Source organism: Bufo bufo, chromosome 10, assembly GCF_905171765.1.
Source record: "Bufo bufo chromosome 10, aBufBuf1.1, whole genome shotgun sequence".
In the NCBI taxonomy this organism is placed as follows: Eukaryota; Metazoa; Chordata; class Amphibia; order Anura; family Bufonidae; genus Bufo; species Bufo bufo.
The window spans coordinates 41707734-41951526 of NC_053398.1; the positions used below are offsets into that span (position 1 = coordinate 41707734).

The 243793-nt window shown below is 44.2% G+C and overlaps 1 protein-coding gene across 1 annotated transcript; it reads left to right on the plus strand.

Annotated features, from left to right (window-relative positions):
- The first annotated feature begins 99492 nt into the window (after window positions 1-99492).
- On the plus strand, window positions 99493-238754 carry LOC120980018 (mucin-5AC-like). The gene is made up of 21 exons (XM_040408883.1): window positions 99493-99523; window positions 101964-102073; window positions 105575-105680; window positions 115904-116051; window positions 120766-120904; window positions 121447-121566; window positions 150329-150389; window positions 151955-152095; window positions 154109-154273; window positions 155468-155562; window positions 156991-157117; window positions 199027-199124; window positions 201165-201316; window positions 201847-201985; window positions 207148-207258; window positions 207357-207536; window positions 209331-209570; window positions 209643-209799; window positions 224018-224146; window positions 224257-224401; window positions 238613-238754. Exons 1-21 carry the CDS (start codon window positions 99493-99495, stop codon window positions 238752-238754), a joined length of 2736 nt encoding a protein of 911 aa, XP_040264817.1.
- The last annotated feature ends 5039 nt before the right edge of the window (window positions 238755-243793 follow it).

The following is a 243793-nucleotide window of genomic DNA, read 5'->3' on the forward strand; positions in this document are numbered from 1 at the left end:
TGCCCCTTCACAGTAGTTATTTCCTCCTTGTGGCCCCTCACTACAGTTATGCCCATCTTTGCGCCCGTTACAGTAGTTGTGCATATGTTTGTGTCGCTTCATAGTAGTAATGCCCACCTTTGTACCCCATGACTGTAGTTGCTCACCTTTGTAGCCCTCACTGTAGTTATAGTCAATGTTAGCGGAATCCATAACGGAATTCTTAGATAAACCGAACCTTGTACGCCGAACTTGAAAACAGAAATTCGCTCAACACTAATTATAGCATATTAGTGTGTCTTACAAAACACACATGGTAGCAGACAATTATATCTCTCACCTACTGTGTCCTTCTCCCATACCTTGTAGATTGTAAGTCCTTGCTGGCAGGATCCTCCTTCTATACTAGTTTGTAACTAATCTTGCTCATGCATACATGGAATGAATGGGCCCTAACCTCTTCCCGACCAGCGCCGTAGTAGTACAATGCGCTGATCGGGTGGGTGCAGGAGCTGTGCCCGGCCTATCAGCCACAGAGGTCTGGCTGTTCTTGACAGCTGTGCCCCTGCCGCGGGACCTGATGGGGATGGGGAGGAAGTTCCCTCCCTCCACACACATCAAACATGCCGCAGTCAGCGCTGACCACGGCACAGCTTAGGTTAATGCGCTGACATCTGCTTTTTCACCGATGCCGGCGCATTAACCCTAGCTGTGCCGCGGTCAGCACTGACAACGGCATGTGCGATGTGTGTGGAGGGAGGGAGCTTCCTCCCCGTCCCCATTTGGTCCCCGCGCAGAGGCACGGCTGGATTCCACATGATATACCCTGTCAAGTGAATGTTGTGAAAAAATAAAAATAAAAACTATGACAAAACAACTATTTTCTGGTTACCTTGCTTGACAAAAAGTGTAATACCAAATGATCAAAAAGTCATATGTTCCGCAAAATGGCACTAGTAAAACCGGAATCTCATCCTGTAAAAAATGAAACCCTACCTACGGTAAGACAATCGCTCAAAAATTTTTTTAAAAAATGGCTCTCAGAAAATGGCAACACAAAAACAAGATATTTTTCTTGTCAAAAATGCTTTTACTGTGTAAAACTTAACAAAAATAAAAATAATAGACATATTAGGTATCGTCACATCCAAAAAAAACTGCTCTATAAAAATAGCACATGATATGCCCTGTCAGAACGCTGTAAAAATAAATAAATAAAAACAAGAACAGTCATTTTTTGTCACCTCGCCTTACAAAATGTGTAAGTCATATGTACCCCAAAATGGTACCAGTGGAAACGTAACCTCATCTCGCAAAAAAAGAATCCTCACATTAAACAATTGCTTAAAAAATGAAAAATAATGGTGCGTGTAAACCAATCTATCCAAATCTGCACTGCAAAAGCCATATGGCGCTCCTTCCTTTCTGAGTCCTGCCATGTGCCCCTACAGCAGTTTACCACCACATATAGGGTATTGCCGCATTCAGGAGAAAATGGGTAGCACACTATGGGGTTCTTTTTCTCCTGTTACCCCTTGTGAAAATGAAAAATTTGGGACTTATGCAACATTTTATTGGAAGAAATGAAACTTATCTGTCACGACGGACGTGCACTCAGACTAACAGATAAACCACCAACCAGGCTCTAGGCGAGAGGCAGGGGAAGGGTCACCTCCTAGCTAATCCCTGACCTCTCTCCCTGCACTGCTCAGCCCACATGCAGACCTTGATGGTAGGTATGATGTGTCCCCGTGCCTGGGCTGAAACACCCTAAATTCCCTGAGATGGTGAAGAGGGGAAATAGGAGCAGCCTGCTCGCACAGAACCTGGATGGGAGAGATGACACAAAACAATCAAACTAGAAACCACACTTATCTTTCTGAGCTGGAACAGACAACCTTCCTTCCTAGCTTCCAAGACCAAAGTGATTCCTATAATCCGCTCATACCACTGGGCTGGAGTGCTATTTAAACTAACCCACTGCACCTGATGAGAGGCGGATCCAGCACGGCTCCAAAACAAAACACTAAACTCGTGCTATTCTGGCCCGACCTCCGCACATAGTCAGGGCGGGGCATGACATTTTCATTTTCACAGCCTAGTGTTTCTAAATTCCGTAATACGCTTATGGGGTCAAAATGCTCAGGACACCCTTAATTAAATTCTTTGAGGGGTGTAGTTTCCAAAGAATCAAAGTAATGCATATTGAGGTTTAATTTGCTGTTAACTCTTTCTGTGTTGCAAGTAAAAAATGATTAACATGAAAAATCTGAAAAAAAAAAAGAAATGTTGAAGTTAACCTAAAGGGTTAACAGAGTTTGTAACACCAGTTTTGAATAATTTGAGGGGTATAGTTTCTAAAATGGATTAATTTATAGGCGGTTTCTATTACATAAACCCCTCAAAATTACCTTATAACTAAATTGGTGCTTAAAAAAATGGTTTTGGAAATTTTCTTGAAATTTTGAAAAATCGCTTCTAAAATTCGAAGCCTTCTAACGTCCTTAAAAAAAATTAAATGACATTTAAAAAATGATGCCAACATAAATTAGACATATGGGGAATTATGACTGATAATTATTTTATGAGGCATGACTTAAAAGTTGAGAAATTCTAATTTATAAAAATGTGAATTGTTCCAAATTTTTGGTAAATTTGGGATTTTTTAATAAATAAAGGTGAAATATATCGACTCATATTTACCACTGTCATGAAGTACAATGTGTCTCGAGAAACCAATCTCAAAATTGCTTGGATAAGTAAAAGCGTTCCGATGTTATTACCACATAAAGTGACACATGTCAGATTTGCTAAACAAAATGGCCTGGGCAGGAAGGTGAAAACTGGCCCGGGGTAGAAGGGGTTAGTAATAAATAAAAATAATAATAATATCTGTGAGTGGTAACGTAAAATACTAGGCCGAAATTCATGTTGGTGCATCTCCAGACGGTTCAAATTTATTTTGGTTTAAATTTGAGAAAATAGCATACAAAGGATAGCGGTTTATACCGTTCTGAGTGATAACGTGAAATACTAGTCCAAAATCTGAGTCAATGAATCTCCACACATTTCAAATCTTTTTTTTGGTTTAAGTTTGTGGAAATAGCATCCATGTCTCTCATAATACAAAGGGTTGCGGTTTATACCAGTCTGAGCGATAACATGAAATACTCGTCCGAAAACCGTGTCAGCGTATCTCCAGGCATTTCAACTTTATATTTTTTTGTTCCAGTTTGGGAAAATAGCATATTAGTGTGTCTTACAATACAAAGGGTAGCGGTTTAAACCAGTCTGATAATGTGAAATACTAGGCCAAAATCTATGTCGATGCATCTCCAGACAGTTCAAGTGTTGGTGTGGTGGTGATGTGAGGAAAATAATCGCATAGTAGTGTTTTTTAGAGAAAGCTTATTTCTGAATCTGCATATTTTCACAGCCAACAGACATTAGGCCCAAATCTGTTAGTGGCGCCAATACTACTTTATTTCCTAGGTCAGCTGTCAGTAGCAGTGTCTTTGTGAAAAGGGAAAGACATCATATTGCACGTCCCTGTCTTTAAGTTTCAGAAACCAGATTTTCAAACTGTTCCATACTTTGTGTGAATATGTAAATGTCATAAATACGGAAGGGTTCCAAACGAAATACCCAGGTCCTGAATGTGGGTAGAACAAGATATCCGTCCAGAAGTAGTAGTAGTAGTGGGCTGCAGTTTTCTCTTCTGGCTTTGGAAAGGAGCAACATAATTATTGAGGAGAAAGAGATTGTGGATTAGATGGCTCACTCCTCCTCTCTGTTGCAGCAAGATGGTGTGGAGGTGACTTCTGAGTCTGACAATGTTATGTGAAGACAAGGGTCACAGCGTTCCTCCTGCTCTTCCTCTTTGCAAAAACAGAGAAGGCTTTTAGTGGCGTCCTGGCAGTATTCACTGCCCCTTCTTAGTGGAGCGCCTTACTTTTTAAGAAGAAAACCATACCATGCGCTATGGCAGACAGTGAAGAGAGTCTCTCTGATAAAGACTTGTGTGACAGTAGTAACCTTTTGGGCTGCCCTAAGGAGGAGGTTCAGCAGGAGGCACAACATCAATAGCTGTGTTGGTGGTGGTAATAGTGGCTTCTGTAGCCACAGCATTGGCGGTGGGTGCAGCCAGAATAACAATCCAGGCATATGCATAGCAAGGGAGGGAGGCCAAGGAGCTCACCATGATATCTCACAGACGGATAAAAGTGTCAGGGAGGGTGAGTACTCTGATGATTGTGTGCTGGACTGTACCTGTGAGTCAGATAAGGATCCTGAGGAGGAAGCGATATCAGAGGATGATGGAGGCAGTAATAAAGAACAGAGGTGACGTACCTTCCAAAGAACAGCCAGCTATGTTTGCTTGGGATCTGGTGATGCTGTGGACACTGTGGATGGGTAAGGCCCAAAACGTGCCAGAGCTAAGGCAAGCTCGGCTGCCTGTAGCTCTGTGCTATCAAGTCCTGTATGATGTTTTTTTTCTCCACAAATAAGCTGTGGAAGTTCAAACACATCATAGGTACCAGAGCTCTATTGCAGCACAAAAGACGCCATCACCGAATCCTTTGTGAAAATACAACTGGCCAGAATTCCCAGTCAGAGTAAGTGAGTTTTCTTTCTCCTGGTCCTCTTTGTGGCAGCCAAACTGCATCCTTTAAAGGGTTTCTACCACCTCGTTTGGACATCTTTAGCTGTCAGACACTAGCGATCCGCTAGTGTCTGCTCTACCAAACAATGCTATTATAATAGCTTTTTGTGCAGCCGTTTTCATAAAAACCGAACTTTCATCGATATGCTAATGAGCCTCTAGGAGTCTAGATGCTATATTTTTTCTAGTCTGTTCTCTATAATAGTAATGGCTCTCAGGGGATAATCCGGTGGGGGGGGTGAAATACTCACCTTATCCATTTGAGCGTAAAAGGCCGTCGCAGCCATCTTGTTTGCAGACACCGCAGATGAGATTTCACGCGGAATCTATAATGAAGATTTCCTCAGCGGTCTCTTTTTGCTCAAATGGGTGAGGTGAGTATGTTTTTTTTTAATGTCATTTCAGGGAAAATCGATTTGTTACCACAAATTATGGAGAACTTCAGCTTAAACAGCAAATCAAACTGTTACAGTACAGCACAGCAGACAGATGTCAGAGCTTTCCAATTGAACTGGCAGTGGCAAAAATGTTTCTGGAGCTGGCAGAAATAGCAGCAGAAGAAGGGGGGGGGGGGGGGGGGGGGGAATAGAACCAATCACAGCAACCGGCCAGAGCTGCCAGTGTCATACAGCAGTCGTGTTTTGACCAGCAACCCAGCTGTTCTTGAATGGTTGACTTGGTCTTCAGCATCATCTAAACTGATATCAGACACCCCCAGCCAGGAGTCGATGACACCACACTTAGTTGGCATGGCCCAGGAATGAGCTCTGTGCCTCCACCTCTTTCATTTTCTGTTCCTTGTGCTCTGAAAGTATTGTATGCTGTCGGCTCTGCATTTTAGTGAGGACAACTTATTGAGGACAGTCAGCAATTACTGCCCAGACAAGATTTGGAGGAGAGTTCAGCTGCTTCCCAAGCAGAAACAATGGGAGCAGGTGTTGCGAGCGGTCAGTCACACGGCCATGAGGCTGGTGAGGATGACATTAGTGACATGCAGACAGTATTGGATGATGATGTAGCCGATCGCAGATGAGAGCTGGGTAAAGAGGGGGCTTTATCATCATCAGGGGATGAGGGTCGTAGCTTGCATGTGAGCCAGTGGCTGAGCCAGCAGGGTGCCTACGTGGCCATGAGTCAGCAGAGTGACAGCAGTGTGAGATATGGAGCAAATGTGCCTGGGTTAGACCGTCTGCTACTCAGGAGCCTACTTATCCAAACACAACTAGCGGTTCATGGGTTTATAGAGGCAGTGGCAGGCAGTCATCACAGAGCGGTGAGGGTAAAATGTCAATCGCCGGTGTGGGAATCACTGGAGGATGTCAGCATGGCCGTGTGTACAATCTGTGGAAAGAAGATGAAGCGTGGCCAGGGTGCCAATGGTGGCACCACGGCCCTGCGTCAACATATGGAGTGTCAACATAAACTAGCCTGGGATAACCGTGGCGTTTATGTTGTGGTACAGCCTGAGGCATCTTCTAGCGGCCCGCAACTCTCTTCTAGAAGTCAAGGCTCCACCACCTTAGCAGAAGGGAGCTGTGCTTCCTTCCCATAATCTACTGGTCCTGATGCTGCTCATTTTCCTAATCCTCGTCACTTATTTCTCTAGCAATTGATCAGGGAGGTGATTGCAAAAAGACAATAGTATGCGTGCTCTCATGCAACGTGCTCCTGGCCAAGTTGCTGGTACTAGTGGTGGACTCTGCACCTTCCAAAGAACTGATTGCTTGTGCCGAGCCAAGGTGGAGAGTCCCAAGCCGTCATTACATCTCCAAAAGGGCTGTACCAGCCCTGCACACGTACTGTATGTTGAGCAGAAAGTGGGCCAGTCCTTGAGTCTGTCGGTGTCTGCTAAAGTTCACGGCAGCGTCGATATGTTGAGCTGTAACTAGGGTCAAGGACAATATATGTCTTTTACAGCCCACTGGGTAAATGTGATTCCTGCCCAGCCACACCAGCAACTTAGTCAGGTGACGGTAATGCCGCCTCCGCTTTCTTCAGCTGTGAGTTCTGCGCCTCCTCATCCTTCACCTTGTCCTCAGCCTTCACTGCAGGCACAATTCGGAGTGCCTCTCCAGCATACCACATGTGCAGGGCACGGCGGTGTCATGCTGTTCTGCAACCTAGGTTGCCTGGGCGAAAAGAGTCTAACAGGGGAGGAACTGCTCTGCATCCTCCATCAAGAAATCAAATCCTGGCTGTCTCCTCGCCAACTAAAAATTGGAAACATGGCCACCGACAACGGGAAGAACATTGTGTAGGTGCTGCCTCAAGGAGGGCTGAGCCTCGCACCCTGCATGGAGCAAATGTTTAATCTTGTTGTAAAGCGGTTCCTGAAGTCTTCCACCCAACTGCAAGACATCTTGAAAATGGACAGGAAACTGTACATGCACTTCAGCCACTCTTACACTGCAAAACACGCCCTCCTTGAACTGCAAGGGCAGAATAGCGTTTCTCAACATCGCCTCATATGTGGAGATTCAACCTATTTGAACTACACCCTCCACATGCTGAACCGACTATATGAACGGAGGAAGGCTGTGAAAGATTTCTTGACAATACCAGCAGACAAGAGTTCTCCCCTGTGTAACTTTGGCGTTAGCCAGTGGCCGTTCATGCGTGACACCCCCCATTTGCTCAGGCCATTTTTGGAGGCCACTTTATTTGTCAGTCACCAGGACTACGGGATAAATTATGTCATTCCACTCCTCCATGTCCTGGAGCAGATGCTGATAAATCTTGCTAGTCAGGGGACAAGAGATGTGGTGCCTTTATCTCATGGCCATCTGAGTCCTGTGGGGTCTGAACTGGCGGAGAAGAACATTCACACACAAACAATGTATACATAAATGGGTGGTTTATCTGCACAAGTGACAGGAGAGATGCAGTAGGAGCAGAAGGGCAATAAAGAAGACCAGGCAGATGACCCCAACACACCATGGCAGTATGAAGTGGAGATGGAGGCAGGAGGTCCCACCGTTTCCCTTGTGCAAAAGGGGGTGGGGTGGCTTTGGAGCAGCACCAGCTCCATCAGCAGCAACTGAAGAAACCACCCACCACCAGCAGTCGCAAGACATGGAGCAGAACCTGAACCAGCAGGTGTTGGCATAGTTTGACTGTACCCTGCCTCCCGACATCCAAGATCCCCTGGACTACTGGAAAGCCAAACTTGATTTGTGGCCACAACTAGCCGAGTTTGCCGTGGACAAGCTTTCCTGCCTGGCCAGTAGTGTGGCATCAGAGCGGCACGGTGTTTAGTGCGGCGGGGGGCATAGTTACCCCAAAGAGAACTTACCTTTCAGCACAAAATGTTGAGAGACTAACTTATGTAAAGATGAATCAGGCATGAATCAGACAGAATTTCCTCACACCAGTGCCTGATGCATCAGACTAAATCATTCTGGGTGCCACACCAAAAAAATGGCCCGTTACTTCTGGCTACGTGCTTCAGCCACTATTCTGATGCTGCCACCCACCTGATGCCACACATCTGCTGTCTCTGCTGCCATTTTCTCCTACTGCTACTATCTTGTGCTTTTACTACCACTGCTGTTGCCTCCCACCTCCCCATTCTATGACCTTACCACTATGTTGACTCCTCTCTCTGTTGCCACCCTCCCACTCTGTGATGGGGCCACTATGTCAGCTCCTGATGCTGTTGCCACCCTCCCTATTCTGTGACAGGGCCACTATGTTGACATCACCATTTATTTTACCCTTCTGATCTGTCAGAAGAACTGAAAAATTAAAAACACAACGGATCCTGTCTTTGGAGCATCCATAAGGCCTCTATCACACAGTCTGATTTGCTTATGATTTGAAAGCCAAAAGCAGGAGTGAGTTCGAAACACAGAGGACATGTAAATATTTCCATCACATGTTATCTCTGTTTTGGACTCACTCCTGTTTTTGCCTTCCCAATACTGATCAAATCCTGATGCCATTAAAGTCCTCTGTGCAGTACCTCTTTTCCCATCTGAATAAGACCGATTTCAAAGGCAAATAGCTCTGAGGGGGATGCTCAGACCTCACGTTCCACTGCCATGACTGCTGGAGGGGGGGGGGGTTCAGGAGCAGCACCAACTCCATCAGCAGCAACTTAAGTCTGGAGTCTCTAATGAGCATTTTTTTTGTTTTTCATCCACTGAAGAAACCACCCAGCAGCAGCAGGACATTGAGCAGAACCTCAAACAGCAGGTGGTGAAATACTTGGACTCCACCTTTTCACCCCAGATCCAAGATCCCCTGGACTACTGGGCAGCCCAAACTGAATTGTGGCAGCAACTGGCCGAGTTTGCCCTGGGCAAGCTTTTATGCCCGGACAGTAGTATGGCATCGGAGCGGGTGTTTAGTGCGGCGGGTAGCATAGTTACCCGAAAGAGAACTCACCTTCCAACACAAACTGTTGAGAGACTAACCTTTATAAAGATGAATCAGGCCTGTATCCACTAGGACTTCAAGACGTTGGTGCCCGATACAACAATCTAGATCATTCTGGCAGTAATGATCTGACTGTAGTGTGCTGCCACATGGGAGCATTGTGACAAATGGCCCGTTACTTCTGCCCACATGCTGTTGCCACTGTTCTGATGCTCTCACCCGCCTTTTGCCACACTTCTTCTGCTTCGCCCGTCATGAGCAAATGAAAGAGATAAGTATGGTTCAATCGAGGAAGCACGAGGAAATTCGGCTTTGCGGTGAATTGAATTTATCCAAAAATTTGGATCGAATTCCACTTTGTTGGATTTGATTTTCTCATCTCTACTTATAACGGATACTGAGGTTTTTGTTGTTTTTTGTGTTGAGCTTTGTTATGTGGTCTTCTTTCTATCTTTCTATTATGGCCTTACAACCCTATATTATGGAGTTGTAGAGACTCTGTGTGTGCTGTACATTGATCATGCACATAATATTGTGAATGAGCCGTATTGTACTAAAAAACATGTAGATGAACCAAGTTGCTAATATTTATTGTTAATATTGTATTATATGTTAGATGTAGCTTACGTTCCATTTATATTTTCTATATCCAGTGAATTACTGTATTAAGACATTCATTACCCAACTGTATTAAATAGAAGCTATATAAAGTGAAATCAATATATCTGAAATAAAAGCTATAAGAAAACCGGATATTTCAGGCTTGTACGTCCTTGTAGTAAGTATACTTTTCGTCCTCCAAGCCTCTTTGTTCATACATGACAATATAAAGGGTAACATTAGTAAAGGTCAGCAAAGCCACACCTCATTGAAGTTTTATGCCAGCCTCACTTTAGCAGAATATAAAAGCTTATTTCAGATTTTGGACACTGCTCATTGTTGGTCTCTTTCTGGTTGAGATTAGTACGCTATGGGATTCTTTGCTGGGATCCCATTATGGGTCTTACTCTTAATTTTAAGTGTGGATCAGGCAAAAGGTAGGTGTCCACCTTATTATAAATTGTATTTAAACAGACTTTGTAAAATTCTTAAGACAATAATTCTATGTCATTTCATCTACCAATTCCATGGTCATAAGAGTTTGGTTTGTCCCACACTTACAGTGTATTGATCCAGCTAAGTTTCTCTACATCGAGACTGCTAGCCCATTAGTACAGTATATTTGATGCATTGCTTTGAATTTTGTATATGCATTTATTTATTTTACTCACATTACACAGACATTATCATTGCTTGCTGTCTTCAATGGAGCTCACAAAGTAAGCTCCCTATCAGCAGCATGTGTGAGGAAACCCACAGAAATAGAGGGAGAACATAAAAACTCCTTGGAGATGTTGTCATGATCAGATTTGAACCTAAGACTGCAGCACTGTAAGGTACCAGTGTTAACCACAGAGCCACCATGCAATGTGTTTCTTGAGTCAATATACTGCATGATGGTTCAGCTCAATGACTCTAACAAATTCATATAATGGTTTGCATACTTATCTACATGAAACAGAGGATAATGTTTCCTGCTGGAACCAGTGATGCACTGATCACAATAAATTGGTACTGGTATAATAAAAACAAATTGGCAAAACTGAAAAACTATTATCTCAATTTTATTTCTAATTTAGACTATAGTATTTTGCTATTGATGCAAACAGATATTTAAACTGATGTAAATGAGTGGTCCATAATTAGAAAAAAAGAAAGGATTCATTTGTTTGTTTTTCCCCCCCTTAAAAATAGCTTTATTACAGTAGAGTTTTATAGCTTTATTACGAGACCATTTTTTTTTCTTTACTGAGCTGCAAATAACTATTAACTTAGTCAACCTACATATACGTCATACAAAGTGTTTGATTTTTTTCAGCACATGTTATACCTAAGTTTAGTGCAATTAAAGAAACTAAAAGAAAAATACAGTTTGCAAAATAACTTTTTTTCCATTCTATAATATTTTGAGCTAGTATTGTTCTAAGATGATTTCTAAAAGATGATAACATACCATAAAATTTTTCCTCAACATTTTAATTAAAGAAAACACCTACGGTAACCCTACTGTATATTAGAGCATATTAAACACACAAAAAAGACCGCTGAGCATGGGCCATCAGTATCAATATCCTGGACAACCTCCTTTAAAGGAATTTTTCAGGATCTTGATATTGATGATCTATATTCTAACCAGTAGTGGACATGCACAGATACTGTAGTTCAACCCATTTAAAGGCCATCTGTCAGCAGATTTGTTCTGATGAAACTGGTTGACCTGTTGTAGGTGCACTTGGTAGCTGAAGGAGTCTGTGTCGGTCACCTGTTCATATCTACCCACATTGCTGAGAAAAGTCAAGTTTTAATATTTGTAAATGAGTCTCTAGGAGGAATGGGGGAGTTTCCATTACACCTAGATACTCTGCTTTCTCTGCAACTTCTGTTCCCTCTCTACATTGATTGAGATGGCAAGGTGTGATGATGCTTTCACTGTCTGGTCCTGTCAGTCAAAGTGCAGAGGGCATGGCAGTTGCAGAGAGAGCAGAACTTTCCGGTGTAACGGCAATGCCCTCGTTGCCCCTAGATGCTCATTTGCATATATTAAAATATAATTTTTATCAGCAATGCTGGCATATATGAACATAGGAGCAACACAGATGTCTTCAGCTGCTGAGAGCACATGCCACAAGTCAGCCAGTTTCATAGGTACAAATCTGCTGACAGATGCCCTTTAAGCGAATGGTAGCTAAGCTGCAGTAACCCGGCATCTCCACTAGACTTTGAATGAAGCTATTCAAAGTGCTAGTTCTAGCACTGGAGACTGCAGGGAATAGCTGATAGGTGGAGATGAGGGGTGTTGGACCATTACAGCTCGAATATCAATGACCTATTCTGAAGATCATAAATATCAGAAATTAAAATGGGTTAATCGAGTCTATTGATTCCGAATTTGTCCCAATTTTATTTAGTTTTTATTTGGACCCCAGACCCCAAACAAGGCCTCTCAGGCAGCTAGGCTAATTATCTCTGCTCAGGTTTCATAATGAAAGAACTGTTTTCTGGTATGAGACAATCAGTTTTCTTTTCCTTTTGGAAAGAAGACTGATTTGCACGACTCTCTTCTAAAGGAGTGTTACGCAGAGACATTTTTCTTTTTCTAATTTGTATGTCTTTTCCAGAGAAGCTCTGTTTTTCTTTCTCTAGATTTGTATAGAATCAAATCCTACCCAAATTGAGATTTTTGAAAAATTTGGCGAATCAAATCGCTCATCTCTAATAAGGAACCTGGGAAACCCTTTTAAGGCTAGCACACTAGCCGCATCCCATGATGGAAAGCAAACCGCAGCATGCTACGGTTTGCTCTCCGGTATGAGAATGCAACCAAATGGAATGGAATGAATTTTGGAGAATTCCGATCTGTTCAGTTACATTTTGTCCCCATTGACGATAAATGGGGACAAGAATGAAGTTTTTTTTCCCCGGTATTGAGACCCTATGACGGATCTCAATACCGGAAAATATTAACTCTAGTGTTTAAGTAGCCTAAAGATTAAATGGTCAGGATCTGGGGATCAGGATCCTGGCTCACAATGCTGGAATGTAGCTTGTCAGTCACAGCTGCCCTCCCGCTGTTGATAATAATCAGCATGGCACATAAACTTTACACCCATATGCAGGAATAGGTTAATGCATATTGTCAGTTAACAGACTATGGAGTTATGAAGTCAATATTCTATAACAGTGTTTGTATAAAATACCTTACTTGTTAATAGTTTCTGATTTTCTATAAAGGGCACATGCACATTTATTAATTGTAAAAACAAGCAGCATAAGACAAGTGACATTGTCTGACCTGTCATAGTGCTACTAAATCTCCAGAAACACAATGCACTTATCAATTGTTCTGCAAACTTAGTTCCTGTAGACAATTGTGATTGTTCTCGTTCCAATTATTGCAATTAAGACATTCAATCAATGAGCCCTTTTCAATCCTGATGAGATTTCGGCCTCATGCACACAACATTATGTATTTTGTGGTCCTCAATAATGTCCGTGTGCATGCTACATTTTTAGTGGGCCCAATAGTAGAAGTGCCTATTCTTGTCCGGAAAACTTGTTATAATTATTGATGAGCGGCAGGGGCAATATTCGAATTTGCGATATTTTGCAAATATTTGGTAGAATATTCGTCATATATTTGAGAATTTGCAAATTCAAGATTATTTTTTTGATTGCGAAAAATGGGCAATGTAATATTCGTGTAATGCGCTCGAAATACAGGCGTGGGTCAATATAGCTACATTTTCCAAGCTTCTAGAAGTTTCCTGAGACTGGAGAAAATGGTTGGCACGGCAGAACATTACAATAGCTTTATATGCAGATAGAGTGCTCCAATATATTTGCGATTGCGAAATCGGCACTAATGCTGCAAATATTTTGGCGCAATACGTGCAACTTCACATTTTAACAGGTCTGACTACTTATTAGTGATTGGTGCACTAAGTATTGTTGTGACCTTGTGACATCACAGCACTATGTATGTATGTAGTATACATACATACATACATACATACAGCACTATGTATGTAGCATGTATGTATGGACAGCAGATTCAGCTACACTATATCACTATCTAACCTACACTGACTATCTCCCACTAATTATCTGTATTATATATATAAGCTAACTAACTAACTAACTAACTAACTATCTAATGTAATGACACATGAAAGCAGAGAGCACAGCAATAACACTGCTGTCTCTCTCAGATCTGCAAAATACTGCATATAAGGGCTGCTGGGGAGGTTCTTATATAGTAAGGGGTAGGCAACTTTCCTATTGGTTGCTAGGGATGTTGCTAAGCTCAGACAAAGACATTGCAGCCTTCTCATTGGCCCACAAGCAAGAAGGGAGGTTACTGTTGAAAAATAACTAGAATATTTGAAATTACGAATATAAATCACTATATTCTAAATATTCGCAAATTCTCGAAGTGCCAATATTCGCGAATAATATTCGCTATTCGAATATTCAAGCCCAACACTAGTTATAATTTGCGAGGCGGACAAACTAATTTTTGCAATCCCATAGAAATGAATGGATGTGCCTCCGAACTGCAAAAATGCAAACCAAAAACATGGTTATGTGCATGAGGCCTTAAGATAATTATCCTAGTTCTATTATAATTTTACTTCATTGCACACACATGAAGTAGTATGGTCAATGATAACTCAATTTCTCATAGAATATGTTCAAATTATTTTATTTTAAAGGGGTTGTTCACTTTACAATGTTCTTTATAGAGCCCACATCATGGCTGGACCCACGGTGGTGATCATACTTACCTGATTCCTGCCAGTGCGTTCTGGCTTCATCACTGCCCTGTCGACTCTGCCGGTGCCATGTCTCCCTGCATCAACATCCATTTTCATCAAGTAATGAATGTAGCCAATGACTGGCTGCAGAGGTCATGTGTCACCCATGCATCACATCGCTGGGCCATGTGCCACACAGGTGACATGTGACCACTGCAGCCTTTGATTGTCTGAAACAGTCATGTTTCTCCCACCCTTCTGACCTGCAGAACGTGCAGGGCAGTGATGAAGCCAGAACTCAGTGGCAGAAATTAAGTAAGTATGATCACCACTAGAGATGAGCGAATTAAAAAAAAAATAGATTCGGCCAGTTGGCCAATTTTAAAAAAGAAAAGTGGTTTGATCCAAATTTATTCGCGGAGAATCGCGTAAAAAAACGGCTATTTCCTGGCTGCAGAGAGCCTTTATAGTGGTGTAGAAACACTGTGCTTGGCAGTAACATGCATAGGGAGTCTGCTGTGGTAGCTCTTAGAATCACTGCACACTTCACTAATTTGGGCAGTCATGAGGCCAAAACTGACCAAATAACTCAAGTATGACCTCAGCCTTACAAGTCGATGTTAGCGCCAAGAAAAAGCGCACTCCTTTCACACCATCGTCAGCTGATTCCACATAGATGTCTACAGAACCTGTTCTATTAAATGCTTATACAAGTAGAGCCCCCCGACAGAGTGGAGAGGGTGTCAGCAGTAAGTTTGTGTTGACATCACTGATTATTTTGCCCTTCCTTTGATCCGTCAGAACAATTACCCACAAAAAAATTATCCTGCCTGTTGAGCATCCGCCTTCACTCGGTTAGCATTTGGTCAGTAATCCATCAGTATTGGTAATGCCAAAAAAAACAAGAGTGGATCCAAAACAGAGATGACACGTGAATATAATATTTGCATGTCTTCTGTGTTTTGTATCCACTCCTTCTTTTGGCTACCAAATCACAAGCCAATTCTGATGGGACCATACAGGCCTTACAGCTGCTACACAGACAGGATCCATTGTGCATCTCATTTTTCCTTTCTTCTGACTAGAGTTGAGCGGACACCTGGATGTTCGGGTTCGACGGGTTCGGCCGAACTTCATATAAAAGTTTGAGTTCGAGACCCGAACTTGACCCGAATTAGACCCCGAACCCGAACCCCATTGAAGTCAATGGGGACCCGAACTTTTGAGCACTAAAATGGCTCTAAAAAATTCATGGAAAGGGCTAGAGGGCTGCAAAATGTGGTTAAGAGCATGGCAAGTGCTCTGCAAACAAATGTGGATAGGGAAATTACTTCAAATAACATAAAATAAGTAAAAATAAAAAATAATTTTCATCTAGGAGAAGGAGGTCCATATGGAGTAGGAGGTTGATGAGGCGGTGGATGTGGCGGTGTAGGTGGAAGCGGCGGTGGAGGAGGAGGAGGTAGCCAACACTGTTTTTTTGTTTTGTTTTTTTATTTTATTATTTTATTTTTTTTGTTTAAATTTGGGTAGACCCATAACATTGGGAAATATAAACTATTATAACCCCCTTCTGCCATACTAAGCACACGTTCAGACAATACACTGGCTGCATGGCACGCCAGCACCTCCAAGGCATAAAGGGCAAGCTCAGGCCATGTGCCCAATTTGGAGACCCAGAAGTTGAAGGGGGCAGACCCATTATTCAGTACGTGTAGGCATGTGCACACATACTGCTCAACCATGTCGCACGTCCCCGTGATGTCCACGATCCAATTAGAGATCTTCTCTATCAACTTTTGATGTTCTTTTCTGCGCCTACCATGGTGATCATGGGTAACGGGGAATCAGGGTTCCAGGCCGGAGAGGGAGCCTGAGAAAGGGATACCACATCCAAGGGAGGTCAATGGATGAAATGTGATCGAGCGGAAATGTGGGGCAAGTTATCAAAGCGGAAGGATCGAATGATATGAGGGGGTGCACAGCAATTACCCACTCCCGACTCGGTGAGGTAGTGATGACAAATACCAATACTCTTAAGACGGCCTGTTATTGGAATGATTAATTAAAAATTAAAGGGAATGTCACTGTGGTATTTTGGATTAGGAAATGTTAGACAGGAGAGGCCATTCTGCTGCTTTGTTGACTCTAGATAACTTCTGCCTGATCGATTGTAATTTAGGTCCCTGTCACCTATGCAGAGCAGGGGTTTATTCATGGCAAAAATGGTAAAATTTTACCCAAGAATGTAACAGAAGCTTTTGCACCCTGCTCCCTCTTTTGCTGTACTGGTGCCTCTGTGCGACCACCACCATTTCCTCCAAACTGCACACGTCACTCGAATGACCTTGATTCCATGTGGGGTCTACTACCTCATCATCCTCCACATCATCTTCCACCCAATATTTACCCCTGCCCTCCTTGTTGGTCTGCAGACTGCAGAAAGCCACAGCAGTTGGCACCTATGTTTTGTCATCATCAGAGACGTGCTGCAGTGGTCTTCCCATGTCCTCATCCTGAAACATAAGTGGTTGGGCATCAGTGCACTCAATCTCTTCCACTTCTGGGGCAGGGCTATGTGGATGGCCCACGGAAACCCTGCCAGCAGAGTCATCAAAAAGCAAAAGAGACTGCTGCATGACTTGGGGCTCAGAATGCTTGCCTGATTTGTAAGGGGGGGAGTTGAAAGACTGATGGCCATGGGCTGTAGGTGCCAACTCTGATCTTTCATCAGGAGACTGGGTAGAAGACAATGTGAAGAAACTGGAGGTACTGTCAGCCACCCAATCTACTATCGCCTGTACTTGTTCTGGCCTCACCATTCGTACTGTCCTAAATGCAGTGTAGGCCGCAAATGTACTTTCTAGCGCAAAATATGAGCATTTATCACCCGACAATGTAACAGACGAATTATTGAAATGTATTTCCCTGTCCACTAGGCAGAGCAGGGATATATCACAGCGAAAAATTGGTTAATGTCACCGACAATGTAACAGACGAATTAGTGAAATGTATTTCCCTGTCCACTAGGTAGAGCAGGGGTATATCACAGCCAAAAATTGGTGAATGTCACCCGACAATGTAACAGACGGATTAGTGAAATGCATTTCTCTGTCCATTAGGTAGAGCAGGGGTATATCATAGCCATAAATTGGTGAATGTCACACAACAATGTAACAGACGAATTAGTGAATGGTATTTCCCTGTCCACTATGTAGAGCAGGGGTATATCACAGCCAAAAATTGGTTAATGTCACCCAACAATGTAACAGACAAATTAGTGAAATGTATTTCCCTGTCCACTAGGTAGAGCAGGAGTATATTACAGCCACAAATTGGTAAATGTCACCCGACAATGTAACAGACGAATTAGTGAAATGTATTTCCCTGTCCACTAGGTAGAGCAGGGTTTTATCACAGCCAAAAATTTGGGATATGTCACCCAACAATGTAGCAGACAAATGAGTAAAATGACTTAAAACAACATAAAATACTTAAAAATAAAAAAATAATAATCTTGATCTAGGAGGTTGAAGTCCATATCGAGAAGTAGCTCGGCCACCCAGTGATCAGCACAAGTTAGAATGTGGCCAACTCGGCGGTCGTTGCGGAGAGACTGCAGAATGTAATTGCTCATGTGTGCCAGGCTGCCCAGAGGCAATGACAAGCTGTCCTCTGTGGCAGGTGTATCGTCTGTGTCCTCTGTATCCCCCCAGCCACGCATCAGTGATGGCCATGAGCTGGTTTGGGTGCCACCCTGCTGTGAACACGGTTCCTCCTCCTCCTCCATCTCCTCATCCTCTACCTCGTCATCCTCCAGAACTGTGCCCTGGCTGGACAATTGTGTACCTGGCGTATGTTGGTGCAGGAACCCACCCTCAGAGACACTTGTGAATGACTGGCCTGAAACCCTTGTAAATGATCTCTCTTCCTCCTCCTCCTGTGCCACAACCTCTTCCATCATCGCCCAAAGCGTTTTTTCAAGGAGGCATAGAAGTGGGATAGTAACGCTGAGAACGGCGTCATCGGCACTGGCCATGTTGGTGGAGTACTCAAAACAATGCAACAAGGCACACAGGTCTCGCATGGAGGCCCACTCATTTGTGGTGAAGTGGTACTGTTCTGCAGAGCGACTCACCCGTGCGTGCTGCAGCTGAAACTCCACTATCGCCTGCTGCTGCTCGCACAATCTGGCCAGCATGTGCAAGGTGGAGTTCCACTTTGTGGGCACGTTGCATATGAGGCGGTGAGCGGGAAGGCCAAAGTTACGCTGCAGCGGTGACAGGCGAGCAGCAGCATGGGGAGAACGCCGAAAGCGCGCACAGATGGCCCGCACTTTCTGCAGCAGCTCTAACATATTGGGGTAAGTTTTAAGGAATTTCTGCACCACCAAATTCAGCACATGCGCCAGGCAAGGGATGTGCATCAAACCGGTCAGGCCCAGAGCTGCTACGATATTTCGCCCATTATCGCACATCACCAGGCTGGGCTTGAGGGTCACTGGCCCCAACCACTCATCTGTCTGTTGTTTAAGGCCCGTCCACAGCTCCTGCGCGGTGTGGGGTTTGTCCCCTAAACAGATACGTTTTAAAACTGCCTGCTGTTGTTTACCCCTTGCTGTGCTGAAGTTGGTGGTGAAGGTGTTACGCTGACCAGATGAGGAGTCGTTTAGGGGATGGCCGCTCCGCTTTAACACCCTGCTCCCTCTTCTGCTGTGCTGGTGGATCTGTGTGACGGCCGCCTCTTCCTCCGAACCAGACAGGTCTCTCGCATGACCTTGATTCCATGTGGGGTCGAGGACCTCATCGTCCACCACATCATCTTCCACCCAGTCTTCACCCCTGCCCTCCTTGTTGGTCTGCACACTGCAGAAAGCCATAGCAGTTGGCACCTGTGTTTCGTCATCAACCGAGATGTGCTGCGATGGTCCTTCCATGTACTCATCTTGAAAGATAAGTGGTTGGGCATCTCTTCCACTTCTGGGGAAGGGCTATGTGGATGGCTCATGGAAACCCTGCTAGAAGAGTCATCAAAAAGCAGAAGAGACTGCTGCATGACTTGGGGCTCAGACTGCTTGGCTGATTTGCAAGTGGGTGAGGTGAAAGACTGATGGCCATGGGCTGCAGGTGCCAACTCTGATCTTTCAGCAGGAGACTGGGTGGGAGACAATGTGAAGGAACTGGAGGCACTGTCAGCCACCCAATCTACTATCGCCTGTTCAGGCCTCACCATTCGTAGAGCCGCATTCGGCCCTTCCAAATAACACTGAAGGTTCTGTCGCCTACTCGCACCTGAGGGCCACGTCCCTTATTTGGCGCTCTCCTCATTCTTTGCGCTCACCAACCAAACTAACAGATGGTTTATGTCAGGCAACAATGTAACTGTCAATATTCAACAATTAAGTTCACTGACAGTAAGGCAGTGCCGGTTTCATAAAGAGGAAAGATTTCTTGAGGTCACACAACAGTGTGACAGGCAAATTTAATACAATTACTTCACGGTCACAACAGCAGTATTGACTGGTTGTATTGGACTGTCACAAAGGCAGCAAAGGCCGCAAATGTATAATCTTGCACAAAATGGGTCTTTTTCTAAAACCAGAATATAACAGAAGTATCTAACGCTTGTATTGGACTGTCACAAATGCAGCAAAGGCCGCAAATGTTGTGTCTTGCACAAAATGGGTGTTTATTTAAAACGAGAATATAACATCGGTATTTAACGCTTGTATTGGACCGTCACGAATGTAGCAAAGGCCCCAAATGTAGAGTCTTGCACAAAATGGGTGTTTTTTTAAACCCAGAATATAACTGCAGTATTTAAAACTTGTATTGAACTGTCACAAATGCAGCAAAGGCCGAAATGTAGTGTCTTGCACAAAATGGGTGTTTTTTTAAACCCAAAATATAACTGCAGTATTTAAAGCTCTTATTGGACTGTCACAAATTCAGCAAAGGCCCCAAATGTAGTGTCTTGCACAAAATGGGTGTTTTTTTTTAAACCAGAATATAACAGCAGTATTTAACGTTTGTATTGGACTGTCACAAATGCAGTAACGGCCCCAAATTTAGGGTCTTGCACAAAATGGGTGTTTTTTTTTAAAACCAGAATATAACACCAGTACCTAACACTTGTATTGGACTGTCACAAAGGCAGCAATGGCCGCAAATGTATTATCTTGCACAAAATGGGTGTTTTTAAAAAAAAAACAGAATATAACAGGAAGTGGCAAATGTGGAGTTGGCAGCAGCATCAGGAGGCCACAGAGTGGCAAGGTGACATAGTGTGGAGATGGCAGCAGCATGAAGAGACCACAGAGTAGCAAGGTGACATAGTGTGGAGGTGGCAGCAGCATCAGGAGGCCAGAGATTGGCAAGGTGACATAGTGTGGAGGTCGGGTGGCAACACCAGTACCTGCTGAAGATGGTGGGTGAAAGAAGGGGCACTTGGCATCAGATGTGTGGCATCAGGCGGATGGCAGCATCAGAATAGCTGAGTAGCTGAGGCAGGTAGCCAGAAGAAACCGGTCTTTTTTGTCAAAGTGCTGGTGTGGCACCATTTATGATCTAGTCTGATGTATCAGGCATTAGTGGGTGGAAATCCTGGCTGATCCACGCCTGATTCATCTTGACAAAGGTCAGTCTCTCCACATTTTGGGTGGACAGGCAAGTTCTTTTTGGGGTAACTATGGCCCCTGCTGCACTAAACACTCATTCTGATGCCACACTACTGGTCAGGCAGCACAGCATTTCCAGGTCAAACTCTGAAAGTTGCGGCCACAAATCCAGTTTGGCTGCCAGTAGTCTAGCAGTTCTTCAACTTGCGGTGGCAGAGTGCTGTCCACGTATGCCTCCACCTGCTGGTTCAGTTTCTGCTTTATGTCTACCTGCTGCTGCTGGTGAGTAGTTTCTTCAGTAGGCGGGTGAAGAAAACTGCTCATCATCAACTCTAGACTTAAGTTGCTGCTGATGGAGCTGGTACTGCTCCTGCCCCCTTCCTCAAGCAGCAATGGCAGTGGAACGTGAGCACATAGGGCTCCCAGGTCAGACCTGCGAGAGGATGGATGATGGCGCAGATAGTCAGCAGTCAACTGACTACATAGGATGTCTCTATAGTAGTTCAGTTTGTCCTCTCTCTCAGCGGGTATAAAAAAGGCCCCCATTTTGGACCAGTAGCGAGGGTCCAACAAGGTGGAGAGCCAGAAGTCATGCCTCTGCTGAATGGTGACAATTCAGTTGTCACTACGCAAGCAAATGAGCATGCATCGGGCCATTTGCTCATGTGACTCGGAGGGACTCCCTGCCTCCATCTCCACTGCATACTGCCATGGTGTGTCTCAGTCCTCTGCCTCGTCTTCCTCATCACCCTGTAGCCTCTCTGCCTGCTCCTGCTCCTCCTCTCCTGTCATTTGTGTAGAAAAACCACCCATTTAGCTACACATTGCTTGTGATCCAATGTCCTCCTCCTCCTCCTTCTCCAGTTCAGCCCCCACAGGGCTCCTATGGCCATGAGATCTAGGCCCCACGTCTCCAGTCCCCTGACCAGCCAGATTTACCAGTATCTGTTCCAGGACATGAAGCAGTGGAATGACATCGTTCATCCGTTCATCTCGTAGTCCTGGTGACTGACAAATAACGAGGCCTCCTCAAAGGGCCTGAGCAAACGGCAGGTTTCACACATGAGCTGCCACTGGCTGACATCAAAGTTACACAGGGGAGTACTCCTGTCCGCTTGGATCATCAAGAAATTGTTTATGGCCTTACTTTGTTCGTATAGTCGGTCCAACATATGGAGAGTGGAATTCCAAATGGTGGAAACGTTGCATATTAGCCTATATTGGGGGATGCCGTTCTGCCTCTGCAGCTCAAGGAGGGCGTGCTTTGTGGTTCACGAGTGTCTGAACTGCATGCAAAGTTTCTTGGCCATTATTAGGATGTCTTACAGATGGGTGGAAGACTTCAGGAACAGCTTGACAACCAGATTAAACACGTGTGCCATGCAGGGCGCATGGCTCAGTCCTCCTTGACGCAGTGCCGACACCATGTTCTTCCCGTTGTCAGTGACCATGGTTCCGATTTTGAGTTGTCGCGGAGAAAGACAGGATTCGATTTCCTGATTAAGGACACTAAGCAGTTCCTCCCCTGTGTGACTTAGTTTGCCCAGGCAAACGAGGTGCAGAACAGAGCGAGACGTGCCCTGCACATGTGGTATGCTGGAGGGGCACTGTGAATTGTCCCTGCAGTGGAGGCTGAGGACACGGTGGAGGATGAGGAGGCAGAGACAGACATTGTCGTGGGACCAACCGCGTGACAACGTGGAGGCGGAAGCGGCGTCACCTGGCCAAGTTGCTGATGTGGCTGTGCAGAAACCACATTCACCCAGTGGGCCGAAAAGGACATGTATTGTCCCTGACCGTAGTTACAGCGCCACACGTCGGCCCTGCCGTGTAGTTTGGCAGACACCGGCAGGCTCAAGGACTGGCCCACATTCTGTTCTACATGTGTGTTCAGGGCTGGTACTGCCTTTTTGGCAAAGAAATGACGGCTTGGGATTCTCCACTTCGGCTCGGCACAAGCCATCATTTTTCTGAAAGGTGCAGAGACCACCACTTGAAAAGGGAGGAACTGCAGCACCAGCAATTTGGTCAAGAGCACGTTCAGCTTCTGCGCCGTTGGATGAGTGCACGCATACTGTAGGCTCTTGTCAATCGCTTCGGCGATCGATTGCTGACTGAATGACTGACGAGGAGTAGGAGGAACAGGAGCATCAGGACCAGCAGATAATGGGAAGGACAGACAGCTCCCTTCGGCTGAGGTGGTGGAGCCTTGACTGCCTGAAATCGGATGCGTGCCACTGGGTGATGCAGCGGTTGCTGCGGCAAGCTGGACCACCACATCGGAGCCACGGTTCTCCCAGACCACTTTATGGTGATGCTGCATATGTTGACACAGGGCCTTGGTGCCAACATTGCCACCCTGGCCACGCTTTAACTTCTGCCCACAGATTCTACATATGGCCATGTTTACCTTCTCCGGCGGCTTAACAAAACACTGCCACACCGCTGAGTAGGTGATTTTACCCCCAACACTACGCGCTGACTGACTGCTACCGCCGCTTCCTCTGTGAACCTGTGCACCGCTACTTCCCGGGCAGGTAGGCTCCTGCGAAGCGGGTGGTCTACCCCGGGCACGTTTGGATACCAACCTCCTACTGCTGCAACCCTGCTGACTCCCGGCTACGCTAGCGAATTGCTGGCTCCACCGCTGCAAGCGGGCAAGCTGCCACCCTCTTCTCCCGATGATGATGCCCCTTCGTCACCCGGCTCTCAAGTGCGATCAGCTACATTATCATCATCGAGTATTGTCTGCACGTCACTGATGTCTTCCTTAACTGTCTCTGGCTCGCAACACCAGCTCCCACGCCACTCTCCTCATCACTACTTGCCCGCCTAGTGGAGGAAGCAGCAGATGTCTCCTCCACATCTTGGCTTGCCATTAGCTGCTGACTGTCTTCTAGTAGCTCGTCCTCACTGTATAGTGTAGCTGAGCCCACAGCATACAATACTTCTCTGGCTGAGGGAGCAGAAAAGGACAGAGGCAGGTTGAGGACAGGTCAGGGCACAGGGCCTGCTCCTGGGCCATGCCAACTAAGGGTTGTGTCTGACGAATCCACCGACTCTTGGCTGGGGGTGTCTGATGTCACTTGGGATGAAGTGGATGACCGAGTCAACCGCTGGGTTGCTGGTTAAGACACGACCGCTAGATGACACCGGGAGCTCAGGCCTCTCGCTGCGACCCCTGCTGCCACGCCCCCTTACTCTGCTGCGACCTGTGCCTGCGCCAGAAACATTTAGGCCTCTGGAGTGCAGGGCCTGGCACTTCTCTGTCTGACATACTGTTAGATCAAATAAATAAATAAAAAGGAACTAAAACACCCCAAAAAAGTCTGTAATTTTCTCACTTCACCACACAACGGCTAACAAGCCCTCCCCCCCCCCCACTAATACACACAAAAAAAGGCATTAAAACATATAACTGCAGCGCTAAAAGGCAAATAGGCCCTTATTTTTTTTCACTTATAGACACCACAAAAGGCTTTAGAACATATAACTGCTCCACTGAACAGTAAAATGATTTTACTTTTGCCACTAATACACGACAAAAAGGGCTTTAGAACATATAACTGCACTGTTAAACGTCAAATATATTTTTCTTTTGCCACTAATACATGCCACAAAAGGCTTTAGAACATATTACTGCACCATTGAACGGCAAATATCTTTTTTTTCTTTTTCCACTAATACATGCCACAAAAGTCTTTAGAACATATAACTGCACTGCTGAATGGCAAATATATATTTTTCTTTTTCCACTAATACACGCCACATAAGGCTTTAGAACATATAACTGCACTGCTGAATGGCAAATATATTTTACTTTTGCCACTAATACACGACAAAAAGAGCTGTAATTTTGCGCAATTCACCACACAACGGCTAATAAGCCCTTTTTTCCCACTAATGCAAGACAAAAAATACTTTAGAACATATAACTGCACCACACAAGGATAAATAAAACGTAGAAATATTTCCTTGTAATAAACCCTGTTAATGCATCAAACAGCATTTGCACCCTAATAAGAACGGTTTGCCGGAATTACAGAGCTGTATAATGGCAATTTGGATCCCCAATCCGAGCAGCAAAGTGTAATAGAATTGTTCCCATTAACTAGGCTGCAACCTTCCCTACTGAACCCTGTTCAACATAAATGCTGTGGAAGGATTCCTCCCAATCCTTTCCCTACACCTTGAATAATCTTTCCCTGAACTTGTAAATCGTTTTTTTCAGAACAATAAAGTCTTTCCTAGCACTGTCCTTAGCGCCTGCTGACATCTCTCCCTGCACTAAGTACACTGGAAAATTGAAGAATCCAAGATTGCTGAGGCTATTTATAGGGCTGTGACATCACAGGCTGGCTGGCTGCTGATTAGCTGCATGCTTGGCATTATGGGTGATCCCACTTTCCTAGAGTTCCTTGCTCCATGTCCTCACATGTGCAGCAGCCATTTTAGGAAAAAATGTGTTTCGTTTCCACGAATCGCAAGGAAATTTGGCTTTGTTGCGAATCAAATTTTTACTAAAATTCGGATCGAATTACACTTCATCAGCTTCCATTTGCTCATCTCTAATTTACCACAGCTGGGTCTAGTCATACTGTGGGGTCTGTAAAACATCATAAGCATGCACAGCCCCTTTATTTATTATAGGCCTTATACAACCCCTATAATGTCCCCCCTCAGATAGGTTATGCCTACCCTGCTTCTCAACACCCGTGTCGCTCCTGATGCCTGCACAGCCACCGCTGCATCTCCCCATCCCACAGATCAAAACATCTGGCGACAGGGGGCAGCCAGTAGCAGGCCGCGACTGTGACAAGCCTCCCTAGCGTCACCCGGAGAGGCAGCGGCGGTCGTGCGGGCATCAGGAGCAATACAGGTGCTGGGAAGCGGCGTAAGTAAAACCTAATCTTAGGTGTCTGGGCATTAGGGGGGTCATTATAGGGGTTGGACAACACCTTTGAGGGAAATAATTATGTTTTAAGGTTAAACTTTTTTTAAAACATTGGTGATGCTATTTAAAATGTTCTATGTAACTATCTGTTAAGTAAAATTCTGCAGTTTCTGCATTGGCCACTAAAGGTCCCTTTACACTGTCCAAACATCGGCCAGATAATCGCTAACAAGCATTTGTACAAATGTTTGTTAGCTATTATCTGCCGGTGTAAAGATGCTACTGAATACCAATGAAAATGTGAACAGCTTATTAATTGGGTAATATGATATTTTGTGTGGTCACCAAAATCATCATTTGCTGGCAGCAGATTTTGGTATCTAAACACACTCTGCTGCTAGCAAACAATGATTCTGTAGGGACAAACAATGGCATTAGTGATCGCTTCTCCCCAAACTGTGGAGGAGATCACTGCATGTAAATTTGGCGGTCTCCTTCACTGATGAGCAGGTTTTTGTTCAAAAGGAACGCTTCCTTCCCGAGAATCACCTGGTTGATTAACCCCTTCCCAACTCCTGCCGCACATGTGCGGCGATGAGGGACTTGACCAAAGCCCCAGTGCCGTACAGGTAAGGAGGACTGATTATTTTCCAATAATTTAGTTATATAAAATTGGAAAATAAAGAAAAGAAGACATATTAAGTATCACCACGTCTGTATCGATCGGTCGATTGGCTCTATAAAAATATCATATGATCCCTCCCATCAGGTGAACGCCGTAAAAAATCAAAAAAACAAAACAGTGCCATTTTTGGTCACCTTGCCTCACAAAAAGTGTAATACCAAGCGATCAACAAGTCATATGTACCCCAAAATGTATTTCTCCCCATGTTTGTGTTTCCTCAGAGTACTCTGATTTCCTCCCACACTCCAAAAACATACTGATGACGGTACAATCAAACCGTCATCAGTATGTTTTTGGAGTGTGGGAGGAAATCAGAGTACTGTGAGGAAACACAAACATGGGGAGAACGTACAAACTCCATGCAGATGTTGTTCTTGGTTGGATTTAAACCTAGGACTACAGTGCTGCAAGATATCACTGAGCCACCGTGCTGCCCAAAAAGAGAATGCAAAAATTGCTACTAAACTTAGTTTTACTCCCTTCCAAAGAAATCAGGTAAAAAGTTAAAGATTTATACATTCTGAAGAGGTTTTTAGTAAAGTAGTAAACATGTAAAAAAAAAAAAACTGTATAAATGTGATACTCCATAATCAGTTTGACCCACAATAAGAAGGAATTATCATGTAATTTCTAGCTTATAATGAACAGCATAAAAACAAAGCATGAAAAACTATGGCAGAAGTGCATTTTTTACTGTTTTTCAATACAAGATATAGTGAATTTAATTGTGTCATTAATATAGACAACTTGCCCCATAAAAAATAAGCTCTTGTTAGTCTTTACGAATGGAAAAGTAAAAAACCTATGGGAGGCAGAGAGGGGAAAACAAAAATTGTCCTGGGTCCTAAAAAGTTCCTGGCACCCAAGATAAAATCTGTAATTGGTGCCTCTACTTACAATGTGCCATTGATAAACTAGTATTTTACTGTATAAGGCAAAAGGACATTTGAGTCCCTCTAGCACCAGGTTATGGGTATAACTACTACCTATGTACCCCATGTTTAAGAAAAAACGCCAACAACATTTAGGCCCCCTGCACACGAACATGTGCGCCCCGTGGTCGTTCTGCGGCCCACAAAATGCGGGCCGCATTGCACGAACACAGTCCGTGGGACAACCACAGCGGATCGCTGACCCATTCACTTTAATGGGTCCGCGATCCGGCCGTTCCGCAAAAAGATAGGACATGTTCTATCTTTTTGCGGAACGGAAGCACGGGACGAAACCCCACGGAAGCACTCCGTAGTGCTTCCGTAGGGTTCCGTTCCGTGCTTCCGTTCCGTACCATTCCGCATCTACAGATTTGCGGACCCATTTAAGTGAATGGGTCCGCATCCGTGATGCGGAATGCCCACGGAACGGCACCTGTGTATTGCGGATCCGCAAATGCGGTCCGCAATACGGCAACGGGGAGCACACGTTCGTGTGCAGGGGGCCTTAATCTGATGTTGTCATGGAATGCTGATCCAGAGAAAGACAAAAGAAAGTTCCCTTACGTCCTACCAGCAGCACAGATGGGGTTAACTGCCCCTGTGGACTGGTAGGACCGGCGGAATTTTTAATGAGCCCAAGAACCAATAAACGATCTTCAGCTCCCAGAAAGGGAGGAGATCACCCCCCAGCCCACCGTGTTTTTTTCTGTCCTCTGGACAGGTGGACTGGCGGTGTCGCTCCCTCTCTGGGAGCTGAAGAGTTCTAGGGGCTATTTTTCTTTAAATCTAAAGTTTGCTCTATGGCCTCTTATTGCCTTTATTATAGGCTGGTCGGCGTTCTATTTGGGGTACCGTCAGGGGAGGGGTGTCCCTCCCCTCTCCTTGTATCCAGCTTGGTATCCCGTCCTCCCTCGCCGCATGTGAGCGGCGCTATGGCCGTCGGGTGCCGCTGGGGTACTGTCGGGGAGGGGGGTGTTCCCTCCCCTCTTCTTACAATCGAGTGCTGCGGTATCCCGTCCGTTCTCTCGCCGCATGTTGCGGCGCTATGGGCGCCGCCATCTCCGGAAGTGACGCGCACTAGGTGCGCTACGTCACTTCCGGTTTTTTCATAGCGATGCCGTGAGGGTAAAACCTCACTGCTTCTATTTAAAGCTTTCTCCCTTTCTCTCCCTGGGATCCAGGATTAGCTGGGGGAGACATTTATGGCTTGCTGAGCCTGTTTAGGCTCTGTTTATCCCTCTGGGCTAATTACGATTGAGGCCCCGCCCAGGGGGCGGGGCTTCCTCCTCTTAAGCGCCCAGAGCCTGTCAGTCAGTGCTCTGGTTGCGTCGCTTTTACAAGTTAGCTCCAGAGTTCCCTGTGCCTTGAGATATTTTGTATTGCTTGGCTTGGGGTTGTGGTTTCCTCTTTTACAGCTCTATTTCTGCTAGTGCTGGTGGGCCCCCATAAGGTCTTGTTTCTCCACCTCCAGGTAAAATTGTAGGTGTTATGACCTGTGTTCTTTCTAATTACAGAACTATGGCTTCCCCTAAGGATCCGGATCAGCGTAAAGCTGGGGCCAAGAGGAAGCATCTGGCGTGTTACGAATGCAACACCCCCTTAGATGACAGCTGTCCGTACTCTAGATGTGAGAGTTGTCGGCCAAGTTGTCCCGGCGCACTCTAGTTCCTGCAGACGATGGGTCTAGTCTGCAGGACCCTCTAGATCGGAGGGTAGAGTGCACCCTTAGGAGGAGTTACGTGGCGGCTGCTGCCTCCGCATCAACTTCTATTGCGGCCACGGAGGTAGCCGCCTATTTACGCTCTAAACTTAACAGTATCCAGACGGACGTTGATCAGAGTGTATCAAGGGATGATATCCTGGCAGCCTTCAAGTCGGCCAATCTGGCCATGGACTTCCTGGTCGATTCTACCCAGATGCAGCTGAAGCTGGCCGCCAAAACTATGGCCCTAGTTAAAAAAAAAAAGTCGGAGGTCTTCAGTCGGAGGTCTTACACCTATGGAACGGCAGCCCTGCGGGGCTAGATTCCCTGTGCTCCCTGTCCGGTCAAACCCGAAATTCCCTCAGATGGTGGTTCCAGCTACCAGCAGGGAAGTCTATGACCCAACCAGCTTGGGTCATATTGACTACAGACGCGTCCCTTGTAGGCTGGGGCGCTCACCTGGACGGATCCCCAATTCAGGGATCTTGGTCTCCTCTGGAGCGGCATCTTTCCTCCAATCTTCGCGAGATGCGAGCTATCCGGCTAGCCCTCCTTCACTTTGCGCCTCAGATCCGGGGCAAAGCAGTGAAAGTCCAGTCAGACAATATGACTGCAGTTCTCTATATAAACAAACAGGGAGGCACAAGATCATTGCCCCTTCTGTCAGAGATCGGGGTGATTCTTCGGTGGGCAGAGCTGAACCTTTCCCATCTATCTGCTGTTCATATTCGAGGCTCCCTCAATATGATAGCGGACCGCTTAAGTCGAGGATTACCGACCATGGAGTGGTCTCTGCATCCGGAGATCTTCAGGCAGCTAGTTCACAGATGGGGTATGCCAGAAGTGGATCTCATGGCAACCAGGTTCAACGCCAAGGTGATGAGGTTCTGTTCCCTCTACAGGGAAGACAACCCCCTGGCGATAGATGCTCTGTCAATACCGTGGAGGTTCAGGCTGGCTTACATCTTCCCTCCCTTTTCCATGATACCGAGGGTATTGATGAAAATCCGTCAGGATCAGGCCTCGGTAATAGCCATCATACCGTTTTGGCCCAGAAGATCCTGGTTTACCCAACTCATTCAGATGAGTCGGGGACAATATTGGAGACTCCCCCCGGAGCAGACCCTGGTGTCGTGGGACACTCACCTCTGCCCAGATCTGCACAGGTTGAACCTGACAGCCTGGAGGTTGATCAGTCCCTTCCCAATATAGAAGGGCTTTCCGAGTCGGTCCTGAGAACTTTGTCGCATTCCCAAGCAGAGTCTACAAAGAAGGCCTACTCCAGGATCATGAGAATCTTCGTGGCATGGTGTGATTCCAGACAGGTGGCGTCCGCAGACCCGCCCCTTCCTGCGATACTTCAATTTCTTCAAGATGGATTAGATAGAGGCCTATCTCCAGCTACCTTGAAAGTACAGGTTTGTGCCATCTCGGCCTGTCTCAACAGGCCACATTCTCGGGACCCACTCATCAAACGCTTCCTGAAGGGAGCTGAAAGATTAAAGCCTACTATACTGAAACCTATCCCCCAGTGGGATCTTTCAGTAGTGCTCAGGGGGCTAGCATCTCCCCCCTTCGAGCCCTTGGAGGAGGTAAATTTCAAATATTTGACTTTAAAGATGGTCTTTCTTCTGGCTATAGCTTCAGCCAAAAGAATTTCTGAATTGCAGGCTTTCTCTGCAGTTCACCCGTACATTATTTTTCTACAGGATAGAGTACTCCTGAAGTTTTTACCATACTTCCGGCCTAAGGTGCCTACTTTCCAGAATATCAATCAGGTAATCTCTTTACCAGTTTTGTTTACAGCCTCCTCCTCTGATACTCCAGCTAGAGACCCGCTGGATATTTCAAGATGCCTCCAGATCTATGTGGGTAGATCTAGAGAATTCAGGATAGACGAGAATCTCCTTATCCTGTTTGCCGGTAAGTCTAAAGGCCATAAAGCGTCTAAAGCTACCATTAGTCGCTGGATCAAGGAGGCCATTATGGAAGCTTTCGTCTCCCAATCCCTAGATCCTCCGGAGTTTGTGAGAGCCCATTCTACTAGGGCTGTCTCCACCTCGGTTGCGGAGAGAAGACTCCTCCCCTTAGAGTTGATCTGTAAGGCGGCCTCCTGGAGCTCTGAGTCAACCTTCATCTCCCATTATAGGATAGATGCTAGGATGGCAGAGTTTTCGGCTTTTGGGCAGACTGTTCTTAGTTCTGCCAGGCATGAGGACCCTCCCTAGGGGTTTCTTCTTGCTATCTCCCCATCTGTGCTGCTGGTAGGACGTAAGGGAATCGTTAATTTCTAACGATAATTTGTTTTCCCTTAGTCCTAACAGCAGCACACAAATATCCCACCCTAAAATACATTATGCTTGTTAAAAACACGGTGGGCTGGGGGGTGATCTCCTCCCTTTCTGGGACCTGAAGATCGTTTATTGGTTCTTGGGCTCATTAAAAATTCCGCCGGTCCTACCAGTCCACAGGGGCAGTTAACCCCATCTGTGCTGCTGTTAGGACTAAGGGAAAACAAATTATCGTTAGAAATTAACGATAATTCCTCTTCTAGTAACTCAGAATTCATAAAATGGGTTTTGTAAAGTGGTCAGCCTCTTTACGGCCAGATGGATGGAGCTAAACAAATTAAACAAAAGAAAAGCAAATTTCTAGTTGTCAGTCAAGAGATCAATATGCTATTGAATGCACCTGAATTTTTATGTTGCAATTAGTAAAATTGCCTTTTATATGTTTAATTCTGGCCTCATTCTTCAATACAGCATTTCCACTGCACAGTTCCACTAAACCAGTTCTACTTTACACCAATTTGATCAATCTCTACCATTTTAATGTTTGCTGCAAACAGTAGGCTGCAGATTTTCATTTTAAATAATTATAATCTGGTATAGAATGTTGAACATTTTTGCAATATAGTTACTATTTTTGTTTTATTTTACAGCTTATATGGCAGAACTTGTGCTTTCTAGTGAAAATGAGTATGTGTTTCACACTCACTACGGTAATTACATTTTTCTTAACATATATCCACCAATAATAGTTCAAATTTATTAAATGTCATTTCATGTTATTTTGCTTCATATTCATTTCATTTTGTAAATTTCACAATTATCTAAGAAGTATTTTAAGGGAGACTTCACACATGCCATTATTCTCAATTACCGACATCTCCACATTTCTTCCATGGGAATTTAGATGCAGATTTGCCATGGAATTTCTATGGATTTTACCCTTTGCATATTGCATCTGATATGTCCATAGCAGAAACAAATGTTTTTTGCGAAGGATCCCTAAATGTCCTCAATGTTCCTTTCAAATCATGGGTATTTAAAGTGTCACTAATTTTACAAAATGTTCACAAAACCTTTGATATGTCATAGAGACATATGAAAAGTTTTGATTGGTGGGAGTCTAAATGCTGAGACACTTACCAATCTGTAGAACGTGTGAACAGAAGCTGATGAGTATCACACTCTCTCTCCTTGCTGCTGAGGACATAATCGAGAAGGGCCCATAGACTTATATTGAGCCTATTTCGTGCAGGAAAGATAGAAAGCAGAATATGCGCAAGCTTCTCTCCCCTCATTCTAGAGATTGATGGGGGTATCGGCACTCAGACCCCTCAAACTTTTATTATATCTTTATGAGATATCAAATGTAATTGTATTCTACTCATTTGGGGCTACAAATCATTTTTCCAATTGGTCTTTAAGGATAAGAAAACTGGGTCGTGATTCGGTCTGAACTTCGCAAAAAGTTTGGAATCAGTCAGAGAGAGAGGCTTATGTAGCAAAGCTAGAAAAATAGTTAAGCCAGCCTCACATCTGCAACTAGTACTTTCAGGACAAAAGCCCTTAATCAGAAAAAAGTTTATGAGAACAATTTTTCTAGTTGCAAGGCCTTAAGGGGAACCTCTGGGTGGGTACTATTTTTACTCTGGTTGAGGGGTTCTCCTGTCTCATTATGATTAAGGTGCCCTTGTTGTAGTTTTGAAGTGCAAGGCAGGGTCCCAGTTGTCGTGGCACTACTGCTCTGCAGTGTAGTAGTGCAGGAAGTAATGAGGAGGCAGTTGTTCAGCAGAACAGTTCTTTACTAAAGAATTCAAATGCAAACAGATCCTAACAGTTCTTTAGCATGCAATGGACTGGCAGATGTTCATAAAATGCACTTTTCCCAGATGTTACAGGTTTCACGGCTACACAGGTAGTTAGTTAATAGGCCAAAGGGTCTCTTTTGAGTAGTCTTCCTTTCTCTGCATTTCACTAGCTAACTCTGACATAAGCCTCCAGACTTGGGGTGCATATTTTAGACAGTACAATGCAACCATAGGGTGGTCCCCTAACAGCAGGCAAACTCTTCTGCACCTTTTTTTAAACAGGTGGGCCAAACTGTTATTTGCTATGGTCAGGCACTGGAGGCAACTTCTGAATACGGATGCTGTAAAGTCAATAAGTCCTTTTAGACAGGTTATCTCTACCGGGCATTATCTACACCGCCTTTTCTCTGGTTTGCTTCTGTAAATGTTCCGGCGCGTGTATGCAAGGATCCAGGCTGGCTAAAAGTGTTAGCACTAGAGGAAATTTCACGTCTGTGGAGTTATGGGCCAGCATGACGTTTTTGTTTCTCCAGGGAAAGGGCATTCACACTGAGGACACTTCTCCCCTAGCGTTTGTGAATTCTCAGTGTTAATGTCCTTTGCAGACTTTCCCTGAAGAAACAAAAACTTCATTACAGCCCGTAACTCTACAGACGTGAAACTTTCTTGTGCCTCTACCATCTCAGGTTCTACCTGAAATGAAAAATACATAACAAGATATCAAACTTTCATATGATATCAAATTCATTTTTCAACTCTAACTGAAAGGAGCAAAGCCAGGGACTTCTCAGCATCGCTATATAAATATATATATATTGTGGCAATGTGAACATTGAGGTGTTGTTTCCCCAGGTTCCAGTCCGGGACTTAGGGCATGCTCATGTCCAGGGATCCTATTTAATCCTGCTAATGGGTCCTGGGTGTGTCTCACTCTGGAGAGTGTGCAGACAGAGGCCTGGTGAGGCTCTGTCAGTGTGGTCTCAGCTAGGCAAGGCTGAGGGGTCACGAGGCTATGCAATAGCCTGGACTTTGGGGGACTCAGCGACACCCAGGAACAAGCATTGAAAGGTCAGAGTCAGGAGGACTGCTAGACCACAACCCCCTCCAAAGGTACTGCATTTGTTATAGCCTGAGGGCTGGTGGACTGTATGTCTGGGGTAAGCCGCACCTGGTTCCATGTGTGAACGCTATCGTATAGCCGAGTTAGGGATACGATGTTTATTATGTTTAGGTAGAGCCCAGACGGGCAGGCTTTTGTTTTATGCCATGTTGTGTATGAAGAGTGTAAAATAAATTGCACTGTTTGGACCTGAAACCCAGTGGTTATGAAGATCCTTGTGAGAATGACCCCCGAATGAGAGGCGATCCCTTACATATGGTGGAGGATGCGGGCAATAACAGCAGGTTGCTAGGGGCAACGACCTGACGGAAAAGAGAAGGTGCTGCTGAATGTTGCCAAGGAATTGCTGTGTTTCTGTGCAGTGACTTAAAGGGCCGGAAGCCTGCTTGTTCGCTGGAGCTGGAGCAGGTGCTGCTGGAAAACTGCTGGTTAATCTGGACTTTATTTTTCTGAGGTGTAAGGTGTGCAGGGATTTAAAGGGCACAGTAAAAGAAACTGACCTGTGAAAATGGCTGCCAAATGGTGGAGCGCGTGGGAAAAGTCCTGTGAGATGGTGATCGGGGGGATCCCGCTGCTGGTTGTACTAGACTCCCGCCAACAAGTGTCTCAGGTCCTGCCCGTAATTCTGGACTTTCTGGAGAGAGGGCCAGAGACAGATGTCACCGTGTCTCTGACCTTTATAACAGACTATGGCCCTGTGCAATGGGAGCTCTTAAAATGTGAGACCCTGGAAGTGGAGTTTGTGCTTGGCAAAGACTTCCCGTTATTTTGTCAGCTGTGGAGAGGAGAAAATGCTACAAATTGTGTACCTGGAGAATCCGATGAACAGCAGATATGTGCCGTTGCCAAGGGCAACCGTCGGGAAGACAAAGAGGTGGAGAGCGGTGCGGTTCTCAGGAGTGCATATCTTCCCTGCGACTGTGTCCGGAGTCCTGGAGAGGAAGTGCGGAGGTGCAGTAAAGCTGTTGCTAGGAGCAACCACAACCTTGAGGAGTCCGCGGGAGAGAATGTCACTGCTTTACCAGAATGGTTTATTACAAAGGGTAAGACTGTTCCTGTTATTAACTATGTGGCAGACCCAATGACAGTGAGTCGGCGGCAGGTGATACCTGCTGGTCCGGTAGGTAATAAGTCACACAGAGAAAAAACTGTGTCTGAACAGGCGGATAAGCCTGCTGTGATTGCTCCCTCGCAGAAACCTGCAGGGGAGAAGGTTTCTGGGTCGCCCAAAGAGCCGGTGATCAAAGCTAGATTTGGGGTGGTGAAAGTCAGAGATCCCATGCTAGCCCAGGTAAGAGGTAGCATGATGGCCGCCCCAGAGACTGGTAGAGTGTTACATGTTCGGGACAATTATGTGAATAATACAGACTCTCAGGTGGTTCTCACTGAGAGTGAACCTGATGTTACAAATACGCTCATACATGAGGAAATGGTGGGCCGTAATTTCCCCTTATGCTTGGAGGTTTTAAGTAATGGAGACATTTCTGCAGACAGTGACAAAACTCCTGCAGAACCTGTACCTGTCCCTTTAAATGATAATGTGAAGGAGCTGCACATTGAGAACAAGGGTGCAGATAAGGTGCAAAGTGATGGTACCATGTTTGACGAAATGCATAATGGAAATGTGATGTCATGTAAAATATGTGATAATAATGACAGGCCTTTTCCTTTGCAGGCTGTGATTGGGGAAAAAGCTAACCCTGTTGGTAAACATGTGTCTGATATAAAAGTGTTGATAAATGTTGAAGAAACACCCCTAGGAGACCCCATTGTAGACAATGTGGCGGGGCTAGAGGGTGTACCACACGTACCAGAGGTGGATGTGCAGTCTCCACAGGTTTCTATGATTAATAAAATGTCCCATGTGGGGATTGACTCATGGGTGCCCCTAGAGGTCAGGGTTAATAATGACACAAACAGTATAAGTGGCGTATGTGCCGTGACAGTTAGCAACTTTGAGAGTGAGGCTACCATGTCAAGACCCAGCAAAACTAAAGTGGTTACTAGTAGCGAGTCTAGCGACCAGATGACAGTTATATCTGACGAGACGAGAGTTCAGTCGGGTGACAGCCCAGTGTCTGAAGCTCATATCCTGACAGTTGTAGATGACCTGACAGGACAGTACAGCTATAAACTTGAAGATGTTTTCTCTCGCTCCGCACAGTCGCTAGATACACTAGAAATGGGGCTAGCGGTTCTCGCAGAGCAACTGCAGGAGTCTCCAGAGGAGTCACAGAAAGAGATGAATGAACTGAAGGAACTAGAGTCACTAATAGAAGCGGAAATTCTCCAACTTCAAGAGGAACTTGCAGCTTCTGAGCGATCAAGACTTCATGCAGAGCAGGAAAGAGATGAGCTGGCTGATGAGGTCCTAAACAGCGCCTCAGAAAAATCTGCTCTCTTGGAGAAAAAAAGTCATTTGGAAGCCAGGATGGCTCAACTTGATCAAGAGTTGCATGTTCGGATGGTAGACCTGGACCACCAGAAACAAATTGTGTCTAAATTGGAGAAGAAACATAAAATGTTGGACAAGCTCCTGGCTGAAGAGAAAACCACCTCGGCCAGATATGCCGAAGAACGTGACCAAGCGGAGACTGATGCTCGAGAGAAGGCGACCAAGGCCCTCTCCTTGGCTAGAGCCCTTGAAGAAGTGCTTGAGGAGCGAAATGAATTAGAGAGGCTGAACAAGCAACTCAGAGCAGAGATGGAAGCTCTCATGAGCTCAAAAGATGCCATCTATGAGTTGGAGAAGCCTAAGCGTGCTGCTGCACAGCAGGTGGAAGAAAATGAGAAACTGGAAGAGGAAGATCCCAAGAAGTCAGAGCCTGGTAAAAGTGGGTCTGGAGATGGTGGTGCCGGGGTGCTGGCCAAGGCAGAGAAGGTGGAAAAGGTATCGGCTGAACCAGTTGATGGGGCTGATGTGCATGCAGAGGCCAAGAGTCTCATGACAGTGTGTAACCAGGACCAGGTCGCAAAAGACGTCCCCTCTGCCTACAAGGTCTTCCAAGTAGCCAGCAGCCTGCTGGAGAAGAGATATGAGGAGATGGACGACCAGTTTGCAGATCCGGGCTATTACGATGGGCTGTCTCTCCTGACTCCTCCCCAAAAGGAGTCCAGTGTCTTGGCTGAGCCTCTGGAGAAAATGCCAGAAGACAAGGAGTATGCTGAAGACCCCAGTGCCTCCAACCTTGATGCGAAAGGGAAGGAGGAATTAAGAAAGCAAGGATATGATGCCATGTCCCTGAATGGTGAGAAGGCTAATAAAGTAAAGGAGGACACCAAAGAGACCAAGGCCAAGGAAGCTAAGGCCGAGCTCTTGAAGTGGGAGAAATCCTTGGATGTTCCAGAGATCAAGGGTAAAGCCGAAGTGGGGAGAGGCAGTGAAGAGGCAGAAGACCCTGAAACTGAGGCACCATCTGAGGAAACCACTGCTGGAAAAGAAGCGAGCGGGGGCAAGCCAGCTCTGCTGACGGAGCTTCGCAAAGACAAGAAGAAAAGGCCTAAGCGTCTGCAAGAGCCAGCGAAGTCAAACAGAGAGTCTGTCGTTTGCATAAAAATATATTCTGAAGGGAGTTCCAGAAGCCGAGATCGAAATTCTAAGAGTAAAGGAAAAAGAAATGTACGATCTGCTGTTAAAATAAAGAGACAAAAAGAGGCGAGTCATAAGAAGCGTGCTCGGCTGAAGCAGCTGTGTAAGTCAAAGAGCGAGAAAGATAAAAAAATAAAAAGAGAGGGTCTGCCTGTCACATGGACATGGGAACATTGTAGACAATGTCTCTTGGGCAAGATGTCAGTGTGGGTAACAAACCAAGCACTGATGGCATGGGTCTGGCAAAATAAAGGGAAGCCTCTGACCCTGACCACATCTTCCAGGGGGAAGGTTGAGCCAGGTGATGGCAAGAAAATGCGGATGCCCTGTCACGAGCATCCAGTTGGTACATGTGTTCACCCCCACAGGTTTGAACAGAGGGGGGGGATATGTGGCAATGTGAACATTGAGGTGTTGTTTCCCCAGGTTCCAGTCCGGGACTTAGGGCATGCTCATGTCCAGGGATCCTATTTAATCCTGCTAATGGGTCCTGGGTGTGTCTCACTCTGGAGAGTGTGCAGACAGAGGCCTGGTGAGGCTCTGTCAGTGTGGTCTCAGCTAGGCAAGGCTGAGGGGTCACGAGGCTATGCAATAGCCTGGACTTTGGGGGACTCAGCGACACCCAGGAACAAGCATTGAAAGGTCAGAGTCAGGAGGACTGCTAGACCACAACCCCCTCCAAAGGTACTGCATTTGTTATAGCCTGAGGGCTGGTGGACTGTATGTCTGGGGTAAGCCGCACCTGGTTCCATGTGTGAACGCTATCGTATAGCCGAGTTAGGGATACGATGTTTATTATGTTTAGGTAGAGCCCAGACGGGCAGGCTTTTGTTTTATGCCATGTTGTGTATGAAGAGTGTAAAATAAATTGCACTGTTTGGACCTGAAACCCAGTGGTTATGAAGATCCTTGTGAGAATGACCCCCGAATGAGAGGCGATCCCTTACAATATATATATATATATATATACAGTACAGACCAAAAGTTTGGACACACCTTCTCATTCAAAGAGTTTTCTTTATTTTCATGACTATGAAAATGGTAGATTCACACTGAAGGCATCAAAACTATGAATTAACACATGTGGAATTATATACATAACAAACAAGTGTGAAACAACTAAAAATATGTCATATTCTAGGTTCTTCAAAGTAGCCACCTTTTGCTTTGATTACTATTTTGCACGCTCTTGGCATTCTCTTGATGAGCTTTCAGAGGTAGTCCCCTGAAATGGTTTTCACTTTACAGGTGTGCCCTGTCAGGTTTAATAAGTGGGATTTCTTGCCTTATAAATGGGGTTGGGACCATCAGTTGCGTTGAGGAGAAGTCAGGTGGATACACAGCTGATAGTCCTACTGAATAGACTGTTAGAATTTGTATTATGGCAAGAAAAAAGCAGCTAAGTAAAGAAAAATGAGTGGCCATCATTACTTTAAGAAATGAAGGTCAGTCAGCCGAAAAATTGGGAAAACTTTGAAAGTAAGGGCTATTTGACCATGAAGGAGAGTGATGGGGTGGTGCGCCAGATGACCTGGCCTCCACAGTCACCGGACCTGAACCCAATCGAGATGGTTTGGGGTGAGCTGGACCGCAGAGTGAAGGCAACAGGGCCAACAAGTGCTAAGCATCTCTGGGAACTCCTTCAAGACTGTTGGAAGACCATTTCAGGGGACTACCTCTTGAAGCTCATCAAGAGAATGCCAAGAGTGTGCAAAGCAGTAATCAAAGCAAAAGGTGGCTACTTTGAAGAACCTAGAATATGACATATTTTCAGTTGTTTCACACTTGTTTGTTATGTATATAATTCCACATGTGTTAATTCATAGTTTTGATGCCTTCATAGTCATGAAAATAAAGAAAACTCTTTGAATGAGAAGGTGTGTCCAAACTTTTGGTCTGTACTGTATATATATATATATATATATATATATATTTATATATTTATACCCATCTAGTAGTGGCTGTGGATATGGCCTGTTAATACCATCTGCAAATACAGACGACAAATTCAGGCAATATGCATATTAAAGCAAAATGCATTTTTAACTCTTTACTTTGCACTTTGCAGGAAGCTGCCACCAATATATTTGTTTATTACTTTTATTGAAATGTCTTTTGTGCTTACACAGGGTTTTTGGATTTAAAATCTCTAGCTGAAAATTCAAAATTTATAGCTGAAAACAACCGTAATTTGATATGTAAGTAACATTCATATTCTAATTCATTGTAATAGCCATAACAAAAGAAAAACAACACCATACAGTAACTGACCATAATATATGGATAACATATTTTGACAGATACAATACAATGTTGTGGTCTATATGTGCTCAGTAATAATAAAGTACAAAAAAATAGCAAATTAAAGCATTGTTCAGGAGTAGGGATGAGTGAACCCAAACTGCAAACTTTTTCACTTCAGTCCAGGCGATTTATGAATTACTTTATTATTTTCCAGAAAATAATGTAATTCTTAAGATGGAATGCAAAAGGGAAACCTTTAGAGGCATTTTGTGAGAAGCATACCAGATCAGTCCTGGTTTCTGTTAAGCATGAGTCCAGGACAGATCTGTTATGCTGCTCATAGACTTCTATTATGACGGAATGCAAAATGGAATGCCTCTAAAGGTGTCCCTTTTGCATTCCATCTTAATTATTACATTATTTAACAATATAACTATGTTATAACTGAAAATAATAAATTGAAGTTCGGGTCCCCATTTACTTAAAAAATGTTTGGGGTCAAGTTTGGATCCCAAACCCGAACTTTGACCTGAAGTACAGCTGAACTCGGCGAACACGAACATCCATGGGTTCGCTCATCCCTATTTAGGAGTTCATAGTATACCATATGATAATAAAGTATAAGCATCCTGTTCAGACACACACATATACACAGTCATTTGTGATGCTAGATGAAGAGTAGACTGCATGAAAATGTCTTATACAATGGTAGAAAAAAATGTTTGCCAGCTCATCTCTATCTTGTCACTATTCTCTTGAAGCTTAGTACCTCACATCTGAAGTTATCTAGTTTCTAATCATGTCCTTGGCTAATTTGTCCGATGGTCAAGATTTCAGGATTTTTTTTTTACTCAGGAGCTCTCTGCATGCAAATGTGGAGCATAAAGTGAAGGGGGCATTGGACTTGACACTTGAAGTCAACCTTGCCGTGCCCCCTTCCTGCCCATGCACGTTTCACAGCCTTGTTTTTTTTAATTCATGCAGTAAAAAAAGTTTGGGTTCGGGACCCGAACTTGACCCGAACTTGACCCCGAACCCAAACCCCATTGAAGTCAATTTTTGGGCAATAAAATGGCTCTAAAATAGTCCTGGAAAGGGCTAGAGGGCTGAAAAAGGCATCAAAATGTGCTTAAGAGCATGACAACTGTTCTGAAAACTAATGTGGATAGGGAAATGACTTAAAATAACATAAAATACAGAAAAAATAAAAATAACAATCTGGATCTAGGAGTAGGAGGTTGAGGAGGAGGTGGATGGGTGGATGTGGCGGTGTAGGTTGATGTGGCGGTGTAGGTGGAAGCGGCGGTGAAGGAGGAATAGGTAGCCAACACTGATTTGTGTTATTTTTTATTTTTAAATTGGGGTATCCCCCAAAATATTGGGACATATAACAAAATAAAACTAAGAATAAGTGCACTTGAGTACAAGAATGGATGGTTCGGGCTGGTATAAATGTCTATTCTGCACAAGGTACGGACAAGTCCTGTGGGATCCATGCCTGGTTCATTTTAATAAACGTAAGCTTGTCCACATTGGCTGCGGCCTGTGATAATGCTCTCTGCCGTACTAAACACACGTTCACACTATACACTGGCTGAAGGGCAGGTCAGCACCTCCAAGGCTGACAAAGCTTTTCCACATTTTGGCCATGCTAACCCTGCCTTCTCAGGTGCTGGTGGTGCCCCAGCTGCTTTGGCGACCTCTTCCTCCTCCTCTGCCTTCGCCTTGTGCTTCCACTGTGCCCCCGCTGTCAGGTGGGAATGCTATCATCAGCGTGCGCTTGTAGTCGCGCATCTTCGGATCAGTAACAGATGTTTTCACTAAATTTAGTTCCCTGTCAGCAATACAAAGCAGGGGTTCATTCACGGCAAAGGGGGGTTCATGTCACCCAGCAATAGAACAGAGGATTTTGAGAGATTTAGGCCCCTGTCACCCAGGCACAGCAGGGGTTTGTATACGCCAAAAATGGTAAAATGTCACCCGACAATTGAAAATAAGAATTTTTTCAATTTAGGGCACTAAAATTGGCACTTTTTTAAAGTTAAAATGGTTCTAAAATAGTCCTTGAAAAGGCTAGAGGGATGTAAAAGGCAGTAAAATGTGCTTAAGAGCATGGCAACTGCTCTGCAAACAAATGTGGATAGGGAAATAACTTAAAATGAAATAAAATAACTAAAAATTACAAATTATTAACCTGCAACTCAGAGAAGGAGGTGGATATGGAGTCGGAGGTTGAGGAGGCAGTGAATGTGGTGTTGTAGGTGGAGGCAGCAATGGAGGAGGAGGAGATAGCCAACAATGTTTTTTTTTATTTTTTATTGTGGTAGGTAGCCCCCAAAATATTGGGACAAATAAAAAAAACAAAAACAAAGAATCATTGCACTTGACTTGAGTACAAGAATGTATGTTTGATGGTGGTATAAATGTCTATTCTGCACAAGGTACAGACAAGTCTTGTGGGATCCAAGCCTGGTTCATTTTAATGAACGTGAGCTTGTCCACGTTGGCTGTGGACAGGCGGCTGCGTCTGTCTGTAATGACGCCTCCTGCCGTGCTAAATACACGTTCAGAGAGTACACTGGCTAAAGGGCAGGCTAGCACCTCCAAGGCATACAGGGCAAGCTCTGGCCATGTGGACAATTTGGAGACCTAGAAGTTAAATAGGGCAGAACCATTAGTCAGTACGTGTAGTCGTGTGCACAGTTACTGTTCCACCATGTTGTTCAAATGCTGCCTCCTGCTAAAACGCTCCATTACAGCAGTTGGGGCCAATTGTTGCGGCGAGGCGACAAAGCTTTTCCACATGTCGGCCATACTAACCCTGCCTTCTGAGGTGCTGGCGCTGACACAGCTGCGTTGGCGACCTCTTCCTCCTCCCCTGTCTTCGCCTTGTGCTTCCACTTGTCCCCCAGCGTCAGTCGGGAATGCTCTCTGGAGCGCGTCTATCAGCGTGCGCCTGTAGTCGCGCATCTTCCGATCACGTTCCAGGAGGGAATTAAGGGCGGCACATTGTCTTTGTAACGGGGATCCAGCAGGGTGGCCACCCAGTAGTCAGCACACGTTAAAATGTGGGCAACTCTGCAGTCGTTGCGCAGGCACTTCAGCATGTAGTCGCTCATGTGTGCCAGGCTGCCCAGAGGTAAGGACAAGTTGTCTTTTGTGGGAGGCGTATCATCTGCGTCCTCCATATACCCCCAGCCACGCACCAGTGATGGGCCCGAGCTGCGTTGGATGCCACCCCGCTGTGTACATGCTTCATCCCTATCCTCCGCCTCCTCCTCATCCTCCAGTAGTGGGCTCTGGCTGGCCACATTTGTACCTGGCCTCTGCTGTTGCAAAAATCCTCTTTCTGAACCACTTCTAAAAGACTGGCCTGAAAGTGTTAGAGATGACCCCTCTTCCTCCTCCTCGTCCTGGGCCACATCCTCTTCCATCATCGCCCTAAGTGTTTTATCAAGGAGACATAGAAGTGGTATTGTAACGCTGATAATGGCGTCATCGCCACTGGCCATGTTGGTGGAGTACTCGAAACAGAGCAACAGGGCACACAAGTCTCGCATGAAGGCCCAGTCTTTGGTGGTGAAGTGGTGTTGTTCCGCAGTGCGACTCACCCATGCGTGCTGCAGCTGTAGAGCAGACAGCCGTGCGGCAGCAGGATGAGAACGCCGGAAGCGCGCACAGACGGCCCGCACTTTATGCAGCAGCTCAGACATGTCGGGGTAGTTGTGAATGAATTTCTGCACCACCAAATTCAGTACATGCGCCAGGCAAGGGATGTGCGTCAAACCGGCTAGTCCCAGAGCTGCAACGAGATTTTGCCCATTATCGCACACCACCAGGTCGGGCTTGAGGCTCACTGGCAGCAAACACTCGTCGGTCTGTTGTTCTATACCCTGCCACAACTCCTGCGCGGTGCGGGGCCTGTCCCTCAAACACATCAGTTTCAGAACGGCCTGCTGACGTTTACCCCTGGCTGTGCTGAAGTTGGTGGTGAAGGTCTGTCGCTGACCGGATGAGGAGGTGGTAGAAGAGGAGGCAACAGGAGGCAAAGAATGATGCCCTGCGATCCTTGGCGGCGGAAGGACGTGCGCCAAACAGCTCTCTGCCTGGGGCCCAGCCGCCACTACATTTAACCAGTGTGCAGTTATGGAGATATAGCGTCCCTGGCCGTGCTTTTTGAACCACGTATCTGTGGTTAGGTGGACCTTGCCACAGATGGCGTTGCGCAGTGCACACTTGATTTTATCCGATACTTGGCTGTGCAGGGAGGGCACGGCTTTCCTGGTGAAGTAGAGGCGGCTGGGAACGACGTACTGTGGGACAGCAAGTGACATGAGCTGTTTGAAGCTGTCCGTCTCCACCAGCCTGAATGACAGCATTTCAAAGGCCGGTATTTTTGAAATGCTGGCATTCATGTGACAGTCACTTATGCACGTGTAATCCCAGATGTGCAGTATATAAGAGTTTTTTTTTTACCCCAGTATGTCAAAGCACAGTAAGCTTGACTTCAAGCATCAAAGCTGCTGCCCCCTTGAATTTAAGCTCTTCATTTGCATACAACGAGCAGCGGAATAAAAGTTGTTTTCCTACAATCTTGTTCATTGGACAAATTAGCCAAGGACATCATTAGAAACTAGATGACTTCAGTTTTGAGGTACTACTGGTTGCTTAGGGTGCATTTTGGTGGTGACAGGTTCCCTTTAACATATCTCATGAGTTGGTAAAGGCATTCTGCATAATGTTCCTGTGCCAATGGATTTGATGTTTTTAACTACATAAAATAAAGTTTATAGTTTAATAAGAAGACATGCTGGATACAGGGATATTTTCTATAATTGAGAAAATCTTACCATACATACAATAAATCATATTTATTTTGAATCAACGCTATGAATATTTTTACAGGTAGAGTAAGAATAAAAATCCAATAGTCCATGATAGTGTGAGATGTTTAAGGCCACAGGCACACAGCAGTATACTTTACATGGGTTTTTCACTTCGATTTTGCTTTGATTCCGTGCCAAATCCTCACCAAAATCCATATACTGTATGTTATTGCACCTGTGTATCATTGAACAGGCTGAACCAGTTACAACCCATTGATACGAATGCCACAGTTTTAATAAGTCTGACCATGTATTTACAGTTTATGTATCTATGTGCTAAGTGTGTAGGTCAGGCTTCAACAGATCTGGTACTCCTCACTCGAAGTATACTAATGTTTATTGTTTATTATTTCGTGTTGACTTTTTTTATGTTGAGCTCACCATGAATCTATTTTTCCCACCAGCCCTGGGTATCAATTTTGATAAGGTCTGCAGTTACTGGAATAATTTTCACTACAAGACATTCAATGATATGGTTTTCTATTACCCTGGAACTTGCACCTATGTTTTTGCTTCTCACTGTAAGAACAACTATGAAGACTTTGTCATACATATAAGACACACAACAGATATGAACAATTTTGTAGTGTGTACCAATGTCACCTTGAAAATTGATGAGATAATAGTCCAGTTAATGAATGATACTGTGCTGGTCCAAGGAGAAATGTAAGTATTGTTGTTTCACTGGCAATGCAACTCGAATATGTAGGGCTGCATCCTATAGAAGGATATACCTTGAGAAATATAAACTTTTTAATTTGAGGTACAATGGGTGTTGTGGACAATATCATAAACCAGGTGGTAGGAGGTGAAAAGCAAAGGAGATCTGAGGAGAATAAATCAAGAGTAGTGTTGATCGCGAATATTCCAATCGCAAATTTTTATCACGAATATCGGCACTTCGAGAATTCGCAAAGATGTAGAATATAGTGCTATATATTCATAATCGCGAATATTCTAGATTTCTTTTCATCAGTATTCTCCCTTCTTGCTTGTGGGCCAATGAGAAGGCTGCAATATCTTTGTCTGAGCTTAGCAACATCCCTAGCAACCAATAAGAAAGTTGCCTACCCCTTACTATATAAGAGCCTCGCCAGCAGCCATTTTCTGCAGTTTTTTTTTGCAGTTCTGAGAGAGACAGCAGTGACATTGCTGTGCTCTGTGCTTTCATCTGGATCCTATTCCTCATCCAATTACATTAGATAGTTAGTTAGCTCATATATATAATACAGATAGTTAGTGGGAGATAGTCAATGTAGATTAGATAGTGATATAGTGTAGCTGATAGGTTCCAATGCAGGGTGTTAGGTAGTGTGATAGGAATTACTGTTTCTCTGCTGTCCATACATACATTCTACAGCCATAGTGCTGTGATGTCACAACAATACTTAGTGCACTAATCAGTAAAATCTACTCAGACCTGATAAAATGTGAAGTTGCATGTATTGCGGAAAAAATATACGCATCATTAGTGCCTATTTGCACAATCACGAAAATAATGACTAGAGATCACGAATTCTAGAATTTGCTAAATATCGCAAAAACGAATATTGCCTATGCTGCTCATCACTAATCAAGAGGCATTGGGAAAATATATATATATTTTTACTTCAGTAGTTTAATTCAAGAAAATGGCCATCAATTAGTCACACATTAAATTACACTTCTAGGAAACAGACCAAATAGTTAACTGGCAGTTGACCATTAGTGGACCCAATTTTTGTTCTCTTTATATTAGTTATATGAAAACCTCTAAACTAGATGGTCATGGACATGTTTTGCCTTAAAGGCTATGTTCAGCAAGAAAACAAGAGCTCCAACAAGCCATGAAACATGATTACAGTAATGCCCCATGTGTGATGCCCCATTCTGCTCCAAATCATGCCCTCAGAGGCAGGACTTGGAGTCTCCATCCAAGTATTCAAAAGCAGTTATGGAAGATGGATGCTAGTGCTGGAAAAGGTTTAGAGAACATGGTATGTGGCTCCATGGCAAACCACTAGTGTTGATCATGAATATTCTAATTGTGAATTTTTATCGCGAATATCGGCACTTCGAGAATTTGAGAATATTTAGAATAGAGTTGATTTTTTTGTAATCAGTACACATGATCCCTCCCTGCTTCTAGCTTGTGGGCCAATGAGAAGGCTGCAATATCTTTGACTTTAGGAGTAGTGTTGATTGCGAATTTTCGTAATGAGAATCAATGAAATCGTGAAAACTCAGATCCAATGGTATATTCTAACCCCAGGCATTCCCATGGTGACGTCGACTCTTGTCGGGGAGGAGTATGTCAAAGTGGAACAACTGTACAGATTTTAAAAAAAAGATAAATATTCTAAAAAACTAATATATTTGTTTTTTAGAATATTTGTAATATTCAAAAACACGAATATATAGCAATATAGCGAATATTCGAAAAAAAAAAATAATATAGAGCAATTTAGCTAATATAGTGCTATAATCTTTGTCTAAAAGTTGTAATTTTTTTCTCATCTGAAGTTCAGATTGGAAAAAAATGACAACTATTAAAAAAAGATTATAGCACTATATTAGCAAAATTTTTCTACATTAGTTTTTTTTGAATATTCGCTATATTGCTATATCTTCTTGTTTTAGTATATTACGAATATTCGAAAAACTAATATATAGTACTATATCGAATATATTAGTTTTTTACAATATTCATCTTTTTTTTCCATCTGAAGTCATGATTCCTCCCTGCTAAACTTATATATATATATATATATATAAAAAAAGGAAGAAGGCGGCGGCACTGGAAACAAGCAAAAATGGGTGCTATGTCCAGGGATATTGCTGCTTACCCCAGATGAACAAGAACGAAAAAAGGACAGCACTCCAAGTAAAAATATGATGGTCTTTAATCACCCATGTAGATGGCAACGTTTCAGCTCCAAACAAGAGCCTTTCTCAAGCAATGAACACACTATATGCTGGGGTATATATAGTCCAACCCCCATTACAACGTAATACAATCAATCAAAAATAAAATATATAATTAACAGTGCAAAAGTGTATATATAATATCCATACTTAAATACAATTGTGTAATATCCTTGAATAGGAGATGCCATAATAATGCATCCAAAATATAATAAATAGTGTACATATTATAACCTAAAAGGAACTAATTGGTGATAAGGAACAGGTGTAAGTATTAGTGCAAAAATTAGGAACGATGATGCTGCAAAGAAAGAAGGAAAAGTGTTAACATACCCAGCGCCGTCCATCGCACCAAGCATGTCACATGTCGATCAAACCGGCGTCAGGAAGTAGGTAGTGCGCAGACGCCAACCGCGTCCTGTCACGGCGTGACGTCACCAGCATTGGTTGTAAAGACACGCGCACAGACATGCGCACTACCGCCGAGAAGCTCAGTCGGCCATATTACGAAAGGTCATTGCGTCCCACATGTCCATGTGTATGCGCATGTCCATGTATGTGTAGACAGGACAGCGCAACACGGGAATACAAGCCGTGTTATACAATATGTATATACAGGGGGGGGGGGGGGGGGCAGGGCAGGACACTGTATCACAAAGTAACACAGATCCCACCAACTAAGGGTGAACAGCGGAGATCACAACACCAATGTCGCGATCCTCACCAAGATCACCCATAGATCTCCCACAAACCAAACATGTATCGATATACCGCAGTGTAGACTGACACAGAATATAAATAATAGTGAGTTAGCCAGATCAATATTACACATCATAATAAGGGCACTCTTATAGACAAATAAGGACATGTGGATACAATGTACGTGCACCAGGTACGTCACACATCCTGTTTCCGCAGCATCATTGGAATCTGTGAATATATTCACAGATTCCAATGATGCTGCGGAAACAGGATGTGTGACGTACCTGGTGCACGTACATTGTATCCACATGTCCTTATTTGTCTATAAGAGTGCCCTTATTATGATGTGTAATATTGATCTGGCTAACTCACTATTATTTATATTCTGTGTCAGTCTACACTGCGGTATATCGATACATGTTTGGTTTGTGGGAGATCTATGGGTGATCTTGGTGAGGATCGCGACATTGGTGTTGTGATCTCCGCTGTTCACCCTTAGTTGGTGGGATCTGTGTTACTTTGTGATACAGTGTCCTGCCCTGCCCCCCCCCCCCCCCCTGTATATACATATTGTATAACACGGCTTGTATTCCCGTGTTGCGCTGTCCTGTCTACACATACATGGACATGCGCATACACATGGACATGTGGGACGCAATGACCTTTCGTAATATGGCCGACTGAGCTTCTCGGCGGTAGTGCGCATGTCTGTGCGCGTGTCTTTACAACCAATGCTGGTGACGTCACGCCGTGACAGGACGCGGTTGGCGTCTGCGCACTACCTACTTCCTGACGCCGGTTTGATCGACATGTGACATGCTTGGTGCGATGGACGGCGCTGGGTATGTTAACACTTTTCCTTCTTTCTTTGCAGCATCATCGTTCCTAATTTTTGCACTAATACTTACACCTGTTCCTTATCACCAATTAGTTCCTTTTAGGTTATAATATGTACACTATTTATTATATTTTGGATGCATTATTATGGCATCTCCTATTCAAGGATATTACACAATTGTATTTAAGTATGGATATTATATATACACTTTTGCACTGTTAATTATATATTTTATTTTTGATTGATTGTATTACGTTGTAATGGGGGTTGGACTATATATACCCCAGCATATAGTGTGTTCATTGCTTGAGAAAGGCTCTTGTTTGGAGCTGAAACGTTGCCATCTACATGGGTGATTAAAGACCATCATATTTTTACTTGGAGTGCTGTCCTTTTTTCGTTCTTATATATATATATATATATATATATATATACTTATATATATATATATTCGATATAGTGCTATATATTTGTTTTTCGAATATTTGTAATATTCAAAAACAAGAATATATAGCAATATAGCGAATATTCGAAAAAAACAAAAACGAATGTAGAACAATTTAGCTAATATAGTGCTATAATGTTTTTTTTTTAATAGTTGTAATTTTTTTCCAATCTGAACTTGAGATGAGAAAAAAAATTACAACTATTAGACAAAGAAGATTATAGCACTACGGTATATTAGCTCTATATTCATTTTTTTTTTTTCGAATATTCGCTATATTGCTATATATTCTTGTTTTTGGATATTCTGAATATTCTAAAACATGGATATATTCGTTTTCTAGAATATTAATCTTTTTATTTTTTATCTGTGCAGTTGTTCCACTTTGGCATACTCCTCCCCGACAAACGTCCCCGTCACCATGGGAGCGCCTGGGGGATAGAATATACCATCGGATCTGAGTTTTCACAATCTCATTAATTCTCATTACAAAAATTAGCATCACGAAAATTCTCATTACGAAAATTCGTATTACGAAAATTCGCAATTAACACTACTCCTAATAAATATTAGAATTTGCAAATATTCTACAAATATTCTACAAAATATTCGCAAAATATTGTGAATTCGAATATGACCCCTGCCGCTCATCACTACAAAACACTGTGTAGCTTTATTTTGCAGTCCCTTTCATCTATCTCTTACTTGATGGTTACGTACATTCAGTAGGTTAGCAAGAAGTAGGACACATATACAATAGAGAATAAGACTACCAGAGTTTGTTGTTTATTGCAATTATGGTGCATATGTTTGTATGGAAGCTGTATACTCAAAACAATAAAACATTTTTGATTAATATTACTTTTCTATTCATGTTTTTAACTTGTCAATTGTCTGTTTGAATAAAATGATGCTTTATTTTTGGAGGTGCGGCTGGTATTTCTTTCTCTGGTGTTTTTCATGGTTGTTTCTTGAACCCAGGCCTGCACTCCTCTTATTATATATACATTTTCTTGGTGTGCCCCTCATTGTTTAGTTTTGTTTTGATTAATATTACTTAACAAAAAAATTCCTTTGGAAAAAATCTTAAGATCCACAGCAGAAATTGAAGGCTAACCCTTTGATTTCAGTCTATGATTTGCATTTTGACTTGCTCTGGATCCATATAAGGATTTAGTTTCATTTAATTGTTTGTGAAGGTGGACATACCCTTTTGATCTTTAACCCCTTCAGGAACCTGCCATTTTTCACCTTAGGGACCAGTCTATTTTTTGCAAATTTTACATGTGTCAATTTATGTGGTGATAACTTTAAAACACTTTTACTTATCCAAGCCATTCTGAGATTGTTTTCTCATTACATATTGTACTTCATGATGGTAAATTTTTGTCAAAATATTGAATTTTTATTTATAAAAAAAATACCAAATTTACCAAATTTAAATTTCTCTGTTTTTAAAACAAATAATGATACCTCCTAAAATAGTTATAACTTTACATTTCCCATATGTCTCCATGTTTGGATCATTTTGGAAATTACATTTTATTTTTTTTGGACGTTAGAAGGCTTAAAAGTTTAGAAGAAAATATTAACATTTTTAAGAAAATTTCCAAAACCCAATTTTTAAGGACCAGTATAGGTCTGAAGTCACTTTGTGAGGCTTACATAATAGAAACCACCCATAAATGGCCCCATTTTTGGAAACAACACCCCTCAAGGCATTCAAACCTGATTTTACAAACTTTAGGTGTTCCACAATAATTATAGGAAAATGTAGATGGAATTTCTGATTTTCCATTTTAATCCATTTTTTTTCTGCTAACAAAGCAAGGGTTAACAGCCAAACAAAACTCAATATTTATTACCCGGATTCTGTAGTTTACAGAAACACCCCACTTACGATCGTAAACTGCTGTATGGGCACATGGCAGGGCGCAGAAGGAAAGGAGCGCCATGTGGTTTTTGGAAGGCAGATTTCACTATGATAATTTTAAGCTGCCATGTCACATTTAAAGACCCCCTGATGCACCCCTAGAATAGAAACACCAATAAAGTGACCCCATTTTGGAAACTACGGGATAAGGTGGCAGTTTTGTTGGTACTACTGTATTTTAGGGTACATATGATTTTTGGTTGCGCTATATTACACTTTTTGTTAATGTAAGATAAAAAATAGCTGTTTTGGAAGTTTTTATTTTTTGTTTTTTACAATGTTCATCTGACAGGTTAGATCATGTGCTATTTTTATAGATCAGGTTGTTACGGACGCGACAATACCAAATATGACTTTTTTGGTTGTTTGTTTCAGTTTACATAATAAAGTATTTTTGAAAAAAATTATTATTTTTTGTCTCCATATTCTGAAAGCCATAGTTTCTATAATTTTTTGGGCGACTGTCTTATGTAGGGTGTCATTTTTTGTGGGATAAGATGACTGTTTGATTGGTACTATTTTAGTGTGAATATGACTTTTCGATCGCTTGGTATTACACTTTTGTGATGTAAGGTGACAAAAAATAGCTTTTTTGATACAGTGTTTATTTAAATTTTTTTACGGTGTTCATTTGAGGGGTTAAGTCATGTAATATTTTTATAAAGTAGGTTGTTACGGATGTGGCAATACCTAATATGTATACTTTATTTATTTTTTTATTTAAGTTTTACACAATAAAAGCATTTTTAAAACAAAAAAATCATGTTTTAGTGTCTCCATAATCTGAGAGCCATAATTTTTTTGTCTGCGATTGTCTTAGATAGGGTCTCATTTTTTTGCAGGATGAGATGACGGTTTAATGGGTACTATTTTATGTTGCGTATGACTTTTTGATCGCTTGGTATTACACTTTTTGTGATGTAAGGTGACAAAAATGGCTTTTTCCTAAATTGTCTTAGATAGGGTCTCATTTTTTGCGGGATGAGATGACGATTTAATGGGTACTATTTTAGGTTGCATATGACTTTTTGATTGCTTGGTATTACACTTTTTGTGATGTAAGGTGACAAAAAATGTTCACCTGAGGGGTTAGGTCATGTGATATTGTAATAGACCTGGTTGTTACAGACACATCAATTACTAATATGTCTACTTTTTTATTTTTTTCACTTTTAACACAATAAAAGCATTTTTGAAACAAAAAATAAATCATGTTTTAGTGTCTCCATATTCTGAGAGCCATAGTTTTTTTACTTTTTGCCTAATTGTTTTATGTAGGGGCTAATTTTTTGCAGGGTGAGGTGACGTTTGATTGGTATGATTTTGGGGGGCATACGCCTTTTTGATCGCTTGGTGTTGCACTTTTTGTGATGTAAGGTGACAAAGAAATTATTGTTTTAGCACAGTTTTATTTTTTATACGGCTTTAAGGTGAGGGGGTGGATCATGTGATATTTTTATAGAGCTGGTCATTACGAACGCGGCAATACCCAATATGTCTGGTTTTCTTTTTTTTCTACTTTTTTTTACAATTATATGTGTTTTATTTTGGGAAATGATATATTTTTTTACTTGAAACTTTATTTTTTTTTATTATGAAAAACACTTTTATTTACTTTTATTTTTTTACTTTTTATTTTTGTCCCACTATGTGACTTCAACTACTGGGGTCTGATCCCCTCTGCAATGTATTACAATACATCCTGTATTGTAATACATTGCATGTAAGCTTGTATGCTGACAGCCTGCCTGTGAGACCCAGCCTAAGGGTTGGATCTTACAGGCTTCCATAGAAGGCAAGCCCCGATCCCTATGGAAGGCATCAGGCTTGCCTTCTCTGCCATCATGTCCCCGCCACTGCATCGCGGGGACCTAATGGAGTTGCGGAGGGCACACGTACCCTCTGCATGCTGCGTTCAGCTTTGTGTTTTCACCAATGCCGGCGTATGCAGCAGGGTCCCGGCTGTCAGTGACTGCCAGGTCCGTGCCGTTGATCGGGCGGGCGCAGCTCCTGCAACCGCCTGATCAGCCCGCCATACATGTACGGTGCTGGTTCTTAAGTGACGTCCACCGGTGACGTACATGTACGGCGCGGGTCCTCTACAGTTTCATCTAAACATTCAATAAAACATAATTGGACATAACTAGTAAGTAACAACAAATTATTTTTTTGTTTTTCTTTCTCAGTGTCGAGCTACCCCATAGTGTATCAACAACTACAATTCACAAAATTGGACCGTTCACCCAAGTATCTTCTTCAATCGGTTTGATGTTTAAGAAGTACAATGATGGCAGTTTTGAGGTAAAAAAGAAAAAAGAGAATAAAAATAAATAAATGAATAGCATTGTCATGGGATAAATTAATGTAAATAAATGAAATATATATTCTTGCTTTTAAATTTGCATGTAAGGGGTCATACTTTGGCCCTCAGTGGCATGCATTCCTCCTCTTTCTAGAATGGCAAAAGAAATCAGTTGTAACCTTGTAACTTAAACAAGGCAAAGTTTACTTAACTCACCAGGGGCAAAAAGTTTATGGTTAAAACAGCCTTTTGACAGGCCATAGGCTAAGTGGTTACTGTCTTTCAGAGAAGATACAGGCTCCAAATACAGTCTCTTTAGGGGACAGCAACTCACTCTTCAATCCTCAGGTTTCCAATATTTTTTTTTTAATTGGGGTTGTATATTTATTTATACTAGCAGCATATACTGTATACATGATTACTACACCAATAGACAGGGTAGCACACAAAAGTATGTGGGAGTGATAACGAATTTAGGGCTAAATCTGTTTCCCTTTATTTCAGTCTTCAAACGTTTTCAATCAATTTTTATTTTTTTGAGGGGGTTGTTTATATTAAAACTAGCAGCGTATATATATGACAGATTTTCTTTCAGACCACAGGGTTAGAGTCCAAACGTTGCTTTATTTTTATAACACTCCAGCAATACAGTCAAACCCAGTTATAAATCACTGGGTAAGGTCCAGTACCACAAAACATAAACCAAACCAAAATAAACACCTGCCCGTCTGGGCTCTGGCTAATACAGTGAAGATCCTAGCTTACCTATTGAACACAGGTCACATAGAGAATTCGGCTTCTCTAGCCAGCAGCACAGCCATCTTCCCAGACTTTCTCCAGGCATTACTCTCCCCAGACTGACAGCATGGACTGTGCTTTATTTCCCCTTAACGATCCCAGCTGGTTTCAGCTGGGGATCCCTCAAGCTAGGGGAAAATCTGCCCCGGAATGGGGTGGATTGGGGAGGTCCCTCTACCAAGCCTACCTTCACCCAGTCCAATAAAATCCAGCCCATAAACTTAACAAAACTGAGACATTACTGAGACCATTTTAACCTTCTGGATTTTATTTACCTCACCCACTTGAGGAAGCTGGGTGGGATATACACCCCTTCCAGGACTTTACCATACACTTTTCTGTTCATATATACACACACGTGATTACTACACCATTAAACGGGGTAGTGCACATCATTATCTGAGAGGCCCAAAAAAGTAAAGTCCGGGCTGCAGAAGGGTTTCAAACAAAAGACCCAGAACCAGAGTGTGGGTGGTAGCAGCACCAACTATCCAGCCAGTAGTAGTAGTAGGCCACAGTTTTCTCTGATGGCTTCGGAAAGGTGCAACATTATAGTTGAGGAGAAAGAGGATGAGGTTTTGAATTGGATGGCTCACTTCTCCTCTCAGTTGCATAAGGATGACATGGAGGTGACTTCAGAGTCTAACACCATTCCTTGCAACTAGGGAGCACAGCAATCCTCCTGCTTCTCCTCCTTGCAGCCCCAAAAAGGCTTTCAGTAGAGTCCTCTCAGTCTTCACTGCCCATTCTTAGAGGCGTGCCTTCCTTTTGGCTAAGAAGTGGCAAGAAAACCCCACCAAGCTCTACAGCAGATAGTCAAGAGTCTCCCTGTTGATGACTTATGTGAGAACACTCAGTGTTTGTACTGCCCTAAGGAGGAAATAGATGAGAAGGCTGCAGACCCCAGGCATAGCCGTGTTGGTGGTGGTAGTAGTGTCCCACAAAGCTGCGGTATTGGCATTGGGGGCTGCAACAGCATTGGTTGGGGCAGAGCAGTGGAGGGGTACCAAAGAACCCACCATAATATTCTACAGTCTGATAGAAGCAGAGGGGAGAGTGAGGACTCCGATGACAATTGGGTTCTGGACAGGACATGGAGTTAAATCGGGGTGCTGAGGAGGAGGCAACATCCAAAGAACAGACAGGGACAATACATGTGATAATTTTTGCCACTAAAAGGTTTATTTTAAGACATGGGCTTACTCCATCTTTGCCCTTTCTCTGGGAAATCATAGGACACGCATAAATTTGTTTAGAGGCGGACAGATGGGAGGCAGAGAGACAGAAAAGCCTTAAGCTATTTCACTAAAATGGTCCCTTTTTATCAAAGGTCTTCCAAGCCCCATCTGTACACCTGATAAATGACTGATTCAACATCTCTTAAAAGTAAGGAGAAATTTCTGCAGTGCTCAGGGGGAGGGGGGGAGATTTTGTTGCTCTGATATTACTTGGAAACCTTTATTTTTCTTTGAATTTTATTATATTTTCATTTAACCTCTGTCCAATTATCCTGCAATATACTGCTTGTATGAGTGTATAACAATGAAAAACCCAATAAAGTTTGTTAAAAATAAAAAAGAACAGCCAGAGCCACGTCCGCTTTGGGATTTGGTGATGACGCTGACACTGTGAGTAGGTTAGGCCCAAATGTGCCGGAGCTAAGCCGATCTAGGCTCACTCTACCTCTGCTGTGCGAGTGCGAAAAATCTCCTTTCTGGCATTTTTTCTCCACACTGCCGGAAGACAAAAGCATTGCTTTGTGCAATGTGTGCAAGAGCAAAATAAGATGTCAGCAGGCAAACACAATAGTTGCCACAGCTCTATTGAACCCCATGAAATGGGATTACCGCATCCCGTGGGCAAACAGAGATGGCAGCCAGCCACTGCAGTGAAATTTTCCCCCTTGTTCCGGTCCCCCTTGCTGCAGCCAGGCTAAATCCCAGGTAAGTACAGCGTCTTTCACATCTTCATCATCACTTTCTTTCTCTGCGGCAAGTTTTTCCAGTGACGCTTGCAGGCATGCTGTCTCTTCTTCCAGTAACGCTTTCTCTTTTTCCTTTGATGCTTGCAGACATGCTTTCTCTTCTTCCAGTAATGCTCTCCTTTTTTCCTTTGATGCTTTCTCTTTGTTTAGTTGCATCAATTGTGCAGCAAAGGAAGCTCTTTCTTTTGCAGCCTCAGCTTCTGCATGGGCGAGATCAGCTAGCAGACATTGTGTGCCTTTTGCTGGCTGCTTAATGTCTCTGTGCAGACTCAGTCTAGGTAGGAATGGACCAGTGTGGTCTGGATCGTGCTGCGCTTGCTGGGGGCTGCACTCTCACTTCTTGTGCCTGTATGGCAGCCGCTGCAATCGTGTACGCAGGACCGCGTGGCTAATGGCGGCTCCGTATAGTCAGATCCACTATCGCTGGTGACTAGCATCTGTTTTACTGTTCTGTCTTCATACACGTTCACAGTGTGCAGTCTGACATTCAGAATAAACCATTCCTGTCTTCCAAATAAGAGGACTGTTCTTTGTAGTCTAACTTGTTTATTAGTAAAACAGTATTGTTGATTGGTAAAACTATAAAAATGCAAATAGCAAGTATAAGTATAGATAGCATGTACTATAACATTTGCATTAACACTATAAGCACATAATAAAATGGCTGCCTATACATAGGATTACATGTCTAGCTAACAGTAGTAACAACTCCCTGAGTAACAATTACAAGTAGCTGAACAGCTCTGCATAACACAATATCCCTGAAACAAAGATAGATCTCTCACCAGATATGCTCATACAAGGATAGTGGAGTTTGAGAAGGAGACATTCATAGGACAGGTCTGCTGATGTGTCCTGGAGACTGGAGATTTCTCTCTCCCAGGCTGCAGTGCACCACCTACAATGCAGTAGTCTTTGCAACAGGAAAACAAAGGAACAAAGTGTAATACAACTTAACACCACTTCAGAAATACCAAGACTCTGGCAGAATGAACTAGAATCATTTTATAACCCTGCTGGGCAGAACAAGGGCCAGCTTCTTTGTACTGTATAGAAACTCATTATTGGGCCACTGTTTGTGTTAAACTCCTCGTACAGTATGTTTGTCTATGTTTCCATAGGCACCTTTATGTGCAATGTATCTATTGCCACTTTATTAAGTTTATTCTTCTGTTTTCTCTTGTCCTCTTTGTATTTCCTGCACTATACATAAAAGTAACTAGCCCCCCCCCCCCTTTCATTGTGTGTTCATTGCTGTTATACAGTATTTTATGTGTTTTTCTGCATATTTTTTTCCAATACAATGATGTACAGTGCTCTCTATTTTGGTCACTGATATATATGTTTTCTCTTTGGAGCTTCAATCACTGTATGGATGTATCATTGACCAAGAAAACAGCTGACATGCTACCTTAATTGCATAGTCCACCATGGTGGTCTATGCTATTTGGGTTCAATGGTCATTTTTACTCAAAGTGAATGACCACTGCACATAGGTGTGCCACATTACTGCTGTAGTGTGCCACGACAATCCACTTCAGGAAATGGTAGAAAAAGATACATAAATAGGGATGAGCGAACCCGAACTGTATAGTTCGGGTTCGTACCGAATATTGGGGTGTCCATGACACGGACCCGAACCCGAACATTTTCGTAAAAGTCCGGATTTGGGTCCGGTGTTCGGCGCTTTCTTGGCGCTTTTTGAAAGGCTGCAAAGCAGCCAATCAACAAGCATCATACTACTTGCCCCAAGAGGCCATCACAGCCATGCCTACTATTGGCATGGCTGTGATTGGCCAGTGCAGCATGTGACCCAGCCTCTGTTTAAGCTGGAGTCACGTAGCGCCGCACGTCACTCTGCTCTGATCAGTGTAGGGAGAGGTTGCAGCTGCTGTTAGGGCCAGATTAGACAGTGATTAACTCTGCAAAAACACTTAATTCAGTGATCGATCTACAGCTGTGGATCATTGAACTGCTGCTATTTAATTGCTCACTGTTTTTAGGTTGCCCAGAGCGTTTTTATGTCACTTTTTCTTGGGTTATCGGCGGCCATTTTGTGTCTTGTGGTGCGCCAGCACAAGCTGCCTCCAAGTCCATTTAACCATCAATAGTGTGGTTATTTTTTTGCTATATCCTACATCAGGGGCTTGGCTGTGCTTGCTATTTTATTGAGGGGTAAAATACAATTGGCCAAAATAGCAGTACCCTAAATCTGGTGTTTCAGCTGTGGCTAGCCAATTGTAATACTGTCTGCTGTCTGCCGAAGCACAGTTTTTGTTCTGGGTTGAATACAATTCCCAACTTAGCAATTCCCTAAATAATTTTTTTCTGCTGTATCAGGCCAAGTTTAAATTTATCCATAAAAGGGTATATTAGATTTAAGGTGCGGATAGTGTCATCCTCAATAACTTCACACGCTACCGTGCATTTCCAAGTTTAATTCTGTCCGTAAACGTATACCTGTCACCCAGCGCCTAAATAATAGGCCTAAAATTTATATTCAGCTAAATCTGTGTTTATTGCTGAGGCTGGTCAATTCATTTAGTGTCTGCCAAAGCACAGTTTTTGTTCTGGATTGAATACAATTCCCAACTTAGCAATTCCCTAAATCAGTGGTTTCTGCTATATCAGGCCAACTTTAAATCTATCCATAAAAGGGTATATTAGATTGAAGGTGCGGATAGGGTCATCCTCAATAACTTCACACGCTACCGTGCATCTCCAAGTCTAATTCTGTCCGTAAAAGGGATACCTGTCATCCAGCGCCTAAATACTAGGCCTACAATTTATATTCAGCTAAATCTGTCGTTACTGTTGTGCCTGTATTAGTGTAATACGGTACCTAAATAGATAGCCAAATAGTGTTAGGTGCCTGTAAAAAAAGGCCTGAATTTGAATTCAATACATTGGGCCAAATAATTTTTTTCTTATTGTGGTGAACGGTAACAATGAGGAAAACATCTAGTAAGGGACATGGACATGGTCGTAGTGGTGTTAGTGGACCCTCTGGTGCTGGGAGAGGACGTGGCCGTTCTGCCACAGCCACACGTCCTAGTGAACCAACTACCTCAGGTCCCAGTAGCCAGCAGAATTTACAGCGATATTTGGTGGGGCCCAATGCCGTTCTAAGGATGGTAAGGCCTGAGCAGGTACAGGCATTAGTCAATTGGGTGGCCGACAGTGGATCCAGCACGTTCACATTATCTCCCACCCAGTCTTCTGCTGAAAGCGCACAGATGACGCATGAAAACCAAGCCCATCAGTCTGTCACATCACCCCCATGCATATCAGGGAAACTGTCTGAGCCTCAAGTTATGCAGCAGTCTCTTATGCTGTTTGAAGACTCTGCTGGCAGGGTTTCCCAAGGGCATCGACCTAGCCCTTCCCCAGGGGTGGAAGAGAGGGAGGAAGACTGGGTGGAAGACGATGCAGGGGACGATGAGGTCCTAGACCCCACATGGAATGAAGGTCGTGCCACTGACTTTCAGAATTCGGAGGAAGAGGCAGTAGTGAGACCGAGCCAACAGCGTAGCAAAAGAGGGAGCAGTGTGCAAAAGCAGAACACCCGCCGCCAAGAGAGTCCGTCTGCTATTGGCCACCGCCATCTGGGACCCAGCACCCCAAAGGCAGCTTCAAGGAGTTCCCTGGCGTGGCAGTTCTTCAAACAATGTGCTGACGACAAGACCCGAGTAGTTTGCGCGCTGTGCCATTAGTGCCTAAAGCGAGGCATTAACGTTCTGAACCTTAGCACAACCTGCATGACCAGGCACCTGCATGCAAAGCATGAACTGCAGTGGAGTAAACACCGTAAAAACAAGGAACTCACTCAGGCTCCCCCTGCTACCTCTTCTGCTGCTGCCGCCTCGGCCTCTTCCTCCGCCTCTGGAGGAACGTTGGCACCTGCCGCCCAGCAAACAGAGGATGTACCACCAACACCACCACCACCTCCGTCACCAAGCATCTCAACCATGTCACACGGCAGCGTTCAGCTCTCCATCTCACAAACATTTGAGAGAAAGCGTAAATTCCCACCTAGCCACCCTCAATCCCTGGCCCTGAATGCCAGCATTTCTAAACTACTGGCCTATGAAATGCTGTCATTCAGGCTGGTGGACACAGACAGCTTCAAACAGCTCATGTCGCTTGCTGTCCCACAGTATGTTGTTCCCAGCCGCCACTACTTCTCCAAGAGAGCCGTGCCTGCCCTGCACAACCAAGTATCCGATAAAATCAAGTGTGCACTGCGCAAGGTCCACCTAACCACAGATACGTGGACCAGTAAGCACGGCCAGGGACGCTATATCTCCCTAACTGCACACTGGGTAAATGTAGTGGCGGCCGGGCCCCAGGCAAAGAGCTGTTTGGCGCACGTCCTTCCGCCGCCAAGGATCGCAGGGCAACATTCTTTGCCTCCTGTTGCCTCCTCCTCCTACTCTGCTTCCTCCTCCTCTTCTTCCACCTGCTCATCCAGTCAGCCACACACCTTCACCACCAACTTCAGCACAGCACGGGGTAAACGTCAGCAGGCCATTCTGAAACTCATATGTTTGGGGGACAGGCCCCACACCGCACAGGAGTTGTGGCGGGGTATGGAACAACAGACCGACGAGTGGTTGCTGCCGGTGAGCCTCAAGCCTGGCCTGGTGGTGTGCGATAATGGACGAAATCTCGTTGCAGCTCTGGGACTAGCCGGTTTGACGCACATCCCTTGCCTGGCGCATGTGCTGAATTTGGTGGTGGAGAAGTTTATTCACAACTACCCCGACATGTCAGAGCTGCTGCATAAAGTGCGGGCCGTCTGTGCGCGCTTCCGGCATTCACATCCTGCCGCTGCTCGCCTGTCTGCGCTACAGCGTAACTTCGGCCTTCCCGCTCACCGCCTCATATGTGACGTGCCCACCAGGTGGAACTCCACCTTGCACATGCTGGACAGACTGTGCGAGCAGCAGCAGGCCATAGTGGAGTCTCAGCTGCAGCACGCACGGGTCAGTCGCACTGCGGAACAGCACCACTTCACCACCAATGACTGGGCCTCCATGCGAGACCTGTGTGCCCTGTTGCGCTGTTTCGAGTACTCCACCAACATGGTCAGTGGCGATGACGCCGTTATTAGCGTTACAATACCACTTCTATGTCTCCTTGAGAAAACACTTAGGGCGATGATGGAAGAGGAGGTGGCCCAGGAGGAGGAGGAGGAGGAAGAGGGGTCATTTTTAGCACTTTCAGGCCAGTCTCTTCGAAGTGACTCAGAGGGAGGTTTTTTGCAACAGCAGAGGCCAGGTACAAATGTGGCCAGCCAGGGCCCACTACTGGAGGACGAGGAGGACGAGGATGAGGAGGAGGTGGAGGAGGATGAGGATGAAGCATGTTCACAGCGGGGTGGCACCCAACGCAGCTCGGGCCCATCACTGGTGCTTGGCTGGGTGGAAACGCAGGACGATGAAGATACGCCTCCCACAGAGGACAGCTTGTCCTTACCTCTGGGCAGCCTGGCACACATGAGGGACTACATGCTGCAGTGCCTGCGCAACGACAGCAGAGTTGCCCACATTTTAACGTGTGCGGACTACTGGGTTGCCACCCTGCTGGATCCCCGGTACAAAGACAATGTGCCCACCTTACTTCCTGCACTAAAGCGTGATAGGAAGATGCGCGAGTACAAGCGCACGTTGGTAGACGCGCTACTGAGAGCATTCCCAAATGTCACAGGGGAACAAGTGGAAGCCCAAGGCGAAGGCAGAGGAGGAGCAAGAGGTCACCAACGCAGTTGTGTCACGGACAGCTCCTCTGAGGGCAGGGTTAGCATGGCAGAGATGTGGAAAAGTTTTGTCAACACGCCACAGCTAACTGCACAACCACCCAAAACGGAACGTGTTAGCAGGAGGCAACATTTGACTAACATGGTGGAACAGTACGTGTGCACACCCCTCCATGTACTGACTGATGGTTCGGCCCCATTCAACTTCTGGGTCTCCAAATTGTCCACGTGGCCAGAGCTAGCCTTTTATGCCTTGGAGGTGCTGGCCTGCCCGGCGGCCAGCGTTTTGTCTGAACGTGTATTCAGCACGGCAGGGGGCGTCATTACAGACAAACGCAGCCGCCTGTCTACAGCCAATGTGGACAAGCTAACGTTCAAAAAAATGAACCAGGCATGGATGCCACAGGACCTGTCCATCCCTTGTGCAGATTAGACATTAACTACCTCCCCTTAACAATATATTATTGTACTCCAGGGCACTTCCTCATTCAATCCTATTTTTATTTTAATTTTACCAACCCAAAGTTGAATGAACCTCTCCTCTGTCTGGGTGCCGGGGCCTAAAAATATCTGACAGTGGCCTGTTCCAGTGTTGGGTGACGTGAAGCATGATTCTCTGCTATGACATGAAGCCTGAATCTCTGCTATGGGACCTCTCTCCTCTGTCTGGGTGCCAGGGCCTAAATGTCTGACAATGGACTGTTCCAGTTTTGGGTGACGTAAAGCATGATTCTCTGCTATAACATGAAGCCTGAATCTCTGCTATGGGACCTCTCTCCTCTGTCTGGGTGCCGGGGCCAAAATATCTGACAATGGACTGTTCCAGTTTTGGGTGACGTGAAGCATGATTCCCTGCTATGACATGAAGCCTGAATCTCTGCTATGGGACCTCTCTCCTCTTTCTGGGTGCCGGGGCCTAAATATCTGACAATGGACTGTTCCAGTTTTGGCTGACATGAAGACTGATTCTCTGCTGACATGAAGCCTGAATCTCTGTTATGGGACCTCTCTCCTCTGTCTGGGTGCCGGGGCCTAAATATATGACAATGGACTGTTCCAGTTTTGGCGGACGTGAAGCCTGATTCTCTGCTATGACATAAAGACTGATTCTCTGTTGACATGAAGCCTGAATCTCTGTTATGGGACCTCTCTCCTCTGTCTGGGTGTCGGGGCCTAAATATATGATAATGGACTGTTTCAGTTTTGGCGGACGTGAAGCCTGATTCTCTGCTATGACATGAAGACTGATTCTCTGCTGACATGAAGCCTGAATCTCTGTTATGGGACCTCTCTCCTCTGTCTGGGTGCCGGGGCCTAAATATATGACAATGGACTGTTCCAGTATTGGCTGACGTGAAGCCTGATTCTCTGCTATGACATGAAGACTGATTCTCTGCTGACATGAAGCCTGAATCTCTGTTATGGGACGTCTCTCCTCTGTCTGGGTGCCGGGGCCTAAATATATGACAATTGACTGTTCCAGTTTTGGCTGATGTGAAGCCTGATTCTCTGCTATGACATGAAGACTGATTCTCTGCTGACATGAAGCCGGAATCTCTGTTATGGGACCTCTCTCCTGTGTCTGGGTGCCGGGGCCTAAATATATGACAATGGACTGTTCCAGTTTTGGCTGACGTGAAGCCTGATTCTCTGCTATGACATAAAGACTGATTCTCTGCTGACATGAAGCCTGAATCTCTGCTATGGGACCTCTCTCCTCTGTCTGGGTGCCGGGGCCAAAATATCTGACAATGGACTGTTCCAGTTTTGGGTGACATGAAGCATGATTCCCTGCTATGACATGAAGCCTGAATCTCTGCTATGGGACCTCTCTCCTCTTTCTGGGTGCCGGGGCCTAAATATCTGACAATGGACTGTTCCAGTTTTGGCTGACATGAAGACTGATTCTCTGCTGACATGAAGCCTGAATCTCTGTTATGGGACCTCTCTCCTCTGTCTGGGTGCCGGGGCCTAAATATATGACAATGGACTGTTCCAGTTTTGGCGGACGTGAAGCCTGATTCTCTGCTATGACATAAAGACTGATTCTCTGTTGACATGAAGCCTGAATCTCTGTTATGGGACCTCTCTCCTCTGTCTGGGTGTCGGGGCCTAAATATATGACAATGGACTGTTTCAGTTTTGGCGGACGTGAAGCCTGATTCTCTGCTATGACATGAAGACTGATTCTCTGCTGACATGAAGCCTGAATCTCTGTTATGGGACCTCTCTCCTCTGTCTGGGTGCCGGGGCCTAAATATATGACAATGGACTGTTCCAGTTTTGGCTGATGTGAAGCCTGATTCTCTGCTATGACATGAAGACTGATTCTCTGCTGACATGAAGCCGGAATCTCTGTTATGGGACCTCTCTCCTCTGTCTGGGTGCCGGGGCCTAAATATATGACAATGGACTGTTCCAGTTTTGGCTGACGTGAAGCCTGATTCTCTGCTATGACATGAAGACTGATTCTCTGATGACATGAAGCCTGAATCTCTGTTATGGGACCTCTCTCCTCTGTCTGGGTGCCGGGGCCTAAATATATGACAATGGACTGTTCCAGTTTTAGCTGATGTGAAGCCTGATTCTCTGCTATGACATGAAGACTGATTCTCTGCTGACATGAAGCCGGAATCTCTGTTATGGGACCTCTCTCCTCTGTCTGGGTGCCGGGGCCTAAATATATGACAATGGACTGTTCCAGTTTTGGCTGACGTGAAGCCTGATTCTCTGCTATGACATAAAGACTGATTCTCTGCTGACATGAAGCCTGAATCTCTGTTATGGGATCTCTCTCCTCTGTCTGGGTGCCGGGGCCTAAATATATGACAATGGACTGTTCCAGTTTTGGCTGACGTGAAGCCTGATTCTCTCCTATGACATGAAGACTGATTCTCTGCTGACATGAAGCCTGAATCTCTGTTGTGGGACCTCTCTCCTCTGTCTGGGTGCCGGGGCTTAAATATATGACAATGGACTGTTCCAGTTTTGGCTGACGTGAAGCCTGATTCTCTGCTATGACATGAAGACTGATTCTCTGCTGACATGAAGCCTGAATCTCTGTTATGGGACCTCTCTCCTCTGTCTGGGTGCCGGGGCCTAAATATATGACAATGGACTGTTCCAGTTTTGGCTGACGTGAAGCCTGATTCTCTGCTATGACATGAAGACTGATTCTCTGCTGACATGAATCCTGAATCTCTGTTATGGGACCTCTCTCCTCTGTCTGGGTGCCGGGCTTAAATATATGACAACGGACTGTTCCAGTTTTGGCTGACGTGAAGCCTGATTCTCTGCTATGACATAAAGACTGATTCTCTGCTGACATGAAGCCTGAATCTCTGTTATAGGACCTCTCTCCTCTGTCTGGGTGCCGGGGCCTAAATATATGACAATGGACTGTTCCAGTTTTGGCTGACGTGAAGCCTGATTCTCTGCTATGACATGAAGACTGATTCTCTGCTGACATGAAGCCTGAATATATGTTGTGGGACCTCTCTCCTCTGTCTGGGTGCCGGGGCCTAAATATATGACAATGGACTGTTCCAGTTTTGGCTGACGTGAAGCCTGATTCTCTGCTATGACATGAAGACTGATTCTCTGCTGACATGAAGCCTGAATCTCTGTTATGGGACCTCTCTCCTCTGTCTGGGTGCCGGGGCCTAAATATATGACAATATACTGTTCCAGTTTTGGCTGACGTGAAGCCTGATTCTCTGCTATAACAAGAAGACTGATTCTCTGCTGACATGAAGCCTGAATCTCTGTTGTGGGACCTCTCTCCTCTGTCTGGGTGCCGGGGCTTAAATATATGACAATGGACTGTTCCAGTTTTGGCTGACGTGAAGCCTGATTCTCTGCTATGACATGAAGACTGATTCTCTGCTGACATGAAGCCTGAATCTCTGTTGTGGGACCTCTCTCCTCTGTCTGGGTGCCGGGGCTTAAATATATGACAATGGACTGTTCCAGTTTTGGCTGACGTGAAGCCTGATTCTCTGCTATGACATGAAGACTGATTCTCTGCTGACATGAAGCCGGAATCTCTGTTATGGGACCTCTCTCCTCTGTCTGGGTGCCGGGGCCTAAATATATGACAATGGACTGTTCCAGTTTTGGCTGACGTGAAGCCTGATTCTCTGCTATGACATGAAGACTGATTCTCTGCTGACATGAAGCCTGAATCTCTGTTATGGGACCTCTCTCCTCTGTCTGGGTGCCGGGGCCTAAATATATGACAATGGACTGTTCCAGTTTTGGCTGACGTGAAGCCTGATTCTCTGCTATGACATGAAGACTGATTCTCTGCTGACATGAAGCCTGATTCTCTGCTATGGGATCTCTCTCCTCTGTCTGGGTGCCGGGGCCTAAATATATGACAATGGACTGTTCCAGTTTTGGCTGACGTGAAGCCTGATTCTCTCCTATGACATGAAGACTGATTCTCTGCTGACATGAAGCCTGATTCTCTGCTATGGGACCTCTCTCCAATTGATATTGGTTAATTTTTATTTATTTTATTTTTATTTTTATTCATTTCCCTATCCACATTTGTTTGCAGGGGATTTAACTACATTTTGCTGCCTTTTGCAGCCCTCTAGCCCTTTCCTGGGCTGTTTTACGGCCTTTTTAGTGCCGAAAAGTTCGGGTTCGGGACGAAGTTCGGGTCGGGTTCGGATCCCGAACCCGAACATTTTCGGGAAGTTCGGCCGAACTTCTCGAAACCGAACATCCAGGTGTTCGCTCAACTCTATACATAAACTTTTGGTTAGAACAAACTGTGTGATTTGTATGACCACTATAGAATACACACATAGCCAAGGCATATTTTTATTTTTGCCCCAACAATAAATGGGTTGTTTTTTTAGATAAGAGGCAGAATGGTTTAGAAAAAAACTAGAAAGAAAGCAAGCATAGTTCACCTCACCAATCCCCCACCATTACCATTCTGATACGTATCCAGTCACTGCTGATCTTCACATCCTGGTCCTGGCTAGACCCACAGGAAATAGAAGGAGATAACCACTGAGGCCAACAATTGGCTGAACAGGCAGTCCTTCCATTTTCCGTTGTGTCAAGCTGAGACTGGTAAACAGAAACCAGTAGAACCCATCAAGAGTTAGAAAGGCATCGAAAGGTGTCTGTTCAACCCAGGCTTACAAATCACAATTTTTATTTTTGTACTGCCTTTCATTACCCCGCTGTCAGTGCTTAGAGCTGAATTGAAATACACTGTCAGGACTGCCGTGCATGTGCACATGAGTCCTCTCCATTATGTTAGAACAGCAGTCCTGACCGTGTGTTTCGGTGCATCTTTTTGAGTGCTGACAGCAGGGGAACCAAGGGCAGTAGGAAAATAAAAAATCGCTATTAGCAGTGCTACTCATGTATTACTGTACATAGTAATCCAAAATCGGGGTGACAGATTTCCTTAAAGCTCTTGCAATAAAGACTAAGTAATTATTTTACTGAAAGTGAAAATCTAAACTACTTGACAGGAGCTTAAAAGCATTGCTTTTTATAATGAAATCAATATATATTTAACTTATTTTTTTTCTTTTTATATGTAGCTCCAGCTTGATGGCAAATATGCCAATCAGACTTGCGGACTTTGTGGAAACCTCATGGGGGACAGCGTATTTGGTAAGGATGCTATGTATTGTCTTTATGTAAAAAAAAAGTCTATGCTACACTTTTGATGAGAATAACAGCATTATCTTATAAGAAACTAAATGCTACTATTTTATCACTAAACCTGGCATCCATCATGAGGCACCCCCAAACATCTGCACATGTGACCCTAGTATTCAGTTTAAGTGGTTTTCCAGGCTCCTGATTCTAATGACGTATCCTAATGATGAGGATCCAACATCCGGCACCCTCATTGATCAGCTGTTCCCTGCAGCTTCCAGCACTGGAACTAGCTCTTGAACGGAGCAGGAAGCACAACTCTGGTCAAAGTGTAGTAGTGGTCATGCTGGGTTACTGCAAGTCATATCCCATTGAAGTGAATAGGAGATGAGCTGCAGTAACCCGGCACTGCCACTACACATTGAACAGAGCTGTGCTTCCTGTTCCATTCAAAGTGCTAGTTCCGTGTGCTTGAAAAATCACACAACTTTGAGTACACGTATATGTAAACCTATAGTGTTGTTTCACAAACAACAAAAGAATGCCCAAAATATTCCAAAAATATATTTTATTTAGTTATAATAAGCATATCATGATTTATAAAATATTCAAGATGACAAAAAAATATGAAGAATCAGCAGGAAACCGGATGCCACAATCCACTGGCCAGTGCCGCTGCTACCCACCAGAAGATGGATAACATGTCAAGTATGCCAGTGATATATTGCAGGGTGATTCACCACATAGTAGCCCAGATAATGTTACTATTCTGAAATGTAATGCATATGGTCATCACCCTGGTACATAACCACTAGGTAGAGCTCAACTCAGAGTGCAATTAAAGAATAAATAATAAAACAAACCCTAGAATCTAGCAATGGAGGGAAAAGTGGAACCCTCACAAAATGAAAAAAACACACAAGACCTTATAATGAAGGATGTAGAGGAGCTCATCTGTGGACTTCAGATAGAGAACAAAAACATACCATGAGACATGATGGAGGGTAAGAGGCAGCAGGCACAGGACAGGCAAGGAACCTCGACGCGCGTTTCGCCTCAGCTTCGTCGGGAGGTAAGTGAAAGTGTGGCCATATCCCCCTATTTATATCTCCCATATAGCTCAAACACATATGATCTCAATGAACAATCACAGCAGCTGATACCTACTATCGAGCGCTCCATACCTGATGATGCAGGCCGAGCTCACGATCAACTTTGAGTACACGACCTGTACAATTTCGTGTTCCTGTATGGACAAGCTGTGACCAAATCACTATATATCATTGCAAATTACATGTCATTTTTTACTTCTATGTTACCATAATATCGTCATTGAATTGTTGTTTACATTTTCACTGTATTGAAAAAAATTGTTTTCAATACAAATTATTGTCTCCAGAGTGCTAGTTCCTGCACTGGAGGCTATAGAGAACAACTGAATGTGGGGGTGTGGGGGTTTTGGCATTAGCTGAAATATTATTGTGGGATCTAAGGTTCAGGAAAAAATAGACTTAACATGACAGGTTCAAAAAGAGTTTACTAAACTATGATTATAATATATGTGTATATATATATATATATATATATATACCATATTTTTGGGATTATAAGACGCACCTAGAATTTAGAAGAGGAAAATAAGAAAAGACTATGCTCTATCAAAACTCACAGCAGACCCATAAATCAGATCCCCATTCTTCATCAGACCTCAGATCAGACCCCAAATCAGAACACTAAGCTCCATCAGCCTCAGATCAGCCTCCCATCAGACCCCCCAGCATATATTAGCCTGATATCAGACCCCCCAGTCTGCATCAACCTCAGCTAAGACCCCTCCAGCTTCCATTAGCCTCAGATCAGCCTTCCATTTCCTCGTGCTTCGCGGTAACTAATCAATTTTCCATGAATGTCGGTAAAAAATTTCATCCATTTGAGCGCAAAGAGCCAGCCACCGCCATCTTAATTAAAGATCCCTTGCAAAATCCTGTGCTTGGTGATATATGACATCACCACCCCAGCCAACATGATGATGTTGCGGTGGATTTTCAATCAAGATGGCGGTAGCTGGCTCTTCGCAATCAAATAGATGAGAGTAAGTATAATTTTACATGTATTTGTTTATTTTACACTGTAATATTAATGTCAGAGTCAGTGTTCAGCTATGAACGCGGCATCTGAGGGGTAGAGATGGCCCGAATAGTTCGCCCGCGAATAGTTCCCGGCGAACATAGCTTGTTCGCGTTCGCCGCGGCAGGCGAACATATGCGATGTTCGGTCCGCCCCCTATACATCATCATTGAGTAAACTTTGACCCTGTACCTCACAGTCAGCAGACACATTCCAGCCAATCAGCAGCAAACCCTCCCACCTCCTGGACAGCATCCATTTTAGATTCATTCGGAATCTGCATTCTCAGTGAGAGGAGGGACAGTGTTGCTGCTGCTGATTCAATAGGGAAAGCGTTAGCTAGGGCAGTGTTCTGTGTCCACAGACTCATCTGCTGTAAGGACAGCGTCCTGACTGCACCCCAAAAAGCCCTTTTCAGGGATGGTACATCGTTCTGCTTTTTTTAATTTTTTTTTATATATATATATACAGGGAGTGCAGAATTATTAGGCAAGTTGTATTTTTGAGGATTAATTTTATTATTGAACAACAACAATGTTCTCAATGAACCCAAAAAACTCATTAATATCAAAGCTGAATATTTTTGGAAGTAGTTTTTAGTTTGTTTTTAGTTTTAGCTATTTTAGGGGGATATCTGTGTGTGCAGGTGACTATTACTGTGCATAATTATTAGGCAACTTAACAAAAAACAAATATATACCCATTTCAATTATTTATTTTTACCAGTGAAACCAATATAACATCTCAACATTCACAAATATACATTTCTGACATTCAAAAACAAAACAAAAACAAATCAGTGACCAATATAGCCACCTTTCTTTGCAAGGACACTCAAAAGCCTGCCATCCATGGATTCTGTCAGTGTTTTGATCTGTTCACCATCAACATTGCGTGCAGCAGCAACCACAGCCTCCCAGACACTGTTCAGAGAGGTGTACTGTTTTCCCTCCTTGTAAATCTCACATTTGATGATGGACCACAGGTTCTCAATGGGGTTCAGATCAGGTGAACAAGGAGGCCATGTCATTAGATTTTCTTCTTTTATACCCTTTCTTGCCAGCCACGCTGTGGAGTACTTGGACGCGTGTGATGGAGCATTGTCCTGCATGAAAATCATGTTTTTCTTGAAGGATGCAGACTTCTTCCTGTACCACTGCTTGAAGAAGGTGTCTTCCAGAAACTGGCAGTAGGACTGGGAGTTGAGCTTGACTCCATCCTCAACCCGAAAAGGCCCCACAAGCTCATCTTTGATGATACCAGCCCAAACCAGTATTCCACCTCCACCTTGCTGGCGTCTGAGTCGGACTGGAGCTCTCTGCCCTTTACCAATCCAGCCACGGGCCCATCCATCTGGCCCATCAAGACTCACTCTCATTTCATCAGTCCATAAAACCTTAGAAAAATCAGTCTTGACGTTTCAGCTTGTGTGTCTTGTTCAGTGGTGGTCGTCTTTCAGCCTTTCTTACCTTGGCCATGTCTCTGAGTATTGCACACCTTGTGCTTTTGGGCACTCCAGTGATGTTGCAGCTCTGAAATATGGCCAAACTGGTGGCAAGTGGCATCTTGGCAGCTGCACGCTTGACTTTTCTCAGTTCATGGGCAGTTATTTTGCGCCTTGGTTTTTCCACACGCTTCTTGCGACCCTGTTGACTATTTTGAATGAAACGCTTGATTGCTCGATGATCACGCTTCAGAAGCTTTGCAATTTTAAGAGTGCTGCATCCCTCTGCAAGATATCTCACTATTTTTGACTTTTCTGAGCCTGTCAAGTCCTTCTTTTGACCCATTTTGCCAAAGGAAAGGAAATTGCCTAATAATTATGCACACCTAATATAGGGTGTTGATGTCATTAGACCACACCCCTTCTCATTACAGAGATGCACATCACCTAATATGCTTAATTGGTAGTAGGCTTTCGAGCCTATACAGCTTGGAGTAAGACAACATGCATAAAGAGGATGATGTGGTCAAAATACTCATTTGCCTAATAATTCTGCACGCAGTGTATATTGCAGTTGCCTGCCCGTGTGTGAGAGGCTGCAGGCTCAGTCACAGACAGTACTGTGTGCACACCATTCATACAGGGTGTGACAGAAAATACCTTGCAGATAAAAAAAAATTATATTTAATATTTTTCTGTGACCTAATCCCATTTGCAAGCCCGTGTGTGTCAGGCCCACACAGACTGTATTGTGTCCACTGGCTAGTGGCTAGACCTCCACTTATACCGTTACAGGCTGTCACTCACTCACAAATACCTCGCAGATAAATAAAATTTCTATTTAATATTTTTCTTTGATATTATGCCAGTTGCAAGCCCGTGTGTGTCAGGCCCACACAGACTGTATTGTGGCCACTGGCTAAACTGGGATTAAACTGATGAGAAGAGAGAACTACAGAAAATACCACTCATATCGGGTGGGGCAGTAAATTGCACGGCTCAGACGCAGTGACCGTGGCGTGGATTCAAACAAAGGGGAGAGAGCCAGCATTTTTTTAACCATCTCCCCGTTCGAAAAATCTATTTAATAAATTGACCCCAGATTGTGGACGTAACAGGGATTAAACTGATGAGAAGAGAGAACTACAGAAAATACCACTCATATCGGGTGGGGCAGTAAATTGCACGGCACAGACGCAGTGACCGTGGATTCAAACAAAGGGGAGGGACCCAGCGTTTTTTAACCATCTCCCCGTTCGAAAAATCTATTCAATTCACCTTTCGGGGACCCTTGGTGTTGTACGTGGCTGGGTGGAGGAAGAAACCTTCAATGACATCAACGGGACATGGCTAGCTTGGTATCCAACCTTGAACAAATGGGGAGTTTGCGGTTGGGCAAATGGACTGTTTGCGGTTGTTTGCGGTGCATTAAAAGGGGAGTTTGGTCTGTCAATGTCTGTGAAGCGGGCGTAACCCTTACACTACCTGATCGATACAACATCATACCTGATCGTATACACACACTGGATGTTTTAAACCACGTTGTTCAAAAAAAAATTGGATTGTTAGGTGATTTATGCCCTTTATGGATTAAAATCCAACTCTGCGTCAACTACATAATTTTCCATGGGAGTTTTGCCATGGATCCCCCTGCGGCATGCCACAGTCCAGGTGTTAGTCCCCTTGAAACAACTTTTCCATCACTACTGTGGCTAGAAAGAGTCCCTGTGGGTTTTAAAATTCGCCTGCCTATTAAAGTCTATGGCGGTTCGCCCGGTTCGCCCGTTCGCGAACATTTGCAGAAATTCTCTTCGGCGTTCGCGAACGGAAAATTTTATGTTCGCGACATCACTACTGAGGGATACAATAACAGGGTGTGGTACAATCGCAGCTCCCTGTCATTGCACCCACTACTTACAAAGAAATGCCCATCAAGACATTTGTCATGAAGCAAATTTTTGCTGTAAAATTCAGCGAAGCAGCCAAATCAAATTTTCCAATAGTTAGCTAATCTCTAATTGTAATCTGTTGGTTACTAACTCCAATAGTTTCACTGCTGCTAAGAAAGCCAGCACATTTGCTGACTTGAAAAGTCTATTTCTAATAGTGACCTATCAGCTTCTTTAAAATATCAAACATTATTAGCCCCCTGTTGTTTGTGCTTGATGCTTATTTGCTATTTCCTTTCATGAACCACTTAATTCACAAATAACTATTGAAAGATTTAATATTAACCACTTGCAGACCACCCATTGACAATATACATCAAGGCGGTCCACATTTAACTCTACAGGGACGTGAATGTCCTTGCAAAAATGACAGCTGCACGCATATCCTACAACTGTTGGAGGGGGAGCCTGGCTGTCACTGACAGCTGGGCTCCCCATAGAGAAGGCAGAAATTTTGTTTTAGCTTTTTGTCTTCTCTATTGCACAGGGCTCAATAAATGCTGTGTGTAAAGATCAGGAAGCAGCAATAACGTCTTAGCAATCTTGTGATTGCAGCCTTGTGTTCCTCTGGGTGTTGTATTCCCCCCTTAACTGGGGCTTATACTGTATGCCAAGCCTCGTTACGGGAGAAATCAACAATAAAAAAAAAATCAGGGTTAAATGCCCCTAAAGGTCTTGTATGGCCTTTTGAAGAGCAGAAAGTGTAAAATAACTAAAAACGATGAAGATAAAAACAAAATTTATTAACAAAAGCCACCTGCTGCCTTGCTAACTGCGAACGTAAACTGTATATCCTCCTATATCAAAATGACTGTTACAGAAAGTGGACAACATTAAAAAAGTTATGTATTTTTTGTCCTATAAGACACACTTTTCTCCCCTGAAAGTGGGGGGGAAATGTCAGTGCATCTTATGGGGCGAATACTAGCACTCATTAGCACAGGAGGACCGGGGAGCAGTGAATGCAGCACTCCCTGTGCGAGCTCTGTACTCACCTCTTCCTGGTCTTCTCCTGCAGGGCTTGCAGGCTGTGCTGTGACCTGCACACAGCGTGAGGACATTGGCATGCTCTGTGACCTCAAGCTATGTAACTTTGGGTCACAGCATGGCAGGAAGGCCAGGAAAAGCGCTGGATGTCAGGAGCGGTGGTGTCTAGGACAGGAGAGGTGAGTTGATTTAAAAAAAAAAAAAAAATTGTCTGCTCTGAGCTCAAATTAACATAGGGGTCTAATCTGAGTTCTGAATGGGAGATATTATTCACATTGGGCCTCTGATCTGAGGTGTGATTGGGAGTCATTCACATTGGAGGTCTGCTCTAACCCCTTAAGGACTCAGCCCTATTTCACCTTAAGGACTTGGCCATTTTTTGCAAATCTGACCAGTGTCACTTTAAGTGCTGATAACTTTAAAACGCTTTGACTTATCCAGGCCAATCTGAGATTGTTTTTTCGTCACATATTGTACTTCATGACACTGGTAAAATAAAGTTAAAAAAAAATCATTTTTATTTATAAAAAAAATACCAAATTTACCAAAAATTTGTAAAAAATAGCAAATTTCCAAGTTTCAATTTCTCTACTTTTATAATACATAGTAATACCTCCAAAAATAGTTATTACTTTACATTCCCCATATGTCTACTTCATGTTTGGATCAATTTGGGAATGATATTTTATTTTTGGGGGATGTTACAAGGTTTAGAAGTTTAGAAGAAAATCTTGAATTTTTTTAGAAATTTTCAAAAACCCACTTTTTAGGGACCAGTTCAGGTCTAAAGTCACTTTGTGAGGCTTACATAATAGAAACCACCCAAAAATGACCCCATTCTAGAAACTACACCCCTCAAGGTATTCAAAACTGATTTTACAAACTTTGTTAACCCTTTAGGTGTTGCACAAGAGTTATTGGCAAATGGAGATGAAATTTGAGAATTTCAATTTTTTGGCAAATTTTCCGTTTTAATCAATTTTTTCCAGTAACAAAGCAAGGGTTAACAGCCAAACAAAATGCTATATTTATTGCCCCGATTCTGTAGTTTGCAGAAACACCCCATATGTGGCCGTAAACTACTGTACGGGCACACAGTAGGGCGTAGAGGGAAAGGTGTGCCGTATGTTTTTTGGAAGGCAGATTTTGCTGGACTGTTTTTATTCACACCATGTCCCATTTGAAGCCCCCCTGATGCACCCCTAGAGTAGAAACTCCATAAAAGTGATCCCATCTAAGAAACTATACCCCTCAAGGTATTCAAAACAGATTTTACAAGCTTTGTTAACCCTTTAGGTGTTGCACAAGATTTAATGGAAAATAGAGATACAATTTCAAAATTTCACTTTTTTGGCAGATTTTCCATTTTAATATTTTTTTTCCAGTTACAAAGCAAGGGTTAACAGCCAAACAAAACTCATTATTTACAGAAACACCCCATATGTGGTCATAAACTGCTGTACGGGCACACGGCAGGGCGCAGAAGGAAAGGAATGCCATTCGATTTTTGGAAGGCAGATTTTGCTAGACTGTTTTTTTGGACACCATGTCCCATTTGAAGCCCCCCTGATGCACCCCTAGAGTAGAAACTCCAAAAAAGTGACCCCATTTTAGAAACTACGAGATAGGGTGGAAATTTTGTTGGTACTAGTTTAGGGTACATATGATTTTTGGTTGCTCTATATTACACTTTTTGTGAGGCAAGGTAACAAGAAATAGCTTTTTTGGCACCGTTTTTTTTTGTTATTTACAACATTCATCTGACAGGTTAGATCATGTGGTATTTTTATAGAGCAGGTTGTCATGGACGCGGAGATACCTAATATGTATACTTTTTTATATTTATGTAAGTTTTACACAATGATTTCATTTTTTAAACAAAAAAAATCATGTTTTAGTGTCTCCATAGTCTGAGAGCCATAGTTTTTTCAGTTTTTCGGCGATTATCTTGGGTAGGGTATGATTTTTGCTGGATGAGATGACGGTTTATCTTGTGGGATGAAATGACGGTTTGATTGGTACTATTTTGGCGTACATGCGACTTTTTTTATCACTTTTATTACCTTTTTTGGGAAGTAAGGTGGGCAAAATTTCAATTTCCTCATAGTTTTTATTTTTTTATTTTTATGGTGTTCACCGTGCGGGGAAAGTATCATGACCATTTTATAGATCAGGTCGTTACGGACGCGGCGATACCTAATATGTGTAGTGTATTTTATTTTTTAAATTTTTATTCAGTGATAAATGTTTTTTTTTATCTTAACTTTTTTTAAACTTTTTTTTGACCCAGACCCACTTGGTTCTTGAATATCCAGTGGGTCTGATGTCTGTATAATACAGTACAGTACAATATATAGTGTACTGCACTGTATTTTACTTACACTTTGTCTGAACAGATCTATGCCTTTAGCAGAGATCTGTTCAGCACCATGGACAGCAGGATGCCTGAGAAGGCGTCCTGTTGCCATGGGAATCTTCCCCCGTCTGCTCAGTTGTGGCCACAACTGCGCAGACGGGGAAGGGTAAGGAGAGGGGCTCCCTACCTCTGTGACCCCATCCTGTCGGGGGGCTGCAAAGGCACAGCAGCCCCCCGATGGGAGAGGGAGGGAGCCCCCTCTTATTGTTAAGTTACTGTTAACTTTTTCCATACAGCGGTCCGTATGGACCGCGGTATAGAAAGGGTTTAACGGCTGACATCACATCACAGATGTCAGCCGTTTATACCAGAGTGTCAGCAATGTGCTGACACTCTGGTATAACCACTGTACACCAAAGATAATTCAAGATCAGGGGGGCGGGGGATCGCGATCCCGCCTGCCGCACCGCCCGCCTCCCGTACCGCCCACACCGCCTGCAACACCCCCCCTGCACCCTGTCAGGGACCGCGGGGATCAGAATCGGCAGAAAGCGCAGCAAACCGCAGGTCCGAATTGACATGCGGATTGCTGCGATCGCCGATACGGGGGGGTCATATGACCCCCCCCCGGCGTTGTGACAGGATGCCGGCTGAATGATTTCAGCCGGCATCCTGTTCGGTTTAACACCCGCATCGCCACAATCTCATTTTGAACTCATGATGTACCGGTGCGTCATGGGTCCTTAAGGACTCGGGAAACATGCCGTACCGGTACGTCATGCGTCCCTAAGGGGCTAAGGTCTGAATGGGGGTTCTTTTTCACATTGGGGGTTTGATCTGAGGTCTGATTGGGGGTCTTATGAACATTGGGGGTCTGAGTTGAGGTCTAAATAAGCTCTTATTAACATTGGGGGTTTGATCTGAAGTTTAATTAAAATTGGGTTTTGAGCTGAGGTCTTATTGGGGGTCTTATTATCATTGAAGGTCTGATCTGAAGTCTGATTAACATTGGGGGTCTGATTGGTGGTCTGATGTGAGGTCTAAAAAAAAAGTTTTTCTTATTTTCCTCTTCTGAAACCTATGTGTGTCTTATGGGCAGGTGCATCTTATAGGGTGAAAAATACTGTATTTAGATGCATATTTAGTTATTCTCTGCTATAAAAAAATAAAAACAAAAATGCTAAAATAAAATTGGCATCAAAATAAAGTTCCATGATGTATCACCGATATAAAAGGGGCAAAAATTATTTATCCAACCGATAGGGAAAGAAAAATATAGCTTTCAAAGACTCACGCACTAAACATAGAAAATGTGAGTAATTAGAATGGTGGGTAACTGGCCCGGTGTTGAATAAGAAGTACTGCAGCTTCTCATACTGTAAAGTATCCTCACTGAGGTAATCAGGTTTTGTGATAATGATAATCTTATCTTAGAATATGTTATCAATTTCAGACTGGTGGGGGTCTGTCTCTCAGCACCTCCACTGATCAGCTACTTAAAGGGGCTGTGTTTCTAATGCAAGAGCTTTGTCTTTTTCAATGTTTACCGACACACCATCTTCATTGTAGTCGTGCTGCAGTGTAATCACAGCTTCCTCTCCTATTCACTTGAATCGGATGAACAGCTGTAATTACACTGCACCACTGGATGCCCAATAACTTCACTACATACAATTTATTTTGTATTTATATAATTGAAGGTCAAAAAACCCTACTTCATGATTGCTCCTACTTTACATAAAAACTACTAATACAGCTTCCACAGGAAAGCGTTCCAGTAAAAAAATGCCTTTTGTCAATTTATTCTGTGTCTGCCTCTTCTATGTAGCTCATCATCATACCTGCAAGTCTGAGAAGCTGGCCATGAATCTTTTGGGCCTCTGATCTTATCAAATGGGCACATTACATTCTGCTCACTGTTCTGATCTGATATTGATGACCTATCCTGAAGCTACGTCATCAAAAGTAAAAGCCTGGACAACCCCTTTAACAACATAACCACTAGAGATGGCCTTGCAGTTCGCCGGGCGGTTGTTTTGTGGCGAACCTTGCGCGTTCGCCGAAAATGCGAACATATGGCGATGTCCGCCAGCGCCATATTCTTTTGCATTGCGCCGAACTTTGACCCATGACTAGGGTTGAGCGAACCCGAACTGTATACATTTTCGTAAAAGTCCGGGTTCGGGTTCGGTGTTCGGCGCTTTCTTGGCGCTTTTTGAAGGGCTGCAAAGCAGCCAATCAACAAGCGTCATACTACTTGCCCCAAGAGGCCATCACAGCCATGCCTACTATTGGCATGGCTGTGATTGGCCAGTGCAGCATGTGACCCAGCCTCTATTTAAGCTGGAGTCACGTAGCGCCGCACGTCACTCTGCTCTTATCAGTGTAGGGAGAGGATGCAGATGCTGCTGTTAGGGCGAGATTAGGCAGGGATTTATTTACTGAAGTGATCGATATACAGCTGTGTATCATACAACCTCTGCTATTCAATTGCTCACTGTTTTAAGGCTGCCCAGAGCGTTTTTCAGTCACTTTTTTCTGGGCTGATCGGCGGCCACTTTGTGTCTTGTGGTGCGCCAGCACAAGCTGCCACCAAGTCCATTTTTAACCATCAATAGTGTGTTGTTTTTTTTTGCTATATCCTACATCAGGGGCTTGGCTGTGCTTGCTATTTTATTGAGGGGTAAAATACAATTGCCAAAATAGCAGTACCCTAAATCTGGTGTTTCAGCTGTGGCTAGCCAATTGTAATACTGTCTGCTGTCTGCCGAAGCACAGTTTTTGTTCTGGGTTGAATACAATTCCCAACTTAACAATTCCCTAAATTAGTGGTTTCTGCTGTATCAGGCCAAGGTTAAATCTATCCATAAAAGGGTATATTAGATTGAAGGTGCGGATAGGGTCAACCTCAATAACCTCAGATGCTACCGTGCATTTCCAAGTCTAATTCTGTCCGTAAAAGGGATACCTGTCATCCAGCGCCTAAATACTAGGCCTGCAATTTATATTCAGCTAAATCTGTTGTTACTGCTGTGGCTGGTCAATCTATTTAGTGTCTGCCAAAGCACAGTTTTTGTTCTGGGTTGAAATACAATTCCCAACTTAGCAATTCCCTAAATTTGTGGTTTCTGCTCTATCAGGCCAAGGTTAAATCTATCCATAAAAGGGTATATTAGATTGAAGGTGCGGATAGGGTCAACCTCAATAACCTCAGATGCTACCGTGCATTTCCAAGTCTAATTCTGTCCGTAAAAGGGATACCTGTCATCCAGCGCCTAAATACTAGGCCTACAATTTATATTCAGCTAAATCTGTTGTTACTGCTGTGGCTGGTCAATCTATTTAGTGTCTGCCAAAGCACAGTTTTTGTTCTGGGTTGAAATACAATTCCCAACTTAGCAATTCCCTAAATTTGTGGTTTCTGCTCTATCAGGCCAAGGTTAAATCTATCCATAAAAGGGTATATTAGATTGAAGGTGCGGATAGGGTAATCCTCAATAACCTCAGATGCTACCGTGCATTTTCAAGTCTAATTCTGTCCGTAAACGTATACCTGTCATCCAGCGCCTAAATAATAGGCCTACAATTTATATTCAGCTAAATCTGTTGAAACTGCTGTGGCTGGTCAATTTATTTAGTGTCCGCCAAAGCACAGTTTTTGTTCCGGGTTGAAATACAATTCCCAACTTAGCAATTCCCTAAATTAGTGGTTTCTGCTCTATCAGGCCAAGGTTAAATTTATCCATAAAAGGGTATATTAGATTGAAGGTGCGGATAGGGTCATCCTCAATAACTTTACACGCTACCGTGCATTTCCAAGTCTAATTCTGTCCATAAAAGGGATACCTGTCATTCAGCGCCTAAATACTAGGCCTACAATTTATATTCAGCTAAATCTGTTGTTACTGCTGTGGCTGGTCAATCTATTTAGTGTCTGCCAAAGCACAGTTTTTGTTCTGAGTTGAAATACAATTCCCAACTTAGCAATTCCCTAAATTTGTGGTTTCTGCTCTATCAGGCCAAGGTTAAATCTATCCATAAAAGGGTATATTAGATTGAAGGTGCGGATAGGGTCATCCTCAATAACTTCCGACGCTACCGTGCATTTCCAAGTCTAATTCTGTCCGTAAAAGGGATACCTGTCACCCAGCGCCTAAATACTAGGCCTACAATTTATATTCAGATAAATCTGTCGTTACTGCTGTGCCTGTATTAGTGTAATACGGTACCTAAATAGATAGCCAGATAGTGTTAGGTGCCTGTAAAAAAAGGCCTGAATTTGAATTCAATACATTGGGCCAAATAATTTTTTTCTTATTGTGGTGAACGGTAACAATGAGGAAAACATCTTGTAAGGGACGCGGACGCGGACATGGTCGTTGTGGTGTTAGTGGACCCTCTGGTGCTGGGAGAGGATGTGGCCGTTCTGCCACAGCCACACGTCCTAGTGAATCAACTACCTCAGGTCCCAGTAGCCACCAGAATTTTCAGCAATATTTGGTGGGGCCCAATGCCGTTCTAAGGATGGTAAGGCCTGAGCAGGTACAGGCATTAGTCAATTGGGTGGCCGACAGTGGATCCAGCACGTTCACATTATCTTCCACCCAGTCTTCTGCAGAAAGCGCACAGATGGCGCCTGAAAACCAAGCCCATCAGTCTGTCACATCACCCCCATGCATATCAGGGAAACTGTCTGAGCCTCAAGTTATGCAGCAGTCTCTTATGCTGTTTGAAGACTCTGCTGGCATGGTTTCCCAAGGGCATCCACCTAGCCTTTCCCCAGGGGTTGAAGAGATAGAATGCACTAACGCACAACCACTTATGTTTCCTGATGAGAACATGGGAATACCACCTCAGCACGTCTCTGATGATGACGAAACACAGGTGCCAACTGCTGCGTCTTTCTGCAGTGTGCAGACTGAACAGGAGGTCAGGGAGGAAGACTGGGTGGAAGACGATGCAGGGGACGATGAGGTCCTAGACCCCACATGGAATGAAGGTCGTGCCACTGACTTTCAGAATTCGGAGGAAGAGGCAGTGGTGAAACCGAGCCAACAGCGTAGCAAAAGAGAAGGCAGTGGGCAAAATCAGAACACCCGCCGCCAAGAGAGTCCGTCTGCTACTGGCCACCGCCATCTGGGACCGAGCACCCGAAAGACAGTTTCAAAGAGTTCCCTGGTGTGGCAGTTCTTCAAACAATGTGCTGACGACAAGACCCGAGTGGTTTGCACGCTGTGCCATCAGAGCCTGAAGCGAGGCATTAACGTTCTGAACCTTAGCACAACCTGCATGACCAGGCACCTGCATGCAAAGCATGAACTGCAGTAGAGTAAACACCTTAAAAACAAGGAAGTCACTCAGGCTCCCCTGCTACCTCTTCTCCTCTTCTGCTTCTGCCTCGGCCTCTTCCTCCGCCTCTAGAGGTACGTTGGCACCTGCCGCTCAGCAAACAGAGGATGTAGCACCAACACCACCACCTCCGTCACCAAGCATCACAACCATGTCACACGGCAGCGTTCAGCTCTCCATCTCACAAACATTTGAGAGAAAGCGTAAATTCCCACCTAGCCACCCTCGATCCCTGGCCCTGAATGCCAGCATTTCTAAACTACTGGCCTATGAAATGCTGTCATTCAGTCTGGTGGACACAGACAGCTTCAAACAGCTCATGTCGCTTGCTGTCCCACAGTATGTTGTTCCCAGCCGCCACTACTTCTCCAAGAGAGCCGTGCCTTCCCTGCACAACCAAGTATCCGATAAAATCAAGTGTGCACTGCGCAACGCCATCTGTGGCAAGGTCCACCTAACCACAGATACGTGGACCAGTAAGCACGGCCAGGGACGCTATATCTCCCTAACTGCACACTGGGTAAATGTAGTGGCGGCTGGGCCCCAGGCGAAGAGCTGTTTGGCGCACGTCCTTCCGCCGCTAAGGATCGCGGGGCAACATTCTTTGCCTCCTGTTGCCTCCTCCTCCTACTCGGCTTCCTCCTCCTCTTCCTCCACCTGCTCATCCAGTCAGCCACACACCTTCACCACCAACTTCAGCACAGCCCGGGGTAAACGTCAGCAGGCCATTCTGAAACTCATATGTTTGGGGGACAGGCCCCACACCGCACAGGAGTTGTGGCGGGGTATAGAACAACAGACCGATGAGTGGTTGCTGCCGGTGAGCCTCAAGCCCAGCCTGGTGGTGTGCGATAATGGGCGAAATCTCGTTGCAGCTCTGGGACTAGCCGGTTGGACGCACATCCCTTGCCTGGCGCATGTGCTGAATTTGGTGGTGCAGAAATTCATTCACAACTACCACGACATGTCAGAGCTGCTGCATAAAGTGCGGGCCGTCTGTGCGCGCTTCCGGCGTTCACATCCTGCCGCTGCTCGCCTGTCTGCGCTACAGCGTAACTTCGGCCTTCCCGCTCACCGCCTCATATGCGACGTGCCCACCAGGTGGAACTCCACCTTGCACATGTTGGACAGACTGTGCGAGCAGCAGCAGGCCATAGTGGAGTTTCAGCTGCAGCACGCACGGGTGAGTCGCACTGCGGAACAGCACCACTTCACCACCAATGACTGGGCCTCCATGCGAGACCTGTGTGCCCTGTTGCGCTGTTTTGAGTACTCCACCAACATGGCCAGTGGCGATGACGCCGTTATCAGCGTTACAATACCACTTCTATGTCTCCTTGAGAAAACACTTAGGGCGATGATGATAGAGGAGGTGGCCCAGGAGGAGGAGGAGGAGGAAGAGGGGTCATTTTTAGCACTTTCAGGCCAGTGTCTTACGAAGTGACTCAGATGGAGGTTTTTTGCAACAGCAGAGGCCAGGTACAAATATGGCCAGCTAGGGCCCACTACTGGAGGACGAGGAGGACGAGGATGAGGAGGAGGTGGAGGAGGATGAGAATGAAGCATGTTTACAGCGGGGTGGCACCCAACGCAGCTCGGGACCATCACTGGTGCGTGGCTGGGGGGAAACGCAGGACGATGACGATACGCCTCCCACAGAGGACAGCTTGTCCTTACCTCTGGGCAGCCTGGCACACATGAGCGACTACATGCTGCAGTGCCTGCGCAACGACAGCAGAGTTGCCCACATTTTTACGTTGCGGACTACTGGGTTGCCACCCTGCTGGATCCCCGGTACAAAGACAATGTGCCCACCTTACTTCCTGCACTGGAGCGTGATAGGAAGATGCGCGAGTACAAGCGCACGTTGATAGACGCGCTACTGAGAGCATTCCCAAATGTCACAGGGGAACAAGTGGAAGCCCAAGGCGAAGGCAGAGGAGGAGCAAGAGGTCGCCAACGCAGCAGTGTCACGGCCAGCTCCTCTGAGGGCAGGGTTAGCATGGCAGAGATGTGGAAAAGTTTTGTCACCACACCACAGCTAACTGCACCACCACCTGATACGGAACGTGTTAGCAGGAGGCAACATTTCACTAACATAGTGGAACAGTACATGTGCACACCCCTCCACGTACTGACTGATGGTTCGGCCCCATTCAACTTCTGGGTCTCCAAATTGTCCACGTGGCCAGAGCTAGCCTTTTATGCCTTGGAGGTGCTGGCCTGCCCGGCGGCCAGCGTTTTGTCTGAACGTGTATTCAGCACGGCAGGGGGCGTCATTACAGACAAACGCAGCCGCCTGTCTACAGCCAATGTGGACAAGCTGACGTTCATAAAAATGAACGAGGCATGGATCCCACAGGACCTGTCCATCCCTTGTGCAGATTAGACATTTATAACTACCTCCCCTTAACCATATATTATTGTACTCCAGGGCACTTCCTCATTCAATCCTTTTTTTATTTTCATTTTACCATTATATTGCGAGGCAACCCAAAGTTGAATAAACCTCTCCTCTGTCTGGGTGCCGGGGCCTAAAAATATCTGACAGTGGCCTGTTCCAGTGTTGGGTGACATAAAGCATGATTCTCTGCTATGACATGAAGCCTGAATCTCTGCTATGAGACCTCTCTCCTCTGTCTGGGTGCCGGGGCCTAAAAATATCTGACAGTGGCCTGTTCCAGTGTTGGGTGACATGAAGCATGATTCACTGCTATTAGACCTCTCTCCTCTGTCTGGCTGCCGGGGCCTAAAAAAAATCTGACAATGGCCTGTTCCAGTGTTGGGTGACATGAAGCCTGATTCTCTGCTATGACATGAAGCCTGATTCTCTGCTATGGGACCTCTCTCCTCTGTCTGGGTGCCAGGGCCTAAAAATATCTGACAATGGCCTGTTCCAATGGTGGGTGACATGAAGCCTGATTCTCTGCTATGACATGAAGCCTGATTCTCTGCTATGGGACCTCTCTCCTCTGTCTGGGTGCCGGGGCCTAAATATCTAACAATGGCCTGTTCCAGTGTTGGGTGATGTGAAGCCTGATTCTCTGCTATGACATGAAGCCTGATTCTCTGCTATGACATGAAGCCTGATTCTCTGCTATGGGACCTCTCTCCTCTGTCTGGGTGCTGGGGCCTAAAAATATCTGACAATGGCCTGTTCCAGTGGTGGGTGACATGAAGCCTGATTCTATGCTATGGGACCTCTCTCCTCTGTCTGGGTGCCGGGGCCTAAATATCTGACAATGGCCTGTTCCAGTGGTGGATGACGTGAAGCCTGATTTTCTGCTATGACATGAAGCCTGATTCTCTGCTATGACTTGAAGCCTGATTCTCTGCTATGACATGAAGCCTGATTCTCTGCTATGGGACCTCTCTCCTCTGTCTGGGTGCCGGGGCCTAAAAATATCTGACAGTGGCCTGTTCCAGTGGTGGGTGATGTGAAGCCTGATTCTCTGCTATGCCATGAAGCCTGATTCTCTGCTATGGGACCTCTCTCCTCTGTCTGGGTGCTGGGGCCTAAAAATATCTGACAATGGCCTGTTCCAGTGGTGGGTGACATGAAGCCTGATTCTATGCTATGGGACCTCTCTCCTCTGTCTGGGTGCCGGGGCCTAAATATCTGACAATGGCCTGTTCCAGTGGTGGATGACGTGAAGCCTGATTTTCTGCTATGACATGAAGCCTGATTCTCTGCTATGACTTGAAGCCTGATTCTCTGCTATGACATGAAGCCTGATTCTCTGCTATGGGACCTCTCTCCTCTGTCTGGGTGCCGGGGCCTAAATATCTGACAATGGCCTGTTCCAGTGGTGAGTGACGTGAAGCCTGATTCTCTGCTATGACATGAAGCCTGATTCTCTGCTATGACTTGAAGCCTGATTCTCTGCTATGACATGAAGCCTGATTCTCTGCTATGGGACCTCTCTCCTCTGCCTGGGTGCCGGGGCCTAAATATCTGACAATGGCCTGTTCCAGTGGTGGGTGACGTGAAGCCTGATTCTCTGCTATGACATGAAGCCTGATTCTCTGCCATGAGACCTCTCTCCAATTGATATTGGTTAATTTTAATTTATTTTATTTTTATTTTAATTCATTTCCCTATCCACATTTGTTTGCAGGGGATTTACCTACATTTTGCTGCCTTTTGCAGTTCTCTAGGCCTTTCCTGGGCTATTTTACAGCCTTTTTAGTGCTGAAAAGTTCGGGGGTTCCCAATGACTTCAATGGGGTTCGGGGCGAAGTTCGGGTCGAGTTCGGATCCCGAACCCAAACATTTCCGGGAAGTTCGGCCGAACTTCTCAAACCCGAACATCCAGGTGTTCGCTTATCTCTACTGCTGACATTTTTACTTTTTTTGTTATTAATCGAAATTTACCGATATTTTTGCAAAAAAATGAAATTTTTCACTTTCAGTTGTAAAATTTTTCAAATAAAACTATGTTTCTATTTACATTTTTCTCTAAATTTATTGTTCTACATGTCTTTGATAAAAAAAAATGTTTGGGTAAAAAAAAAATGGTTTGGGTAAAAGTTATAGCATTTACAATCTATGGTACAAAAATGTGAATTTCCGCTTTTTGAAGCAGCTCTGACTTTCTGAGCACCTGTCATGTTTCCTGAGGTTCTACAATGCCCAGACAGTAGAAAGACCCCACAAATGACCCCATTTCGGAAAGTAGACACCCTAAGGTATTCGCTGATGGGCATAGTGAGTTCATAGAACTTTTTATTTTTGGTCACAAGTTAGCGGAAAATGATGATTTATTTTTTTCCTTACAAAGTCTCATATTCCACTAACTTGTGACAAAAAATAAAAACTTCCATGAACTCACTATGCCCATCAGGAAACACCTTGGGGTGTCTTCTTTCCAAAATGGGGTCACTTGTGGGGTAGTTATACTGCTGTTGGAATTTTAGGGGCCCTAATGCGTGAGAAGTAGTTTGAAATCAAAATGTGTAAAAAATGCCCTGTGAAATCCTAAAGGTGCTCTTTGGAATGTGGGCCTCTTTGCCCATCTAGGCTGCAAAAAAGTGTCACACATGTGGTATCACCGTACTCAGGAGAAGTTGGGCAATGTGTTTTGGGGTGTCTTTTTACATATACCCATGCTGGGTGAGAGAAATATCTCGGCAAAAGACAACTTTTCCTATTTTTTTATACAAAGTTGGCATTTGACCGAGATATTTATCTCATCCAGCATGGGTATATGTAAAATCAACATCCAAACCCACCTAGCTCGTATGCCCTGGCAAACCCGATTTCTCCATTCACATCAATCGATGTAGATGAATAAATCATTGCCTGGATTTTTTATTAAATTTTTTTCATATACAAAGTTTTTGCCAAAGCATATGAACACCGCGCCCCTCTGTTCATATGTTCAAACATATCTTTTACTGCAGAGGAGAAATCTCGTCTTGCAGCGCCGCATACACTGACTTTTGTGTAATCTGACAGCAGCGCAATGCTTCTGTCAGAATGCACATCAGTGCTGCAGCTCGTTCATCGGTTGGTCCACCTAGAAGGTAAAAAAAAAAAAGAAAAAACCAGGCCGCAACCCAATAAATTTATTAACATTAAGTTTTTATAACATTTGAACGGAACAATAACTTTTATAAACTTTAACTTTTTGAACAGAACATTAACTTTTTTGCTTACCAGTGATTTTTTATTTTTTTTACCTTTATAGGACAAACCTCTCCTTCCCCATGGGACAATGTGCAAAGCGCAAATCGCCCAGAGATGTGGCGAAGTACATTATGCACTTTGTCCCAGGTGTAAGGAGAGGTTTGCAGCAACTGTGAGTGAAAGGGCCCTAATAGCCCTGTGTGCCTGTCCTGTGGAACGCAATCCCTATGCTAAGTGTACCTGTGTGTGGTACTTCCGGAAACACTCCCCTAAGCATAGGGCAGGGTGGTCAGGGCAGTCAGAACAGAAATAGCGGGTGTCACGCCTTATTCCACTCCTGCTACAGACACAACATCTTTTTCGGGGTGACGCTTGGGTTAAGGTACCAGCAACGACACTGGGGAAATGTTGCTCGTGTAGACGGCTCACTACACTGGAGGTTGGGGCCACGGAACCTCCTGGATACAGGAGGTTCTCGATGATCTCTTCCTGAAATTTGAGGAAGGATCCTGTTCTCCCAGCCTTACTGTAGAGAACAAAACTATTATAGGCAGCCAATTTAATTAAATATACAGACACCTTCTTATACCAGCGTCTGGTGCGGCGGGACACTAAATAAGGAGCCAACATCTGGTCATTGAAGTCCACCCCTCCCATGAGCAAATTATAGTCGTGGACTGAGAGGGGCTTTTCAATGACACTGGTTGCTCGTTCTATTTGTATTGTCGTGTCTGTGTGAATGGAGGAGAGCATGTAAACGTCACGCTTGTCTCTCCATTTCACCGCGAGCAGTTCTTCGTTACACAAGGCAGCCCTCTCCCCCCTTGCAAGACAGGTGGTAACGAGCCGTTGGGGGAATCCCCGGCGACTAGGTCGCGCGGTGCCACAGCAGACAATCTGTTCTAGGAAGAAATGCCTGAAGAGGGGCACACGTGTAGAAATTGTCCACATAAAGATGGTACCCCTTGCCAAATGAGGGTGACACCAAGTCCCAGACTGTCTTCCCACTGCTCCCCAGGTAGTCAGGGCAACCGACCGGCTCCAGGGTCTGATCTTTACCCTCATAGATCCGAAATTTGTGGGTATAGCCTGTGGCCCTTTCACAGAGCTTATACAATTTGACCCCATACCGGGCGCGCTTGCTTAGGATGTATTGTTTGAAGCCAAGGCGCCCGGTAAAATGTATAAGGGACTCGTTTATGCAGATGTTTTGCTCAGGGGTATACAAATCTGCAAATTTGGTGTTGAAGTAGTCTATGAGGGGCCAAATTTTGTGGAGCCGGTCAAAAGCTGGGTGGCCTCTGGGACGAGAGGTGCTGTTGTCGCTAAAGTGCAAGAAACGCAGGATGGTCTCAAATCGTGTCCTGGACATGGCAGCAGAACATGGGCATGTGATGAATTGGGTTCGTGGACCAATATGACCGCAATTCATGCTTTTTTGTCAGGCCCATGTTGAGGAGAAGGCCCAGAAAATTTTTAATTTCGGAAACTTGGACGGGTTTCCACCGGAAAGACTGGGCATAAAAGCTTCCCGGGTTGGCGGCTATAAATTGAGTGGCATACCAATTTGTTTCTGCCACGACTAAGTCCAAGAGCTCTGCAGTCAAGAACAGCTCAAAAAATCCCAGTGCCGAACCGATCTGAGCTGTCTCAACCCGAACTCCAGACTGGGCGGTGAAAGGGGGAACTATTGGTGCGGCTGAAGTTGGGGGAACTAATGCACGTGCCACCGTACCAGCTTCAACTGCCCTTCTGGTGCTCGCCACTTCACCATGTTGTACGGCATTGCTGGTACTAGGTCCAGGATGGGCTGCGCTGCTGGTGTATGCCTCACTACATAATCCGACAGCGCCAGCCCCACTCTGCTGCCCTTGAAGCGGATCCTGCGCAACCTGTGGTCTAGCAACACGGGGCCGGGTACGCCTGGTGCTATCAGGGACCTCAACCTCCTCGTCTGAACTTTGGGTCAGACTGCCACTGCTTTCTACAGGTTCATATTCTGACCCGCTAGATTCGTCAGATGAGGGTTCCCATTCCTCATCCAACTGGGTCAGAATCCTGTAGGCCTCTTTAGAAGAATACTCCTTATTTGCCATTTGGTCAACTAAATTTAGGGGGTATTCCCTGAGACTACCCAAGAAAAAAAGCAAGCCTGTCTTACAAATGGGAGGCTAGCGAAGTACCGGAAGCCGCTGCGATTGATAAAAAATATCAAAACAGATTTTTTTTATCGCCGCAGCGCTTGTAAAGTGATTGTGCAGTGATCAAAAAAATAATTTTTTTTGTCACTGCGGCGGGGCGGGCGTGGGTGAATGCACGTGTGGGCGACCGATCAGGCCTGATCGGGCAAACACTGCGTTTTGGGTGGAGGGCGAGCTAAGGTGACACTAACACTATTATAGATCTGACTGTGATCAGTTCTGATCACTTACAGATACTATAAAAGTACAAATGCTGATTAGCAATACGCTAATCAGCGAATCAGTGACTGCGGTGCGGTGGGCTGGGCGCTAACCGACGCTAACTACCTAACAAAGGGGCCTAAACTATCCTAAAACCTAACAGTCAATACCAGTGAAAAAAAAATGACAGTTTACACTGATCACTTTTTTCCCTTTCACTAGGTGATTGACAGGGGCGATCAAGGGGTTAATTGGGGTGATGGGGGGTGATCTGGGGCTAAGTGAAGTGTTTGGTGTGTACTCACAGTGATGTGTGCTCCTCTGCTGGGACCAACCGACGAAAAGGACCAGCAGAGGAGCACAGAAGCCATTTAACACATTATATTTATAAATATAATGTGTTAACTGGCTTGTGATTCGTTTTTTTTAAAATCATCAGCCTGCCAGTGACGATCATTGGCTGGCAGGCTGATGACGAACTTGTCCTTTAACTTTTGCCGGCCCGCTATTCTCATGCGCGAGCCGGCTGTGAGCGTAATCTCGCGTCTCGCGAGATGACACATCAGCGTGTCAAGGAGGAATGAATCGGCCGCCTCCGGAACGCAATCCTGCATTAGGCGGTCCGGAGGCGGTTAATATTCTTATCATGATCGAATGATTCCCCATAAAGATCGCTGAGACATGTTAGGGCCAATTGTTCTTGGAATGATAAATGAAAATATTCGTTTTCAATCCTATTCTCTAAACATGTCTGAGCGATACCCTGTATGGGTTCATTCGTGTCAATATCACTGAAATGTCTAGCAACTGTCAGTTGTCTTATAAACTTATTTATGTCTAACAGGGTAGAAAACAAATCAAAATTGACAGAAGGTACAAAATTTAAACCCAATTTAAGGACTTCAATTTGTTCAGTCGAGAGGACTGTAGCAGACAAATTTATCACATCTAATTGTGCACAATCGACTATCTTTGCTGATGGCGTGTGGACCTGGTTTGTGGCATTTTTATGTTTGCGTCCTGCCCGGTGTATTCGTTTTTTGAAGAAGTTGTCGCAATGTCCTCTTTTTTGTTAGTCTCCATATTGATATTTTTGGATTTTTTGTAATACGATAATTTGGGTTTAGCTCCATATTCTATAGATTGTTGAAGACTCTGTGATGAATCGTGTGAGCCGTCAGAAGTATCGACAGTATCTAACTCAGAGGAAAAGCTCACTCTTGGCGATTTATTTTGTGGCTTTGATTTGTAATTTCGATTGCCTTTATTCGATTTGTTTTTATTTTTAAGAATAGAAATAGGGGTCGAGTAGATATTTTCCCTTCTGCCCCATTTATATACTTGATCATGTTTGTAAATGTCACGGAACCATGAACCAGACGTACAACAAGAGATAAGAGAAAATAAGAAGGCTTTATTGAAAATAAAGCTGTAAAGCAAAAGTCCAAACGGATGGTGAAACCGAGCAGAGTCTTTGCGAAGCCAGAGGTCAGGAACCAGAAGGGTAGTCAGACGAAGCCAGGATCAGGAACCAGCAGGGTAGTCAGACGAAGCCAGGATCAGGAACCAGCAGGGTAGTCAGACGAAGCCAGGATCAGGAACCAGAAGCAGCAGCAGTCTTAGAAGCATGTGAACACAAGAGGACCAAGCAAGGAACTGAAGCCACAGACCTCCTATATATATGAGCTAGGCATCCAGCTCCTCCCAGTGGGAAGGAGGAGCTGCAGGGTGGAAGGCTACAAGAAACCCAGAAACCAAGATGGCCGCCAGCACATGTCAAACGAAGGAGAACAGCAAGAAGGTAAGACCATGACAGTACCTCCCCCTCAAGGGCCCCTCCTCCGCGGAGCACAAAACGGTTTCTGAGGGAAGCGTGCGTGGAAGGCTCGGAGCAAGGCAGGAGCATGGACATCTGCGGAGGGAACCCAGGAACGCTCCTCTGGACCATAACCACGCCAATGGACCAAAAACTGCAACCGACCGCGGACCAGGCGTGAGTCCAGGATATTGCTCACCTCATATTCCTCACGATTGCCCACTTGGACCGGACGAGGCCGAGGAACCGAGGAAGTGAAACGATTACACACCATTGGCTTCAACAGGGAGACATGAAACACGTTGGAGATCCGCATGCCAGGAGGAAGCGCAAGGGCATAGGCTACCGGGTTTACCCTGCGAAGCACTCGGAAGGGACCAACAAAGCCAAGCGCCAGCTTGGGAGTGGGCACTCGAAGGTTGAGGTTGCGGGTGGACAACCATACACGGTCTCCGACCTGGTAGGAAGGAGCAGGCGCTCGTCTGCGATCAGCCTGGAGTCTCTGGCGCTGCGCAGAGACCTCAAGGGACTTCTGGATCTGTACCCAAGAAGCACGTAGGACGGAAAGGTGATCCTCCACAGCCGGAATATCCTGGGGAGAGAATACCTCCGGTAACACGGCAGGTTGGAACCCATAATTGGCCATGAAGGGAGACGTCCCAGAGGAAGAGTTCACCGCCGTGTTCCTGGCAAACTCAGCCCAAGGCAGGAGGTCAACCCAATTGTCTTGGTGATCGGAGACATAGCAACGAAGGAATTGCTCCAAGGCCTGATTGGATCGTTCTGCGGCCCCATTGGACTGAGGGTGGTAGGCCGAGGAGAAGGAGAGATGAATCCCCAACTGGGAGCAAAAGGCGCGCCAGAACCTGGACACAAACTGACTCCCCCGATCCGACACAATCTCCTTGGGCAAACCGTGCAACCGGAGACCTCCCTGGCAAAAATCGTGGCCAACTCTTGTGCAGAGGGTAACTTCTTGAGAGGAACACAGTGGCACATTTTGGAAAACCGATCCACAATCATGAGAATGACCGTATGGCCTCGGGATGCAGGGAGGTCCACAATGAAATCCATCCCCAGGTGTGACCATGGGCGCTCCCCGGTGGCTATGGGTTGCAGAAGGCCCAACGGAAGGTGCCGAGGGGACTTACTCTGGGCACAAACGGAGCATGCCGCTACATATGCGGCGATGTCGGAACGTAGGGAAGGCCACCAGAACAGACGTGAAACAGCCCAGGACAGCTGATTCTTTCCAGGATGCCCCGCGGTCTTGGAGTTATGGTAGGTTCGCAACAACCGAGTGCGCAACTCCTCAGGCACAAAACATCTGCCGTTGGGTCTCCCAGAGGGAGCACCAGATTGAGCCGCCAAAATCTGCTCACCCAGGGGAGAGGTCAGGCTGGTGCGAATGGCGGCCAGGATCTGATTCGGAGGTATGACCGAAGTCGGAATCGACTCCTCCCTGGACAGCTCGGAGTACTGCTGTGATAAGGCATCTGCCCTGATGTTCTTGGAACCGGGTAGGTAGGAGACCACGTAATTAAAACGTGACAAGAACAGAGCCCATCTGGCCTGACGTGGTGTCAATCTCTTGGCCTCAGAAAGGTAAGTCAGATTCTTGTGGTCCGTCAGGATGAGAACCGGAACCACCGAACCCTCGAGCAAGTGCCTCCATTCTTTAAGGGCCTGCACGATGGCCAATAACTCCCTGTCACCAATCTGATAGTTGCACTCCGCGGAAGACAGTTTCCGGGAGTAAAACCCACAAGGAAGAAGAGGACCCTCTGGTGTTCTACGCTGAGACAGAAGGGCGCCTACTCCCGTCTCAGACGCGTCCACCTCGAGGACAAAGGGCAACCCAGGGTTGGGATGCGACAGAATCGGAGCCGACACAAAGGCGGACTTTAGGGCCTCAAAAGCTCGGATGGCCTCGAGCGGCCAGACCTGGGAATTACTGCCCTTCCTGGTCAGATCCGTGAGAGGCTTGGCCAGCATGGAAAAGTCCTTGATGAACTTCCGATAATAATTGGCGAAGCCCAAAAAGCGCTGCAGGGAACGAAGACCACTGGGCTGGGGCCACTGTAAGACAGCCGAAACCTTCTCAGGATCCATGGAGAACCCCTCAGCGGAAATGATGTAACCTAAGAAGGTTACCTGGGATCGGTGAAATTCGCATTTCTCAAGCTTACCGAACAGCTTGTTCTCTCGTAACCGTTGCAACACTCGTCTGACATCCAGAATGTGGGCCTCCATGGATTCAGAATATACCAAGATGTCATCCAAATAGACCACCACACACTGCTGCAACAGGTCACGGAAAACATCGTTGATGAATTCCTGAAAGACTGCGGGCGCATTGCACAGCCCAAAGGGCATAACCAAGGATTCATAATGACCGGTCCTGGTGTTAAACGCGGTCTTCCACTCATCGCCCGCCTTGATCCTTACCAGGTTATATGCCGCCCTCAGGTCGAGTTTGGTAAAGACCGTGGCCCCTTTAAGGCGATCGAACAGCTCGGAAATCAAGGGTATCGGGTAAGCGTTCTTGATCGTGATGCGATTGAGACCCCTGTAATCGATGCAAGGCCTCAACTCACCGCCCTTCTTTTTCACAAAGAAAAATCCAGCCCCTGCCGGGGACGAAGATTTGCGAATGTGTCCGCGTGAAAGCGCCTCCCTCACGTACTCCTCCATGGCCTCATTCTCCGCTACCGACAGTGGATAGACTTTGCCACGAGGAGGAACGGCACCAGATTGTAACTCTATGGCACAATCGTATGGGCGGTGCGGAGGTAGGGCAACCGCGCGCACCTTATCGAATACATCCCGGTACTCCTCGTATTCAGGAGGCAACAGAGAGTCCGAGGAAGTACACAGCAACTTGACAGACCCATGGATGCAACTAGCCCCACACTGCGGTGACCACGATAGGATGTCGACCGATCTCCAATCAAAAGTCGGATTATGCTTCTGGAGCCAGGGGTACCCCAAGACCACCGAGTAGTGTGGAGACGAAATAACCTGGAGGCAGACCGACTCTCTGTGAACGGCACCAATGGCTATCCCCACTGGAAGGGTCTCATGAGTCACGTGTGGCGGCAGAAGGGGTCTGCCGTCTATCGCCTCAAGAGCCAGTGGGGAACCTCGAGCCTGCAGAGGAATGGAATTGGCGGCAGCGAACACACTATCAATGAACAAACCACCAGCACCAGAGTCCACCAATGCCTGGGTCGTCACCGAGCCCCCGACCCAGGAGAGGACAACAGTGATCAGTGGTTTGTCAACACGGGAAACCGGGGACGAGGAGACTCCACCCAAGATCTGCCCCCGACAGGATCTCAGGTACGAGCGTTTTCCCGGACGGTTCGGACATGCCAACCGAAAATGCCCACCGAGACCACAGTACATGCATCGGCCCTCGCGTCTCCGGAGTGCCCTCTCCCCCTCGGACAGGCGAGCAAACCCCAGCTGCATGGGTTCACCCCCAGACAAGTCATCCCCAGGAGGCGTGGGAGGAGAGGGAGGCACGGGTGGGACAGCAAACGTAGGCACCAATCTGTTAGAAGACCTCCGCAGGTTCTCCTTAAAGGAAGGTCTCTCCCTGAGTCTGGTGTCAATCAAGATCAGGAAAGAAATAAGAGACTCGAGCTCAACTGGTAGGTCCTTAGCTGCAACCTCATCCTTCAAGGCATCCGAGAGACCATGAGAGAAAGCAGCGACCAGAGCCTCATTATTCCAGCCCACCTCTGCTGCCAGGGTACGAAACTCAATGGCGTATTCAGCTACGGATCGTGAACCCTGTCTGATGGACATAAGGAGCTTCGCAGCAGAGGCAGCACGAGCCAGCACATCGAATACCTTCCAAAGAGAAGCAACAAAACCGGAAAACTCGGCAACCACCGGATTGTTGTTCTCCCATAAAGGGCTGGCCCAGGCCAAGGCCTTGTCCGAGAGCAGCGAGATCAAGAAGCCCACCTTTGATCTCTCAGTGGGAAAGGCATGTGGCAGCAACTCGAAATAAATGCCCACCTGGTTAGGGAAACCTCGGCACTGAGTTGGCTCTCCCCCAAAGCGCTGTGGAAGAGGGGCAGAACCGGTCATACCCCGAAACACCGCAGGCGCAACAACAGGTGTCGGGGTAGACTCTGGCGCAACAACCGGAGCGGCAGTAGGAGCGAGCCCAGGAGCGACAACCGACCCATCGGCAACGGGAGCGAAATGAGCCGTGCGTTCAAGCAGGGTTTGCAACGCCACAGCGAACCGACCCAACAGGTGATCCTGCTGATCAAGTCTGGCAACCAGCGTGGGTAGCGAGGATGGCCCTGTACCGTCAGAATTCATGGCTTGGTCCTAATGTCACGGAACCATGAACCAGACGTACAACAAGAGATAAGAGAAAATAAGAAGGCTTTATTGAAAATAAAGCTGTAAAGCAAAAGTCCAAACGGATGGTGAAACCGAGCAGAGTCTTTGCGAAGCCAGAGGTCAGGAACCAGAAGGGTAGTCAGACGAAGCCAGGATCAGGAACCAGCAGGGTAGTCAGACGAAGCCAGGATCAGGAACCAGCAGGGTAGTCAGACGAAGCCAGGATCAGGAACCAGAAGCAGCAGCAGTCTTAGAAGCATGTGAACACAAGAGGACCAAGCAAGGAACTGAAGCCACAGACCTCCTATATATATGAGCTAGGCATCCAGCTCCTCCCAGTGGGAAGGAGGAGCCGCAGGGTGGAAGGCTACAAGAAACCCAGAAACCAAGATGGCCACCAGCACATGTCAAACGAAGGAGAACAGCAAGAAGGTAAGACCATGACAGTAATCATAGAGATCTCTTTGAAATTTTTTGTGTTTAATATCTGTGATATATTCTTCCATTTGGTGTATAGTATTCAACATTTCTGTTTGTAGACTTTCGAAATCAGCACTGGATTCAAAGGGTTTTAGAGACGATTTACAAAGCTCGATTTCATCCTTCAGTTGTAGCAGTTTTTCACTTTCACATTTTACTATGAGTGACATAAGTTGTAGCGAACAATTTGAGAGTAGCTGGTTCCATTGTGTTATAAAATCGGCCAAATAGATCGTTGTAGGATTTTTTTTAATCCTGAGGCCTCTGGGAATCATGGACTTTTGTAGATATTTGACCAAGGTGGTGTGATCCCACCATAATCTTGTTTCCTGTGATAATAACTTTTCCAATTCAGACATCTTGTTTTTCACATCATAGACATCTTGTATTTGCTTATCACTTTCAGAAGAAACTAGGTCAGCTTTAGACATTCGGTCCGGTAATAGAGAAAAGGCCATTGTAAAACAAGTTGCATAACACTTAACGTGGGTTTTAGGTCCTCACAGCCAATGTGCTGTGTTGCCTGATACGATTAGCTTTTCAACCATCAGGTGTAAGGGTGAGTCACGGATATACACCAGCGGTGTGAATATGCACAAAGAAAAGTCCAGCTCACCCAATTATCCAAACACCCGCGTGCACGGAAAAGGTTGGTGAGCCTGTATATCCTTGATATGAAAACAAATGAAGTTCCAGCACTCACGATTTTTGGTAGCTAAAATCTTCATCTTTTATTCAGGCAGTAGACAAAATAGACAGGACATCCACCCACAAGTGTAGCAACCTGGACTTTTCTTTGTGCCTCTTCTATTGTATCAAATACTTATTTCATGCAATAAAATGCAAATAATTTAAAAAAATCATACATCTGAATTTTTTAAATTTTTTTTTAGATTTTGTCTCTCATAGTTGAAGTGTACCAACAGTAAAAATTACAGACCTCTCCATTCTTTTTTAGGTGGGAAAACGTACAAAATTGCCAGTGCATCAAATACTTATTTACCCCACTGTTTATATTTTGCATTCGTAAAGTCTTCATAGTAGACTTTTCACCTTTTCACATTTTGTTATGTTATGGCCTTGTGTTAAAATAAAACAATCTTCAAGTTTTCCCCATCATTCTGCACTGATTACCCCTTAATAAAAAGAAAACAGAATTTTAGAAATGTTTGAATATTTATTAAAAAAAAGGAAAATTTTTTGAGTGTATATAAATATTCAAACCCTTTGCTATGACACTTGAAATTGAGCTCTAGGGGCCTTCCTTTTCTCTTGAGCACCTTGATTAGATTCCGACTGTAGTAAATTTAGTGACTGAACATGATTTGGAAAGATACACCTTACAGCACCTTACAATGAATATCAGGGCAAAAATGAATCCATGAGGAGGAAAGAACTGTTTGTAGAGTCCGGAGACGTGATTTTGTGGAGTCACAGAACTGGAGAATGGTACACAAAAAATTCTGCTGCACTGGAAGTTCATAAGAGCACAGCGGCCGCCAAAGTTATTAAATGGAGGAAGTTTTGAACAACCCAGACACTTTATAAAGCTGGTCATTCCATCAAACTAATTAATCAAAGATCCTGTGTGTAAATGGAAGAAACTTATACTGCAGCATTCCACCAATATGGGCTTTATGGCAGAGTGGCCTGAAAGAAGACTCTCCTCAATAAATGACACATTAAAGTTTGTAAAAAGTCCTAAAGGACTCTGAGAAACAAGATTCTCTGGTCTGATGAAACCAAAATTAAACGTTTGGAGGAAACCAGGCACTTCCCAATATAATTACGGTGAAGTATGTTGGTGACAGCGCCTGAGACAAGGAGACTGGTCAGAGTTGAGGGAAAGCAAAGTACAGAGATATTTTTTAAGAAAACCTGATTTAGTGTGCTCTAGCTCTCAGACTGGACCGACTGTTTACATTCTAACAAGACAATGACCCTAAGCACACAGCCAAGACAACACAGGAGTGGCTTAGAGACAACTCTGTGAATATCCTTGAAGAACCCAGCCAGTGCCCTGACTTGAACCCAACTTAATATCTCTGGACAGACCTGAAAATGGCTGTAGACCGACGGTCCCCATCGAACCTGAGCTTGAGAGAGTCTATAGAGAAGAAAATCCCCAAATCCAGGTGTGCAAACCTTGTGGCATCATGCCATCATATCATGTAATAGCTGCCAAAGGTACTTTTAACTAAGTACTGAGTAAATGGTTATGTTAATGCAATATTTAAAATACACTGAACAAAAATATAAACGCAACACTTTTGGTTTTGCTCCCATTTTGCATGAGCTGAACTCAAAGATTTCAAACAATTTCTACATACACAAAAGACCCATTACTCTCAAATATTGTTAAAAAATCTGTCTAAAGCTGTGTTAGTGAGCACTTCTCCTTTGCCGAGATAATCCATCCCTCCTCACAGGTATGGCATATCAAGGTGCTGATTAGACAGCATGAATATTGTACAGGTGTGCCTTAGACTGACAACAATATAAGCCACTCTGAAATGTGCACAGTTTTGCCTTACTAGGGGGGCAGAAAACCAGTCAGTATCTGGCGTGGCCACCATTTGCCTCACGCAGTGCAACACATCTCCATCGCATAGAGTTGATCAGGTTGTTGATTGTGGCTTGTTGAATGTTGGTCCACTCCTCTTCAGTAGCCGTGTAAAGTTGCAGAATAGTGGCAGGAATTGGAACACGCTGTCACCCATTGAGCATCCCAAACATGCTCAATGGGTGACATGTCCGGTGAATATGCTGGCCATGCAAGAACTGGGATGTTTTCAGCTTCCAGGAATTGTGTACAGATCCTTGCAATATGGGGCCATGCATTATCATGCTGCAACATGAGGTGATGGTCATGGATGAATGGCACAACAATGGGCCTCAGGGTCTCATCACGGTATCTCTGTGCATTCAAAATTCTATCAATAAAATGCACCTGTGTTCATTGTCCATAACATACTCCTGCCCATACCATAATCCCACCGCCACCATGGGCCACTCGATCCACAACGTTGACATCAGAAAACCGCTCACCAACATGATGCCACACAAGCTGTCTGCCATCTGCCCTGAACAGTGAAAACCGAGACTCATCCGTGATCAGAACGCCTCTCCAACGTGCAAGACACCATCGAATGTGAGCATTTGCCCACTCAAGTCGGTTATGATGACGAACTGCAGTCAGGTCCAGACCCCCATGAGGACGCCGAGCATACAGATGATCTTCCTTAAGACGGTTTCTGACAGTTTATGCAGAAATTCTTTGGTTATGCAAACCGATTGTTGCTGCAGCTGTCCGGATGGCTGGTCTCAGACGATCATGGAGGTGAACATGCTGGATGTGGAGGTCCTGGGCTGGTGTGGCTACACGTGGTCTGCGGTTGTGAGGCCGGTTGGATGTACTGCCTAATTCTCTGAATGCCTTTGGAGACGGCTTCTGGTAGAGAAATTAAGATTTATTGCACGGGCAACAGCTCTGGTAGACATTCCTGCAGTCAGCATGCAAATTGTACGCTCCCTAAAACGTTGCGACATCTGTGGCATTGTGTTGTGTGATCAAACTGCACATTTCAGAGTGGCCTTTTATTGTGGGCAGTCTAAGGCACACCTGTGCAATATTCATGCTGTCTAATCAGCACCTTGATATGCTACACCTGTGAGGTGGGATGAATTATCTCGGCAAAGGAGAAGTGCTCAATAACACAGATTTAGAAAGATTTGTGAACAATATTTGAGAGTAATGGGTCTTTTGTGTATGTCGAACATGTTTCAGATCTTTGAGTTCAGCTCATTCAAAACCAAAAGTGTTGCGTTTAAATTTTTGTTCAGTGTAAATTAGCAAACATTTTGAACATAATGAAATGAGGAAAAAGTGAAAGGGTCTGAAGACTTTACCAATGTACCCTATGTATATAGTAGTACATCATGATATCAGACTACCTTTAACATCTTGCAGAAATTGTAAGACAACTCCTTTAATCAAGGAACAAACCCTTTAAGGAAATAACATATTTATGCAGTTGTTTGTATGAAATTATGTCAACTGACAAATCATAGGCAGATGTGACAGTTCACTACAGTCATACAGTCATGCAAGCCACATGTAATATTCAGCACTTCGCTAATCAAGTGTAATTCTACCTTACCACTCATTTTGCTTTACCTGTCTACCAACTTTCAGCTTACAAACTTCAAAGTCAACTTTAAACATTGCACCTCTCTCTGGCCATTGCATTTTGATTGATGAAATACTGTTGTCCTAAAAGACTGTCAGGCAGAGCAAACACATTGAGTTATCAAGGCTGTAGCTGAAAAGTGAAGATCTAGGATATTGGTGCAGCCACTTATGTCACATATTTCTTTATCATGCTAGACTTATCAGAGGTAAATGTGCATAACTGAATAAGCATAACCAGATAAGAACATACTGATATACTGTAGAAATATTAATACAGTACCTATTAGAAAAGTTCTACTTCCTATTCCAAATCTTAGTTGTGATGTTGCACAGGATAGAGAAGATCCATTCATATGTTAGCATTTCTAAATATAAATTGGAGTAAGGAAAAGTAATGCGCAAATGTACAACTTGAATTTTGCTTCTCATTTCTAGACATTCCAGTAACAGTGACAGAGTATGGAAATCTTCAAAAAGCAGATGGCCCAAATGAAAACTGTCCAGATCCAAGTCCTCCAAATTGGAGTGATTGTTCTGCGGAGAATGTAACTATATTCTTATATTTAGCTTTGTTAAGAAAAAGCATTAGGAATAAATTATTTGATTATGTATACTTTTATCTGCAGTATATGTATGGTTGTCCATTAAGGCTTCTCTCTTATCTAAGTCGGATATTCCATATTTCTGTTTTATTAGAGGAACAGAAAAATGGAATACAAGCCAAAAACACACCACCAATGCATTTTTCACAAAATCTGCAATGTAGGGTCCTAACCAGCAATTTCTTGAAATTTGCTGTGGGTCTGTGCTCCAACTGGCCTGGAAATTGGTGTATGCCACTATGAGGTCTCCTAGGGCTCATACTATTTTTTAAAATGTATTTCTCTCTTTTTTTTCCCCTTCTTTCCTCATTTCAATTTATTGTATGCAAAAAGAGCACTAGTAAATAATGTTGGAGTGGCAATGACATAAATGGCTATGGGTAAATACATGGTTGATGCTTTTAAAAATAAAACATTTTAATATTGTCCCTTACCGGGGGCAGATGCCTGCTGGTGTTTAGACACACAGTAGTTTTGGCAAAAACAGTGGCTTGTTCTGAACAAGCAGTCCAATATGTCTGTCAGGTTTATACACACCATAATATCGGAAGAAGCAGTGGCATCTTCTGAACAAAGGGTCCAAACTATACACTGTTATTGTGTCACGATGGGGAGTGGGGGAAACTCCCCACCGTATTATAAGAGCTGTTACTAAGCCATTTAATAGGAAAAGGGAGCAGGTCACCTCCTACAGCTGCCCTAATCCGGACCCTGATTTCCTGACCGTATGAGCGCCCCTAAAGGTGGGAGGGCTCACACACTCGAACCTGGATCCTGCTGACCCTAATGGTCCCTTGCATAGAGGTCAGGGATAGGAGACAACCGGTTCCTCAAGGAAACAGACGAACTGGAGTCTCCAGCGGCCTAGTAAGATAAGAGAAAAAGATAGAATCAGCAGCAACTGAACGGCAGGTAAGCACCTGGAGAAACAACAGCACACCAGAACATCAAACACTTACCTGCCGCAGCAAAGATGATAAAACAACACCAAAACAACCTGGACCCCATGCAGACACCGATGCAAGGTGGCTCCAGGCAAGGCTGCTAATATCTTTAGGTTCACCCCTCCTGGAGACCAATGGGGCCCCCTTCCGGAGGCAACAACAGACATGGGAAAATGTCAATCATCCATGCAGATCACAACACCAAACCGACCAGACATGGAACACCAGACATAAAGAACTAAACAACAACATAAACCACACCAAACAACGTAACAGGTGAGGAGGGGAAAGGAGACTAAGGGTGATAAACGATGTCCAACTAGGATGCCCTCACACTGGAAAGGTGACAAATCCAAAAAAGAGAAGAGCTCCTACACATATACAGGCAAACAACCATCTGACCTTCAGGCTCACAACACAGTATAAGAAGAGCCAGAGGCCACACCCAGCTCCACCAAGAACACAACTTAACCCCGAACACACCAGGATGGGAAGGAACACAAAACGTAAGTGTCAAAACATGCAAAACAACATGTTGCCACTGCCAAAAAGCATGCACGGCAAAAGTGTCATGGTCCACTACACCAGACCATGACACAGCCGTGACACTCCCTCCCCTCAAAGTCCTCCCCAAAAAATAACGGGGGGAAAAAAAGTGCAGATTCGGTGGCACGTCCCTCAAAACTGCCGCCAGCATGCCAGGACCAGCCAGTCAACAAGCAGTAAGGAGAAACCATACTGATCACCGCGTCCATCTCAGACTCAGTTCACACTCTGGGCAGCTACCAGCAAGCATTCCCAATCAGCATACAGCCAGTACACCTCCTATAGCATCGCTATACCTCGCCCTAACTCCTAACCGTATGAGCAGATTTGAATGGTAGGACGGCTCATACCCTGGATACCTAAGGCCCTGAGAAACCCTCACAAAGGAGCTAAAGAGAGGCACCCTGTTCTTCCAGGACACGGAAGAACAGGAGTCTCAAAAGGCCTAGAAGCAGGGAAAGGAAAAGACCATATGCAGCAACTGGATCGGCAGGTAAGAACACCAGAAAACACACTTACCTGCCAGTGCCACCACGACTGGAACCCGCGCATACATACAGGAGCCCACACACCAAACCGGGCACCATACAAACAACACATACAGGAAACCAGCTAACCAGTAACTGCCTGGACCCGCATGCAGCAAGATGCACGGTGGCCCCGGGCAGCACAGCATACAGACTATTGGTTCCCCCCTCCGGGAAACCAGCCCCCTTCCGGAGGAAGACAACAAACAGGGGAAATGTCAAGCAACCATGCTGGAAGATATCACCAAACATACCAGACATTGAACACCAAGTTAGACATTACAGCACACCAAATAATAACCCCACACCAAACATACAACAAATGTAAGGGAGGGAAGACATTGCTGGAGACCTCGATGTCCCACTAGGAGGCCCTCACTCTGGGAGTTGAAACATGAAGACCAGGAGCATAACTCCAGCACACACCATGGCTGGAGTACCACTGACTCCTGGCCTCTAGCCACAGGTAAGTTGAAGCACCTAGTGACCACACCCAACAAGGTGGTTAACACCTCGAGCACCGGACAGAGGAGGAAACAACTTAAAGGGGAAGTGCACACATCAGCATAAAAAGCCACACGTTTCCACAGGCAAAAACATGCAAGGCAACCATGTCACGGCACACACAACAATAAAGTCCATGACACTGCCCCCGCATGCTGAAACAGCAACACTTTTGCCACAGGCAACAGAAAGTGTGGCAAATGTGTCACAGCACACACCAAAGGCCATGACATATTGACACTCTAAAATATGCCTATTTAAGTCTTTGTACACTTATAAAATGTAGAAAAAATTAAACAGATTTTGGGGAGAAATCAGGGACAATTGGATGTCCCCTGGGTGTGACAAAATATGTTATTCTTTGCTAGTCTGAATTTTAATGGTGAAATGGCGGGCACCCTTTTGAGTAATTCAACAGAATCAAATACCTCAAAACTTCAGATTAGGGGATATTTAACTGCTGGGGGATGTTCAAACATTAGAACCCCAATGATTGTGAGAATGGGGGGAGGGGGAGTCACGTTCCTCTCTCCTAATGGAGTGGAAGGTCAAGCATGCACCCAGCCTCTCTACTTTTTTGGGACTGCTGGAGAAAGTGCTCTGATACAGCCCTCAAGAATCTCCAGCATTTCTATAGAGAATGAATGGAGCAGCATGGAGCATGCTCCATTAGGATAAGGGAACAGAACTCCATTTTCTGGATTGATGTGGGTTCCATCAGCCCGACACCATATATATCCATTTCATACATTTTGAGTTTTGACTGATCCGGTTAACATTCTGGAATGACATTATTATTTTGATCTAATGCATGTATGTACTATTGACCAGAGTCAGTCAATTAACTAACATGACTCTCTTTGAATTTGCCTCTTACACAGTTATGAATTTGTGTTTTCCATTGCATTGCTTTTATCTTTTAGGAGACCATATGTGAAGTTGTACTGAAATCTGAAAGTTTTGAAATCTGTCACGACATCATTGATGTTGAGCCATACATTGAAGCTTGTAGGCAAGATTTATGTCGATGTGAGGTAGATGACAAGACATCCTGTATTTGTACAACTGTTGCCCAGTATTCCCACCAGTGCATTCTTCATAAAGGACAGCCACAAAACTGGAGAACTTCGGATTTTTGTTGTAGGTTTACAAAATATACTTTAGAATAGTGAAGTCCTCATCAGAGGTTACAGTCATTAGTATTTTAAGCTCATGTGTATGAAAGTTGTACAGCCTAATACCCATAAAAGTTGATAGGTCCTTCTATGGCTCCCTAAGCATCTGATGTTGTACTCTTTACATACAGTATAAACCAGCGGTGGCGAACCTATGGCGCGGGTTCCAAAGGCAGCACTCAGAGCCATCTCTGTGGGCAGCTGCACCGTGGAAAAAGTCTATGGTGTACCAATATGCCTTAGACTGTTCCCGCCATTCATTGGCACAGTTGTAGTGGGTGCAATGACAGAGAGCTGCTAATAGCGCCGCCCCCATATTTGTACCCCTTAAATGCCGTGTTCATACATGATCGCGGCATCTGAGTGTAAAAACTGTGTAAAATCAGCAATAAAAAATAAATAAAATCAAACTTACCTCCTTCATTTGCTTGCCAAGGGCCACCAGTCTCCATCTTGATTGAAGATTTTGGCCGAAATCCTGTGCGTGGTGATGTATGGCGCCGCGCAAGATTTTGCTCCAGATCTTCAAGCAAGATGGCGGCAGCCGGCCCCTTGCGAACAAATGGAGGCGGTTAGTTTGATAAAAAAAATAATTTTATTGCTCATTTTACACAGTTTGTAAACTCAGATGCCACGATCATGTATGAACGCGGCATTTAAGGGGTACAATGATGGGGGCGGCGCTATAGCAGCTCTCTGTCATTGCACCTGCTACTTATGAAGTAATTACGAATTCGTCACAAAGCAAATTTTTTTTAAAAAATTGGCGAATCAGCCGAATCGAACTTTTCAATTATTTGCTTATCTCTAATTATGACCAGGACAAGTTTTTAGGTGCCCGCCTAATGTAGCATGTTACTTTGTTCTCTTCTAGACAGATCTTGTCCACCTGATATGATATTTAAGGAGTGTGGCTCACCCTGTATGAACAGCTGTTCTGATCCAGAAAGGCAACTTATTTGTGATGAACATTGTGTGGAAGGCTGCTTTTGTTCAAATGGTTAGTGACCGCTCCTTAAAATAGGAATCTCTAAAAATATAATCTAATATTCTACCTGAATCATCTTATAGAGTGATGATATCACTATTAGTGTTGAGGGAGCACCAAAGTGCTTGTGTGCTCTAGTAGAAACCCTTTGCGATTCTCGGGTGTTCTACCGGTCACCTAAGGGGAGGGTGTCGGGACTCTAGTTCGGCTTAGGAGTACCTGCTCTGACTCCATATATAGCTATGTCCATATATGGAGTCAGTGCTTTCGGACACGCCAGTGTATTTAAATCAAATCTAGCCTGAATTTCAGAAAAGTTTCTGCTGGGATTCAAACACACAACCTTCAGTATTAGAGGCAAGGCACTTAACCACTCAGCTATAATAGCTGCATAGCCAGTTACTTTAACCTCTTAAGGACACAGAGTGTACAGGTACACCCTGATATCCTGGTACTTAAGGGCGCAAGCAGTTTTTTTTTTTTTTTTCTGCGTACGCTGACTGTGGCCGGCATTCTTAGCGGCCGGCCATTGTTAGCGCATCGCACACCCCACTGGTGATCAGTTTCGGACTGCTGATCAGCGAGTTTGAATTTATATTTTTATTTTTTCAAATTTTTGGGCCTTTTTTTATTTTCTGTTATTTTTAGGGATAAGTAAGCGAACACCCGTGCCCCCACACACACTAAATAAAGATTTCCACACACGCACACACACAGGCACACACACACTCCCCTATGGCCCACCGGATGTTCTCAGCCGAGGAGGCATATGCCCAGCTCGCCTCCGACTCCGAGAGCCCCAGTGAGGATGAGGATGACCCCACTTTCCTTTTGTCATCCGTGTCCTCCTCATCATCTAGCGATGATGATGAGCCCCAAGGCGGTGGAGACGCCGCCAGGCAGAGCAAGGGGAACGCCTTGCTAGGGACCCTGTGGCCCACACTAGTACGAGAAGCTCTGGGGCTCGTACAAATTTTCCGGCCCACCAGTTAAGTCCACGGGAGCCCCCTACCGGTGAACTTGCATGGTGTACCCCAGAGCATTTTGAGCCTGCGATTCCTGATTTTGTTGACCAACCAGGAATCCAGATTCCCACAGTGGGCTTCACTGAATATGACTATTTTAGTCTTTTTTTTATTGACCACTTTGTGAATCTGATGGTGGAGCAAACGAGCGTGTTCGCCCAACAGTTCATTGCTTAACACTCGGGCTCTGTTTTGGCCAGGGCCGGTGGTTGTACTCCGGTCAGTGCAGCCGAGATGAGGACATTTTGGCGCCTCATGCTGCACATGGGCCTAGTCAAAATAAACAGTGTCAGGCATTACTGGAGTGGGGACGTCTCCTACCAGACCCCACATTACAGTACGGCCATGACAAGCACCCGGTTTAAGGGCATCCGGAAATGCCTGCATTATGCAGATAATTCAGCATGTCCCCCCCAAGGTGATCCTGCCTATGACCACCTGTACAAACTTTGTGAGAGTACCTCAAGGTACACTTACAAGTTTCCTGTGTACGAGGGGCGAGATTCCCGTATTCAACCCCCAGAATGTCCCCCCACTCTGGGTGTTAGCGGGAAACTTGTGTGGGACCTTATACACCCTGTGCTAGATAAAGGTTACCTCTTGTACATGGATAACTTTTATGCTAGTATCCCTTGTTCCAGTCCCTCGCTGCCAGATCCACGTCCGCTCGTGGGACCGTGTGGAAAAATCAACGCCGCCTCCCTACCTACCCCCTCCAGGTACCTATCCCTAGGGGTGAGACCCGTGTCCTTACCAATGGAAACCTGTTGCTGGTCATATATAAGGACAAGAGGGATGTCCTTGTACTGTCCACAATTCACGGTAACGGCATCACCCCTGTCCCTGTGCGAGGTACCGCAGCAACGGTCTTCAAGCCCGATTGTACAGTATCGTCGACTACAATCGGTATATGGGAGGAGTTTATCTCTCTAATCAAGTCCTCAAGCCATACAATGCCATGCGCAAAACCTGGGCATGGTACAAAAAAGTTGCGGTCTACTTGGTACAGGTTGCTTTGTACAACTATTTTGTGCTGTCCCAGAGCGCTGGCAACACAGGGAAATTCCTTCAGTTCTATGAGGCAGTCCTCAAGGCCCTGATCTTTTCTGACCGGGAAAGAGGAGGCTGGAGTACCTCGGGAACTGGAGGTGCCCGGATCGTCCCTGGCCAACACCTTCCAGGTGGGGGTCCCCCATACTGGAAAGAAGGGACAGTCCCAAAAAAGTGCAGAGTGTGTAACAGGAGGGGGATACGGAAGGACACCACCACTCAGTGTGACACGTGCCCCGATCATCTGGGCCTCTGCATTGACGGTTGCTTCAGGGAGTACCAGACTTCCAAGGATTACTAAATTTTAAATCCCCTTCCTCAATTTTAAATCCATTTAGCCACTGAGAATCTAAAAAAAATATTGTTTTCAGACTTGAGACAATAAAACAAACAAAAAAAATTTTCAAAAATATTATTTTGTGAAACTAAAATAAATAAAAAAGTAGACATTAAGTATTGCCACGTCCGTAAGAATCTTCTATATAAAAATACCCCATGACCTAACCCCTCAGATGAACACGGTAAAAAAAAAAAAAAAAAAAACGGTGCAAAAAAGGTATTTTCTTGTCACCTTACATCACAAAAAGTGCAATAGCAAGCGATCAAAAAGTCATATGCCCCCCAAAATAGTGCCGAAACAACCGTCCTCTCATCCCACAAAACATTAGCCTCTACCTAAGATAATCAGCTAAAAAAAAAAAATGACTCTTAGACTATGGAGATACTAAAATGTTTTTTTTTCTTGTTTATAAAAGGATAATATAGTGTAAAACCTGAATAAATTTAAAAAAATTGACATATTAGGTATTTCTGCGTCAGTATTAATCTATTCAATAAAAATACCCCATGAGCTAACCCCTCAGATGAACATGGTCAAAAAAATAAAATAAAAATGGTGCAAAAAAAGGTATTTTTTTGTCACCTTACATCACAAAAAGAATAATAGCAAGCGATCAAAAAGTCATATGCATCCCAAAATAGTGCCAATAAAACCATCCTCTCATCCCGCAAAAAATTAACCCCTACCTATGATAATCGGCTAAAAAAAAACTAAAAACTGACTCTTAGACTATGTAGATACCAAAATGTTTTTTTTGTTTATAAAAGGATAATATAGTGTAAAACCTAAATACATTTTTAAAAAGTAGACATATTAGGTATCACCGCGTCCGTAAGAATCTGCTCTATAAAAATACCCCATGACCTAACCCCTCAGATGAACACGATCAAAAAAAAATTAATAAAAACTGGGCCAAAACAGCTATTTTTTGGCAAATTTTCCATTTTAATCAGTTTTTTTCCAGTAACAAAGCAAGGGTTAACAGCCAAACAAAACCTAACATTTATTACTCTGATTCTGCAGTTTACAGAAACACCCCATATGTGGTCGTAAACTGCTGTATGACCAAACTGCAGGGAGCAGAAGGAAAGGAATGCCGTATGGTTTCTGAAAGGCAGATTTTGATGGCCTTTTTTTTTGGCACCATGTCCCATTTGAAGAACCCCTGATGCACTCCTAGAGTAGAAACTCCATAAAAGTGACTTCATCTAAGAAACTACACCCCTCAAGTTATTCAAAACTGATTTTACAAACTTTATAAACCCTTTAGGTGTTCCTCAACAGTTTATGGCAAATGGAGATGAAATTTCAGAATTTCTATTTTTGGTAACCTTACCTCACAAAAATGTAATAAAGAGCAACCAAAAATCATATGTACCCTAAAAATAGTCCCAACAAAACTGCCACATTCTCCCGTAGTTTCCAAAATGGGGTCACTTTTATGGAGTTTCTACTCTAGGGGTGCTTCAGTGGGGCTTCAAGTGGGAAATGGTGTAAATATACCAGTCCAGCAAAATCTGTCTTCCAAAAACCACATGGCGCACCTTTCCCTCTACACCCTACCGTGTGCCTATACAGTAGTTTACGGCCACATATGGGGTGTTTCTGCAAACTACAGAATCAGGGCAATAAATATAGAGATTTGTTTGGCTGTTAACCCTTGCTTTGTTACTGGAAAAAATGGATTAAAATGGAAAATTTGCTACAAAATTTAAATTCTCAAATTTCATCTCCATTTGCCAATAACTTTTGTGGAACACCTAAAGGGTTAAAGACGTTTGTAAAATCAGTTTTGAATACCTTGAGGGGTGTAGTTTCTAGAATTGGGTGGTTTCTATTATGTAAGCCTCACAAAGTGACTTCATACCTGAACTGGTCCTTAAAAAGTGGGTTGAGTCGGCGCAGGCGCACTGAGGGGAGGACTCTCGCTCGGCCGCTCCATCCTCAATGCGCCTGCGCCGGTGACGTCACATCTACACCCGGCGCAGGCACACTGTGGAAGGAGCGGCCGAGCGAGGGTCCTTCCCTCAGTGCGCCTGCGCCGACTGAAGACAGGTACGCACAGGCGCCAGATTTTGAATGCAGACAGGGCCAGCAGAGAACGAGCGCGTTCACTGGCCCTGTCAATCAACATGAGGAGGGGGCGTCTTTATGAGAGGAGGATGCGGCTGCTACCAGCAAGTAGCCGCCCTACTTGCTGGTAGACAGGTAATTTGCATATTATAAAAGTACGTTTTTTGCAGTATCTACTGAACCAAAATGATTAATTACATTATGTATGGATAAATCGCAGTATAGGGATTATAAGTACCCCAAAAAAAAAAAAAAAGAGTCTAGTGGGGTGACAGAAGCCTTTTAAATACACTGAGGTGTCCCCAAGCACTGACTCCATACATGGACATAGCTATACAAGGAGTGCAGAATTATTAGGCAAGTTGTATTTTTGAGGATTAATTTTATTATTGAACAACAACCATGTTCTCAATGAACCCAAAAAACTCATTAATATCAAAGCTGAATATTTTTGGAAGTAGTTTTTAGTTTGTTTTTAGTTTTAGCTATTTTAGGGGGATATCTTGTGTGTGCAGGTGACTATTACTGTGCATAATTATTAGGCAACTTAACAAAAAACAAATATATACCCATTTCAATTATTTATTTTTACCAGTGAAACCAATATAACATCTCAACATTCACAAATATACATTTCTGACATTCAAAAACAAAACAAAAACAAATCAGTGACCAATATAGCCACCTTTCTTTGCAAGGACACTCAAAAGCCTGCCATCCATGAATTCTGTCAGTGTTTTGATCTGTTTACCATCAACATTGCGTGCAGCAGCAACCACAGCCTCCCAGACACTGTTCAGAGAGGTGTACTGTTTTCCCTCCTTGTAAATCTCACATTTGATGATGGACCACAGGTTCTCAATGGGGTTAAGATCAGGTGAACAAGGAGGCCATGTCATTAGATTTTCTTCTTTTATACCCTTTCTTGCCAGCCACGCTGTGGAGTACTTGGACGCGTGTGATGGAGCATTGTCCTGCATGAAAATCATGTTTTTCTTGAAGGATGCAGACTTCTTCCTGTACCACTGCTTGAAGAAGGTGTCTTCCAGAAACTGGCAGTAGGACTGGGAGTTGAGCTTGACTCCATCCTCAACCCGAAAAGGCCCCACAAGCTCATCTTTGATGATACCAGCCCAAACCAGTACTCCACCTCCACCTTGCTGGCGTCTGAGTCGGACTGGAGCTCTCTGCCCTTTACCAATCCAGCCACGGGCCCATCCATCTGGCCCATCAAGACTCACTCTCATTTCATCAGGCCATAAAACCTTAGAAAAATCAGTCTTGAGATATTTCTTGGCCCAGTCTTGACGTTTCAGCTTGTGTGTCTTGTTCAGTGGTGGTCGTCTTTCAGCCTTTCTTACCTTGGCCATGTCTCTGAGTATTGCACACCTTGTGCTTTTGGACACTCCAGTGATGTTGCAGCTCTGAAATATGGCCAAACTGGTGGCAAGTGGCATCTTGGCAGCTGCACGCTTGACTTTTCTCAGTTCATGGGCAGTTATTTTGCGCCTTGGTTTTTCCACACGCTTCTTGCGACCCTGTTGACTATTTTGAATGAAACGCTTGATTGTTCGATGATCACGCTTCAGAAGCTTTGCAATTTTAAGAGTGCTGCATCCCTCTGCAAGATATCTCACTATTTTTGACTTTTCTGAGCCTGTCAAGTCCTTCTTTTGACCAATTTTGCCAAAGGAAAGGAAGTTGCCTAATAATTATGCACACCTAATATAGGGTGTTGATGTCATTAGACCACACCCCTTCTCATTACAGAGATGCGCATCACCTAATATGCTTAATTGGTAGTAGGCTTTCGAGCCTATACAGCTTGGAGTAAGACAACATGCATAAAGAGGATGATGTGGTCAAAATACTCATTTGCCTAATAATTCTGCACGCAGTGTATATGGAGTCAGAGCAGGGACTCCTAAGCCGTGGACTCACACTGAGGGATTTCCTCACTGTACAGCGATCTTCTGCATAGAAATAGAGGCTATTTTAGATTTAAATACACTGACTCGAGCATCGCCGTGTTCTGCCGAGCATGCTTGCTCAACACTAATCGCTATATAAAATAAAATATGGGGTCATCAAACCCCCAGAACAGACTTTAAACATAATTTAGACCCCAGACCTTAAAGGGGTTGGGCAGCTCATATATATTGATGACCTATTGTCAGTACTGGATCCGCCATTGCCAGATTCTTCTAGTACATCACCGGATCCCCCTTATTAGCTTTTTCTTGTATCAAATTTTAAAATGCACATGATCAACCCTAACCCAGCAATAAGGTTGTGGCCACCTTCTCTAAATCGCCTCAACTTTTGAGGGTGGCCATCTCTAGGCAGCTTTACAGCTGAGCAATATACAGTCACCTAAAGAATTATTAGGAACACCTGGTCTATTTCTCATTTTTCTTCAGAACTGCCTTAATTCTACGTGGCATTGATTCAACAAGGTGCTGATAGCATTCTTTAGAAATGTTGGCCCATATTGATAGGATAGCATCTTGCAGTTGATGGAGATTTGAGGGATGCACATCCAGGGCACGAAGCTCCCGTTCCGTTCCACCACATCCCAAAGATGCTCTATTGGGTTGAGATCTGGTGACTGTGGGGGCCATTTTAGTACAGTGAACTCATTGTCATGTTCAAGAAACCAATTTTGAATGATTTGAGCTTTGTGACATGGTGCATTATCCTGCAGGAAGTAGCCATCAGAGGATGGGTACATGGTGGTCATGAAGGGATGGACATGGTCAGAAACAATGCTCAGGTAGCCCATGGCATTTAAACGATGCCCAATTGGCACTAAGGGGCCTAAAGTGTGCCCAGAAAACATCCCCCACACCCTTACAACACCACCATCAGCCTGCACAGTGGTAACAAGGCATGATGGATACATGTTCTCATTCTGTTTACGCCAAATTCGGACTCTACCATTTGAATGTCTCAACAGAAATCGAGACTCATCAGACCAGGCAACATTTTTCCAGTCTTCAACAGTCCAATTTTGGTGAGCTCGTGCAAATTGTAGCCTCTTTTTCCTATTTGTAATGGAGATGAATGGTACCCGGTGGGGTCTTCTGCTGTTGTAGCCCATCCGCCTCAAGGTTGTGCGTGTTGTGGCTTCACAAATGCTGCATACCTCGGTTGTAATGAGTGGTTATTTCAGTCAACGTTGCTCTTCTATCAGCTTGAATCAGTCGGCCCATTCTCCTCTGACCTCTAGCATCCACAAGGCATTTTTGCCCACAGGACTGCCGCATACTGGATGTTTTTCCCTTTTCACACCATTCTTTGTAAACCCTAGAAATGGTTGTGCGTGAAAATCCCAGTAACTGAGCAGATTGTGAAATACTCAGACCGGCCCGTCTGGCACCAACAACCATGCCACGCTTAAAATTGCTTAAATCACCTTTCTTTCCCATTCTGACATTCAGTTTGGAGTTCAGGAGATTGTCTTGACCAGGAGCACACCCCTAAATGCATTGAAGCAACTGCCATGTGATTGGTTGACTAGATAATTGCATTAATGAGAAATAGAACAGGTGTTCCTAATAATTCTTTAGGTGAGTGTATATATTGCTTAAAAAATTAATAACATTTGTCACAGTTTTGTCTGACCTTCCAGATATAATATACTTCTAATACAATCACTGGAAACATCTTGAATGCATCTTGAATTTGATTAATTGATTAATTATGTGCGTTTTAAAAACAATTGGCTCTCCAGTGATGCCATCTTTGAGTAAGGCCTTATTCATATGTCCATGTTCATGAAAAGATTGTCAGTGATTCATCTGTAAAGATTTCCGTGAAGGATACTTGTTTGGTCCATGTCCCTTTTTTGCGCTCCATGTGTCATCCATGTTCTATTACTGAAAATTCATTTTCAGAGCATAAATGGTCTGTGAAACACGGACAAAACATGAATTGGGTCCTTGTTGTGTCCATGTTTTCTACAACTCATAGACTATAATGGGAATGATGGATCCATAAACATGGACAAAATAGAGCACTGACCCACGTATCGTGCTAATATAAGGATGTGTGAATACACACACTAAAATGAATAGATACGTGTGAAGAACATGGACAGCACATGTCCGTGAATCACTGACGCATGAATAAAGCCTAAAAGGCTGCTGTGTGACGTGCAAAGTGGGACTGGGACTAAGGGTTAGGTGAATAGGTCATGAGGAAGGATCGCTATTGTTCCTGATCCGAAACATGTAACTGGAGTGTAACTGGCTTTTACCCGCACTGAAAAATAAAGGTAACATTTTAATCGAGCTGGACCCCTTCTTTCTTTTTTGGTTAGGTGAATAGGTGGATGCCTAGGGTTCCACCAGGGGACATAACTGCCTTGGGGAGTCTAAATTGGAGAAGAACAATCACTGATCAGCCGAAACCTGATTCTACAAAATCTTCTGTCTACCTTATCTGTCATTTCCTTAGAGAGAAGAAAATAGTAGGCATAAGAACAATTATAAAAAATACAGTAGCAAACAGTTGAGACATAGTCCCAAAATACTAATCTCCTTGTAGACAGAAACAAACCATTTACTATAGCTTGTCTATTTTGTACATGGTCATCTTAGATTTTAAAATCTGTATTGCAATGTTTAAAGGTTTAATATATGATGATGTTGGCAGCAAAGAGTGCGTACCTGCTCATGAATGTCCCTGTAGATACAATGGCAACATCTACCAACCAGGAGAATTCTATTCTACTTCTTGTAGGACTTGGTAAGTAAAAACAATGCTTATTTTGCCTCACCTACAAAGGTCATGCAGATAACACATCCTGTTGTCAGTACAGTAATAATGAATTGCAAGCTGTAATTTGCCTTTTCATTATCTCCATAACAATAACTGTTAAGGAGCGAATCGGTTTAAATGATTGTACAATATACACAATGCTAGAAAACAAGCAATTGGGAGCTGTCCCACACCCTTGATGGATTTGATTACACAGTACTTCTCTATTAGGGCTCACGCACACAACCTAGCTGTTTTTGTGGATCTGCAAAAAACAGATACCAGCCGAGATCCAGCCGGCATTTTTTTTTTTACTTCTTCAGAAATGCCCTAGCCTTGTCCTCAAAACGGACAAGAATAGGACATGTTCTATTTTTTTGCAGGGCCGTGGAACAGGTGTGCTGTCCACAGGGCTGCCATCAGAAACTTTGGGGCCCCTTACACAGCTTAAGGCCTGGGCCCCCCAACCCTCCACCCCTATCCCAGGCGAAAGCTAATTTTGCCGCCCCCCTTGACTCAGCCCATTGACCACACCCTTTAACCCGCCCCTTTTTGTCAGCCACCTATTTAATGATTGTTTCATGCAACATTTTACTTGACCAGCTAATTTTAGATATTCTTGGTGGTCATCTGTGCCATTTTGGCCTCAAAACATTACATGACCCCCTACACTACATTACATTATTGACAACTTTAAGTTTTTACCTTGACTGATGGTGGCCTAGGTGTGTTTATCAGCAGGTCTGCTCCAGTCACTGTTATGGGGGTATCTGTGGATGACACTGTTATGGGGGATCTGTGGATGACACTGTTATGGGGGATCTGTGGATGACACACTGCTATGGGGGATCTGTGGACGACACACTGATATGGGGGATCTGTGGATGACACACTGTTATGGGGGATCTGTGGATGACACACTGTTATGGGGGATCTATGGATGACACACTGTTATGGGGGATCTATGGATGACACACTGTTATGGGGGATCTGTGGATGACACACTGTTATGGGGATCTGTGGATGACACACTGTTATGGGGGATCTGTGGATGACACACTGATATGGGGGATCTGTGGATGACACACTGATATGGGGGATCTGTGGATGACACACTGTTATGGGGGATCTGTGGATGACACACTGTTATGGGGCATCTATGGATGACACACTGTTATGGGGGATCTGTGGATGGCACTGTTATGGGGGATCTGTGGATGGCACTGTTATGGGGGATCTGTGGATGGCACTGTTATGGAGGGGGATCTGTGGATGGCACTGTTATGGGGGATCTGTGGATGGCACTGTTATGGGGGGGGATCTGTGGATGGCACTGTTATGGGGGATCTGTGGATGGCACTGTTATGGGGATCTGTGGATGGCACTGTTATGGAGGGGGATCTGTGGATGGCACTGTTATGGAGGGGGATCTGTGGATGGCACTGTTATGGAGGGGGATCTGTGGATGGCACCGTTATGGAGGGGGATCTGTGGATGGCACCGTTATGGAGGGGGATCTGTGGATTTCAACATTATGGAGGGGGATCTGTGGATGGCACTGTTATGGAGGGGGATCTGTGCATGGCACTATTATGGGGGATCTGTGGATGATACATACCGTATATAGCATCGTATGCTATATGTATCATCTACAGATCCACCCTATGACAATGTCATCCACAGATCCCCCTCCATAACATTGTTCTGTGGATGACACTATTATGGGGGATCTGTGGATGACACTATTATGGGGGGATCTGTGGATGACACTAAGATGGGGGGATCTGTGGATGACACTATTATGGGAGGGATCTGTGGATGACACTATTATGGAGGGGATCTGTGGATGACACTATTATGGGGGGATCTGTGGATGACACTATTATGGGGGAGATCTGTGGATGACACTATTATGGGGGGATCTGTGGATGGCACTGTTATGGGGGGATCTGTGGATGGCACTGTTATGGAGGGGGATCTGTGGATGACACATACCGTATATAGCATCTTATGCTATGTGTCATCCACAGATCCCCCTCCATAACAGTGTCATCCACAGATTCCCCTCCATAACAGTGTCATCCACAGATCCCCCTCATAAGTTTCATCCACAGACCCCCCATAACAGTGTCATCCACGGATCCCCCTCCCTATAACAGTGCCGTCATCCATAGATCCCCCTCCCCGCCGCTCACAGTAGTATACATTAATTGTATTAACTGTAATCGGTATCCTGCAGACAGTAACTTTAAATCAGCGCTCATCTCTTTACTACCTTACATTCAGCTCCCTCCAGTAACAGGCAGTGCGGGCGGCACCGCTCACTCACTGACGTCACGCGCCTGCGCCGCCTAGTGGGAGGAGCAGGAGCGTGACGTCAGTGAGTGAGCACCGCCCGCACTGCCTGTTCCCGGAGCTGAGGCAGTGTAAGGCCTAGTTCCCACGAACGTGTGTGATCCGTGGCCGTATTGCGGCCCGCAAATCGCGGGCCGCAATACACGGCCACAGTTCCGTGTGCATTTCGCATCACGGATGCGGACCCATTCACTTCAATGGGTCTGAGTGTTTTTAAAGGTTTATTTGTATGATTAAATTAATGTATGAATTATTAAAAGCATTGGATCGAGAGGCTTGGGATCTGACCATTCAGTCCAAGGGAAAGATCAATATTTTTAGTATCTTCTAAAACGGAGATCATTTCAAAAGGTCCAACACAGACTGCATTTTTGAAGATACTGTATCTAGTGGTTTCTGTAATGGTCATCTTTCATTAGGCAGACAAAAAACAAAACTCCCTCATAGAAGAACTCTGTGCTCTGTTACTCAGTGTTGAGCAATAAAGTGAACAGGGCACTCAAGGATAGCTGCGACCGTGTATTTAAGGCAAAGATGAGCTTTATTGATAATATAAATATATTTGATGCATATAACAATCAAGAATGCAGTAGAATAAATAGGTTATTAACAAATAAATATAATGAATATTCGACAGAGCAAAGGCTATTATTCGATTAATCAGCAAATATTCAATAGTCCAATATTGTAAATCTTGGATCCAATGATTGTGAACATCCAAAGACTTGTTTGCAATAAGTCTATTCGTTTTTTACTTTCATATTGAGACAACAGTCATATGCTTTGCAGTTATTCAAATAGTCGCGGCGGCGTCCCGCCAAAGCGACGTGAATGGCAGCAACTCACTGCTGAAAAGCTTGCAAGCGAATTAAGTCCATTACCTTTGTATCGACCAAGTGTTCGTCCGAAATAATCACAAGAGCCTTCAAGTGTACTTACTCCCAGGATCTGCCTTTAGATATTTGTAGCAGTATTCAATCAGGAGATTAAAGCCGGCTCTCTGTTCGGTTATGGTCGATTTAATGGTAAGGTAGGTTTTTCAGTACAAAGATGGGGTGTAGCACCAGACGCGTTTCGGGGTCCAACCCCTTCCTCAGTGGTATCCCCACTGAGGAAGGGGTTGGACCCCGAAACGCGTCTGGTGCTACACCCCATCTTTGTACTGAAAAACCTACCTTACCATTAAATCGACCATAACCGAACAGAGAGCCGGCTTTAATCTCCTGATTGAATACTGCTACAAATATCTAAAGGCAGATCCTGGGAGTAAGTACACTTGAAGGCTCTTGTGATTATTTCGGACGAACACTTGGTCGATACAAAGGTAATGGACTTAATTCGCTTGCAAGCTTTTCAGCAGTGAGTTGCTGCCATTCACGTCGCTTTGGCGGGACGCCGCCGCGACTATTTGAATAACTGCAAAGCATATGACTGTTGTCTCAATATGAAAGTAAAAAACGAATAGACTTATTGCAAACAAGTCTTTGGATGTTCACAATCATTGGATCCAAGATTTACAATATTGGACTATTGAATATTTGCTGATTAATCGAATAATAGCCTTTGCTCTGTCGAATATTCATTATATTTATTTGTTAATAACCTATTTATTCTACTGCATTCTTGATTGTTATATGCATCAAATATATTTATATTATCAATAAAGCTCATCTTTGCCTTAAATACACGGTCGCAGCTATCCTTGAGTGCCCTGTTCACCTATATACGTATATGCTTTTCTAAATTGAGTGAGTGGCCTCAATTTACAGGAGCACCTGGTGTCGTTTGAGTGTTCTTAGTGCGACATCTTACTCAATTTTACATTGAGCAATAAAGTGTATCTTCTACTGTTGCTTGCACAATGGTATAAATTGTGCAAAGGACTCCATAATTAAAGCTCGGCTGACACTCACAGTGCCACCCATCTTTCTATAACATGAAATTTTAATGGCATACATAGGGTAAATTAGGTCATTTGGACCATTGCCGTGTAGGCCCCAGGAGCTTTCATAATTCATAAAGTGTAAACTGAGTGGGTGCGGACCTTCAAAAATATACAGCAGGTTCTATTCTTGTCCACAATCGAGAACAAGAATAGAAATTTCTATAATGCGGAATGCATACGGGTGGCATCTGTGTTTTGCTGATCCGCAATTTGCAGACCTCAAAACACGGCGCGGTTGTGTAATGCGTTCTAAGATTTTTATCCAAACATGAACTTACCATATTTCAAAATCAACTTGTATTTTAAAGAAGATTGAACGTTTTCATCCCAGACTTTTCCCTCATTAAACAGGGTTATTTTATATTATGACTGTGATAGTTTTTGACTGTTCTTGATTTACAGTTTATGCTATACCGGAAGATGGAATTGTACAGTCATTCCTTGCTCTGAAACCTGTTCCATAGAAGGAGGCACACACGTAACCACATTTGATCAGTTACGATATACTATGCATGGAGAATGTAATTATGTAATTTCGAAGGTATGACAAACGTAACTCTCTCAATAGCTATTTTACTTGGGACGTAAAACATATTCATAGATACAGATTCAGAGTCTGGGAAATATATTCGTACAGTATGTACTAGAAGTGTCATTAGCTTTTTATTTTCAAAGGGTTGTCCAGCGGTAATTATATTTTTATATATAGCTCATGGTGGTGTAACAAAAAAATTAAAATTCTCATCCTTGCAGATCCCCTGCCACTACCATTTAGATGTTACACAGGTCACCACAACTATTCACTTCCTAAGGAAGTGTCCTTTCTCAGGAAGAATGTCCTTTCTTTTAGTGGCAGTTGAAGAATGGAACTGAGCATGTGCTTCCATCTCAGTGAGCAGGAAAGAGAAAAAAACTAAAAAACAAACAGCAGGTGGCGCTATGCAGATAGATTTTATTGAATGACTTAGTAACTATTATAAATGCATGCAAATACAAAAGTATTCTGATCCAGGGGCTGGTTTGAAAACTGTAGAATATTTATTTGTGGGACAACCTCTTTAATGAATTGTATTTATTCCTTAGGATTGCATGAATTTCCACTTTACTATTTTGGGTGAATTGAATCATTGTGGAATAAAGGATACAGACACTTGTCTTAAAGGAGTTACCATTTTCTTAAACAATGCCTTGACGGTAAGTGTTGTGCTCATTATATACCAATATCTTGTATCTAATATATGAAGTTTTCATTGACAACAGAAATTTTTTAAATTTTAACCTAAATATATTAGAAACCTGTATCAATTTTTACTAATCGCAATCGCAATCTCCGGGGGGCCTGAACGAACAACTTACGTTCTCATGCTTCCTGTAATGTACCCGGCCTCCTTATCTATACATAAACTTCTTCCTCATATGATAGAATTGATTATCGACACGCAAAGTGTCAGTAGATAGAATTTAGGACCTATTTTCATTAGTAAGGTAAATTGACTATGTTGATAGTCTACCTTTATCATCTCTTTATCTATCATTACCTTCAGACAGTATTATGCACTGATATATGATTTACCCTAGCCCCGGTGGTATCAATGTATAGCGGATTGACGTTTTTTATTATATCAGGACACACCTCCTTTTTCCGTTTGTTTTGCACACCCGTCCACTATGCCCCAGGTTATAGGGATTGGCACCTATTCTGCCTTGTATATATTGAGCACCCTGGTATAGGGGTGCAGTCCATTCACTAATAACAAAAGGATCACCATTGTCCAGTAATGCTATCACCACTTTATTAGGGTCACATTCAAATAACTGGTTTAACATCCTTGTGGCCGTAATGGTGAAGAATGTATAGGAGCGGCCGGCGACAACCAGTAACTCCATAGGCTTGGGAGGACTTCACCTATATATAAAATACTGTTAATATGCCCCCCAGTAGTAAAATGGGACGCTACCTGCTCATAATCTGTAGGATAACCCTATAGGAGTGCCAGATCTACACTGTACGGCGGGGGGAACGCATCAACACGCCCCTAGAACGCCATCGTGGAACGCAAGCGCATATGTGATCCGACGCTCGCAGCTCACTGATGACGCGGTTTGTATGGACTGGCTCCTCTGCGGTGGAACGCACGACCATCTTTAGGCCTCGGCGTGCGTTCCACCGACAGCCTGGAACTAACTATGTCGGGTTAAGCATCTGCTTCCCGGCACCCACAATGAGGGGACACTTTGGACATCAAATAAAGGTACCCCAGCGGTTTATGCCCCATTTCTAACTGTCCCCTATAACTTTGTCTAAAACTATTTAAGACTATTAGGTCACATGACAAACAGTGGCATGGTGTTTGGAGCGAAATAATGGAGGTCCGCCCTGTCCAGGGTATAAATGATCGTATTGTCAGTGCACAAATTGGAGCCTTATCTTGTATGCCCCCTGGAGCACCACAGGCTGCAGCCCACTGTTCAGAGAGGATCTACAGGAATGGATGAGTATTTTATCATTCTTTACTAACTGTATCAAAATTATTGGTGGATGTTCCACCGCTGACATTTGAGGACCACCTGTAGGTGCTCCAGTAATTTTGGTTCTTTCATTTTGACTTTCATTGGAGTCTGTGAAACCGTTGTTATGTAGCCGCTGGATTTTGGCAGCGACGCATTGGTCTATCCATTCTTTTTGTCTCCTGACGAACCGTGTGATTTAAAGGGGAAACGCGTCGAGACTTGGATTATTAATTTATAACAACTAATGTAAATCATTGTTTTATATTGACTGACCCAGGCATCTATTTGGATCAAGTAATTAAGACTAAAATTTAAATACAACCATTGTAAATTATTGTATTACATTGCAGGGCCCAGACATCCATATGGGTCATTGTGTTGTAAGGGCACTTTAAGGACAGGTAGTCTAGGTACGGGGACGGAGTGCTCCTACCATCTGGGTGCATCTCTGGGCAGAGACTAGGGCAGGGACACCCTAGGGACATAGTAGGGACCCACTTTGGTTCTGGCCCTGGTGCACCACTGTTAACATCTTCTCCTACCTGGTCTTTAAATTGGCTCTTACTGTCTGTTTTGTATGTGTACCAGTCCCCACGTGAGGGACCCCTATGTGTGTATTATTACATATTTTGATTAAAAGTTACGTTTTAGGTAGTTGGCTTCAGCAAGTTGCAGTTACACAGTCAGTTTCTGTATTATACAAACTCTGCTTGCTGTGACTAGTGAGAAGCAAATCAGCACTGATATCTAGGCCGTGTGTGACGCCTATATTTAATCCAAATTGCAGTTACACAGTCAGTTTCTGTATTATACGATAAGATATATATATCGCGGCTCACCCGTATCTTTTAATATGGTTAAGGTGCTCTGTTTTTTGGATGATTCACCTCTTCATCCTATGTAACAATGGTAATCTGATTCTAAATAAAAACAGGCACTCACCAGCTGGTATGTATATAGTGGATATTTTTATATAATAATAAAATTATATGATAATAAAATTGCGCCTAAAATATACATAAAATGCAATAAAAGTTATGCTGTGAAAATCAATATGCACTGAGATCTCTGGTATTGGTACAAATCAACTGATTCCCATTCACTATATAATAAGCTATCTGGATGGGTATAGTAAAGTGCTCTTATACAATATATAAATTAATATCCTGTCCAAAAAACAATACGTGTTATACTGTGCAAACAGATATCTTGAGATAAATATCTTATAATATTTATCTCAAGATATCTGTTTGCACAGTATAACACGTATTGTTTTTTGGACAGGATATTAATTTATATATTGTATAAGAGCACTTTACTATACCCATCCAGATAGCTTATTATATAGTGAATGGGAATCAGTTGATTTGTACCAATAGCAGAGATCTCAGTGCATATTGATTTTCACAGCATAACTTTTATTGTATTTTATGTATATTTTAGGCGCAATTTTATTATCATATAATTTTATTATTATATAAAGATATCCACTATATACATACCAGCTGGTGAGTGCCTGTTTTTATTTAGAATCAGATTACCTTTTATTTAGAATCAGTTTCTATATTATACAAACTCTGCTTGCTGTGACCAGTGAGAAGCAAATCAGCACTGATATCTAGGCCATGTGTGACGCCTATATTTAATCCAAATTGCAGTTACACAGTCAGTTTCTGTTTTAAACAAACTCTGCTTGCTGTGACCAGTGAGAAGCAAATCAGCACTGATATCTAGGCCGTATGTGACGCCTATATTTAATCCAAATTGCAGTTACACAGTCAGTTTCTGTATTGTTCAAACTCTGCTTGCTGTGACCAGTGAGAAGCAAATATGCACTTATTTCTTGACAGTGTGTGAGGCCTATATTTAATCCAAATATCAGTGACATCCAGTGTCAATATGAAGAAGGCGAGTATTAAGGGACGGGGAAGTGGACGTAATTCTGATGGTTCACGCAGAGGCCGTGGCTCAGGGCGCATTGCAACTGTGCCTGCTGCCAGAGCACAAGGAAAACAGTCATCCACGATACCTAGCTTCATGTCCCAGTTTGCAGGGCGTCGCAAGACAACACTCTTGAAGTCAGACCAGTGCGACCAGGTGGTCGGTCGGATTGCAGCAGATAATGCTTTCACTGGGTTAAGCACCACCCTGTCTTCCACCAAGTCCAGTCTCAGTAGCCAACAGTCTGGTCAACAACACAATCCTCACCCTGATCATCCTTCCTCCCACCATGTAGAGTCTGGCAAAACAAGCAATCCGGTACTCGGATGTTCCGAGGAGCTATTTTCACCCCTATCACTTAATTTGGCCCTCTCCCCAAGCACTCTTGAAGAGGGACATGAGATCTTGTGCTCTGATTCTCAACCTCTAGAGCCTTCACACTCACAAGATGATGTGTTTAAGGAGGTGGATGATGACGAGATACAGTTGCCATCAAGTCAACCAGAATTACTGTCTGCAGAGGTTGATGAAGAGGATGATATACCGTTGTCAATCACTGAAGTTGTGTTGGGGTCAGCAAATGAGGAGGATGATCGGACTGGGAAAGTTGAAGAGGACTTGGTGGACGATGAGGTCACTGACCCAATATGGGAAGGCGGAAACGCGAGCGAGGATAGCAGTCCCGAGGGGGATCGATCTGCAGCACCGCAACAGGCTAGAATAGGCAGTGGGGTGGCAACAGGGAGAAGGCGGGCCACGCCAAACAGGCCCGCAAGTGTTCCACGGAGCACCCCCTTGCGGAAATATCCCTTGCCAATGGGTAGGTGTTCCGCGGTAATGTGCTTTTTTGCGGAAAGTGCAGATAACAAAAGAATAGTAGTTTGCAACCTGTGCCACACCAAAATGAGCCGAGGTGTGAATAGTAGCAACCTCATCACCACCAGCATGATCCGCCACATGGCAGCCAAGCACCGCAATAAGTGGGAGGAACGCCTGGGTCCACAATCTGTGTCCGCGGGTCACACCACTGACTCCTCTTCCCCTATGTTGGGTGACGACCAATCGCCTGTCGAAGGCGCAGGCCCAGATGCCTCCCGCGCTACACCTGTACCGTCGCAAGCACCATCAGCGACCACATTCACTTCCCTATCCCAGCGCAGCGTCAAAATGTCTTTACCCCAGGCATTTGAACGCAAGCGCTAATACCCAGCCACCCACCCACAGGCCATGGCACTAACCGCCCAACTTTCTAAGTTACTGGCGGTTGAAATGTTGCCATTTAGGCTTATGGACACTGAGGCCTTTCGCGGCCTGATGTCGGCGGCTGTCCCTCGGCACTCAGTCCCCAGCCGCCACTATTTTTCCCGGTGTGCTGTCCCCGCCTTACACCAGCATGTGTCTGCTAACATCACCCGTGCCCTGACCAACGCAGTTACTGCTAAGGTCCATCTAACGACACATGGACAAGTGCTTGTGGCCAGGGATGCTACATTTCCCTGACGGCACACTGGGTGAACGTAGTGGAGGCTGGGAGCGACTTGTACCCTGGGATGGCACAGGTGCTACCGACGCCCAGGATTGCGGGGCCTACTTCCATCAGGGTTACCGCCAACACCTATGTAAGTGGCTCCTCCTCCTCCGCCTCCTCCTTCACTTCCACCTCCGAATTCTCAACGTGCAGCACCAGTCAGCCATCAACTGGTACCTGGAAGCAGTGTAGCACTGCCTTGGGGATGCGTCAACAGGCCGTGCTGAAGATGATATGCTTAGGGGATAAACAGCACACCGCCACAGAGCTGTGGCAGGGGATAAGAGACCAGACTGAGCTGTGGCTCTCGCTACTCAACCTGCAACCAGGCATGGTTGTGTGTGATAATGGGCGTAACTTGGTGGCGGCTTTGGAGTTCGGCAAGCTCACACACATCCCATGCCTAGCCCACGTCTTTAACTTAGTGGTTCAGCGGTTTCTGAAAACCTACCCCAATTTGCCCGAGCTACTGGCGAAGGTGCGCCGCGTGTGTGCACATTTCCACAAGTCATCAACAGCTTCAGCCGGTCTGTTGACGCTGCAGCAGCGCTTGAAATTGGCAGCTCACCGGCAGTTGTGCGACGTGAGCACGCCCTGGAACTCCACGTTACACATGTTGGCCAGGCTTTGTGAGCAGAAAAGGGCAGTAATGGAATACCAGCTGCAGCACGGTCGTCGCCTCTTCACAAGCGAGGAGTGGGCATGGATGTCTGACCTCTGTGAGGTGTTAAGAAACTTTGATGAATCGACACAGATGGTGAGCGGCGATAACGCTATTGTCAGTGTAACCATCCCACTTCTGTGTCTACTCAAATGCTCTCTGCTCACAATTAAGGCTGACGCTGTTCGTGGGGAAGAGTTGGAAATGGGGAAAGAAGACATGACCCTGGGTGATAGCCAGAACACCCTCAGTTTGTCTTCTCAGCGCGTATTGGAGGAGAAGGAGGAGGAACAGGGGACTCCGCTACACCGGGAAGTAGCCATGGAACTTTAATTCCATCTGTTCAGCGTGGGTGGACAGAAGAGGAGGAAGAGTATGAGGAGATGAACAGTCATCCTTCTGATGACGACAGCATAGTCTTGCCCACTGGTACTCTGGCACACATGGCTGACTTCATGTTAGGCTGCCTTTTCCGTGACCCCCGTGTTATACGTATTTTAGATAACAGGGATTACTGGGTGTTCACCCTTCTGGACCCCCGCTACAAAGAGAACTTCTCATCTCTCATTCCTCCGGTGGAGAGGATGAGCAAAATGGTGCTATACCAGAAGTTCCTTGTTGACAGATTGCTGCAAAAATTTCCATCTGACAGCGCTTACAGCAGAGTCTGTACTTCCTTGGGCAACCGAGGTTGGGAGACAAGGGGAACACACAGCACTTCCAGCAAAGGCAGGGCAACACTCTCCAAGGCCTGGGACAGTTTCATGACACCCCGCCAGCACCCTCAACATGATGCACGTCCTGGTGTCACAAGGAGGGAAACGTTTTGGAAGATGGTAAAGGAGTACATAGCAGACCGTGTTAGCGTCCTAAGTGATCCCTCAGTGCCTTACAACTAATGGGTGTCCAAGCTGGACACGTGGCACGAACTGGCGCTCTACGCCTTGGAGGTGCTGGCCTGCCCTGCCGCCAGCGTTTTGTCTGAGCGGGTATTTAGTGCTGCTGGTGGCATTATAACAGATAAGCGTATCCGGCTGTCAACTGAAAATGCTGACAGGTTGACTCTTATAAAAATGAACAAGGCCTGGATTGCCCCTGACTTCTCCACTCCACTAGAGGAAAGCCACGACTGAACATAAAGGCACTTTAAAGAGGACCTTTCACTAGAATAAAAAATCTAAACTAAGTATACAGACATGTAGAGCGGTGCCCAGGGATCTCCCTGCACTTACTGTTATACCTGGGCGCCGCTCCGTTCTCCCGGTATAGCCTCCGGTATCTTCACATGTTAGGCTCCACCCAGGGGAACCTGCCGGCGTCTCTTTCTCCCATGCTATAGCGCTGGCCAATCGCAGTGCTCAGCTCATAGTCTGAGAGAAAAAAAAACCTCTCAGGCTATGAGCTGAGCGCTGCGATTGGCCAGCGCTACAGCATGGGAGAAGGAGACGCTGGCAGGTTCCCCTGGGTGGAGCCTAACATGTGAAGATACCGGAGGCTATACCGGGAGAACGGAGAGGTGCCCAGGTATAACAGTAAGTGCAGGGAGATCCCTGGGCGCCGCTCTACATGTCTGTATAGTTAGTTTACATTTTCTATTCTAGTGAAAGGTCCTCTTTAAATGTGTTGTTTAGAATGTACTGAATACTCTGTATTCCCATGCACCCCTTCCGCCACAAAAAAGGGTATATTGTTGAATCTTTCTTTTCTCATCCTCCTCCTCCTCGTCCATCATGTATATGCCTTCTCATATAATTTTTTGGATGGTCACCAGCAGGTCCTCACCCATAATGTTTTAGATGGTCAGCTCACCAGCAGGCCCTCACCCATAATGTTTTAGATGGTCAGCTCACCAGCAGGCCCTCACCCATAATGTTTTAGATGGTCAGCTCACCAGTAGGCCCTCACTTATAATGTTTTAGATGGTCAGCTCAGCTGAAGACCCTCACCCCTAATGTTTTAGTGGGTCACCAGCAGGCCATCAATCATACTTTACCTCTCCTGTATAACGTTTCCTCATCCTAAATACCTATGACATTCCCTGTCATTTTTTTGTACTCGTTCCAATGACAGGCTCTCTTAAGAGTCCTGTATTGTTATTTATCGTCTCTACCTCCCTGAGTCGGTACTGGGAAATTTGCCCGCCCCCACCTGCCTTTCTTGGAAGTGGTAGCCGTGGCCATCCCTCAGGCTCCCTCTCCGGAAGCGAACCCTGATTCCACATTACCCATGGTCACCATGGTAGGTGCAAAAAAGAAAATCGAAAGTTGATTGAGCAGACATCCAAATAGATTGTCAATAGGGTTGAGCGAACCCGAACTGTAAAGTTCGGGTTCGTACCGAACTTTAGGTTTTTTTCGGCACCCGGACCCGAACCCGAACATTTACGTAAAAGTTCGGGTTCAGTGTTCGGCGCTTTCTTGGTGCTTTTTGAAAGGCTGCACAGCAGCCAATCAACAAGCGTCATACCATGTAGATTGTAAGCCCTCACGGGCAGGGCCCTCTCTCCTTCTGTACCAGTTTGTAACTCATCTTGTTTATGATTAGTGCAATTGTCTGTATTATGTATGTATACCTCTTCTCATATGTACAGCGCTATGGAATGAATGACTCTTTAATAATAAATAATAATAATAATACTACTTGCCCCAAAAGGCCATCACAGCCATGCCTACTATTGGCATGGCTGTGATTGGCCAACTGCAGCATGTGACCCAGCCTCTACTTAAGCTGGAGTCACGTAGCGCCACCCGTCACTCTGCTCAGATTATTGTAGGGAGAGGCTGCAGCTGCTGTAAGGGAGAGATCAGGGAGAAATCTTATCAAGAACTGCTTTTTTTACTCAGCGATCTACAGCAAATGTGTTTTGTGGGTTTTAATTTTTTAAAGCCTGCCCTGAGCCAACTACTGCTGAAAACAAACTTTTTTTACTTCAGTTTGTCAATATCAATACATAATCGTTAGCCATTTTATGCAACAATAGTGCACCAGAACAGGCTATCTGCATGTCTGCAAGTCCAGAAATACAGCTTTTTGCTTACTGGGGTTAAAACATATTTTTTTTTATATAGTGCACATTTAGGCCAGAAATACATCTTTTTGCTTACTGGGGTGAAAAAAACATCGAATAAACTGCACATCTGGGATTAGACGTGCATAAGTGAGTGCCACATTAGGCCAGAAATACATCTTTCTGCTTACTGGGGTGAAAAAACCCTCTAACATACTGCACATCTGGGATTAGAAATGCATTAGTGACTGTCACATTTATGCCAGAAATACGGCTCTGTGCTTACTGGGGTGAAAAAAACCTCTAATATAGTGCACATCTGGGATTAGACATGCATAAGTGAGTGTCACATTTAGGCCAGAAATACATCTTTTTTCTTACTGGGGTGAAAAAACCCTCTAATATACTGCACATCTGGGATTAGACGTGCATAAGTGACTGTCAAATTTAGGCCAGAAACACGGCTTTTTGGTTACTGGGGTGAAAAAACCCTCTATCATACTGCACATCTAGTATTAGACGTGCATAAGTGACTGTCACATTTAGGCCAGAAATACGGCTTTGTGCTTACTGGGGTGAAAAAGCCCTCCAATATACTGCACATCTGGGATTAGACATGCATAAGTGACTGTCACATTTAGGCCAGAAATACATCTTTTTGCTTACTGGGGTGAAAAAACCCTCTAATATACTGCACATCTGGGATTAGACGTACATAAGTGACTGTCACATTTAGGCCAGAAATACATCTTTTTGCTTACTGGGGTGAAAAAACCCTCTAATATACTGCACATGTGGGATTAGACGTACATAAGTGACTGTCACATTTAGGCCAGAAATACATTTTTTTGCTTACTGGGGTGAAAAAACCCTCTAATAAACTGCACATGTGGGATTAGACGTGCATAAGTGAGTGTCTCATTCAGGCCAGAAATACATATTTTTGCTTACTAGGGTGAAAAAACCCTCTAATATACTGCACAGCTGGGATTAGACGTGCATAAGTGACTGTCAAATTTAGGCCAGAAACACAGCTTTTTGGTTACTGGGGTGAAAAAACCCTCTATCATACTGCACATCTAGTATTAGACGTGCATAAGTGACTGTCACATTTAGGCCAGAAATACGGCTTTGTGCTTACTGGGGTGAAAAAGCCCTCCAATATACTGCACATCTGGGATTAGACATGCATAAGTGACTGTCACATTTAGGCCAGAAATACATCTTTTTGCTCACTGGGGTGAAAAAACCCTCTAATATACTGCATATCTGGGATTAGACGTGCATAAGTGACTGTCACATTTAGGCCAGAAATACGGCTTTGTGCTTACTGGGGTGAAAAAGCCCTCCAATATACTGCACATCTGGGATTAGACATGCATAAGTGACTGTCACATTTAGGCCAGAAATACATCTTTTTGCTTACTGGGGTGAAAAAACCCTCTAATATACTGCACATCTGGGATTAGACGTACATAAGTGACTGTCACATTTAGGCCAGAAATAAATTTTTTTGCTTACTGGGGTGAAAAAACCCTCTAATAAACTGCACATGTGGGATTAGACGTGCATAAGTGACTGTCACATTTAGGCCAGAAATACGGCTTTTTGGTTACTGGGGTGAAAAAACCCTCTGATATATACTGCACATCTTGGATTTGACGTGCACAAGTGACTGTCACATTTAGGCCAGAAATACGGCTTTGTGCTTACTGGGGTGAAAAAACCTTTTGATATACTGCACATCTAGAATTAGACGTGCATCAGTTACTGTGAAATTTAAGCCACAAATACCGCTGTCATATAGAGTTAAAAAAATAATAATTTGAGTGCAATACCCTACATCAGGGTTTTTATTGGCGGTTAATTATTTTTAACAGACTTAACCACTTTTTACTTTGCTTTGTGAACGCTAACTATGAGGCAAACATCTAATAAGGGACGCGGTCGTGGTGGTGGTGTTGGTGGAGCCTCTGGTGCAGGGAGAGGACGTGGCCATTCTGCCACAGCTACACGTCCTACTGAACCTACTAACTCAGGTCCCAGTAGCCGACATAATCTGCAGCGATATTTTTTTTTAAAATCAAATCGTTTTTATTGTTTTTATGATATAATCATTTTCTGTAGACACTTATACATTTTACCATGGAACATACAAAAATAAAATACAAAATACAATAATAAATTGCATCTTCAGGCAAAATGCCAACTACAGCAGTAAGGAATAGTCAATCATGGGTACCTGAAAATGTATACAATATACAGCATCAATACAAGATATATACCCAAACACTTTTTATGGCACAAAGCATATCCAATTAATGCTCTTCCCCCCCCCTTCCCCCCCCATCCCCCCTCCCCCCCCATGAAAAGGAGTAAGAAAACTTCTGTCATAATTTATAACACAATATGAGTATGAGACATCCAATCATTCCACAACCTCTTTTAACAAACACACTTTTTTCCATAATCAACATGTCAAATATTCACCCTCCTTTCAAACTCTTCGATCGTTGGCGGACTCCCCTGGATCCACCTCTGCGCCACCAGTTTCCTGGCCACATATAACAGTCTTCCCACCGCCACCTTGACCAATTCACTTCCTCCTATCTCCGACACATATCCCAGCACACACACCTTAGGATCCTTTTGCAATCTCAGCTCCAATTTGCGATTGATCATGTTCAGCACCTCATCCCAATATCTTCCTATCACAGAACACGACCATAACATATGTATCAAATCCGCTCCTTCCTCCATGCACTTCGGACACCTATCATCATTCCTAACCCCTATTTTTTGTAAAAATACTGGTGTTTTGTATACTCTGTGAATAATAAACAGCTGAGACAATTTAGCCTGCTCGCTTAAAGACACTCTAGGAACTGCCTCTAATATATCCTCCCACTGATCCTTGGAGACTGCACCCAAATCGCCCTCCCACTTCGTCATCCGCGACAGAGGAAACCCATCTAGAAACTTATCTAACAATAGTGTATACACCTGTGATATCAATCCTCTTTTCCCCCCCTTGGGAAGAATACGTTTCTGTACCACATCCATTTTAGCTATATTACACCCTTTCCTTACCGTGGCCTCATAGGCATGCCTCAGTTGCAAATACTGATAAAACCATCTCTTGGGGACCTTAAACTCTTGTTGTATTCCCTAGAAAGATTTAAAAACATTACCCTCGATTAGTTGACCTATCCTCAGTACCTCATGGGATTCCCAATTCCTATATCCTGACAAGGACGTGAATTCTGGCAATAGATTATTATTCCATATTGGGGAAAGCTCTCCAACTCCTCCCACACCTCTGAGCTGCTTCACCTTCGCCCATACTTTCTTCATAAGTTCAATAAGTAAAACTTTCTCTCTCCCTCCATGCATTCCCGCCCCCTCCAGAATACACATAAGGTCTCGACTGCCCAACCAATGCTGCAGTATCTTGCATGTCACATCTGGAACCTGAAGATCCATCCAGCCCTTAAAGTACTGGCACTGAGATGCCAGAAAATAAATCCAAGCATTAGGGACTGCCAAACCCCCTTCTGTCTTAGGGTATTGCAGCGTCTCTAATTTGATCCTTGCTTGACCATACTTCCATATAAGATCTCTAAATATGGAATGTATTTTCTTGAATCTGTCTAGCAGGATCCAGACAGGAGCATTATTAAGTACATACAGCAGCTGAGGCATTACTACCATTTTTAAAAGGTTCACTCTTCCCACTACTGACAGAAATAGTCTACACCAAGTTCTCACCTTGAGTCTGAAAGTAGCAAGCATGGGGGTCAGATTTAGTTCTTCAAAGTCCAGCAATCTAGGCGTCATGTATAGCCCTAAATATTTGAACTTGTTCACCCAGGGAATTCTATCATCCACTCTCTCCACTGAAAAGTCCTGTCCATCCACCGGCATCAAAGCAGATTTTTGTCAATTGATCCTTAGTCCAGAGAAATTTCCAAATCTATCTATAAGTGACATGGCAGCATCCAAGGATGACCCAGTATCGCCCAAGAAAAGCAAGGTATCGTCAGCATACATAGCCACCTTGTTCAGAACCTCACCATATCTGAACCCCACAATATGAGGTGACAGGCGTATTAGGGCTGCTAATGGCTCGATGGCCAATGCAAACAATAAGGGCGACAGTGGGCATCCATGCCTGGTACCTCTGGCCAAATTAAAATTGTCTGACAATCCCCCATTGGCTCTAATGCGGGCTCTGGGACTTGAATATAATATGAACCGAGCTCCAAAACCCATCGCTCTCAAAACTCCCCACAAATAGGACCATTCTACACTATCGAATGCCTTAGCAGCATCCAAAGAAAGCAAAGCCCTGTCTCCACCATTGTCTGCCGGGATATTCAAACTAGCATATATCCTTCTAATGTTTATAGCAGTTGACTTCCCAGGCATAAAGCCAGTCTGATCAGAATGCACTATAGTCAGAATCACCCTGGACAACCTGTTCGCCAGCACCTTAGCTAGGAGCTTTACATCAGCTGTTAAAAGCGAAATCGGCCTATATGAGTCAGGAAACTTGGGATCTTTCCCAGGTTTGGGAATGACTACAATTATAGCCTCCTGCATCGAGTGTGGTAGCGAACCCGTCTCCAGTGAGTGTTACAGTACCTTAAGCAGTTCAGGAAGAAGCACCCCCTGTAATTTCTTATATATCTCTACAGGTAATCCATCAGCCCCAGGGGCCTTACCATTCGCCATACCACCCAGTGCAGCTTCCAGTTCCTCAAGTGTAATCGGCTCTTCCAGTCTCTCCCTGTCCTCATCAGACAACACCGGCAGCTGCGCCCCTTCTAAAAAGACAGAGCGTCCCCAGAACTAGGGACAGTAGATTCATACAGGGATACATAGAAACCCTTCAATATATCCAGTATTCCTTTTGTATCTTGCCTACTATTTCCGATTCCGTCCCTCAGTTCCTGTATGCAGGAGGAACCCCGTTGAGCCTGGGAAACTATAGACAGCAAATGACCTACCTTCTCACCCTCCTCAAAAGATCTTTGGCGGTAAAAACTACGCTTCCGCTCCGCGGCCTGAATTAAGTGACATCTCAACTGCTCCTGAGCAACCGCCAACATCTCACTATTAACCATGGAGGGCAACCTACCAAACACCCTTTCAGCTTCAGCAACTTGTAAATGCGCCTTAACATCCACTTCTCTAGACTTGGATTTGTGTTTACTGATTTCTTTTATTAATACTCCCCTCAAGAACGCTTTCATAGCATCCCAGACACCATGGATTGAGGTCGTCCCTGCATTAACTGTAAAGTATTCTCTAACTGCCAGAGATACCTCAGATAAATCTCCCAAAACATTCAGCCAATGTGGGTTGCATTTCCACAACCTCGGTCCCTGTCTAAGCTCCCCCAAGCACACATCAATCTGTACCAAGGAGTGGTCAGACAACGACCGAGGATGATAAACAATTCCCCGGATCAGGGGCAGCATAGAGTCATTAACAAGTGCCAGATCCATGCGTGACAATGAGTGATGCGTAGCAGATCTGCACGAATATTCGCGCCTACTAGGGTTGCGCACTCTCCACACATCCACCAAACCAGTTTCAGTCATAATATTCTTCAAAGCACTTCCAGGCGATCCACCAGATCCCTCCACCCGACATCTATCCAAACAATCATCCGGCGTGCAGTTAAAATCCCCCACTAGTAGCCACGGCAACCCAGGGAAGTCCGCCACAAACGACATAATTGCCCGCACCAAAGGAGAAGCAAATGGCGGTGGCACATAAACTGACACCAACACCATCTGAATCCCATCAATCTTACATACTATACAGACATACCTGCCCTCATCATCTACACACTGCTGCATATGTTCATACCTGATACTCTTGTGCACTAAGACACTTACTCCCCTGGAATGTGAGGAATGCGTCGCATGTACCACCTGACCCACCCAGTTTTTGCTCAACCATTGTACAGTGTCACTAGTCAGATGCGTTTCCTGCAGGCAAAAGATGGCAGGCTGAAAACGCCCTAAATAGTGAAAAATGCTCAGTCTTTTTCTTGCATCAGTCATACCCCTCACATTCCAGCTCAAAACTTTAATCACCTGTGTCATGGTAGAACATAATGACATATCTGCATCTCACACCCCACTCAAACCTCATCCATTCAGATTTCTCACCCCTTATCTTACTCCTAACTAACTCCCTACCCTCCCACCCCCCCATTATCAGAATACTACAAATGGAGACAACTACCTCCACTGTTTCACCCCTAAACCCAAAAACCGGGCGCTCACTGAGCAACTTGCCCTCAAGTGAATCACAATCATCCTTAACTCTATCAGAACCCTCCCTTAAGCAGAGAATCCTCTCCACAGTAGGGAAACACTTCATTTTCTCCCCTAACCGCCTACTCCCACTTCAAAATCTAACATGTGGGAGCATTGTAAAGTACACTTCTTAACTGGTGTAACATTAAAGTGACAATAAAATGCAAACATATATGGAGATTAAACCAGGCAACACATCTGTCTCCTTCAAGTGTCCGGGGCCCCATTTCTCAGTTGTCTTTCGTGGACGTCCAGCCACTGTGCCGCCTCCTCCGGATCCTCAAAGAATCTGGTGGATCCGAGTGCCACAACATGTAATTTCGCAGGAAACAACATGACATACGGAACCTGTAACCGTCTAAGCCTTTTCTTGACATCCATAAAACGACTCCTCCGCCGCTGCACTTCATTTGAGTAGTCTGGGAAAATAGACACCTTGACCCCGTTCAGGACCATCTCTTCATTATCTCTAGATTGACGCAAAATAGTGTCCCGATCCTTAAAATGTAATATCTTCGCAAGAATAGGACGAAGAGGTCTACCTGGTGGAAGCGGCCGCGTGGGCACTCTGTGCGCCCGCTCCACCGCATACAAGGTAGATAGGCCTTTCTCATGAAATAATTGGTACAACCATTTCTCCACATATTCAGTGGCATTAGCCCCCTCTGTCTTCTCCGCCACTCCTACAATTCTTAGATTGTTCCTTCTTGATCTGTTTTCTAAATCGTCTGTCTTGGCATACAAGGCAGCAATATCTCTCAAAGACGTCTTGGACGCCATCTGCAAAGGCTGGACTGCATCCTCTAATGATGACACCCTCTTCTCCAGTTCAGAGGTTCGTTCAGATATCTTATGCAAATCATGCCTTATTATGGAGACATCCGATCTCAAACTGCCAACCTGTACTGTAAGCACTTTAAGGGTGCTATTACAGCTTGCCACAGCCGTCATTATGTCCTTCAGAGTGGGCTCCTCTGTAGACACGGCCCGAGGGCCTCTAGAATCCTTAGCAGGTACTGCAGGAACTGGTGCAGGCTGATCGGCTATATCCAAGCCGTTGCCATCCATGGAACCGTCCTCTTGATCAGAAGAGGTAAGTGTTTCAGTCCCTTTATCAGAGGCCCAGTCACCCACTCCACTTTCTGTACGGGCGTATTTGCTAAGTTTAGCAGCCAGACTCTGGCTGACAGCCTCCTGCAGCGCCGTCTCCTCACCTCCATCGGCGCCATATTTGCCCGCCTCCAGCCTGTCATGTTTCATGACTTTGCTCGATTTCCTCGGCATGTTCAGGCTTCAAACTTTGTCACCGCAGCTACCGGACACTTCCCTCACACCAGATAAGGTTTTTCTAAGAAACCGAAGCGTGCTACCACCAGTTTAGTCCAGGATATCGTCAGGAGCAGTGAACGGTGCGTCTCACTCCATGCGCTCACAGGCCACCATCTGCAGCGATATTTGGTCGGGCCTAATGCCGTTCTAAGGATGGTAAGGCCTGAGCAAGTACAGGCGCTAGTCAATTGGGTGTCCGACAGTGGATCCAGCACGTTCACATTATCTCCCACCCAGTCTTCTGCAGAAAGCGCACAGGTGGAGCCTAAAACCCATGCCCATCAGTCTGTCACATCACCCCCGTGCATATCGGGGAACCTGTCTGAGCCTCAAGTCATGCAGCAGTCTCTTATGCTGTTTGAAGACTCTGCTGGCAGGGTTTCCCAAGGGCATCCACCTAGCCCTTCCCCCAGGGGTGGAAGACATAGAATGCCCTGACGCACAACCACTTATGTTTCCTGATGAGGACATGGTAATACCACCTCAGCACGTCTCTGATGATGACGAAACACAGGTGCCAACTGCTGCGTCTTTCTGCAGTGTGCAGACCGAAAAGGAGGTCAGGGAGGAAGACTGGGTGAAAGACGATGCAGGGGACGATGAGGTCCTAGACCCAACATGGATTGAAGGTCGTGCCACTGACTTTCAGAGTTCGGAGGAAGAGGCAGTGGTGAGACCGAGCCAACAGTGTAGCAAAAGCGGGGGCAGGGTGCAAAAGCAGAGCAGCCGTCGCCAAAATAGTTCGCCTGCTACTGGTCACCGTCAACAGGGACCGATCACACCAAAGGCAGCTTCAAGAACTTCCCTGGCATGGCACTTCTTCACACAATGTGCTGACGACAAGACCCGAGTGGTTTGCACGCTGTGCCATCAGAGCCTGAAGCGAGGCATTAACGTTCTGAACCTTAGCACAACCTGCATGACCAGGCATCTACATGCGAGACATGGGCTGCAGTGGAGTAAACACCTTCAAAACCAAGAAAGGGCTCAGACCCCTCCTGCTCCCTCTTCTGCTGCTGCCTCGGCCTCTTACTCCGCCTCTGGAGGAATGTTGGCACCTGCCGCCCAGCAAACAGAGGATGTGCCACCACCTCAGCACGTCTCTGATGATGACGAAACACAGGTGCCAACTGCTGCGTCTTTCTGCAGTGTGCAGACCGAAAAGGAGGTCAGGGAGGAAGACTGGGTGAAAGACGATGCAGGGGTCGATGAGGTCCTAGACCCAACATGGAATGAAGGTCGTGCCACTGACTTTCAGAGTTCGGAGGAAGAGGCAGTGGTGAGACCGAGCCAACAGTGTAGCAAAAGCGGGGGCAGGGTGCAAAAGCAGAGCAGCCGTCGCCAAAATAGTTCGCCTGCTACTGGTCACCGTCAACAGGGACCGATCACACCAAAGGCAGCTTCAAGAACTTCCCTGGCATGGCACTTCTTCACACAATGTGCTGACGACAAGACCCGAGTGGCTTGCACGCTGTGCCATCAGAGCCTGAAGCGAGGCATTAACGTTATGAACCTTAGCACAACCTGCATGACCAGGCATCTACATGCGAGACACGGGCTGCAGTGGAGTAAACACCTTCAAAACCAAGAAAGGGCTCAGACCCCTCCTGCTCCCTCTTCTGCTGCTGCCTCGGCCTCTTACTCCGCCTCTGGAGGAATGTTGGCACCCGCCGCCCAGCAAACAGAGGATGTGCCACCAACAACACCACCTCCGTCACCAAGCATCTCCACCATGTCACACGGAAGCGTTCAGCTCTCCATCTCTCAAACCTTTGAAAGAAAGCTTAAATTCCCACCTAGTCACCCTCGATCCCTGGCCCTGAATGCCAGCATTTCTAAACTACTGGCTTTTGAAATGCTGTCATTCAGGCTGGTGGAGACGGACAGCTTCAAACAGCTCATGTTGCTTGCTGTCCCACAGTACATCGTTCCCTGCCACCACTACTTCTCCAGGAGAGCCGTGCCCTCCCTTCACAACCAAGTATCGGATAAAATCAAGTGTGCACGGTGCAACGCCATTTGTGGCAAGGTCCACCTAACCACAGATGCGTGGACCAGTAAGCATGGACAGGGACGCTATATCTCCCTAACTGCACACTGGGTAAATGTAGTTTCGGCTGGGACCCAGGCGGAGAGCTGTTTGGCGCACGTCCTTCCGCCGCCAAGGATCACAGGGCATCATTCTTTGCCTCCTGTTGCCTCCTCTTCCTACTCAGCTTCCTCCTCCTCTTCTTCCACCTCCTCATCCGGTCAGCGACAGACCTTCACCACCAACTTCAGCACAGCCAGGAGTAAACGTCAGCAGGCCGTTCTGAAACTGATGTGTTTGGGGGACAGGCCCCACACCGCACAGGAGTTTTGGCGGGGTATAGAACAACAGACCGACGAGTGGTTGCTGCCAGTGAGCCTCAAGCCCGGCCTGGTGTTGTGCGATAATGGGCAAAATCTCGTAGCAGCTCTGGGACTAGCCGGTTTGACGCACATCCCTTTCCTGGCGCATGTGCTGAATTTGGTGGTGCAGAAATTCATTCACAACTACCTCGACATTTCAGAACTGCTGCGTAAAGTGCGAGCCGTCTGTGCGCGCTTCCGGATTTTCTCATCCTGCCGCCGCTCGACTGTCTGCTCTACAGCGTAACTTCAGCCTTCCCGCTCACCGCCTCATATGCGACGTGACCACCAGGTGGAACTCCACCTTGCACATGCTGGAGAGACTGTGCGAGCAGCAGCAGGCCATAGTGGAGTTTCAGCTGCAGCACGCACGGGTGAGTCGCACTGCGGAACAGCACCACTTCACCACCAATGACTGGGCCTCCATGCGAGACCTGTGTGCCCTGTTGCGCTGTTTCGAGTACTCCACCAACATGGCCAGTGGCGATGACGCCGTTATCAGCGTTACAATACCACTTCTATGTCTCCTTGAGAAAACACTTAGGGCGATGAAGGAAGAGGATGTGGCCCAGGATGAGGAGGAGGAAGAGGGGTCATCTCTAACACTTTCAGGCCAGTCTTTTAGAAGTGGCTCAGAAAGAGGATTTGTGCAACAGCAGAGGCCAGGTACAAACTTGGCTAGCCAGGGCCCACTACTGGAGGACGAGGAGGAGGAGAATGGGGATGAAGCATGTTCACAGCGGGGTGGCATCCAATGCAGCTCGGGCCCATCACTGGTGCGTGGCTGGGGGGATACAGAGGACGCAGACGATACGCCTCCCACAGAGGACAGCTTGTCCTTACCTCTGGGCAGCCTGGCACACATGAGCGACTACATGCTGCAGTGCCTGCGCAACGACAGCAGAGTTGCCCACATTTTAACGTGTGCTGACTACTGGGTGGCCACCCTGCTGGATTTCCGTTACAAAGACAATGTGCCGTCCTTAATAACCTCACTGGAGAGTGATCGGAAGATGCGCGACTACAGGCGCAGGCTGGTAGACGCGCTTCTGAGAGCAACTGCTGATATGGAGAATGTTAGCAGAAGGCAGCATTTGAACAACATGGTGGAACAGTACCTGTGCACACGCCTTCACGTACTGACTGATGGTTCTGCCCCATTCAACTTCTGGGTCTCCAAATTGTCCACATGGCCAGAGCTTGCCCTGTATGCCTTGGAGGTGCTGGCCTGCCCTGCAGCCAGTGTACTCTCTGAACGTGTATTTAGCACGGCAGTAGGCGTCATTACAGACAGACGCAGCCGCCTGTCCACAGCCAACGTGGACAAGCTCACGTTCATTAAAATGAACCAGGCTTGGATCCCTCAGGACTTGTCTGTACCTTGTGCAGAATAGACAGTTATTTTGGGGGATACCGCTATGTAAAAATGCAAAATAACACACATCTGTGTTGGCTACCTATTCCTCCTTCGCCGCCGCTTCCACCTAGACCGCCACGTGAGCCTACACAGCCACATCCACCCATTCACCACCTCCTCAACCTCTTCCTCCTACATCATTCCTAATTTTGTTTTTTAAGGTCTTTAATGTTTTTTTTAATTCATTTCCCTATCCACATTTGTTTCCAGAGCATTTGCCATGCTCTTATGCACATTTTGCTGCCTTTTGCAGCCCTCTAGCTCTTTCCATGACATTTTTACAGCCATTTTAGTGCTTAAAAGTTCGGGTCCCCATTGACTTCAATTTTTTTTTCAAGTTCGGCCGAACCTGGCGAACCCAAACATCCAGGTGTCCGCTGAACTCTAATCGTCAACATCACGGGGACGTGCGATTAGCTTAGAAGTTATCTAGAGTTAACAAAGCGGCAGCAGGCCCTCACCTACAATTTTTTACACGGTCAGCTCAACGTCAGTTCCTCTTCCAAGTTCATTATCATCAGATGATAGTCTGGTCAACACAATCGTAATCACCGGGGGTCACGTAACTAATTAGCATGGAGGAGTGTCTTTGGTTATCGGAATGAACCACACAAATCGACTCGATCCACACGCTCAAAACAGCCATGCACCACCACCCACAGATTCGCGAAATAGGTATCAATCTGTCAATCCTTTCTGTGTCCGGGCCGGGTGAGGCTTCCCATGCTTAGTCAAATTAAGCCGCCAGCTCCACTCCTGGTGGTGCCCTTCCATCAATTAGTTTAAGTTTCAGATTTGCAACCATACTCCCCCCGGAACCCAAAGACTTTAGTTTCCCAGAAAATGCTCGGCGGGAAATGGGAATAACGCTGCCGGGGATCGTCTTCGAACCTCCAACTTAAGTTGTTGATTAATGAAAACGTTTGTGGCAACAAAGGTTTTGGCTGTGGATTGGCTTGCGCCGGTACAAGAATTTCACCTCTACAGGTACAATACGGATGCCACCGGCCGTTCCTCTTCCAATGAGTTCAGTTTGATCAACCAAGAGTCCGAGCAACACAATCAAAACCACCGGCCGTCCCTCTTAGTCATGGCCCCAGTTCCGAAAATCACGAAAAATTTGTCTGAACTTGCTCTTTATATAAAAGGTAATATACAGAAAAGAATGTTTCCTAATAATTTTTCATCTAAAATCGCTTTTATCTTCGGTTTTGTGAGTTTTATGGTCAGTCTGTAAAAGTGGCATACAACTCGGGCAACATCATTACCAGCAGCGACATTGTAGTCCAAGATGCATTTAGACATCCTCCCCATGCTGTCCCTGACCCATTTCGGTGGTGTTTCCATCAATTTCTGACCTTTTCCTATGAACCAGGCACCCTCCCCTCTTCAGAGAAGGGGATGCGTGGTTTAATGCTCGGGTCCTCCCATTGATTTCTATAGGGCTCGGGTGCTCGATCATCACTACTGACAACCTATCCTCTGGATAGGTCATCGGTATATCAGTATCTGATCGGTGGGAGTCCGTTACCCGGGCCTGCCTTCTCTCAGCTTACCAGACACATTTTACAGCAGCTGTGCTTGGTATCGCAGATCAGCCCCATTCATATCAATGGGGCTGAGCTACACCTAGGTCGTGTGACTGGAGAACATGATGCCAAATGGCCTAGGTAAAGCTGGAGAAGGCTGTAACACTACTGCAAGCACCACTGCTTACTCAAACAGCTGGTTGACGGGGGCCCTGAGTGTCGATCCCCCATGATCATATACTGATGATCTGCCGAAAGCATAGCGCATCTCTCTCAGCACGTCTGTGCTGAAGCTGAGGATTATGCCGCTGGACAACATGGGGGGCAGGCTTCGAAGGAAACTCAAGATGAAACTTTCCTTTTAAACGAGGAGGGTGAACATCCTGAGCAGCAACCCATGTTCTCTCCTCAGCACCATATCACTTCCAATGGATAAGGTACTGAAGAGAGCCCTGAACTTTCTGAAAGTCAAGATTCTTATCCACCTCATATTCTAATTCTTTTGGAATACAACTGTATCAGGAGGTTTAGTAGGAGGAATTACAGGAGTAATGTATTTCTCAAGCAAAGATATTGTTAACAAACTAGGTAGATAATTTCTTAGAGTTAGGAAGTATTTTTAATTTACATATTTTAAAGAACCTATCAAGGATCACCCTAATGACTGGTCTTCCTTGGGAGGAAGGAAGGCCTGTTATGAAATCCAAGATCTCTGTGGAATGGGCAAACGGCAAAGTAAACCTGCAGGATGACTCCTGCGTATCTTGGCCCTCACACAGACATCACATGCGGAGACAAAAGCAGTCACATCTCATGACCAAGTAGGCCACCAGTAAGATCTAGATACCAGATGTGTGGTACCAGCAATTCCTGGATGACCTGCAAGTACACAACAATGGGACTCCTCTAAAACTCTAAGACAAAGATTTGGAGGAACAAACTATTTTCCTGAGGGAAGATTACTGTGAGCCAGATCCTGACAACGGTTTATTTCAGAGGCAGGACCAGGAGAAAGAATGTTAACAGGTTTACATTCGATGCAGTCACTAGTATTAAAGCTATGTGACAAAGCATCCACTTTTACATCCCAGGATGATATGTGACAATGAAATTAAAATGAGTGAAGAACAAGGCCCAGTGTGCTTGTCTAGGATTCAAGCATTTAGCACTGTCAAGCTATTTTAGGTTTTTATGATCAGTAAGTACAATAATTTGACGAAGAGTTCCTTCATAAAAATTATGCCATTCTTCAGAGGCCCATTTTATAGCTAATAGTTCCCAATTGCCAATGTCATAATTCCTAGAAAAGTATGTACATGTTTGAAGAGGATGACCCCGAGACAATACAGCACCCACCTCAATCTCAGAAACATCCACTTCAATAATAAACTGGTGACATCATGTTGAAAAAGTACAGGTGTACGGATAAAGCTGTCTTTAAGAGCTTCAAAGGCGGACAGAGTGTCAGGAGACTGATGAAGAAGATCCGCCCCTTTCCTGGTTAAATCAATAAGCGGTTTGGCAATGACTGAGAAATTTTTATTTAACTTTCTATACTAATTCGCAAAACCAAGAATTCTTTGATGGGCCTTAAGGGAAGTGGGTCTAGCCTAATCAGCTACAGCTTTAACTTTAGCGGGATCCATATAGAAATGTTGAGGTGGTAGTATATTACCCAGGAAAATAAACATCTCTTACAGCGAAATCACATTTACTTAATTTAGCAAAAGGCTGGTTTTCTCTCAGTTTTTGAATAACCTTCATCACATGAATAACCTTTTAACTGCAACTCTTTACAAAATTGTCACATCTCTCACTGTCTACATCGCCCTTCCCTGACAAATTTATCTTCATTTACTCCAGTTTTCTGTCACAAATAAAGCCATTTACTGCTGTTCTGAGCTTTCATAGATTTCTGTTTAGGCACACCCACTGCTGGAGGATGCTCCTAATTTATAACAAATCATGCACCTTATCATGAATTAGGCGCATCCTTCGGTAGGGTGGTAGATATCAAGATCAGCGCAGAAAGCGCCAGTCTTGATAAATCTCCCCTATTGTGTATATACCCCAAAATGATGGCACTAGAAAATACAACTCTTCCCACAAAAAAGGCCCTCATTAGGCTTGTAACCGTAACGTGAATTCAAAAGATTTGAGAATGAATAAGCTTATACAGGCTAAGTGAATATCATGCACCTTATCATGAATTAGGCGCATCCTTCGGTAGGGTGGTGGATATCAAGATCAACGCAGAAAGAGCCAGTCTTGATGAATCTCCCCTATTGTGTTTATACCCCAAAACTATGCCACTAGAAAATACAACTCTTCCCACAAAGAAAGCTCATTAGGCTTGTATGTGAAAAAAAAGTTGAAGAGCAGCACACAAATCAAAGCTGGTGCAATTCCTTGAAGCAGACCACGGATCCGGTCCTGTTAGATATATGCAAAAAAGGCCAAGGCAGCACTCAAATATCCGTGAAAAAAAGGGTATTTTATTCACCCATGTGGTAACAGCAACGTTTCAGCTCACTCCATGGAGCCTTTGTCAAGCTTCACTTTACGGTTACAATCATTAGGCTTGTAACCGTAAAGTGAATTCAAAAGATTTGAGAATGAGTAAGCTTACACAGGCTGTCAATATAAATATACATATATATATATATATATATAAGTATTACACTCACCGGTAATACGGTTTCCTGGAAGTCTCCATGACAGCACAACCTGAGATTGACTTCCTCTGATAGGACAGGAAAGAACACAGAGAGGTTAAGGACCCCACCCCTTCCCCTCATCACCAGTGTAATTTTAACAGAACCAGGAAAGGGAAGAGGAACTATTAAAGGAATCTGAAACCAATAAAGAAAAAAAGGGTGGGATATATGTGTGCTGTCATGTAGACTTCCAGGAAACCGGATTACCGGTGAGTGTAATACTCATTTCCCCAGTCGTCTCCATGACAGCACAACCTGAGAACTAACAAAGTAACCATATTTGAGGGGGGACAACAGCGCCCAGGACCTTGTGTCCAAAGGTCATGTCCTCATTAACAAAACATCTACTCTGTAATGCTTAGTAAAGGTATGGGTCCTCTTCCACGTGGCTGCTCTGCAAATCTGCTCTAGTGATGCAGAGGCCCTCTCAGCCCAAGAGGTGGAAACAGATGTTACAGAATGGGCTTTGAGAGACTGAGGAGGTTCCCTGCCAGAAGCTATGTAGGCCTCAGAGATGGCACACCTGATCCAACGGCATATAGAGCTTCTTGCTGCCTTTTTCCCCTTATTGGGGCCACAGAACTGCACAAATAAATTCTTATCAATTCGCCAACTTTTTGTGACCTCCATATAATGAAGAACACATCTTCTGACGTCTAGGTTATGATACTTTACTTCCTGATCATTCCTAGGATTAGGACAAAAGGAGGAAATAACAATATCCTGGGACCTGTGGAAGGTGGACACCACCTTGGGGAGGAACCCAGGGTCTAATTTAAAGATGAGTTTGTCCTCAAAAATGGAAAGAAAGAGTTCTTGAATCGACAGGGCCTGAAGCTCACATACTCTTCTTGCAGAAAAAAATAGCCACTAGAAAAATGGTCTTGAGGGTGAGCCATTTAATGGATAGGGAATCCAAAGGCTCAAAGCGAGTATCTGATAGGCCTGGTAGTACGGTATTAAGGTTCCAGGGAGCGACCAGGTTTTTAACTGTGGGTCTCAACCTATCAGCTGCCTTTAAAAATATAGACACCCAGACATTCTCATAAAGACTGGTGATGTAAAGGGCTCCTAAGGCAGAAACTTGTACTGTAGAGACCATGACAGACTGGACTTCCACTCTAACTATGGATTTTATTTCCTCAAGCAAACTGGAGGACTCCGACTTGACTACTGAGGAGGTACACTCTTTACATAGAAGTTTAGACCCAGAGGAAGGTAAGCGCTTAGCACAGAGGCCACACTTCCTGGGTTTAACTTTAGTGGAAGAGGAGGACTCCTTTTCTCCCTGAAATACAAGGGAGAGAAGGGTCAACCACTACAGGGCAAACAAACATACTAAAGGGGCCTGAAACAGGCTACTCACAGCACCCAAGGTAGTGGGGGGCTCCAATCCAGAGCCGGCAGTGGTAGGTGCACTCATCGTCGGTCCCATCCACAGCAGGTTGCCAAAACACTGCAGGCAGTGAGGAGACGCTGGGCGCACTCTGAAGGCCACCATGGCAATTTAAAATTTACCGCCAGGCTCCCGGCTGTGCGCCGCGTGACGTCATGACGCTAAGCCACGACCCCTCAGCGTCTGACATCATCAGCCGGCGGCCGGAGGGAAGAGCGTCCTAGCCTTGCTCTGGCCGCCTATCTACTCCGCATCAAGCCCCACTGGACCGCCACAAGAGGGAGCTTCGCCAGGGCCACCAAACACAGAGGGCCCTGGGCACAGGCCGCATACCGAGGAGGGAAGAGCCGGACCTCTGGAACCGACCTCAGGCCTGACAACAATCCGGTAGGAGAACCAAACAAAAAAGAAAAAACTTGTAGAGTTAAGCTAAGAAACCCAGAGGAGCTCCCAGCACACCTCTCTTGTATTCCTTCCTTGACAGGACAGGAAAAAACACTGGTGATGAGGGGAAGGGGTGGGCTTCTTAACTGCTCTGTGTTTTTTCCTGTCCTATCAGAGGAAGTCAATCTCAGGTTGTGCTGTCATGGAGACGTCTGGGGAAATATATATACACTGCTCAAAAAAATAAAAGGAACACTTAAACAACACAATGTAACTCCAAGTCAATCACACTTCTGTGAAATCAAACTGTCCACTTAGGAAGCAACACTGAGTGACAATCAATTTCACATGCTGTTGTGAAAATGCGATAGACAACAGGTGGAAATTATAGGCAATTAGCAAGACACCCCCAATAAAGAAGTGGTTCTGCAGGTGGGGATCACAGACCACTTCTCGGTTCCTATGCTTCCTGGCTGATGTTTTGGTCACTTTTCAATGCTGGCGGTGCTTTCACTCTAGTGGTAGCATGAGACGGAGTCTACAACCCACACAAGTGGCTCAGATAGTGCAGCTTATCCAGGATGGCACATCAATGCGAGCTGTGGCAAGAAGGTTTGCTGTGTCTGTCAGCGTAGTGTCCAGAGCATGAAGGCGCTACCAGGAGACAGGCCAGTACATCAGAAGACGTGGAGGAGGCCGTAGGAGGGCAACAACCCAGCAGCAGGACCGCTACCTCCGCCTTTGTGCAAGGAGGAACAGGAGGAGCACTGCCAGAGCCCTGCAAAATGACCTCCAGCAGGCCACAAATGTGCATGTGTCTGCTCAAACGGTCAGAAACCGACTCCATGAGGGTGATATGAGGGCCCGACGTCCACAGGTGGGGCTTGTGCTTACAGCCCAACACCGTGCAGGACGTTTGGCATTTGCCAGAGAACACCAAGATTGGCAAATTCGCCACTGGCGCCCTGTGCTCTTCACAGATGAAAGCAGGTTCACACTGAGCACATGTGACAGACGTGACAGAGTCTGGAGACGCCGTGGAGAACGTTCTGCTGCCTGCAACATCCTCCAGCATGACCGGTTTGGCATTGGATCAGTAATGGTGTGGGGTGGCATTTCTTTGGAGGGCCGCACAGGCCTCCATGTGCTCGCCAGAGGTAGCCTGACTGCCATTAGGTACCGAGATGAGACCCTCAGACCCCTTGTGAGACCATATGCTGGTGCGGTTGGCCCTGGGTTCCTCCTAATGCAAGACAATGCTAGACCTCATGTGGCTGAAGTGTGTCAGCAGTTCCTGCAAGACGAAGGCACTGATGCTATGGACTGGCCTGCCCATTCCCCAGACCTGAATCCAATTGAGCACATCTGGGACATCATGTCTCGCTCTATCCACCAACGTCACGTTGCACCACAGACTGTCCAGGAGTTGGAAGATGCTTTAGTCCAGGTCTGGGAGGAGATCCCTCAGGAGACCGTCCGCCACCTCATCAGGAGCATGCACAGGCGTTGTAGGGAGGTCATACAGGCACGTGGAGGCCACACACACTACTGAGCCTCATTTTGACTTGTTTTAAGGACATTACATCAAAGTTGGATCAGCCTGTAGTGTGTTTTTCCACTTTAATTTTGAGTGTGACTCCAAATCCAGACCTCCATGGGTTGAAAAATTTGATTTCCATTTTTAATTTTTGTGTGATTTTGTTGTCAGCACATTCAACTATGTAAAGAACAAAGTATTTCAGAAGAATATTTAATTAATTCAGATCTAGGATGTGTTATTTTTGTGTTCCCTTTATTTTTTTGAGCAGTGTATATATATATATATATATATATATATATATATATATATATTTACTAAGTAAACAAATCACATACAGAATAAATAAAAAAAGGAAATATACATTACTAGCCCAAATATGCAACATGCAATATGTGGTGGTACTCCGGTCACCATTTCGTGGCATATGGACAACACTCCAGGGTGTACAAGAGATAGGACAAATCAATACCCACATCCTACCTGCCTCAAATGTATGTATGTCACAGAGTTTAAACCTGTCAGCCCCTGCTCTAGTGTGTAGCATACATGTCTCTGAGATCACTCAGTAGTGTGGTCTTATCAGCACAATGGGGGATGGGTACTACATTACAAGGCACATCTTTACACAGAATGGTAATAATAAAAGGGAACATACTTAAAGGGACAGAACCAATCAGGACTTAAAAAGTACCGTAACAATACAAGGCTACATCAACAGAATAATAAAAAGTAATGGACTTCAAAAAGCGAACATGGAGAGAAGAGTAAAAAAAAAATACTTTGTTATAAGGGCTTAAAAGTAAGCTTTCTGTGAAAAATGTCAAAAAGACAAAAGATCAGCATTTTTAGTAGTTATTTCAGGGTATTCTGGTTTCATAAGATAAATGTTATTCTTTGCATTATAATTATAATTTAAAACATTCCAATTTATAGTACTATCTGTATCAGTTTATCATGGTTTTTAAGATCTCTGCATGCTGTTGTTTCACAGGAAACTATATTTAGCTTTTTTTTTTTTTTTTTTTGTTATCCAGTGGATATAAATTTCCCCTGTTCTTTAAAAACATGAAATTTTAAGTTATATGTTTTGGAAAATTATGTAATTTTGGTCATCTTTGTATACTTTTTATACTATGCAATATACAATAGCATTACTTAAAACTTCACAAGAATCAGTTTCATTCAAAGTTTAAATTTTGTTTTCTACCTTAAGATAGCAACAACCATGAAAATGTCTCTGTAAGTCACTTAATATAGTATTTTCTTTTTTTAGAAAGTAGAGGTAAAATGTCACGGAGAAATCTATATGAATGGAATAAAAACCAGACTGCCTTTGTATTCAGGTATAGCACCAAAACATTTAAAGATGGGGAAAAGCTGCTGTCCTGGCATATACATCAAATGCATTCACCAGATAGAGGTCACTAGTTTGTCTGTCACCACCTAGTATTTACTTTACAGTAGGAGTCAATTGTAAATGTCCCTTCAGAAGTATAGTCCTAAAGTAATGTACAAGTCTGATGGAAAGCTCAGACATAATGTGAGCAGAGCCTTGCACTATTCAGTAATATTCAGTAATATTTCTGTTCATTACCATGGATTTAACTTTTTTTTGTTGGTTTTCATAAAATGACTCATGTAGAGTTAATTTACTGATCAGAATAAATCCTGGCAATCACATAATGAACTTGGGTCGGGTTCAGCAACATCATTTCAGCATTGGAGTAATAAATCAAATACTGTACATATATTGTTTTCTTCTGTGAAATATACCAATTATATAAGCTCTTCTCTGGTGCACTGTGTTTCCATTGATCACTCTTAGGTCAGATTTATAGGTGGTGGCCATTGTTTGCAGAAGAAACCCACCCCTCAATGCAGCCAATAATGATTTTAATGGTCTAACCCTGGTTTTATTTGTAAACTCAGGCACCATTTGCCACCATGGGTGGACAGGGTTTTGACTGGAAGGTATAAACCTGGCTATAGGAAGTTTCAAAATTTAGATTGGCTTTCAGTTGTGGGAAATGGTATTATTTGAAAAAAAAAAACACATGTGTCTATATAGCATGGTGGCTCAGCAGTTAGCATGGTTTCCTTTCAATAGTAGAATTATACTATATAGGTATAAAGGTAATTATAATATACAAGTACTCAGATTGAACCTTCCTGAAGAACAACCATTTCATTCCACATTTACTATTGTGGATACTTCTGAAGTCCGACATAAGTTGTACCAGACTTTGGTACATTTCTGGCACAATTTGGCACATCTCATTTTAGGTATAGTTATGAAGAAAGTATGATTAGAGGATGATTGTCAGCTGGAGGGAATCAAACACTGGTCAGGTTTGTGGGGAAAATAAATTTACCAAAGTACAGAAACATCATTGATGATGCTCATTGTGCTTTAGGCCTCAAATTAGAGATAATCCACTTTCCAACATATAACAACCCTATGTGCATAGCCTAGATAACATAGGAGCAACTTTTGAACTAGATATTCTCAAGAAACCCTGGAGAAATATGGAAATGGCAGAAATGTTTCCAGTCAACCCTGACAGAACTTGAGAGGATCTGCCAAGATTGTTGAGTCCTACCCAAGATAACCTGAGGTTGTAATCGATGCCATGCAAAGCACTGAGTAAAGTGATCAGGTGAATGGTGGTCTTTAGTTATGTTTGGCATATGTGTCGGGAGCTTTTCCTGCATATGCAGCAAGCAGACACTGCAAATGCAGTATGAATTCAGTCTTTAAACAATGAGAATGACTTAACTTGAAATTTTGACATCACATGTTTTTAGTGATAATAAAGATAATTAACATAATAAAGAGAATTTTTTGCTTTAGAAAAATAAATGACCACTTTGCCCTGATTATGTTTTGTCTGCATGATTTTAGTTTCAGAAAAAGTCATCATCTTTCAGCCCTCACCTTTCTATATTATTGTGCATTCAACCAGCTTTGGACTTCAGGTAGTGGTTCAAACTTTACCCGTAATGCAGCTGTATGTGGTCCTGAATCCTGAATTTAAAACTCAAACGTGTGGTAAGAACCTTCTTGGTAAAAGTCTTCTTGTTAATGGCAAAGACATTAGTTTGTAACTTCATTGACTTCTACTTGCTTTTCTCCTGCTGAGATTTAAATACCCTTTTAAATGCCCTTTAATATGCATTTTTAGTATATGTCTTCTCCGCACATTTTTCTTTTACATTTTGACTTAGTAAAAGGGGTTGTCTCAATAAGACATTCCCTTTTAAAGGAAGCTGCACCCATGGCCAAATCAATAGCTCATGCAGCCCTAAGCATTGAAGGCAGTTAAGCATCAATGCAACTGGTGAGAACTGATGTTGTTCAGTACTGTTTTGTAGGGTATGGCAATATCAGAAACGTTCTAATGATAATTATGTTAAAGGAAATCTGTCACCAGGATATTAATACTCAATGCCTTGTAGGACAAGTTCAGTTGAATGTAAAGACACCTTTTATTTAGAGATCTTTTGCTTCATTCTGCAGATAAAATACTTTTAATATACATGGAAATGAGCAGTGAGGGTGAGCTCAAGCCACTCTATGCACCCTTGCTCCTCCAGTTCCCTTTGTCAGCCTTTCTTTTCCTTCTCAATAGGGCCAGGCAAGACGACTAGGGCCGTTCAATCAAAAATAGAGGGGTTGACAGTAAAAACAGAAATAGCCTGGAGGCCCACATTCAGTGCACTTAACTGCTGATTTGCATATAGATTAAAAGTACTTTTTTAATTCTAGAATGAAGCAAGCAGGAACAAAGGACTGTTTAAAAAAACTGACTTAGATGAATTCTTAAAAGTAAATAACATTAAAATGGTTTTCCTTAGGATAGGTAATCAGTATCTGATCGATGTTGTACTCCCGCTGTTCAGCTGCTGGAAAAGGCATTGGCACTCTTGCAGATAACCAAGTACAGTGCCATACATAGCATAATGGGTGTGTTTAGTATTGCACTTAGCCCTATTTACTTCTATGGGGCTGAGCTGCGGCTAGTCCACGTGACCGATGAACGTGTCGTCACTGGCCTAGGAAAAGCTGTGAGAAGGCCATGGTGCTACTGCAAGCACCGCTGCCTTCTCAAACAGCGGATCCCAGGTGTCGGACCCCCACCAATCAGATACTGATGACCTATCCAGAAGATAGGTCACCAGTATTAAGATTTCGGAAAACCCCTTCAATGCTTATAAAAATGTGTAAAGTCTGGGTCTCACTCCCCACATCCTCACCTATCCCTCGGTTGAACTTGATAGACTTATGTGTTTTTCTCTCTCAACCGTATTGACTATGTACTGCAACTATTAACTATGTAACGGGTCTCTAAGTTAAAAGTACCATTACAGGTCAATTAGTCTACAAGGCAGTGTGCCTGGTTTTCCAATGAATTTCCTGACCACGAGCATATGAATGCTGAAATGCTGAATGCAATAGGGATCGGGGGAGCCAAAGTGTGTTAGCAACAGCCCCTGTTCTCCTATGTAGCAGGGCTCTATTGCAATACAGTAAAATCTTCATAGACTTCAATCTAATGCATTTGAGTCTATGAGAAAAGCAATCCAATGATTGCTTGTTATAGTTGGCTAGGGAAACTAAAAAAAAAGGCTAACAAAAAATAACTAATATTCGAGCGCCTTAAAAACAAAACCCCAAAAAACTGTTCTAGAATTTTTTTATTTTTTTTTCAAATTTCACCCCATTTATAATTTTCTTACCACTTCCCAGCAAATTGTATGCAACCGCCATAGTGCCATTAGAAAGGGCATCTTGTCTTGCAAAAAACAAGCCATCATACAGCTATGAAAACTGAAAAATAAAAATAAAAAGCTATGGCTTTGGGAGGGCTGGGAGTAAAAAATTAAAAATAAAAATAAAAATAGCCCAGTCATGAAAGGGTTTAATTAAAAATTCCATCAGTCACTTAAATACATAGAGGAAGAAGAACATAATTTTTGTGCTGCTGGTAGGATATACGATTTTCAAATTATCTGTAGTGTAATCTACTGTTATGTGTTCCATGAATGTCCATCTATTTTCTAGGACTTTGTGGAAATTTTAACAATGTACAAAATGATGACTTCAGGACTATGAGTGGTATTATCCAGGGCACAGCTGCTGCTTTCGTCAATACATGGAGAGTGAATGCTGACTGTCCAAAAATCAATGACATATATGATGATCCTTGTACTCTCAGTGTGGAAAGTGGTGGGTAATTGATCCTATCCATAATCTCTTTTGGTATCACACAACATTTTGTGGCGGTGTTTTTTAGCAAATGACAGAAGGGGATCCAGCAGAAAGAAGTCCTTCCTTTTTATTGTTTGTTCCCTCTCAACCCACTTTTGGCTTTGGCTCAAAACAACTGTATCAAAAACTGCTACACACTTGTGTGTGATACAGTGGGGCAGATATACTATTGTAAATGTGCCAGATTTATGGTGCATTTCATTTAAGAAGGTGTGGCTTCACAGCAAAGGGGCATATTGTCACATGAAAGAGGTATGGTCTAAATGTGCCCCCGTGCCCTGAAAAAGGTGGCAAAATTTTGGTGCATTTTTAGAGTAAAACTATGCCGATTTATTGGTGGTGTAAAGTTAGACTCAACAGTTTTTTGGGGGCAAGAATATATTTTTAGTGCACAGAGAGAATTTTGTAGGCACGGACAAAATTATTGCATAAATCTTCCCTAGTGTGTTCTTTGTTGTATGGGAAGGGGGTGAGGATGGAGCAAAAAACAAATGGACTTGTTCTGCTCCCTGCTTTGGAATTTCTTATGCTATTTAAACTTTTTACTGTCCTGCAATTGTTGTCAGGGATAAGGATATTAAAAGGGTATGGCATCTCATACATTGGGGGTATATTGCAAGGATATGCCAGCATTGTCCAATAGGTGTGGGTCCTACAAAAACAGCGCATGAGCGACTGTCCTCCATTCATTTCTACGGGAATGTCAAAAATAGCCAGGTGCTGGCTGGGCTATTTCAGTCAGCCCCATAGAAGTGACTGGACTGGTGGCTACGCTTGTGTGGTGCTCCTTATATTCATTTATTTGGGACTTCCCAAAATAGCCGAGTGCGCTGCTTTTGGAAGTCTTAAAGAAATGAATAGAGGGTGGCCGTGAATGTGTGGTCTGCTCTCCTTCTTTTTGCATGCTCCGTTTTATAGATAGGTGCGGGTCCCTGAGGTAGGACTCGCACCTATCAGATATTGGGGGCATATCCTAGCAATATGCTCCAAATGTATGAGATGTGCCAACTAATATATGAGATGTATGAGATGTGCAAATACTGTAAATAATTGGTTCTGTTTTGGAAAACGAACTCATCATTCATATATCCATCTATTGGTATCTTTCTGAATTTTGCAGTAGATCCATCAATGTCTATAATTTTTTTTCAGCTGAATATGCAAAGCATTGGTGTGGGCAACTTATTGATAGCACTGGGCTGTTTAGCCCATGCCATAATCTCGTGGATCCAGATATTTACTACAAGGTATGATAAATTACATTTGTTTTTATCTGAAATGAACTATAGATCCGAGGAATATTTTAAGATCTTTCCATGCTTATGTTTTATGCTCTCAAAAATTAAGGAACTTAAACCTGAAGGTGAGTTCCGATCGGGATTTGTCAGAATACATTTGAAAACCGATCTAGCAAAGCTGATCATAGCTCCGGAAGCCATGGAGCTAAAGTTATTATTATTAAAGATACAGTATAAAAAGTTTTTTTGGTTTGCAATTATAAATTATTAGAACTTACTCTAACTATGGAATCTGCAGCTGCACTGTTGTCCCAGTTTCAGACCCCCTCTCGCAATCCATGAAGTATCACTTTTGCTTTTGTTTTGACACCGGCACAGCAGTTCCTCTGTGATATGCTTGAAGGGCCTGGTTGTGACAGATCAAGGTGCTGGCTTAGCAAATCAAGTGAGACGGCCAATAAGGCTTTAAGCCCTGAGGAAGTTTTGTTTCTATATTAGGGAGCGTTCACACAACCGCATCTATTTTGTGGACGGCAAATTGTGAATCAGCACAATACGGATGTAGTCCAAGCGCATCATGCACTTTTCGCGGGCCCCATTAAAAAAAATGCCTATTCTTGTCGACAAAAGGACATGCTCTATATTTTGCGTTTTGCCGCAAGGATGCGGACAGCACACAGATGACATCCGTGTGCTGGTCGCCTTTTTTATGTTTCTTAGAAATGAGTGGGTCCATGTGTGATCCACAAAAAACACGGACCAAAAATACGGTTGCATAAATGCTTCCTTAGAACTAGAGCTGAAAAAATGTATTCTAACATTTGAAAATTTTACCCAAATTTTTCAAAAATTTCTGATTCTGACGAATCTGAATGTAGACTGAACTTAGACTGCCTCAACTTAAAAGCAAGCCACTCCAGAGGAAGTTTTGGGCAGCCACTACAGGACATGTATCCAATATTACATGTTGCTCATTTGTTTGACTATATAAGAGATCATCATGCCAAGTGTAAAAGCTTATAGAGGGAGGTGCCTTCACACACGGCAGATTTTGTTGGTGGGAAGCATGTTGATTTCTGCAACCCTCATTAAGATGAATGGAGCTGATGTACAGTTGCAGAAATTGTCTGAATCATAATCTGCCATATGTGAAAGCACCCTCATAGGACATATGACTACATGCTTAGCCAGCTGGGATAACCCCTAGAGACTGTCTACTGCTTCCTATCCTATTTGTGACCACACAGTGCTGCAAAAATATCAACACATTGATTTCTCTGGAAATCTATGGTTGAACACCCCTCCTTGCAAACAGATATTTACATTGGATTTTAATCATTATAATTATGGAAAATTAAAATGGAATTATATTTTAAAAATGCCAAACAAATGGTATATGCGAAAAGGAAACTATGTAAAAATATAATTTATTTTCAGAAATGCCTGATGGACACCTGTATATGTGAAAATAGTGAAAACTGTATGTGTGCTGCCCTCTTTTCATATTACAAAATATGTGCAGCAAAAGGGATTGTGCTAGACAAATGGCAAACTATAGCCTGCAGTAAGTATAGAATCACTTTAAAAATTTCTGCTTGATGGCAATCTGAAAGGTAACATGGCTATATGACGACCAAACCATGCAATGACATAATGCTTCCTAAGCCTGTAGGATGTGTATTACTTTTTGATCATTTTCTATTCAATTTTTCAGGGAGGTGAAGTGATGAAAAAATTGAGAATTGAATATCTAGATTTTTCTTAATTCCCTGCATGGGATTAATATCTTTGTATTTTAATAGCATGGCTGTTTTGGGATGAGGCGATGCCTATGTCTATATTTTGGCAAATTTTTTTATTTTCATTTTAGGAAAGGGAGGTTCATTTTTTTCTTTTTTAATTCTTTTTTAAGCCCCTCTAGGGGACATGAACATTATACTGTATTTTAAACACTCAAATGTGATTTTATACATTAGTACATGGACAATTCAGTATATTCAAATGCACCTGCAGGCCTGCATTCGAGTATATCTGTAATATGCCTGGTAGCCTCGTACAGGCTCAGGCATATTACCATTAAGGAAAGCCTTCCCCGATCTAAGCAAGTGGATGGCGTTCTAGTCCCGGGAGTGCATCTTAGGTGTTAAATGTCTACAATTGACGTTATCGCCAATCACAGACATTATCCCTAGGTGTCTGCTTTATGAAACAGCAGGCATCTGGCGGCTATGGCGAGTGCTATCTTTAAACAAATGACATCCATCCATACATGTACGGCAGATGTCATCCAATGGTTAAAGAGGCTGTTTATCATCATCAGCCATGCATTTACCAATAGTCATACAGTCAGGTCTGCTTTAACTGCAGACTGTCAGCTTTCATTTAAGGGTATTTACTTCCAAATCAGGTGAACGGTGTAGGAATTACAGTTTGCATATGTGCCTCCCACTTGTTAAGGGACCAAAAGTAATGGGACAACTGGCTTCTCAACTGTTCCGTGGCCAGGTGTGTGTTATTCCCTCATTATCTCAATTACAATGAGCAGATAAAAGGTCCAGAGTTCATTTCAAGTGTGCTATTTGCATTTGGAATCTGTTGCTGTCAACTCTTAAGATGAGATCCAAAGAGCTGTCACTATCAGTGAAGCAAGCCATCATTAGGCTGAAAAAACAAAACAAACCCATCAGAGAGATAGCAAAAACATTAGGTGTGGCCAAAATAACTGTTTGGAACATTCTTTAAAAGAGGCAACGCATCGGTGAGCTCAGCAACACCAAAAGACCCGGAAGATCAAGGAAAACAACTGTGGTGGATGACCGAAGAATTCTTTCCCTGGTGAAGAAAACACCCTTCACAACAGTTGGCCAGATCAAGAACACTCTCCAGGAGTTAGGTGTATGTGTGTCAAAGTCAACAATCAAGAGAAGACTTCACCAAAGTGAATACAGAGGGTTCACCACAAGATGAAAATTATAAGTGAGCTTCAAAAACAGGAAGGCCAGATTAGAGTTTGCCAAACAACATCTAAAAAAGTTCTGGAACAACATCCTATGGACAGATGAGACCAAGATCAACTTGTACCAGAGTGATGGGAAGAGAAGAATATGGAGAAGAAAAGGAACTGCTCATGATCCTAAGCATACCACCTCATCAGTGAAGCATGGTGGTGGTAGTGTCATGGCGTGGGCATGTATGGCTGCCAATGGAACTGGTTCTCTTGTATTTATTGATGATATGACTGCTGACCAAAGCAGCAGGATGAATTCTGAAGTGTTTCGGGCAATATTATCTGCTCATATTCAGCCAAATGCTTCAGAACTCATTAGACGGCGCTTCACAGTGCAGATGGACAATGACCCAAAGTATACTGAGAAAGCAACCAAAGAGTTTTTTAAGGGAAAGAAGTGGAATGTTATGCAATGGCCAAGTCAATCACCTGACCTGAATTCGATTGAGCATGCATTTCACTTGCTGAAGACAAAACTGAAGGGAAAATGCCCCAAGAACAAGCAGGAACTGAAGACAGTTGCAGTAGAGGCCTGGCAGAGCATCACCAGGGATGAAACCCAGCGTCTGGTGATGTCTATGCGTTCCAGACTTCAGGCTGTAATTGACTGCAAAGGATTTGCAACCAAGTATTAAAAAGGGAAAGTTTGATTTATGATTAATATTATGTCCCATTACTTTTGGTCCCTTAACAAGTGGGAGACACATATGCAAACTGTTGTAATTCCTACACCGTTCACCTGATTTGGATGTAAATGTCCTCAAATTAAAGCTGACAGTCTGCAGTTAAAGCACATCTTGTTCGTTTCATTTCAAATCCATTGTGGTGGTGTATAGAGCCAAAAATGTTAGAATTGTGTTGATGTCCCAATATATATGGACCTGACTGTATATGTCACTGTCACTTGCTTGAAATGAGTTGCATATGGATAGCCCAGAATGCCATTAGCAACTTTTCTAGAGCAATTGGAGCACTTTTGATTCAGTAGGTAAAAAAAGTGCAGAAGGGCTCTGGTGTCCACATTTCCGAGTCTTTATTAGCAAATCACTTAAAATCCAGTACAGGAAACATGTACAGTTGATCAGGACCCTGAGTTTTCTCAAGTTCTCTCCATGGGATACAAATGTGTATCCAGGGGGCTCTCAATCTGGGACAATTTCTATCCATTAGTCTATCTGTATCCTCTAGGGGTCCCAGTACATCATGGCTTTCCCACAAGGGAGCCAATAAATGTGGGCATTCCAAGTGTATCTGCTGTTCTGTAGGCCAGGTCTCATACCCCTTTGTTTCCTGCACCACAGGCAGGAGTTACAACATGCAGCAGTTTGCAAACTGTAACTCCGTCTATGTGGTTCATCTGACCACTTGCACATCTTGAAACTTGCAATATGTCGGTTTCACTACATGTTTACTGAAGACACGGATCAGATGGCATATCCCTGACGTTTCCAAAGACCAGCCTATTTTAAAATCTTTATCTGCCGTTTCTTTATATTTTCTGCAGGTTCAGAATAAAAATATCTCTAGTATGAAAGTGCAGGTGATTGAACATGTTTCTCAACCTCCTAGGGGTGGTGATTATCAGAGAAAGCTGTTTAACAGATAAACTTTCTGGTTGTTTCTGTTATGGACATACGCCTTCCCTCCTGGTCTGAATAGGAAACCAGATATGATTCTGCACTACTAGGTTGTTCCCTATTTAGTCTAGGTGCTTTGCATTTGTTTTTATTCAGCCCTGTGTTATTTTGGAGGGCTGTATTTGCTTTCTGGCTCCTTTTAATACTTACTTGTTTAACATGTTATGACTAAGGCTACCTGTGTTAGCCAAAACACGTCAACTGTGCATGATTCCTGTACTGGATTTTAAAGGGAACCTGTCACCAGTTTTATGGTGTCCTAACTAAGGGCAACATAAATAAGTGACTGATTCTCTTAGCACAATACTGGGTTACTTTCTTTAATTGACCCAGTCAATCTGCCAACATCTTGTATTGAAAAGCTCCAGCTGATAATGATGAGTCCTGAATATTCATGAGCTCCTGGCTCTCCCCGCCCACCTGCTGCTGAATGACAGTTATTTTCCATATGAATCAGCAGCAGGTGGGCAGGGGAGTGGCTATAGCTCTGAATTAAATATACGCTGGACTCAATGACATCACGCTGGACTCCAATCAGCTCATTAGCATGCGGCATCTTTGTGTGTATATTATGAGGTAACCATCTGTCACGCCAGTAAGTGAATACATCTAAGGCACTTTTTAGTAGTTAACGATTGTATATAATTAGTTAGATTATAATCAAATATCCACATGACAGGTTCCCTTTAAGCGATTTGCTAATAAAGACTTGGAAATTTGGATGCTGGAGCCATTCTGCACTTTCTTTACCTACGGTGCTTCCTACACGTCCGTTCATCCTCCGGTAACTATTGAGCTGACTTATACTCCATTCACTTTTGATTCAGGTCCAATTTATTTTGGACCTGAATCAGCTGACCAATTCAACCAAATCGAATCCAAATCGAATTTCAAGAAATGTTTACATACAATAAGTATTATTTATGTAAGACCATGCAAAGCTGCTGATAGCACTAGAGGCTGGAGGGAGCAGTACAAACATACCTTTAGTGAATCTTTTACCAAGAGTAGTTCTAAATATGAACTTCTATTCTGCCAGATTCTCCATCTTAGGTGCACTTGAGGTGGAGCTTCACTGTGAAGTGGTCTCTGCATTGAGCTACTTTACAGCACCTACCCTTTGCTCTGAGTTACAGCTGTAACATTCAACCAGGAGATCAGTACAGATGTCACTTAGAGCAGAGGAGAGGTGTTGTAAAGCAGCTTAATACAGAGTGCAGTTTATAATGAAGCTCCATCTCTAGTGCACTTAGAAAGCAGAATCTGGTAGAACAATAGTTCATATTTACACTACTCCTGATGATAAAAGCTCCATAAATGTATGTTTGCTCTGTTCACTCCAGCCTCTACCTAGTGTCGTCAGCAGTCTAGCATGATCAAACAAGCTGACAGATTGCTTTGAATCATATACTGTAGTATAGCATGTTTTTGATATTGTTCATGTACTCCAGCAGCTATATTTAATGTTTTTGCAGGTAATTATTCAACATACTGTCCTAGAACACAGAGTATTAGCTACAAGATTAGCTCATGCCTACCCACTTGCCGCTCTCTAAGTGAGCCTGACATCCTCTGCAAAGTTCATTTTGATCCATTGATTGGGTGTACATGTAGGTATGGCGATTATCTAAATGAACTTGGCATCTGTATTCCGGCTTCCTCCTGTCCATGTTATTACAGAGGCAATGAGGTACCACCAGACCAATCCATAAACGATAATGGAATAATTTGGTGAGTATTCTACATTTCAGATGGTCAATAAGTGTAATTTAAAGGCTATGTATGCATTTGAGGCATTTTTTATGATTAACTTTTTATTTAAAAATCAAGCTGTGACTTTCTGTTTCCTTTGAACCCCACCAGACACTCATGTTTAGCTCTTATCTCTGAACTCTTGATCTCATGACAACTTATTTAAGCCATATTCTTATGAGTTTAATTAACATTGAGCTATAAATGAGTGTTTATGAAGTCAGGAGATCAGATATAAGAGAGGAAGAGAGGTAGGACGGGATTCAAAGAAAAACAAGTCACAACTTGTAAGCAGACTGATTTTTAACCCTTGTTTCTTAGAAATGGTTGAACATTTTTAACAAATGCCAATTGAAAAAATTATTTTAGCCCAAATAAGTAAAATGCAATCATAAAAAATGACCCAAAGATGTGCATAGCCTTTTAGCATGGAAGGATATCTCCAGTTTCAATACATCAGTAAACATTCAGTAACTTCTATGATTTTTTATTTTTTTTCTTCTGTCACGATTTTAAAAGGAACTTGTCATGTTGAACATGAGTTTGATCTGCAGGCAGCATGTTATAGAGCAGGAGGAGCAAAGTAGATTGACTATAGTTTTTTTTTAGGGAATTATTCAGTAAAACGTATAAATTATTCATTTAACCACTTCACGACTGCAATCCATCTATATACATGCTATTTGCACATGCCCCGTGCAGCTACCAGGTGTATAGACGTCATGGCAGTTCTTTAATCCAAGCGCTGCATAGCGCTTGGATTAAAGCTTCTGCCCCTGCCCTGTGTGCTGTCACGGACAGCATACACTCTAGTAATGCATGCAAGGGACCAATCAGAGTAGTCCCTTGCCGGCAATCGATCCGATTGTTTAGTCTGTGCAGACTAACCAATCGGATCGTGGCAGTGTTAAAATGCCGGTTTCAGGCTCTGATCTGCACTCTGCAGATCAGAGCCTGAAATCAGGTAATGTGTCCTGAAGCCCCCCTATCTGTGCCCCCTTCCTGTGCGCCTCCAACCCCCCACCACCACCGTGAGCCCTGCCTCTGCCTGCCCCTGATGCGGTCCCCGCCCCCATCCATGTATCATGCCCCTGATGCGGTCCGCCCCCTCCCCACCCAATACATTTATCCTGCCCCGATCTGTGCCCCCCTAATGCTGGCCGTGTACCCCCCCCCTTTTCCAGCTCTTCCCCCGATGCGGTCCCCCTGCTGTGTGTGATGGCGGCGGCTCCATTCCTGAGCCGCCACCATCAGCAGCTAGTGTCAGCTCTCTCAATCATCGGGGCTTCTGCGCTTTGCAAAGGCGCCCAGTGTTGCCACCTACAGGAAATCTGGTAGTATTATACTTTGCAATGCAAGAGCATTGCAAAGTATAGTACAGCCATCAGCCCCACTGGATCTTCAAGATCCAAGAGGGACTTAATAAAAAAAAAAGTGAAAATAATAAAAGTAAAAATAAATAAATAAATAAAAATGTAAATTTAAAAAATAAATTGCTTTTTACTATAAAAAATGAAAAAGAAAAAAAAACACACATATTAGGTATCACCTCGTCCGTAACGACCATCTCTATAAATATATCACATGATTGACCCCGTCCAATAAACACCATAAAAAAAAAAACTGTGTAAAAAAAAGCCATTTTTGTCACCTTACATTACAAAAAGTGCAACACCAAGCGATCAAAAAGGCGTATACACCCCAAAATAGTACCAATCAAACCGTTACCTCATTCCTCAAAAAATGAGCCCCTATTTAAGACAATCGCCCAAAAAATAAAAAAGCTATGGCTCTCAGACTATGGAGACACTAAAACATAATTTTTTGGGTTTCAGAAATGTTATTATTGTGAAAAACTTAAATAAATAAGAAAAAATATATATATTGGGTATTGCCACGTCCATAACGATCTTCTCTATAAAACTGTCACATGACCTAACCTCTCATATAAACGCTGTAAAAATAAATAAATAAAAACTGTTCCAAAACAGCAAATTTTTTGGTCACCTTGCCCCATAAAGTGTAATAATGAATGATCAAAAAATCATATGTACCCAAAAATGGTACCAAAAGAAACCTCAACTCTTTCTGCAGAAAAATAAAAAACATATGGCATTCAGAAAATGGATACACAAAAACATAATTTCTTTTATAAAAATGCTTTATTATGTAAAACTGAAACAAACAAACAAAAAAAGTAGACATATTTGATATCACTGCGTCCGTAACAACCTGCTCTATAAAAAATAGCACATGATCTACCCTGTCAGATGAATGTTGTAAAAAATAAAAAATAAAAACGGTGCCAAAGCAGCAATTTTCTGGTTACCTTGCCTCACAAAAAACGTAATATAGAGCTATTTAAAATCATATGTACCCAAAAATAGTACCAATAAAACTGACACCAAAACTTATCCTCTAGTTTCCAAAATAGGGGGGCTTTAAATGGGACATGGCATCTAAAACCAGTCCATCAAAATCTGCCTTCCAAAAACCATATGGCTCTCCTTTTCTTCTGCGACCTGCCGTGTGCCCGTACAGCAGTTTACGACCACATGTGGGGTATTTCTGTAAACAGCAAAATCAGGGTAATAAATATTGAGTTTTGTTTGGCTGTTAACCCTGAATGTGTTAAAGAAAAAAAAAAGAAAAAATTGAAAATCTGCCAAAAAAGTGAAATTTTGAAATTTCATCTTCATTTTCCTTTAATTCTTGTGGAACACCTAAAGGGTCAACAAAGTTTGTAAAATCAGTTTTGAGTAACTTGAGGGGTGTAGTTTCTACAATGGGGTCATTTATGGGGGATATCCACTATGTAAGCCCCAAAAAGTGACTTCAGACCTGAACTGGTCCTTAAAAAGTGGGTTTTGGAAATGTTCTTAAAAATTTTAAGAATTGCTTCTAAACTTCTAAGCCTTGTAACGTCCTAAAAAAATAAAATAACATTTCAAAAATGATGCCAACCTAAAGTAGACATATGGGGAATGTTAAGTAATAAATATTTTATGAGGTATCACTTTCTGTTTTAGAAGCAGAGAAATTGAAATTTTGAAAATTGCTAATTTTTCCAAATTTTGGGTAAATTAGGTGAAATATATTGACTCAAATTTATGACTTTCATAAAGTACAATGTGTCAGGAGAAAACAATGTCAGAATGGCTTAGATAAATAAAACTGTTCCAAAGCTATTACCACATAAAGTGACGCATGCCAGATTTGTAAATTTTGACCTGGACACTGGGCATCAATGATCTTTGATCATGAAAGGGTTAAATTCCTGCTCATTCTGGTCTTTGAAGTCAAGGAGGTGGTCTTATTAGTGATTGACAGCCTTACCTCTATGACTGTGTATACAGAGATAGCTGTCAATCACTGATCGGACCGTCTCCCTGACTTCAAAGCTCAAAATGATGAGGCATTTAAATGAATGAAATACAAGTTTTACAGAATTTTTTCCCACAAAGCTATATATAAATCTGTTTACCATACTGCTGGCAGATTACACTGCATTTTCATGGTGACAGGTTCTCTTTAAAATCATTGTCCCACATTTACCAGTGTGAGTGCACCTAGATTTGAATGTAAGTTGGGCCAAAATATGGTGCAAATTCGATCGTTTGGATTTAGTGAAATTAACTGTGTCTATCTCGACAAGGGGGCATAGCTGTGCAGGAAAAGGGATGTGGCCTAAGATACATCATCTTGCATCCAAATTTTGCCACGATTCTGCCTAATCCATTACACCCATTTTCAATTTCCTGACACAGCCTAATTTGCAAATCTGACATGTCACTTCATGGGGTATCAACTTTGGAATGGTTTTACTTATCCAAGTGATTCTGAGACTGTTTTGTTTATGTGCTAAAAACAAACAAAACCCAGTGCCAAGCACCACATTGGGTAGTATTGTAAGAAGGGTGATATGGCTAAAAAGCTGATGAGCTTTATAGGTGGGGGTGCTTATCTTGTGTTGTTGTGGTAGGTCCTTGATAGGATAGTATGGATATCACTAGGTCTACTGGCAGCAGAATCCCAAATTGAAGAGGACTGGAAGTGTATATTTGTGTAGTAGAAAAAATATACTTAACACGACTTAGGTGTGTACACAGTATATAAATAAATATATATATATATATATATATATATATATATGTATATATATATACACAGTACAGACCAAAAGTTTGGACACACCTTCTCATTCAAAGAGTTTTCTTTATTTTCATGACTATGAAAATTGTAGATTCACACTGAAGGCATCAAAATATGAAAACACAATGAAGTTCCAGCACTCACGATTTTGGTAGCTAAAATCTTCGTCTTTTATTCAGGCAGTAGACAAAATAGACAGGACATCCACCCACAAGTGTAGCAACCTTGACGCGTTTCGAACAGAAGTTCTTAGTCGTAATAATGAGCAGTGTCTCCTCTGGTAGTTTTATACTAGTCTTGAGAAATAATTACTCCCCCCCCCCCCACCTGGAGGGCGGGAGAGCAGAGAAGGAAAAAAAGTCTTTTAACCTTTTATTTTCCAGGTGAGGCACTGCCCATATGTTTTACAATATATGTATTAAAACTATGAATTAAGACATGTGGAATTATATACATAGCAAACAAGTGCGAAACAACTTAAAATATGTCATATTCTAGGTTCTTCAAAGTAGCCACCTTTTGCTTTGATTACTGCTTTGCACACTCTTGGCATTCTCTTGATGAGCTTCAAGAGGTAGTCCCCTGAAATGGTTTTCACTTCACAGGTATGCCCTGTAAGGTTTAATAAGTGGGATTTCTTGCCTTATAAATGGGGGATGGGACCATCAGTGGCGTTGAGGAGAAGTCAGGTGGATACACAGCTGATAGTCCTACTGAATAGACTGTAAGAATTTGTATTATGGCAAGAAAAAAGCAGCTAAGTAAAGAAAAACGAGTGGCCATCATTACTTTAAGAAATGAAGGTCAGTCAGTCAGCCGAAAAATTGGGAAAACTTTGAAAGTAAGGGCTATTTGACCATGAAGGAGAGTGATGGGGTGCTGCGTCAGATAACCTGGCCTCCACAGTCAACGGACCTAAACCCAATCGAGATGGTTTGGGGTGAGCTGGACCGCAGAGTGAAGGCAAAAGGGCCAACAAGTGCTAAGCATCTCTGGGAACTCCTTCAAGACTGTTGGAAGACCATTTCAGGGGACTACCTCTTGAAGCTCATCAAGAGAATGCCAAGAGTGTGCAAAGCAGTAATCAAAGCAAAAGGTGGCTACTTTGAAGAACCTAGAATATGACATATTTTCAGTGGTTTCACACTTGTTTGTTATGTATATAATTCCACATGTGTTAACTCATAGTCATGAAAAACTCTTTGAATAAGAAGGTGTGTCCAAACTTTTGGTCTGTACTGTATATACAAAGAGAAGTAAAGTAACAGTCACTAAAAGTCATCAAAACAAAAGAACAAGCTCCACTTCAACCACCGCCCAACATGGCACTCAGCCAATGCCCATATGATACAAAGAGAGGCTATGGTAGCAAGACACATCTTACCCTGATGATGTCTTCAATGGAGCTGAGCTCTTTGTTTCATAGCTAAGGGTTTTCTAGTCTCCTGGCCCCACCTAGTCCCACTTAAGGGTCAGTACGCATGTACAGTTACTTTATACTGCAGGAAAGTGGCCAGGTACCAGACATCTCTAACCAACTACATTACAAGGAATTAAAGGGTAAGTACCAATTAAAACATTTCTATACAACTTGGCAGGAAAAAAGCTGAAATTCAACTTTGAAAGCTAAAAAAAGGTACATGCACCAACCAAAGATGATCCAAATAATTCTTTATTAAATCCACATATCACACCTTTTGGAGATGAAATTCCCCTTCAGATACAAATGTACATTCTTTATCCAATACTTTTTTTGCTTCTAAATTTGAAGTTCAGCTTTTGTTTTCATAACATTGTTCTTCGTGTTAGTAGCTTTACAGAAATGTTGGAAAAATTAGCAATTTTCTCAATTTGAATTTCTCTGATTCTAAGAGAGATATTGATACTTCACAAAATAGTTATTAATTTACATTCACTATATGTTTAATTTATTTTGGTATCATTTTGTAATTGTATTTCTTAGGTCATTAGAAGCCTTAGGATTTTAGAAGTATTTTTTCAGATTTTCAAGAAAATTTTCAAAGCCAACTTTTTTAAGGAAACTTGTCATGTTCAATGTTGTGTTTGAGCTGCAGACAGCATGTTATAGAATGGGAGGAGTCAATAAAATGTATAATTTATACACTTAAATTCCTTCTCATTCTGGCCTTTGAAGTCAAAGAGGTGGGCCTATTAGTGATTTCTCTATGACTGTACATACAGAGATAGCTGTCAATCACTGATAGGACCGTGTACATGACTTCAAAGCCCAGAATTAGCAGGAATTTAAATATATACTGTACAAGTTACACTGAATCTTTTCCCATACATGGTGCCTGTAGCTTACATTGCAATTTCATGTTGACGGCCCCCTTTAAAGGGAACCTGTCACCAGTTTTATGGTGTACTAACTAAGGGCAACATAAATAAGTGACTGATTCTCTTAGCAAAATGCTGGGTCACTTTCTTTAATTGACCCAGTCAATCTGCCAACATCTTGTATTGAAAAGCTCCAGCTCATAATGATGAGTCATGAATATTTATGAGCTCCTGACTCTCCCCGCCTACCTGCTGCTGATTGATCAGCAGCAGGTGGGCAGGGGAGTGGCTATATCTCTGAATTAAATAAACGCTGGACTCAGTGACATCACGCTGGACTCAAATCAGCTCATTAGCATGCGGCATGTGGCATCTTTGTGTGTATATTATGAGGTAACCATCTGTCACACCAGTAAGTGAATACATCTAAGTCACTTTTTAGTAGTTAATGATTGCATATAATTAGTTAGATTATAATCAAATATCCACATGATAGGTTCCTTTTAAGTACCAATTCAGTTTTGAACAGACATTAAGAGGTATATACAGTTGAAACCAGAAGTTTACATACACTATATAAAAAAGACACATATGCATGTTTTTCTCAATATCTGACATGAAATCATAATAAACCTTTCCTGTTTTTGGTCAATTAGGATTACCATAATTATTATTATTTGCCAAATGCCAGAATAATGAAAAAGAGGATGTTGTAAGGCATTTTGCAATGTCAAAAGTTTACATACACTAAGATTACTATGCCTTTAAACAATTCAGGACTGCCCACATTATGATGTCATGTGTTTGGAAGCTTCTGTTAGGTTTGTTGGCAACATCTGAGTTAATTAGAGACACCCCTGTCATGGTTTGACTCTCTCTGTGACAATGGCCACACCCATCTGCCTCCCAGCCAAGCTCTTGAACTAATCTCTGCTTACCTCATTTGCATAGCCAATCAGAGGGGGTTTTACAATTTACCAATTGAAAGAGTTGTTCCAACTGTCATTATAAATTTATGTGATGCATTCAATAAAGAATTTGTCAGTTTGAACTCACATACAGCCTGACTGGTGTTAGTTCTGTGAGAATTAAAACGACACGAGCGGTCGTTTGAGGCCGGATCATCAACGGCGGAGCCAGCAGATATTGTGGTCACATCAGGGAGTGCCGTAAGAGCATAATAGAGCGAGGAGGGGCTCGTTCCATTGGTGGCAGCGGTGGGATAAACGCAGCACCTTGCCCCCTGCTACCCTGACTGCCACAGTCTGGCTGGTTCGGGCCGACTGAGGAACCATGTGAGGCTGAATAAGGGTAATCGTAGCCCCGGAATCACGAAGTCCCTGGGCCGGCTGCCCATTAACCCATACCGCCTGACGATGGTGCTGCCGATTATCTTCAGCTGCGGCCTGGACGGGATCCGCCTCAAACAGCTCACCAAACTCTTCCTGAACATCTAGCGGGTTGGCCTCGTTCTGGAGGCAATAATTTGCGGACCTGGATAACTGGGCAGTCTCTTTGTACCTCGGGGATCGGTTAGGGCAATAACGCTGCAGATGACCCGTTTGATTACATGTATAGCACTTCGGCACGGTAGAAGATTTTGATTGGGCTAAGGGTCTAGAGGTAGCCCACTGAGATACTGGAGTTGGGCTCGAGGTCGGTACACTGGGCCACGGTAGTGGATAGCGCTGGCCTCCAATGGATCTCCGAGAGTCCAGATATTCATCGGCCAAAGTAGCTGCTTGCTGTACCGTCTGTGGCCGCTTATCTCGCACCCAATCCCGTACTATCGGAGGGGTGTGGTCAAAGAACTGCTCTAAGAGAACTAGCTGGGTGATGTCCTCTATGGTATGAGCATGGCTTCCTTGGAACCAGCCCTTGAGGTTCTGCTGCAGACGATGTGCCCACTCCACGTAGGTTAGGTTGCCTTGCTTCCGGGATTCTCGAAACTTAATCCGGCTGGCTTCAGGGGTAATGGCAAATCGGGCTAGCAGGGCTTCTTTTACCCGGTCAAAATCCATGGCGTCCTCATCCTCCATGGCCCGATACGCATCCGCAGCTTTGCCAGTTACGTTACTCGCCAGTAAGGCGACCCGATCTTGGGACGGCACTTTATGTATCTGGCACAGTCTCTCAAAGTCCTGGAGGAACTCTTCTATTTCCTCCTCTCCTTCCTTAAATAATTTGAATGCGCGAAAGGGCAACTTACGGACAGGTGCTGTATCTCTAGGTGCTGTCTCTGAGCGCCGTATTTCCGCCATTCTCCACTCATGTTATCGCTCCAATTCTCTCTCTTGTCGCTCTAGTTCTTTCTCTTGCGGCTCATCCTGCAGCTGGATGTCTCTGATGGCATTCTGTATGGCGGTCTCGGATGGGTTGGCACCATATAATGCCAACCGCTCTCTAACTCGTTGCTGAAACAAGGCTTCCACGGACCGAGGTCCAGCATCACCATCCCTCTGATCCATCTCAGCTAACTCACTGATCAAGGTGGCCTTGTTCATTGTCCCAGCGATCCCTCCTTGGCTCTCAAGTAAATCTTTCAGCGTGTCTCTCCTGCAGGCTGCGTAGCTGGTCATTCCTAGTTGTGATTTGGAGTGTCCCAGTAACTGGAGAGCCAATCCCACTGCTGCCACCAATATAACGAGCCCCTCCTCGCTCTATTCTGCTCTCACGGCACTCCCTGATGTGACCACAATATCTGCTTGCTCCGCCGTTGATGATCCGGCCTCAAACGACCGCTCGTGTCGTTTTAATTCTCACAGAACTAACACCAGTCAGGCTGTATGTGAGTTCAAACTGACAAATTCTTTATTGAATGCATCACATAAATTTATAATGACAGTTGGAACACCTCTTTCAATTGGTAAATTGTAAAACCCCCTCTGATTGGCTATGCAAATGAGGTAAGCAGAGATTAGTTCAAGAGCTTGGCTGGGAGTCAGATGGGTGTGGCCATTGTCACAGAGAGAGTCAAACCATGACAACCCCTGTGGATGTATTTGCAGAAAGTAATAAAAATACCTTAAAACATTCTCTCTCTTTCATTATTCTGGCATTTGGCAAATAATAATAATTATGGTAATCCTAATTGACCAAAAACAGGAAAGGTTTATTCAGATTTTATGTCAGATATTGAGAAAAACATGCATATGTGTATTTTTATATAGTGTATGTAAACTTCTGGTTTCAACTGTATAATAGAAACCAAACTATGCAAGTAAAGTGGTCAATCAGGGAACGGGGGTATACCCAACCCTGAATACTGCTCCAAAGCTAAGGAATGCAAAACGGAAAGGGGGGCAGTAACTAAATAAAACGTAGCTTTTAATGGTATTAGTAAATAAAACATAGGCCCCTACTTGACAAAAAACACAAAAAGATGGCGGGCCCAGATCTCTACTAATTGCTGGTAGTGAACCGTCAGGAGCACTGTGTATACCCGTCAAGTGGCTGGATGGGTGCCGAATGTGACTATTTGACACATATAAACACAAATAATGGTTGTCTCACCATTGTTGAAAGTATGTTTCAACAATGGAGCAAAGTGTCACGGATGGCACCCTACACGGACTAGCGGGTGACTAGTGAGGATGAGGCCTAAGGGAGGGAAGCTAACCCTACCACGCCCTACTTGGCCTAGTCCACCCTATAATATCCTAGGTACGTGGTCCAAAAAGCCTCGCAAGGGGTGGCCCCAGCTGAAACCTGGTCCTATTTTAGAGACCCTACAGAGGCCCTATCCAGAGTTGAAAAAATGGCTGTAAGGGAACCATCTGCAGGGCTAAGAAACTAGGAAAAGTATACATGCAAAAAATAATATGAGACTAGTGTCCCAAAATCCTAGGTACGGGGTCCAAAAAGCCCCACAAGGGGTGGCCCTGGCTGGAACCTGGTCCTATTTTAGAGACCCTACAGAGGCCCTATCCAGAGTGGAAACAATAGCTGTAAAGGTACCAGCTGCGGGGCTAAAAAACTAGGAAAAGTATAAACCCCTTACCATTTAGAAACTACACCCCTCAAATAATTCCAAACTTTAAAAATTATTTAAAACTTTACAAGTTTCATTTCTTTGTGCAGATTTTCAATTTTATTCAATGTGTTCCTCTGACACACCAAGTTTTTTTTTTTATAATCTTTATTAATGTTTCAAAAATTCATTACAATCATCAACAATATTAATAGTTAAAAGTTTTTACATTAGAAAAACAGTATAAAAACTGTTTATAAGTTACGCGCCCAATTACCCCAATGCTTGTTGCTCCCTAAGAAAAAAAAAAGGGAAATCCTCCACCTTAATCCACTGCCTCTCTGATCCACTCACTCACTGACTCTTAAGAGTCAAAAAAACTAATTCCATTCTCCCATTCTACCCGTAATTTAGCTGGAAACATCATTGAGTATTTAACATTATTCAGACGCTGTCACCACCAGCTCTGTGAGAAGATCTGGCAGATGTTCTTCTCTACCTGTTGTATGATGTTCTTTGTTTTGGTTTCACTTTCTCATCTCCTTTCCATCTCCCAGCTGTCACCTATTTGCACTTATTGTCTCCCTTTATATTCCCTCCCATACTGCCTCACTTTGCGGTTTATACTTCTTCCTGGATTGTGTTCACTGCTGGAGGCTGCTTCTCCTGATTCCTCAGATAAGTCTGTTTCCTTTATTTGTGTTTCTTGCTGGCTTGATTGTAGGTGACCCTGACTCCGTCTGTATTAAGTGCAGGGAGCCAGTGGTCGTGTCCCCTCACTGTTATAGGGTTTTAAGGTGTCACATAGCATAAGGTACGAGGGCATGCAATCGTCTACCATAAAGATCTTTGCATGGGCATAGCAGTCAGGGAGAGCTCTAGGGGTTTTATAGGGCTCACCCATATGCTCCTTAGTTTGGGATCAAGCCAGTCGGATGTTTATTTATAAGTTCCAGCTTTCTGCAACACCATCCGTGACATTATAAACCGCCATAACCGTCTTAAGCATGGATCCGGTTTCAGCCTTGATTGACCGCATGCAAGGTCTTTCACTGGAGGTAGCAGATCTCCATAAAACTGTGTCTCAGTTTCAGGTGACCGGTTCTGCTTGCGTTCATGGAGTTTGTTCCGAGCCTAAGATCTCGCTTCCGGATACGTTCTCCGGGGGTAGTGAGAATTTTGTTCACTTTAGAGAGGCTTGCAAACTCCATTTTCGCCTACTTCCCCATTCCTCTGGTGATGAGGAGCAGAGGGTGGGGATCATCATCTCGCTGCTTGTGGATAACGCTCAGTCTTGGGCCTTTTGGCTGCCAGTCGGGGCACGGCCCCTCCGATCGGCGGATGAATTTTTTGTAGCCCTGGGACAGATATATGATGACCCGGATCGTATTGCTCTGGCTGAATCTAAACTGCGTCTTTTATTCCAGGGTAAACAGTCCGTAGAGATATATTGTTCAGAATTTCGGAGATGGGCAGCTGATACTGGTTGGAATGATGCTGCACTCCGAAGTCAATTTTGCCATGGTCTTTCGGAAAGATTGAAAGATGCATTTGCTTTTCATGAGAGACCAGCATCGTTAGAATCTGCCATGTCTCTAGCTGTTCGCATTGACAGGCGTCTTAGAGAGAGAGAGGAGACTACTCCTTCCTGTCATATTCAGTCCAAGGACACTGGGGCTGTCTCATTCAGTGTGCAGGGGTCTCAGTCTCTCTTAATCCCCTCTGAGGAGGAGGCCATGCAGCTGGGTTTGCTTGCCTCTGATAGTAGAGGATTCAGCTCTCAGAGGAGGGTTTTTTTCTGTTGTGGAGGTATAAATCATTTGGCTAATGTTTGCCCCGCTAGGAGATTCATGGAGTTTTCTGAGGGTAATAAAAAATAAAAAAAAATAAAAAATAAATAAAAAAAAACTTTCCATTTGCTACTATTGGCAAGGTTGGTGCGGAAATTGAAGGTTTGCCATTTACTTGTAATTACCGTTTTCTCCTACCTGCCAGGGTGGCGCTAGACAGCAAAAACATTGTTTGTGAGATTTTTGTAGATAGTGGAGCAGCTGTCAATCTCATTGATAATCAATTTGCAATAACGCATGGTTTCCAGGTATGCACTTTGTAAAAGGATATACCTGTTTTTGCTATCGATTCCGCTCCACTTTCTCAAAGATCGTTAAAGGGCATAGTTCACAATATCCGTTTGACTGTGGGTGACGCTCATGTTGAGGATATGTCATGTTTTGTCTTAAGCGGATTACCTACTCCTCTAGTGTTGGGGCTACCCTGGCTCACTAAACATAACCTCACCATTGATTGGCAAGCAAGGCAAATAAATGGTTGGAGTGAGTTTTGCAGAGAGAATTGCCTCACGGCGTCTCTTTCAGAGGTTTCTACCAAGACTGTGCCGTCTTTTCACTCTGAATTTTCGGATGTGTTTTCCAAGAGTGGTGTCCAGGAGTTGCCCCCGCACCGGGAGTACGACTGCCCTATTAATCTCATCCCAGGCACCAAACTGCCAAAATCACATTTATACAATCTCTCCCAACCTGAAAGAGTCGCTATGCATACTTATATCTCTGAGAGCCTGAGAAAGGGAAACATCCGACCCTCGAAGTCACCTGTTGCCGCAGTTTTTTTTTTTTGTTGAGAAAAAAGATGGTTCTTTAAGACCTTGTCTGGATTTCAGGGAGCTAAACCGTATCACGGTTCATGACCCATATCCGCTTCCTCTGATCCCGGACCTGTTTAACCAGATTGTTGTAGCTAAGGTTTTATCGAAGTTGGATTTAAGAGGGGCATACAACCTAGTCAGTGTCAGGGAAGCGGACGAATGGAAGATGGCCTTCAATACCCCTGAGGGTCATTTCGAGAATTTGGTTATGCCCTTTGGTTTGATGAATGCTCCGGCCGTCTTCCAACATTTTGTGAACAGCATTTTTCATCATTTAATGGGGAAATTTGTACTTGTGTATCTGGATGACATTTAGATTTTTTCTCCTGATTTCAAGACTCATCGAGACCACCTACGTCAGGTCTTGCTGATTCTGCGGGATAATAAATTGTACGTTAAACTGGAAAAAATGTGTGTTTGCGGCTCCGGAGATTCAATTTCTTGGTTTTCTTCTCTCCGCTTCTGGTTTTCGCATGGACCCTGAGAAGGTCCGCGCTGTGCTTGATTGGGAGCTTCCTGAGAATCAGAAGGCGCTGATGCGGTTTTTGGGTTTTGCCAATTATTACAGAAAGTTCATTTTGAATTATTCCTCTGTTGTTAAGCCACTCACTGATATGACTAAAAAGGGGGTATATTTTTCTTCGTGGTCGGTAGATGCGCTTAAAGCCTTTTCTAGTATCAAAGAGAGTTTTGCTTCCACTCCCATTTTGGTACAACCTGATGTCTCTCTACCTTTTATTGTTGAGGTGGACGCTTCTGAGGTGGGTGTGGGTGTGGTCTTATCTCAGGGTCCCTCTCCTGCTAAATGGCGACCGTGTGCCATTTTCTCAAGGAAACTCTCCTCTGCAGAGAGAAATTACGATGTGGGAGATAGGGAGTTGTTGGCCATCAAATTAGCTTTTGGGGAATGGGGAATGGCGCCATTGGTTAGAGGGAGCAAGACACCCTATTACCGTGTTTACAGACCATAAGAATCTGGCCTACTTGGAATCGGCCAAGCGTCTGAACCCGAGACAGGCCAGATGGTCTTTGTTCTTTTCTAGGTTTAATGTTGTTGTTAAAGGGCTTCTGTCACCCCACTAAACAGTTTTTTTTTTTTTTTGGTTAGTTATAATCCCTATACTGCGATTTTTTCATACATACTGTAATTAATCATTTCGGTTCAGTAGATTATGTTAAAAACGTATTTTTAAAATATGCAAATTACCTTGCTACCAGCAAGTAGGGCGGCTACTTGCTAGTAGCAGCCGCATCCTCCTATCTTAAAGACGCCCCCTCCGCATGTTGATTGACAGGGCCAATGGATGGGATCGTCCTCTGGCTGGTCCTGTCTGCTATCAAGATCTCGCGCCTGCGCCGTAACGGTATTCAGTCGGCGCAGGCGCACTGAGAGGAGGGCGCTCGCTCGGCCGCTCCATCCTCAATGCGCCTGTGCCGATGACGTCATCAAGTACACCCGGAAGAGATTTATTATTAATAATCATTGGTGGTATAGTGTTAATAACTGTCATTTTTATAAAATTATTTATTCCCATTTCGTTGGTGGTTTTTGTGGCAGCATGCTTATTACGTACATACTTACCTGATTCGAGCATCCAGCGACGTCACCAGACTCTCCGCCTCCTTCCAGCGATGCCGGCGTCTTCTCTTCCAGGTGTACTTGATGACGTCATCGGCGCAGGCGCATTGAGGATGGAGCGGCCGAGCGAGCGCCCTCCTCTCAGTGCGCCTGCGCCGACTGAATACCGTTACGGAGATCTTGATAGCAGACAGGACCAGCCAGAGGACGATCCCGTCCGTTGGCCCTGTCAATCAACATGCGGAGGGGGCGTCTTTAGGATAGGAGGATGCGGCTGCTACCAGCAAGTAGCCGCCCTACTTGCTGGTAGCAAGGTAATTTGCATATTTTAAAAATACGTTTTTAACATAATCTACTGAACCGAAATGATTAATTAAAGTATGTATGAAAAAAATCGCAGTATAGGGATTATAACTAACCCCAAAAAAAAAAAAACTGTTTAGTGGGGTGACAGAAGCCCTTTAAGTTCCGCCCTGGGGTTAAAAATGTGAAGGCAGATGCCCTGTCACGTTGTTTTCCGGGAGGGGGGAACTTTGAAGACCTGGGTCCCATTTTGGCTAAAGGGGTGGTCGTCTCTGCTCTTTATCCTGATTTGGAGGCAGAGGTTCAGGCAGCCCAGGCAGAGGCTTTTGATCTTTGTCCCCCTGGGAGGTTGTTTGTGCCTCTCGCTTTACGACACAAGGTTTTCAAGGAGCACCACAATACTGTCCTTGCTGGGCACCCGGGGAGCAGAGCCACAGTGGATCTCATTGCTCAGAGATCCTGGTGGCCGGCACTTCCTAAGATGGTGGAGGGTTTTGTGGCAGCCTGCGAGACCTGCGCTCGTGCCAAGGTCCCTCATTCACGGCCATCGGGTTCTCTCCTCCCGTTACCCATTCCTTCCAGTCCTTGGACGCATCTGTCCATGGACTTCATTACGGACCTGCCTCGTTCCTCGGGGAAGACTGTGATTCTGGTAGTAGTTTTAGCAAAATGTCGCATTTCATTCCCTTTCCTGGGTTACCCAATGCTAAGACCCTGGCGCAAGCGTTTGTTGATCACATTGTTAAATTGCATGGCATTCCTTCAGACATCGTTTCTGATAGGGGCACGCAATTTGTTTCCAGATTCTGGAAGGCCTTCTGTTCACGCTTGGGGGTTCGGTTGTCGTTCTCTTCTGCTTTTCACCGAACGCGTCAATCAGAATCTGGAGACATATCTGTGCTGTTTTGTGGCGGAGAATTAGGAGGATTGGTGTTCTTTTTTGTCCCTTGCTGAGTTTGCTTTAAATAACCTTCGCCAGGAGTCCTCTGATAAATCACCATTTTTTGGTGCATATGGGTTTCATCCGCAGTTTGGGACATTCTCTGGAGGGGGGTCTTCTGGTTTACCTGATAAGGAGAGATTTTCCTCGTCTTTGTCATTTATTTGGCAAAAGATTCAGGGTAATCTGAAGAGGATGAGTGAGAGATATAAGCGTGTGGCGGATAAGAGACGTGTGCCTGGGCCGGACCTGAATGTGGGGGATCTGGTGTGGTTGTCTACAAAGAATATCAAACTGAAGGTTCCCTCCTGGAAGTTGGGTCCTAGGTTTATTGGGCCTGACAAGATCTTGTCCGTCATCAATCCTGTTGCCTTCCGTCTTGATCTTCCTCAGACTTGGAAGATCCATAATGTTTTTAACAGGTCCCTATTAAAACCTTATGTCCAACCCACTGTACCCTCCTCTTTGCCTCCTCCTCCGATTGTTGTTGATGGTAATCTTGAATTTCAGGTCTCTAGGATTGTGGATTCTTGCATTGTCCGCGGTTCTCTCCAGTACCTCGTTCATTGGGAGGGTTATGGTCCTGAGGAGAGGATGTGGGTCCCAGTGGCGGACATTAAGGCCACTCGTCTCATCAGGGCTTTCCATAGGTCTCATCCTGAGAAGGTGGACTCTGAGTGTCCAGAGTCCACCCGTAGAGGGAGGCGTACTGTCACCGCCAGCTCTGTGAAAAGATCTGGCAGACGTTCTTCTCTACCTGTTGTATGATGTTCTTTGTTTTGGTTTCACTTTCTCATCTCCTTTCCATCTCCCAGCTGTCACCTATTTGCACTTATTGTCTCCCTTTATATTCCCTCCCATACTGCCTCACTTTGCGGTTTATACTTCTTCCTGGATTGTGTTCACTGCTGGAGGCTGCTTCTCCTGATTCCTCAGATAAGTCTGTTTCCTTTATGTGTGTTTCTTGCTGGCTTGATTGTAGGTGACCCTCACTCCGTCTGTATTAAGTGCAGGGAGCCGGTGGTCGTGTCCCCTTACTATTATAGGGTTTTAAGGTGTCACATAGCATAAGGTACGAGGGCATGCAATCGTCTACCATAAAGATCTTTGCATGGGCATAGCAGTCAGGGAGAGCTCTAGGGGTTTTATAGGGCCACCCATATGCTCCTTAGTTTGGGATCAAGCCAGTCGGATGTTTATTTATAAGTTCCAGCTTTCTGCAACACCATCCGTGACAGACGCAATATTTTTTTTACATCGCTAAATTTACTTCTTTCTTTCACCTTTTCCCTTGCATAATCTGGGAACAGCATCACGTCTGCACCCAAGTAGTCCAGCCTACCCCTCTTCCTAGACCTGCTCACTATATCCTCCTTGTCCCTGACTGATAGTAAATTGATCATTATCTGTCTCGATCTTGTTCCCGGTGAAGGGGGGGGGGGGTTTCACCACTACCCTATAGGCCCTTTCAACAAAATTTTGGTGATCTGAAATGTCCTGACCCAGCTGTTCAATCAGTCCCTCCACCCCCTCTGGGATCCTCAGACATCTCAAGTTATTCCTCCTAGACTTGTTATCTAGTTCTATTAACTTGTTTTTTAGTTCTCTATTTTCATCCTTTAATATATTTTTTTTCATTAACCGTCGTCCGTAAAAGATCTTCCGAGTCTGATAATCTTTTCTCTGCTTCTGACAATCTATCTTTAAACCTTTGTAAATCTGCTCTAAGAAGCCCAACTACTTCCTTAATATTTCCGGTCTGGAGAGAGAGGTCCTTTATTCCCAGGCTGCAATTTTTAATCTCTTGAAATATATCCTTCGAGCTAGGCACTTGTTCCCCTTGTTTAGGGTTGTTTTCATCTACCTTTTTTTGTTGCTTAATGCCCCCCTCTCCAGCTCCGGAATCTTCCTCAGCCATTTTCAAAGTGATATTTTCCAATGAGCCAAGTGATTCACCCTCTTGGTCCTGGGGCATATCCTCCTTTTTTTTCTTATGGGGCTAGTCTGTCCTTGCATATTGGTCAATAGCTGTTGTTTAGACCTTTCAGGATTTTTAAACATTGGGGAGATTGAAGTATTCAACTCAGGTTGTGCCCTCCCCTTTTTTCCTGCTCCCTGTCTGGCTATTTTATAATCCATGGACCACTGTAGAACTTCCTTGGACCACAAGAGAAAAATTTAGATAATACACTCTAAATGCCAATACACTTCTAGTCTTAATTAGTTTAGTACCTTGGCCACGATTCATTCAACCCCGTGGCTCTTTGGCTCCGGGAAACATTCCTCCCTTAACCCCGTATATGATAGGCTGCCCACCGACCGCCAGGTTATATAAATGCCAAATCACTAACTGACAAGTCATTTAGTATGTGGACAGTCAATCACTAAGGAGGATCAATGGGTGAAACCTTCACAACCCACAATTTGGGATCATGCTTATATTATTCCACATCAACCCACACATAGTCCATTTAATACAAAACAGAACTGTAGATGCGTCCCGGTAATGAAAAAGTCTATTAAATAAACCAAAATCAGTCAGCGTAATCCCGGTTAGCTTGCCGTTAGTGTGGTTAGGACCTTGGGTTGAATATCCAGATGGTATCATTAGCAGTTAATAATACAAAGCAGTTAGTAAGTTAGCACACATGCCAGACAGACAAAAACCTGACATTCCTATTGCCATGAAACATAGTTTGCAAACGACCCTTAGTTGGGTTAAGTCCGGTAATTTACAATGACTTTTCGCACCCTGACACATAGCAGATAATTCCCGTTCGTCTCCTCAGGGGGCCCTCAGGTGGACTTTAAAGCTGTTCACTATCCTCAAGGGCCACACAGCTCTTCCAAACACAGAGGCCCCCACCGGGTACACGGGGGGAAAGGGGGGGGGGGGACAGGGGCGATTATTCTATTTCACAGCATTCTGTTTCCAGCCAAAACCTCGGCCATGATGTATTTTAACTATTTAGGAACAAAGAAACGCTGAAGGATCTATATCGATTGACATGCAATAACAGTCTCCCCTCCCTTTAATCCCCCCTGAATCCGGTAACTATAAGTGTCCTCTGTATTGAGGATGCAGCATCGAAATCTTCAGTGCTCTCCCACAACAACGGCCGGAATTTTCACCAGAGTCCCCTTTACCCAGCACCTGTACGTCTCACCTCAAACAGCAATCCTCACAGAATGGAGGGGGAGACAAATGCAATGAACCAGGGGGTGGGAGATTCCATGCGCCACAGGTGTTGCCCAGGATTTCAGGGATCCAGTTCTTAACGCCATACTCCAGTTGTAGCAGATGACTTGCCTTTCCAAATCAGGGATAAGCCAGATGATTTACCCCCTATCATCAGAACAAGGAGACCGGAGGCGGCAGGTAACAACGCAGCAGGTAAGCGGCAGGGTCGGGAGTGGTAAGTTGCAACTGCAGCTACATCGGATCCACCGAAGTGCAGGCCGGCGCTCGGCTGCCGGGAGGGAGGTGCGCACGTCACCTGTGTGTGCGTCTGCACGCATGCTCCACCCCACCCACACACCAAGGTTTAATGGCAAAAAAAACCTCAGTATTTATTAAGCTGGTTCTGCAGTTTACAGAAGTTCTCTATATGCTGTTGTAAACTGCTGTATGGGCACACAGTAGGGCTCAGAAGAGAAGGAATGCCATATGGATTTTAGAGGGCAGATTTTTCTGAAATGGTTTTTAGGTGCCATGACACATTTGAAGATACCCTGAGTGTACACCCCCAGGAAGTGACCCCTTTTGGAAACAACACCCTTCTGGAATTTATCAAGGGGTGTAGGAAGCGTCTTGACTAGAGTTAAGCGGACACCTGGATGTTCGGGTTCGACAAATTTGAAAAAAAAGTTTGGGTTTGTGTTCGGGACCCGATCTTGACCTGAACTTAAACCCGAACCCGAACCCCATTGAAGTCAATGGGGACCCGAACTTTTGGGCACTAAAATGGCTCTAAAATAGTCCTGGAAAGAGGTAGAGGGTTGCAAAAGGCATCAAAATGTGCTAAAGAGCCGGGCAACTGTTCTGCAGACAAATGTGGATAGGGAAATGACTTAAAATAACATAAAATACAGAAAAATTTAAAATAACAATCTGGATCTAGGAGGTTGAGGAGGTGGTAGATGGGTGGATGTGGTGGTGTAAGTTGACGTGACGGTGTAGGTGGAAGCGGCGGTGAAGGAGGAATAGGTAGCCAACACAGATTTGTGTTATTTTTTTTATTTTCAAAATATTGGGACATATAACAAAATAAAACAAAAAATAAGTGCACTTGAGTACAAGAATGGATGATTGAGGATGGTATAAATGTCTATTCTGCCTGGTTCATTTTAATAAACGTAAGCTTGTCCACATTGGCTGTGGCCTGTGATAATGCTCTCTGCCGTGCTAAACACACGTTCACACTATACACTGGCTGCATGGCAGGTCAACACCTTCAAGGCTGACAAAGCTTTTCCACATTTTGGCCATGCTAACCCTGCTGCGTTGGCGACCTCTTCCTCCTTTTCTGCCTTCACCTTGTGCTTCCACTGTGCCCCCGCTGTCAGGTGGGAATGCCATCAGCAGCGTGCGCTTGTAGTCGCGCATCTTCCGATCAGTAACAGATGTTTTCACTAAATTTAGTTCCCTGTCAGCAATGCAGAGTAGGGGTTCATTCACGGCAAAAGGGGGTTCATGTCACCCAGCAATACAACAGAGGATTTTGAGAGATTTAGGCCCATGTCACCCAGGCACAGCAGGGGTTCATTCACGGCAAAAGGGGGTTCTTGTCACCCAGCAATACAACAGAGAATTTTGAGAGATTTAGGCCCCTGTCACCCAGGCACAGCAGGGGTTTATTCACGGCAAAACTAGCTTCTTGTCACCCAGCAATAGAACAGACGATTTTGAAAGATTTAGGCCCTGTCACCCAGGCAGAGCAGGGGTTCATTTACAGCAAAAGTTGGTTCTTGTCACCCAGCAATAGAACAGAGGATTTTGAGAGATTTAGGCCCCTGTTACCCAGGCACAGTAGGGGTTCATTCATGGCAAAAGGGGGTTCATGTCACCCAGCAATAGAACAGACGATTTTGAAAGATTTAGGCCCCTGTCACCCAGGCACAGCAGGGGTTCAATCATGGCAAAACTAGCTTCATGTCACCCAGCAATAGAACAGAGGATTTTGAGAGTTTTAGGCCCCTGTCACCCAGGCACAGCAGGGGTTCATTCACGGCAAAAGTGGGTTCTCTTCACCCAGCAATAGAACAGAGGATTTTGAGAGATTTAGGCCCATGTCACCTAGGCGAAGCAGGGGTTTATTCACGGCAAAAATAGCTTCATGTCACCCAGCAATAGAAATGAGGATTTTGAGAGATTTAGGCTCCTGTCACCTAGGCATAGCAGGGGTTCATTAATGGCAAAAGTGGGTTTTTGTCACCCAGAAATAGAACAGAGGATTTTGTGAGATTTAGGCCCCTGTCTCCCAGGCACAGCAGGGGTTCATTCGCGGCAAAACTAGCTTCTTGTCACCCAGCAATAGAAATGAGGATTTTGAGAGATTTAGGCTCCTGTCACCCAGGCACAGCAGGGGTTCATTCACGGCAAAACTAGCTTCTTGTCACCCAGCAATAGAACAGAGGATTTTGAAAGATTTAGGGCCCTGTCACCCAGGCACAGCAGGGGTTCATTCACCGCAAAACTAGCTTTATGTCACCCAGCAATAGAACAGAGGATTTTGAGAGATTTATGCTCCTGTCACCCAGGCACAGCAGGGGTTCATTCACGGCAAAACTAGCTTCATGTCACCCAGCAATAGAACAGAGGATTTTGAAAGATTTAGGGCCCTGTCACCCAGGCACAGCAGGGGTTCATTCACGGCAAAATTAGCTTCATGTCATCCAGCAATAGAACAGAGTATTTTGAAAGATTTAGGGCCCTGTCACCCAGGCACAGCAGGGGTTCATTCACGGCAAAACTAGCTTCATGTCACCCAGCAATAGAACAGAGGATTTTGAGAGATTAAGGCCCCTGTCACCCAGGCACAGCAGGGGTTTGTATACGCCAAAAATGGTAAAATGTCACCCGACAATTGAAAATAGGATTTTTTTTAATTTAGGGCACTAAAATTGGCACTTTTTTGCATTAAGATGGCTCTAAAATAGTCCTTGAAAAGGCTAGAGGGATGTAAAAGGCAGTAAAATGTGCTTAAGAGCATGGCAACTGCTCTGCAAACAAATGTGGATAGGGAAATAACTTAAAATGAAATAAAATAACTAAAAATGACAAATTATTACCTGCAACTCAGAGGAGGAGGTGAATATGGAGTCGGAGGTTGAGGAGGCGGTGAATGTGGTGTTGTAGGTGGAGGCAGCAATGGAGGAGGCGGAGGTAGCCAACAATGTTTTTTTTTATTTTTTATTGGGGTAGGTAGCCCCCAAAATATTGGGACAAATAAAAAAAAAAAGAAAACAAAGAATTATTGCGCTTGACTTGAGTACAAGAATGTATGTTTGATGGTGGTATAAATGTCTATTCTGCACAAGGTACAGACAAGTCTTGTGGGATCCAAGCCTGGTGTATTTTAATGAACGTGAGCTTGTCCACGTTGGCTGTGGACAGGCGGCTGCGTTTGTCTGTAATGACGCCCCCTGCCGGGCTAAATACACCTTCAGACAATACACTGGCTGCAGGGCAGGCCAGCACCTCCAAGGCATAAAAGGCAAGCTCAGGCCATGTGCCCAATTTGGAGACCCAGAAATTGAAGGGGGCAGACCCGTCATTCAGTACATGTAGGCATGTGCACACATACTGCTCCACCATGTTGGTGAAATGCTGCCTCCTGCTAAGAAGTTCCATATCAGCTGGTGGTGCTGGTTGTTGTGACGTGCTGACAAAGCTTTTCCACATTTCTGCCATGCTAACCCTGCCTTCTGAGGTGCTGGCGGTGCCCCAGCTGCGTTGGCGACCTCTTCCTCGTCCTCTGCCTTCGCCTTGTGCTTCCACTGTGACCCCGCTGTCAGGTGGGAATGCCACCAGCAGCGCGTCTACCAGCGTGCGCTTGTATTCTCGCACTTTTTACGATCACGCTCCAGTGACGGAATTAAGGATGGTACGTTGTCCTTCTAACGGGGATCCAGCAGCGTGGCCACCCAGTAATCAGCACAAGTTAGAATGTGGGCAACTTGGCAGTCGTTGCGGAGACACTGCAGCATGTAATCGCTCATATGTGCCAGGCTTCCCAGACGCAACGAAAAGCTGACCTCTGTGGGAGGTGTATCGTCTTTGTCCTCTGTATCCCCCCATCCATGCACCAGTGATGGCCATGAGCTGGTCTGGGTGCCACCCTGCTGTGAACATGGTTCCTCCTCCTGCATCTCCTCCTCCTCCACCACCTCATCCTACAGAACTGTGCCCTGGCTGGACAATTGTGTACCTTGGGTTTGTGGGTGCAGGAACCCACCCTCGGAGCCACTATGGAATGACTGGCCGGAAACCCTACGAAATGATCCCTTTTCCTCCTCCTCCTACTGTGCCACATCCTCTTCCTTCATCGCCAGGAGCGTTTTTTCAAGGAGGCATAGAAGTGGGATAGTAACGCTGAGAACGGCGTTATCGGCACTGGCCATGTTGGTGGAGTACTCGAAACAGCGCAACAAGGAAGACAGGTCTCGCATGGAGGCCCAGTCATTGGTGGTGAAGTGGTGCTGTTCCGCCGAGCGACTCACTCGTGCGTGCTGCAGCTGAAACTCCACTATCACCTGCTGCTGCTCGCACAGTCTGGCCAGCATGTGCAAGGTGGAGTTCCACCTTGTGGGCACGTCGCATATGAGGCGTTGAGCGGGAAGGCCGAAGTTACGCTACAGCGCTGACAGGCGAGCAGCAGCAGGGTGGAAACGCCTGCACTTTATGCAGCAGCTCTGACATGTCGGGGTAATTTTTAAGGAATCTCTGCACTACCAAATTCAGCACATGCGCCAGGCAAGGGATGTGCGTCAAACCGGCTAGTCCCAGAGCTACTACGAGATTTCACCCATTATCGCACACCACCAGGCCGGGCTTGAGGCTGACTGGCACAAACCACTCATCAGTCTGTTGTTCAAGGTCCGTCCACAGCTCCTGCGCGGTGTGGGGTTTGTCCCCCAATCAGATAAGTTTTAAAACTGCCTGCTGTCGTTTACCCCTGGCTGTGCTGAAGTTGGAAGTTGGTGGTGAAGGTGTTACGCTGACCGGATGAGGAGCTGGTAGAGGATAAGGAAGCAGAGTAGGAGGAGGAAGCAACAGAAGGCAAACTGAAGCACCCTTCAATCCTCAGTGGTGGAAGGACATGCGCCAAACTGCTATCCGACTCAGGCCCAGCCGCCACTGCATTTACCCAGTGTGCTGTTATGGAGATATAACGGTCCTGACTGTGCTTACTGGTCCACGTATCCGTAGTCAGGTGCACCTTGCCACAGATGGCGTTGCGCAGTGCACACCTGATTTTGTCCCCTACTTGGTTTTGAAGCGAAGGGATGGCTCGCCTTGAAAAGTAGTGGCAGCTGGGCACGACGTACTGTGGGACAGCCACCGCCATAAGGCCTTTAAAACTATCCTTCTCCACCAGACATATGCAAATTAACCTGAGATGAGTCAGAGCTTGAAAATATGACTCTTCTCTGGTCACACAAGTAAGATATGACTCTTTTATGTTAATTTGCATATGTATCAAATTGTTTCTTTTACACAATAAAAGCACACAGAGCTTTGGGGACTGGGTATTGCGGATGTGCTAGTGGCCATCTAGCAACCCATGTCCTCAGCTCTATACCCAAAATCAGGTTCCTTTAAACTTGAATTTAACACTTGCAGATCTGGAAAATACTGTTTTTAAAACCCCAGAAAATGATGGGTGTATTTCTACTTTAATTTGCACACTGACTAATCCAGATGTTGTAGATTGCCAAAAAGGTCTTTTTTTGCTAACAGAATATGAAAGCTGTATATATTAAACTTAAATTTAACACTTGCAGATCTGGAAAATACTGTTTTTTGAAAAAAAAATTGTGTGTTTTTAAGACCCCAGAAAATGATGGGTGTATTTCTACCTTAAATTGCACACTGACTAATCCAGATGTTGTAGTTTTCCCAAACAAAATGGTGATTTGCAATGTCCCAAAAGCTCAGATGCAGTGCTGGTGCACTGAGCATGCATAAAATGGCCGCCGCCACCCATCTAACTAACAGAATTCTAAAAGTTAGTATTTTTTGGTCAATGAGCTCTGGGCAGGGTAAAACGATTGTGCCCTGCACCTACACAACTATTTGTCTGTAGATTGCCGACTTAGATTCTCTCCTATGCTCTCCCTGAAATCACAAGTCCAGCAGCATCCTCTCCCTACACTTGTAACAGCAGAGTGACGTGCAGCGCTACGTGACTCAAGCTTATATAGAGCCTGGGTCACATGCTGCTCTGGCCAATCACAGCCATGCCATTTGTAGGCATGGCTGTGATGGCCTCTTGGGGCAAGTAGTATGACGCTTGTTGATTGGCTGCTGTGCAGCCTTTCAAAAAGCGCCAAGAAACCGCCGAACACCGAACCCAAACTTTTACGGAAATGTTCGGGTTTGGGGTTTAAAAATCCTAAAGTTCGGTACGAACCCGAACTTTACAGTTTGGGTTCGCTCAACCCTAGTCTTGAGCCAACAGGCATTTCATAAAATTTAGAAACTTGCCTGTCAAAATGAAAATTTTCATTTCTTTCAATAAAATGTTGCTTTAGCCTGAGTTTTTCATTTTCACAAAGGGTTATGTCGGGAAGGGGTTAAAATTCATAAAGTAATCCAAATAAAAGTTGGTATAGAGTTAAAGCCCCCATACCTGTCGAGAATAGGCACTTATCAGTTCCTATAACAAGCACAATACGCCCCATGACCAGTGGTGCAGCTATAGAGGTTACAGCAGTCACAGTTGTGACCAGACCCCTAATCCAGGGGGGCCCTGGCAATGTATTTTTTGTTTTATATATTTTATTAATGCAGTGTGTATTATAAAGTGAATGATAGTAAGTGCTTCCATTATGGAAGTGCTGACTAGTTTGCAGGAGGTGGGGGGAGTGAAGCTCTGTGAGCATTGTATTCACCCCTCCTTTCCTTGGTCTTCTCTGGGCCCACACTTCACTGTCCTGACTACCTACAGTGTCAGGGCGTTGGCACGCACTATGTACGACCTGACACTGAGGGCAGACAGGTGCAGACAGTGCAGCGTGAGCTCAGAGAAGACCGGGACCTGAGAAAGGGGAGACCGCTGGACCTGGAGAGGAGCTGTGGAGCAGGAGAGGTAAGTTAATTTATTTATTTTAAGATCTGATCTGAGGTCTGATACTTCCAGCTTCCTAGATGCCTGTTCTAGTTGCCTAAAGGGCCCCTCTGATCGGTTAATCATCTAATGACAGAGTTTTTCTCTCATCATCAGTACATCATACAGGCTATCTATGGGAGCTAAGTACTATCTCTATATTTATCCCTTTATTCTTTGTTATTCCCTACGTTTATTTACTTTATATCACCCCCTGATGAGCTGCCGTGTGCATGTGAAACGCGTTGAGGTTTCTGTTAATACATATAGACATCTTTATGTGTTTTTCTTTACTGGATTTATATGTTATCCATCTATGTGAGTAGGGCTTTACTAGGGCAATAGAGAGACCTAGGCACGGGGGCAGGGTATCTCCACCATCAGGGGGTATCCCTGTGCACAGGTTATTAGACCCATAGGGTTATCCAGGGAAAGATATTTATTTCCTATATATTAACCTAACTACCCCCTGCCTTTGGTAACATTGGTTCTATTGGTCCTATCTAATGACTATCCTATCTATAGTAGGAGTATTTTTTAGAGTATCTATCTCTTATATATAGGATATCACTTGCGCAAACAATTTTTTGCTCCATAACCCAGCTTATAATAAAGGTATTGTTTTAATAAGCAAGTTAGGTTCTACTTATTTCTGATACTTGGAGGGTCTGACATGGAGGTCTAATGAGGGTCTGATCTAAGGTCTGATGTTGGATGGGGTCTGACATGGAGTCCTGATCTGAGGTCCGATACTTGCGTGGTTTTACTTGGAGGTCTAATGGGAGTCTGATATGGGGGGGTCTGAAATGGAGTCCTGTTCTGAGGTCTTATGTAGGGGTCTAACATGGAGGTCTAAAGTGGGTCTGATCTGAGGTCGGATGTGGGATGGGGTCTGACATGGAGTCCCGATCTAAGGTCTGATACTTGGGGGGTCTGTCATGGAGTTCTGATCTGAGGTCTGATGTGGGGGTCTGACAGGGAGGTATAATGGGGGTCTGATCTGAGGTCTGATATGGTCATATAAAGGGGATCTGATATGGGGGGTGGGTTTGACATGGAGTCCTGACCTGAGGTCTGATGTTGGGGTCTCACATGGAGGTGTGATGGGGATCTGATATGGGGGGTGGGTTTGACATGGAGTCCTGATCAGAGGTCTGATTTGGGGGTCTCACATGGAGGTCTAAAGGGGGTCTGATCTGAGTTCTACTATGGGAGGGGTCTGACATGGAGTCCTGATCTGAGGTGTGATGTGAAGGTCTTACATGGAGGTCTGACTTAGAGGTCTGATATTGGAAGGTCTAACATGAAGGTTTGATGAGAGACTCTATCATTAGGGGAACATATAGGGCAACCTGTCACAAAAGATCGTTGAACGTTGTGTTGTCTTCCTGGCACTCGAGTTCGACATATCGTGGATCAGGTTGATAGATTAAACGGAGAGGCTGGCGAAGACCAAACGGTCATGGTCCACATTGGAACCAATGACAAAGTTAGAGGTATTTGGAGGGTCCTTAAAAATAATTTTAGGGATTTAGGTCATAAGCTCAGGGGAAGGACCTCTAAGGTAGTATTTTCTGAAATATTACCAGTACCACGAGCCACACCAGAAAGGCAGTGGGAGATTAGGGTGGTTAACAAATGGCTCAACAGTTGGTGTAGGAAGGAGGGATTTCCACCTCAACTCCTCTTCCTCTCCTTCACTTTTAAGCATGTACCCTGAGAAGAGACAGGGAAGGAGTAGTCACAGTACCCATGATGCCTGTCATGGTCTTACCTTCTTGCTGTTCTCCTTCGTTTGACATGTGCTGGCGGCCATCTTGGTTTCTGGGTTTCTTGTAGCCTTCCACCCTGCGGCTCCTCCTTCCCACTGGGAGGAGCTGGATGCCTAGCTCATATATATAGGAGGTCTGTGGCTTCAGTTCCTTGCTTGGTTCTCCTGTGTTCACATGCTTCTAAGACTGCTGCTGCTTCTGGTTCCTGATCCTGGCTTCGTCTGACTACCCTGCTGGTTCCTGATCCTGGCTTCGTCTGACTACCCTTCTGTTTCCTGATCTCTGGCCTCTCAAAGACTCTGCTTCGGTTTCACCATTCGTTTGGACTTTTGCTTTACAGCTTTATTTTCAATAAAGCCTTCTTATTTTCACTTATCTCTTGTTGTACGTCTGGTTCATGGTTCCGTGACATTAGGACCAAGCCATGAGTTCTGACGGTACAGGGCCATCCTCGCTACCCATGCTGGTTGCCAGACTTGATCAGCAGGATCACCTGTTGGGTCGGTTCGCTGTGGCGTTGCAAACCCTGCTTGAACGCACGGCTCATTTCGCTCCCGTTGCCGATGGGTCGGTTGTCGCTCCTACTGCCGCTCCTGTTGTTGCGCCTGCGGTGTTTCGGGGTATGACCGGTTCTGCCCCTCTTCCACAGCGCTTTGGGGGAGAGCCAACTCAGTGCCGAGGTTTCCTTAACCAGGTGGGCATTTATTTCGAGTTGCTGCCACATGCCTTTCCTACTGAGAGATCAAAGGTGGGCTTCTTGATCTCGCTGCTCTCGGACAAGGCCTTGGCCTGGGCCAGCCCTTTATGGGAGAACAACAATCCGGTGGTTGCCGAGTTTTCCGGTTTTGTTGCTTCTCTTCGGAAGGTATTCGTTGTGCCGGCTCGTGCTGCCTCTGCTGCGAAGCTCCTTATGTCCATCAGACAGGGTTCACGATCCGTAGCTGAATACGCCATTGAGTTTCGTACCCTGGCAGCAGAGGTGGGCTGGAAAAATGAGGCTCTGGTCGCTGCTTTTTCTCATGGTCTCTCGGATGCCTTGAAGGATGAGGTTGCAGCTAAGGACCTACCAGTGGAGCTCGAGTCTCTTATTTCTTTCCTGATTTTGATTGACACCAGACTCAGGGAGAGACCTTCCTTTAAGGAGAGCCTGCGGAGGTCTTCTAACAGATTGGCGCCTACGTTTGCTGTCCCACCCGTGCCTCCCTCTCCTCCCACGCCTCCTGGGGATGACTTGTCTGGGGGTGAACCCATGCAGCTGGGGTTTGCTCGCCTGTCCGAGGGGGAGAGGGTACTCCGGAGACGCGAGGGCCGATGCATGTACTGTGGTCTCGGTGGGCATTTTCGGTTGGCATGTCCGAACCGTCCGGGAAACGCTCGTACCTGAGATCCTGTCGGGGGCAGATCTTGGGTGGAGTCTCCTCGTCCCCGGTTTCCCGTGTTGACAAACCACTGATCACTGTTGTCCTCTCCTGGGTCGGGGGCTCGGTGACGACCCAGGCGTTGGTGGACTCTGGTGCTGGTGGTTTGTTCATTGATAGTGTGTTCGCTGCCGCCAATTCCATTCCTCTGCAGGCTCGAGGTTCCCCACTGGCTCTTGAGGTGATAGACGGCAGACCCCTTCTGTCGTCACACGTGACTCATGAGACCCTTCCAGTGGGGATAGCCATTGGTGCCGTTCACAGAGAGTCGGTCTGTCTCCAGGTTATTTCGTCTCCACACTACTCGGTGGTCTTGGGGTACCCCTGGCTCCAGAAGCATAATCCGACTTTCGATTGGAGATCGGCCGAGATCCTCTCGTGGTCACCGCAGTGTGGGGCTAGTTGCATCCATGGGTCTGTCAAGTTGCTGTGTACTTCCTCGGACTCTCTGTTGCCTCCTGAATACGAGGAGTACCGGGATGTATTCGATAAGGTGCGCGCGGTTGCCCTACCTCCGCACCGCCCATACTATTGTGCCATAGAGTTACAACCTGGTGCCGTTCCTCCTCGTGGCAAAGTCTATCCACTGTCGGTAGCGGAGAATGAGGCCATTGAGGAGTACGTGAGGGAGGCGCTTTCACGCGGACACATTCGCAAATCCTCGTCCCCGGCAGGGGCTGGATTTTTCTTTGTGAAAAAGAAGGGCGGTGAGTTGAGGCCTTGCATCGATAACAGGGGTCTCAATCGCATCACGATCAAGAACGCTTACCCGATACCCTTGATTTCCGAGCTGTTCGATCGCCTTAAAGGGGCCACGGTCTTTACCAAACTCGACCTGAGGGCGGCATATAACCTGGTAAGGATCAAGGCGGGCGATGAGTGGAAGACCGCGTTTAACACCAGGACCGGTCATTATGAATCCTTGGTTATGCCCTTTGGGTTGTGCAATGCGCCCGCAGTCTTTCAGGAATTCATCAACGATGTTTTCCGTGACCTGTTGCAGCAGTGTGTGGTGGTCTATTTGGATGACATCTTGGTATATTCTGAATCCATGGAGGCCCACATTCTGGAAGTCAGACGGGTGTTGCAAAGGTTACAAGAGAACAAGCTGTTCGGTAAGCTTGAGAAATGCGAATTTCACCGATCCCAGGTAACCTTCTTAGGTTACATCATTTCCGCTGAGGGGTTCTCCATGGATCCTGAGAAGGTTTCGGCTGTCTTACAGTGGCCCCAGCCCAGTGGTCTTCGTTCCCTGCAGCGCTTTTTGGGCTTCGCCAATTATTATCGGAAGTTCATCAGGGACTTTTCCATGCTGGCCAAGCCTCTCACGGATCTGACCAGGAAGGGCAGTAATTCCCAGGTCTGGCCGCTCGAGGCCATCCGAGCTTTTGAGGCCCTAAAGTCTGCTTTTGTGTCGGCTCCGATTCTGTTGCATCCCAACCCTGGGTTGCCCTTTGTCCTCGAGGTGGACGCGTCTGAGACGGGAGTAGGCGCCCTTCTGTCTCAGCGTAGAACACCAGAGGGTCCTCTGCTTCCTTGTGGGTTTTACTCCCGGAAACTGTCTTCCGCGGAGTGCAACTATCAGATTGTTGACAGGGAGTTATTGGCCATCGTGCAGGCCCTTAAAGAATGGAGGCACTTGCTCGAGGGTTCGGTGGTTCCGGTTCTCATCCTGACGGACCATAAGAATCTGACCTACCTTTCTGAGGCCAAGAGATTGACACCACGTCAGGCCAGATGGGCTCTGTTCTTGTCACGTTTTAATTACGTGGTCTCCTACCTACCCGGTTCCAAGAACATCAGGGCGGATGCCCTATCACGGCAGTACTCCGAGCTGTCCAGGGAGGAGTCGATTCCGACTTCGGTCATACTTCCGAATCAGATCCTGGCCGCCATTCGCACCAGCCTGACCTCTCCCCTGGGTGAGCAGATTTTGGCGGCTCAATCTGGTGCTCCCCCTGGGAGACCCAACGGCAGATGTTTTGTGCCTGAGGAGTTGCGCACTCGGTTGTTGCGAACCTACCATAACTCCAAGACCGCGGGGCATCCTGGAAAGAATCAGCTGTCCTGGGCTGTTTCACGTCTGTTCTGGTGGCCTTCCCTACGTTCCGACATCGCCGCATATGTAGCGGCATGCTCCGTTTGTGCCCAGAGTAAGTCCCCTCGGCACCTTCCGTTGGGCCTTCTGCAACCCATAGCCACCGGGGAGCGCCCATGGTCACACCTGGGGATGGATTTCATTGTGGACCTCCCTGCATCCCGAGGCCATACAGTCATTCTCATGATTGTGGATCGGTTTTCCAAAATGTGCCACTGTGTTCCTCTCAAGAAGTTACCCTCTGCACAAGAGTTGGCCACGATTTTTGCCAGGGAGGTCTTCCGGTTGCACGGTTTGCCCAAGGAGATTGTGTCGGATCGGGGGAGTCAGTTTGTGTCCAGGTTCTGGCGCGCCTTTTGCTCCCAGTTGGGGATTCATCTCTCCTTCTCCTCGGCCTACCACCCTCAGTCCAATGGGGCCGCAGAACGATCCAATCAGGCCTTGGAGCAATTCCTTCGTTGCTATGTCTCCGATCACCAAGACAATTGGGTTGACCTTCTGCCTTGGGCTGAGTTTGCCAGGAACACGGCGGTGAACTCTTCCTCCGGGACGTCTCCCTTCATGGCCAATTATGGGTTCCAACCTGCCGTGTTACCGGAGGTATTCTCTCCCCAGGATATTCCAGCTGTGGAGGATCACCTTTCCGTCCTACGTGCTTCTTGGGTACAGATCCAGAAGTCCCTTGAGGCCTCTGCGCAGCGCCAGAGACTCCAGGCTGATCGCAGACGAGCGCCTGCTCCTTCCTACCAGGTTGGAGACCGTGTATGGTTGTCCACCCGCAACCTCAACCTTCGAGTGCCCACTCCCAAGCTGGCGCCTCGCTTTGTTGGTCCCTTCCGAGTGCTTCGCAGGGTAAACCCGGTAGCCTATGCCCTTGCGCTTCCTCCTGGCATGCGGATCTCTAACGTGTTTCATGTCTCCCTGTTGAAGCCACTGGTGTGTAATCGTTTCACTTCCTCGGTTCCTCGGCCTCGTCCGGTCCGAGTGGGCAATCATGAGGAGTATGAGGTGAGCAATATCCTGGACTCACGCCTGGTCCGCGGTCGGGTGCAGTTTTTGGTCCATTGGCGTGGTTATGGTCCAGAGGAGCGTTCCTGGGTTCCCTCCGCAGATGTCCATGCTCCTGCCTTGCTCCGAGCCTTCCACGCACGCTTCCCTCAGAAACCGTTTTTTGCTCCGCGGAGGAGGGGCCCTTGAGGGGGAGGTACTGTCATGGTCTTACCTTCTTGCTGTTCTCCTTCGTTTGACATGTGCTGGCGGCCATCTTGGTTTCTGGGTTTCTTGTAGCCTTCCACCCTGCGGCTCCTCCTTCCCACTGGGAGGAGCTGGATGCCTAGCTCATATATATAGGAGGTCTGTGGCTTCAGTTCCTTGCTTGGTCCTCCTGTGTTCACATGCTTCTAAGACTGCTGCTGCTTCTGGTTCCTGATCCTGGCTTCGTCTGACTACCCTGCTGGTTCCTGATCCTGGCTTCGTCTGACTACCCTGCTGGTTCCTGATCCTGGCTTCGTCTGACTACCCTTCTGGTTCCTGATCTCTGGCCTCTCAAAGACTCTGCTTCGGTTTCACCATTCGTTTGGACTTTTGCTTTACAGCTTTATTTTCAATAAAGCCTTCTTATTTTTACTTATCCCTTGTTGTACGTCTGGTTCATGGTTCCGTGACAATGCCACAAATAATGTTTGTCCTTTGGGTGCACTGAAGTAGGTTCTGTGAGATCGATGGCTTAGGGGCCCAGATGCAATTTTATCTGCTAAAGCTTCTATAGCTACACCCGTGGCCACCTTATCACTTATGCCGGACAATCGAGTCAGGAGTGAAAGATGTGAAATCTGTTTTTACTGTCACTTTCACCTGCATTCACTGCCAACCTGATTTCTAACAGTAATATCTTCTGATGTAGTGTATATAATGCTGTTATTTGTACTGTTTGGAATGACAGCTTTTGTATAAGGTCAGGTCCATATTTCTAGCTACTACTAATCCCAAGATATGAGCAGCTAAAGCAATCCTCCCCTCTTCAGTCCGGTTTGCTGTGAGCACTTAGATCAGAAAAACTGGGCACTTGGGAGCCATTTTCAGCAAAATAAAAGTATTTTTCCTGGACATGGAATAAAGACTCAGGGGCGCATTTATTAAAACCAGCATTTTAGACGCTGATCTTAATAAAGCCCTAAACTTGTGGTGGATCTGCCAAATTTATGTAGAGGCGCATGCTTGTCCATAAGTTCAGTGCCTCCAGCACCATTTCTAAATGTAAGACAGCTTCCTAAAACAGGAGTAGAAAATGAAAAATGAGTGGGGCCTACTGGCCTGACCCCTTCCCTGTCCACACCACGCCCACAATTTTAGACCTGGCATAAGCGGGGCAAACTCGCAGATAGCGGCACAGCTAACCATTGCGCTGCCATCTATGCCTGAAATACGCCTAATTTAGGTGTATTTTACCATCGTAAATGACCCTTCTCAATGTAAAAATAGATATGTTTGGAATGTGTTTGCAATCTTCTGTGGGGAAATGCTGTTAGTTATATTGGTGAAAGTGAAGAGTGGAATGAACAAAAGGTTTAGGTGTTGTCTACAAGGCGACGTCACTTGTCACATGTAAATTATGTCTATAAAGTGAAAATAAGCCAGACTTGTGATTACGCTGCATAATTATTTTGGTCACTTTTAACAAAGATTTAGTTGTGGGGCAAAAGTTTAAAAATTGCAAACACTTCTTATATCAATAGGGTTAAAATTTGCCATTTCTCTTGATGAGATCTGATTTTCTTTTACAGTGTATGTAGCAAAGGAAAAATTAACTGTTTGAAGCCATTCATTACTGGTAAGAAAGGTTTTCAATATCAAATTCACCAGATTTATAATTTATCGCATTCTGTGAAAGTGCCTGCCTGTTTTTGTTTTAAGTAGTAGTAGTTTCATATACAGTAAAAAAAAATTATTGTAGCCTGACACTAGGGAGGCTCGACCCCGTAGCAGCCTGCTATTGGCTAGACAGATCAGCAACCAGACCCCCCTCTCCCCATCGCCGGATGTTTTGATCGGGGCGATAGGGAGATGAAGCGGTGGTTGTGCGACGCAGGTGCTGGGAAGCGGTGCAAGTATAACCTATCTGAAGAGTCTGGGCATTAGGGGGTCATTATAGGGGTTGGATAACCCCTTTAATGATCCAATCAATTTAATTGTAACTCTCAGAAAATCCTTTTAAAGGAACGAAAAGATCACAGGATATCCCATTATTTGGACTCCACTGGTCAGCTTTAATCTGTGGGCGGACAAAGCAGCAAATGTTGAATTTCCATACAATGCCCCCACAGGGGAAATAAAGCATTACACAGTTCCCAAATAAATCAATACGAGGTCCATGTGAGGTCCTCCGAGTAAGAATTCCTTTTTCAATGGTGTACCTTCAATGGAGACAGATGACGTGAAGGCTACTGGGCCCAGGGGGATGCAGGGTCCGGCTCTCTTTTCAATGTAAAAACAGAATTTTCATGCAGCCACCACTAAACTTATTGCAAACAGGTGATTACATCTTCCATTGCAGTCAATGGTAACTGCATAAATTGCTATGCACTGAGCTCCCCCTAGTGGGTGGCTGCAGGTCGCCAGCTTTTTAATAAATTGGAAGTAGTAGATTTATGAATATATTTATGCCAGTTGTTGGGTGTGGATACACTGCGAAATATGTTGAAAGGAATGAGTGACACATTTATTAAACACCTGTTAAATTTTACTGACATAAATGTTAGATAAAGTGGGTGAGGCCATGGGCAACCTTTTTTATTGCAATTTTTTTTTAATAAAATGTAGTTTGTTTGTTTGTTTATTAAAAAAAAAACATAAATTCATCAGAAATTTTGAGCATTGTGCTTTGCATTCTGCATTACCTGGAAGTGTTTGACACATGTGTACTGGGAAACTCAGTGTTGCAGGGGGTCCTAGGAGATCTGTGCAGGCCCTTAATCTCTTTGGCTATAAGATGCTTTCAATAAGGCCTAGTTTACACGAACGTATGGCTTTTATAGTTTTTGCGGTCTGTTTTTCACGGATCCGTTGTTTCGTTTTTGAGTTCCGTTGTGTTTCCGTTTCCGTTCCGTTTTTCCGTTCCGTTTTCAGTATGGCATATACAGTATACAGTAATTACAAAATTGGGCTGGGCATAACATTTTCAATAGATGGTTCCACAAAAACGGAACAGATACAGAAGACATACGGATGCATTTCCGTATGTGTTCCGTTTTTTTGCGGACCCATTGACTTGAATGGAGCCACGGAACATGATTTGCGGACAATAATAGGACATGTTCTATCTTTCAACGGAATGGAAAAACTGAAACACGGAAACGGAATGCTTGCGGAACACATTCCGTTTTTAATGCGGAACCATTGAAATGAATGGTCCCGTCTACGGACCGTAGACGGAACACAAAAAAACGGCCCATACACTCGCAAAAAAAACGTGTGAACTACTGTAGGCCTAAGTGTGGGAACTTATTGTACTAACTTAGAATTCCCTAATGGGAAACTTAGAATTATTATTTTTGGGTTCTTGGAACGATCTCTGCCTACCCTGACCTCTAACTTTCATAGGGGACTTGCCAACTACATCAGCACTATTCTAAGAGGCAGCGGCCCTGGGGCTGTCTCCTGCAGTGAAGGCCAGATCCCAGTATATGAGTTAAAGGATGAAAACCAGGGGATCACTAGGATACCTCCCTTAGGACTAACCCACAGACAAACTGGTTAGTTAGTACAGTGGGCCCACATCCACTGCCCATTACAATGTGCTCTAATAGCCATTCATTTGATCCATGCAATACATGCCTACTTCTTATTCTATACCAGGCGTGTCTAATACACATAATACACAAGAGATATCAATATGAAACAAATCTCGATCAGTGTAAGAATGCTCATCTGAAGTTGTTTCCTTTCTCTCTTAAAGCCACCATTTAGTCAAAATGAAAAACTTGACTATACATGGGAAATGATTCTGCTTCTGCTGGTGCGTTCTGGTTCCTGGCTGCATCATCAAAAAATGGTTGCCACGGTCTTATGTGTCCCTATTCAGAGAATTCTTACGAAGTCCGAGAGACTCCTCCCTCCACTACACTCTGATGGACACAGTATTAAAGAGGTTCTCCTGGCTTTTCTTAAAAAAATAAAGCTTTGCTGTGATTGGGTGCTATAGGCAACAAAACAAATATTTTTTTTCTTTTAAACAGTTTCACAAATCTCCAAGGGACCTTACAACTAAATGGGGGCACATTTCTTAAAAACTGGTGTAAGGGAAAACAGACTTATTTGCTCCTTGCAACCAATCCGATTGGTCCTTTCATTTTCCAAAAGAGCTCTAAAAATTAAAGATGGAATCCGATTGGTGGCTAAGGAAACTAAGCCAGTTTCCCTTTGCCCCAGTTTTGAAAAATCTCTTCCAAAGTCCTTCCTCTGCTTTATAACATTCTGTTATCTAATAATAATAATATATTTTTATACCTTTTCAATTTTGTACTTGAACATCTCATATTTCCCCCCCAATTTCTAGCATGTGACTATCCAAAGACTTATGCTAACTGCAGTAACTTGAATAGAGACACGGGAATAGAGTGTGCCAAAAGTTGTCAGACTCTGGACATGCATTGCGTGAGTATGGAGAATGTAAAATGTTAAAGTTGTCATGAGGGCATCACCATTACCCTTTTGCTATGGTCAGCCCATCCTTCTCCGCTTTGCCACTTTATATAATATACTCCTTTGCAAACAGTTTGATAGGTAGGTCGCTGGTGATGGATTACCTTTAAATTGGTCTTCAACCTTCTGGATAAACATTCAGTGCTTTCTTCCCTCTGAGGTAGTTCTCAGAAAAGTTACTCTTTCTGGCAGCTTTTAACCTCAGGAATGGTGTTTTCCTGGAGAACAGTTCTTTCGGGGCCTACTTGGCAGAGCTTACCAAAGCAAGTCTTCACACTAGTTCAGCTTACTAGATCCCATCCACTGCTAGCTAGGGGAAAATGGGACCAGCCCATAACCTGGCAACTGCAACCAAGACTGCCAGTTTAACCAAGGGTTAGTTGCGCAGGGCGTTATCATTGGAAATTTGGAAAGTTATATGGTCGAGGGTGGCAACGTCCTTGATATCTATAAATAAAAAGAAATATAGACATTAATAATGTGGTATCATGTTATTGAAGTGTTGAATAGGCTTAAGTCTCCTATTTTAAATGTTTGTTGTTGATGTAGTGTCTCAGTAGGCTCTCTTTTCCATATATTTTGAAATGTCCATTAAGAACACCTTTTTGGTGTGAAGTCTCTATTTTACTCTCTGTTTTCTACAGATTATACTTTAGATCCCTCTCACTTATCTAATAAATGTCCCTTCCAAAAATATAACTAAAGCTGCTACCAGGCTCCTCATTCACATTTTGACTGCAGCAAAATGTCTTACTGTTTTATATTGGCAGAAACCAGCCCCCACATTTAGCATAGATCTTTACACCCATATTAAAGTACACCTAAACTTTTATTAAATTTTTTCATAATTTAGTAGTTTCGGGTGATAATAGTAAACTTTGTACTATATACAGAAAAGAGCCAGTTTCTACACTTATTTCCCTACCCCAGCCCTGATCTCCGCCTCTGAATTGACTGACCAATGTACAGCACATTGAGGTCTATGGAGAGGGGAGGAGGAGGAGGACGAGCTGCAGAGGCAGAAAGGAACCAGATGCTGCTGCAGCTATTACTGGGTAATTTATTTCTCCCCGGACCTGGATTATCAAATGAAAAATAATCCAACTCTGGTATCTCTCTGCCTTCTGTCTGCTCTAAACTGATATCTCCCATGTATGGATTTTTTGATTTTAAGGGTCAATTTAGAAACAATGATCAGTGCAGGGGGCATTTAATAAAATATATGACCATTACCAAAAATGACCATTACCAAAAAAAAATAAAAAATTGTTCAGGTACACGTTAAGGGTCTTCATGCTATTGAACGTTTAATAGTACTTCTTCATGAAAAAATGGATACATTCCTGGATATTTGGAGCACCTGGAGCACTTTTAGCATTGTCACTATTGTTGAGCAAGGTTCTCTAAAATTCGATTTGGCTGCTTCACCAAATTCGTCATGAAGCGCATTTCTTTGTAAATAGCGGGTTCAATGACAGGGAAGAGTGATTTTGCCGCTCCCCGTCATTGAACCCCTCAGATGCCGCGTTCATTGCTGATCGCGGAATCTGACTTTAATATTTAAATCTATAATAAAAAGCACGAAGCCCAAGGAAATTCGGCTTTGCAACAAATCGAATTTCATATGAAATTCGGATTGAAGTCTATTTTTTGCACTTCAATTCGCTCAACACTAATTGTCACCTATGGCTGTACACTTTTGGTTCCACCTCTTGTATATGCACATTATTCTTTGTATTAACAGTTGCTCTTGATCCAATAAATTAGATTTTCTGATTGTAAATATGCTGGCAATCATTGTCATTGCTGCAACTTTTGCATTCCTTCCCATTTTGAAAATAAAAATATATAGTTCAAAAAAACAAAAACAAAAAACTAGATGTATTATCTAAAACGAGAGCAGTTTTCATTTCTGAAGAACATCATATTTCCACCTTCTGCAGTAAGAAAACTTTTCAATTTACTTGTGATTGTTCTGTTTGGATTACAAAGTATTCTACTAGGTGTATACAAGGCTGTGTCTGTCCACCCGGGCTTGTATCTGATGACAAAGGAGGATGCATTACTGAAGACAAGTGTCCATGCATACATAATGGAATCATGTATGGCCCAGGAGCAAAGATTCAAGTCAAATGTAACACTTGGTATGTATAAGTTATCATTAATTACTGTTATGCTGAGCTTGAATTGAAAGGGGACATGTTACAGATGAATGAATAAATGCTAACCAAGGCTCAGATTGGCCCACAAAGGAACAGGTGAGCCCCCCAGTGGGCCCCTAGTGCCTCACTCCTTGCACATGTGGCACATAAAATAGTAGAATACATATACATACCGTACAACATCTCAACCAGCCTATATTCATATAAAAACTGGATAGATTATTTAACAAGGTACCTAGTCTATTATTATAGTTGTATCAGGTGGTTGAGAAGACATCTAGGTACAGAAGTAAGCTAGCCAGTGTCCTCTTTCCCCAGGCACGGCGTAAAAAGGTGTATGGGTGGCCACTAAGGAGTTAAAGAAAAAATTATATAACTACCATATTAAAAATAATAGGATTAACAAGTGCATTATTTTGCCCTACAGATTATATCTAATTAATGAAACAAACATTAAATATAGATATGAGATATTCTTTTGAAGACAGTACATTGTTCATGTTGTTTTCCAGCACTTGTGAGAAAAGAACTTGGAACTGTACACACCAGATTTGTCTAGCAACTTGTACTGTCTTTGGGAACGGACATTATATAACCTTTGATGGGAAACGCTACAATTTTAATGGGGAATGCCAGTATACCCTTGCACAGGTATTGTCTGAATTGTAACAGGATTTGTCTGGAATACATTTGATTTCTTTATGCTGGTATCAAGCAAGAAGTAAGATTGCATGCAAAATGTTTAATGGTGTTTTTTGTATTTGCGGAAATAATTAATATTTTGCTATCATATCAATGTATATATAAAACTGACCATAAGGCCTCTTTCACACGAACGATACGGATTGTGTCAGGATGTGTTCAGTGAAACTCGCCCCATTTTGCAAGGAAGTTCAGTGTTTCATTTTTTTCTGCGTGGGTGAAATCAGTTTTGATGCGTTTTTTGTGAGTGTGAAAAAAAAAAACGGAACACTTACAAAACAACATCTCCTAGAAACCAACCAGTGAAAAATGCATTGCATCTGGACTGCGTCCAGGTTACATCCGGATGCGATGCGGTTTTCACTGAAGCCCCATTCACTTCTATGGGACCAGGGCTGCGTGAAAAACGCATAATATAGAACATGCTGTGATTCTCACGCAACACAGAAATGTTACGTGCAAAAACAACGCTCATGTGCACAGAAACATCGAAATGAATTGGTCAGGATTTAGTGCGGGTGCTATGCTTTCACTTCACGCATCGCATCCGCACAGAAAACTCACTTGTGGGAAAGAGGCCTAAACCTTAGTTAAAATGTAGCCAACCCATCAATTCCACCGGGATAACCTAATGATGTTTTGTGTATTGGGAACTTTCAACTGCCTGCGAGTCATGGTGCATTAAGAAAATAGGTGTTAGTTAACCCCTTGCCTGCCACTGCATGACTTTATACATCATGGCCGTAGGTTCTTTACTGTAACCCGATGCAGAAGCGATCTCTCTGCATGGCATCATTGTAGCAGGGTGCTACAAAGATCCATCACAGTGTAAAGTAAAAAAAAACAGCAGAAGAGCGCTCTTTTTGATGTAAGAGCGCCCCCCTGCTGGCTGTAAAATTATCTGTGAGGCTGCAGGATGTGAATTAACCCCTTCCTGCCCTGACTGTGGGAGGAAGGGGTTAACACACTTTTTTCATTAAAAAAAATGAATAAAAAGTTTTTAAAACTTAATAAATAAAACAATTAATAAAATAAAATAAAAAAATTAAAAAGTTATAGTTATAGTTGCCAGTTTAAGCAATAATATAGCTGATTACGTAAACACACATACACATATCCCCCCTCCTTTTTCGTTCAAAAAAATAAAATAAAAATATATTTGTTTTTCGCAATAGTATAGCAGACTTTGTGTGTGTGAAATATACAAACATATACACATTTTTTTTCCTTTTTGTTTTCTTAAAAAAAATTGTAACAGAAAAAAATGATATGAAAGGAAAAATATATATTTTTTCAGAATGATCACAGTTTTCCTTAAATATATATTTTAAAATATTGTGCATGTCTAAGGAGTCTTGTTGACTCTTCCAATAATAAGTTCATTTTATTTTTTTTGGCAGGAATGTTGTTAAAGAGGTTGTTATTCTACATTTTTCAAACCAGCATCTGGATCTGAATATTTTTTTTTAATTGCATGTAATAAAAAAAATAATATAGCCGCTGAGTTATTCAATTAAATCTATCTATATAGCTCCACCAGTTTTTTTGTTTATTTTCTTATTTCTCTGTCCGCCTCACCGAGGTGGACACACATGCTCAGTTCCATCCTTAAACTACCACTAGCCATATCTTTTGTTAGAAGCAGTAACAGTTACAGTGTGTTATACAAGACCAGCAATGTGAATCGGAACATCAGCACTGGAACAGAGGACGTTCAGAATCCGAGTATTTTTTAAAATTATTTTAATAGCTACAGTGCCTTGTAGAAAAAAATAAAAAAAATAACTTGGACAACCCCTTTATGACATAGTTACATAGTTACATAGTTACATAGTTAATACGGTTGAAAAAAGACAAACATCCATCAAGTTCAACCAAGGGATAGGTGGGGACGCGAATCCCAGAAGGAAGTGAGACTCAGATTTCTACACATTTTCATAAGCATTTATATTTTTTACTTTTAAGAATTCATCTAAACCCTTTTTGAAACTGTCCACTGTTCCTGCTGTTACCACGTCCTGAGGAAGTCTATTCCACAGATTCACAGTTCTTACAGTAAAGAAGCTTTGACGCTTCTGGAGACTGAACTTTTTCTTCTTCAGTCGGAGGCAGTGCCCCCTTGTCTTTTGAGCACATTTTACATGGAACAGCTTTTCGCCGTATTTTTTGTATGGCCCATTTATATACTTGTACAGGTTAATCATGTCCCCCCTTAGACGTCTCTTCTCAAGACTAAATGAATTAAATTCTTTTAATCTTTCTTCATAACTAAGAGCCTCAATGCCCCTTATCATTTTAGTCGCTCTCCTCTGTACTTGTTCCAGCTGCAGTGCATCCTTTCTATGTACTGCTGCCCAGAACTGGACTGCGTATTCCAAATGAGGCCGCATCAGAGCTTTGTAAAGTGGTAATATTACATCCCTGCCCCGCGAGTCCATGCCACGTTTAATGCATGACAATATCCTAGCGGCCTTAGAAGCAGCTGATTGACATTGTATGCTGTAATTTAATCTACCATCCACAAGGACACCCAAATCCTTCTCTATAAGTGACTCTCCCAGTGCTACATCACCTAGGACATATGAAGCACAGAGATTATTACTACCAAGATGCATAACTTTACATTTGTCCACATTGAACCTCATTTGCCAAGTTGATGCCCAATCACTCAGAGTGTTCAAGTCAGCTTGTAGTTTGTGTACATCTTCCATAGACCATATAGTACTGCACAGTTTAGTGTCATCTGCAAAAATAGAAATGGTGCTATTAATCCCGTCCTCAATATCATTAATAAATAAATTAAATAATAGGGGACCCAGCACTGAACCTTGGGGTACACCACTTATAACCTGGGACCATTCTGAATAGGAATCATTGACCACAACTCTCTGGACACGGTCCTTCAGCCAGTTTTCAATCCAATTACAAACTATACTTTCCAAGCCAAAGACCTTACTTTACTTATTAAGCGTCTATGAGGGACAGTATCAAAAGCCTTTGCAAAATCCAGAAACACTACATCCACAGCCGCCCCTCTGTCCAGGCTACTACTCAGCTCCTCATAAAAACAAATCAGGTTAGTCTGACAACTTCTGTCCTTGGTAAACCCATGCTGGTTATCACTTATAATATTATTAATAGTCACATACTCCTGTATATAGTCCCTTAAGAGTCCTTCAAGCATTTTTCCCACAACAGAAGTTAAACTAACTGGTCTATAATTACCTGTGGAGGACCTTGATCCTTTTTTGAATATGGGCACCACGTTTGCCTTGCGCCAATCACTTGGCACTGTACCAGTCCCTAGAGAATCCTTAAAAATTATAAACAGGGGCACAGCAATGACTGAACAGAGCTCTTTAAGCACTCTTGGGTGTAATCCATATGGACACGGAGCTTTGTTCACATTTACCTTATTTAACTTATCTTGGACCATATCTACAGTTAGCCAATTGAGTATATCACTGGATGTACTAACAACCCCAGTGCCACAAATATCTGCTCCTTTCTCTTCTTTTGTATATACAGAGCTAAAAAACTATTTAGGAACTCTTTTTCCTTATCTTTAGTGACTACCCTCCCTTTACCATTATTTAGGAGACCTACCTGCTCAGACCTAGGTTTTTTAGCATTTATATATTTAAAAAACTTTTTGGGATTTGATTTGCTTTCTTTTGCTACCTGCTGTTCGTTTTGTATCTTTGCTAATTTTATCTCCTTTTTGCAGATTTTAATAAGCCCTTTGTAATCTTCAAACGCTACAGCTGACCCCTCAGATTTAATTTTCTTAAATGCCCTCTTTTTCTCTTTTGTTGCTCTTTTTACATTTACTTTTATTGCTCTTTTTACTTTTGACATTTGTGCATTGTATTCCATTGAGCTCTTTTTAGAGTCATTGGATCTGCTTGGAGTGATTATAACTTCAAGGTGTTGTCTAATCTGGCCGTTACTAAAAATGCACCAGAATTACCAAAGTGGCTAAGGTTGTATGCTGTATCTGGCAATTCTATACATCCCCAGTGTAAAACTTTAAGATAATCTTTGGCTATCTTACTCTTGTTTCAGATTTTTCAGACACAAACGTTGGTGCTTTTTAGGCTGCACCTTTCTTTCTAAGCCATTCCCCCTTGACGAGCATTGAATAGAAAAACTGCCTAAAACACAAGATGCGATAGTTTACACCGATGTATAACAAAATGTACAATTATGGACAAAGTCGAAGTGCAGAGTCAATAGTAAATCTAGGTCATTGTGTTATACTGTACATGTCAGATACTTGCTAGATCTACCTTTAGGCTGAAATTCAAAGCGCAACCACTTGGTTGCCGCAAATAGACATTTCTAGGCAGGGGTGCACCTAGCCTTTCTGCTGCCTGAGGCGAAAATTGAAACAGCGCTCAACCCCTCCAGCCTACTGTTTAAGCCAGGCATGCTCAACCTGCAGCCCTCCAGCTGTTGCAAAACTACAACTCCCATCATTCCCGGACAGCCTACAGCTATCAGCCTACAGAAAGGCATAGTAGGAGTTGTAGTTTTACAACAGCTGGAGGGCCACAGGTTGAGCATCCCTGGTTTAAGGCATACTGTGATACAGTTGAATATAGAGAGATATTCCCACAGCCCTACCACTGCCCCCAATTGTCTCTAGGTCTTGCCGCCTGGGGCAATCGCCTCACCTGGCCTCATTGGTGGTGCACCCCTGGATCTAGGACATATCCTGACATATCATGACGCAATATCAAACTTTTTTTTAAAAAGCTAGTAATCTTGCTCCATATATCTCAGGGTATATTGAGCCAAAATATGGCATAAAAAGGGGAAATATATAATATATATATTCAATTAGTTGCATTAAAAAAAAAATTACACCATTGTGCTATTTTGATATATTTGGCAGAATCTGTAGACTGGAATTATTGTAGGCAGAATTGCTAAGGCTCCCTAAAGGTATAACTAATATATTACCACTTGCCATCTTTGCTGCATAACAACAATAATACTCAATATTACTCTAGCTTTTCACTTAAAACTTTTTAATAATTTGGAATATTGTATATACACACATGCATAGTGTATATTAAATGAATGCATTCCTTTTTTTTTAACTCAAGGACCATTGCTCAGTAAATGACAACAGCAGTACATTTAGTATTATAACAGAAAATATTCCATGTGGAACCACAGGAATTACCTGCTCTAAGTCCATCAAAATTTTCCTTGGGGTAAGTAAAACGAGATATGGCAAATAAATATTAGATTGTGTGTCCAAGCAATTGCTTTCTACATTCACTATTTAACTGAGCCAATTCTATCTTCACAGGGTTATGAGTTAATCCTCATTGATGATCATCTTAAAGTAGCCCAAAAGGGTTTTGGCACTGATGTTCCATACAGAGTACGACTGATGGGTATCTACTTGGTTATTGAGTCTCAAAATGGACTACTAATGTTATGGGATAAGAAGACGACTATCTTCATAAAAGTGACTAGTAAATTTAAGGTCAGCCTATGTTACTTAGTGAAATCAAACAGATTTGTAGTGTGTATATAATAACTAAGATAGCATAAATGAGAGGTCCTACCCCATAAAAGTATGTAATATCAGTATATAATGAAGTAGGGAGGATTGGCACAACAGAGTTATTTCAAAATGTGCTCCATAATTGTTATTAGATGGGGAATTCAAGCAGTTACTCAAAAAGACATGCCAGTGACGGATCCTCTTTAGGCTACAGCTACATTTTTCCACAGCAGAACTTCTGTCATAAATGATGATGTGATTGCACAGGAAACACTGTAAGGAATCCAGGGGCAGACTGGCTATAGATCCTACCGTAAGACTTCCCTGTCCCAGGGGTGGGGTATGGGGAGGTTACCTGAGCCTAGGGCCCATCTCACAGCCACTGGCTAGGTACATGATGTTCTGATGCTCTCGTAGGAGCATCAGGTTCTTATGCTCCTGGCCGGCCACAAGTACCCTCCTGAATTCAACACTTTTAGGTTTCCAGGGTCATATTAACCCCTTAGTGACCACTATTATGCTTTATTATGGTGGTCACTAAGGGTCTCCTGGGCTGCCGCCTTTTCATGGCCTAGTCTAAGTGAAGCAGGAGTGGACTCCCTCTGTATGCCATCGGCACACTGCAAATGAGATTGCGGGGTGCTGATGCCAGTGAAAACAGGCCTAGTTTAGGCCTCAGACCTGCCTCTAGAGTTTTCCAGCGCAGTCTGCTGGTCAATGTCAGTATAGCACTGACAATAAAAATACAATTCTCTATAGGAATAGTGTATTGTATTTTAGAAGGTATCAAAAGATCGCCTGTTATAGTCCCCTTGCGGGCCTATTTTTTTCCTACGGATTCTGCTGCTTTTTGCTTAGTCGCAATAAAAAAAGTGATCAAAAAGTGTTATGTACCCCAAAATGATACCAATGAAGACTATAAGTTGTCCTGCAAAAATCAAGCTTTCACACAGCTCCATAGAAAGAAAAATAAAGAAGTTATTATTTTCTTCTTTCTAAAAAGGGGTTTTATTGAGCAAAAGTATTAAAACTATAGTACTAAAGTACAAAACCTATATGTATTTGGTATTTGGCTGTAATCGTACTGATCCAGAGAGTAAAGTTTTCATGTTATTTATGCAAAAATTTACTCAGCAAAATATATAACATAAAAACTTAGTGGCAATATTGTTGTTGTTTCCCATCTCTTGTTCCGGCAATGGAGGCTGCAGGGAACAGCTAATTGGTGGGGGTGCAGGGTGTTGTACTCTCACTGAACAGATATTAATAATGTCCTACTTTGCACCAAATTTGCAAAAACATCTCACGTTTGTTAAATTTGTTGTGACTTTAAACCTAACACTTTCGTCTCCAAATGCTACTTCAGTTTTCTACACCATTCCTCAACTGGAGTGTCTCTGGAATGACTTTTTTTGCGATATAAAAATCATTAACATAGCTAACCAGGCCCACTTCCCCACCCACTTTTAAAAACTGGTGGAGGTGGTATAAAAAGGCAAAAAGTAATGAAATTTGTGTGCATGTGACCCCAAAACTTTTTGAGGACAGAATTCCGGACTGTAGGGTTTGATAAATCCCTCCGTAGAGGGATAATGATTCTTTAATATGAACTTGTAAGGAGTACAGTATGTATGTCAAAAATGGGGTTCATATATTAGAAAATAGCTATACACTGTGCTAGTTTGTTCTCATTTAATTCCCTTTCAGGTAGATGCTGTATACAAGTATACAAATGGAACTAAAACATTTAACATTTTGTTTGCACATTCCTAGGGGATGCTATGTGGACTGTGTGGAAACTATGATGGAAATGCAAACAATGATTTTACAACTCGCAGCAATGCAATTGTTGGAAACGTTGCAGAATTTGCAAACAGTTGGAAGTTGACCCCAACCTGTCCAGATGCTAGATTACACAGGGATCCTTGTTCATTAAACCCATATAGAGTACCGTGGGCCCAGAAACAGTGTAGTATCATAAACAGTGAAGTCTTCTCTGCTTGTCATCAACAGGTACATATAATCAAATATATTCTGTTTCTGCCATACAACACTGATTTAATAAGACATTTTTTGTAACTTTAGGTCGACCCTTTCAAATACTATGATGCATGTGTCACTGATTCTTGTGCTTGTAACACTGGTGGAGACTGTGAATGTCTCTGTACAGCAGTTGCTGCCTATGCACAGGCTTGTGGAGAATATGGAATATGCATCTCCTGGAGAGGTCCAAGCATCTGTCGTGAGTAATTTATTTAAGGTGTCAAAAAGGCTTGTTTTGGTTAAAGAAACGCTCAAAAAGTTGTATGCTCTGACCTCTTCGAAAGGTGTGTGATATAAATTTTAGTGAAGGTAATCTTTTTACTGGTGGTTGTAGTTATGAATTATCCACTCCCTTCTGGTCCTCTGCTCTGTCATGTGACTGACACTCTAACTGTCCAACTTGACAGTGTCTTGTGTGTGGACAGGAAGTTAGGGCTCCTATTCATTTGTATGAGACTCACATCAAGGATCTCATAGGAATGAACTGATCTCCTGTTCACACATAAGAACTTAGAAGCTGTGTCAATTGTAGAATACAATTCCATGGTTGCATACCACAGCTGAGGACCAAAAGGGAATGTATAACTCACAACTTCAGCCACTGGTTTACCCTTACTTTAATTTACATCATGCACTTTTCTAATGGACCACAGAATAACATTTTTGAGGGGATGCTTCTTTAAGGTTTCATCCCCAAGTCTTACATACTATTAAGGGTCATTTACAAACAGATATACACCACATTTTGGCCTATATCTGTCGCAGATTGCAACGCAATGGTTATTTGCTACACAATCTACATTTCCCCACTCACGCCAGGTCTAAAAAAAGGGACGTGGCATGGCCAGGGAAGGGGACAGACTGGCAGGACTGTCTCATTTATCATTTTCTACGCCTGTTTTAGGTGTAGAAAATGGTCTAAATCTACACCAGCAAGGCTGGCATAGATTTAGACAGGTGGTGAATACGCCAAAGTTATGTACAGGCCGGCACCTCTACATAAATTCAATGTATTCACCGCCAGCTAAAGGGTATTAAGACCTGTGTCTAAAATGCCAGTCTTAATAAATTACCTCCTATGTGTCTTCCTTTACAAAAAAGATTATAGGGAAGTGAATCTTGGTCCAGTTTTTGCAGATAAGCCAGCAGTTGAAGCAACAGCTATAGGGCTAAGGCTGCCAAAGGTTGGGTTCAACACAGACTTGGTGTGATGGAAATTTGAGCTGAAGTTAGTGTTGATCGAGCACCAAAGTGTTCGGGTGCTCGAGTAGAACACCTCAGAATGTTCGGGGGCTCTACCAAGCTTCCGAGCACAATGGAAGTCAATGGGAGAACCCGAGCATTAACCAGGCACCCCCTGCTCTGAAGAGGGGAGGGTGTCTGGTTCACATGAAAAGGTCAGAAATTCATGGAAACACCACTGAAATTGTTCGAGAACAACATGGGGAGGATGTCTGGATGCATCTTGGACTGACTGAGGTGCTGAGGTCTGACTCACAGCCAAACTCGAACATACCTTCATAGTAAGATCACTAATACAATAGGAGGGTAGGAGGAGGCTGCGAGCCCCACCTATAATCAGGGCATGTGAAACAGGCTCCCAGGTGCACAGAATGTTACCAACTATAAACTATGGCACATTCCATATACAGTACAGACCAAAAGTTTGGACACACCTTCTCATTCAAAGAGTTTTCTTTATTTTCATGACTATGAAGGCATCAAAACTATGAATTAACACATGTGGAAATATATACATAACAAACAAGTGTGAAACAACTGAAAATATGTCATATTCTAGGTTCTTCAAAGTAGCCACCTTTTGCTTTGATTACTGCTTTGCACACTCTTGGCATTCTCTTGATGAGCTTCAAGAGGTAGTCCCCTGAAATGGTCTTCCAACAGTCTTGAAGGAGTTCCCAGAGATGCTTAGCACTTGTTGGCCCTTTTGCCTTCACTCTGCGGTCCAGCTCACCCCAAACCATCTCGATTGGGTTCAGGTCCGGTGACTGTGGAGGCCAGGTCATCTGGTGCAGCACCCCATCACTCTCCTTCATGGTCAAATAGCCCTTACTTTCAAACTTTTCCCAATTTTTCGGCTGACTGACTGACCTTCATTTCTTAAAGTAATGATTTCCACTAGTTTTTCTTTACTTAGCTGCTTTTTTCTTGCCATAATACAAATTCTAACAGTCTATTCAGTAGAACTATCAGCTGTGTATCCACCTAACTTCTCCTCAACGCCACTGATGGTCCCAACCCCATTTATAAGGCAAGAAATCTCACTTATTAAACCTGACAGGGCACACCTGTGAAGTGAAAACCATTTCAGGGGACTACCTCTTGAAGCTCATCAAGAGAATGCCAAGAGTGCGCAAAGCAGTAATCAAAGCAAAAGGTGGCTACTTTAAAGAACCTAGAATATTACATATTTTCAGTTGTTTCACACTTGTTTGTTATGTATATAATTCCACATGTGTTAATTCATAGTTTTGATGCCTTCAGTGTGAATCTACAATTTTCATAGTCATGAAAATAAAGAAAACTCTTTGAATGAGAAGATGTGTCCAAACTTTTGGTCTGTACTGTATATAAAGAAAAAAAAATCACAGAATGAAGTGGCCTAAAAGAGAGGAATTGCTGAAAACCCCAAACACTGTAGCATGTTTATACCCGGGGAAGCAATCCCTCCGCATGTGATCCGCTGCTAACGGAAATCCCCAGCAAAAATGCATACAATGGAGCGGCGGCAGCTGTAGATGACTTTTGGAAATGGGCACACGCGCGGCGCACCTTCACCAATAGCTCAGGCAAATTTGGGTAGGTTTTGAGAAACCGCTGACCCTCCAAGTTGAAGACGTGGGCTAGGCATGGTATGTGGGTGAGCTTGCCGAGCTCCAAAGCCACCACAAAGTTATGGCCATTATCAGACACAACCATGCCTGGTTGTAGGTTGAGTGGCGAGAGCCACAGCTCAGTCTGGTCCCTTATACTCTGCCACAGCTCTGCGGCGGTGTGTTGTTTGTCACCTAAACATATTAGTTTAAGCATGGCCTGTTGTCGCTTCCCCACTGCAGTGATACACTGCTTCCAGCTACTGACTGATGGCTGACTGGTGCTGCAAGATGAGAATTCAGAGGTAGAAGTGGAGGAGGTGGAGGAGGAGAAAGGGGGGTTGCAGCCACTAATGTAGGTGGTGGCGGAAATCCTGAATGAAGTAGGGCTGGCAATCCTTGACGTTGGTAGCACCTGTGCCATCCCAGGGTATGACTCGCTCCCAGTTTCTACAATGTTCACCCAGTGTGCCGTCAGGGAAATGTAGCGTCCCTGGCCACAAGCACTTGTCCATGTGTCAGTCGTTAAGTGGACCTTCCCAATAACTGCGTTGGTCAGGGCATGGGTGATGTTACGGGACACATGCTGATGTAAGGCGGGGTCGGCACACCGGGAAAAATAGTGGTGGCTGGGGACTGAGGAACGAGGGCATTTACTGCTCTGGCCTGTGAGTGGGTGGCTGGGTATTTGTGCTTTCGTTCAAAGGCCTGTGGAATGGACATCTGTACGCTGCGCTGGACACAGAAATGGATGTGCTAGCTGATGGTGTTTGTGAAGGTCCAGGTGCAGGGCGGGAGGCATCCGGGCCTGCATCTTGGACAGGGGATTGGCCAGCATGTTACACAGCGGAAGAGGAGGCAGTGGTGTGACCCGCAGACACTGATTGGCCCACCTATTAGGGTGCTTTGATGCAATGTGGTGGATCATGCTGTTGGTGGTGAGGTTGCTAGTGTTCACGCCCCTGCTCATTTTGGTACGGCACAGGTTGCAAGTGACAATTCTTTTATCGTCCGCACTTTCCTCAAAAAAGTGCCAGACTGCGGAACACCTAGCCCTTGGCAAGGGAGATTGCCGCAAGGGGTTGCTCAGGGAACAGTTGCGGGCCTGTTTGATGTGGCCCGCCTTCTCCCTTTTGCCACCCCACTACCTCTTCCAGCCTGTTACGGTGCTGCGGATCCCTCCCCCTCTGTACTGCTGTCCTCGCTCAGCTTGCCACCTTCCCAGGTTGGGTCAGTGATTTCATCGTCCACCACCTCCTCTTCCACTTCCTCACTTTGGTCATCCTCCTGACTTGTTGACCTAACAATAACCTCACTTATTGACAACTGTGTCTCATCCTCATCATTAACCTCTTGAGACACTAATTGGCATTGATTTATTGGCAGCTGTGTCTCATCATCATCATCCACCTCGTGAAACACTAATTGCCGTTCCCCACCGTCATCTTCTTGTGACTGTGGATGCTAAAGAGTTTGGGCATCAGTGCACACGATCTCTTCATGTCCTTCTTCAAGCGGATTGGCGGGAGGCCTAAATCAAGGAATGGCAATGAACAGAGCTCCTCGGAATATCCGAGTGTGGGATCACTTGTTTGCTAAGACTCTCCATGGTGGGAGGAAGAAGGATCAGGGTGACGATTCTGTTGACCAGACTCTTGGCTACTGAGACTGGACTTTGTGGGGGGTCACACCAGTGCGACCAGGTCACACCAGTGCGACCAGGTGGTCGATTGGATTGGAGCAGATAATGCTTCCAGTCGGATAAGCACCACCCTGGTTGCACTGGTGTGACCTCGAGAGTGGTGTCCTGCGCCGCCCTGCAAACTGGGACATGAAGCTAGGTATCGTGGATGAGTGTGTTTCTTGTGCTCTGGCATCAGGCACAGTTTCACCGCGACCAGGGCCACGGCCTCTGCATGCACCATCAGCAGCACGGCCACTTCCCCATCCCTTACTGCTCGCCTTCTGCATATTAAATGGTATATATGCTTGCAAGTCTGTCACATGTACAGTATTGCAGGTTTTGTAAGTGTATGCGCAAATAAATTAAACTGAATGTCACTGATATTTAGGATGTGCAAACGTTATACAGGAGATGTAGCGCAGGTAATGTCGCTGCTACCAGCAGCGAAAAAATTTGACTGAATGTCACTGATATTTATGACGCACAAAAGTTATACAGGTAATGTCGCTCTTTCACCAGCGGCTAATAAAAAATAACAGGGAATGCCACAGCTATTTGGGATGCGCAAACGTTATACAGGATATGTAGCGCAGGTAATGTAACTGTCCACAGCGGACACCGTCTACGTAAAAAGTACACTGGATGTCACAGATATTTTTAGTATGCGCACACGTTAATCAGGATATGTAGCGCAGATAATGTCACTCTCCACAGCGTCTATGGAAAAAGTACACTGGATGTCACAGATATTTTTAGTATGCGCACACGTTAAACAGAAGATGTAGCGCAGATAATATCGCTCTCCGCAACGTCTACGGAAAAAGTACACTGGATGTCACAGATATTTTTAGGATGCGCACACGTTAAACAGGAGATGTAGCGCAGGTTATGTCACTGTCCGCAGCGTCTACGGAAAAGTAAACTGGATGTCATAGATATTTTTAGGATGTGCAAACGTTATACAGAAGATGTAGCGCAGGTAATGTAACTGTCCGCAGCGGACACCGTGCAGGGAGGAGACTCGAGCATGGCATTGGTGTTCGGCCGAGCATGCTCGATCATCACTAGTTGAAGTAATATACAGCAAAAAAAAAAGGAAGAGTGAAATGAGTTTATATAAATGAGCCATAAGACCCTTTTGAATTTTGGATGGTAATAGAGTCTAATTTGCCGAGAAGATGCATTCTAGAGTTTGAGCGATATGAGAAGCAAGGGAATGTATGACTGAATAGGATGAAATCTAATAATCCTTGAAGGAAATATCTTAGATAGGTTCATAGAGTCTAGCCAATCTTTTAAAGGATATGGACACCTTTGGCGCGAATTTTAAAAATATTACATTGTACTCATTTTGAGCTAAACATTAGGGATGAGCGAACCCGAACTGTATAGTTCGGGTTCGTACCGAATTTTGGGGTGTCCGTGACACGGACCCGAACCCGAACATTTTCGTAAAAGTCTGGGTTCGGGTTCGGTGTTCGGCGCTTTCTTGGCGCTTTTTGAAAGGCTGCAAAGCAGCCAATCAACAAGCGTCATACTACTTGCCCCAAGAGGCCATCACAGCCTTGCCTACTATTGGCATGGCTGTGATTGGCCAGTGCAGCATGTGACCCAGCCTCTATATAAGCTTGGGTCACGTAGCGCTGCACGTCACTCTGCTGATTCAAGCATAGGGAGAGGTTGCAGCTGCGACGTTAGGGCGAGATTAGGCAGATTAACTCCTCCAAAAGACTTCATTCTGTGATCGATCTGCAGCTGTGGATCATTGAAGTGCTAATATTGACTTGCTCACTTTTTTGAGGCTGCCCAGAGTGTTTTTAGATCACTTTTTTTCTGGGGTGATCGGCGGCCATTTTGTGACTTGTGGTGCGCCAGCACGAGCTATCACCAAGTGTATTTAACCATCGATAGTGTGGTTATTTTGTGCTATATCCTACATCAGCTGCAGGCTGAGCCTGTGTCACCGAAGTGCATTTAACCATCAACAGTCTGGTTATTTTTTGGCCATATACTACATCAGCTGCAGGCTGAGCCTGTGTCACCGAAGTGCATTTAACCATCAACAGTCTGATTATTTTTTGGCCATATACTACATCAGCTGCAGGCTGAGCCTGTGTCACCCAAGTGCATTTAACCATCAACAGTGTGGTTATTTTTTGGCCATATATTACATCAGGGGCAAGTTGAGCCTGTCACCTAGCGCCTAAAAAATAGACCTGACATTTCTATTCAACCGAATCTGCACAGTTTTAGCTGGTCAAGTTATTTGTAGTGACCGTAAAAGCAGACTTTTTGTTCTGGGTTGAAAAAGCATTCCCAAATTTGCCATTCTGAAAATAACTAGTTTGTGGTATTTCAGGCCTAATTGAAATCTATCCCAAAAAGAAAATCTTACATTGAAGGTATTGATAGTGTCATTCAGAAAAACCTAAGACACACGCTAGCGTGCTGATAGAAGTGTCATTCTGTGATTAAACCTATAACTGTCACACAGCGCAAAAAAAAACAGGTCTCACATCTCTATTCAACCAAATCTAAACAGTTTTAGCTGGTCAAGTTATTTGTAGTGACCGTAAAACAGACTTTTTGTTCTGGGTTGAAAAAGCATTCCCAAATTTGCCATTCTGAAAATAACTAGTTTGTGGTATTTGAGGCCTACTTGAAATCTATCCCAAAAAGGATATCTTACATTGAAGGTACTGATAGTGTCATTCAGAAAAACCTAAGACACACGCTACCGTGCAGATAGAAGTCTGATTCTGAGATTAAACCTTAACCTGTCACACAGTGCAAAAAAAAACAGGTCTCCCATTTCTATTCAAGCAAATCTGTACTGTTTAATCTGGTCAAGTTATTTGTAGCGACCGTAAAAGCCCTATTTTTTTTCTGGGTTGAAAAACTATTCCCAAATTTGCCATTCTCAAAATAACTAGTTTCTGGTATTTGAGGCCTACTTGAAATCTATCCCAAAAAGGATATCTTACATTGAAGGTACTGATAGTGTCATTCAGAAAAACCTAAGACACACGCTACCGAGCAGATAGAAGTCTGATTCTGTGATTGAACCTTAACCTGTCACACAGTGCAAAAAAAAAACAGGTCTCACATTTCTATTCAACGGTCTGCTGGGTGTTCACTCCAAGGACATGGAAGTCACGCCTGCGGCCACCCCGTTCTCCGAGGGATATGTCCTGAAATCCAGCTGAAAGCTGCAGAACATCAGTAGGAGGTCTCTCCACTACTGGCGGGCCTCTCTGGCGCCCTCTTCCCACAAGCAAAGGCTCGGCTGGTGGCTGCTGGGGTCTTTCAATGCGTCTAGGTTCTTGAGCCTCTTGCTCCTGTCCAGGCTGTCCTTGGCTGGGCTGCCCCCTTGCACGTGCTCTTCCGCGGGCTCTGGCTCGTCCACTCATCTTCTATTCCTGAGAGGATATAAACCGCTAATAAGGTCAATCTGCCGCCTAGCAGCTCCGCCGTGGCACAATCACCTCAGAACTCGCACACTGGTGACTTTAGGTATCTTCACTGGTCACTTTGAGCAGAATGATAACATCCGAGTCACGGCACCAAATGTAACCCTCTTTTCCTTGCACCATCTGCGACACCTCCAGCTTTCACACTCACTCGGTCACCAGCTCCTCCAGGCATAAACTCTAAGTGGACTCTAAGGGACGACACTCAGGTCTTCTGTGGTTTAAAGCTTTATTGAGGTGTAGTGCACTTGGCTGGAGCCTGTAATACAACAGGGAAACACTGCCACTATGTGGTATACAGCCAGGTCACCAGCCCACCTATATCATAACAGGCAGTCATTATATTACATTCCCACATACATGTTACAGGATATAACAAAGCATACAGAAAAATGAACAAGAGAAAATCATTTACAAAGATATTGCAGCAGGGTGACCTGGAATACAGCATGTCTTGCAGCCATTTTAGGAAGAACACATGTCTCTTTAACTTTACATCATCTACTCAGTCTAGCATGTGCTGCAGGGTTTAAAGGCTGCTAAAAAAAATACAGTCACCTCTTTACATTCTACAGAACTATTATGGGTATATATTATAACTTTTTACAATAGATAAATGAACTTTAGCTTTAGAGAACTTAGACAGAGATCCTACCTCCTTCACAGTAAATGTCTGCACTGAGGAGACCAAACCAAGTAGCAGAATACACAGGGGGCTTTCTGGAAGAGTCCACTGTAAAGACTCTGTCTGTTAAAACTTTCCTCAGTTATCTAATAGCACATTTGAAGAGGTTTATTTAGCATGTCCTGACTCTCTGCTAACAGCTTATGAATATATGGAACTATATTTAACAAGTGATCATTGCTGCAGCTCCTGTATATTGGTATGACCCTATTGCAAACCTGCAGACTGGATATTTGGTGAAACTTCATGTGGTTCATATCGACTGTACTACACCACTGACTTGGTGCCTGGGCCTAAATGTGTGACAGTGGCCTGTTCCAGTGGTGGGTGACGTGAAGCCTGATTCTCTGCTATGACATGAAGACTGATTCTGCGCTGACATAAGGCCAGATTCTCTGTTACGGGACCTCTCTTCTCTGCCTGGGTGCCTGGGCCTAAATGTGTGACAGTGGCCTGTTCCAGTGGTGGGTGACGTGAAGCCTGATTCTCTGCTATGACATGAAGACAGATTCTGTGCTGACATAAGGCCAGATTCTCTGTTACGGGACCTCTCTCCTCTGCCTGGGTGCCTGGGCCTAAATGTGTGACAGTGGCCTGTTCCAGTGGTGGGTGACGTGAAGCCTGATTCTCTGCTATGACATGAAGACAGATTCTGCGCTGACATAAGGCCAGATTCTCTGTTACGGGACCTCTCTCATCTGCCTGGGCCTAAATGTGTGACAGTGGCCTGTTCCAGTGGTGGGTGACGTGATGCCTGATTCTCTGCTATGACATGAAGACAGATTCTGCGCTGACATAAGGCCAGATTCTCTGTTACAGGACCTCTCTCCTCTGTCTGGGTGCCGGGGCCTAAATGTGTGACAGTGGCCTGTTCCAGTGGTGGGTGACGTGATGCCTGATTCTCTGCTATGACATGAAGACAGATTCTGCGCTGACATAAGGCCAGATTCTCTGTTACGGGACCTCTCTCCTCTGCCTGGGCCTAAATGTGTGACAGTGGCCTGTTCCAGTGGTGGGTGACGTGATGCCTGATTTTCTGCTATGACATGAAGACAGATTCTGCGCTGACATAAGGCCAGATTCTCTGTTACGGGACCTCTCTCCTCTGCCTGGGTGCCTGGGCCTAAATGTGTGACAGTGGCCTGTTCCAGTGGTGGGTGACGTGAAGCCTGATTCTCTGCTATGACATGAAGATTGATTCTGCGCTGACATAAGGCCAGATTCTCTGTTACGGGACCTCTCTCCTCTGCCTGGGTGCCTGGGCCTAAATGTGTGACAGTGGCCTGTTCCAGTGGTGGGTGACGTGAAGCCTGATTCTCTGCTATGACATGAATACAGATTCTGCGCTGACATAAGGCCAGATTCTCTGTTATGGGACCTCTCTCCTCTGCCTGGGCCTAAATGTGTGACAGTGGCCTGTTCCAGTGGTGGGTGACGTGAAGCCTGATTCTCTGCTATGACATGAAGACAGATTCTGTGCTGACATAAGGCCAGATTCTCTGTTACGGGACCTCTCTCCTCTGCCTGGGTGCCTGGGCCTAAATGTGTGACAGTGGCCTGTTCCAGTGGTGGGTGACGTGATGCCTGATTCTCTGCTATGACACGAAGACAGATTCTGTGCTGACATAAGGCCAGATTCTCTGTTACAGGACCTCTCTCCTCTGTCTGGGTGCCGGGGCCTAAATGTGTAACAGTGGCCTGTTCCAGTGGTGGGTGACGTGATGCCTGATTCTCTGCTATGACATAAAGACAGATTCTGCGCTGACATAAGGCCAGATTCTCTGTTACGGGACCTCTCTCCTCTGCCTGGGCCTAAATGTGTGACAGTGGCCTGTTCCAGTGGTGGGTGACGTGATGCCTGATTCTCTGCTATGACATGAAGACAGATTCTGCGCTGACATAAGGCCAGATTCTCTGTTACGGGACCTCTCTCCTCTGCCTGGGTGCCTTGGCCTAAATGTGTGACAGTGGCCTGTTCCAGTGGTGGATGACGTGAAGCCTGATTCTCTGCTATGACATGAAGACAGATTCTGTGCTGACATAAGGCCAGATTCTCTGTTACGGGACCTCTCTCCTCTGCCTGGGCTTAAATGTGTGACAGTGGCCTGTTCCAGTGGTGGGTGACGTGAAGCCTGATTCTCTGCTATGACATGAAGACTGATTCTGTGCTGACATAAGGCCAGATTCTCTGTTACGGGACCTCTCTCCTCTGCCTGGGTGCCAGGGCCTAAATGTGTGACAGTGGCCTGTTCCAGTGGTGGGTGACGTGAAGCCTGATTCTCTGCTATGACATGAATACAGATTCTGCGCTGACATAAGGCCAGATTCTCTGTTACGGGACCTCTCTCCTCTGCCTGGGCCTAAATGTGTGACAGTGGCCTGTTCCAGTGGTGGGTGACGTGAAGCCTGATTCTCTGCTATGACATGAAGACAGATTCTGTGCTGACATAAGGCCAGATTCTCTGTTACGGGACCTCTCTCCTCTGCCTGGGTGCCTGGGCCTAAATGTGTGACAGTGGCCTGTACCAGTGGTGGGTGACGTGATGCCTGATTCTCTGCTATGACATGAAGACAGATTCTGTGCTGACATAACGCCAGATTCTCTGTTACAGGACCTCTCTCCTCTGTCTGGGTGCCGGGGCCTAAATGTGTGACAGTGGCCTGTTCCAGTGGTGGGTGACGTGATGCCTGATTCTCTGCTATGACATAAAGACAGATTCTGCGCTGACATAAGGCCAGATTCTCTGTTACGGGACCTCTCTCCTCTGCCTGGGCCTAAATGTGTGACAGTGGCCTGTTCCAGTGGTGGGTGACGTGATGCCTGATTCTCTGCTATGACATGAAGACAGATTCTGCGCTGACATAAGGCCAGATTCTCTGTTACGGGACCTCTCTCCTCTGCCTGGGCCTAAATGTGTGACAGTGGCCTGTTCCAGTGGTGGGTGACGTGATGCCTGATTCTCTGCTATGACATGAAGACAGATTCTGCGCTGACATAAGGCCAGATTCTCTGTTACGGGACCTCTCTCCTCTGCCTGGGTGCCTTGGCCTAAATGTGTGACAGTGGCCTGTTCCAGTGGTGGGTGACGTGAAGCCTGATTCTCTGCTATGACATGAAGACAGATTCTGTGCTGACATAAGGCCAGATTCTCTGTTACGGGACCTCTCTCCTCTGCCTGGGCTTAAATGTGTGACAGTGGCCTGTTCCAGTGGTGGGTGACGTGAAGCCTGATTCTCTGCTATGACATGAAGACTGATTCTGTGCTGACATAAGGCCAGATTCTCTGTTACGGGACCTCTCTCCTCTGCCTGGGTGCCTGTGCCTAAATGTGTGACAGTGGCCTGTTCCAGTGGTGGGTGACGTGAAGCCTGATTCTCTGCTATGACATGAAGACAGATTCTGTGCTGACATAAGGCCAGATTCTCTGTTACAGGACCTCTCTCCTCTGTCTGGGTGCCGGGGCCTAAATGTGTGACAGTGGCCTGTTCCAGTGGTGGGTGACGTGATGCCTGATTCTCTGCTATGACATGAAGACAGATTCTGCGCTGACATAAGGCCAGATTCTCTGTTATGGGACCTCTCTCCTCTGCCTGGGCCTAAATGTGTGACAGTGGCCTGTTCCAGTGGTGGGTGACATGATGCCTGATTCTCTGCTATGACATGAAGACAGATTCTGCGCTGACTTAAGGCCAGATTCTCTGTTACGGGACCTCTCTCCTCTGCCTGGGTGCCTGGGCCTAAATGTGTGACAGTGGCCTGTTCCAGTGGTGGGTGACGTGAAGCCTGATTCTCTGCTATGACATGAATACAGATTCTGCGCTGACATAAGGCCAGATTCTCTGTTACGGGACCGCTCTCCTCTGTCTGGGTGCCTGGGCCTAAATGTGTGACAGTGGCCTGTTCCATTGGTGGGTGTCGTGAAGCCTGATTCTCTGCTATGACATGAAGACTGATTCTGCGCTGACATGAAGCCAGATTCTCTGCTATGGCATGAAGAGACTGATTCTCTGCTGACATGAAACCAGATTCTTTGCTATGGCATGAAGAGACTGATTCTCTGCTGACGTGAAGCCAGATTCTCTGCTATGGCATGAAGAGACTGATTCTCTGCTGACATGAAACCAGATTCTTTGCTATGGCATGAAGAGACTGATTCTCTGCTGACGTGAAGCCAGATTCTCTGCTATGGGACCTCTGTCCAATTGATATTGGTTCATTTTTATTTTTTTAATTTTAATTTTAATTCATTTCCCTATCCACATTTGTTTGCAGGGGATTTACCTACATGTTGCTGCCTTTTGCAGCCCTCTAGCTCTTTCCTGGGCTGTTTTACAGCCTTTTTAGTGCCCAAAAGTTCGGCTCCCCATTGACTTCAATGGGGTTCGGGTTCGGGACGAAGTTCGGTTCGGGTTCGGATTCCGAACCCGAACATTTACGGGAAGTTCGGCCGAACTTCTCGAACCCGAACATCCAGGTGTTCGCTCAACTCATCTAAACATCATTTTTTTTTTCAATTTATCAAATTTGCACCCCATTTCTCTGTACAGCCTTGAGATTCTCTAGTACCAGGCTCTTGGTTTATACTGTTTTACCTCAGGCAGCTCAGCTGACGGTTCATTATCTCTGAACTCCTGACCTCATAACCACTCATCATAACTCAATTATTATCTTACTGAAAAGAATGTGGCATAAATAAGTGTTTATAAGTAAATAAAAGATAAGCAATGTACATAGTAGGAAAATAATGGCTTTACAATGAAAAGTAAGCTACTCATAGCTAGGCAAACAGTTAACTCTTTATGACAAAAACTGCTGAATCTTTAAAATTAAGACCAATTGAAAAAAAATATTTTAGCCTAAATTGAGTAAATTGCAATCATGAAAAATGCCCCCAAAGTGTTTGTAGCATTTAAATATCTTAAGCTACTTTATGAGATCCGTTCAGGCCTCTCACAAGCGGTCCAAAACGGATCAGTTTTGCCCTAATGTATTCTGAATGGAAAAGGATCCGCTCAGAATGCATCAGTTTGCCACAGTTTGCCTTCGTTCCGTCTCCATTCCGCTTTGGAGGCGGACACCAAAACGCTGCTTGCAGCGTTTTGCTGTCCGTCTGACGAAACTGAGCCAAACTGATCCGTTCTGACACACAATGTAAGTCAATGGGGACGGATCCGTTTTCTATGACACAATCTGGCCCAATGGAAAACGGATCCGTCCTCTATTGACTTTCAATGGTGTTCAAGACGGATCCGTCTTTTCTATGTTAAAGATAATACAAACGGATCCGTTCTGAACGGATGCAGACGGTTGTATTATCTGAACGGATCCGTCCGTGCAGATCCATGATGGGTCCACACCAAACGCGAGTGTGAAAGTAGCCTTAGCAATACTTCAGCTCTAAAAGCTAAAACTTTATTGTCTTCTGTTTTGAGGGATATGTATTTTAGCTGGTAAGATTGTAAGTACTGTAGTAAGTTTTACATTTTGAATCTCTGATTTGATGTGTATGTACCTCCAACCTGTTTAATTGATTCTACTGTAGAATATATAGATTCACTATATAGTTGATTAGCAAATTGCCAAATATTCACTTGTCCATTAATTCTCTAAATGTGACCCACACATGTGATAACTTGAGTCAGCCATCTCTAATTGGGTTTCTATAACATGAATAATTCACTATCATTTTATATCATTCCGATATTTTTTTTAATGTTTTTGTCTTAACCTCCAATGTTGACAGCTCTTTTCTGTGACTACTATAATGAAGAGAATGGTTGTGAGTGGCACTATAAACCTTGTGGTGGTGCCTGCATGAAGACCTGCAGGAACCCAAGCGGAATATGCAATTATGACATAAGAGGCCTGGAAGGTAAATACACTGGGGCTCTATTGATGAATTAGAATTTTTAATACTTGTCATACTTCTTCAAGGATAGAGTAAAAAAAAAAAAATGTCTTTGATTATTTTACTTTTAACAGGATGTTATCCCACGTGTCCTACTGAAAATCCTTATTTTGATGAAGATGAAATGAAGTGTGTTTCAACATGTGGTTGCTACGATGAGGACAGGAAACATTACAAGCTGGGGGCAATGGTGCCAAGATGGAAAAACTGCTATGTTTGGTATTTTTATTTCCTTTTAAAGATTTAAAAACTGCTCTTTATAGATCACATGATTCATCATTTTGGAGCACTTCATACAGTATTTGTTCTAAAATGTGTGACTTTCCAGTAAAACAGCACCAAATCTATATACAGGTTGTTTGTGGTATTGCAATTTGTCTTCCTCAAAGAATGTTTTTTTTTTAAATATTGATAGCCTATCCTCAGGACAGGTTATCAATATCAGATTGGTGGGGGTCAGACTCCCAGCACCCCTGCTGATCAGCAGTTTGAAGAGGCTGCACCTCTTTGGTTACGCCAGTGAGGTGACGATCCTTGGTCACATGGCCTAGGTGCAGCTCAGTCCAATTCAAGTGAATTGAACTTAGATGCAATACCAAGCACAGATGCTATCCAATGGATGGTGCTGTGCTTGGTAAGAATAGAGGAGGCCATGGTACTCTGGTGAGGTCAGTGACATCATGTTCATCGGTCACATGGACGAGGTGCAGCCCAGTCATATTCAGGTAAATGGGACTGAGCTACAATAACAAGCACAACCACTATCCAATGCACATTGCTGTGCAAGCTGTGTGGTGTGCACAGCACAGCGGCTTCCTCAAACAGCTGATTGGCCGACCTAGCTCATCAGATATTGATGACATACCATATTTTTTGGACTATAAGACGCATTTTGAGCAAGAAAAAAATCTTGCTAATAAGTACCTGCATCTTATACTCAGCAGTCAATTGGATCGAGCAGTATCAAACCTCCCTGACTGCTTCCTTAATGATCCGACAGTCCGCTCATACAGTGCTCTGTTGGATCAGTGAGAGAGATATGCATCTGCTTCTCTTTCTCTCTCTGCTTGACACAAGATCCATTCAGCATAGAAAGAAGAAGGTCCTAAGGTACACTGAAAAGAGATAAGAAATTCAAAGGAAGGGCAGCTTACTGATGATGTCATCTGTGGGAGGGGCCAAGCCAGGAAGAGGAGAAATGTGAGTTTTTATTAAGGTTGAGGCTAGAATGGAGTCTCCTTTTTATTTTAATTTTTTTTAATTTTTTTTATTAAAGGTGTGTTTGTGTTATGTGATTGTATTATATGCATACTGCAGAACTGTGTGTTTATGTAGCAGATTTGTGGGTACATATGCAGCAGGGCTGTGTTTATCTATAATATGCATACTACATAACTACAGTATGTGTGTCTAATGTCTATACTGCATTGCTGTGTGTGTAATATGCATACTGCAGAGCTGTGGGTATTTAGTAGGTTGTGTGTGTATGTATGTATGTATGTATGCAGCAGGGCTGTGTTTATCTATAATGTGCATACTGCAGAGCTATGGGTATCTAGTAGGTTGTGTGTGCATGTAAGTATGTATGCATGCAGCAGGGCTGTGTTTATCTATAATGTGCATACTGCATAGCTGTGGGTATTTAGTAGGTTGTGTGTGTGTATGTATGTATGTATGTATGCAGCAGGGCTTTGTTTATCTATAATGTGCATACTGCAGAGCTGTGTGTTCATGTAGCAGATTTGTGGGTACATATGCAGCAGGGCTGTGTTTATCTATAATATGCATAATTGCAGATCTACAGTTGCAATAAAAAGTATGTGAACCCTTTGGAATGATATAGATTTCTGCACAAATTGGTCATAAAATGTGATCTGATCTTCATCTAAGTCACAACAATAGACAATCACAGTCTGCTTAAACTAATAACACACAAAGAATTAAATGTTACCATGTTTTTATTGAACACACCATGTAAACATTCACAGTGCAGGTGGAAAAGGTATGTGAACCCCTAGACTAATGACATCTCCAAGAGCTAATTTGAGTGAGGCGTCAGCCAACTCGAGTCCAATCAATGAGATGAGATTGGAGGTGTTGGTTACAGCTGCCCTGCCCAATAAAAAACACACACAAGTTCTGGGTTTGTTTTTCACAAGAAGCATTGCCTGATGTGAATGATGCCTCGCACAAAAGAGCTCTCAGAAGACCTACGATTAAGAATGGTTGACTTGCATAAAGCTGGAAAGGGTTATAAAAGTATCTCCAAAAGCCTTGCTGTTCATCAGTCCACGGTAAGACATATTGTCTATGAATGGAGAAAGTTCAGCACTGCTGCTACTCTCCCTAGGAGTGGCCGTCCTGTAAAGATGACTGCAAGAGCACAGCGCAGATTGCTCAATGAGGTGAAGAAGAATCCTAGAGTGTCAGCTAAAGACTTACAAAAGTCTCTGGCATATGCTAACATCCCTGTTAGCGAATCTATGATATGTAAAACACTAAACAAGAATGGATTTCATGGGAGGATACCACAGAGGAAGCCACTGCTGTCCAAAAAAAACATTGCTGCGCGTTTACAGTTTGCACAAGAGCACCTGGATGTTCCACAGCAGTACTGGCAAAATATTCTGTGGACAGATGAAACCAAAGTTGAGTTGCTTGGAAGAAACACACAACACTATGTGTGGAGATAAAGAGGCACAGCACACCAACATTAAAACCTCATCCCAACTGTGAAGTATGGTGGTGGGGGGACCATGGTTTGGGGCTGCTTTGCTGTGTCAGGGCCTGGACGGATTGCTATCATCGAAGGAAAAATGAATTCCCAAGTTTATCAAGACATTTTGCAGGAGAACTTAAGGCGATCTGTCCACCAGCTGAAGCGCAACAGAAGATGGGTGTTGCAACAGGACAGCGACCCAAAGCATAGAAGTAAATCAACAACAGAACGGCTTAAACAGAAGAAAATACGCCTTCTGGAGTGGCCCAGTCAGAGTCCTGACCTCAACCAGATTGAGATGCTGTGGCATGACCTCAAGAAAGCGATTCACAAGATAATTGCTGAACTGAAACAGTTCTGTAAAGAGGAATGGTCAAGAATTACTCCTGACCGTTGTGCACGTCTGATCCGCAACTACAGGAAACGTTTGGTTGAAGTTATTGGTGCCAAAGGAGGTTCAACCAGTTATTAAATCCAAGGGTTCGCATACTTTTTACACCTGCACTGTGAATGTTTATATGGTGTGTTCAATAAAAACATGGTAACATTTAATTCTTTGTGTGTTATTAGTTTAAGCAGACTGTGATTGTCTACTGTTGTGACTTAGATGAAGATCAGATCACATTTTATGACCAATCTGTGCAGAAATCCATATCATTCCAAAGGGTTCACATACTTTTTCTTGCAACTGTATGTGTGTCTAATGTCTGTACTGCATTGCTGTGTGTATAATGTGCATAATGCAGAGCTGTGTATGTATGTAGCTGATTTGTGGGTACGTATGCAGCAGGGCTGTGTTTGTCTATAGTATGCATACTTCATAGATATTGTGTGTCTAATGTATGTACTGCATTGCTATGTGTGAATAATGTGCATACTGCAGAGCTGTGGGCATGTAGCAGGTTATGTGTATGTATGCAGCATAGCTGTGTTTCTGTAAAATGTGTGTACTGCACTGCTGTGTGACGAGCTATGTGTGTATAAGGTTTGTTCTGTTGAGTTGTGTGGGGATAATGTAATGATCATGAAGAGTTAAAAAGAAAAAGAAAACCTAAAAAAAAAACAATAATCTAGCACAGCAAGTATGAAAGCACACTACAGAGCACGGACAGTAGACCCATGTACTTGGATAAGTACATTTAATGAGGTGATCACATGGGCCATTGCTGTTTGTTGCAATGGTCAGCACATGATATACTAAGGGTAGCAGGAGCTGACCAAAACTATTACCCCCTTCCCCCAACTACCCCAAAATTCTTAAACTTGGCCCCTCCCATTTATTTGGTAGAAGTTAAACTGTCTTTTATTCTTTCTTCACAGTAACTGCACAATGAATGGCATATTTTGCGTTTATGATGTTAATGGTAAGTTTATAGAATATGAAGTTAACAAAAATCTGTTTGGGGCTGGTAAATAAGGCTAGCGCTACACGGCGACTTGTGTCGTTCAAAAAAGGGTACAACTACATTGTGACGTGTTGCGTGACATTCATGTTGTGCAACATTTTTGATAATGATAGTCAATGGTGATGCACTGCAGCGATAGTTTCACAAAAATCTAACTTGGATGTATTTTTTGCGAATGTTGTGTTGCAGTCGCAGCATGTTGCAGTGCGACACCATTGACTATCATTATCAAAAATGTTGCACAAATTTTCTGCGATAAGAAGTCGCACAAAAAAGGCTACTTTCACATTTGGTTTTTCCAGCATTGAGGATCTCAAAACCGTAAAAAAAACGCTTCTTTTTTGTCCCCGTTCATTGTCAACGGGGACAAAACTGAACTGCACGGAACACAATGCACCAGAATGGATTCCGTTCCATTTGGTTGCGTTCCCATACCAGACAGAAAACCAGTGCAAGCAGTGTTTTCTGTCGGGCATGGGATGATTTTCTTGGACACAAAAGAAAACGGATCCGGCACCCATTGACTTACAAAAGTTTTAATGCTGGATCCGTCATGGGAATTTTAAATACAACCGGATCTGTTCACAACGGATTCTGATGGTTGTATTATCTAGACGGAAGTGTTTTTGCTGATCCATGCTGGATCCAGAAAAAATGCAGATGTGAAAGCAGCCTAAGGCCCAGGGGCGTCGTTAGGTCAAAACATTCGGGGCTTGAGCCCCGGATGTTTTGACCAGTGCCCCGAATGTTATGCTGGCCGGTGCTCAGTCTCTTCTGCGCTACACCGGCCCGCCGCTTTAACTCTAAAAAACTGTAATCCTAATCCGCCTGGCGCCTGCCCTGCAGACTTAACTATTAACTTGAAATCAGCCGCAGCCGCCCGCTCATCTCTCACTAGATTTTACTGCAGCTCCGGTAACAGCAGGCAGTGAGGGCGGCACTTGCTCACTGACGTCAGGCGCCTGCTCCTCCCACTAGGCGGCGCAGGCGCGTGACGTCAGTGACTGAGCACCGCCCGCACTGCCTGTTACTGGAGCTGACTAGCTGAGCCTGAGACTGAGTAAGACTAGAGATGAGCGCTGAATCTGATTTATAAAGTTAAAGTTGCACTTGCGGGATACGGATGGATTACAGTTTAAAATGTTAATGTACAGTTGTACACTCCTGTGAGCGGCGGGGAGGGGGATCTGTGGATGGCACTGTTAGGGGGAGGGGGTTCTGTGGTGGATGGCACTGTTATGGGGAGGGGGATCTGTGGTGGATGGCACTGTTATGGAGGGGGATCTGTGGATGGCACTGTTATGGGAGGGGGATCTTTGGATGCCACTGTTATGGGAGGGGGATCTGTGGATGGCACTGTTATGGATGATCTGTGGGGTTGCCCAGACGGCTAGGCCCTTCACCTTCACTGTAGTTATTACCCCATTCAGCAGTCCCCCATTCACTGAAGGGGGGACTGCTGAAAGGGGTTAATAAATACTGTGAAGGGCCCCCCCCCCCCGTGGCGATGAGGGCGTGACTTGATAGGATGGGCATGGCTTTATATGGGCTCGTGCCCTGGATGTCTTCAGACCCTAGCAACGCCCCTGCTAAGGCCTCTTTCACATGGGCGTTGTGTGTGAGGGCCGGATAGGATGCGGGTGCGTTGCGGGAAAATGCACGATTTTTCTGCGTGAGTGCAAAGTGTTTTAATGCATTTTGCACGCTCGTGAGAAAAATCGCATGTTTGGTACCCAGACCCGAACCCAGACTTCTTCACAGAAGTTCTGGTTTGGGTTAGGTGTTGTGTAGATTTTATTATTTTCCCTTATAACATGGTTATAAGGGAAAATAATAGCATTCTTAATACAGAAGTAAATTAGGGATGGAGGGGTAAAAAAAATAAAAATTAAACTCACCTCATTCACTTGTTCGCGCAGCCCGGCTTGTCTTATTTCTTCTTCTTTGAGGACCTGGGAGGAAAAGGACCTTTGGTGATGTCACTGCGCTCATCACATGGTCCGTCACATGGTCCATCACATGGTCCATCACCATGGTTATGGACCATGTTATGAGCGCAGTGACGTCACCAAAGGTCCTTTTCCTCCCAGGTCCTCAAAGAAGAAGAAAGAAGACAAGCCGGGCTGCACGAACAAGGGGATGAGGTGAGTTTAGTTTATTTATTTATTTTTTAACCCCATCATCCCTAATTTACTTAGCATTCTGTATTAAGAATGATATTATTTTCCCTTATAACCATGTTATAAGGGAAAATAATAAAGATCGGGTCCCCATCCCGATCGTCTCCTAGAAATCATGCACTTGCTTGCGGATGCTTGCGATTTTCACGCAGCCCCATTCACTTCTATGGGGCCTGTGTTGCGTGAAAAACGCACAATATAGAGCTTGCTGCGATTTTCATGCAACACACAAGTGATGCGTGAAAATCACCGCTCATGTACACAGCCCCATTGGAGTGAATGGGTCCAGATTTAGTGCTGGTGTAATGCGTTCACCTCACGCTTTGCACCCGTGCGGAATTCTCGTCCGAGTGAAAGGGGCCTAAGACTTTTTAAATATTTTTGTAGTTCCCAAGTAGTAGTAGTAGTGCTTACAATTTTTATTTCAGAAAACAAGCTTCAATTGCTGCTGTCTATAAATTGATTCATTGATGCTAAAGCAAAATATTGCTCTGGATAATAGATGCAGAGCCGGACTGGCCTGCCGGAATAACGGGAAATTTCCCGTTAGGCCAGCAGGCCTGAGTGCCGCAAGGCCGCGGCCCTGGTGACGAGTGGGGGCGGCCGGCGGCAGGGCACAGCAGGAGATAAGCGCTTCCATTGTGGAAGCGCTCATCTCCATAGTAATCTGTATCGCCGTCCTCAGGATGGCGATACAGATGTCTATGCTACGGCAGAGGAGGGAGAGGTGTGTCCCCTCCTGTTCCTCTGATAGGCTGCTAGCACTAGGCCGGCAGCCTATCAGAGGCCGGTGCAGGCGGCACGATGACGTCAACGCGCCGCCTGAGTCGTATAGCGAGGGACACAGGCCGGAAGAGGCCGGCATCGCATCGCTGGAGGTAAGTATAAGTGTTTTTTTGTTTTATATAGGTACAATACTGGATCATTATGGGGGGGCTACTGGAACATGATAAGGGGGGGCTACTGGAACATGACAAGGGGGGGCTACTGGCACATGATAAGGGGGGCTACTGGCACATGATAAGGGGGGCTACTGGCACATAAGGGGGGCTGCTGGCACATGGGGGGGCTATTGGCACATGATAAGGGGCGGCTACTGGCACATGATAAGGGGCGGCTACTGGCACATAAGAGGGCTACTGGAACATGATGGGGGGCTACTGGCACATGATAGGGGGCTACTGGAACATGATAAGGGGGGGCTACTGCACATGATAAGTGATGGCTACTGTTACATGATAAGGGGGGGCTACTGGCACATAAGGGTGGCTACTGGCACATAAGGATGGCTACTGGCACATGATGGGGGGCTACTGGAACATGATAAGGGGGGGCTACTGGCACATAAGGATGACTACTGGCACATAAGGGGGGCTACTAGCACATGGGGGGGCTATTGGCACATGTTAAGGGGGCTACTGGCACATAAGGGGGCTATTGGCACATGATATGGGGGCTACTGGCACATAAGGGGGCTACTGGCCCATGAGGGCGGCTACTGGCACATAAGGGGGACTACGGGCACATAATAAGGGGGGCTACTGGCACATGATATGGGGGGCTTTGGCTGCTGGCACATGGGGGGGCTATTGGCACATGATAAGGGGGATACTGGCACATAAGGGGGCTACTGGCACATGATAAGGGGCGGCTACTGGCACATAAGGGGGCTACTGGCCCATGATGGCGGCTACTGGCACATAAGGGGGACTACGGGCACATAATAAGGGGGGCTACTGGCACATGATATGAGGGGGCTCTGGCTGCTGGCACATGATGGTGGGGGGCTCTTATTACTGGCACATGATTGGGGGGCATCTATGGGGGCACATCTTACTGGCACATGATTGGGGGACATCTATGGGGCACATCTTACTGGCACATGATTGGGGGCATCTATTGGGGCACTTATTACTGGCAGATTATTGGGTGGCACTATAGGGGCATCTACTGAGGCTAAAAAGAAGGGGTATTTTATATGGGGGGCTCTCTATAGGGGCATTTTATACTGGGACACATTATGGTGGGGGGAGCACTATGGGGGCATCTACGGGGCACTGAGAAGGGGTATTTTATATTGGCACATTATGGGAACATTCCATGGCGTTTGCTTTGCAATAAAACCTCATTCTCTAGGTCATTACGATTACAGCGATACCCCATTTATATAGTTTTTTTTGTGTTTTAATACTTAAAAAACATAAAAACTTTGTTTCTCATCACCATATTTTGACCCCCATAACTTTTTTATCGTTATGTCTATGGAGCTGTTTGAGAGCTCATTTTTTTTGCACAACAATCTGCAAATTTTATTGATACCATTTAGGGGTATGTGAAATTTTTTGGTCACTTTTTCTTCAATTTTTTTGAGACGCAAAATGAGAAAAAATGGTGAATAGGCAATTTTTATGTTTTTTCTTCTGTTAAGCTGTTCACTGTATGGGATAAATATTTTTATATTTGTATACTGTGTGCATTTTCACATGTGGCGATGCCCATGATGTTTATTTCTTTATTTATTTTCTTCAGTGTTTATGTATTTTTTTTAATTATTTATTTTAAATTTAAAAACCTTTCTTTTAGGCCCCGAAGAGCCTAACATCTTGCAATTCTTAGATTGCCACTTCTGTATATTAATGGGAATAAATCCATTGATAAAAAGAACATTCTGTATATTCCAATGTAGTACTGCCACCTGCAGGTCTACATTGGAATATTCCCATGAAAATCATCGGAGACTCAGATAGCCCAGGCCACTCACAGGTAATGAACATCTCTCCTGATTGCCCTGTGGAGGAGCTGTTCCAGTTCCAGATGCGAAGCGCTTTCAGATGCCTTGGTCACATTTGAAAATGGCATCTGAGGTGTAAAATACCTGCGATCGGCATTGCTGCCGATTGCATCCATTAGCCCAGTGTGGGTGCCATCTTTAATGACCCGAATTTCACTGTACTATTACGGTGAAGGTCGGGGAGGGGTTTAACAATATGCCCTTTTCTGATGATACATTCCCTTTAGGCAAGATCAAATATTATACAACAGAAACCTATGGTACAGTTTATTAGCTATGTGAAAAAGTAACTGCCCCCTAAAACTTAAAGGGATTGTTTACTCTTTTACTATTGATGGCCTATCATCAGGATAGGTTATTAATTCCCGATCAACCTACATTCAACCCCCCTCTCACCATCCTGCCAATCAATTGTTTTAGGGTACAGAAACTACACAGCCCCATCCATTGTGCAATGGACAGAGCTTGTAACTGCAGCGCTAGTCCCCTTCATTTTAATGGGAGCAGTGCTGCAGTAACCAGTTCCATCCACTACACAATGGACAGAGCTGTGTACTTCCCTAGATGACTTCCCAGCTGATTGGATTTCCGCCAAACAGATATTGAAGGCCTATCCCCTTTAAAGTTTACTTGTAGTTATGTAAAAAAAAAACATGATTATAGTGCAGGAGTGTGCTCAATAATCATCTTTCTAAAGCATTGCGTAGCAGAAGCAAATTTCATTCTACCACACTGGCTCCCCTACTGGCTATAGAAGCCTAGAATATGGCCAGGACACTCTGGGGGAGATTTATCAAAACTGGAACACATTTTTATTATCCATAGGAGCTATGAAAAGTAAAAGTTAATCAAGTTTTCCTTTACACCAGTTTTGATAAATCTCCCCTTCTGTCTGCAAGTGCATAGACATGAGCAGTCCGCACTGGAAGTGGTATGTGCTGCTATTTAGAAGCGGAGTCCACAATGCAATGCTTAGAAAGCGTATTATTGTGCAGTCTTTGGCACAATACCATTTAATGAATAAATTACAAAAAAAATTCTGTTCGGAGATGTGGAGTGTCCAATGCTATATGTTCCTGTTTCCTTCTGTTCTGATGTCTTGTATTTTACTGCAGAATGTACATGTACCTATGAAGGACATGTGTACAAATACAATGAAGTTGTATATCAGACGGTTAGTGATACAGAAGGCTGTGTCACTGGTATATGCAAAGAAAATGGAACCATCTACAGAGATGTCCACACCTGCCCCACCACTACAGAAGTCACCTATTCAACAGGTGAGATATTATTCCAATATAAAATTATGTAAAAAGGTGGTATGCTGGCACAATTTATGGGGGCCTGCTTTGCTGATAAGAGCAAGACTTCAGGTTTGGATACTCTTTAAAGACTCTTTTTTACTCTTAACTGCAAATTCAAATAAAAGTGACAACTGTGCATGGACAGTTCAAATGAACGTTGATAATATGATTTTAATAAATATAACAATGAGTATATACAGTACCTTGAAAAAGTATTCAAACCCCTTGAACATTTCTAAATTTTTTCCACGTTACACCCACAATGTTAATGTATTTTATTAATATTTAATGTGATTAACCAACACAAAGTATGTAGCAAGTATGTGTGAAGTGAAAAAAAATTGTACATGGCTTTCAAAGTTTCTAATAAATACAAATCTGGAAAGTGTGGCATGCATTTGTTTTCAGCCCCCTGAATGAATACTTTGTAGGGCCACCTTTCACTGCATTTACAGCTGCAAGTCTTTTGGGGTATGTCTCTACCAGGTTTACACATCTAGAGGCTGACATTTTTGTCTATTGTTCTTTGCAAAATAGCTCAAGCTTAGTCAGATTGGCTGGAGAGCGTCTGTGACTGGGGTTAATGGGATTTAGGTCTGGACTTTGACTGGGCCAATCTAACACATAAATATGCTTTGATCTAAACCTTTCCATTGTAGCTCTGGTTATATGTTTAGGGTCTGCTGGAAATTGATCATCTGCCCCTGCTGCCTCTACCATGTTTTTCTCCAGGTTTGCCCTGTATTTAACTTCATCCATCTTCACATCAAATCTGACCAACTTTCCTGTTTCTACTGAAGAAAAGCATCCCCACAGCAGGATGCTGCTACCACTATGTTTCATAGTGGGGACTGAGGATGTGCAGTGTTAGTTTTCCGCCTCACAAAGCGTTTTGCATTTAAGCCAAAATGTTCAACTTTGGTCTCATCTGACCAGAGCACCTTATTCCACATGTTTACTTTGTCCCCTACATGGCTTGTGACAAACTACAAACTGGACTTCTTATGGTTTGCTTTAAAAAATGCCACTCTTCTTTTTGCCACTCTTCCATAAAGGCCAGATTTGTGGAGTACACGACTAATAGTTGTCCTGTGGACTAATTCTTCCACCTGAGCTATGGATTTTGCAGCTCCTCCTGTGTGATCATGGGTTTCTTAGCTGCTTCTCCGATTAGTGCTCTCCTTGCCTGTCATTTATAGGTGGATGACCATGTCTTGGTATGTTTGCAGTTGCGCCATACTCCTTCCATTTTCAGATGATGGATTGAACAGTGATTCTTGAAATGTTCAGAGCTTGGGATATTTTTGTTATAACTTAACCCTGCTTTACACTTCTTCACAGCTTTATCATTGACCTGTTAGGTGTGTTCCTTGGTTTTCACGATACTGTTTGGTCACTAATGTTCACTAACAAATTTCTGAGGCTTCACAGAATAGCTGTAGTTATACTGAGAATAAATTACACACAGGTGGACTCCAAATCAACAAAAACAACAGCACATACCTGTAACTGAACAGATTGGAGCCAAAAAGACCCCCATTGACTATAATGTGGTCTTTTTGGTTTCTGTTTGGGAGTCAGATTTTTTAGGGGAAGAAATTCCAGCACACTGGGCTTTTTTGTCCACTCTTTTTGGTGGAATCTGCTGTGGTGCCCCCAAATAAAGCCCCCAACGCAGATGTAAATATACCCTTGTAAGCCGTGTGCCGGGGTGGGCTCCCCAGGATACAGCGAAGTCACGAACGATGAAAGCGACACTGACACCAGCTTTTGTAAAACAGGCTCTTTATTATAAGGGAATATCAAACACACTCCCAAATGCAGTGAACATAAAATCAGATTACATACACTCAGCCAAGAGGCTGAGACCCCTGTGTCGCACAGCAATTGCCCTCCAATGGTAGCCGGAAAACACTTGCGCTATTTACCTACTGAGAGCAGAGCTAACCCTGCCTTGCCATACCTGTTATTACCTTGAAGAACAGGAACAACCGTGTGTGTGTGTGAGATACAGGCTAGCCCGCAGTGCGACACAGCAGCTTACAATCTTACCAGACTATACAGGCATATCCCTCTCCCTTTCCCCAAACTGAAATGTTGCACGTGCCTAATATATATCACTCCTGATAAACACGCTGGGGTAACTGGAGATTATGGTGAAGTCCTCTCTGATCTCCGGAGCGAACCAAAACTTTAACTGACAAGTCCTTGTGATAAACAAGCAGCAATTCTTGGTAGCCTGCCACTCAGCAACACTAACTAAATAACTACCGGCAGGTTTGATCTCAGTCTCTAGTATTTAGGCACCAATCCTATATCGAGGTGCGTGCACGAGCTGTCTTACCGACCCGGGTATCTTTTTCATCCGATGATGTTGTTAACATGGAGAGTAGAAAGTTACTTCAGCACATATGCAGCCCTGCAGAGAAGACAGCGTTTTGTTCCAAAGCTCCTAACAACGATCCTCTTCCTCTGGATAGACCCTCGGACTTGGACTAGGATCAGCCTCCTTCAACTGCAGCTCTGATCACTCCAGGACTCCCTGACGCCTGGATGCGACCAGATTCTGTACCACACAGTCCTTCTCTGTTCCTCTCAAGATGGAGGCAGAGGCAGCTTCCTGGTTCTTCTCCAGACTCACCAACCCCACCTCCTATGAATATTCAAACACTTGCACTATGTTAGCTTTGTTAAGAAACAGCGACATTTAGTGGTTAAAGAACAGAATGACAATGCTAATGAATCAGTATTCATATACACAGTATTCAGACAATGGTGACTGTTTCTCCATCTCACACCCTTGCATTTGTCTTCTATTATATGCATATTTTTGGTATGTGAATGTGTTTGAAAAGAGTTCAGTTTGGGGTAAGGCATTGCCCTCTGATAGGTATACTTGTATTTCCATGTGAAAACTTGATGAACAAATTATCATGTCTCAAAGTATTGTGAAACAGAAAATTTTTAACAGCGGCTTATGTGCGCCGATGTCCCCCAGCTTACCGCCGCGGTTCCAGGCGTCGTGTTCAACGGTGATCTGCGGCCGGTGCTTCCCATTTCACAGCTGCAGTCCCTGGGCTCTGTCTGTGTGGGTGCTGTTGTTCTGGATCCGCTGCACAGTTTGTTCTCATCCCTGCCCACAGCATGCTTGCTGTTTGTTCCTGTACTTCCTTAAGGGCTGGTGCACGTCACTTCCTGGGGTTTGTGGCTTAGGTTATGTGACGTCGCTGACCTATCCTAGCCCTCCTGTGCATATATAAGTGGCTCAGTCCCCTTCCCAGATGCCTCAGCATCAAGGTCCTTGTGCTAAGACTCCTGATAACCACTTGTGTTCCTGTGTTCCTGACTCGTATTTGTGTTATTGGATTCTGCTACCCATCTGATCCCTGCCTGCTAGCCTTGACTCTCCTGTTGCCGATCCTGTACTGTTCCTCCTGGTAACGAATTTGCCTGCCTGACTACGCCTGTACTTCTGGTACCTTTCCATGGTACCTCCTGGTCCACCTGGACCAGCTGGCTCGTGTGCCTATCCTTCTCAAGAGGTAGCTACCTGTGTTCCCCTAGGGAAAGTCTATACCCTACTGTGAAGAATAGAGAGGTTCACTTAGACAACGCCCTTAAAGGAGGTAGGACACGTGGCACAATGGATTCACACCCGCTGGTTCGTGACAACATTCAGCTATGTTGCAGCTTTTTATATTTACCATTTAAGTAGCTGTTCCCATAACACTCTTAAATTTGCTTTATCACAGCTGCACACAAACCTCCTCATCATCATGGGACTCTAGGAGGAACGGGACTCTAGACCCTCATAACAGTGCTGGGGTACCAATAAAGGGAATTCCAACAATTTATCAGTGATCATCTAAAAGTTATAGAAAATTAATCTTAATTACGGGGAAAACTTCTTTAAATCCTGAAAAAAAGGAACTTAGGGAAAAATTTTATTTGTACATCTGTGCAAGCATGATACATGTAATGGATTATTAGTTAATACAAATAAATAATTTTCTTTTTGTTTATTTCTCAGTATCGACTACCACCAAGTTTACCCTTTCTATCATACCTTCTACAGCAGAAACCATACTTACAAGTACCCCTACAGCAACAAGCACAATGACAGCTACAACACAGGCTACTTCACCAACCACAATCTGTCAAGATGTTTGTGAATGGACAGAATATTTTAACTTAAACATTGTTACTTTGGGAAACTATGGAGGAGACATCGAAAACCTTGATAAAATAAGAAATTCTGATATTGAAATATGTGAAAATCCCAAACGTATTGAATGCAGACCTACAGATAACAATGCTAAAACACAAAAAATTGTATGTTCCCTAGATAAAGGTTTGATATGCGAGAATAGGCATCAAATTAATAATTTTCTTACATGCTATGATTATGAGATTAGGTACTATTGCTGCAAGAATTACTGTGGAACTACATATATAAAAACAACAATCCCAACAACCACAACCACAACCACATCTCCAACAATTACAACCACAACCTTATCAACTACAACCCCAACAACCACAATCTCCACAACCACAACACCATCAACAACAGCCACAACAACCACAGCCCCATTAACCGCAACAACCTCAATCCCTAGAACCATAACAGCCACAACCCCAATAACCACAGCTCTATCAACTACAACCCCAGCAACCACAACCCCGACAACCACAGCCTCATCAACCACAGCCTCAACAACTATAACAGCCACAACTCCAACAACCACAGCACCATCAACCGCAACAACATCAATCCCTAGAACCCCAACAGCCACAACCAAAACAACCACAACTCTATCAACTACAACCCCAGCAACCACAACCCCAACTACCACAGCCTCAACAACTATAACAGCCACCACTCCAACAACCACAGCACCATCAACCACAACAACCAAAAGAACTCCAACAGCCACAGCCCCATCAACTACAACATCCACACCTTCAACAACCACAACTCTATTAACCACAACCACATCAACTGCAACAACCACAATCCCTAAAACCCCAACAGCCACCACTCCAACAACCACAGCACCATCAACCACAACAACCAAAAGAACTCCAACAGCCACAACTTCAACAACCACAACTCTAACAATCACAACCCCTTCAACTGCAACAACCACAACCCCAAGAACTCCGACAACCTCAGGTACATCAACTACATCAGCCACTACCCCAACAATAACAGCTCGATCAACCACAGCCACATCAACTACAACAATCACCACCCCAGCAACCACAGCCCCATCAACTACAACCACAAGAAACCCAACAACCACAACCCCATCAACTACAGCATCCACAACCTCAACAACCACAGTGCTATCAACTACAGCCTCATCAACTACAATAACTACAGCCCCATCAACCACAACCCTAACAACCACAACCCCATCATCTGCAAGAACCACATACCCAAGAACTCCAAAAACCACAGCCCCATCAACTACATCAGCCACAACCCCAAGAACTTCGATAACCTCAGCTCCATCAACTACATCAGCCACTACCCCAACAATAACAGCTCGATCAACCACAGCCGCATCAACTACAACAATCACCACCCCAGCAACCACAGCCCCATCAACTACAACAACCACAAGAACCCCAACAACCACAACCCCATCAACTACAACATCCACAACCTCAACAACCACAGTGCCATCAACTACAGCCTCATCAACTACAATAACTACAGCCCCATCAACCACAACCCTAACAACCACAACCCCATCATCTGCAAGAACCACATACCCAAGAACTCCAACAACCACAGCCCCATCAACTACATCAGCCACAACCTCAACAATAACAGCTCCATCAACCACAGCCTCATCAACTACAACCACAGCCCCATCAACTACAAAAACCACAAGAACCCCAACAGCCAAAACCCCATCAACTACAACAGCTAAAACCCCAACAACCACAGTTCCTTCAACCACAGCCTCATCAACTACAACAACCATAGCCCCATCAACTACAACCACAACCCCCTCTTCTCCAACAACCACAACACTAATCACCCCAACAGCCACAACCCCAACAACTACAACAGCCACAACCTCAACAACCACAGTGCCATCAACTACAGCCTCATCAACTACAATAACTACAGCCCCATCAACCACAACCCTAACAACCACAACCCCATCATCTGCAAGAACCACATACCCAAGAACTCCAACAACCACAGCCGCATCAACTACATCAGCCACAACCTCAACAATAACAGCTCCATCAACCACAGCCTCATCAACTACAACCACCACCCCAGCAACCACAGCTCCATCAACTACAGCAACCACAAGAACCCCAACAGCCAAAACCCCATCAACTACAACAGCCAAAACCCCAACAACCACAGTCCCATCAACCACAGCCTCATCAACTACAACAACCACAGTCCCATCAACTACAACCACAACCCCCTCTTCCCCAACAACCAAAACCCCAAGCACCCCAACAGCCACAACCCCAACAACCACAGCCCCATCAACTACAAAAGCCACAACCACAACACCCACAGCATCATTAACTACAACAACTACAACTCCAAAAGGAACAACTCCAACGGCCACATTCCCAATGTTTAGCTCTGGGTCAACTGGTAAACGTACAATGTACCCAGTTACATGTACACCAAGGTGTTACGCGACAAGATGGATAGATGTGCATAAGCCTACAACTGGAGAATCTGGAGAAGAAGTTGAAAACATTGGAATAGCAGTGGCATCTGGAATAGAAGTCTGTTCTTTGCCAGATAAAATTATGTGTCAAGTAAAAAACATGTCAAAAGAACAAAATGAAGTGCAGAACATAACATGTACTTTAGTGCAGGGATTAATATGTTACAATGATGAACAAGCTTCAAAACAATGCTATGACTATGAGATACGGTATATATGCTGTGATGATGTACGTCACTGTGAAACTACAGCTGCAACAACAATTTGCCAGTGCAAAATTAATGGTTCAATATTCCTACCAGGTATGTGATTTTCATTTCTGCTGCCTTTATATAAGTCAAGAAGCATTGTGTTTACAGCACATCTGTCTTTCTCAACTACTCATCAGACTAACACTCAGACCAAGGGTGTACAAAGCACAGAAAGCACCCCATGGCCAAACTCACAGCGGGCCTTGCTCTCCACAAAACATACTATGCCTTAAATTTAACGTCCACCATTTTGTTTCAAGATCCAAAAATGATTTGCTAATTCATTTCATAATATGTTTGTATAGCAGGGTTTTTAATTTTATTTGATGAATGGTGTAATTCTGGCTGCATGCCGCCACCACTAAGAGAGGAACCTGAAAAGAAATGAGAGAACACTGGACTGTATATATCAGTCTGCAGTGAGCTTGTTGTTACAATAACAGTGTCACATCAAGAAGAGGGAGCAGTTCAGTGCAGAGCCCCTTTCCACGATAGACGCCATAGAAGTGGCATGCCCCAATGTGTGGGAGGTACATTACTCCTGCAGAGGATACCTAACATTAAAGGAGTCTCACTTCATCAAATGGCATTTATCACGCTGACAAAGTTATACAAGGCACTTACCAATGTATTGTGATTGTCAATATTGCCTCCTTTGCTGGTTTGATTCATTTTTCCATCACATTATACACCGTTCATTTACAAAGGTTACAAGCACCACTGCAGCTGTCGTGCATGCATGCCTATGCCAATCCCATGGTTCTAGCTACCCGAGAGGCCAGCATTTTTTCCTATAGTGTGCAAACACGGCCACCGCTGACAGATTGTAGGGTGGTCGTAACCCCTGGAAAATAGTGTATAATGCAATGAAAATATGATTCAAGCCAGCAAAGGAATAATTTTTCAATCACAATCACATGTATACATGTACAATATACATGCCATTTGCTGAAGTGAGACAACCCATTTAAGAGTATAATATCTGTTGTAAAGTGGTGTTATTATACAGTAATGTACATTGACTTTGACTCCCAAGATCCAGGAAGCCAATACGACAAAAGTTTCTGCTGGTACCTATTTTTTTGGGCTGGCCTTATTGATGTCCATGAAGTAAAAATCTACTGCCAACTAAAAAAAAACAAATAAAAATGAAAAACATTCTGCTCCTCAAATGATGTTGCTGACTGCAAGAGCCTGCTACCATTTTTTCAAACCTGATGTTGTGTAGAGCAATATACCGTATATGCAAAATATTTAAAACAAACTGTTGACGTTTATTGAACTCTTATGTCTGGGTAACTTGGTGCAGCTCCAGAATGAAAATGTTTGATGCTCTATATTATTCCCCATTTGATATGAATTTGGATAATCTTTCATGCTCTTATGTTATATCTTCTTCCATAGAAAGTTGTTAATACAGTTTCAAGTTGTTAATCCAAGTCTGACATCTAGCACCCCTGCTGATCAGCTGTTGAAGAGGCTCATGTGAGCGTTGGATCATCTACCTGTACACTGTATACTTTGTAATGGTAGTACAGTGTGATTACAGCTTCCTCTCCCATGCACTTGATGGAGATGAACATCTGTAATTACACTGCTACCCGGCTACAATATAGACGGTTTGCAAATAAACATTGTGATCCCTGCAGCCTATTCAAACAGGTGGGTCAGTGGGGTAGCTTTGTGTTTGACCACCAATGATCTGATGTTAATGACCCATCTTGAGGATAGGTCATCAATATCATGACACTACACATCATGCTGCAACCCTCAATACTGTGCTCCCAAAATGCATCCAAATAACAAACTGCAGAAATGATAGCGCCAGATAGATAGTCCCCCACAGTAATAGTGCTCCCAAAAGTCTCACTCTCTCCCAAAGTGCACTCATTAGTAACAGTACTCCCTACAGTGCACCCAATTGTCATAATGCTCCCTGAGAGTACCTCCAGTTCAACTAGTAGAAGTAGTGCCCTCCATAGTTTGCCCAATGACAACAATGCCCCAATTGTGCCCTCAGTACTAATAACACCCCCATAGTGCCCACTGTGGAAATAATTTCCCCATAGTGCCCCAGTAGTAATAAAGCACCTCATAGGGTTCCCAGTTGTGATAAAGCCCCCATAATGTCCACAGTAGTAATAAGGCCTCTGTAGTGCCCCCAGTATTAATAAGGCCCCTATTGTGCTCTCAGGAGGTGTTCATGAAGACCCACTTAATGTGCCCTAATTAGTAATAATGCCT

Coding starts and splice junctions, on each gene's coding strand:
- LOC120980018 (XM_040408883.1), top strand. CDS start 99,493: ATGCCATCATATCATGTAATAGCTGCCAAAG. Junction 199,125..201,164: donor AGACTCTGGACATGCATTGC/GTGAGTATGGAG, acceptor TGGATTACAAAG/TATTCTACTAGGTGTATACA. Junction 209,800..224,017: donor GAGAGGTCCAAGCATCTGTC/GTGAGTAATTTA, acceptor CAATGTTGACAG/CTCTTTTCTGTGACTACTAT.